We start from the raw sequence: 232,978 nt of genomic DNA, 5'->3' as shown, positions 1-232,978 counted from the left end.
AATTTAAGCGACATGGGTTTGAACATGGGTTTGAAGTACCAGGTCGTAGGTACACTTAGGGCAGAATTTGGCAAATAGCTGTTTTGTTTTGGTTTTAGCCATTGCTGATCCTCACTGCCTGCCTGCTCCTCCTCTCTTAGCTTTGTCAGCTGAAGTTCAGTGTCATAACCACGGGGTTTGTCCTCAAAATGGGTCTCCCATCATCACACAGACTGGGGTTACTGACTGAATGTGTCAGGCCACATCGTGGGTGCCCAAAGAGGAACCAACTCACAGGTATTTTGAGTCTTTGCTTCACCACATACAGTGAGGGAGACTGAACCACCACCACAATGTGCTATGGTGTGTTGAGGTGGGGAGTGTATTTTAGTTTGCAGCAGCAGCAAGCTCCTGAGCTTGAGTAACTCCACGCACAGCTTATTCCAGCCAGGCCTTCTCCAGATCAGGGCCAAGTGGGAGCTGCATTTGCAGGAGCAGTGCCAGCTGAAAATTCCCCTGCTTCCAGCTCTGTTGCACCCTTCCAGCAGCACCAGCAAACCAGAACAGAGATGAATATGTTTCCCAGTAAGCAGAAGTCAATTGCTCTTGCCTAAAAATGGAGTGCAAGCATGAAACCACTTCTTACATGCGCACAAGTTCACTTTGCTCATCCAGACGTTGACTTTTGGGGAAATCAGTTGAGGATAAAAAGTAGTTAGTACGACTCAGAAACAAACTTGGCTGTTCATAGAGACAAAACATGATTACTGAGGTCTTTTTGAATGTTTTAAAGACATAGGATAGCTAGCTTACCTTTGCAAAACTTGTGGGATTTTTAATAACATAGAGAAAGCAGATATTCAAGCTTTGAACTTCCTAGTCATGCAAAGATAACCCTTATGGATCTGCTTTAAAGCGCAGGACCTACCAGTTCTTGCTAGACCTACCAGTTCTCCTGATCTTTGAATGCCAACAGGATGATCTGTGTTTCGTTTTATCTTATTAAATTTGAAGGCTATTTTAAACGATTGTGAGTTTGTTATTACATACATGATTTGTAAAACAAGTTCTTGAGACAGCACAGCAGTGAGTGCGTTTATTGCAGCACGTCCAAGTAAATTACGTGTCATAAACGAAGTATGGGAAAAAGTGGGTTGGAAGTTTGTGAAGCTGTGTTTTTGTTTTCAAGTATTAAAAATATCAGCAAAATATGCTTGTTTTGCTTTATACATATTCGTGTCTGCCATTGATACTTCTGGTATGACAGGAAAAGTAATTACGACAAACAAAAGAAGAAACAAAAAATGAACAGTTAGGATGAGTCACCCAAGAAATATGGGGTCAACACTGATTCCAGTGCAGTGAAAATGTTTTAAGGTTTTCCACTTATAATAGGGAGAATAATGAGTTGTTAACGGGGAAGAATCTGTAACGATATAAAGCTTGATATCCATTTGGCCTTTGTATCTACCACTACCTGGTGCCTTCAGATAAAGATTTCCACATCTGGGCAAAAGACCGTACAGAAGCAAGAAAGAATGACAGACATAAGTTTGAAACATAGGCACTGATTTTGATTAATTTATCCCATGAGTCTGGTTTTATAACTATAGATATTGATATGTTTTATTATTTAGTGGAATATTTAGCAATCAATCATATTTCCATCTAGCTAACCATGATTATTAATATTTTAAACTAGTTTTAAGATGGATTGGCTGCTGAGTGCCATAGGTCTGCTCTCTATGCTAGTGAGAACAGAGTACGCACAGGTTAGATGAAATGAATTATTGCTACTGGACAATCTGATGAAATCTCCATCAGCCATTAGAATATAAATCCAGCAGTAGGACTACAGTGTTGTCAGGGGACCAAGATTTCCTGCTTTGAATATGAAAACACTGGCTTTGCCTCTGCATTTATTGAGCAGAAAAATTATTTTGTGATGGTAAAAGCATAAGAGTTAAACCATTGAAGTTCACATAATGGTAGATGGAAACCTCACAGAAACATGTCCATTTGTAACACCACGTATGTGGAAAGCAGTTACTTTCCTGCCAAGAGCTAAGTTGAGGATTTTGTGTCGCAGCAGCAGGAGTCAGCAACCTCACAACCAGCCAGCAGTGTGGGAAAGCTTTGTGTTCAGCTGACAAGGGATGTGTTCTTCTGCAGGGGAAAGACTGAAAGTCTTGGCAGGTAGTTAAAAGGGGAAATGATTTTCAAATACAAGATTTTATTTTGAAATGCGGTTGTTTTGTTCTATTGGATGCCAAAAATTTCTGAAGAATGCAATATCCTCTAACTAATTGTATCTGTGCTCTGAGAGAAGAACTAGAGCTATTGTTCTGCTCACAGCACGAGCTGTATATGTATTAGTCTGTGTAGCACTCCTTTCTGTAATGATCCTCTTCCACCTACACAAAGCTTCAGTCCATTTAAAGTAATCAAATTAAGATAGTTTTTTGTTTTCTTATACCAACCTGGTATTCATATAAAGTATTTTCCAGGTTACTTGGATTTACTACAAAGTAATACTTGCAGGCCTCGAGGCTAGAAAAAACAAATCTCTAGTATCACTGGAAGACCAAACCTCTTCTTTGGGTGAATGGAAGCAGGAAATAGCAACAAGAAGGTGGTCACCCTTGCAAGAAACAAAAAGCTATATACTAGTTCTGCTAACAAGAACTGTAGCCATTTCTACCATGATTTGAGTAACTGATAACTGATCGTTGACTTAGTTGCACTGTATATTTCAGACAGAAACAGGGAAAGATACTATTTGTTCTTGTAAACCTTGCTTGTTTGACAAGCAGGAAAGAGTTCCTGAAGTGCAAATAGTGGGGTTGTTATCTACACCTGAGATTTGCATTTGTGTAGCTATACTGGTGTTTGGAGACTGGTCGATTGCTGGAGAAATTACCATTACTGGAAGTTCTGTGTCATGCTGTGCTTCTCCCTTATCCCTTTATTTTGTAATTTTCTAGCATATAGATATTTATTATATATAACTTGACATGTACATAGCACACACCGCTGTTCACTCTCTTCTTCCTTTATGTTTCTTAATCTGTCATATGTAACTTCACAACATCGTATCAAATTGCTACTTAAATATTATTTCTCATTTCCTCACACATAACATTATTTATCATTCATGCAGACAATACTTAGAATGTCTGAACTGATGTTTTTATTTATATCCAACATTTCTGGGAGTTAGACATAGAAAGTGTCTACTGGCTGTGCATATTTTTGGGACATGGGTGGTGTTTTAGTGGAAGATCTAGTTTCATTGCTTGATTTTTCTTGACTTTTTTTCTTTAGTTGGAGATTTCTCCAACCAATATTAGTGAAGTATTTCTATTGACTTCAGCGAGAGTCCGGTTAATCCTTTTAGAAGGAAGTTAACAGCAGAGAGACTCTTTCTGTACACTTCTGCCCTGGTTTGCAAACAAATGGCTAGACACTCCTTTATTCCTCTGCTACTGCTTTGAAAGGCAGGACATCCTGCTTTTCAAAATCCAAGATATTAGGCCTACCCCAACCCTGTACAATTTTCATACTTAGATAGTAAATTGTGAGGTATTTTCTGTAGATTGTCTAAATATGAGGTTTCTGCGGTAGAAGATAGGTCACTATGAAAGTCTTAGCCTAGTGATTTATATATATATATATATTTTACATTTTGTGTTGGAGACCAAGACCAGTGAAAAGAATTTGAGTGAAACAATGAAGATGTGCAGGTAATGAAAGCTGTTCACTTCTGTATGCAGATCTCTTTTCAAGGAGATTCATCTCCCTTTATGAAACAGAAACCTGAAATGGCAGGGGAAGAGGCTTCTATTCTTCTCTGTTTCTTTCATGCAGGTTGAGTGTCTTAGACAGAATAGCAAGTATCTCTTTCTCTTCTTCATTGCAAGTAAATCGCTTTATAGAAATTTGCAGTCATTACTCACTGAATTGATTAGAAATGCCATCAGTGAGTCTCAGAACATTTGTACTGTTGCCAATTCGAAGTACTTAGTGCATTTGAAAATAAAGCACAAAATACACAGGTACTCCTGCAGTTACAAGATTAAAGGTGTCCAACTTCTGATTTTTTTCCTTATTGTAATGGTTGCTGTCTCCAGAGAGTTTTAGGACTTAAGTGAAATTGCTTTCAGTCATGACAGCTGGTTACTTACCTGTAATCCTGTTACATTAAAATGAAGCTTGTTCTACCAAAGATGGTGTTTGTTTCAGCAAAGCTGAAAACAGATCATTCTCAGATTTATGGTTTTAAGGATGGACAGAAAGGTGTGGAAAGACGTGGGAATGAAAGAAGTGGGACCGGAGCTAAAATCTGGCATAGAGAACATGAAGACTATGAGAAAGGGCACATGAAAATGGAAGTAGTATACATAGTGGATGTTGAAGATAAAACAAGTACAGGAAATCTGGGGACAGAATGTAGTGGGTTGAGGGAAACATGGCTTACTGTAGGGAGGACTGCATGCTGCCCACATTATTCTCTGTGCCCCAGGTCAAGGGTTTACAATGTATTGTTGATGTGCAGAAAATTCCTTACATATTCTAGAGATCCCTGTTCCTGCTCAGATCAACTGCATTTTGGAGTTTTGTGCACACTGGCAGCTGGCTGTCAGGACTGCTTTCAAAGTTATAATGGCGGCTTTTGAGGTGTCACTGGGGGAGTGTGACTCTATGCAAAGCAAGCACTAAGGTAAGAGAATGGGGACAGAGACAAGCTGGGATAGATGAAAGAGAATGCAAGAGAGAAGACATGCAAAAAGAATTCAGGGAATTAGGAGGTAAGCAGATGTAAGGGCTTTACCTGGCAATCTAGGCCAAAGGCTTTTACTGTCTTATAATCTTAGAAACACTAACCATGCAGGGTAGATAGGTAGAATTAAGAGGTTACTTTTTAATGCTGTACTGCCCCAGCTAGTTGCCCTACCCTTCCGCTGAAAGTTGTTACAGCCGGAGGGAGAGAAGATGGGAACTGTGCCTGTTTCCCTGTGTAGTGTGGCAATTAGTTTTAACCACTAGTGAGAACATCAAGACAGGTGACTCAGATGCCTGTAGTTCCTTCTACCACACCTCCAGCAAGGACAATACCCTCTGGCAGATGGGAGGGACAAAGAGGTGCAGTCTGTAATTTTTTTTTTAATCAGCACAGCCAGATCGGTCCTGCTTTAGACAGCCATGTGTATATTCGTATGTTGGTGCTAGATTTGGAGGACTGCAACCAAGTGTGAGAGAAAAAATAAAACCAGAAGGGTACAAATGGCAGGTCATGGAAAGAACAGCTTCGTCTTAGGTTCCAATGAGAAACCTTACATTTCTGCATGTGCATTTAAGATTCAATTATAATCCTGGGCTGGCTTTATTATGAAGAACCTAAAAAAAAAGAAAAAAAAAATACAGTTGATGGAATTAATGTGTAATATATGGAATATTTCTGACACTGAAAACATCAAAGTGCATGTTCAAATGAGTTGAATAATTTCCACAGCTGTAAAGATAAAAAAGGTCACTCATAAATTCCAGTTGGTTTAATTGTGGAATTCCTCACTGATTTATTTTTTGTCTAGTTTCTTGTTATTTATTTTGCCAAATCATTGATTGATCAACTAAACTGTTCTCTAAGTCAAGCACAGTGCTTTTCAAGATCTGTTTCAGCACTGTATAAGATAATTAGAGCTATAAACAAGAAAGAAGCAGGAATACCACAAACCCCCACATATCTATTACTTGTCATCTGTAGAGTCTAGCTGTTACCACAGAAGCATGTTAAAATTAAATGCTGAGCTTTATTTAATGTACTTGTTTGTTCTCTCCTTCTTTGCTTTTACCATTCTTATTTCAAAGCTTTTTTGTTCAGTTCACAACATGGCATATTCATGGTCATGTGGATACTTATAATCCACAATAAATTGCCGTACTATTATACTTAGCTTTTAAAAGCAAACAAATGTTCAGTTGGAGCTTTTGTAGCCACTACATAGGTGGTTGTTACAGTTAGTTAAGTATTTTGCAGGACTGATATTCATTTATATCAGTTTGTAGACCATATGGCATGTAGGATAAATGTCCACTAGAAATTAAAAAGAAAAACAATAAAAAAAGAGGAGGGAAATATGTACTTGAAATTCTGTATTAGCATGATTTCATACAATTAGCACTCCCGCAATGTTTTGTTTTAAAAATTAATTTACCTTTTTTATAATTCATCAAAACAGTTTATTTTGCCCACCAACAAGCTCTCCATAGAAACAGTCGTCTCTTAGTAACATAGCAAGAATACTGTTCAGGGAGTATACTACATCTCTGTATATTACCTTTAAAGAGATACAGGAGTTGTCTTTCTGTCATTGTAGTGGGCACAGCACTGCAACATGTTTCTGGTGCTTCCTAGGTTGATGTCCTTATGTGTGAGATACAGGTCACTTCCACCTGCATTGTTCCTTGGCCTTTGTAGGAGCATCTCAGCAAAGATATCAAACTGCTTTCCATTACAGCTGGGAGTTTATTTTTCAGTTTTATTTTAATTGGACACTAGCAAATGAACTACATCAACACTTTATGCTTTTGGCCATTGTCAACTGAATGCAAAACTGTGTTGGCTGCTGCCCCTGATTTTTTTTTTTTTTTTCCCAGTCTTTCTACATAGAAATATCTTGAAAATCTTATGACTGGTGTCACCTCTTGTGAATCTGTAGTTGCTCTGTTGGGGACCCCTTTTCCAGCATCCCAGAGTCCAGCTGGAGGACTCCAGGTGACCCCAGGTTTACCAGCTCACTGTTTCACCTCTTCCCTTTTTGGTCTTCCATGACTGCTGTACAGTACCTGTTTGTCCTCTGGCACTTGCCTTTATTCTCTCTGTTCCTCACCATGCTGAAGTGACCCAAAGGAACGATTATGATGACATTTGAGCTTCTCTGCAGCACTGTGTCGATATTTACACTGAGCTGATTATTAGCAAGTTGAGCATATGACTACACTGTAAAATCTACTTAAAGTAGTGCTTCAGGGGAAAAGCAGCAGGAAGCAGGGAGAGATGCAGGAGCCATGTGTACCTCACATGTTTGGGCCAGGCCTCAGGCCGAGATCAGGATGGGGGCCATGCCATTATTTAGTCCAGTTAGAAAGACACAAAGCATGCTTTTCAACTGACTCTTAGACCGCTTTTTAGTTATTAATTGCTGCGTCGCAGCTGAGAGTAATGCCTGCCTTGGCTGGTAATCTCTGATTCAGAATAATCCTGGCTATTTAACACTACTGTAGAGTAGAGGGTGTCCCAACTCTGGCTCTCCACAGAGGCTTTTAAGACGTCAAGCAGCAGAACAACCTATCACAGGTTTTGATTAAGGGAAAGAGTGGTTATCAGCTTTTCTTTCAGGCCCAGACTAACTAAGGGAACAAAGATAGAGTCAAGCTATCTCTTGTCTCAGCATGCAGTTATTAAAAGAACATGTCTGGAGGCAAAGAAGAGGCCTAGGAACCAGGAGGAATCAGGCAGATTTAAAAGGAAACTCTCTTTCCCTCTGTGTGGGGAGAATGAGGTAGAGAGAAAGCACCTGCTGAAACATGGTTTTAAAAATTCTGTACTTGTATAGTTAATAAAAACTTGCAGAATTAGCAGGTGAGCTATTGCAGAATAAGAAATGAGGACACTAGGAAGGGTCTTTTTTCTTGTTCCAGGGGAATGTTAGAGTGCTATTAAATGCCAGTGATGTTTTAGGAGGCTGAGTGAGGATGAAAGGAGGCTGAGGTGTGAAAAAAAGCAGAAGGGTTTTAGAAGGCCCTCTCACAACCTGTGTGAGACCCTAGAGACACTCTTTGGTTCTCTGTGGCTGTGGCATCTCCATGCTCAGGACTCATGCAGCTGTCAGTCCTGACTCTACAGCTTGCATCATCTTTCAGCAGCCACAGTTTGCTTCCTTTACCTTCCACGCAGATGGTGATGGGGCAGGTCAGGGACCTTTTCCTGGTGGTGAGAATGTATGTGAAAAAACGAAAGAAGACAGAGCACTGATAGGAGAGCAGGAAGGCCTGCAGTGATCTTGAAAGGTGGTCTATGTGGAAGGAGGAGATTCAGCCTAAATGAGCTGATCTCCTCTCCTTGGCCATAGAGGAACTGGCAGATTGCTGCCTTCAGCAGCTGTCAAAGGCTGTGTCTATGTTAGCAATTTGTTTCAAAGCAATAGTGCAGTTTGGAGGAAAATCCTGTCATTGTCTCCGTTTACCATGTGTTGTCTCAGTTCTCAAGAGTGGTTTTGGTGCATACAAACTAAATTCCTTAAGGAGGAAATGAAAACAGCAGCTCTGCTTCAGATCTGCTCCACATGCACCCTAGTGCTAATGAGGACAGTAGGTTCCAAAATAGCATGTGAGCTGCATCATCACAAGGTCCTTTAGCACATACCTAACACTTTTTCTCCTCAGAAATCTTCAAAACACATGTGTAGCGGAGGTGTTTGACTCCAAGGATGAGGCTAAATATAATCCAGAATAAACCCCCAAAACACGTACCATGGAAAAAGGAGGTGCCTCAGTATCAACTGTTTCGTTCTACTGATCCAGTCCTAATGTGCTGAATTAGTTTCTCATTAAAATACCGCCTACTTTGCCTGCACCTTGAGCTGGCCTTGGGATATGGCAAATCTAGCATAAACGTGTACCCAGACTGCTTCTTGTGTCTGATGAGGGGATGTACACCCAGTTTAAGTATATACGTTTGCTCTTTAACCACTAATGAAGTTGCTTATCTGAATTTGAAGGGGAGAGACACAGCAAAACCTGCTGTCAGTCACAGTAGTAGCTATGCTGGTATCACAGCTGAGGACACAGGAGAGCTGTGGAATTGTACTCCAGGATGGGTAAAGGTACATGGGCTGAAAACTGCACTTAGTAAGATGCCTACCCACTAAGGAAAAAAAAAAGACAAGACAGACATGGCTGGGTGAATAACTGTGACAATATTATTCTCTTCTAAATGGAAGCTATTACGTGCATGCTACAAGCATAAAAGAAACCAAACAATGTATAAGCCACAATGTTGAATAGATTTAACAGTCAATACTTACTAATCAAATTACAAAACTATATAAATTATTAACTGTTGTATTGTCCTTTTTTTCCCACTTTTCCTATGATTTCCATTTATTTATGAGCTCCTTTATTTGCATAGCTCAGTGACAGCACTGATCTGAGCTTCTGCAAGTACACAGTGCTCTGTGCTGTTATTGTTACCTACATTCAAGGTTCAGTTATAGCTGCTCCCAGGAGCCCTAACGTGCCCCCAACCCTCACATTTCCTACTGCGAATTGAAAACCTGTTCTAACAAAATGTTATGAGCGAGCATGCAAGATTACAAAGACATTTTTTGGTATGGAAAATTCTTGTGTTCTTTAGGAAGCTGTAATTTGTACAGTTTAATCTTTTTTTCTTACCATGTCAGATAAACCTAGACATTCTGCTCTCAGATGATAGCACGTTTGGAGATCTGAGAGAAATAGGGAGCTGCTGGAACATATTGCAGAAGCCTAAAGCACTTAGCAACAGAAAGAGTGTGGGATGCAGCGACAGAAGCCGGAATGTGGAAACAAGTGACATCAAGGCGGCTGTTTGGGAAAGAAGAGCTTTTACTTTGTTTATAATTTCAGTAATTCTAAAGAACTTCACAGTGTGGGAGGTCACTGCAGTCTCTGACTCTGCAAATATTCTTCTCTGTGTGACTGTTTTTCAAACTCCTATGATAATTGTTAGCCGAGAGTGCTGGATGTATTTCCTTTTGTATTTCCTGTTTCTCTCAAAAACCGGAGAAGTAAAATTGAGATATTTGTTTTGCTTCAATTCATCCTGTTAAAACATACTCATGTGGCATGTGCTGTGAAGAGATACATATCAGAGCAGAGCTTGATTGCAGAGCTTGATTCTCCACATCTAATAAAACCCTCTTTCTGCATACAGTGAAGCAGCTTTCTTATTTTGTAATAGGTCCAGTCTTCAGACTGGAGTGATACAAGCATTCACCATGATGATTTTTAGTGCTTTGCACTAGAACATCCTGACACTGTACACACTGATGGATGTCAAATAACTAGTAAAGACAAGATGGCTGATGGGCTGACCAGGATAGAGTTGAGATAAAGAAAAAATCTTTCTCACATTAGAGTGAGTTTTAGAAGGGAATTCAGGAATCAAGTGTGTTTCTAAGCTCTGCAGGTCCCACTGAGGTAGAAATGATCAGGAGAATGGACTTTTACTCAGCAGTTGCTGGAAGCTATTTTTCTGAATGCATATATACATCTGCAAATGCAAAAATATCCCTTCCTCTAAACAGTTATTGTGCACTTTAAATGAAGGGGCTGCACAGCTCTAGGGTTGAAACAAAGGCCATGGGCTATACAGGATGCTTGAGGACTTCGGAAACCTTATCATTCATGTTGCATTTTGTATTTAATGAGGGTTGAACTAGCCATTAGCTTGTATTTTCTTTTTCCTCTCTGTAAATCTCTCTTGTGGTTTGCATTATTCAGTAATATAATTGTATCCACTTTTCAGGTATTCTCTATTAAAAATAATTGTCAAAGGAAATTATAGAGGTGTGCTATATTATTATAATATTAGAGGTGCTACAGAAATGCATAGAACAGAAAAAAATATTAATAAATTAATATATAATAATGATGCCAAAGAAACAATTAATATTGAAATCTGACAAATTTATCCACTCACTGAATAGTACAGTATAGAATAGTTTCAGGCTCCTGTTGGTATTTTTTAGCCCCACATGTGACCTGTCATTGGGTAACTGGCCTTTTAAAGTGATCAGCTGTTTACTTCCAAAATGCTGCTATAATTTCAGTTATTAAAATCCAGTAATCACATTAAACTAAATGGCAAAATTGAAAAGAAAAAAAAAAAAGTGAAATAAAATTTTTAAAGGATACAAAATGAAGTCACTAGACCAAAGCTGGGTAACAAATGTATTACCAAGAAAATTATTGAAGTACAGAGACATCCCTAAACTGTAAGAGAAGTGTAGTGTAGACAAAGCATTCTCGAATAATTCAGACTACAACAGGTTGAACCTGAAAAGTCATCCCATGACACAAATAGCAATCTCTTCAACCCTTCCAAAATACACAGGGACCTCTTACAGCTCACTAATGAAGAGAAGATCATCTTGGCCTGAACCTTGCCAGCTCCCTTTGCTTAGGAATAACCCTGAAGAAATGTTCTACCATTATACTCTCAAGGCAAAACACTTTCCTTGAGGAAGTTTCCCACACATCCCTGTCTGCAAACTTCTTTGGGACTAAGCGCCAGACAGTCTTTCTACATTTTAATGACTCTCTTCCATATTAATAGCTACAGAGCCCCAGAGAGGAAGTATCACCTGTTGAAGAGGTGATTCCTGAAATTCCAGCACCATTCCTAAAACGTATGCCTTGACCTACTCCCACTTCATGTGTTTCCTTTCATCTTACCTTCTTCTATTGCTCTCACCCACTGCCTTTCTCTTCTCCTAAGGAAGAACATTATCTCATCATCTCAGTTCTCTGCTGTACCCAGCATATGTAATTGTCACCATCAACCCTAATTCTCTGACTCAGTAAATGTAAGTTGGAGGCTTGAGGGGGCTCCACCCGACACCTGGAGATCTGCCCGACCCCCTCACCTTCCCATTCAGAGCTCCCACTCTCTGCCTTCTACTCCAACTGCTTCTCTGAAAAACATCTTAGATCATGGAAAATGCAAGAGCAGTAACATTAGCCCCCACCTTTGCCTCTGCTGAAAATCTTTTTTTAAATGGTACAAAAGCATTTGCAAAGAAAACAAAACAAAACACTTCAGGATGTTACAGACACCATATTATTCACAATAACAAATTAAGGGCCTTTTCCCAGAAAATGAGCCTGGAACCCCCCTTTAAGGTGTGAAGGCAGCCAGCATCGCTATCACACAGGATGCTGGTGCTGGAATCTAGTCAGGGTTGCCATTGTCAAAAAGAAGTTCGCCTGATTTTAGACCCAAGAAACTGAGGCCTAGGGTCTGCCACAGCTACCTTGATCTTGTTCCTTGCCCAAAAACCCAAGCTGCAACAAATAGATACATGAAAGTGAAAGTATCTCTTTTAGGAAGAATTCTGAAGGTATTATTTTTCTTTTTCATGTATTTCCCTCTTCTGTCCACTGTCTTTCACTATTCTCTGGAGCAGCCTCTGGGGCTGTACTTGAAAGACCTACTTCTATCACTGTTCACGGCATAATTTCTTTTTTCTTAAGGGAAGAGTGTCCTCCTGAGACCCTACTTTTAAGCATCATTGGCACTTAGAATGCAGCAGCCCATTTTCCTTTCCTCTGCTGTTCCTTGTGACTTCTCCCCTTCACTCCTTTCTTCTCTCTTCATCTCCTTGCGTGGTGCTTTCTATGGATTCCTATATTACCTCTGGAATTCCTCCTATTCTCCCTTCAAAAAAGAATACCACTCCCATGGTCTTTTCCATCCTGTACAATTACAACAGAAGTGGTAATATCATCTACTACAGTTCCTTCTCCTCATGTGCCAGGTATCACATCTTACAGCCCTCGAGCTTTCCAAGGCAAATTGTGGTCTCTTAGTGCATCCCACTAACAACAGTATCTCCCATCTTGTCATCTCCGTATTTTTGTGTTCCCAGATCCCTCACTTTTTACACCTGTGGTGCTGTGAATACTGGCCATTAAATGTGCACCCACACTATGCAAAGTAGCACCCCATCGGAAATACACAATGTGATCCCAGATACACTAACATCAGAGACAGGCTGTTCTGGTACATCCTTCTGCTGCAATTACATTGTTTTGGTATTTCCACACAGCACAGCACTCTCTGCCAAGTGGCTAAGCCTGTTTAGAGCTGGCTCAGATGCTGCACCTGACGTCACATCAGGACTGGTAACAGAGTCATCTGACCTCTCGCTGAAATTGTGATTCGGCATTATGGCACTGGTCAATTAATTTCCTTTTCTTCTTATGCTCCTCTGGAAACTCAGCAATTTTAACTCTCCCTGAAGAGTCAGGCTCTTGCAAATGATAGATCACATAGGTGCTGAAAAGTCACAGAGGCCTTTGGACTGTGCATGTTGCTGAGTGAAGCCTCAGTGGGTGTTGGTGGGATAACCGAAAGAACAGCAGGAGCAGTGCTATAGTAAGATAGACATTCTTCTCAGACAAGATTCTGAGTATGTATTTTAAGGAAATTATTATAGGTTCTCTGGAGGAACCATGCACCTCTGCAGCAGGGATAAAGGCAGGCTCCCTGTTCTCTCAGTCTCTGCAAATTATTGTAGTCAAACAGTGTGAATGGAGCCATCATACTGAATCTGCTGGTCTGTGCCTGATCTGCCGCCTACCAACTGAGCTGCACAGACAAGTGGTCTCTGGATGGGAACAGCATTTACATGTAGATGTAGCCTGGAAAAAATGGAGGCTCCTAGGAAAGTACATGATGCATTAACTTTGTTATTAAAGGGAGATAAACCAAAGATCTAAAGAAAATGACGTTGCATTTCCAGAGCTGGAGAACACTTTTTGTAGTAAAGCTTAACAATGTGGTCCTTTTTTTCTCAACTAAATCATGAGACAAACTACAAACCACTGGCAAAGGCCCTATTTTAAACTTTAACCTTGAAACAGAAATGACACCATATGCAATGCGCTGGCATGTTTTGTTAGGTGTCTATAATCACTGCAGTTTTGTCATCTATGCCAATGGTATGGAAGAGACATGGAAAATCTTTTCTTTAGCTTTTTAAGACACAAAATGTAGTTCTGTGACAAGTAAGAAATGTTTAAATTGTGGCATAAATTTCGTAAGCAATTTCTCTCTCCTCTATCCGCAAAGAGAAGTAGAGGTAGCAGTGGTGTCTTAGAAGGCTTTATCTTCAAGTATAGATATTTTTAAAAGCAACTCTACAGAAATCGCATAAATGTTTTTTTGTATTGCTTCAAATAAATTTGTTTCCTATTGAGCAAAGCAGGGTATGGCTATATCAACAAGGAAAGCAGTGCACTCAGTACAAATCTGTACTGGGAAACAGTTAGTCCCAGGGACTAAATGTTCACATCATGCACATTTTGGGGGTTTTACTTTGAACTCAATTCTAGTCTGTTCCTTGAGACTGAATCTCTAGTACCAGCTGCAGGTGTGCTCATGGAGTGCACATTTCAGCTGAGTTCCATTCAGATGTTCAACCCATGCACCCAAGATCACTCTGCAACCTGAAGCAAGTGCAGGAGCTGGGTTTGCTTCAAAAGCGCATTCCTGATCACAACCAAATTGCTAATGTAAATGCATACATAATCTCAGATGCACAGATTAGCCTGGGGTGGGGGGCGGAGGGAATATTCATGTTAGATACCTAGTAGTTATGTTTCTGATGACTAAATTATATTTAAGTTACCTTTCTGCTAACTCAGGTGGATGTATAATGCTTTATTTCAGAGATGTTGTGTCTACCTTCTCTAAGGGATCATTCTGTTAGTCTTATAATGGAATTATACAAGTACAACATAACAAAATTTGCTCCTTTAAGGATAATTTATTAAGCAACTCCATTGCTAACAATACAGGAAGGAATAAAATCTAGCTCACTTACGTTGATTCTACAAAGACACATACTATGCTTTTGTCTCTAAATATGACACACCAGAGTATACAAAGTAGATCTACTGAGTAAAAAATAGCCATTTAAATATACCTAATAGAGGAAGAGCCATATGTCCACTTGAAAATATTTTAGCAAAATTTTCAAAACTTGCTACCAAAGTTTCATCTACGTTTGTGTGGCTGAGGTCTACATGCTTTTTATTATTGCATCAATTAAACATGATAAAGTACTGACAGCAATTTCTATTTTTCATAAAGTGCCATCATGTAGAGAAAAAGCAATAGTTCAATCTTTGCAATTTGAAATACTGAGGGAGAAAATGGTAAAGAATACAATTTTATTTAGACTGTGTCTTGGATTAAAATAAAAAATGTAAAGAAAAGACTGATAGCATGCTGACCAGTAATGTACATAGTTGTATATATAATGTATATAATTGCCTTTGTGTTCTAAAAATGGCAGTACAAATTGCTGTCCTAAAGGAACGGATGGTACTATTGATGTATTGGTAAGGGGAAGTACAAGTCTCTTGTTCGTTAGGAAATGGGTACTGTAAAAGTTGTCAGCTTGGCAGTTTAAGACTTGAACAGAATTATAAAACTGCAAGCGTTAGGACCTATTGGCTTTTTCCTCTAAAAGCCTATAATAAGGATACTAAGAACAGACCTGGAAAATGTCGTGTATAAGATCTCAAATTAGTAAGATGATTGAAGGATTCTTCACTCACATAACTTCACAAAAATCATGTCACTGTTTCTTAAATAGGGATTCCCAACAGACCATACATAGATTATTTGCTGATACTGTTTTATTTATTTTTTTCTTTGTTACACTTTGCTACTAGATGAAAGTGTGTGTTAAGGCATATAAGCTAAACTTTATTGAATCACAAATAACCAAGAACTTTATTCCGTTATTGTTTTGGAATTCTATATAGGTATGTATGTTTTACTGCCTCTCTTTCTCTCTATTCTTCTTTGTTTGTCTCAAAAGAGAGAGCTCACAGCCTAAAGTTTCACATGAGTCCAGCCCAGTCCTGGAATACTACTCCATCCGAGTTCTCTCTGCACCAGAGAGAAGTTCAAATGTACAGTTAATAAAGTTCACTTAGTCTGCCTATTAAGAGAGTTATGTCTACATTTTGTGGAGGGTCCTTCAGTCTGAGGAAAAAGGATTAAATGATCTCATTCTGATTGGTAAAACAGTGTTTCCAAGTTACACTATTGACATTTAGTATCATATTAATAAAGTATAAAATTCTAAAATATTTTTGAAGTAGACTAAATGTTGTTAAATATAAGCCCTAGTGAAAACTTCTAGTAAAAAGACAATCTGAATAAAATCAAACAGAAAAAAATGCTAGGCATTAAATAGAAATAATAACAAAAACGCATAGCAAACAAGGGTGGCTCAGAAAAAGAAGATATATATAAGTATCAGTTATTTCAAACATATTGCAGTCAAAACTAGAAATCATTTGCCACACTGATTGTAGATGCAGGACCAAACACCAGGAAGGGTAATTTTTTTAATATAATAAAGGCGCTCCGCTCCCATTAAGAATTCACATACTACTATTCCTTTTGAAACTAATACTGAAAATAATCATCTGCCCTTTAAAGTGTTAAGAAAAAAAAAAGCTAAAGGAAGGCTTACTGCAACCACATTAGCTCTAATGTATCTATTTCTGCTCTCCAGCTTAATTTCTGTGGGCTTATGTATCACTGGCAATCAGTGGTTTACCACCAGAAGAAACCAGAATCACTGCAGGAAACACCTGCACTTTACCCATTCTTGTTAGCAGCTGGTTGCAAGTCTGGGATTTTAATCTTCCTTCTAGAAACTGTTTACTCTTTTTTAGTGCTATTATACTTTTTTTATATTGTAGATTTTCTACAGCACTACTAGGGATCTAATGATCCAGTATCTGCATTTCCACAGATCTACTGTTAAACATATAATCCTGTTTCTGGACAGTTTTTATTTCATAAAATAGAATCAGGCAATAGCACCAATTTATCTAAAAATAAATTATTCTAATTTTTACTTAAACTGAAAAAAGGCCAACATGTTCGTGTCCCACTGTTCTAAAAACTAGACATGTAACCTTTCCACATGTATGTTTAATGCAAAACAATGATTTGTTTTTAAAGATTAATTTTCCAAAATTCTAAAGTGCTGAGATAAAAGTTCACAATGGTATACATTATTACATATATCAATATTAGAAATAATACATACCAAGATAATAATATATACTAACAGCTCAGACTGATATATATTATTAGAAAGAATAATCTAGAAAATATAATTACATAGAATAATAAAGTATTGTTGAAAAATACGAAATATCCAAATAACTATGTGAAGACAAAGCTATTTTTTTCTACTTCCGCAAATAAGCAAGGCTTAATAACCAACAAATAACTACTCTTCCACAATGCATGATTTTCTGCTGCTGACTTCCAAGCTGCTAAATCTCCTAGTCCAAGGTCAGGCTATTGCCCAAAACAATTTCTATCAGCTGCTTGAACAATCCTCAATCAGCTGATGCTTTGACCTTAGAGTAAAATATTCTGGCAAGTGAGTAACTAATAAGAATGAAAAATTGAAGCAAAGATGCCAAAAAGTTTCAAAATGCATACTGTAATCCAATAAGAAATGGCATGAACAGAAATGCATTGATCTAAAAATATTGGAGGTCATCATGAGGTTATTTTAGGTCTCCCTTTGTTTGTTGCCAGTGGTTAATTCCCAGAAGAGTCTATTTTGATCCTGTGAGTACAACCAGACCAAATGCACAAGAGAGAAAGTGTCATGATAAGGATGCATTTGGCTACTCAGGAGTTACAGATACGAACAGCAGTGTTATTTCCCCACAATGATTTCTATCTACAGCATTCGTAGCAGCTCAGAATTATAACAGCAAATGTGCATCAGGAGAATATGAATAAAAATGCACTGTCATATTTGGCTTCAAGAGAGATTTGGGAAGGGTTTCACAACTTATTTATTTCTTGGAGTAGGCTATACTTGCTCTCATTTCAAGTTTGTCTAGAGAATCTTTGTGGAATGAAGAAAATGCATGATGGTTTTAAACAAAACATGTCACTGCTTTTTTTCCAAAATCAAATCTTAACTACTAGATGCCTAGCAATCAGCTTAAGCTGAATGTAGCTAAACCAGAATTCATTTCTGTGCTCCATCTCTGCTACTTCTTTTCTCGCATTCCATAGGAAACAGAACTATCATGCCCGTCGCTCGACCCAGTAACTGGATGTTGCCTTTAGCTCAGGTCTCTCTCTTGGTTTTTGCACATACAGCTGAGTGTCTTGCATCTTTTAGTATGTTCTTAAGATGCAAGTTTCATGCACATCACTAAAAATTTTGTTCAGACTTTCACCTTTTCATGATTGGAAGGGATTTACAGGGCTTTTGCACTAGGCTGTTTTGGGCTACTATTGCTCTAAACTAGCCCTAGGCATAGCTGCTTTTTCAGAAGAACGCCTAAAACTTCCTGAGATCTGAGAGAAGATCTTTGAGTTCAGAGACAAGAAGTTTACCTCCATGGTCTGTCTAGTGAACCAAAATTAGTACATCCTCACAAGAAATATTTACAGGGATATTTGGAAGTCTTTCCAAATAAGCTATATTAACTGAGAGTTGTAAACTGGAATAAAGCATATCTTAATCAAATAAAGAAAACAACAGGAATTTAACGATCTCATTAAAGCAATAGTCCCATCTTCTGGAAAGTCACTAATGGACTTTGATGTGTCCAAATGCTACCTTAGGTACTTAAGCCTATAAAGCAGATCTCAGAATCTGTTGTGTTTCAACTTAAACCTCTTAAAAACTCAGGCAACTGTGTAAAAAACCTGCTGCATCTCCATCCCAAGTGACTGGTTAACCCACTCAGTGCATAACAATACAGCCTAAGTGGGTGAGTCAAATCTCACAGATTGTTCACAGAAATATTACACATTCCTACACTTTCTTTGCAGGAAAAAAAAAAAATCAACTGAACAAGATAACTTCTTTCATGTAACAGATTTTCTGCAACTCAACCTAAATTCATCTACATGCCTAAGAATATTTCTCTAATGATAAAAAGAAACTGAGAAAACCTTTTTGTAAACATTCATATTCACATTTAAGAAATATTACATTTATATTATAACCTTGAAAACTTACACTTCATCTTTAGAATATGGCACTGAAACCTTTCATATGATACAACCAAAACACAGTGACAACTGTCACCCCAAACTTGAACAGCTTTATAAGAGCCTGGCAGTTGCACAGTTCTCAGTTGCTGCAGCTCTTTCTCATGTTGATCACTTTTCCCTTCCTCATACTACACTTACGCACTAGATCAGAAAGGAAGCCAAGAACCCTTTTCAGCTAAAAATTCAGTGTTTTCCTTCTCTTAGGATTCACTTGCATTAATACTGTCAGAGATCTGCTTGTGGTGTATCTAAAAAGACAATCAGCTGTCAAAATATTCACAAGCTTCAGGTACTGTGTTAATGTATGTTCCAGACTTGAGGGACCATTCCATTGTTTGACAAATATTGTATACTGCTCAGTGACAGCAACAATGCTGGAATACTTCACAAACACGTGTTGCCATTTCAGTAAAGGGCTTGGTCTGCTGCTTTGTTTGTCCTTCCTCTTTAGGAAGCTCTGTAGGTGCTGGGTTTTTATAATGCTGCAATCTGTATTGTGTTCTAAATAAGCCATTTCCACCATCTTCTCGCATTTCTCTACCTTCGCAGTCAGGCATGTACTTTCCTGATTCAGGACAAGTTTCTTCATGGTGCAGGAGAAAATAAAATGCTTTCAAAACATGACAGTATATCTCTCATCTCCTTACCAGCTTTTCCATTGAAAGGCAGCAATGAGATAAGGTCAGGAATCCACAAGTTCTGTTTCAATGTAAAAGCAGATACAAGTAAGGCATCTCAGTCTAAAGACACTATTAGTAAGACACAAGCAGCTCTACCTAACAGCCCTAAAACATGAAGGGCAGAAGGATGGGAAGGAAATTATGACAGTATAATCCCTCATAGCTACCCTTAAAAGCCATGCATTCTCATATATGTTTCATCAGTTGTAGGTATAGACAAGTGCCACAGACTCAGGTAGCAATGAACTTGCACGCATGGATGCTGCACACACACCTCTGCTCCCCACACAGTTATTTGAAAGGTACATTGATTCCAGCAAGTGACTCCACTCCTGTAAGCTTGGTACAAGTCCTCCCTTTTTCTCCTCTCATTGGACAACTTTTATCACATTTATAAAGTATTCTCTTGTCATTCAGCAACTTAATTCACCTCTTCCAGCTATCTGTTGGCTTTAGGGCTGTTCTTTTGCATCATATCTGATTCCCCTATATCATATGAATAGCAAATTCTGTACTGCCATGTAAGACTTCTTTCTTTTTTCTGTTGGTCCTTGTCCATGTTTTTCTTGCCTGATTCATAAACTGAATTCCTCCATAGGAATCAGCACATACCTGCCACCACTTCTTTCTCTAGAGTTACCTCTGTTTGGTAAATCCAACAATGTACTGACACTCAAATGGCGAGAACTGGATTCTCACTGGCAGTTACAACCAGGCAGGCATACCACAAGGAGAGTAAATGCAGATCCCAGTTCTGAATATGCTAGTCCATAAATATGTTAAACATTATTTTGAAGTCCCACGTCTTCATCAGCCTGTCAGCCTGAAGATGCTAAGCGATGGCCCAGAGTCACCCCAACTCAGACTTTTTTCTTAAAAGTATCAAGGAAAAGATGACATAAACTTAGCTCTTTCTTGTCTGGGAATGGTCAAGTTAACCTGCAGAAGTCTGGTAGTACAGCATCCATGCCCGTCTCTGTCTCTGAATGTCATCAGCAAAATCTATACACTCCAAAATTCATTTGTGACGAGCACCTTAGGAAGGGATCTGAAAATGCATCTCATAATTACTCACAGGAAACAAACATTGATTGATGTACTAAATAGGGTTGGGCAGACATTATCTCAGCCTCTGTACCCTGATACCACTGGCCACTCTTCCTGCCTAACTTTGCTGTCATCATGCAGCGTTTCCCCCCTTTGTTTGCTCTTAGTAACTCCACTGCCCTTCACACAAGTGGAACTGCCATGGGAGAAGTAAGCAGGCAGCTTGATGAGTTAGCAGCAAAGGTTTTCACCTTTCCAACTCAAGCATACTCCTGCCCCTATAGCCAGACACTTCCTATATGGGTTTTTATTAAGTTAACCCTTTGTGTGTCCTTCTGTTTCTGAGGCAGCTTCCTCATATCTGACCTGGTGGTAGTAAATCACAGGTTGCTATGACCTCTCTGCTTGAGTCAATGGATTTACCTAAATTCCATTTCTTGGGATCCTGTCTGTGCCTACTCTCCATAATCTCACCTACTTTCTCCCTAATTTTACTGTAATTCAGATTACTGTCTGAATGTTAACCTACCAACGATGAATACACCATTAGCCTTCCACTTAACAAATCACATTTTTAGGGTGTAGGGACATATGTAATTCAAAGAATCACAGTATCACAGTATCACAGTATGTTTGGGATTGGAAGGGACCTCAAAAGATCATCTAGTCCAATCCCCCTGCTGGAGCAGGAACACCTAGGTGAGGTTGCACAGGAACATGTCCAGGTGGGTCTTGAATGTCTCCAGAGAAGGAGACTCCACAACCTCCCTGGGCAGCCTGTTCCAGTGCTCTGTCACTCTTACTGAGAAGAAGTTTTTTCTCAAATTTAAGTGGAACCTCTTGTGTTCCAGCTTGATCCCATTGCCTCTTGTCCTATCATTGTTTACCAACGAGAAGAGCCTGGCTCCATCCTCATGGCACTCACCCTTTATATATTTATAAACATTAATAAGGTCACCCCTCAGTCTCCTCTTCTCCAAACTAAAGAGAACCAGCTCCCTCAGCCTTTCCTCATAAGGGAGGTGCTCCACTCCCTTAATCATCTTGGTTGCCCTATGCTGGACCCTCTCCAGCAGTTCCCTGTCCTTCTTGAACTGAGGGGCCCAGAACTGGACACAATATTCCAGATGGGGTCTCACCAGGGCAGAGTAGAGGGGAAGGAGGACCTCTCTTGATCTACTAACCACCCCCCTTCTAATACATCCCAGGATGCCATTGGCCTTCCTGGCCACAAGGGCACAGTGCTGGCTCATGGTCATCCTGTTGTCCACCAGGATCCCCAGGTCCCTTTCCCCTACACTGCTCTCTAATATGTAATTTCCCAATCGATACTGGAACCTGGGGTTGTTCCTGCCCAGATGCAGGACTCTACACTTTTCCTTGTTAAATTTCATTAGGTTATTCCCCGCCCAACTCTCCAGCCTGTCTAGGTCTCGCTGGATGGCAGCACAGCCTTCTGGCGTGTCAGCCACTCCTCCCAGCTTAGTGTCATCAGCAAACTTGCTGATAGTACACTCTATTCCCTCATCTAAGTCGTTAATGAATATATTGAATAATACTGGCCCCAGTACTGACCCCTGAGGTACTCCACTAGATACTGGTCTCCAACTAGACTCCGCACCATTGACTACCACTCTCTGGCTTCTCTCCTTAAGCCAGTTTGTAACCCACCTCACTACTCTATTGTCTAGACCACACCTCCGCAACTTAGCAACTAGGATGCTGTGGGAGACTGTGTCAAAGGCTTTACTGAAGTCAAGGTAGACCAATCGCTATAAACTTTCCAAATAATACAGGTACTGACTGATATGTATCCTCAATTTTTTGAGGAAATTCTCTTATCATGGTTGCAACTTCAAAAGCCATCACTCTCTTACTGTTTTGTATACACCAAGCTTTTCTCTGTAAACATCAGATTATGCATGCTGTAGGCTTCTGAAGAATCTATGATCTTTCTGAAGTTAAAATGTTCTGTTCATTTGACTATAAGCCTTTTTGACTTTTGGATCCATTAAATATTCGACCCATTAAATGATAGATGGAGACTATCTGAAATGTAAGTTTGAGTCTTCTCCAGAACAGTAAAATAGGAATCAGTATTGTGAGATCTAAAACTGAGATAACAGACATAGCATCATGCTCGCTGCACCGTAGTTCCTTGCAGTGGTTCTCCATGGCTTTCCAGCGTGGGTGCTGTGAGGGTCAGAACTGCCCTCCTTACACTAAACCTCCACCTCCCAGGGAGCATGTGCTTGGTCCCTGTCAAACTCTGACCACGAATTTTAGAACACTTTCATGAGCTGTCTGATAAGCTACGCCCTGGTTAATCTCCCAGTGTTTAAAGCTTTATCTTTACATAGCTCTGTAATCTTCCCCTTTGGGAAATGGCTGTGGTCCCTTTCTCTTATTGTTTTCTTTGACTCAGTTTGTTTCTATGGCTGAAACACTAATTCAAACCGCTAATGTTACATTCAGTCCACCATCTCTTAGCCAAATATGCAAAGTGTCATTCAGCATCTCGTTGCCAGTCTTTCAAGTTCCTCTTGAAGCTTCCAGGCACTGCTGCTTTGTTAAGTGTAGGACTCTGCGACCCCGGGAATGCGAGGATCAGCCCTTTAGGATATAGCACCATCTAGTGAACTACCTCAGGTGTCCACAGGGACTTGAAGCAGATGTCACCAGCAATACTCACAGCAGCACAACCCGCCTTGCACAAGAGGCCAGTGTTTATTACCCATCTGGAATCCATCGCAGGAAGCTCTTTGGTTAGCATGGCAAAGCACAGGCAGAATCTGTAAATGTAGCAATAATTGCTCTCCAAGCCAAGTTCTCATATTTCAGTTGTCTAGTAAAATCTGTCTCTGTGCCCAGTGACTTCTAAATCCAGCATCAGCACCTTTGTGGCATGTCTTTTCATTGCAGGCTTGTTATCTACTGCCTCGACAGAAATCTGAGGAACTCGCTCCCTCTTACACTCAGCCATTTGCTCCTACCTAAATGCATAGCCATTGTCAACAGAATTAATTCCATGCATATGAATTGCTTGTAATGATTCCTGCTAACACCCTCCCAACTCACACAATACCTGCTGGGTGATGGATCCACACAACTCCCAGCAGGTAACAATACAAAATCGGTGTGTTAAATGAGTCAGGCATATTAGTCATAACTGAATTAATTTTTTTTGCATGTTCCCCATAGTACTTAAATGATTCCTGCATGTTATCTCTGGCCTGGCTAATGCAGTATTTTCTGGCTCTCATCATTCAGCATGCGGATGCTACATCTCTCTGGTCATTCAAAGGGCAGTTCCTTTACTGTCATCTATGGGCTAGTTGGATGCACTTTTCAGATACTTCTTTGCTTTACCCCTCCCTGTTGATCCTTTTCCATTCAATGTCAAGAAACAGCCTACAGCTGGCCCTGGCAGCCGGGGCTCATTGATCACTCCTCACATTTCCAAGCTTTCACTTTCATTGTTCAATTAAGCCGTCCCTTACGCTCATCATGACAATGAGTAAGGCCACGCAGATGGTTTCCTTCAGGTCCCTCCCAAACCTTTTTGCCATAATGCCTATAAAGAACTTGAAAACAAATTGTTTGCTATGGCCACCTCCTGTAACATTGATGAATACAGCTTGGGGGTTTCCCCGTTTGCCACCTTTTCTTTTAATAGATTTAGAGGGTTAGCACAGAATAATAGAATGTTAAGGATTGGAAGGGACCTCGAAAGATCAACTAGTCCAATCCCCCTGCCGCAGCAGGAACACCTAGATGAGGTTACACAGGAATGATTAAGGGAGTGGAGCATCTCCCTTATGAGGAAAGGCTGAGGGAGCTGGGGCTCTTTAGCTTGGAGAAGAGGAGACTGAGGGGTGACCTCATTAATGTTTGCTAATATATAAAGGGTGGGTGTCCCAAGGATGGAGCCAGGCTCTTTTTGGTGACAACTAATGATAAGACAAGGGGCAATGGGTATAAACTGGAACACAGGAGGTTCCATTTAAATTTGAGAAGAAACTTCTTCTCAGTGAGGGTGACAGAGCTCTGGAACAGGCTGCCCAGGGAGGTTGTGGAGTCTCCTTCTCCGGAGACATTCAAAACCCGCCTGGATGCTTTCCTGTGTAACCTCATCTAGGTGTTCCTGCTCCAGCAGGGGGGTTGGACTACATGATCTTTCGAGGTCCCTTCCAATCCCTAACATTTTGGGATTCTGCGATTCTGTGCCCATCAAACTTCTCCAGCGGCCCCACGGCAGCGCGCAGCCTCGGTGGGAGAAAAACGCCCTTCAGCCTGTCAGAGAGAGGTCTTGTACCCGTCGGGCTGTGTGAGCCCCCTCACTCGCTGCAGGGGCTACAACCCGACCCCTGAGCCCAAAGCCCGTCTCCGGGGGGTGAAGGCAGACTCGCGGAGCGGGGCCTCAGCGGGGCTGTGTCAGCGCTCAGCCCGGCCCGCGAGCCTCCAGGGACGCCGCCCCAGCGCGCCCGGCGGGGCCGTTGCCCGAGGCCGTTGCCTGGCGACGGCGGCGCGTTCCCAGCGCGGCCGGGCCGGATCATGGCGGAGCCCGCCGGGCCGCCATTCCCGTTCCCGCAGCCCCTGCCAGCCTCTTTCTTCGGGGCCGTGGCGCCGGGCAACCCGGTGTTGGACAGCTTCGAGGCCGAGCTGCGGGACGTCCTGGGCTCTCTGCGGCGGCTGGGAGGCGCGGCGGGGGCCAAGCCGCAGCAGCACGACCTGCACCGCCGCGGGTAGGGGCTGTGCCACCGCACCCGCGTCGCCACCTGTTCCGGGAGCCCCTTGTCGTTCCCACCTGCGCCGGCCTCAAATCCCTCTCCCTCCTGCTCCAGCCCCTTCCTCTCGGCCGCCCCACGGGGTCTTTCCGCGGGCCTCCTGTTCTCGGTCTGCCGGGCACCGCCGGGGCGCCCGCCGCGACCTTTCCCTCCTTCCCGGCTCCTTCCTCACGCCGCATCCCATAGGCCGGGAAACCCCTTCCCTCCCGCTCCCCTTGGCTGTTCACCTGGGCCAGCCGCTCCAGCAGTGTCCCAAAACACTCAACACAATTTTGTTTGTTTGTTTTTAGGTTTTGGTTTTGTTTGTTTTGGTTTTTGTGTTTTGAGGTTGTTTTGTTTTGTTTGTACTTAAAAATCCTCCGAAATCTGAACACCTTTTTCCCGCACTTCCTAGAAGTTAATGCTTTAGGGGAAAAAAAAAAGCACAAGGTGTTGTGGAAGTTGGCAGCCCCACTGTTGTCTGGATCAGAGCTGCCTTGAGCTTTCTGGTAGGAAAATCCCTCCACAGTCCTGGAGCAACTGGCAACCCAGCAACATGTGCTACCGGGCGCGAGGGTGAATACGTGTGGGCATGTACATTCCTCTAAAAGATGGTGCTCACAGTAGGGCTACATGAGGATAACACCACACAGCTCTTTTTGTGCATATGTCTTCGTCTACGTTGGTATATTTTTATACACATACATACAGGCTGAGCATATGGCAAATATAATTGTGCATATTTGTTTGCTCGCATACATGCATATCTGTGGGTATGCATAAATCTAGATTTTGTAATGGAGTTAAGACAGAACAACTGGGATCGGTGTGTGATTCATAGTGCATGCATATGTCTTTTATATAATAGACTGTACATTTATCATGTAGCTCTCCCTGCATTATGAGATAAAAGTTCAACTGCTTCTTTTAAGGTAAATGGTTGGTTTTCTATCATTATTATCTGAACAGTGTTCTATTCTGAATTTACAGGTCTTTAATATGAAAAAAATGAAAGTTTCCCAGGTTGTCAAAATTTCATTCAAAACCAGCACAGGAGTTAGGTGAGAGGGTGGTTAGCTTGTCACTTAGGTACAGCTTCTATCCTTATGTATTTCACTTGGTGCTTTCCTTGGTGTAGTCTACAAATGACTATTCTCTAAAGGAGCTGTATACATTTTTAGGAGGTACTCAGATTCTGCAGCCTGGCATTTGTCTGCACTGGAGATCTTTCCTTTTCTAAGCCATCTGGATTTCTATTTTGTTTATGTGGCGTATTCATCCTCAGGTCTAGGGCTAGGTCTGTTGTACAGGTAGCAGTCTCCAGTCTTTTGCCTCTAGTGTTTTGAATTCCATATATTGGTCTTTTGTATTGCTTCAGCAGCTGGTTTCAGTGCTTTGCTATTTTTAATCTTCTGATTTATAGCTTCAGACCTTTTTTTGCTTTATCTGATCTGTATTCTTACTGGGAAAGTTATCCCCTCTAGGCTCCTTAGAGGAAGGAATGCCACTCAGCCACCACCAAAATTGCTGGTAATGAAGACATTCATTGTATCTTCTTCACATTCATTGTATCTTATGGCTGGGAGTTGGGCATGCTGATTCTGATCTGTTTGCCAATGTCATGACAAGTAATTAGTGTTTCTAAACGGTGTCTCCAAACCTTTCTTTACCCTCTGGAATATTTTGACCTGAGTAGGCTCTGTCTTATTCAAACTGGTATTTTGTGGATGTGACCGATGTCTGTACATAACTCAGTTGGCATGAGAGCATTCCCTCATCCAAAGAATTCTGCAGCATTCCTCACAGAGATGAAAACGATTGCTGCCTGGGTCTTGCTCCCAGAAGTCACAAGTAGTGATGATCCATGCCAAAATTCCAGGTCATTGAGAATGTTGTATAACATGAAGTTCCCAGTAGCTCTTCATCCTCTGGCATTCTTTTGTGTAGAGGTAGTACAGAGGTAGAAGACTAGAATTCTGATTATTAGCATATGTTCAGGCAGCTAGCAAAGCCATGGGTATTTATTTGTGTTTGTAAAATTTCAGGGTTGTTCCTCCCTTGCCCCTCACTGTTTGATAACTCAAAATTACAGTGTGTGCTGCTTGCAGAACCAGCCCTAGTGTAGTTGTTCCTAAGAATTTCTGAAGGTAATGGCTATTACAGATACTTTCCTAAATGTTCTAAAGACTTCTTGTGTCATTTGTCAAGCTACTTTTCCTGGCATGGGTTGAGATCAAAGTGTTCTTGTTATTAGAGGAGCAAGAAAACCAGCTTCCACATGGCAAGTATGTTCACTGTAGAAAAAGAAAATGGTCAGCTTCATTCCTCCAGTGCTGTCAGCCTTTGGTGTTGATAAGTCAACACTAAGGCCATAATTTAGGCACTTAAAATGTTCAAATGTAAGAAATAAAAATTACTGAGAACTTGCCCTGTACTGGGAGCATGAATCTTTTCAATCAGAAGTGACAATCAAAAGTGTTTTTTTTCCCCAACTGAAAGAGAAGTTGTTTTACCCCATTTCTCTGGCAGTGGGGCCATAAAATCAATAGCTCAAGGCTATCATTTGATCTCATGTTCTGTGGTTTAGCCTCCCTTTTTAGTAAGACACCTTTTGATCAGTGTCAGAGAATCCTTTCCTACCTGTAACAAAGCCTTTTGGCCCAGAAATATTGCCATGTGGACGTTACTCTGTGCACACTAGTATGGGTTGACCTTAGAGAATTTTTTTTGTTATTCCTGGAGTGATTGAAAATAAAGAAACTTCACCTCTGAGCTCTAACAGCCCATTATTTTTTTTGATAATTCACTTGCTTAACTTGTTATTCTGGTGTCCTACAGCCTCTTTAAAGGAAAGGCTGATGAGCTGTTTGGGCAGTGTCTCACTCTCCTCCTTTGTCTGTGTCAAAGAAACATTCCTGTGTCATGAGCTCACTTGTAGTTAGTCATGGCATTGTAGCAGATAGTATTTACCTTAATCTTCCCTTTGGAGTTGAAAGTCTAGTCAGATATGTCACTGCTTTACTAAACTAGTTTATTATGGACTTGTTAGTCATTTATTACATCTAAGAATATAATTTGTTAATATAAGCATTCAAAACAGAACTTGATACTCACTGGGCACTTTCCAGTTGATCAGTTGTAAAGAAGTTTATTAGTCTGACCTTCCAGAACTTTATCCACAGTCATTCTTAACTTCAGTTACTTTACAGCCTTACAACCTGAAAATTGCTTCTTTTCCCCACCCCACCCCCCAGCAGCATCCATTAAACCTCTTGAAATCTGGAAGTCTCTTCCTAAGCTTCTTCCCTTGGTAGTCCAAGAGAACTGCTTGGATGCCTGACAGATTCCTTCACTTTGGAGTCTCTGCAGATTTTTCCCTACTAACCAGACTGGTAGCCTTCTCTCAGCATAAGAAATCAGTAGCCACTCAGGCTGTTAATTGCTTATGGATTGACCAGGAGGGACTCATTCCTCGTTTAGAAGGTGCTCTTCATTAGATCAGGCTATGGTTCCCTTTAAAAACATAATGCCTTATAAGACTTTATTCAGGTTGTTGCTTTTGGCCTAGTTTGTGCTGTTACTGCATTTTTCCTTTAGGATACACCTCTAGAATGTCCTACTTATTTCTTTGCTGCTTACTTTCAAGAACTGAGAATTATGCTGAGATGACACTTTTAGAAAAAAAGGATTATGATTGTTGTAATTCTTTGGTGTAAAGATGATTTTGACAGGTTTCTCATACGGCCATCTGTTTCACCTTGAATTGTGAAGGTGGCTTGCAGCCTTCTGTGTGGAAAAAATGACGTTACTTATTGTGCTTTTTTTTATTGTGAGTCTTCTTATAAGCTGAAATGAAGAGCTGTCTGGGAGACTGTAGGAATGTATTCCAGGTCTCTGAATGTCAGAAAATGGCTTAAGAAAGTGTCTTGCATTCTAGTCTACAGTCACTGTCTTAAGAGACTGAAAAGCTCCAGCTATATACCAGTGAGCACAAGGTTTACATGTCAGAATTCAGCTAGAAGGTTATTTGAAAACATTAATTCCACTATCTTCAGTTGTTTTCCTTCCTCATAAATTGCTACCTATGAATAATTCAGCTGTTGTGGTTTCACAAGGCACCCTTTTGCTGAGGTTTCTGTACAAGGGATTTGTTAAGAGAATAAATGTAAGAAATGCCTGACACTGTGAACACTGCCAATACTATTATATTAATAATTAGGTAAGAGGATTTTTCTCTGAAAAATCCCTGTGCTTGTTATCAGTCTGACTGATCAATTATTGTTTTCCAGTTTGAATATAGCTTTCTTAAAGAAGTCTGGGGTGGGAAAGTTGTACACATGAGGGCATCAAACAGCAATCAGTAGGGACTAGAATACTGGTGTGATGTAGTCAGTTCCTCTGTAGAGCAGCCAAACTGCTCAGAGCCAGTTACTGGGTGGCTCGCTGGTTCAGCCAAATAAGTAATTTGTTACACAGAGTCATCCTTGATGACAACTGTGGCTGGAATAACAGGCAGAGGCAACAGAAGAACATTGCAACTATTGCCATAAAATCCTTTATATTTTAACAAATTTGTCATTTGCTTCTTTCTGAATCCTACCCTTTATGATTTAAAATTCCTGAACATTTCACACCAAAAGCAATTCATGCTAGAGGCTAATGACTTTCTTCTTTTGCGATTCATGGTATAAGTCTATATACTGCAGGCTCTGTAGTTCTGTGTTCTATAGCTCTATATACTCTATAGCTCTGTGTTTTATTCTAGGGATAACCATTCCTAAGTTTGTTGCTACCTGACATACAGTGTTATTTTGGGATCTTTTTTCCTGTTCTTAGCATTTGTAGTTTCCAGTCAAAAAATTGCTGTAAGCTGTAATCCACTGAGTTTCTTGAAAATATCAAATTGTTTCTTCAAACAGAACCTCTCAAATATGAGCTCAAAGGTGGGACAGATTGTCCACTTATGACTGTGTTTGAACAATGCAAGGTGAGTCATACTAAGACATTTTAATAAGAATTTACACAGGAGAAAATTCATCCTACTTTAAATGTATGATGAAAACTGGTGGCAGAGATGAAACCCAGAAATGTCCTTTGCTGTCTGCTACATCCAGTTGTAATGATCCCTTGTTTTGAAATATGTAGAGGTTCAAACAGATTTGGAAGAAAGGAGTTTTCACAATTTGAAGTTTTCCTGATTTGTTTACTTGTTGTGACAGGTCTACTGCCAGTTTAATCTGAAATCTTTCCTCCTGTATCTTTTTTAGAGCAAATACTCTGTTTAAGATTTGGGTCAAATATAAGCCTCGACTGCCAGAGTGGTATTACAATGAAAAACTTCTGAAAGTTGGTGATTCTCTTGTTCAGATCAAAGTAAGTCATATGAAAACAGAAAAGTCTCAGTCACAGTATTTGTTTCATTATGTTTCTATGCTACTTTAACTTTTAATAATATTTTACTATTTAGAAAGTAGTGAAAACTTTTACAAAATAATTCCAATGAAAGTGGTGGTTTGTATCTCTTGCTTATTATTGTAAAATGGCCTTGATTTTTTGATATATTTTCTGTATCTCTATTTCCTGTGCACCCATTGCCTTTTTAAACACCCCAAAGTCTTTCTGTAATATTTGTTTAATGTTTCAGCATGGTAGAGTACAATATCTGTCTGTGCCTATAGATGCTTACAAATTGGCAATGATAGAGCGGTGGTGGTTTGTTGCACTGACATATCAACTCAGTGCTCAGTTAACCACGCATGAATGTAAAGAATTGTCAGGAGAGGAACAGAATATAAAAAGCAGGGTGCAATTACACATTATACAACTGTATGTATCGATGATCCTCTTGCGTCTTGAATTCTATGTGCACTTCTGGTCTCCTCAAAAATGGTAAATCTCAACTAAAAAAGATTCAGGAGCTAGATTGTTGAAGACTTTGAGAGTATTTGGGGGATGTTTTGCTGCATGATAACTCTGGTTTTATACTCTTACCTAGTCAGCCTTTACTGACTACTGTTGGAGATGGGATACTGGGCTAGTAACTATTGGGCTGACTCAATAAGGTTGGTCTTATGTTATATTCTTATATAATATTTGTCCTTTGTGTCTGCTGGGAAAAAAGCCCTCAAAAGTGTGCCACTTATTACCTCCATGATATTTATGTCAGACAATCATGTCATAAAATCTGAGGCTTTCAAGGGTATTTACTAAAGAACACTTAGAAGCAGTTCAAAGATGTACAGTTGAAAGCTAGCTGCAAGTCATTCCTTTTAGGACTGAAAAAGGGTGTCTGATCTTGAGTGATACAGTTGTGAAGCAGAATGTGAGGATTACAGAATTGTAGGTTAATTTATTATGAAGGTTCAGTAGTTGAAAAGTTGCTTCATAAAATACACCTAAAGTTTGTAGAGAGTTAGCATAATTTAGACTAAAAGACAGCTCCTAAATAGATGCTCTCTGCTTAGTGTGATTTTGTGTTTGTAATGATCCATCAGTGGATTTTTCTACTTTTTGCCGCTAACATTGAAGATATTTATTTGGTCAATAGTACTTTTCTAGCTTAAAACTCTGGTTATCTAGCGTGTCTATACTATGAGACAGTCAAGTATGTATTTTAACTATGTCCTTTAGTCTTTCTGGGCTATTTCAGACACAGATTTTTGTAACAGAAAGATTTTGTAACAGAAAAATTACATTTATAGTGCAAAAGTTAGCGAAAGTCTATAATTTGTTAATATAATGTTTATGTGCTTTTGGAAGAGTTTCTGTAACCTCTACTTATTTTTTGAACATAATGGGAATAAAAAAATAGATTAAATCAAGTTTGTATTTTTTTTTCAGAATGGAAGTATTAAATTTAAATTCCTTTCTATGCTGGAAATAAAAACAGATAACTCATATTGTGTTTAAACTGAAAATAATTTTAAAGAACAGTCTATTGACTTTTGCATTAGGAAAGCAGTTAAATGACAGTTGTCACCCAGATTCACTCTTTTTACTTCTCTGGAGTATATGACACTGTTTGATTCCCTGTTTTCACCTGTAAAAGAAGAGGGCATAATTGGAAATGTATCAGGATAGTTTGAGGGGCCATATTTTGGAGGAACACATTGTGTGGAACTGTTCTTCTACTATTATGTCCTTTGCTTATGGAATCCAGCAAGGATAAATGCTATTTATGGAAAGCATATATATATGGTTACTAGGTGAGCTTTTCTGCAGAACTGGGCAAAGATATGAGCATCACACAGATGTAACAAAATCTTATATATGTATCCTTTACTGCATCTGCCCTAAAGACTTTGGCAGAAGGGACCTGTCTCCTTAGTAAAGAACAGCAAAAGCTGAAGCTGAACTTCAGCAGCAGTCAGCTCTGACTGGTAGGTTGAAGAAGGCATATAGAAGAGTCCATAACTGTGGAGCTGCTATAATTGAAGATATTAGGCTCATGGTATAGTTTTAGAAGTAGTCTGAAGTTCTCAAGAAAGCTTGAATAACTGAATTTGTTAATAAAGCCTTCACTGCCTAGGCAATTCCTAGTTGATGTTAATGTTTTCTTGATGTTTTCCTCAAGTTTTCATCCCTTCTGGGCCCTAGGAATTGATCAGAATATCATATTGAGCTTTTAGTGCTTGGGAACTGCTGCTCTCATAGCATACTCGGTAAGGTTATTTCTGACGCATCAAACCCTGCTCTGTGTACTTTATATTGGCTTCCCATAGCACAACTCAAATGTAGTAATTTGGTCCTTATGTTCAAGGTCCTAAATGACCTGGACCCAGATTGCCTAGAAATAATGCAGAATTCTGAGTAAAGACTTCTGCTTGCATCTTCGGTACTGTAATGTGTTTTTCTACAGGAAAGGTAAAGTTATCAATGTTGAAAAAGTTGTTTGCTGGCCAACCTAAAAATCTGAAATGAGGTCTCTTGGGAACTCCCATTTTTAGGTGCATTTATTTGACCTTATAAACTTAGTTTTCATTCTATCCACTTTTTTTTTTTTTTTTTTTTTTTTTCCCCCTGAGGAAAATAAAAAACATGAGATGGAAGTTAATTATAAATTTCAATGCATTACTGGAAAGATGAATATAGCTTAACATCAAGCTCTGTGATAGATGGGCTAGAGCCTATTCCATAAGTAACTCTCTTGGCTCCTATTTGAAAACTGCTAGTTTGAATCTGCCTTTATGTTATATAATACTTAATGATGCATCGTCTTTAAAAATGAATTATTGAATATGGGTACTCAAGAGGTAAGCACCAACTTAACTTTCTCTCTTCCTGCTATTTTTTTAGTACTTTCTCACTTCAGATTCCTTCCTGTTATATATCTACTGTTTATCTTTTAGGACACACCTGAATTCATTACGTCATGTATCTGGAAATTAGTTACCCCATTAGTCATCATACTGATCAGTACTGACTCATTTTTGTCCCTTCCCTCTCTGCTTGTATCCGCCTGTTACCTCTGATCTTATATTGTAAACTGTCTGGGAGATAAATTGCCTTTTTGCTATATATTAGTTACTCACTCAATGGAGTTCTGATCCATGACTTCAGATTCTAATAGTTATCACAGCCTGAACCTATGCATTGGTTACAGAAGTGACTGACTGCCCATAGTGGTCCACGGCAAGTAAACGTTTGTGTGTGTGGCTGCTGCTTTCATGCAGCAAAGAGGACAACAGGGCCATGTGAATTAGACTCCTCAGATGATTAAAAATTCAGGTTGTTACTGTGGTAATAGGAATTTATACTGAAAAAAGTAGGTGCAAGGAAATACTTCTGAATGTGATTAAACATTAAAGGATCATTGTTACAAATACATATTAGTTACTTTTTTTCCCCAGAATTTATCACAACTGGTGTGTGTGTGTGTGTGCTAGAATTAGTGGAGCTGGTAGAGAGAGCTCTAACCAGTCTTTGCTGCAGGAAGTGGTGGAGGTGATTCAGTAAGTGACACTTCCACAGCTGAGTCAGAGCTGAACCACAGTCTCAGCATGATGTTAGAGCGGTTCAACATGCTGCTGGGGAGCTCGATTTTGAATGAGATGTAAAGCTCAACATCCTGTTTGTTAACAGTTCTTAAAGACCCAGTGGCAATTTCTCATCTATTAATGCTGACTCCTTGGCCATGTGTAAATTCTGGTTGTCAGTTGTTTAATTATTTTTTAGTGCATCTTATTCTGAAGTGTTTGATTTGTGATAGGAATTTACTCTTCCTCTTTGCTTTTATTGAAAAAAAAGGCTTTGGCATCAAGGCAACAGGGGGGAGAGAAGTGGTGATGCCTATATGTTGTTTATAAAGTTCTGCAATATGAAGCACATTTCTCAGAAGTGTAGTATCATTATCATTACTGTTGCAAAGCTGCAGGACATTCCGGGAACCTTTTGAGTTTATTACATTAGCCCAAAATAATATTTTACAATTGTTCTCTGATATGTCATATTTATTATTAAAATAAACAGAAACTCTCAAACCACAGCATCTTTTAAATACTTCAACCTTTCATACGCTGAGTGTCCACATTAGAAATTACATTGCTGAATATATGAAACATCAGTGTTTTATTTTTAGCTGCTCTTTCACATCAGTACTTTTTTACATAACATTAATAAAGAAATAGCATGTGTTTAACGGAAATAGAAATATAATGTACCAACTGTAAAAATAACATATTATTCGTTCTTCAGGAATATAAGTTGGCCCTTCTACAGTGCTATGGAAGATACCTTCAGCAGTTTGTTTCTGTAAACCTTGATGATATCGTAGATGATGTGCATCAATTTAAATCCACCTTTTTTCCAAATGGTATTAGAGACAAAAATGCAGCACATACGGTAGGTTGTGTGGTGTTTATTTTTGCTGTTGTTATTGTTGTTTTTGTTTTTTTCCAAGACGTGCACAGGTTCAAAATAAGTAGCCTGTTTTATCCTCCACAAATGTACTTCGTGTTAATTCAATATTAATATTAACTAATCTTTAATAGTTTGTCTGTATAGGTTGTATTGAGATTTAATAGTCATATGTGTGATATGAACGTCCAGAGTTGGTGTATATTTTTAAGAGGATTTAAGTGCTTATGCTTTTGTGGCATAAGCCAACCATTATCAGCCTAATGTCAAAAAGGCAATTTTCTCTGAACAGGTTATTCTGGAACTGTCGACAGCAGTTTTTGCTCTGAAATAGTTGCTATGAACCACTGTCAGAATCAGGCTCTGGGCAAAATTTGATAAATGTCCTACAATTGTACAAATTTTTGTATGATGTGATCTAAGATTTGGGCACAGTTGCAGGAGAATTAAAACATTGCCATTTGTACCATAAATGTGCAAAAATACTACACATAAAAAACCCTTATTACATAGTAAAAAAGCAGGATTGCATTACTATCAATAGTTTGCTTGCTCACTATGAAAAAAAGAGGCAGAATGCTGAATAGTTTTGTAAGTCTTCTGAGCGCTCTGGGAAGCTGTGACCTCTAAAGCATGTTGGCATCCTTTCGTGTTAATTGCTTATTGAGGTAGGGACTTGCCATTTGTCATTTGTTATCCATGGAAGAAAGTATTTAGTAGGTATAGGGGGAATGCTAAAAACATATTAGATTTTATCATCAGCAGATCTTTGCTGAGAAGCTCTATTTTCAGTACATGGTGGATATTTAAAAAGAAACTAGTGTAAGTTATTCTGTGATCAAGAACAACAGAAGAAAATCATAGACATTTCCCATGTATTGAGTTAATAAAATTCATATTCCTCTAGTCAGAGTTAGATTGTAAATAGGTGGTTAGTATGAGAAAAAGCAGACAGTTTGCTTAAAAGCTAGAAACAGATACCATGACAGAAGAGGTACATTGTTTGTATTATTTTATTGCCTTTCAAAAATAGTTCAACTTCCTAGAGAGAACATGATCAAAGACTATGTTAACCCATTTTATTTTGATTGAAAAAAATGCTTTGTAAATATATTTGAAGCTCCAGAGGTGGTTTATCCTGTTTTCTATATGTCTGCCTAGACCTAGAACCAGTCATAGTGCCAGATGTTATTATGAGTCTATACTAAATTCCCTGTTCTATAACTTACCCTTTAGACACTGAGATATCCCTAATTTTTAGATATGGAATCTAGTCTGACAATGATCTCTGCAACTGGAAATGGATAATGATAATGTGTCAGATGATTATATCTAAAGGCTGTATGTGCCATATTTCTGCAACTAGTATTTATTTTTTTATGTGACACCAGGGAAATTGCAGAAACAGAGTTTCAGGGCTTGAAACTTCCAATTTCAGTGAATTAACTGCAAAAAAAAAAAAAAATATAATTTCAAGTATTATCAGGTTAGGAGGTTTCTGAGAGGTTGATAGCTACTGACTGCCTGTGTTCCACTTAGCTCATTTTCTCACATATTGGTTTGTTCAGGTGACACTGAACTCCAGACAAGAATGAGCTCACTTTATGTTAGGTTTTACAAGGAAGAGAAGCAGCAATGCATCTGTAGAAAAGTAACAAGATGAGAGTGAGAAATATCATCTCTGTGATACAGATGGAAAAGTAAAGTACAGAAAAGTTAAGACTTGCCTTAATTTACAGAGGACATATACAGAGAAGCCAAGAATTAAAGCCAGATTCTTTGAATATAATTTTAATGCCTCATTTATCCTTTTTCCGTATGCTCCTTTCAGCAGCCCTAGTGCACTAGATGCCTTTTCATCCTGTGACTCAGTGGAACCTGACTCAGGCTAAGGGTACAGCAACTTTAAAACTTAGCACTTTCTCCCTATTCTAATTCTTATTTCAATGTCACACCACTTTTTTTCCTTGTATGCTTGATCTTTTAGTATGTGCCTTTTTGTTGGCTGATGTAAAAATTGGCGTATGTATTTTATCTCTATATATTAATTTTACATGTTTTCATACCTTTTAGTTCCATGCTTTGCAAGAGAGGAATGTTTGCATTTATCAGCTGGTTTGCAGCAGTGACAGAAATCTCCAGAATCAAGAGTCCCTGCAGACTTGTTTCAACGTCTTGTCCTCATTACGAGTTATTATGCAAGTGGCTCTACCTCAGGAGAGTTTGTGTTGGCTTATCTACAATGGTACCTCAGGCTTTCCATTTACATTTCTTTGCTAAGCAAACCTGTGGAGGGAAACTTATACACATTCTTTATGGTCAACATAAGGGTCATAAATAAATCTCTAGTTAGTCTTCAATTGCAGTAGGCTTTTTTTTCTCCTAAAATAAGGGATTTTTAAATTGAAGTTTCTACATAGTGTGTCTTTTTCAGATCTACAGTTGTAAAAGTAATAGCTTTTTCATCATGTGGTAAGCGTACTAATAAAATGAAATCTAACAGTATAATAAGGGTTTTTTTGAGTGAACCCTGATTTTAAAAAAAATCTCATAAGATTTTCTGTTAATAAATTGCGTTAATGGGATTGTTTGTTCATTTGTTTTTAAAGAGGATTTCAGATCTAAGAGAAAATGACTGTACGTGACATTACATCTTTGTACTTTTTCTAAATGATCTTTAAGGCTGGAGTTAATAATGAAACTATTCTAAAAAATACCATATGACATTCAAGAATTTGAACATCTCTCTGCATGTGATTTTAGTGTGCCACTTATAAATGATTGAATTAGGGAAAAAGATGAGGAAAAAATGAAACTTCCATGAATTAGATACACAGAGAATGGTATATAAAGATCTTTATTTCAAGAACAACAGTATCTTGTTGCTTTGAAAGGCAATGTTATTTAGTCAAAAGACTATTGTTAATTTGTTCTACTATGATCAGATGTTCCGATATAAATTGAAGACATTGTGTGGTTTTAATTTAATTTTGGAACATTTACTTTCTTTGAGCTACAACTGGTCAAAATTCTTATCATTTTGTTTTGTTGGGGCTGCCGTTTCCCTCAGTCCCTACTTTTGAGGTGTGTTTTTTGTCTGTCTGTTTCTGTGGGAGAAGAATTAAAATCAAAATATACTTACTTGCCATTCTTAAGTCCCACTCCCTGTATGTGGGACAGGCCTCTGTACCAAACCTATCCAATAGTCTAATCTCATTAGAAGTAAATGTTAGGCAATAAATCAAATTCTTCCCAGTTCCTGAGCACTTTTCTGCAATGTCTGCAATAGATTTTGTGCCTCATTATGCATCTGACTGATAAAAAACTATCTTCCTAATGTTTCTTCAATTCTTGCTTACTGAGATAATAACACCCTTCTAGCTGTGACAGTTGACATTGTGAGGCCTCCCACTGCCACAGGTGTCCCTTTCTGAACATTCTTACAGAAGAAGAAAAGACTTCCCCCTCTCAGAACTTCGGTGTCTTTTATACTTCTAGGGCTGATTTTTGAAAATCATCTTTTTGACATAGTCTAAATTAAATTTTTGACAGGATTTTATTTGTAAGTCACTTTGATGCTTTTGAATATTCTATTCACAATCGATTGTCTTCATTTCACTTATTGAACTTAACATCATGTAATAGTGGTATTGTCTGCTAGGACAGTGCCATGACAGACTAAAAGAATCACATAAAGTCTGTGAGGAGAGGTAATATGTTTTTTAAAGGGGCTGGGATTTGAGGATAAAAATTAGATTTTTCTCTCTATCAGTTATTTAATAAAAATTCAATATAGTGGATTTTTAAGATTTGATTCTTTTATGATACTACTTCATTGTGTAGGTATTTTTGAAGCTAATACTGTGTAAGAATTCAATGGCTTCATCTTCTCTGATTTAAAAGTAGTTATAGAAAAGTTACTAGTTCATTTGTCATCCTCTGGAAATAACCCAGATACTAAGAAAAAGTTTCGTTTGGTTAGCATAAAAAATTTCATGTAGGATTAGAGAATGTACCTGTTTTTTTACTGATTTTCTTTTGTAGGTACTATTCGTATATACACCATATGCAGACATTTGATGATGAGAGGTCAGTCTGCTAAGGTATGGCAAAGTAAATAGAAACATTTGAGAAATTTACAGAAGACTGGAAAATGCACCTGTATTTTGCGTAACACTGTGCTGTGAGATGTCAATTGTATTGTCATTGCCAATAGTAGCACTTTGTCACAAGAGAATAAAATGTCTGTGTTGCAAAATGGCCAATTTCTGAGCCCTCAGGCCTTTATGGCTCTGCTCCTTCCTCGGTTGTGGAATAGAGCCCAGCATGATGTCTTGCTGGTCTTTGAGATGGGATATGTTAGACTGTTTCAAAGGGCTCTAGGTGCTTTTTTATATTTTATTTTTTCAGGGAACTGTGTCAAAAACATTGGTCTTTGGTTTCATAAAAGTGGAAATGTACTGACACCTGGTGGCTAGGTTGTTAGTTGTAAATACTTGAGAAAAATGACCTCACCCCCGCCTCGCCCTTTTTAATCAGGAATGCAATTTTTATTTGTCTTAGCTTTAGCTTTTTCCCCTAAAACTTGAACAGAGTCTGACTCAGCCTCGATTCAGTTTATTTTCTTATCTGTTGTTTATATCAATCTTTCATTAAGCAGAAAAGATTTTTTCACTTTTTCTATCTTTTATTAAACTCCAAAGTGATTTAGCACCTCCTTTAATGTATTCAAGCTTTTACTGTACAGGTAGCAAAGGAACTGATCATAGGCATTTCAGGTTCTTTCAATTCAGACAGAAAGAAAATCTGTATATTGACTTAATTTAGGACTAAGGTTATGCATATTTTGTGTACCTCAGGAAACAGCTGACCCAAAGAAAATACAAGGGCAAGATATTGTTCAGTCAATTTAGCAGGACTAATTATTAAAATTAGACTGCTGCAGTGACTATGTTGACCGTAAAGTTAAGAGCCGATACTGTAGTTCCATGGTTGCAAATTGATCTAAGTGCAGGCTGTAACCAGAGAAGGCAGACTCCATTGCATCCCAGATGAGCTCACTGATCTAGTTGGAAACAAACTTAGAAAACAAAGATCGCTAGAGTTGACACAAAGGAGAGGGAGAAGTCTCAAGAGCAGATGAGACAGGGCAGGACCTCTGGTGGCAAGACTGTAGTGAACTGGAGTGGTTAAGGTAGCTTGGAGACTAAAATGTAATGTTTGACCACAGATTCAAATGAGAAAAAGCCCCAATAATATGGAGGAGGAATGCTTTGCAGTCAATAAAACATGTTAAAAATTAATACAATTTCTGTGATTTTTATTTTCCTGTTTTAATTTGTCCTAACAGGTGAGGATAAATGTTTGTATGTGTCCTTTTTGTATATTTATGTAGTTTAAAATGCATCCAGTTTAAAGCTGTATTTCTTCAATACAGGTTCTGGAATACTTACTGTGGGCCAGTATATGTATGGAATCCTCTATTCCGCTCTTATCTGTACATTATTTGACATGGAGAGCCACCCTATATACTGCAGTTTCTCAGTGTTATTTTGATTGTCAAGTTGGCATTCATGGAGAGGTATCCTGATTTACTCTACGTAGCATTCCAGATGCAATCAGATGGGAAATAAATATTTATATATAATTCCTAGATTACACATCCTGCTTATTATCAGATTTTATGTATTTAGAGTTCTGCCTGTATTCCAAAATTCAACTGCAAATTGGAGATGTGTTGCCACATGTACATGAGTAATCAATTTAAAGTTAAATGCAATAGTACTTTGTAATATAATCATAGTCATGGACTTCTAGCATTATGTAATTCCCAGACCCTATGTATATATACAAAAGATGTGTTGTGAAGGTTTTATTCTCCTTTTCAATTTTTCATGACCTGGCTTTCATGACAGCTCTTTGCAGTTGTTTGAATTGAAGAATGATATGATTCTAAAATTAAATACCAACATAAATATGAAAACAGAGTGTAATTTTTTTTTTTTTAATACTTTGGACAGATGTTTGCTCGCCGTGGCCTGATTAAAATTGATGAACTGAAGCAATTAGAAAATATCAGTTCATCACTGGAAAATTCAGAGACAAAGAAGATTTTTAGAGAGGCCACTCTAAAGGTATAATTCTGCAATTTATTATGAACAGGTCGAGTAGTTACAATCTCTATGAACAGAACACATAACACAGTTATTTACTTTCTTTTTTCCTTGTGTCAGATGTCAGTAATGATTTTCAAGAGAGCAGTATATGAATCCAGAAGAAAGCCAAAAAGTTCCTTTCGACCTAAGTTAAGAGTTAGCCTGAAAGAAATACAAAATGTAAGTCTAACATTTTGTATAATAATTCTCTTTGTTTACTATTTGCATGTGGTAAATATGTGATAGAATTCTGCTTTGTACACACGGTGCAAGGAGAAAGTTGTACTCTTTCAGTTTCATAGTTAACATGATTTATTATTAATACTCACAAGAAACTTGAAAGGAGAGAAGATGTAGTAATTACTACTTTAGAAAATACTGTTTTTTCCTAGCACTCTTTTCCTTTAGCAATTATGTTAGTGATAGGAGAAATCTTGTTCAAATTCATAGCAAGTGTATGGGAGTCCTGAGTTTTCCATGCTGTGTTAAATTACTGTGAAGATAAAGGGATAATTTGAAATAAAACTACCATGTTTTTAAATTTTTTTGTACTTATGTTGAAGAATTCTCTTGAGAGATTGTTTTTGAAAGCCACTTTTCTGCAAGCCATCGTGACTTATAGAAAGGCATCTAGGATACAAAATAAACTTTTAAGGAAGTAATTTCCTCAAATTTCACTCCTTCCTTGTGTTCTTTACAGCCAGTGTCAAAAATGAGTCATCTATTGGTATAAGAATTAAAAATAATCAAAGAAAATGCTTTTTTTGTGTGAGTGCATTGTCCCTTTTTGGTCAGCATGCAGAGTTTAACATATTCCCTTTCTGATGGACAGATTATTGTTCTGCTTTCCTACTGTTTGCAATTGTGATTTAAATGAATTTAATTCTTGCAGTATTCCATAGGAAGCTGGCAGAGAGGAATGATTGAAAGTACTAATCAGCAAGCTTCCAAAACCACACTCTTTTACTAATATTGCCTGCTCATTGGGATGCTTTGCATCCATGTAAGCAAAAGATTGTGATGCTTTTGCACTGTGACACCCCCTTGTGATAAAAACCATTATTCTGTTTGCTGATGGTGATATAAATATAGATAGTTTGGTTTGATTGAGTTGTTTGCTTGTTTGTTTGTTTTTTCATATTCTGCATTATAAAGAATAACTGATATTGCATTGTTGTAGGAGTAAAGATGTGGGTTGCATGGGACTTCTGGAAGTCCTTTACTCCAGCCTCTGACTTGAAGCATGACTTTTGCCAATGACAGATAAATCAGATGTGGCTTTGTCTTCAAAACTTTCAATGAAGGAGATTCCCTGGCCTATTTAGATAACTTCTTCCAGTACTGCATTACCCTCCTAATTAACATTGTACTGCACTACCCTCCTAATTAACATTCTTTCCCTAATGTCTAATCTGCAAGTCACCCCTGATACTTTCAGCATCATCTGAATTGAAGTCATCTAGTCCAGTCACCAAAGTTGAACCTTGTTATACTACCTGTTTCTTCTCAGAAGAGTTTGGTTTCTTTACTTTCATAAATCTTCTTCAAGAAGTTGTGGGCAGCTATTAGGTCACCTGTTAGCCTCCTCTTTGCCAGACTAAGTCTTCCTCAGCCTGTTCTTTTACATTTTATGCACCTAATCATCTTGGTAGACCTCCAAGGGACCCTATACTGTTTATCTTCCTTTTTACAGAGAGGAGCCCAAAAGTGGACATAGTATTCTAGGTGGACCCTCATGAGTTCCAAGTAAGGGAAGAAAATAACCTCTTAATGTGCTGTTTACACTTCTCCTAGTGTAACCCAGTCTGCAGTTTGCCTTCTTTGTGACAAGAGGACACTACTAGCTCAGGCTTAACAACCAGGTCTTTTTTTGGCAGTGCTGCTACTCCAAAAGTTGGTTTCCAGTCTGTAGAGAACCATTCTTTCCCATATGCAGAGCTTGGCACTTCTCGCAGTGGAACTACTTGCTTAAGTTTCTCAAGGCCTCCTTGCACTGAAATTCCATCATCCTTTAATTCTCTTTGTGTACATACAGATCCATTATGTATGTACCTCATAATATAATGCAAAATTGAGGAATCTCTTTGCATTATTTGAAAGATAAAGGGAAAGAGGTACTACAAAGTGACAGCTTCTTTAATACAGTTTATCTGATGCTAGCACAGATTCAAATATCCAGAGCTGAAGAAATAGGTTTAATCTGGATTTTTTTGTTAATAGTAATCTAATTTATTCATAAAATACTTTGAGATAAGTACTTTATGTAAAAACATATACTGCACTAGGTACAGTAAAAGCCAAGTAATTAGAAATAGGAATGATGTATTTTCTGTCTTAAATAATTGTTTAATATTGATCTATTTTTTATTTAATTATTTCTTGCCATTAGTCTATATTAGGTTGTGGGTTTTTTTTAAAGGAAGTTGTCTGCATTAGAAATACTTACCAGAACGAGCTGAGATTGGTCATTTGATACAGTTTATGGTTAATAGTAAAGTTATAATGAAGTTATACCAATACGTTACAGATGTGCTCTGACTGTGTAACATGCTTCTGTTACTTAAGTTATTCATCAAAGCTTTTAAAAAGATTATCTGATACTTCAGTTTCAAATAATTTACTTGAATAATAATTAATATTAAACAGCTGCATGGACAGCACAATCGATCTGTTCCAAATGTCACTTACGGGAAATTTCCCATTGTCCGAGGTACGGCCCAAACCTCCACATGTTCAACTATGTGTGGTTTGCACATATAAAGGTACAGCTCAACTTTCTCAAGGTCAGTTGATTCTGGAATAATTAAATACTTCTGAATGAATGATGATCATCTAAAAGTCTTGCAGAACAATTGGGATATTAGGAACTCAGAATACTTTCAAATAGGGTGTTTGCTCATCAGACACCCATCCTGTCACTAGGAACCTATGTCACATAGCAGGAATCACAAATATCTGGTCTCCAGAAGCATGAAAAATCTTCAGTAATTAATTTAGTTCTGCAGTGTCTGTTTGACTTTCTGAGAAAACTCAGTGCCTGAAGTTAGCAACAAATTGTTAGAAATTATGCTGTTAATTACTCCCCCACCAAAAGTGTTTTGCTTCTAAAATGTGCTACAGTAATTTTCATTACCTTATTTAAGAAGGAATAATATTGAATATTTATATTTGCTTCTGCATACCTTTTGTAGTTTGACAAGATTTGTTGAATGATGTAAAATCTGAAAACACTGTTTTAATAATTATTTCAGAATATTTTTTAAGTTTATTGTTAAGTAAAGTGAAAATATGGGACATTTATTTTTGCCTAATGTTTTGACTCTTCAACACAATTTCCTTTTTGAATTATAGGGCATGTATGATACAGTATAACAAGTAGAACAGTTATATTTAGAGCTCAGTCCAGTGTGTTACAGAGCATATTATGCTTGGACTAGCAAAGAATTAAAACTCTTCCTTCTCCCCTAGTATGTATGCAGTGGAATTTGGTTTTGTACTTGAATCACCTTGAAAAATGGATACACCCTAGTCTGTGCTATTTAGTTTAAGTTGGCTTTCACTTTGAGGTTCTTCTGCACCGGTGCAATGTTTGTCTTCTAAACATGACACAACAATGCTTATGCAAAAATATTTGTAGTAGTAAATTACATGCCCATTCTGCTCTGCATTTTTACAAAGGTATTTAAACAAAGCCTGCAATTTGTTCTTAGCCTGTCATAGAAGATACATGATGGATATTGCTTTCTACTTGCATAGATCTCATTCCTAGATTGGGCTCATAAAGCCAAATCTGCAGTGTGGGGAAAAAAGATACATTGAATCCAATGACACAAAATGTATCATGTGCTTTGAAATTTGTTTAGTGTGCAAACATAATTATGAGGATTTGTTAAAACAGATGTTGAAAATTTGTTTTGGAAGGAGAATGTGCATCACAGAATCACAAAATGGTTGTGATTGGAAGGGACCTCTGGTGATACCTGGTCCAAGCCCTCTACTCAAGCATGGCCACCTAGAGCTGGTTGCCCAGGACCATGGCTTTTCAATATCTCCATGGGTGGAGACTCCACAACCTCTCTGGCAACTTGAGCCACTACTTGGTCATCCTCATAGTAAAAAAGTGTCTCCTGATGTTCAGAAGGAACCTCTTGTGTTTCAGTTTGTTCCCATTGCCTCTCGTCCTGTCATGGCACCATTGAAAGGAGCCTGGCTCTGTCTTCTTTATTTCCTCCTTTCAGCTATTTATACACATTTATGAGATCCCTGCTGAACCTTCTTTTCTCCAGGGTGAACAGTCCCAGATTTCTCAGCCTTTCCTCATAGGGGAGGCGCTCCAGTTCCTTAAACATCTTCAAGGATTTTGGTTGGACTGTCTCCAGTATATCCATGTCTCTCTTGTACTGGGGAGCCCAGACTTAGACACAGTACTTCAAGCATGGCCTGACAAGTAGAGAGGAAGGATCCCCTCCCTTGACCTGCTAGCAATACTCTGCCTAATGCAGCCCAGGGTACCATCAGCCTTCTTTGCTGCAAGGGCTCATTGCTGGCTCATGTTCAACTTGGTGTACACTAGGACCCCCAGATTCTTTTCTGGCAAGCTTCTTTCCAGATGGGTGGCCCACAGCATGTACTGGTGCATGGGTTTGTTCCTTCCCAGGTGCAGGACTTTGCACTTCTTGTTGAATGTCATGAGGTTCCTATCAACCTGGTGAGGTCCCTCTGGATGATAACATGACTTTCTGGCTTATCAGCCTTTCCTCCCAGTTTTGTGTCATCTGCAGACTTGCTGAGGGTTATGGAAGACAGTGTCAAAGGCCTTATTGAAGTTTAGGTAGACACTATCCACTGCTCTCCCCTCGTCTATCAGACAAGTCATTTCAACATAGAAATTTATCAAGTTGGTCAAGCATGACTTCCCCTTTGTAAATCCATGCTGACCACTCTTGATGGTTTTGTTGTCCTTCAAGTGCCTGGAAATGGTTTCCAAGATTAGATACTCCATCAGTATCCAATATTAACTACCTTTTGTTTTTACTTTTACTCTACTCCCAGCAGAAGTGGTTCGTCTTTCTTTGGACCAGACAGATAGTTACACTATTGATGAGGCTCAGTCACTGTGTATTTGAAAACAAAAATAACCTGTTAGCTTTAATACTCTAAATGCTGTCAGATACTGAACAGTCAGGTTTGAATTTTTTTCATTCAGGTACACATCGAAGCTTGTCTGTAAGTATTAATTTGGAGGCTAAAATAAAGAACGTGGATCCAGCAAATCAAGAAGGAAATTCACAAAGTTTTGTCTGATTTAATATGCCCAGAAACCGATACAATACAAATACATTTTTGTGTGATCTGCCCGGTATTTTTATGTTATGCTGTTTGAAATGTGCAAGTGAGAGAATATAATAGTTTTGCTTTCACTGCAGTGCTGAGCATCATAATCTTTCTCTGATTTTCTGCAGTGTGTAGAACTTAGCTCCTTATGGTCAAGTCTGTATCATTATAAGGAGAGACCTGTGTGGCTTTAAACTGTGTGGCCTTAATACTCTCATTCCTAATTTCTATTGTATTGCTTTCTAAATAAAATACCATGCTGCAGTGCATGTTGTTGCTATGAAACTATGGCACTTAAGTGCTGTACCCACTTAGCATGAGGCTTTGCTATGCCTTTGAAGCGTGAAATGAATAACAACAATATATTTTACAGTATATTATTTTCTCTTTTAAACATGTACTTACTTTCTGAAGGTGAACTGTTTTGAAAGAAATCTGACTTTATTGTAGCTCGGTTTAGATATTACAAGGTGTACATGACATTTTCTTATTTAGTTGTCCTGGCCTCGCACTACTACTGAACAGCTGCTGACAGAAATGTTTGATGGTGCCGCAGCTCAATTCCTTGCCATCCTGGAAGCTCTGTCTGATAGTAGCAGGCATGTTCTGCGGCCTGCTCCTCCTGTTCCTGATGAAACTGAAATTCATGATGTCATTTCAGAGCTTTTTCTGGCAGGTCTGGAAATTCTCTCAGGTAACAGCATAAAGAAGTGAAAAGAGTGTTTGTTGGTGAGAACCCTGCACCTCCATTTTATTATTTTTTATTCTTTGCTATAATAGAAAGACCTTACCTGAAGGCATATATTTAATTTATAACAGTAGCACCTGTAAAAGCAGGCAATGTTTTTTTATCTTCATTAAATTGAAGTCAATTGGTCATTCTGTTATCTGTTACATCCGTAAAAATCTAGAGTAATCTGAATGTTTTATGAACAGGAAGGAGATAATTTTCTTCATAGCAGACCTTCTGGTGCTTTGCCTCGCATTTATGGCTGAACCAGCATTGGTATCGCACCAGTTTTGGCTGTGCTTGTACGGGGTCAATGCTGTCTCTTCAGCTCTCCTCTTCCCAAAGGCCAGTAGGCTGGGGGTGGGCAGGAGGTTGGGAGAGGACACAGCTGGGACAGCTGACCTGAACTCACCAAAGGGCTGTTTCATACTATAGGACATCATGCTCAGCAATAAAACCTAGAGCTAAGGGAGAGGGTGGGACCATGTTAGTGGTTATTGAATTTGTCTTCCCAAGCAACTGCTATGCATCCTGAGGCCCTGCTTTCCAAGAGGTGGTTGGATATCTGCCTATCTATGGGCAATAGTGAATGAATTTTTTTTTTGTTGCTTTACTTGCACACACAACCTTTGCTTTTCTTATCGAACTGTCTTTATCTCAACCTACGAGCTTTACTATCTCATTTTATCCTGCTGTCCTATTGAGGAGAGCAGGTGAGTGAGCAGCTGGATGGGAGTCTGGAAGCCACACAAGAACAACCCACTGCTGTGGTGTTTCATTTTTTTTTTCCATATAATTTTTTCTTAAAAAAAAAAAAAAAAAACACACCAAAAAAACCTACTCAAATATAGATTGAAAAACTTGTGAAAAATACTGGACTTGATGATTCCTTCCAAATCTTTTTTTGCTAGGCTCTGGACTGAATATAGCCATAGATATAGAGATTCTTTAGAGACTAAATACAATTCAGAATAATATTTTCTGGAGACAATTACTGGCTAATTAGAATATAAAATGCAAACTGTTTTAATAAATTGTCTATGTTAAAGGTGGAGTGAGCAGTACTGGTATTCAAGGAAATCATTGCTCTGATCATTTTGGTATAATTAATGCATCATCTACCCTTCTGCAGTTGATACTAACAGGTAATTAATAGGTAAACTATCTTTGAATTTTCAAAGGATTTTGTACCCAGTGATGCAAATGTTTTGTGAGCAGAATTCATGTTTATGTTAGTAGGAGTTTTATGCATAAAGGGACTGCAAAATGGTGTCCTCTTTGAGTGAGATATGTTTGTTTTTATATATGATGTTAAGGCATTCAAACGGGATTATGTACAGATATCATTAAGGTTTTGTTAACACGAGTATTGTTAAAGTAGTATATAGTAATATACGAACATTGCAGTCACATAATGTTCAGCATGATAGTTGCCTAAACAATCATTCAAAGTTCTAATCCTGCAATGATGGCCTGGTGCTTTCTTATGGAAGAGGAGTGGGATGTAGTAACAGGAGGACTGTTGTAAGCTTGTTGAAATCCCTGGACTGATCACTGTGCTGCTTCAGAAAATAACAGCTGTCTATTACTGATTTAAAATTACTAACATCTTTTAGCTGAGTGACCACATACCCAGGTGATATGACAATGACTATGACATATTCTTAGAACTGCAGAACACTGCTGAAAATATTAGCTAAGACACGTACTTAGAGTTCCAAGGCCCAGGAAATGCCTTTTCTGCCTTACTGTGGTTCAGATAAACTTGAAGTATGAGAAAATAGACTCCTTATGTGTACCTGCACATTTTCTCATATAGTAATGGGAAACACTCACCTGTCTTGCAAGAAATTGTTCGTGTTGCTGTACATTTTTTTATACTAAATTTCTGTGAAGAAGGGTTGTTAAGGAGTGATACCCAGATTTAAGCTGTTTCTGCAACAGAAAGGACTAAATTCTTGATATCCTCTACACAGGTACAGTAATATCAATAATAGTACAGCCTCATTGGAATGTAACAGGACATTGCAGACACATCATTAAAGTAGTATATAAACTTAGACATTACAGCAAAATAATAAAGCTATCATGTCTTGTAGAGCTCTTAAAAATCCTTCAAGATTATGCTGACTATTCAAAAATGTGTAGGTTTATCTTTGTATTTTTCATACTTCAATTATTGCTTAAATTAAACTTCCGTATATATGTAAAAACCAGATAAAATATTTTTTCATCACTGCAGGAGAAAGGGGCGTGTCTGGAGATGCTGCTGTGAAATTTATAAAACTAGCTTTCAGCTATGAAGAGTGGGATGTGTTTGATTCTGCTATTGAATTTGTTGTGAATTTTCTCCAGGTAATCCAGGTGCTCTTTGGATATTCTTTAAAATATATAGTTTTTTTCCCATGAGGTTAAGGAAGAGTAAAATAACGTAATTTAAAGACAAATTTCTATTGGCTGTTTCTGTCAATTAGGCTCAAGATGATCTGAAATGGAAGAAAGCTGAAGTGGAACTGAAACTTCTTACACTGGTGCAACCTTTACTATTTCCAAGCAAATTAAAACACGGTTTGTCTATTAGTGAAAGCAACACCAAAGAAACTAGCATGTCTCATGATTGTGAAAAGAGGCAAACATCCAGAAGTGAGTGTTGTTCAGTTATAGCTGTGTTTGCATTTCAAATACTTTTGCAGCAAGAAATTTTGTTTATTATTTAAAAACTAGTTAATAAGGAACATGCAGTATACTGTGACAAAAACTAGCAACTGAGAAATTGCAGTGTAGTGAATTTTGTCCAGTTCTCATTTATCTAAGCATGACTTTATACCATTTCCCTTGTGTGTGAAATAGCATGTATGTTTAACGTACATCATTTTATATATGAAGGTGTAAAAAGAATGGATGTTTTCAGACAGGTTTTCAGGAAAAAAAGTGAAACAGATGTATTAGCTTTTCTGTTGTCCTTCTGCTTCTTTTATGTAAAATTTCTTGGCATTGAAGCAAGAAAAACTTTTTAAGGCAACTGTAATTTAATTGTATGACATTCCAAAAAACTGCAAATATCCCAAACACTTTCAATTTCCAAAAATAGCAATGCTTACTTTTCACAGAAAGTAAATAAGCTTGGGAATATCTGTCTCCTTTGTATTTACTATTTCTTAGATTACATTCTATTATCTGCTGGCATAAACTGTTAAATTGATTCATTCAGATGTTTTCAAACATAGGTTTGTAACTAGAAGTAATGTATTGCCTTTCCTTTCCTTCCTTTTTTATAAACATTGAATGTAGAGGATTCTTTAAAGCATGGAGAGCCTTCTCATGATCTCATGATTTTGGCAACAACAGTGTTTTCCTGTGTCTGCACATCTAAGCAGGTACAATAAAATTAAAGGCATTCCTTATAAATGAATTACATAATCTGTAATGAATATGTATAATTTAAGATGAAAGGAATCAGTTGCATCATCAACAAACTACAAAAATGAAATAGCAAAAATGAAAAAAATATACCCATAAGACACGATTAATTGGTGATTTAACAAAAAATAAAGTGTTTTTTTGTTATTGTGGGGTTTTTTTTTTTGTTTGTTTGTTTTTTGTCTTTTATTGGTGCAATGTACTCAGGCTACTTTAAGAATGTTTAATAGATATTAAATCAATTTGCAATATCATAGAGCTAATTGCATGTTTCAGCTAATCAAGCACAGACAAATTCTTATATTAGATTTAGGTGGGCAAATATGCTCAACTGTAGAAAACATTTCTGCAATATTTATAGAAATGGAAGCAATGACCCTAAGGAATGATAATGCTTTTATAGCAGCAGTATGCCTGCAATTTAAGGTAAATTCTCACTTCAGACAAACAAGCAGCAGCAACAACAAAAACAGAGTGCAACTTTTTGTGCTGAAGTTTGTACTACAGAATAATTCTATTATATATCTGCTGGTTTATTCCCAGAGTAACCACTTTCAGCTTACTTGCCCAAACTGAGATTTCCCTTAATGTGCTGCCGTAAGGGAAAAAACATTACAGTGCAATGTCTCCACTAGCATTAACACTAAAATAGCTTGTGATCCAAAAGGCTAATGCAAAGTTTTCCTTAGAAAAACACATGTTCTGCTAACATGGCATGATGTCTTAACTGCAAAATTAATTTTAGATATAATTTGAATATCGGCCCAGTCTGAGTATAATTGGAGCATATGCATTTTTTAGCTTTAGTGTAATATTTTCTGTCAAAATGCACTACCTGTGAAGTAGTTATACCTTTAGATAGCATGATTTGTCATTTTTTACATGACCACTGTATTATGGAGGCAGGTTACCTGGATTTAAGCTCTTCTGGTTCTTCTACAGTTTCCCACAAATCTCCTTGATACCTAATCTGTCTGTTGAAGACAGATTCCCTCATTAACAGGGAATTCAGTGATGGTAAAGTTACATGATATAGCTGAGCCAATCTAACAGCTTGATGCCACCAAACAAGTGGCAAAAGTCATCTTGATTTACTTCTTTTTTCCATATTTGTTTTGTTGTGTCTTGTTTTTTCCCCCTCCCTCTACTTCTCAATATCAATACCCCTAAAGTATTGCTCTCATACACATACAGGTGTTCAGACAGTGTGGATATCGCAGGCTTGAGTTTCATTGCACCTGAGATATGAGCCCAGCTCTAATATAAATGGCGATAAAGACGTGTACTTCTCCTTGATCACTGTTCAAAATGTGTTTAACACAAAGTTGATGGACTTTATTGCCTTTTAAAATGTTTTAAATAGGAGGTCAACTGAATAGAGTTTTGAATTTGTTCATTATTCTCTTCACAAGATGCAGATGGGTTTTAACATTTTTTTCAGTTGTTGGATATTCCACTCCAATCTTTTTTTCTAGTTGTTTAAGCTGTTTTTCACTGCTCCCTCATCTGAGATGCACCAACAACCCATGGAAGTTCTCTGTCAATGCAAAATGAAACCTACTAATCTAGATCTTGTGCTGCAAATATTTAAATACTGTAATAAAAATAAACCTGTTAAATTATATTACTTAGTTTCCCCAGAATGCATTGACTATTATAACATTTCACTGATTTGCTTGACTGTCCTATCTAATTTTCATCTCACTGCTTTCCTTGTCTGTTTTACTTTTAAGAGCTTGACAATAATTAAAAAACAAACAAACAAAAAAACAAACAAAAAACAAGCCAAACCAAACCAAAACACCACCCCGCCCTGCAACAAGCCCCAGACATCTAAACCACTTGCATTATTGGAAGAAGAAAATCCTGGGTGGTCTACCAGAAATTACTTTAAAAAATATTTCTTAAGCTTTCAAAATATTGTCACCCATTATGAGAAGTATTATAATGGTTTATCTACTCACTTCGAAAAATTTAGACACTGGTTATGTACTGAGTGTTCTGAGAATGTTTGTATACCTACCTGTTTCTATAATTATATTGTTTTTTCTTTCCAGAATATCCATCCTGACAAAGAAATACTTGTTGATATAATAGTGTTTTTGTGGCAGAAGTGTAAAACAGGACTTCAGCGAATCCAAATGTGTGGAAGTGACTACTTAAAATCTATGCACAAACACAAAGCTTACCAAGTACTCATTTATTATAATGTATTTCTCTTAATATCAATGCAGTCTGTTATAGCAATGCAAAGATAAAATATTGCTAGCCGGTCTATTTTCTAATGGTAAAATGCAGACAAATCATCTTGAATTGTGTATGCAGTTTGAACACACTGTGCTCCTACATGCCTGTATCAAAATCTCTCTTAGCCTTTTCCCAGTAAAGTAACCCAATCTCTGTCGGTGGGCCGTGCTAGAGAGAAACTAAATAGTGAAAGCATTTGGGCATGATGTAAGAAGGAGCATTTGGTGTGTTGTGGCAGAAAATGTCAATAGTATTTATCCCAAGCCTTACCTTGAACTTTTCCTGAGACTGAGAGGCTCTTGGTGAAATGCAGTCTCATGAAGGACAATTTACACTAGTTTTTCTGGGCTGCCAGTTGATGCTGACCAAACAATTTCTGGAGGAGATCATATTGTGGCCCTGGTCCCTGTAATAAAAGTTTTCAGAGATTCTCCAGAAGGTAGTGTACAGTTACCTTCCTCTGTGTGTACAATAGGAGCATTCAGGTCTCTTTTATATTGTTTAAGAGGGAAGGCATGGGGATAAATGAGAGGCAAATTATTGAATCTACTGGAAGGCTTACCATAATATAACACAGTATAAAAGTTGTGCCTGTAGAACATTCGTAAACCTTTCTAAAATAATATAAAATAATAATATTCTAAAATAAGAAGTCTACTGTCCAAAGAAATAGGAGCTTTGGAGCAGCGTAACTTCAGCATCTTAGTCTGGTGGCATTCACAAAAAGAATTCAAATCCAAGAAAGGAGTTATATCAATTGTTGTGAATATTTTTAAACAATTTTTAGCGCAAAATCCTAGGCATCTCTGTGATACATAAATATCTCCCAAAAATATGTTTTAACTCTGTCTTGACACTTTTTCCACACCTGTCCTGCCTCGCTCCCCCCCTTCTCCCCCTTTTTAGTGGGTTCGTGTACTCTGGATAATAAATGAAGTAATTCACAAGAGCACCATAGCAGACACTGATGCTGTAATGCTTGCAGAGGTAACCCTACATCTAACTGCAATACTGGAAAACATAGCTGATTCTACAAGTAAGTCTAAGAAAAAAAACAGGTAAAGCTTTTAACAAAAATTTCATTTTCTTTAAAGAATTGCTTTCAAGATAGGAAAGTTTCTGAGTTGAAAACTTTGACAAACATACCTATTCAAAAATTATTGTCAAGAGATTGCTGAGAGTAGAATGATAATTTCTTGTACGTACAATTTCACCCATAATCAGAGCTAATGAAACCTGTTTTTCAAAGGATTTATGCCTTATTTCCTTACATTTCTCGTTCTACTGAAGTAACTCGATTTTGAATCACATCTCTTATGACTCACCCTCCCCACTGGCCTTCTACATGACTCTTAAACCCCTCAGAGTAGCCTCAAGTCACTCATATGTTCTCTGAATATTGGCTAGGAAGAAGGCAGTATGTGCTGTGGCTCATTGGGAGCATTCAAGTGCTGGCTGACTAGTGGCAGGCCAAAGAGAAGAGTGACATACTGAGATGATACTGAAGCTTTTGCTTTTATTGGGTCATTAATTTGGATCTCTTGGTACAGGAATTCAATTGTCTTTGAAATTGAACTTAACTTGGCCGACATTATTTGGATATAATGCAATCACAATCATGTTAAACAAATTTCCATCTAAAACCTGACTAAGGCTGTGAAATATGGATGTTTAGACATACTTTTAAAAGTTCTCTGTTGTTGTGGATATGGGATTTTAGAATATGAATCATAGTTCTCCTAAATGTTTTACAGTAACTAGGGAGTAGATTTTAAGGAACCTTTTAGAGCATATCTAGGAACAGAACAGAATGACAATGTCTTTGGCTCTTTTGAAAATAAGAAATTCTTATAACACTACTATTCATTATAAATGTAGAGTAGGTAATGTTTTCTGCGATTTTATGAAAAACATACAATTCTGATGGAGATTGAGTGAATCCTCATTGTAGCATCTCTGCTATTTTTTTTTAACCTGTTGAAATATGCCTTTTTGATGGAAAAGCTGAATAGATATGAGGTCAAAACAGGCTGATAAATAGCCAGTCAAGCACTTTTATGCTGAGAAGAGTCTTTTTACTGAATGAAAGCTGATCAAATCTACATTTTCTTATTTATGAGAAGGAGACTGTGAACAAGCAGGAATAAACAGGCAGAAATGGCACAAGGAGTACAGAAGTGACAAGAAGTTTGTCCCTCTGAAAGGGCAAAAAATGAATTTGTTTTGGTGAATAAATAAATTTTTGACAGGCTAGAGGGCTGTAACCAAGAGCCAAGAAAGTGTTTCCTCTTGTTTTGGCTGCTTCCTCTTGTTTTTTGAAAGGAAAACAAGTTTATAATTTAAAATAATTTAAACAATCCAAATGAACATTAAGAGTGTGATAATACCCCTTCCTGGAATATGAAATTGAAATAATGTATTATAAAAATACAACCTCACATATTTAAACATCCTCATACAAGTTAAATTAGCACTAAAACTACTGCAAATTAGATAACAATAGATCTGAATTGATTTAGAAGTGAAAAATTGATATGAATGCTACAACACTGTGAGGAACTATAAAATGAGTCCAAGTTTCACTGGCTTGTATTGCAGTAATGTTGCTATGAAACATACGGTATGTTTTAAAATAGTACGTTATTGGATAAACATATACAGAATTAGTGTAATTATACATATGTTGGTATTGTGTTAAAACCCTGAAAAGCTTTTCAAGAAATGTGAAGACTTGAATTATTGCCAGACTCTCAAGTTAATAGTAGAGCTAATCAAATGTTACTAAAACCTTCTGAATATATTTCATTTTCACTTTCTGATTTTCTTCCTATAAAAAAGGAAAAATAAATGCCCCTCTCTCGCAAGATGAAACCTGTGATATTCCTGAAATACTGATGGTACGTCTAATTTGTTTTCATTAATACAGCATTTTTGAATAGCATAAGAACACTTATTTCTGCTTGAAGCTTTTCATACTATTTTGTATTTAGCTTTATAAAGCTGAAATGTTTCACATAATCATAGTAATGCAGAGGAAAAAAACAAATATTTTTTTCAAACTAAATAAAAGCTGAACATTTTCCTGTAGTCTGTTTTATTAATTTGTGATATGGAAGAAGTTTTATTTGAAACTTTTTACAGCATGATCACAGTGATTTCCACTATACACTCTTTTTTATGCCAAAGTATGGTACCAGATTTAAGTGGTTTAATAGTGCATTTTTTAAAGGTCATACAAACTTTAGCCTTTGTTTCGTTTAGGAAATTTTTTTGCGTTGTGCTTTTGCCTGTTTCTTTTGTAACAGTGATGTGGAATAGATGAAACATCTCAAGTGTCCTTACTTTGTTCAGTGTGTTCAGTGCTCAGCACTTTGCAGAAGTGTCAAATATGATAGTTCAAAATTACTTACTTAAACACATGAAAAAGAAAAGACATACATTAGTCTGAGGATTCAAGAATTTTGTCAATGTTCTGTCTTAACACATACACATACGGAGAAGCTTTATTTCAGGGACAGTCTCGTTAGAGGTGTTGTTTTCTGAAAAATCAGCTTTTCTTAACAGTACCTGAAGGACCATTGAAAAACTACTTGTGAAAAATACTGTGCTTGTCAACTTAATTCTCAGAGTTCAGTTTCATTCTGGTATAAGCTAACTCTTTGAGTTAGTAAATTGTTTTTTTGAGAGCTGAAAGAAAATCAGTTCTAAATTAATTAAAATCACTTGAAATTTAAAACATTAATATTAGTATATAAAAGCACGGGGAGCAATGCCTATATACAGATTATTTTACAGAGTTTAAACTACAACAGCTAAAAATAATAGCACTCTACTTTGGATAGTCCATATTGCAGCTTTTAATGTGGTTATCTAATAAAGTGTATTTCTATGTGCTTTCATTTCAGAAAAGTCCTACAGAACAATTACAAGTTGCTTATGAAAGTCTTGAAAATGCAATTAATGGAATGAACACATATCGGTCAATGACCCTTCTACCAGATGGAAAGTCAGTATTTGACAGCTGTTGTACAAAGGTAAAGTCTACAGAAAACTACACTGCAACAAAATCTTTAAATAATATATTGGATTTTGATGACACAAAACTCATATTTTCTTCATACATAGAAATCTTAGCATTATTGAGCATACCTCATCTTCCTGCCCCTTGTAAGAAGAGAATAGAAAAAATCAACCTCTGTGTAGATAAATAGCATTTTCTCTTTCATTAATAGACTCTTCTAGGTTTCCTTTGCCATATTCTTTTAGAAATAATTATAATTTGTATCTTTCTCCTTTAAAATAAAAGCAGAAATCCTTTTCATATTTATTGCTTTCAACTGTTTATTATTAAAATTAATTTTTGCTGTTGAGGGGAATTCAGATTTTTAAAATATTATAATTCTACACGAATATGATCTTTGTTTTGTGGACTGGTAACACGATAAAACAAATTTTTCTGCAATTTTGTATTTATTATTAATCTAATTTCCATTATGAGATTTTGTCTTAGTGGTTTTTTTTTTTTCCAGTATCCATGCTTTCTCTGTCTTGTTATTCTCCTTCCTTCCATACTTTCTTGAATGACTGCGTGTTACACAAACATGACAAATTTCAGTGTTTGTCAATTTCTGAAGTAATACCAATGTCAAGATAAATGCAGTAAGCTAAGTAATAGGAGTTCATGTGTTTAATTGCCACTTCGTACTTATTAGGTGGACTCAAATGATCAGAATTTGAATTCTGTTTTGGGATGTGGTAATGATAAGACAGGAACAAGTGATGGTTTTGTAATGGATTTACACTTGGAGCTCATACAGGCCCAACATCGAGTAGCTGTGAAACTTCTTAAAATGACACAAGGTAGGTTTCAGTAAAGCTAAATGATCTTCATAGCTTCATTAGAGTCCTCTGTTAATACATTTCGTAACACTAAGAAATTAAGGAGTATCCATTTCTGAAGAGGAAGCTGATGTTGGGCAGTTTGTATGCCATGTGCAGACAGAAATAATGTGCTGAATTGCAGAATTCAGATTTATCACATGGTACTATTCTCTAACCTCTACTCAACCAATGGGAGTTAAATTTTGCTAACAGCTACTGGATTTGTTTCCCAGAGAGTTTGTTGTGGTACTTCAGTTACAATAGTAACTCTTACAGTGTCAGGAAGGGAGAATTTGCTGATGCTCTGCAGAAATTTTTTTCTGTAATGCTAATTTGCTCTCTGGAGAATAACTTGAATATTTTAATCAGTACTCTTTGTAATCTGAATTTCTACTCCTGTGAAGTTGTCCTTATCTCTTCCCAGTCAGGAGATACCTCAGTCTTGCCAAATGCCTTCTGAAAAAACTCTACTTGGTGTCCCAATCCTGGTGATTTTGGTTTTTTAATTGAAAGCTAGTATTAGTTTGTTGTTGCAGAGCTCTCCTGTGCACTGCTCCCTGTGATCAAACAAGATCCCTCTTTTCCTGTCGTGTTACTATAACTGTTAAAGATGCTAGAAGATGAGGGTGGAATATTTTTAGTGGCATAATCCAAGAAATTCTCCTTGAACCAAAGAAAATAACATGAAATGGAGCAGAGCTTTACTACAAAACTACAAATTAACCCCCTGACTAAAATTTTCCTAGTAGCACTATCAGAATGAATAACTCGGGATTTTCTTCTCACATAGGTGCTCAAAAGGGTGACAGAACTCTTAAGTCTAAGAAGTCTCATGTGAAGAATATGAAAGATTACCATTATTTAACAGGCAAGGCTTATTAATTAAGATTTTAGAAGTATAATAAATTACTGCTACTGTTTTATGAATGTCTTATAATATCTATCTTACAGAGGCACTTATAATGAGGAAAATAAAAAAGAATAAGCTATCCAGAGCAATCTTTTTGATGCAAAAAGCTACACAGAAGTTCCCTGAAGAGTTGACCACTTCTTCCCAAAAGAAGCTGCTGGAGGTAATAAAAAAATACTATGGCAGAAATTCTTTATCATTATCACAGTTTTTCATGTTCTATATAGTTAAGACATGGATTACTCCTTCTTACTAAAAAAAGCAAAATGGAAGGAACCTGAGGGATATTGGGAGGCTTTATCTTCTCTTATCAAGTGTTCCCTAAGGAGTTTTATGATGATGAAAAAATTAAGTGACTTAAAACAAGGAAAGAGCACATCCCCAGATGTTGTGCAGACATGCAGACTGCAAGAAACCTGAAAGAAGATTTCATCTTTCTTTCTGCACTTAGTCATGTAGGCTTTGCAATTGTGAACTTCTGCCTTGCCAAAGGAGGTTTCCTTCTCCCCATTGCATCCTTCAACATTCTTCTTTTTCCAAGATCTGTAAGTTGTGTTACTTTGTCTGGTAATGATCATATGAGCTTTATTCTGTTCTTATTTAATAAAGAGTTTAGAAGTCGGAGATCTTGGAGTTTATTTGGCCTAAAAGTAGGCTCTTCATGGACTTATTTCAAAGTCTTTGGAAATCAATGGGAGTCTTTCCATTGAGCTTTGCACTAGCATCCATGAAAATTGCCTTCTCATCAGTGGGGCATAAAATTTCATTATAACTTGTACAACAGATAGCAGAATCTGCAGTTCTGACTATAAAATATGTGAAAAAGTATTTTAAACAAGAAGTTACTAGAAAGTATTTAAAGTGCTACAGATTTGGGAGCATGATAATGAACAGACATATCTTCTATGTCAGAAGAATGCAAAAACTGGAAAAGACATACACTGAAAAATCTCTCTCCTGTATTTGTAAAATAGATGGCATTTATGAATATTAGGTGTAGTGACATGGCATGAAAGTTGTAACTGTAGTCACCAGTGAAGACTTACAAGCAATTCCCAAGAAACCTGTTGTTATCTCAAACAAATGTTTGAAAATGCCTTATAATGGGCTTCACTGTATTTTATTTCTGTGCACTTTTAATAGAGGAAGGTGTAGGTAAATAAATATAATAAATTTGCAGCCAGTTGCCAGAAAATGTCAGAATTAACTTTGTTTGGACAAACTTAGCATGATTGTCTTTGATATTTGTACTATGATGAATTATTTAATTATGTGCTCCATTAATTTTCTTAATTGAAGTGGGTGGTGCTTACTTCATGAACAGCAAATTCATACCTTTATTTTCATTATTTGTGTAGAAGATTTTGACTTTTTTATTGTAGAACATCTAAGAGATCTATATAGAATGACTCATATCTTTTGGTCTTTTCTACTGCACTCAGCACAATATAAGTTCTTATTACACTGCAAAATAGGAAAGCAGGGTTTTTTTTTTTTTAGAAACATTTGAATAACCTTTTCTCTTTCAGTGAACTTCTGGGCAGGTATGAAGGCTTCTGAGTCATATGTATACTGATCTACATGACACTGCTTAAACACTGGAGCTACTGTTGTGTACCCTTAATTTTTTTTTTTTTTTTTTTTTTTTTTATTTTTAATTTCTCTCATGGTTGTTTCATTCTTCCTTCTTGTCCTATATGTTTTGTTGGACACCAAGTCTTTACAGAATTGGGTACACTGGTAGTTCTTGTTAGCCAGATGTAAAATTGAATTAATGTGGTGAAGCTAATACCACAGTGCCAGTGTGTGGCAGAGGCAGGAATCTGGTTTATCACAGGATAAGCCTATGGCAGAAGCAAGGATTTTTTTTTTTTATAATGACATTTGGCTTCCTCAACCATAAGATTATTCTTTCTTCTCTTGCAACTCTGACACATTTATTATCTTCCAACTACTACAACTAATGCAGGACGGGTCAAGCAGGACCACTCTCAGTCACAACGCTATTTTTTTCCAACCTGGGAGCAGTTCCATCCTTGCACTAATAAGAAATATGTCTTCAGAGAAGAATGAGGCTGTGATGGTTTTAATTAAAAATTGTATCATAGTACAGCTTGCTATAAAGAAGTATCATTTTTAAGGAAGATAATAACTTTACAGTTGCTGACTGCAGAAGTTTAATTGATTGTATGAGGGAAAGAGTTACTACATATCTCATCAATAATCTTCTTTTCTTCCTTAAACATTTTTCACTAAGGTGGATGCCACCCTAATCTAAAGGGGGACAGAGTAGGGTGAAGTGAGTGGTTGTGCAAATTATTAGCTATGTTATGTGTTTAAGGCTCTATTAAATCTTAGCTCCTCATTTCACTATAAATCTGTGGCTAGTTTTTGGTCATTTTTGAACATGAGATACAAGGCTTATTCAATCTGTCATCTGACCTGGTATGGTTGTTCTTATACCCTTATAAACATATGAGGACAGAAACAGGGAGCTGGTAAGATACAAGATTATGGGACTCTCACTGAATAATTATCAATTTGGGATTTTCTTTTTCAGTTTAGCTTTCAGACTCAGTTCAGCCTAAACCTTTGGTCCAGTGTATGGTACTAAAAGGTTTCAAACAAAAACTCTAGTTGTAGGAAGACATAATCTCTCTCTTCTCCCAAAAGAATGTAATTTGTCCAAGGCATCCCTAATCATCTCTGGGAGGTGGCCTTTTTGGCTTTGATTTGCACTGGATGGCTTCCACAAGTAAAGACATAAAAATACTAAATTCTTAATATTAAATTTCTTAATATTAAGTTTCTCTTCTCCTAATAATGCAAACTAAGTGAAGAAACCTACCAATTTGCCATTCAGTTATATAAGAAAAAAGTGTACCTTGATTTCCAAACAAATGGCTACATAAACACTGTGTGCTGGGGGCCCACACATTTTTGGAAGATACTTATAGACTGACAGTCAGTGCTCAGTTCTCTCCAGCTAGCCAAGGGAAGTGGCTACTTCAAATGTTCTATTTTTGCCAGGCCTGCATTCTCCTCCTTTTATTTGTTTCTGGACTTTATTTCATTCCTCTTTCTGTAGTGCAGAAAATCAGTCTAACCACTTCCACAGCTCCTTCAGAAATTCCACAGATTAGGTGTCCAGCTCTCTCCTAAGTAAGAGTTGGTATCTTTTCTGTTTCTAGCTGGAGCTAATAACTGGTTGCTACTAATTGCTAATCAACATTATTTGTGATCACTTTCTTTTTTCCTATAGGTTCTTACAAAATTGGACATGTCTCAGTCCTGCTTCTTTCATGTGCAACCTTGCATTCTCTTTGTTATACATTGTGAAATTAGTCTGCATATGTAAGTCTTGCACAAAGTACCATCCATCCTAACTTAGGGTATAAGATCATATGAAAAGCTATAAAAGTTTTCGACATAGCAGCACATTTTTTATAAGATCATTTTGAAAGCCATTTATAGGTGTTAAATCTGTCTAATTGTTATGTTTTAATAGTTTTTCCCTTTTGTTTTAATTTAAAACATAGGAAGCACTAACTTTAATTAAGCAAGTTGAAGCCGAACAAAGTGCATTGTATCACAGTCTCAAAGAAGCTATGAACAGTAACAAAACACATGGGACTCCTCCTCCTCCTCTATTACTTTCCAGGTCACATTGCTCCATGACATTTAAACCAGCCACATTCTCCTCAGATATTCAGGTAATGTTTTTCATGATGACTGCATAAGAAATAATAAGAAAATTCACAAGAGAGCAAATTTGTTTCAACAGTACTATACCATCACAGTTTTCTCGGTTATTCTTGAGACGATTGTTATTCTGACTTAATTAAGTATGCTTTTTTTTTGTCCCCGTGAGTCAATTGTGAGTCACTGTTTTGATCTTCACATTTGCGTGAAACTTTCTTTGTCTCAAGCATCGTGTTCCTTGCTGCGTCTGTCATATAAGCCTTATTTATTCTACTTGAAAAAAGCTCATTCTCTCACTTAGGGGATGACATGCTCAGACGAGATGTGAGGCTATTGTATCACGTGATGCAAGTACCACACTGAGACCACTGTTAATGAAGTGCTGAAGTGCCATAGTTCAGGTGGAAAAATCCACCTTCTGTTGAACATGATTAATCACAGAACTACTCATAAGGGATTTTAAGAGAGGTATCTAGTTCAACCTTCTGCTGAAAGTAGGGTCAGCTGTGAGATTAGACCAGATTGCTCAGGGCTTTATCTAGTCAGTCCTGGAAACCAAGAATGGAGACTGAACAGCAGTAGGGCAACCTGTTCATGCGGAAAACTTTTTCCTTTATGTACAATTGGAATCTCTTGCTTCAGTTTAGGTCTAATCACTCCAGTTGTTCAACATTTCTTGTTAGTGTGAAAGGAGGCAGGAGGGAAACTGTCTGTAGTATCTAGATGTAGTTTAATGAGTGCTGAGCAGAGGGGTTAGTCACATTCCTCAATGTCCGAACTGTACTTTCCTTAATAAAGTTCAAGATGCTTTTAGGCTGCATTGCTGACATGCACACCACTGTGTCATGCTCAGCTTCCTGGCTAATAGGACCCCAGATCCTTTTAATGCAGCTCTCCAACCCATCGGTCCTCAGCCTCTATCTTTGCAAGGAATTCTTCCTTTCCAAGTGCAAGATTTTGGATTTGTCCTTGTTAAATTTCATGAAGTTCCTGTGGGCCCCTTCCTCTGGGCTCTCTAGGTCCTTCTGACTAGCAATCCTGCCCTCAAGGATATCAACTGTTTCCCTCAATTTGGCATCATCTGCAATCCTGGTGAGTGTGTGCTCACTTTTTTCTTCAGGTCATTTCTAAAGATGTTAAACAGGACAGGTACCAAGGTAGTCCCCTGCAATACTCCACTTGTTGCCACCCTTCAGGTAGAGTATGAACCAACAATTAGTCTCTGCGCCTGACCTTCCAGCCATTGTTATACCCATTTATCTGTTCACACCCCCATGCTGTATCATTCTAACTTGTATATAAGAATACCGGGAGACAGTGTTGAAAGAAGTGTCTTGCTCAGGTCGAGGTGAATGATACCTACTCCTCTCCCCTGCTCTGCAAATCAAGTAGTTTTGTCACAGAAGCCAGTCGTGGTAATCAGCCATGATTTGCCCTTGGTAAATCCATGCTGACCTTTCTAAATCACCTTATTCTTCTCCATATGCCCAGAAAAGGTTCAAACAGGCTAAAGTATGAAAAAGGCACTAGCTGCAGTTTTCTTGAGAGAGACGTTTTCATAGAAATTTTGCAAGCTTCTTCAAAATTATGATGTGTATAAAATTAGCAGAAACTCAAATATTTTTAGTAGTGGTAAGAATGTTTCTGTGAACAGTTGTTTTATAACTTGCAGTTTTATTGCAGTTTGATTAGTCAATTTCAAAGAAATTAATTATGAAAAATGTCTTCCTTTTTGTCCCTAATGAACTTAAAATTAACATACTTATTTAAAGTCTGGTAGTTCATTTGTTTTACCAAATATTAATACTTCATTCTGTTCAATACAGGAGCGTGAATGTAACATTGGACCACTAGATGGTGCAATGTGATTAATATTTTTATAATTTAAGCCCAGATATTTGAGATGATTTTTTTTCCTAAAGATACGCATCACTGTTGAGCAGACATGAAAGGTATTTTTTTATGAAGAACTTATTAAAGGAAATGGATACTTAGGATTTAATTAGGCAAATGTAGTTCTTGTATTATAAGTAAAAGTATCTCTAAAATTTCCTGAAATTAAAGTTGCTCATTTGCTGAAAAGAAAGGCCTCTATTTCAACATCTCCTTCTGAAAAACAGTCAAGATTCATTGCAAGACAAATCACGTATACTACAAGAAAAAAATGAACATTTTAGGTATTGATATTTTTTATATGCTGAAAAATGACCTCATCTGCCAAAACTCATGTCTGTTTAAATGTCTACTGAAAAGAGACCTAGCACAGTTTTTAGTAGAAGATGCTTCTTAATGCAAAAGATCTTTGTCAGCTGCATAACTTACTGAAATCCATCTGCTCAGTTCTGCAGAGGTGAAATCAAAATTAGTTTCCATGTTTGATCTCACTATACACAACTGAGCACTGATCCAGGAATGCATGCTCACATTCTTCCTTGAGTAAAAGTATTGAGAAGTGTAGATTATATGCTCAATGAGATGATCAGCAGCTCGAGGGCATTAAAAAACTCATTGATTTCAATAGGAACTAAGAACATGGCTTGTTTAGAAAAAACTACTGCATGACTCTAAATCGGCATTTCTGTTGCCTGCTTTTAAGGATCTGTCCTCAAGTAGTTTGCTGAATCAGAACTTTTTCAACTTTAGAAGAATACCATTGCAAGGATCAAATATGGGATCTAGATAACTTTAAATCTACAGGATGACCTGTGGAGTTTATGTTTTGAGATACGTTTGAGGTATAGGGTACTTCAAGGTAGGAGACAGGATAATGGAGAGTCATCTGTTTTTATTTTGGTATATCTAGTTGTCCAGCTAAATGAATTAAAGAATTTTTCTAGTGCAGTTAGACTATTCCTTTTTATAATTCAGGGTTTTTTTATTTTTTCAGAGACTTTTCACAAAATTAGTATGTTATACATTAGGCAAAAGTTGGAAATACTATAATGTATCAACTCCTTTTTTTTTTTTTTTCCCATTTTCTTCAAAGGTTTCATGGTACAGTATTTTGGGATGTGTAGCAGAAAAAAGTAATGTGAAAGTCAGGTTAAATAACAATAAACTTCGGAATGCAGGAGAAGAGGTAAGACAGAGTTGGAACTCCTTCAGATAATTCTCTCTTTCTTTAAAAAAGCCCAGCTTTCTAAGTGTATACACCTGACATCTTTTTCTAATCAGGTAACTTGCCAAGCCTTTGACAAACCATTTGATTGTTATTTTAAGCAACTGAAATTTTACTAGGCTGAGGATACGCTGAAAACCAAAACCAGTTCTAGGAATGTTTTTTTTGAATGATGAGTTAAATGATTCAAAAGCTTCATGTTAGAGAGGTCTCTGTCCCTTCTGTTACGATCCTGTTTTTTGAAAGACATTTAAGAAATACAAAAGGAAAATAAAGTATATGATATATTTATAAAGTGTTCCCCAGACACTCCACTTTCCAGAGATTCAAGAAAAGAGAAATTCTAAACAGATATAAAATTTAGTGTTTTTCTTAATTGTGCAACTTCTATCAGACTTTACCTTCTGTAATTCTGTCAACATGGTTATATAACTCCTTCAATAACCTTCATATTCAGACATTATTGACTTCTAGGTTCATACTCTATCTCTTTCATCTTGTGAACATGTTGTGTGACAAATCATCCCACTCATCTTTGGTTACTTATGACTGATCACATGTATGTGTCAGTATTTTTAAATAGTTTCTATATTGCAATTTGGCAGTTTATTTTTGGAATTTTTGGGGGGTTTTCCCTTTCTTGTTAATCTAGTTTTTTTTGTTGTTGTTGTTTGTTTTGTTTCGGTTTTGTTTTTCCTTTGGATCACAGTCTGATGTTCCTGCATAGACTGAGAGTTCTGGTTTTCACTCACTCACGCATGCCATTGCTTTATCCATCTAAACGATGACGTGATCCATCCAAATACTCAGCATTTTGAGGTTTAAGAAAGGAGCAAAAAAAAGCTTCAGCACCTCTTCAGCAAATTTTGCTGTAGTCTTAGATTGGAATGATCATTTTTGTATCTGGAAATCTTGGAAATCCTGTTCTTTGCAGGGCAGGTCTCTGTTTTGCATTGTCACAAAGGAATGATCTCAGCCTCTTTTGTCCAGTGTTTCAAGCTTTCCTGGTTTTGTGAACAAGCTTTATACGAACACTGGTAGACCTGTCTTTGGTGATGGAGAGGAAATCTTTCCCTTTGCACCTGTTCCCTGCATCTCCTCCCTAAAAAGGAAGGTGTATAAAAAGAGAAGGTGTGTGTTGCTACTGGTAATAAAGGGTTTGATGTTATTCTTGATATTCTTATTATCAAATACAGAGAACTAAGCTTCCTGAGATGTCCAGTGAGCTAGTTTCAATATGCAGTCCTGCTCCAGTTGAATTAAGCATTTAACTGGAGACTTTCACCCCACTGCTAGCTGTTCTTTTTGTGACCTTGCTGCAATTCATCCAGGCCACTGACTGTCTTAGCTCTGGCAGGCACTGGAAATGCCCAGACCTGAGGCTAACCATATGCTTCAGCAATTGAACTTCTGGTTGCTTGGGGATATGCTTTTGCAAACGCTGATCTGCAGACAAAGTCACGATCTGCCTGGTCCATGGAAAAGGTTTAGAATAGAATTCTTGGTGGTGGAATGATCTATCAACTTTTCAACAGGAGAAAAACTTGCTCTAAACGGATACTACAGGCTGTCTTACCCTAATTTCTGGTCTGCTGGTTCAAAATTCAGTCCCAGCATTTGAAAGGATTTCTGTTGTTCAGAGGTCTCCTTATGAAGGCCAGACAGTATTTGAATAAGAGCACTGTGTTGATGCTACCTTATGATAATCTTATTTGTCATGTTGTGCATCAGTCACTGTGTCAGTTGTTTGTTGTTTCAAGACCCTAAAACTTTCCTTTGTCTAAGTTGTCCTGGTTATGGAGAGGAAGGTGGAAAAGCCTGTTAGAAGCAAGCCATGATGTTTAAGTGTAGATGGACAATTACGTGAAGGAAAAATGAAGATCCTGAAAATATGTTGTTTGTTTTACGAACTCCGAAGTCCTGTTAATGGTGCTGAGAGGACCTGAGACATCCTCTGCCCATATCTAATCCATGCCTGTGGCATGTATGGAGGAGAGCCATGTGCTTTCTCTGGAATTCTGCTCAGGGTGAGAATGTTTCCAGCTCAACGACTGCAATCATGAACACTCACAGTGTGAATGTGCAAATGGACAAAAAAGGTTTAGAGAAACTCCAGGTCCTGGTACTTTACTGTTCTCTTATGTTATGTGCTCTGTATACTCAACTGCATTCCAGAGAAAACATACTTTTTTTCGCCCTGTTGTTTAATTGTTTTCTTATTGTCTTCAATAACCTGATATTATGTGGAAATGTGACATGCATGTTAATCTAGGTTGTGCTTTGATTGTATCCAAGACCATCAAATACTTTATTTAACAATAAAAGCTTTGAATTTGAGATCTGGTTTTGGTACGTTCAGTGGGTGTAACTAAAAAATATTTTTATTGCTAGATACCAGCTGATGGGAAAAGCCTCTTGGAAATACAAGGCTTAGATCCCAATGAGAAATACATATTTGCAGTTGCAGCATATTCTTCTGATGGAAAACTTATTGGTGATGCAATTGGGGAAACAACTCAGCCCATCCTTGCATATCCACCTCTTTCTGTTACTGCTGTTCGAGCCTATCTAACTCAGGTAGGGCTAGAGGCATGATGATGAACACATACTTTAATTTGACTGTAATTACTTGTTTTCGCTGGTAGCTCTAAAACTTCTTGTAAAAACTCAAGACTTTCTTGCCAAAAGCTTGATAAGCAGAAATCACAATTTTAACACAACAAATGGTATATTTGAGTAACTCAATTCAAAATTATTAGAAATTCCAGTTGAAGAGGAAAGATGACTGTCAGCTAGTTTTCTTACTCTGGTTCCTGTTTTTCAGTCTGCATTTAACTTCTTTATTCTCTGTTATAATTTATTGTTTCATTTTTGTGATTGAGACCAAGTGCTAGAAATCACCTTATTAGTCATTACGGCACAAGATGACAAATGTGATTGAACTTACCAGGTATCAAATCCAACCATTTTCATACTGAAATTATTTTTGTAGTGTCTTGTGAAAGACCACAAAGGCTCTGTCAGACCTTTACCATAATTTTCTTTATTCTTAATAAAGAAAATTTAAAACTGATTGTGGCATGGAGAAAAGTGAAATTGTCTAGCCCTACAGCTCAGATCATGGGGAACTGTTAGAAGATTTCCTAAAATCTCCCAGAGAGGTATCCATGTGAATTTGTGCCTACTTGTGTGGCTCCATTTGCATCCCATTATCCAGAGCAGCAGGGCATTCAGCAGTATTAGTGAAAGTAAAATGATGAAATAAATGAAATAATATGCCTTCAAAAACTGCAGCACAATACCTGTGAAGTATTCCAGAAAGGATATTAGATCTTTGGTCAACATTTACGAAAGTGTTTTGCCTTCTCTGATGCTAATTCTGAGGGTAAACTAATATTAGTAGAATCAGATTGCTGCTACATTACTACGTTTTTTATTAAAATATATCAGAATATTCTTACAGAAATCGTAAATTTACATGTTGGGAGGGAGTTTTAAAATCTTTATTCATGCTATAATCATATTTGGCTTGGTTATTTGATAAACAAGGAAACTTGTTGTTATTGGTGTTTGGTTTGGTTTTCTTTTATTTTTTTCTTTTTTTTTTTTTTTTCTTTTTTTTTAGGCAGCCTACCAGACTGGCAACTATACATTAGCCAGAGAAGCATTTTCACCAATGTGGGATTATTTTGTTTCTTCTCCACTGCCTACCAATGCAGCTGTTATTTCTGCAAGTATAAATTTGACTATATGTGAAAACAGGTAACTGGCAAATCCAAACGTAAAATAATAGTCAATTATAGATGTGCACTTTTTTTTTTTGAGAGTGCCAGGTTGTGAAATTTTGTTCAGACTTGCGATATGAAAAACATTCTGAAAAAAGGTGTGAAATGTGTTATAAAAATATAGTGGTTTATAATTAGCAGAGGATTTTTGTTATTTATGGAACTGCTAGCATTTACACACCTAGTTCTTTATAATGATTGCTTTGTCAAGGTAATTGGGAAACATTTATAAAGTGGCTATTAATTCTGTGTGATGCATTTTCATGTGCAAAACTTGTAATGTGCACTAGGTTCTTGACTTTTAGTTCCAACTGAGAGAGCAGAAGGGTTCAGGAATTCTGAAAATTTTGTCAAGAACAGCACTCAAAATGGATAAATGCTTGCTAATTTTGTTTTGGGGTGGTTAAATAAGTCTACCAATAATCTCTGAATATACTAGAGTGGTTTAAAAGAGATATTTAAAATTAATTCATTTATAAACAAATATCAAATATTCAACCATAATATTATAGGTTTTTCATGATGATAAAGCCCAGCTAGAAATTTTTTGGTTACATACACTAAAATTCAATAGATCCAAATGCAAAAATAAATAAAAACTTAATTAATTCCCAGATATGAATGACATAATAGACATGAAATACTATAATAACAAGAGTAATTTTAGATGTTAGTCAACTGTTTATAATTTGGCGATGAAATTATATTATTTATATTAATATTTATTTATTTAATATATTAATATAATTCAATATAATAGAACACAAATAATCATCTTCATTTGTGTGGAATTCTTTTTAGACCAATTTGTTCATAGGAAAGTTTTGGGAAGCTTGTGGAGGAGATATGAAAAAGTTTTGCAGCACATCCATTTCAGTTTGCCAGTCTTAGTTTTGAAACCACAACAACAAAAAGCAACCTTATTGCATGTGTGTTAATTGTTCTTGAATGTTTCTAGAATTAAAGAATAAATAAAGAAATACAGACATTTGTATCAAGAGATAGATATTAGGGGAATTTCCTATACGTTTTTTCAGAACACTTCCATTTCCACTTTACAGGTGGAGTAACCGGTAATCAAAATCAACCATTCTGAGACATAGGATGTAACTAGTGTTTTCTCCAGAGTGTTTTGACATACTTGCAGCAGAACCCACTGTTTTCTCACAGTGATGCTGTTTGGATGCAGGCAGAGAGCGAAGGCTTGTGTGTGCTTTGAATCCTGTCACGGGAGAAAACTAATGTGTCTACATGTGCTTCTTGTTATTTGGGCCTCAGCCAGACCATTAACGTGTGTCCTGTCTGGTCTTTAAGTGCCACCATTTGTCTGATACTGGGCATACAAATTGATTGAGAGTCTTGATGTTACATGCCATAAGAGCCTTTGGGATTTTCTGGTAGCCTGTGGACTGTGCTGATGTCACCAGGCATCCTGTTTCATGACTATATGGATGTTTTAAATCCATCCCTGGCCTGGACAACAAAGCAAGAATGCAAGGCTGGTCATTGCGCTTTTTTTCTTCCCACTTGTTCATTTTTCATTAATCTTTTTTCCTAATCAGCTTTTTGTTGTTGGTGGTGGTGGTTTTTTGTTTGTTTGTTTGTTAACACATGCAGCTCCAGAGGTAACATTTGAACAAAACAACTTTCAAATAAATCAGATGAAATGAAATAAACCAAATGAAGACAGGAAGTTTTCAATAACTGTGCAAAGTGGTTTCAGGGATTTTGCTTTTGTGACAGTTACATCCAAGCCTTATTTTTTTTTTTTACAATTAATATGGAAGTTTCTCAAAGCTGCAATATCAGCCCTGAAATGAAGTAGTTTTGGTTTTACTGATCCACAGCTAAGAAATTGGATAGGACTTAAAGAGACAGCAGAGGGAGCTGGAAGGAAAGGAAACCTCTTGTTTCCAACCTGAAGCCCTGTTGATTCCTTGCTAATGTCAAGTATGTGAATATGCCTATTGGATCTTTGTTCTTGAGTTTCAGTCTCTTTTACAATCAAGGAGATGGAGGAATTTACTTCTTATGCTTCCAAATCATAGGATTGTTTCTGTAACATAAATAATATAAAAAGGACAAATGCTGCTCTGCCACAGGGCAGGAAAAAAAACCCAATAAACAACAAAAGAGCAGGCGGAAGAAGAAAGATTCTTCTGAGCCTTGTAACACAAGATATCAGTGATGAAATGGAGTCTGTTACTAGCGCTTAGTAATGGACATCACAACTGCATGTGTCATTGTCAGAATACAAAACAAGAATGTGTAAAAAGAGACAGTTAAAATGAAGTAGCTGTAGCATTCCAAGTTTTCCATGAAAATTCAAAGTAAGTTTCACTGGATTAGATGAAACGGCTAAGGAAATGATGTCTTAAGATAGTAGAAGGTGGACAAGAATTTGAAAAGGGGCCTTATCTCCTTTATTTATTTTAAGTTAGAAAATGTAAACATTTTTTGAGTTTTATGTCTAAATTTCCAGCAGTAGCTACAGTAATACTTTTGTACAGAATTTTAAAATGAAATATTGCATTTTCATATAATGCAGTTTTAGGTATGAGAGGTCAGAATCATTAATACGCTTTTACTGTTATTTTGATTTTTTATTTTGCAGGCTATGTTTTGAGGCTGTATCTCAGACTTCTGCTATTACCTTGCACCTCTTTTTAAGGAGTTTATTTGCTGTCTGTGACATTAATGTAATGGAAAGAGGACTCTTCTGTGATTCCATTTTTTCCAGTGAGATACTTTATAAGGAACAAGTATGTGTGCCTTAAAATACTACATGGGAATTTATTTTACCTTTCAAACAGCTTTATTTTATCAAGATAAATGGTGCAATGTACTAATCCTGTCTGTGGAGTACTAAAATTTCTGCTAAGTTACCTGGTCTTCCTTTCTGAAGTATTCTAGTAGCTGTTGCTTATTTTGTATCCTGATAGAAAGATGGTTTCTGAATAAGTTATTACCTCATTAATACCCTACTCCAAATCCTACTGATTCCAGCTGATGAAGACGTTTCCTTTACTTCAGCAGTGGTAGACTATAATTTAAGAGAGGTATAATCATTGCTATTTTTGTCCTACTAAGATGGAGCATGTTTAATTGTAAACATTTCTGCTATTTATACATATATTTTATTAATATTAGAGTTTCATGCTTTTAATATACTAAACTTCTTTTAGCTTATTTCAGTCTTTATAGTGTAATAACATGTTAATAACACAAAGAACTTCCTCTGTTATTTGAATAGTTAAGCTTTGCCTTTGGTATTATTACATTCCGGTTCCACTCTTTCTTTGCTAAAGTATTTGTCTCTTAAAAATGCGAGCAGTCACTGGGTCTGCTCACACATGCAAGGGCTGCAGCAGATGACTGGAAGAGAAAGAAGGGGATTGTTATCCTGCCCTTACGTACTCTGAGGGGTTGGGATGTGAAATTTCCACTCCACACAGGGTGAGGTTGTTAACCAGGCTTTGTAAACTGCATGGATAAATTAAGGGGGCAAAATTAGGTCAAGAACAATGGTTTCCTTTAGAATCATGAATAACGTTGCATTTGTTTATATACTTCTAACAGGTGCCAATGTATATTCAATTTTAAACTTTTATCTTACTTGCTGCTTACTCTGCTTTTTAAACTGCAATAACATCTGTCTTCTTTCACTCCTAAATGATTTAAAACAACAGAATTTATATTTGAATCAAAATGTGTTTTTCTTTTACAGGTTGCTAGATTAGCAGAATGTGAAAGAATGGCTGTGGCAATTGAACTGAGTAATTGGTTGAATGATGCAAGTTATACCCTGCAGTCTGTTGTGCAATGTTATGGTCTCCTTGTTCCAATTATTTATCACAATATTTCTTCAGTCCCAGTAGTTCAGGTGAGAACATTTTAAGACAAAGAAACTGGCATCCAAGTCCTGGAGTTATAGCAATTTAAATTAAACTTCTAATGGAGTATACAGTGGGAGAGCCAAATATCTAGGCTCTGAGTTCTTAGTACCTGCTGAAAGAACAGCCTTTTATGGGTTTATGTGTTCCCAGTTCATATATGTTTAGTTTAAGCTGCACAGATTCTGCTCTCAAATATGCTAAAACAACTGCAGAATATTGATTATTACTTCAGGATGGTTTTTTTGTGTTTTTAAACTGTAGTATAGTATATGATGTAACTTCTACTTGAATGTAATTTCCAAATAGCAATTCTGAGGAAAGAAAAGCATCATTTGCCTATGGCTTTTTTTTTTTTTTTTGAGTGTTTGCTTCATATACAGTTTTCTTCTTAAAAAAAAAAAAAGAGGTCTATTCAATGTCTTGATAAGGCAGTCTTTAGTTTTCAGGCATGTGCTCCTTTCCAGAAGCAAGCAACTTCTCTTTGAAAATAGAGTCCCTGAATCCTTTCCTGCCATGTCTGAAGCAGCAGTTTTAGATTCAGCAATGATACAATAGCAACATACACCTTTTTACTAATTTTAGGTAGTTTTGTCAGGGAGCAGCAGTAAGAAAATGTTCACTCTGTGAGGAAGGATGAGATGACTTCAGTGCAGGCATTGCACAGACTAGCAGCATCTGAACATGGCAGGTAGAGCAAAGTACTGGCAAGAGGATCCAGTGAGAGTCCAGAGATGGTGGATTGGCTATTGTGCTTGTCCAGGGTTCATCCAGGAGAAAAAGTCAGAAGCTACAGGAGTTGGAGCCAGAGACTAGAGACAAGGCTACAACACAGGTCCCAGGTCCACCCAGGAGACAGAACTGAAGACCAGCACACCAATCCCATAGCTCAAGCAGGGACTGAAGGGCTGAGTCTGAGCTAAACTGGGACTTCTGGGCAGAAGGTGTGGGAGGACACCCCAGGCGAGCACTCAGGGACTTAACAAGTTTTTAGGTGTGTTTAAACAAAAATAAATACATGGGTAGCCTCTTGCTTAAGAAGATGTTGGCTGTGATGACCTACCAAAGACACAGCTAGCAACTGGAAATGGCTCCTCGTTTAGATTTCCTAATTAAATGGAAAAATAATTAAGTTGCATGTTTTTTATTATGTCTGTTACACAAAAATGGGGAAAAGGAGTCTTTCATTTTTAGATCATGCTGGAAACATTTTTCTTTAATTTAAAATTCTGATCAGCTCAATATAGTTCTAAGCAGTCCTCTACTAGGAGTATGTAATCTCACTGAATTAAGCATTCTTTGATATCATGTTAATTACAACATCATGTATCTGTAATTTAATATCTGTGATTTTATGTGAATATGTAATTTATTCCAAAGGGCTGTGGTTGAAATCTTGACACTGTTAAATTCAATGAATATTTTACCGTTGTCTTTTGTAGAGCTAACATTTCACCCTACCTGTTGGATTTTAAGGTATTTTTAAAGTTTGCCATCAAATACAACAGGCTTTGCAGAGGTACAAGCTTGTAAATTTGTTGCAGACTCCAGACTTTATTTTAACCCTTCTATTTACAGATTCTCATTAAGTGCTTGGCTGTCCTTCAAGAAATTCCAAGTGCTGCCTTGCAGAGGAAGCATGTAGGATGTTACGAGAGTATCCAGCATATGATAGCTTGTACTTCATTTTATACAGCAAAGGTATGGTGTGCATTATTGTGCTTACAGCTTAGTTTAAGATACAGCTGTTGTCATTTAGAGGAAAAAAAATATTTAGTAAGCTGGCCTTCAAACTGATATCTTGAAGAAGCAGCAATCTTAAATAGTAAAGGTATATAAATATTTATTAGTATCTTTGTATCAGGGGATTTTATATAAAAATGGCATTTTGAGTTTTTAACAGAATTGAGATTTTTCATTTGGTTATAAAATAGATTGTAATTATTACTTCGTGAACGTGAAATCTGTATTTTATATCATTGCATGTATTTTAAAATTTAAGGTAGTAGTATTTTCAATAAGGAATGTATGTAATATATAAATTGAAAGTTTATTTACTGCATATAGCTCATATTTGTAGTTTTATCAGAATGACATATATGGCTTATTTGCTAATTGGATACAAGAGACTTCATACTATTTGGTCCGGCATGCTAGCAGGAACAGAAACGCCTTGACTTTCAATGATCAGACATACATGCAGATCACATTTATTATTTAGATAATTAATCTATTTATTAAGATAAGGAGAAATGTGGTACAGGTAGGATTTTTTTACTCAGCTATAGAGGCATGCTAAAGTACCTGCCACAGTAGATGTATAATGCTGAAAAAGTCAGCTTTCCTGAAGCTTCAAGTGCACCTCAGGTAAAAAAGATCATTCCAAAACTGAGCCGCAGCTGATGCTTTCAGGGATTGCCCTTTGTTGATGATCCCTCTCCTCGGTCTTCATAGGAGATGGATCTCTGTGCTCACTTCACAAGACCAGATCAGTGTCAAAAATCCTTAAAAGTGCACTGCAAGAAGGCCCGGTTTTCATTCATTTAAAATGTATAAAGATTAATATTTTAAGGACTAGTGTTGTCATTTTCTTGGTATTAATCAGTTACTTTGTGGCTGTGAGGGCAGTGTCGGGACGTGGTGAGGGCTGGGGAGCTGTGAGCCGAGGGCAATGCCATGGCCGTCAGGGCAGGATCTGGCAGTCAGGTTCAACCAGGAGTCCAGATCACCAGATGAGTTTGTGGTGATGAGGCAGGTTTGAGGTGAAGCTGGGAAGTCAATCCACAGGTCAGGATCAGGTCTGTTGAGGGCTGCTAGGGTCAGACACAGCCCAGCAGGCTGGCCCATCAGGGTGGGAGCAGTCTGAGGCTAAGCTGAGGAGTCGGTCCACAGGCCAGGTGTCCAGATCAGTGGATCCACGGCCAGGCTCAGGCATGGCTTGGAGTGTGCTGGAGACCAGCATTCCTGCCAGACAGGAGCTGGCAGGGACTGTAGGTTCAGACCTAAGCTGAAAGGGATCTCCTGGCCACATGTGGGAGGGCTCAGGTGGAGGCTGTCAAGGCCAATAAGGCCTCTTAGGAACCTTGAAACCTTGATAAAGTGTCTGTTTGTTGTTGGATTTCCCAGCTATGTGACTCTGCTTGAAACACTGATTTTTTTTTTTCTTCCCCCTTGGAGATAACATTTCAACAGAATACCATACAGAATAGCAAACAGAATGGTTGAATTGCAAATGCTTCTGATTAATTCATGGTATATAGTTTTCTGTTGAGTTGCAGTCAGGCCATGTACTGTATGTAACCCGAAGTAATCTATAGACTTATTTTCTATCCCAAAGACAAATGTGCTAACATGAAGTTACTTTCACAGAATCACAGAATGGTTAGGGCTGGAAGGGACCTCTGGAGATCATTTAGTCCAACTCGCCTGCTAAAGCAGGTTCAGTGAGAGGAGATCACACAGGAATGTGTCCAGGCGGGTTTTGAATGTCTCCAGAGAAGGAGACTCCACAGGCTCTCTGGGCAGCCTGTTTCCGTGTGCTGGCATCCTCAAAGCAAAGACGTTTCTCCTCATATTAGATGGAACCTCCTGTGTTTCAGCCTGTGCCTGTTGTCCCTCATCCTATCATTGGGCACCAATGAAAAGAGTCTGGTCCCATCCCCTTGACACCCACCCTTGAGACATTTATAAGCATTGATAAGATCCCCTCTCAGCCTTCTCTTCTCCAGGCTGAATAGACCCAGCTCTTTCAGTTTCTCCTCATAAAAAAGATGCTCCAGATCCCACATAATCTTTGTAGCTCTCCACTGGACTCTCTCCAGTAATTCCTTGTCCTTCTTAAGCTGGTGAGCCCAGAACTCGACACAGTACTTCAGATGTGGCCTCAACAGGGCAGAGTACAGGAGGAGGATAATCTCCTTCAACCTGCTGGTCACACGGTCCCTAATGCTCCCCAGGATACCACTGGCCTTCTTGGCCACAAGGGCACATTACTGGCTCTCTATATATTGCTACTATAAGTGCCTTGCTTATAGTAGAAGTACTTTGGCCTTTAGAGCTTGATCTAAAGAAGATAAACCATCTAAAAACATTCCTTACACCGTTAATTTGTAAATTTCATAATTTTAAAAATAAATTTATCCTTTCACTAATACAGTTAAGATTTTCAAATGTGTGCTTGATACCAGGGTGGTAAATGAGGATCATTTAGTTACCCTTTATGTTCTTTGATAGTAGTACTACCTGAGAACTGGGAGAACGTTAATCACAGCAACTGATACTTCTGGTTAAATCTTTCCGTTCTCTGAAGGATCAGTTAAGTCGAAGTAGAATTCATAGATAACATATTTGCAGTTCCAATTATTTTACAGATCTATAGTCCTGTTTTTGTTGAGGGAAACTTAAGTATCGAGTATTTAATTTCCATTTATAATAGTAACACATTTTCACAATTACAAGTAGACAATAATGAAACATTACATGTTATGCAAAACAAAAATATGTAACATGATTCTTTAATAGGTACTACGTTCATGGAAAGAATACGAACTAGCTGTAATTATTGTTAACTATGGGAAAAAATTGCTGGATTCCTCACCGGCAGCTTCACCTGACCAGTCAGGAGCTATGAAAATTGAAGAAATACACACTAAGAAAGAAGTCAAAGTAATTGCTCCAATTTTCACTTTTTCTTTTCTCTAAATACTGTATTCTCTTGAGAGGGGTTAGCAATAGCACAATTCAGAGCCATGGAGATATATATATATATATATATCTATATACACACACAGATATTTATACAAGGATCTTTAACTGATCTTTCTTCTCCTATAGTTTGCAGGAATGCTTTATAAGACAGAAAAAAAAATTAAAAATTAAAAAAAAAATAAAGAATTATATTAGTATAGCAAAAATATCTTAAATAACATAGCCTCTCATTTGTTGTAGCAGCTGCTTGAAACTGAGTCATTATAAGAGAGTGACTTAGGAATTGTGCAGACTGAAAAATATTTCTCAGTGGAGGAAGCACTTTCAACCTCAAACAACTTAATATTCAAAGTACAAAGAGATGTATCAGGTTGTGAGGATTTCCTACAACTTAGAATCAAAATTTCACTTAAGTAGAAGCTAAGTTTTGATAACTAAGTATTGGATATTTCAGAGCACTTCTTCAAAGGCATCCCATTTATCTGCAAGGGAAAAAGCAACAGAAAATCTAAATGCTCTTGAATCAAATCTCCTCAGACTGACCAAACCAGGTGGGTGCACTATTAAAACACTTCTTACCTTTTTCTATGCAATTTTCTATGGCTTCTTTGTAAAAATTATTTGCCCAAGAAGAACTTTTATTTCATATATCTTCCCTGATAAATAAGGTCACTGAAATTATGATTTTAGTTGACTTATCCATGGTAGTGATGTGTATAATGACTTTCATTCATTGTTTTCATGGTTTCCACCAAACCACTCAGTCCTTCTTAGAAAGAAATGGTCATTTTTGTTCTATTTTGCAAGCATATATGTTCTCCCAGTCTGTGTAAATTGGGTTCCATGTTATTTAGGCTTGCTTTATTTTCCTGGATCAGAAAATACTGTGGCAAAGTCCATTCTCCATTTACAGCATGTGTTACTTTCCTACCATTGCTAGTAATAATGACCACTGCAAGAAATTTTAGTGAAGAAAAGACTTCCTGAAGAAAGCTAACAGGAATTGTGCTCTTTGTGAAGAAATTGCCTGCATACTAGCACTTAACTAACTTGTAACTGGGGAATGAAAATATCAAATCTTAAATATCTTAGAAACTGGATTAAGCACAAGAATTTTCAGGCTAATAGTTCTGCCCAAGTTAGATGAATTAATAAATAGGACTTATAAAGGAAATTAGAACTTAAAACACAGAGCCACTACTGATTTTTCTTCCATTATATTTACTTGGCACCTTGTGCTCCTTAGAGCCTGGATAGACTCAGAATAATTTAGGTTGGAAGGCATTTCTGGAAGGCATTTATTCCACTACCCTGCTCAAAACACATACGATTATATGATACTGCTCCGGCACTTGTCCTGCCATTTTTAGATCTCTGAATAAAAAGATTTTCAATCTTTATGGGCACCCTATTCCAATAGTTGACCACCCTTATGGTTAAAAAGGTTTTCTTTAGATCTATTTGGAATTTAATGATTTCCCACTTGTGTATATTGCCTCTTGTGATACCAATGAGGACAGTCTCTCTCCCCATTCTGTATTCTTGCCTATCAGGTAGGTGCAGACTCCTCTTAGCCTTCTCTTCTTAAGACTGAATAAACCCAGTTCTCTCATCCTCGTCTTGCTTTATCATGCACACCAGCTCCTTATCATCTTGGTGGCCCTTCACTGGACTTACTCAGCATGTTGGTGTCTTGTAGTACAGTGTCCAAAACCAAACACAATAATCCAGATGTGGTCTCACAAGTGCTGAATAGAGGGCAATAATAGCTTCCCTTGACCCACTCGCTATGCTGTTTCTAACACAGCCAAGTAAGTAACAAGTCTTTGCTGCAAGGGCATGCTGCTGACCCGTGTTACAGAATGGTTGAGGTTGGAAGAGACCTCTGGAGATCATCTAGTTCAACCCACCTGCTAAAGCAGGTTCACCCAGAGCAGATTGCACAGGAATGTGTCCAGGCAGGTTTTGAATGTCTCCAGAGAAGGAGACTCCACAGCCTCTCTGGGCAGCCTGTTCCAGTGCTCTGCCATACACAAGGTAAAGAAATTTCTCCTCATACTCAGATGGAACCTACTAAAACACTTGCAAAAAGGCCAGTGTTCCCCACTTGCTTGTTTACTAGTGAAACATGGGTTTTCTGAGCGAATTTCAGCTGTGAGGCAGCCTGTCTTTGGAGAATTATGTTGGCTTTCTTGTTTTAGCCTTCTGTATTCTTGTTTTGCCTTTTCTTCATTTCACAGAAGGTCACTGAGAATACTGGAGTACCTGAAGGAGATTTTGAGCTGGTTTTGGATGGGTTTTCTGTTTCTTTCGATCCAGAGACATGGTGTCCATATCATCAGTCCAAAACAGTGATTCAAAAAGACCTCAAAGCTTCTGCTTAGGGGCTGCCTTATGTACCTCTCCTTAATCTACTAATTTGCTGTGTGCTGTTCAGCTCTTCTCCTGCCTGCCTTCAAAGGCCTCTCCTGTCCCAGGGCTGAAGTCTGGGCATTAGGGTCAGCCACCTACTGTTGATGGCTGAGTCCCTGCCCTTACAAATCTCTGTCCTGTACAAGTGCTAACCCTCTGCTTGCAGTTCTCCCCGACTGGAGAAGCTCATTCTGGTCCCAGCAGCTTAGGTCTTCTGTTAAGGGGTGGCAGAAGACAGCAGGAAACCCAAGCTGCGAGAGCTGAGCATGGGTCACAATGGTCACAAATGTCATGGGGAAATGGCTGTTTCATGAAGATACAGGAGCTGAGCATGTCTAGTAGCCTATAAATAAACAACTTTGGGGCCCAGGCTTTCAGACACATGTATATGTCACAGAAATGCCTGTTTCTGTTCTAGTTATCTAGTGTTCTAGTTATCCTCCCTCATATTTGTATATGCATACATCTTAGAAGAGGAAAGTATTTCTGTAATAAATAGGATAAAAAGAGTGACACAAAAAATCCATTCATCTGTATACCGATCCTTCATTTTTTGCTGCTGACACTGATTCCTGCAGAACAAGTTACAGGATGAATGAATTCTGTAGGTTAATTGAAACTCACATTGATTACTTAATGAAATGATGTTCCATTCTTACTTAATAAAAAGCTAAATTAATGGTTTGATCAGTTAGAGAAGAATGCATTTTCAATAACTGGGAAATACTTAATGACTGAGGTCTGCTCTGTTGCTGAAATAGCATATTTGTCAATAAGTTTCAGGATACAAATTAAAGAGGAGTCTTCTGCTGAGGCCATGCAAAACAAATAACAAAGCTTACAGCTGTCTTTACAAATATGTGTAAGTGTTTTAGGACAATGTGCACACCTGTAGGCCATGCTGTTAAAAATATTTTGGAAAAAAATGTGTGATAGCTAATCCTTAAAAGTGCATAAGCACTTAGTATGGTGGTCTAAGAGAAAAATGAAAAAAAGATGAAACTACTTTCATAGGAAACTGAGAAAAACAAAATATTTCATACACAAGACAATTTAAATTCTGAAATTTCAAATGTTTTCCCATTTAAAAAAAATTGGGAGGTGTTATTTTTTGTGAAAATGATCATTTGAAGCAGTATATTTTTGAACTTGTCAGATAGGAGAGAGTATGAACAAAAGGTGTGACTTGTCCTAAAAAGAAAATTAAAAGAAATCTGCTTGTCTTGCTGGCTGTCTCACTTAATTCATCATTATTTGCACTCAACGGACTTCAACTGACAGCTGCTGCTGCAGGGTGTTGCTATTGATCCACTATCATAACTGTTTGTTTCAGGGTGCATTTTTAACCTTGGTTTTTTTTCAGGGACTAGGTGCGTTGATCTTTTTCAACCACAGAACTTGCCTAAGCACAAAATTCGTAGGTCATGTTTATTAAGGCAACATAGCAACTAGCACATGTAACAATGTCCTGGTGCTCATCAGCTGGTGACACAGTTGTGTTTAACTCTCAGAAGCTTGAATCCAAGTTATTGTTCTCCTATATATTAAATATACTGTTTATATCTCTATATCGTCTCTATTATTTACATTTCTATATAAATATATTATTTATAGAATATGAATATTTATATTTGTATAAATGTATTTATGTACATATTTATGTGAAGAAAAAAGATTATTTACTTTCTTATGCTATCCATATAGCAAGCATGTATGTAAGCAGTAGTCACTGGCAGCATCATGTGTTGAGTTCATGCTGTATATCTTTAAATACCATTTTTAGACGTGTCCTTACTGCACATGCTCCTCCAAAGATTCTTTGTATGGACCTTTGTTAGACCTCCAAACTCCAGACATCCTGCTCGTTAGTCTAGTGGCTGGAAGTTCATCAGTCACATCCGTAAGCTCTTCATTATTCAAGTGGCACAACTACTTAGGTTAGAAAAAAAGAGCCAGCCTTTGAATTTCTCTCTGGATGACAGTGAGAGATTTAAAAGCAAATTCTGCGCTGTAGAAGGATTTTTCTAGTTTTCAGTTACAATTCCAGGTAGATTTTATACTGTTCACTATTGCTGCCCATCATAATGGATTTGATTTGGTTATTGATGAAGGTCGTGGACCAGGGCTTACGGGACGTGAAGATCCTTTGTTCCTCTACCCTGTAATTACATGTTGGACATCAAACAATGCTTATCGAGAAGGTAGGATAGTTGGTGTTTATTTTAATTGTAAAGTCTTCTTTACTTTAGAAAGTTGCTGGTGAACTAATCTACTTCTTTCTTGGAATAAGATCTTGGAAACTTCATTTTGTTCTCATTTATACAAGGTCAAATACACCATGGCTTTAAAAAAGTCCTTAATATAGTCACATTTAGAAGTGGATGAAGTACTTGCAACAAATTATTTTAAATGTTGATATTAAGTGTATAAAATATTACTATTTTAAATAATTTGAATAATGTTTATGAGCTCATTTTTTAAAGTTTTGTCAAGTTTACAAAGATAATTTGTTTGGAATGTTCTTTTTGAATTGAGACCCCATTTCCACATTCAATTATGTTACTGAAAGAGAATTTCACAGAAGACTGACTATACCTGAATTTTTGAAATAGAATTTAGGATTCTGGTATGTGGCATTTGCCACTGCCTTATTTTTTAAATACTGGTGTTTAAAATAACAATGAAACTCAGTCTGTAAAGTTAATAGAGTCTTCAGATAAGATAAATACTCATTTATTTCTTGATGATAAATAGTTACTTTGTTTATACTTGCTTTATTGTTTTTTTTTTTTTCAGGATTCTCAGGCATGTGTACAATTAGGCATATGGAATATTTTAATAATATATTTTTGCATGTTATACTGCATGATACAAAAATAGTGTTTGCTATTCTAGGGTTGTAAATAGATTGTGGATGCCCAGTCAAAAGAAGTATTTAGCAACTCCTATTCTGCATCATGGTCTGTCTGCTTGTGGTATCAGTATGCCTTTTCTTCATCAGCACACAACACGACATAAATATGTGCAATGAGAGATACATAGCTGTAATTATAGCTGAATTCAGAAACTTGTTACAGCATAAATACAAAAAATGTGTTCATTATTTGTTACTTCATTGCAGTGATGAAATTCAAAAATAAACCACGTTTTCTTGAGTTCTTTGTACAAGTTTTGTACAAAATCCTGAATGAAGAGATGTTTCAGTGTGTTCTTGAATGGGCAGACAATGTGCAAGTCTACTTGAAAAGGTAGATCTCTATTATAGTAGCAGTGCAAAATTGCTATTCTGTTTACTAATGTCACTGTTACAGCAGAAACTGTAAATAGTACCTGGTAGGAGTCCCATCTGCAGCCAGTTCCATGGCTTCTAGTCTGCAGAAGTTCCATGAACACAGGATTAGATGTCTGTAGAAAATATTGTATTGTGACTTTGTTGTACGTGGAAAATTCTCCCTTGGTGTGTCTGTTTAAAACCCCAGTCTATCATCAGCAATTTCCAGGACTTACCTTTTCATTGACACAACTTGGTAATATGGCCATTTGAGGCAGTGGGACAACTTTTAGAAAAGTATGTTGGGTTAAATCAAGAGCAAACTGTTCAGGGCCTACTGTAGTGTCTAAAAAAAATTCTATACTGAAAAGACAAGTGGAATCAAATTGTAGACACCTACCTATTAATAAAAGGATCCCAAAGAAATTTAAGTATGACTTTGTTAAAAAATGCACACCAGTATTTCTAAAATTTGAAAGGCAAATAACCAATGAAAAGGAGATATAAGGAACTGGAATTGCTGTTGCAAAGGACCAAAAGAATTGTGCATGAAGAATTCTTTGCAAAATTTCAGAGTAAAATTTGGGTAATGAAGCACACTGCTTTGCTTTACTAGGAGTTAGGAAGGTGAGACAGTTGTTACCTATAAATTCAGATTTCTAGAATAAGCCTTGAAAGTGAGCAGTACCTCTTTTTGAAGGGGAAGAAGGAAAGAAAAGCTGCTGAATTTGCAAACAACAATGAAACAGGAATTGCATGTGCTCTACCCATTCCCAAAGATAATCCTTTAACTATGAAAGGTGTTAAACATGATGATGATGATTTTAACATTATTTGCTTGTCAGGAGGAATGACCACCTTCTCTCTATCAATGGAATTTCAACAGAAGAAACAAGTTCTCCTACTCTGTCAGAAGGCATGGCGAGATCTGCTAAAGGAGCTGTGGGGTTTCAGAAAGTAAGTTTTACTTTTAAGGAGTCATGTATGTCTTTACTGGGCAGCAATATTATAAGCACCAAAAAAAGTTTTAAAAAGCTGTCTCATAAAAACTTCAGCTAGAGACACGCATATACAAACTAGTCATCATCTCACCTCTGCTCTCGGAAAACTAGGAAGAAAAGTTGGCATAGGATTTCTCTGAGAGACCAACAATTGTGAGGAATTTGAGATGAGTCAGAGTAATTCATTCCAAAATCAATGAAAACTTGCCTTTCATCAGCTCCCTTTAAATATGTTAATAGGAAATGCCTTGGGTACCATCACATCAAGAAAAGGAGATTCCTTTAGGCCTTTTTGTACAATATGTTCTACTTACACTTTTTCATGAGTAGTTGTTCTTGGTTTACTACTTGTGCAGATATTCTAATTGCACAATAGAGGCTTTTTGTTCAGAATTCTTTTAAAATTATTTTTTGCTTTTATTGGCAGGTAAGAATAATCTTAATGGATTTGTTGTGTTTTGGAGGAAGAGTTTTCTCTCTGATAACCCTCTAGTAATCCTGTAATACTGCATCTGTGAGATAGATAGATAGATAGATAGATAGACAGACAGACAGACAGATAGGGGAAAGGGTTTTCTGTCTTACTTTTTCCATTGTGAACTCAAAGTATTTATAATAATAGGAAAAGAACTATCATTATTTTTGAGATGAAAAACACTAGTATATGAAAGAAAATATTTGAGGACCTGGCTGGCTTCTCAGTGTTGGGCATTTGACATATACCTTCCAGAAAAACTGAAGCTTTCTGGAATATTAAATATTTATCTTTCTGTCTTATTTTGACAAGCAGTTCCAGAATTTATTTTCTGTTCTGTTCTGCTCTTGAATAAGCCAACCTGCAATATGTCTCAACTAATTGATAACATAGATATGAGTAAGTATTTGAAGTATATTTAAGACTTTAATGGAATATTCTTTTAAAGCGTGTAGAGACCTCACCTTTAAGGAAATCAGAGGCATCAACTGTGAAGAAACCAAAAAAAGAAGTCTCGAGTAGAAAAAAAAATCCTCTTAGACAGTATTTCATGAAACATCCAGAAGTAATGGAATCTCCCGAAGCAAAAAGGTAAATGAACATAAGTCATCAGGTTCATATACAGAAGCAAAATACTTTTATGGAATTTTAGTTTACAATGAAGTGTACATTTTAAAACTTTTTTTCTACCAAACAAATGAATTTGTGCACCATTCACTCACTTTTCTGTTTTAGTTCAGTATAAAATTGTCTTCCAATCAAGAGAACAAAATCTATCTCATTTCTATTTCAGAGAATAACTGTTGAAGATTCTGAGGTCTTTGAATTAATCAAAGACTATATTTCAGTTGTCTTAGCTTAGACATGTTGATTCATTATGGTGGAAAAGCTATGTTAACTTGCTTATTATAATGCTTTTCAAACAGTACTGGGGAGCTTACCTGTTAAAAATCTAATAAAGAATATTTATTTTTTCCTAATGTTCAGGTAGTTTCAGAGTTATTTTTACCCTTTTGCTAGTCTTTTTGCATTATCTGTCCTGTAGCTTTCAAAAAACTGTTCCTTAATAGAAACTAATGAAAATTCATTCGCCTCTTCCTTTGACAGATAATTTTATATATTTGGTTAACTAGGTAATAACAGCACCTTCTGACCTAAAAGAATTTGTGCTATTCATTATCTGGTGCTTTGGTCAATAACGCTTCAAGCAATCAGCAAGTAGAAAACTAGAAATATCTGAATATGAGCAATCACATAACTGATTCTGTTCTTCCTGTTCTTTCTGTTCTTTCTGTTCTTCTGGATTCTATTCTCTAAATAAAGAACGTCAAAAAAGTCTTCCATACACAATCTTCTAAATATTTACCTAAACTGTTCATTTTTCCTTCCTGACAGAAAAAAACTTAATCTTACCCAACATGATTTTTATGGCTTTCACTGAAAGAGCGGATGTTTAACTTATCCTGGGCTTTTTGCTCTTTCAGAGACTCTTTTGTATCTTACATAATAATATTGCTGTATAACATAATCAATATCATATATGGTATACTGTTCTGACCACATTTTAAAGGTGGAAAATGGGCAGAAAAAGAATTCAAATTGATAAAGGAATCAGTTTACAGTTTATGAAAAACAAAAAATCAGATTTGATTTGACTACAGCACTGTGTGTATCTTCACACAGATAAAATGCCAGGCAATACAGAATTGTTTGATCTGGCAGACAAACATTAACATAAAAAATCTATGGCTGGAAATTAAATCCAGCCATCCACATTTGAAATAAAATGTTTTCTTTCCATTGAGGATGAGTAGCTACCAAAACACAGCAGTAAAAAGAATGATCCAAATTTACAGTCTCCACCTCCTGAACAGGCTGTGTGAAACATGCTGTATTTCCTATAATAACCCATTTGGATGATTCAGGTACAAATAACTTCAAACACAGAGCTAAACTTTTTGTAAGTACTGAGACAAATATCTTATGGAAACGGTAAAATCTAAGATAGGATTTAGTATGTGTTAAGTGCACTTAAAGAGGAAAAGCACCATTGCTTTTCTTGACTGCTACAAAATATCCTTTTGCTAGAAATACGTCATATGCTGCTGACTTAATATAGGTATGTGGATATGCAATGGGATACTTCTGTACCTCTTCATCATTATTTTCTTTTTTTGGAGCTCCAAGAAAACACGGTTTCATTTTTTGCTGCTTCATATATTTTGGTTTAGGAAAGGCCAGGAACAGTTGCAGAAAGTAGCTCATCAGACCTTAGTGTTACTGCTGAACCCTATTGTGCGTGATTACTTAAACCGAAAGAAGTTTCATCAAATATGTCTTGAAGAAATGCCCTGGAGGTCTCAGATGAATATCTATCTGGCAATTGCACACTACAACTTATTTAAAAAGAAACTGGAAGAGCAATATAAAGTTGGAATTTGTGGTTCAGAGCATCTGGAGAGGTATATGTTACGGCATTATCAATGATTCCTATTAATATATTAATAGATTATTGTGTTATTGCCATTGATGCAAACAGATTGAATTATTATCAGTTTGTCATATGAGCATTTCAGCTTCCAAATGCAAATTCATTTACTATGGAAAAAGTTGTTTTCCATCATATGGCAGGTGACATTTACATTTTTGGTTGCTCACTTGACTGGTTACATGAAGGTTTTGAAATATGTTATATTGTGCCGGTTTTTTGTTCCTTATAACTTTTGGCTATCATTCATTATTTTTGATTCCTAAAGTTGCTGGAAAGTAATCAAAACTCACTTTTGAGAAACTGAATTTTGTGTGTTTATATCAAAATTCTTTCTAATATTGTGTCTCGGGGGTTTTTATGTGCTTTCTTCTTTTTCTTCCATTCTGCAGTTACAATATTTTGGATCCTTACGTATACTCATTAAGTAATGCTGGCACTGTAGTTCTGAGAGAATCTGAAGAAAAGGACATAGGAACATCAAGTCTTTGTCTCCTTAAAAAGCCAGGAACGACCAAAAAAGAAACTTGTAAGAACTTTGAATGGGTGCATAACTGGAATTAGTTTCAAAGGACATTGTAGCATGGAGGGTGTTGGGCTCTTCTCCCAAGTAGCAAGTGATAAGACAAGAGGAAATGGCTTCAAGTTGAGCCAGGGGAGGCTTAAATTGGTTATTAGGAAAAAATTCTTCACAGAAAGGGTTGTCAGGCATTGGAACAGGCTGCCCAGGGAAGTGGTGAAGTCACCATCCCTGAAGGTGTTTAAAAGGCGTTTAGATGAGTTTCTTAGGGACATGGTTTAGTGTCAGAGTTAGGTTATGGTTGGACTTGATGATCCTGAGGGTCTCTTCCAACTCAAATGATTCTATGATTCTTCTTTCTCTTAATTTCTAACCTAATTTCTCCACATCACCTTTGGAAAAACACTCAAGCCAATTTAAAGAAAAGATGTTTTTTTATTTCAAAACTATCCTCTGTATTTTTTCTCTTTGGCATACCTAATGTAAAGGAAATTATTGTTAATAATGGGGAATTTTTAATAACTCTAAGCATTGTTTATTGTATTGATAAATATGTTACTTTTTATCAAGTGGTTACTCTTTATCATATAGTGACAAGTTTATAAATTCTAATAAATTAGTGATACTAGCTTTTGGTTTGCAAAAGCCACACTACCTGTTATCATCAGTTATTAAACTGATAATATTCCAAATTATTCTGAATGCAATGATAATTTTGATAACTTTCTGTGGTAGTTACTTGGTCTATAGTTTCCTTCAGGTGAATAATTTCTTGGGTAATTCTGTAAGTCTTTCTTAGAGACTGAAGTTTATTATTATCTTTCAAATTTTAAGTAGAATAACATAAGTTTCCTTCTCCACTCCATGCTCCCCAATGTTTTCCTCTGGCAGAGGCTACCTCAGGATCAATTTTTTAATCTTGTACCATTTTTACTTCAATTCACTGTCTTTCACATTTGACTGTTCTATTATGGCAGCTGTTTTCAATAACATCCTTTGAGGTTTCAACAGGAGCTGAAAGGCTCCTGTTTGTAGGTAATTGTGAAATATAGAACTTTGCCTCGGATGTTGGTGATGACACGCAAGTCAACACAAAGTAGCTTACCTAACCACCATTAGTTCAAGAAGAAATCACAAGCCTGGTCTTTTCAACAGCCCTTTGGGAAACACATTGCTGCCACAGCTATGGAGAGCAAAATTCTCCTATCATTCTGTGTAGGACTTAGGTGGGAATCAACCAGCTTCTCTGCCTTTTCCAGGGAGGTGTGACAAAAACTAGAAGTTGAATTCACTGCTTCTCTTTGCAACAGCTTATTTTCAGTTATTCTCTTTTGTATTGATGCTCACAAGTCACTGAGAACTGAGTCACTGAAAGTTGCCGAAAACTAATGAACATCCTGTTTACAATCTCCTAGCCTTTGCAGCAATTCTTAAGGAAAGAATTTCATGAAGTGTGTAGTTTGCCATAAAGTTCAAATACTGTTTAGCTTGAAATTAGCTTCTGCCTGAAAACTATAGCTCAGATATTACTATATCAAACTACCATAACCATTTGTGTTTTCCCTTGGAGGATATTTGTTATTGAACAAAACAATGAAGTCGTTCTACAAACACCACAGAATTTGTCAGAAATCTTAAAATCTTCCCTTCTCCCTAACTTCTTTTAAGAGGCCTTGGTTTCAGAAATGTTCTTGGGAGCTCGCCACATGATGGTTTCTTCCTAAACCTTCTGTGTTTTGGCTTTGAAGCTGAACTGAGAGAGCTGAAAAATATTTGCTACACATTATTATTTTGCCCAAACTTTTTTTTTAATCCTTGCTTCTCTCAACTCTTAAGTAAAAGCTTCTTATATTTTAAATATCATAACCTTATAAATATGATAACCTTAAGACTGGCATTTCCTAACATTTAAGTATTTATCTGTCACAGGAAAATCCTACCTGGCTGATGATTTTTTTTTTTTTTTTTTGAGAACTTTAACTCATTTTTAACCAGTGAACTTTTTGTCTTCAGGTAAGGATAAATCTTCTGACCGCAGCACTAAACTGAGAGGGACAGATACTCCTCCAACTCAAACAACAGAAACATTAGTATCTCGTTCCCCCAAAGAATACCACCAGTTTCCGCCAAACACTGTTTTATTGGAGCATTTTACAAAAATCTTGTTGCATTTAAGAAGAGCAGTGGTAAGATATGCTTTTTCTATTAAACATTTTATTTATTACTAAGCATTGCATTGCAATACTTACTTTCTACATTAAAAAGCCCCACCCTTCAGAAACTTAAAAAAAATTTTGTGGCAGAAAGCAATGTTTTCTGATGTTCTGCAAAATGTCCAAGTACAGGGTATGAAATGTCAGACATATCACCTATCATAATATGTATTTCTATCAAACGTGTAATAATTTATATAAATGTTTTATTTTTCATTTAGTCTTTGTAACTTTTCTTCTCGTGTTTGTTTTGTCTTTCTGAAAATGCTTGCAGACTTATCTTTCCCTTTACGGGTCTTAGTGAATGACTGAAAGGAAATTCAGACTCACTAGTCTTCCCATAAATCCTTCTTAAACCACACCGAAACACACGTATAGGTGGTGTAAATTAATTTTTATTTCTTATTCTCTCTCCAAAAGCAATAATTAAATTCAATTATATATGAGTGCTTCTATGAAAAATTTCAAAATAAGGTTCTATAGTGCTTTATAAAAATTGAAATATTGAATGATCTCTTATTAAGGATGATCCTCAGACTGTAATTTTGAAAGAGTACTTATACCTAAGCTTTGCAATGAAATAATGAAGTTTTTAATTTCTTTATTTCCAAAGTATAATTATATTTTGAATGATATGCATAGGTTCTTGCTCACCGTGGTGGCCACTGGACGTTGCTTCAAAATGCTTGTCGAGAACTTTGGAATTATGCTCGAGATTTCCAATATATTGCTAACCTTTTACGTTCCCATACGGCTGCATTTCCCATTACCAGGAATTTTCTTAGGAAGACCCTCTGGTTGCCATTTTATTTGGCATCAGACATGATCATTGATATGATAAATGAGCTACAAGCCAGCAGGTCTCTTAAGGTAAGAAATATTTTTATTAAGACAGTGTGCTCTTTATTATTGCATCCTCCGTAGAGATAGTTTTCTTTCTTTTACATTATATTCTGATGTCTCAAATTATTCTCTATAGTAAGTTTTTAGACTATTACAGTATTTTTTAGTCTTTATAATTTGATTTGTCCTAAAAAAACCCCTTTGAAATTAACAGGTAAAATAATGTTTATTCTCTGTAGATTGTGGATCCTGAAGGAGACTTCTGCATTCCCAGTTGTTTAGGAGGTATTACGGATGAGAATGGTGGTTCTAATCTCCATCCACAGTCTCCTGTGGATGATGTGAATGTGGTTGACTTGAAATGGACATGTAGACTGATTCTTAGAACAATAGCATTGTTATATCAAATGAAGAAGTGGGAAACACTGGTACACATCGCTGTACAATTTAACATATTTACACAGTAAGTTACATCAACTCAAATGAAACAAAAAAGTAACATTATATAGTTAAATATACCATCATTTTGCTTAATTACTATAGTTTGCTCTTTTTTTTCAGTGAGAGATACACAGAACAAGTGGGTCCGCTGCTGGTGTATGCTCAGAGGCAGCTGCTGGAAAGGATACAGCAATTCAGTGACCCATACAGCCATGAATCTCATTTCATGAAATATCTGTCTGATAATACAGAAAAGGTAAACCTCAGATGTCTTTTTTTGGCTATACCTCTTAATGTGAACTAAATACAGAGTAGTAGTTCCACTGATTAGATTAATATGTTTTTTTATAGTGTTCAAAAATATTCAAATATAATAAATTAATGAACTTAATTGATTGAATTGCATGAAAAGGCTTATATGACATGATTCCAACAGCAGCAGAGGTGTGGACTTGATGACCCGTAGAATGTTTCTTCCATGCAAAATGTAGCCATTCAATATTTTGAGCCTAAATCTAATTTTATGTTAGTTCTTGATGATGCTCTTTTCACCTGAAAACATTTATTTGGATATTATGCAATCTTTGTGTTTAATTGAAATTAAACAAAAAGAGATTGCTTTGTTTATGCATTGGAACACTGCTCCTAAAGACCAAAATTAATCAGATTGAATTAACATGAACATTGACAATACCATTAATAAACTTGATTGCCGCCAACAAAAATCCTATGCTGCTCAGCAAGTTCCTCTTATTATAAACCATGGCTCTCTATATTTAGGAAACTAACATTGCCACTTGGAAATTTTTAACGGAATGAGTAAAAATTAGGATTTTCCTTTTTTTTTAACCTAAGGTTTATTTGTAAGAAGTTTTGCTAAAGTCAGTTGTGTGGTTGATACTTTTAATATGTTTTTGTTACTAATATAAACACAGAACTTGAAGGAGTGTGGGGGGAAATCGGGCTTTGAAGTTCCAAAGAGGTTTGTTCTGAACATGAACGTGAGGTTCAGTGAGCCACTGCCTCGCCTAGAGAGATCCCAGTGCTGCCCAGGGTCTGCAGGAGCTCTGGATGGCTGTTTCATGATGACTTCAGTGAGGCCCTGCTGTTCAAAACAAAGTCCTCTGTCTAAAAAAAGGGGCAGCCTGGCAAACCATCACATACTGCTGTAATCTGAGCAATGTGGAAAAGTAACGATAGTTTTGAAAGACATCTTACAGAATAATGACTAATGTCAGATAGCAGTAATAAGGATTGTTCAAAAAAGACATCGTGAGGTTAAGACGTTTGGAGGGTATAGCTACATTTCACAATGGGGTGTGATTCAGAGAGACTAGAACTAGCTCTGAACTGATTCTTTTTCTTCTGAAAAGTAAAACAAAATTTCTGTGCTAGATTAGCCCTTTATAGAAGTCTGGAAGTTTGCTTTTCTGACAGGGTTAGTCTGCTTCTGTTATTAGCTTAGAATTATTTTGTATATCCCTATGCAGCATTACATTGTGCTCTACAGGCAGTGTGCTCTTTAGGTGTTTTTACACTGAGTGGTTATTTGCAAGCATGCATTTATCTAGACGAAGGAAGGTGGAATATTTGCTGAACATAGACAAGTTGCTCATGATTATGGCAAATACCAAGTTTAGTTCATTACTTTTATGGATATTTATAATGTAACATAACATAGGAGAACACAACACTTACGTGTTATATTGAATATTTAGGTGTTGTGAGTTTTTCACCTCTTACTGACACAGATACTAATTATGGATGATTGGTGTCTCTGTAAATTGGTCCTCTTTTATTTTGTTATATGACTGTGTATTTAGATACTTAACTTTGAGCAACAAACATGGATTTTTCTGAATTTATTCAATTATCATGAAACAAAACTTGCTTTTTAGATGACTTGCAGAAACTACATAGAGCAGAAATTACTGATGCCTGTTGCCCCTTCTGCTAGTGAACAATTTTTTCATGGATGCTTTTTCTATCCTGAGATGAAAAATGATGACACAGGTAAAAACACATTTCATTATGGTGACTGCTCTTTTCTCCCAAACCGTTCCCTTTTTTTTCATACTGGATATGTTTTTCCTCCTTATTGTACATCTTCCACTGCTCCTATAATCGGTTTCTTTTAATACAAACTCAGTTTTATCTTGAAATTATTATTTTTCTTATTTTGGATGAATAGTAATGATGTCAAGACTTTTCCAAATATATTCAAACTGCACCTGAAAATAAAGAAAAGCATTTGTCATCCAGATGCCAGATGACCTACAGTACATTAAGTGACCTTGGTGTTCTTGGTCCAGATTTCCATTGGTATAGTTGGATATTCAGCAAGATACCCAGAAGTTAATGTGAACCCACATTGTTATTGATAGAATCAATAGAAAAACTGAAGTGATCTAGAAGGTGACAAACCACCCCTTTTACCCACAGTTGTCGTACTTTGCAGTCAGCATTAAAGTGCTGTAGTCATTAACAAAAGTTTGTAAAGTGTAGTTCCTCATATCACAGTGATGTCAAGGCATTGCACACAAGGCTTTGTGTTGAATTCAGCTGAGAAAAGTCTTTAAACAATAAATAATGTTGTGTGTAAGAGCAGATGATATTATGCATATAATGAAGGGATTATGCATATAATGAAGGGATCATGCCAGCTCACAGGTTCGGTACATAGAAGCTGTGGGAATTATAATAAACAGGGTCAGCAGTTGTACTAAAAGATTTGTTTCCAGACTTAAGAGCAGAGAATTAAGAATTAAGAGCAGAGAGCTAAGCTAAAACATGCCCAGGGCAGATGTAATTCAGGGAAACATGTTATGTGACAACTAAAATTTAACACCAAAAAGCTATAAATGCTCAGAAGTGCTCCTGGTGGTTAATAATTTTGCTTTAATTCATAATCCAACAGGAAACAAAGGTGACAATTACATAAATATAATTCAGTTTTGAAGTTGTGGAATTGTTCAAATGTATGTTTCATGAGGTGATTTATTGCAAATATGTATTTGTATAATGCAAAATTATTCTCCATAATTATTAATTCCTTTTAGATTGCCGTCAAGCAAAAGCTCTAGCTTATGTACCTCTTGATGTGAAAGATACACTGAAATGTTTTAGAGAAACTCTACAAAAATCTAAATATCACAGCAGAGCACTGAGACACAGCAGAAAACTGCTTTCATTATTTCTTGCATACACACAAGGTAAGTTATTTATTTGCTGCTCACTTACTAAAGTGTATATGCAGTTAAAATACTAAACAGTGAAAAGAATAGATTTTTTTAAAAATCAAGTTTTAGTTGTTATTGACAATTAGAAAAAACATGGAATATATATAAAGTTATAAAGCTCTGTAAGCACAAGCTCTAAACCTGCTTTCCTATGATTTGTGTCTCATGGTTGGATGACAAAAATTTTTTTCATACAATAATGTCACTTGTCTGCCTGAAGCCAAACCTCTGTCAGAGGACTGACTGGAAGATCTTCCCTAGTTTCTTTCTCTCACAGGGGATGTATTTTTATTTAATTGCACTGACCTACGAGTTAAGTCCAGTGAGTTCAATAAGGAGATGCACAGACAGAATCATAGCATAGGAAACCAGATAGAAACAGGGCACACAGGCATTGTATATTTGTTTGAATAATGTGGTGCAGAAATATTTGTGGTGCTAGAAATAGTACAATACTTTTCCAAACTGATCATAGAAATCATTTTTCAGATCTAGAAAGGTATGGAAGAGCAAGCATCAGTCATACCTCTTCAAAGAGAAGACTGGACTTTAATCTGGGAGCTGAACTGATATATCTACCGACACCACCTGACCTTTCTCAAGAAAAATTTAATTTCTCCCCTATGGTTGAGAGTAAACCGATACCAAAGTCACACCTTTCAGTAGTTATCTCCTCCTATGAACAAACTATTGGTAATTTTAAAAATAAGTTTCTGTGTACAGCTAACATGTAATATCATTCTGCTTATCCATGTTCATATATGTTTATTCCAGTGTTATTTTCCTCTGTCATACAGTTAGACCTGTCTGAAAGGTGGTTTCCAGAAATACACAACCTTCTTTCTGTTGATGCAGCAAATCTGCATTAGATCCTAAACAAGCCTCTATGGTATCTCATCTTGTGAAAAAGTATTACTTCAGTGGTGTTATTCTGATTAATCCCAAATTAAAATCAGCTGTAGTGTTCAACACATTAATTTTTATTCCATGATCGTGTGTTGTTTGTTTGTTTTTGTTTGTTTTTCTCTAGGAAACAGACCTTTCAGGATCTGTGCATTTGAATATGAGACTTAGTTGTGTGGCTTCCGTCTTACATTCTAATATGGTTTTATTCATACAGTTGCAGCTTAACTGTTTTTGCTGTATGACATAGTAGGTGAAATGTAGCAGATCAATAGATGCCATAAGTGGTTTTATTTGAAGTAAAGGATCCAGAAATGAGCCAGGGCCAGTGCTACTGTGCTGTATGCAGCATTGTTTAACAGGGCCCTGGCCAATGGCGTGCTTCCCAGTTTATCTCTTGAAGATATTTGCTAAGTCTGATAAAACAAAAATACAAAAGCCTAGATAAACTGTTCCATAAATCCATCTTAGTCTTCTATTTAAAGTTAGTAGAAAAATGAAATTTTACATTTGAAGGTAAAATATACAAGCCTAGTAAATCTTTTAAAAAATATATATTTATGCATTGAATTACTTGTGAATGCCTGTCTACTTCCCATGCAAAATTTGTTCAAGATGCAGTAATGGATTGAATGATGTGACAATATTTTTTTTTCTAATTTATTAAAAAATAACAGAAATCCTTGAAATATACAAGCAGAGAGACCTCAAGGTTCAGGCTCTACATGAACTTGGAAATCTTCACTTTTATACTGGAAACAAAAGGTACATGGTTATTGGATTAAAAAAGAGCATGGTTTCATTTTTTTAAATTGGCATTCATATACCTTTCAACTGTCTTGTAAGATCTTGTGTTGTTGTCCAATCCATATAACTTTTTTCATCTCGCTCACTATTAGCTCTTTTTTGAGAGGCTTTTTTTCTAGAAACAGTTTCTTTTTCTTAGCTAGCTAATTGTAGTGAAATAAATTAATTAAGCATCTCTGTGTGTTTTTAGGAAGTAATATCTATTGCTTGACAATTTAATTTTAGTATAAGTCCACATAAGTCCCTGTTGACCAGGAGTGGTATCTTTTTGTGTTGCAGAAACTGTATTTCAGCTTTTGACCTAATCAGAATTAGTTATAACTTAGGCAATAAAGGTAAAATGAAACGACTCTTATCTTCCACTTTGGAAAATGTCACCAATATGATGAATACATTTTTTATGTGTTACAGAGCGGCTTTTAAATATTGGTGTCAAGCCCTTGATGAAACACTCAACGTTGCTGATGCTCTTAAAAACTGGCAAGAATTCAGTTTCCCAAAGAATCCTAGAGACTGTTTTGCAGTTGGAAGATTGGCTGATATTAGTCAGAAATTTCTTTCTCAGGCTGGAATTTGGGGATGTTTACTTGCCGCAGTCTTAGTAGCTAAGATAGCTCAGTAAGTATTTTATCTATATATGTATTTCTTTCCTAGTTTAAACAAATTGCTCATCCAGGACAGTAGGCAACTTGAAATGAATTTAAAAACACTAATGAGTTGCTGTAAAAAAGACTCATCAAAAGCAGAGGAATTTTTCCTTTCAGGAAGCAGGTTGCTCTTTTGGAGAATAGAGTTTTTTCCCTTTTCTTGAGTGCTCATCTTTGATCATAATTGCAGTTGTATATTATAGGGAGAGATCATTGAAATAAAACAAAATGATAAAAAGTCATAAGCGCAAGGATTTTACAGTCATATTGATTTTCAATTGAAATATCACATCTCCCAAGTCATTGCACATATTAAATATTAATGTATCTTGAGGGCAGATTTACTGCCTAAAGTACTCATTTTCTGGTGAATTACAACTAAATGAAATTTGAATTACTGTATTAAAGTCTACCATCAATAAATATTTCTGTCCAGTACTCCTTGACTGCTGGTAAAACACTATGGATGTAAGTCTGAGCTGTTCCTCAATGCACAGTATAGTATCAAAATGTACAAAATATAAGCCAGGTCTGAATGACCTTAGAAGTATTATACTCATGAAAGCGCAGAGCTTCATCTGAGTAAACTGTCTTACCTGAGAAGCAGGCCATATTCATAGCACTGTAAAGTATCTGTAAACCAACGTAGCTTTGAAAGTATTAGCATGGGTATTTCAAGACGAAACAGCATCATCACGCTCAGAGTTAGCACGCAAGAGGGAAAGGAATGAGTTTAACTTGATTCTAAACCACAGCTCTTCTAATTCTGAGCTGTGGTGCAGTCTCAAGTCCAATTAGGCAAGACCCAGTCCCTAGCTGCTTTTACAGGGGCTTGTGGCACATATTTGCTGCACTGGATACTATCCCTTGACTGCTAATATGTCCATTCCAAATCCTGGTAGGGATCTGGAGGGATCTATCCTCTCAGCTTCTCCCTCAGGCAGATCTTTTCTATTCAGACCTCACTTGGGCTGTTCCCTTGAGTTGCTCTTTCAAGAGCAATTTAATCTCAAGCTGTAAAATACAGGTTGAAGGATTCTAATATTGCATTAAAGATTTCTAACATTCTAGATCAGAGGATCCTGCTACCAGGATGGTTTAAGGCTCTGATGAGGTACTGTGTGGGATTCATTTAATCTAGCTAGATATAATATCTACCATGTGAAAGTCCACTTGTGCTGTTTATCTTAGGCTTCCTTTACAGGAAGATATACACTTCAAAGTGAGAATTGCTTGACCTGCTTTATCTTTCTAGTTTTGTATGAGATGAATTTTGCATTTAGACTGCTTGGTTCCCTCCTTTAAAGAGAATCTAGACAACTTGCTTTGTCTAGGTATGTCTTGGGTTAAACACTTCTTTCTTTGCACAGCAAGACTGAGCACCTGTCTATAGAACAGGCAGCCATTTTCCAATAGGGAAAAAAATATAGATTGTGTTAGTAACATTATTATACTAGATTAAAAAAAGAGTTTGAATAATTTATATTGATGGGCACGTTCATATTTCTTATTATTTGTTGTACTTTAGGTATATAACAACATCAAATATGAGATTAAGAGCTAAATACTGCTATTTTTCTGCTATACTTTTTAAGGTAAGAATACAATTTAACTTGGAATTCATGAAGTTGACAAATTGCTTCTAAAATTTAAATCTCAATAGCCTCCTATTAAAATATTTCTCTTTTCATTTTGATTGTAAAGGAAAACTGGAGATCAGAGGTAGTTGACAATTTAGGCACATTGGATTAGATGTTTTATTCTCTGTTTTTTAACATTATTCCTGTATTGCAGCCTAAAAATTATCACTTCAATAAGATGTTAGTATCTCAGGCAAATAATGAAATACTGAAAAGTGAAGATGGCTAAAATACTTGGCAGTCTAACATATTTTTCTCCTCTTGAAGTATTCTGCTCAGCAAGAGCTGAGTGGCATCAATAATAGGAGAGTGCTCTCTGTCAGATCCATACAGAGTCTTCAGAGATTGTCATAAATTCTCAACTAGGAGAACAGACTCTTTAGAAAAAGAAATTTTTGATTCTTTTTTAGCATTGAAAGATATTGGTTTGTAATACTAAAATCTCAGCTCTGTAAGAAGTTTACTCTGAAACTAGAGGATAGTCAAAGTAATTCCATTTCGTTTACAAAGAAAATAAGATCATTAAAATTAAGTTTCCAAACTTTCAGACACCAACTATAGAGGAAAAAAGGGTTTCAGTTTATTTCTAAAAGGAAATTTTAAGATACCAGTGATGAAAGTGATATAGGAAAAATAACTGTAAGTATTCTGCCAGTCATACTGCACTGGGATCAATGCTTACTCATCCCAGTGCGGCATCAGGAAGTTAGCTGGCATGTTCCAAAACAAACCAATGCCACTTTCTAACATCTTGTGCTACTTTTAAAACCTCATTTAGTTTTGCACAAGGAAAACAAGTTGAAGAAACAAAGGTAAAGGAGAATTTTGACTAGATTCTAGCACTGTAATTGCTGGTGGTACAAAGCTGAACGATTTTGATTCCTCCTTTTGACAGAAATAGTAGTAAGCGTTTGTTGGAGTTGTATAATGGTAGAAATAATTGTGACTTGACTGAAGTTGATCTGATATTAATTGGGCTAAGAGCAGCTTGCAGGGTGAGTGTCTTGAAAAATATAATGTTACTGTCACCGCGCCTTGCGAAGTTCAAGCCCACAATTTGTTCCTTGATTTAGAAAGGGCTTATAACCTAATTTAAATTCCACCTCTGGTACAGGCTTTAGGCTTGTTAATATCTCAGATCTGAGTTTGTAAATATATATTTCTCTAGCATATCATCACTAATTAGAACAAGATAAACACAACTGAGAAGGAACTTTTCAATCAGAGACAATGCTAGCAATCCCCCATTTTTAAAGGAGAAATGTTTAAGTTACTTCCTTAAAGTTCACATCACTTTTACATTTTATGATTTAGGCTGCAGTAGCTGACCTTGTTAAAGGTGGAACTAGGCTAGAATTGGCCCTAAAGTCAGCAGCTCTCCCAGAAATGACAGCTGAGGTGATGATGGGGCAAGGACTTAAGGCTAAGTAAGATCAAACTAGCTTTCTTTGCTTGTGGAGAGAATAAAAAGATTCTTCTTCTGATGGAAGACATTTTCCATGAAACATTTTTGGACTGGTAAAGAAATGTTTTAACACATCCTCAGAATCATCTCAACAAATTTTTCCTATGCATTTTCCTTGATTATGGAGATATTTTTATAAATTATTAAGTTCTTTCTGTGTGCTCATCAGAAGCTTATCCTAATACTTATCTAAGAAGTCTTTGTGAGAACCTCTTGTGATTTATTAGTTTTTCTGCAGCACAGAGATTTATTTGGAATGCTTTGACTTGGAATCTGAAAGAAATACCATTGGCTCTTCAGGAAGACTTTTCATTACCTGCTGAGGAATCTTTCATGATTATTTTCCTCCACCTAGATTAGTTTTTGTCTTTTGCTTGTTCTATGAAATACTGTCCTTAGACTAATCACAGCCTGCTTTTTTATGTCCATCAAGTTCACAGATTAAGCATTTTTGTCTAAAAAGATTTTTCAAGGTTTTGTTTGGAAGCAGCTGGATACTTAAGATACTAAGTTTCATTTCTGAAGTAATTTATGAGTCTCAAGGGTAGGAGTTTTATAGTGTTTCACTAATGCCTATACAGCTTTTCACAAGTAGTTCATTATTTTTACTTTCAGACCCTGTTTAGAGCTTCTCTTCCACATCCGACATCTGACTGTGACTTTGCACAATATGAAACAAATATGCTCGTTCCCGGTATTGACTTGTTCTCTGATCACTTCAGAGCTGATATCTCTACAGTGGTTGCAAGTCTGAATTTCCTTATGTTCGAACTACATTGTACAAAACAAAATTTAATAGTAAGTATTTTTTTATACTCTGGAAATTAATTTTAAGACGTCAGGTCTTATTTTTTTGTTTTGGTGTACTTATGTGATACCACAGAAGCTCTAGCAAAATACCTGTATAGTTAGGTTCTGTGGCACTGAGAGAGAGGCATGGTGTAGCTTACTGCCTACAAGTTTCAGAATATACAGGGTATGTGTTCATTCAGGAAGATGACAATATGCTGTCCAGTTAGCTTAGGCATTTTAGAGGAAATTTCCTAGTATATAAAGTTTGACATACACTGTACTGAGATTTACTTTAAATACAGTATGTCCAGAATGCTTTCAATAATTTTACTTTCACATTCAGTAAATAAAAGTCCCTTCCGCCTTTCTCCTCATGTTCTATTATTCCTCCATATGGAGTGTTTTTACAGCTTCCTTCTTATGTTGATCATGTGCTTATTTTCTCCATTTAATGACTGACTATTTTCCCTTTAATGCAGCTTCTCTCAAAGGTGCAGTGCTGTACATTGGAATAAATAGATTGAATTGATTACTAGTACTGAAAAAGTTGCAGCTCTGCCTCTGTTCCTGTTTGGTTCTATATGCTCTAACAAATTTTCCTGTCAGGCGATTCTCATATGCCTCTATAAATCAACTCTCAGCATGACAGAAAACTCCCCAGCAAAAAAGTAGATATTTTTTTCCAGCTTTAATGAGTTGAATCTGCTTATGGAAAGGTACTGCAAGTGGCAGAGACAGTGGAAGGGAGGGGAAAAGATCGTGTGGGAGGGGAATAAGAAAAGGTTAGGGGGTAGAGATGGAAGAGGAGTTAGAGAGGAGGAGGCAGCAAGAAGTTACCCCTTTTTTGTCAGCAAGCCATTTGTTGGATTGATTTCTTCTCGAACTTCAGGCTAAGTATCTGTCAAACCCCCTGTTGTTGCTTCTTCCCATCCTGCTTTACCGACGTTCACTTTGTAATTAAGCTTTGTCTAACTGCCCTCACTATGGGAGATCAAGTGAGATCAAGGAGCAGACAGTTACCTGGAGGCAGGGACACTTAATTTGACTGCTTGCTTCACATGGCCATGCACATTTTTGATTCTTTCTGCACTTGTACTAGCAGAATATAGATCCAGGTCATAGATCATGGTCAAAGCAATTGCAGTTTCAGCAGGATGAGAGCTTCATTTCCACTGGATGCTTGATATGTGGGAATATTTTGGATCGTGGGCACTAAGGTGATTTGACACTTAAATGAAAATACATCAAGATTCAAGTTTTATTAAAAATAAGGCTTTAAAGACTGATTTTGTTGAACTACTTCAACTATCAGTTGGAAACTGTATGGGAGTCAAGTTAAACATTTGCCTCAAGCAGTTGTAATCCAAATTCAGAAGTATTAAGCTACTTTATGAAAACTAAAAGTGCATTTGACTAAGAAGTAACAATGCTTTTGGCTTTTTCCAAGCTTGGGGCCATTTTAGAATCATAGAATCATTTTGGTTGGAAGAGACCCTTAAGATCATCGAGTCCAACCTTAAATGTAAGAGCTGAATAGTGATTAAATTTTGGAAGTTCTTTCATTTTCAAGAAACAAATACATCTGTTAGGAAATAGTCAGCTTTTTCTGAAATATTATATAATAATAAATACAGTGTTTGTATACTTTACTAGAACTCAGTTTTAAAATGTTTTTTCGTTAGTTGCTGCTACAAAAGATTTCAATTTGAAATTAACTCAGATAATTTTCTCAATAACCCTCATCACCATCCTGTTTGTTTTAAAATTCATATAGTTTCACTTAGACAGTTGCAGGACTTCATTGTGGTTATTTTAGAAAGCTTACAGAATTCTACTATTCTATTACTTATGCTGAAAAAATTATGGCATCAAAATGCAGACAGTTTTAGGAATCCATTATATCAACATCTTTCCAGTAGGTTTACTCACTAATGGTATGGTAAAAAGCCCCACCTTGAACACAGAAAATAATCTGGGGAAGCTTCACTTTTTACATTGTGAATCATAAGATAGCATAAGGTGTTAGCTTTAGTCACCTGAAGAACTTTTTAATACATTCATCCTTCTTCGAGCACAGGAGAACTACTGGTGATATATGTCAGTGAAAACAGTACTCTTATATTATCTATATATTTGTGATATATGATTGCAATGTACATTTCTATAATTGTACTCTTTATGACATTTGTAACTAAATGACCTATTATTTTCCTACAGATTTTACCATTGTTGACATTATATCAATACCTGGTTTCTGAGGTTTGTAAGGAACCAGCTAAATGTATTGAAGGAAGAATTTTCAAGGTAATGAAATAAACTTTCTTTTTATCACATCACATCACATTATATTTCAAATAAACTTTTCATTTCTTTGTTAAATACAGTCAATTTAGTATTTCTTCATATATCACTACTACAAAAAGTAACGCTTTAAAGTTCACCTGTTGTTTAGTGTTTCGTAGCACAACAGATTGTAGAATAGGAGTACTTTCTAAATGCAATTATTATTCATATTCTCAATTTTAGTAGGATGTATGGTTATTTATACAATTTTATTGTTAATGTCCTACAGACACTGTTAAGTACTTCCATCATTTCTTTCTACTCGTCATTTAACAACCATTCTCCTTAAAGATATGATCATAAGATTTTCCCTCTTAGATCAAAAATTTTACTTGGTATTTTTTATCTTGTTCCAGCATTCCTATAAATGTTTTCTTAAGTGCAAAATGTAAATTATTTTTTGTTCCTAATGTTCACTTCTGGATATGTTATCAGTATAATGGTAGAACAAGGTTGTCTAAATTCTGGGAACAGATTTTTGTCATTTCGCTAATGTTTGCTTGTTGGTTTAGTTTTGGATTTTTTTAAGGCCTTTTTTTAAAAAAAAATTAATCTAACTTCTAGTAAGAGTCAAAGTATTATTGATTTTAGGTGTTTTAGGAAATGCTACTAGAGGTTAGGGAGAGTAGCTGAATACTACAAGACTAAGATGAGTAAAGTCCATGAAACAGATTTTGAGAAGGGGCTGATATCGGACTGATACTCAAAGCTCTAACCAAATGAATTATTTTCCTTTGTCAGGACAAGTTTTTGAAGAGTAGGTTTTTGTGGTGTTTTTTTCCCATTTTTGTTTTTAAAAGACCCATTTTTGAGATTTCACTTGTTTATTAAAAAACGTAAAAGATTTATTTTCATTGAAGAACATTCTCCATCAGTGTCCTATTCCAGTAGCCAAATCTGCTTGAAAATCACCTTTGAATGCATTTTATTTTGAGCAAAAGGAATAGTTGAACAGCATTTAAATCAAAGGCTCTGTTATTTTTCACAGATTAAAGTACTTACAGATATAGGATTTTTTACTGAGGCCTTTAATGAACTGTCTTCGCTTAATTGTGGAGAGAGAATTCCATGGAAAATACCTGCAGGATACAGAAAAATTGAACAAACAAAGGTAAACACCAGTAAAGTATAACATTGAACTATAACACTCAATTTTCTTCATGAAATTTTACATACTCCATATCTGCAAGTGATTACACATTCCTAAAAAAATCCTTTCTTTCAATAGGTAGGTCAAAGAGTAGAAATTGAATGACATTACTTTGTCTCACAGAACAGGAGGAACAAACGTAAATTTTGAAACATACGAGCTGTTTGTTTTATACAGTAATGTAGATGGCACTGTTGAAAAAATAGTGTGTGATTTCATGTGTAGACATAAAAAATATGGATAGAGTTTTCACCCCATTGATGGCAAAATCTCCACCTTGCCAGCCAGGAGCAGGGCACCTGGGGGGCAGGCGGGGCAGGCCCCAGCCCAGGGCGTCGGTCACCTCTGTAGGGCTGGGGACAGGCTCAGAATAGGCCAGGACGTCAGCCTGCAGGTGGGGGTCAGGATCACACCTGGTGAGGAGAACCAGGCTCAGACACAGCCCCAGGATGGCCACACAGGGCCGTGGGGTCTGGCCAAGGCTGGGACGGGATGTGAGCCCATGGGTGGCCCTGACTTAGAAGACCCATAGCAGGGCTGTGGGGAGACTGACCCTGCTGTGGCATTGCTGGGGCAGAGGCTGATGGCCCTGGGGGTTGACGTGGGATCCTGGGCTGTGGGCAGGGTGGGGGAGCCCTGGGAGATGCTGGGTAGTAAGAGCTAGTGGTGCCCTCAGAGCCTTGACAATCATGTCACTCCAGGTCAGTCTCTTTGATTTTGTCTATATCTAAAGCCAGGTAGGGATCTTACCTTGATCACTGATGTGCTACAAGGTTATGAAGCTGTTAACAATTGAACTGGCCTTTTTTGTTGTACCTGAAGTTCATGAAACATGAACTTAATAAAAAGTAAAATTAAAACATTTATCAAAAAGCTGACCTTTTTAATTTGTCAATGATACTTTTGTACTAACTGCATGAGAAGATAAGAAACTGAAATCTAGTGATTTTCCTCAGTGCACAAGCTATCTTACATTCTCACTCAGCTGAGCCATAAGGAGTTATCAGCATCCCCACTGGATCTGGTTCTGCCAAGCTTCCCTGTTCATGGCTACAGTCAGGGATGTGTTTACTTCTTACTGATGCTAGTCAGGTTAAAATGCATCTTTAAGTCCTTTCCTTTATTGGTATATGGTCTGAAGAGCTCATAAGAGTTCAGATGAAATCTGATTGATTTGTCACTTGTCCTTTTCTGACTGGGTTCACAGGTGAATGTTCAGGTGAAGGGCAGAGAAGGTTCAGCATTAGGTCTCTGGTTACGGTGTGATGCATGTAGAAGCTAAATCCTTGCTGAACTTTTGCACAGCTCTCAGAATAAGAATGACCCATGTTCCAGGGAATGACAGACATGATAGAGAGCTACATCTGGAGTAGAGAGTTAATAAAAAAGTTAATAAAACCCACATAGAACCCAATTGACAGTTGTGTGTAGAGCTCTCAGTTTTGACAAATGCTGGAAATGACCTTTACCTCTGCCTTTTCCTTCCCCTCGGTAGACTGATTTATCTCCTGGTGAAAAGGTAAAGGGTTTTTGAACAAGGACTAGAATTAGGGTTAGGGTTCAGAAAACTGAAGTACCTATAAGTCAAGAAATAGTTGTTTTTAGAGCCGTCAAGCAGGTTGAGGTCTTAAGTTCATCTTGACCTGTAGTTCTTGTTTTTGTTCCATTCACAGATCTGTGCTCTGGTGAACTGCAGAGGAAGCAGGTGCTAAGTCTGAAGTTATATTTGGGATTTAGAAATGTAAAGAACATAAAGGCAATTGACCAATAAAGACAGTTGATGTCTGTAGAGCTCCTAGAGTTTGGGAAAGGATTTTTGTGGGTTTATACCATTTCTCCCCTTGCTTCAAGCTGCATAATCCTGGGGAATGGGGTAGGAGGTGTAGGGATAGTTCTGGGTCTCAGGGTATGGTCCAGAAATGTAAAGCCCATAGAAACCAAGTAATTGTTATTTTTAGACCCCTCAAAGTATAGTTACAAATCCACTACACTTGTCTATGACTCTGCTAACTCACTTACTTTATGCTCATATTATAACTCATTACTTATTTTTGCTTTTGTCCATTTTACAGGCCTTACAGAAATTTGACTCTTCAAAATCTCTTCTGACTGTTACAAATTTACAGGTAAAAAAAAAAGTCTGAAAGAGCTAAAAATGTTATGCTAGACATAAATATTTATTTTTCTACCATCAGTAAGAGATTATTTGGTTCAGAAAATACACTGTTATTAGTAAAAACCAGTAAATAGAAAACATACTCTTCTCAATGTTTTAGCATTTCCTAAGTTTGAAATATGATGGCTGACCTCTCAAAGGAGAGGCAAGTACCATTATCACAATTTTTCAGAAAAAATTAATAAGTGAAACTTAATATGTACAAATCTGGGATATGCTTGTGCAAATCATACCAGTAGAATTATTCAGGTTTTGTCATTATATGTAGGGTCTGGTGTTTATCCTGCTAAAATACTGAGAACATCAGTCATTTAACGTTATAATTTCTATCAGTCAGAGTTATCTTTATAGATTTGTCCTAATTCAGACTGAGGTTGAAGTCCGTTTCTGGGCAAAAACAAAAAGCTGAATCTGTAAACCAGTTAATGAACAGTCATTTCTCATTTTTATTAAAATTACATGTTCATCAATGACTTCTTTTTTGTTTTTCAGTTTTGATTATTTTCTTTCATTTGCTTTGTCACAGATCCTCTAAGCCAGTAGGGGTAAATGTTAGCAGAATGTGGAAAAGAAGCTGTACCAAAAAAACCAAACGGATAAAGTAGAAAAACCTCACTTTTTTCCTCCACTTTTCTCTGTTTTGTTTACAGTAAGCTTGTGCTTTTCCTACAACAGTTGATATTAGAAGACATAAATGAGATCTCTATCTTGACAGCTTTTGATCTCGCTAGTTTCAGATTTATTTTGAAGTTGTGCTTTATCTTGAGCTTTTGATTTGAACACTTCACAGTCTATATGGGGCCCTTATTGGTCTCCTTATGATTTTGCAAAGCTGTGAAGCCTTTTGTAGCCTTTCAACTTCTAAATTTATTAATCTAAAGTGAGAATATTAAACTCAAGATAAAACAAGGGTGATACAATGAATAACAAAAAGATTCAGTGAAATACACTAGAATGGTCTGATGCAGGATTTTTTTTTCCTTGCTTAATCTTTCTAGTTAGGGTGAACTGTGACAACAGACTTTCCTTTGAGCTGAGATTTCTGAACTACAGATTTACCTACTTATTTTTTTGTGACCACCTTAGCTCAAAGAGTGCTATGAACAATGCAGAATGAAACTCACATAGATAATAGCTGTAATTTCACAGATGCACCATCTACTGGAAAACTGATCACTGAGGCTGACACAAATGCTACTAAAGTGTGAAATAAGTTTGGAAAGGAAAACGGCAATTCATTCATGATAATTAAGAGTGTATTAATAATATTATTCATGTTAATTGTTGATAAACATTATTAATAGAAGCAGAATATGCCTTGAACAAGAAAAAAATTAAATACATCATTTCAAATAGCCCCAATTGTTAACTTTCTTGTAGGTACTGGAAGACATATTTAATGAGAGTCTGTCTTCAACAATGGTACCACTGTGCAACCAACAAATTATGAATAGATTAACTTTAGCCAAAATGAATTTAATCATTTGCCTTTCTGCCACGATAAATAATATACCTGAAAAAGTGGAAAAACACATCTATTCTGTTGATAACAACAGTTTGAAGGGGCCAAGCAGAATTACAGCTTCAAAAGTAAAAGGTAATTATAAGGGTGATGGAAAAGTGTGTTTATTCTGCAACTTGTTTCAAGCATAGTTTTAACTGCATATATAACACTGTCATATTATAAATCATATTCCCACTAAATGTTGCTGGAAAAATAAGTCATTATTGAAATAGTCAATATTAAGACTTTTCAAGTTTTTTTTAGCCAATGTGTCTAGTATTATTAGAACTATATTCAACTGTTCCTGACTTATTTTGATATTGAAAGTCCCAATAAATAGAGAAAAAGGGGCATATTCTTCAAGTTACTGAGAATGCTTTGGTTCTGCTTCTGTTATCTGAAATGTTATTTTAAATGTTTTTGACAGCTGATGCTGGTAAGGATTCAAGACAACAAGGACAGAGAGGCACAATGGTGCAGCTTGTTGGCTGTAAAGATGAATTAAATATGGCCATGCTGAAGGTAATTGCTGCAGATTGTTCCAAAAACATTGTTAATGCTTTAATTGTAATAGAAATTACAATGGAAGTATGGCATCTTACTAGCTATACATGAAGCTTTGGTGGTTCGGTGCAGTTTTTCAAACCATTTAGTTTATGCCTAATAAATGTCCATGGGAAATATTGTCACAATCAGATCTCAGTATGACTGTTGCAGCAACAAGGGTAAAGACAGAATTGGATTTCAAGGATAAAATTTTCTCCTTTCAGAGGCAGAACCTGTCGAACGTGTCAGAGACTCTTTGATGGGGTAGTATGCTCTACAAAGAATGGAAAACCATTCTCTACCATATGTGAAATGACTCTTTTTTTTCATGTTGCTCTTTCTGATACTTTCTTTTGGCAAAAACATACCACAGCTTATTGGCTTCTTTGTTTGCAGGGGTTTCTTTTTTTGTTGGGTTGGTTTTAGTTTTAGTGGTGGTTTGGTGTTTTGTTTTGTTTTGTTTTTCTCTATTGTTTAATTGTAAACTTCACGCTTGGCAGTTTCACATTACAAAAATACCAAAATTGAGGGCTGACATATTCGTCTTTCAGAAGGGTCTTCCGTTTTGGAAGGATCTACTTTTGGCCATTACAAACAAAGTAATGTTCAAAATACATCTGGAGAAATGGAGGATGATTTTATATGGCAATTGGTATATTCCACACAGTAGAAACTTGAAAGTTTTGGTATAGCTTGAAAATAACTTGAAAACAGCATCTTGAAAATGATTAAATTGAATTGTTAAATTAATTTGAATGGGGCTTGTTTAAGAGGCATAATATATTTATTATCCTTTTGATTTTTCTTTACCCATTCTATTTTTATTTTTATTTTTATTTTTTTTAAAGGAGACCTCAAAATTCATTGAGGAAACTGGTCAAAAAAGGATATTGGATGATACAAACATTTGAATTATTTTTGAATTCTGAAAGCTATGGGATTGAGATTTTATTTAAATTGACTTTCAGATTTGGTTTTCACAGCTTCTTACAGCTTTGTTTGACAGAAAGACTGTAAATTACACTTGAACTTTCAGGATACATGCTGCTCTCAAGGATCTGTCAAAGTATAGGCAGAAAAGAATGTAATACTTCTTGCAATATCCATAATATTGTATTTTATTGTTTAAAATTACTAAACAGTAAGAAGTACAGTATAAAATTATCAAGTATAGCTGTAAGATAAAGATAGGAATGAAAAATTATTGAATGATATTGCTAAGCCATAAAATATGTAGTTAAGTGTAAATTGCAATAGGACAGGCACAGTTCAGGTGTTGATACTTTCAACAAATTGAATCTGTAAACATGAAAAAAGCAAAGTACACCCCACCTGCTATTTATGGAAAAGACACTATTCAAATTTGTTTATTTTAGGATGCAGTGATAGTAGGCTGTAACAAAATAAAACACTTTTAAAGAAATTTATTATTTCTTTCATTATTTTTTAAATCATACAATGTTGTGTTCTTTTCTAGGGGATTTTATTGACAGAAGCTGAAGAAAGTCTTAGCCATCTTGTGCGGAACATACAGGATAAATATAATGGGGAGACATCTCTGTGTTCTGCTGAAGATTTAGAGACTCTTGTTGAGGCCAAACTTCAGCTTGCTGCTATTTCTCAGCAAAGGCATCATGCAGCTTTCAGGTAAATAATATTACAAACAACCTTATGTTGCACAGTCTTGACTACAGGAGATTAAAAAAACAATAAAGCAATTTTTTTCTTTGAATCCTTTATGTCTACATTAATATTCTAAACCTTAGTAACCAGCCATAACAACCCCACTAGTATACCTGGAATTTCAGTTTTCATTATTGCTTTATTTTACTTTTTAAAAGATCATCAGTTATTGGTCTATGATTTATCTGTGGGGTGTTTTTGTGACACATTGTTATACAAAATCAATGAAAAAGCTGCAATGTTCATTGTTTTTGTTAAAGTAAAAGTCTGGATATATTAGGACCCACATTTTTTATAATTTTAAAGTGTACAGCAGAGCACTAATGTTATCTGTGAACTACTGAATTCCACTTAGTTCTAGAATATCCTCTGTTACTGTCCCAAAAGAACATTTCCTCTTGATGTACTTATTGCTGTCAAATGAAAATGTAGAAAGTATATTTTAAAATTAATTTTATTATAAAGCATTGATGTAACCTTTAACATATCAGACTATATTTTAACAGGAATTCGTTATATTGATAGTGATAGTGTGTAAAATACTGTTGTATTTACATGATCTGCCAGGTATTTTCCCAATTTATAATTTTGAAATTCTGTGATTATTTTGAGGTTCCAATTTGTTTTGGAGAACTTAATGAAATTATGGTTGTGCTGTTCTTTGAATATATGGGGCATGGAGATGCTAAATTCTGAACATTGTTTTGATCTTTTAGCTAGGAGGATTCATATGTTTACTTGTAATTTAAAATTAATTTGTATAAGAAGGATAATAGTTTAAAAATAATCATTTTTATTAGTGTCAAGCTGTTTTTATCTAATTTTTTATTAGGTTGAAAAATTTTTGAGGCTACAAACTGTTAACTAGAGATGCAGCATATAAAGGTGTAGCACTGTCACTTGTCAGTACGGTTTGTTTCAAAAAGATGGACTCAATTTGAAATCACTGTATCTCTTCAATCACAAACTGCTCATGAATGAAACTCTTACCACTTGAAAGGTCAGGGCATAGAGTTCCAAATGATTACTGTAAGTTTTTGTGTTATTTTAACATGTTGCCATCATGAAATATACTGCTTTGAAATTGGGTCTATCTTTTTGAAATACCGTGTATATTGCGATTAGGTAGAATGTAATCAATATTTGTAACTTTTGTCAGGCCTAGCCTGACTAAACACACCAAAATTATATTATTAAAGTAAATCTTACATTATGGTACGCACCAAGCAAAATCAACATGTTTTTATTGTTGGAATACTGGTGAAGATTGCTCTGACACTTGTACTGATGAAATGGTAGGTGATTCAGGTGGCCAACAGAGAAACCAGTCTTACGTTTGTTGGCTTTTTTTTTCTTTTTACCCAACTAACAAAAAATAAATGTTTTCTTCCATGTCAAAGGCAAAATGTCTTCCTTCTCCCAGCTGTGTTAGGTGAATAAACAAACCTCCAAACCAGGTAGCCTTAAATAGCACAATTCCTTTTTAACTTCTATGGTACAGCAATAGAAAGAATACAAATAACAAGGACAGTAGCTTTACAATGTTGTATAGACAACTGAATGGAAAACAGTAGAAGTACTGAGTATGGTCTTTCACCTGGGTTTGTTTATGTTTTTTTTTTAAAAAAATAGAAGTTTCCCAAAAGTTCAGATACTAGGATTGTAATAATTTAGTAGTAGTGTCATTAGCGAAGATGGGAAGTAAAAACTTGCAGGCTATTCGTGGACAGTTCTCATAATGAAATACTGATCTATTTCAATGACTTTTGAATTTGATTAATTTACCAAAAATTTGTCAAAGAGAAAACAACACATCACTGGACAGTGACCTCCTTGTGCTTTTAAGTGCCATGTGGATTTTATAAAATTATCTTATTAGTAACTAAGGACCAGTGCACAGACTTATGAAATATCCTGTGCATAAGCTCAGTTTTACTTATTACTGGGCTTCATAAAACCTGTATTAGTAGAGTTCTGACCAAAACTTTCTACCTTGCAAAACTGTTTTCAGTATGCAAGCCATTTTCACTGCAGGACCCTTGTTTTTGACATGCAGGTGTATCCTAGAGAGTAGTTGCTCTCTTGGTTTATAACTTGTCTCAGATTGAAGAAACTTTTTTAGAATATCAAGGGCTCCAATGGATGTCAAGCATTTTATGGATCATTTTTTGGAACTCTCAGTTTTTCAATGGGTGTTCAATAGGCATCATATATTGATAGTGGTCAGATAGCAAGAAAAAGACCCCACCAACAAAGAAAACAAGGGTTTGGGTTTTTTTGACCTATATTACAATTTTATTGCACTGCCATCCATGCAAAGTGCTGATATATCTGCCTCAGATACAAATGAAACATTCCTTCAGACAGCTGAATGTTTCCTGCCTGCCAGCCTAGAAATCAAACTTTGCATGATATTACAGAAATTCATCATTTTTTTTTCCTTTAGCAAAATGACTTAGTGGTGAAATTGTTATAGTCAGCTGTACTTTCCTATTTTGATCATCTTGTCACTTTCCGATTCAGCTGATAAAAGGATGTGTATTTTGTCAAGGGAAATATATAGACACATCACTCTTGTTGACAGCGGAAGAGGGTCACAAAAATTTCATCAAGGGAAGCTTCTACATTACAGCCTCTGTCTTGGAAAAAATGTATGCGTCAGAATAAGATTATGTATAGAACTAATTCCACTGATCTCAAGGAGAGGACTTACATGGTGTCCCCTCTAAATATGTGAGGTTTCTAATTTACCTAAGTATGTGCTTCTCTGCTTATGTGAATGCATTACTGCTTCAAAACAATATGTATATGAATCTTTGGCCTTCTGGTCTACACTTTACTCATTAAATTTATATGTAAGCACGTAGGTAAAAATGGCCTCATTTTCAGAATTGCTAAATATTGATGATGGCAATAAACTGGTGTCAGTGATGCTTTGGAAATTAGGTTAATATTTCTTAAAAGCCTGTGTATACTTTTGGATGCTGCATCTTCTCCAGCTTATTTGAGAAACGTTAGCCATAGCCATAGCATTCAAAACAATGTTTTGAAAAATGTCAGGTTTTGCTGCAATTTTAACTTTGATGCCTGGTTTCAGGGGAAAACTCTTCTTAATAAAAAAAAAAAACAGGTGTGATATTTCATTGCCTTATCATTACTGTCTGTTTTGCTTTTATAAGCAAATTCTGTTTTGTCTTTTCCATTGTTAGAGAGAAGGTTATCATCAAATTCAACACTGATTTATTCTGGTTTCATTTTTTTTGAATAAAACTGAGGTAAAGGGATGATGAAGGAGATTCATAAGGATTGAATTCTGAGAGCTGAAAGGCAAGATATTAACTGCTTTGGTTCTCACTGTTACTTTGGGGTCTATTTGTGCTGAATTGGTGTAATCCATCTAGGTCTGCATCAGAAAACCAGCAAACAGGATAGAATCTGAAATGACAGGAAGACTTTACATCTCTGGAGGTTATCCATCCTGTGGTTAGATACATATTGGCAGAATAATGCTAGTAATTTTCGAGTAGTGCAGCTCTTATTTGGACTCCTTTGTGCATGAATCAAAAATTTTGCCTTTACAGCAATTAATCTAGAACATCTCAAAAGCAGTAAATTCACACAGGCCCTGAATCTCTCTTGCATTAAAAGCTCTTTCTAGTGTTCTGGCAGTGTAAAAAGGACTTAAGGTGTTCATCTATTTTTTTTTCCTTATGCTGCATAGCAGCCAGTCTCTGTTTAAAGAGACTCTATGTAGAATGACAGCATAGATGAGAATTTTGGTTATCCATTTTTAACAATTAACATGCTGAAATATCTTTAAGAGGCGAGCTAGTTGAGCTGAGGATACCCTCAGGTCCTTTTGCATCATTATGAAAATATGTTTCAGTGGGTAGCGAAAAAGTAGCAAACCGAGCAACCAAACAAACAAAACAACCAAAAATGAGAAGAGGTAGAAAAGCAGAGATTTACAGATCTAGGGGAAAATGTACCATTAGAGATGGAAAACTAATAACATGAGACATTGGTTTTGGCAGTTCTCAGAAAATGTTGAATAGTGCGTTCTTTGGACAACAAATTCTATTGTAGAAAAGATCTCACTATGTTGGTTTTGCAAGTGTCTTCATATAATGAAAATAATTATATTCACAAAGTCTGCTGTTATAGACACATTTTTATAAGCATCATGAAAATTGAACAGTGTATCTGAAAGCTTTAAAAATGCAGCATAATTTTAAGAAACCTGTCAATATTTTGAGATCCCCACTCACCATTTTTTGAAATGTGGGTTTGAATGCTGCACCTGTCCTCATGGTGTCTATATCTTTCTTGATGCTGTTTGGAGTGAACTTCAGAAGAGGACTTATGATTGGGGAATGAGGCAGCAGACTCAATGTGATGGCACCTGGTTCAGTTTTTGGTTGATGTTGTTTACTAAGATCCTGTGAGTATTTGGTCATGTGGATTTAGCAGAAGAAATAACATATAGTCTGGAAAGGCTTTAAGGAGGAAGGTGTTTTTTTACCTCTCTAGTTGTGAATGAGATACAGAACTTTTTAGTACTTTTACAGATAATTTCTGAAAGCCCATCCCCAAAGACAAATATGTGTAAATAAAAGTTATAGTGGAGTTGTGTTTTGATTGCTCCAAAAGAATACGATACATCATGACGTATCCATTACTATCAGGTTTTGTTACTGGCAAAACTTTTTCTCTTACTGTTGTTTTCCCACTTTCATGTAGTGCCTACAAATTCAGAATATACTCCAAGTACATTTTTTTTTCTACTGAAGCAAAAAATGGTAACCACTTATAGTCATCTCTGATGTCAAAAATGAAGTATCTATTATAATAAAAGCATAAAATGGCAAATATAGTTAGTATTTTTTAATGATATTGTTCTATATGACAGTGTCGCTTTGGCTTTCTCTGCAATTCGAATTCTACAAAATGCCAAAATTCTTAGGATGGAAATGACACCTTTTCAAGAAAAAAAGAATGCCAGGAAACGTTTGGTATGTGTGGTTATTGCTTCTTAGTATATGAAGTCCTGTATTAAGTGTTGAATGATTTTCAAAATACTAGACCACAATAACCTGAGGAGAAAATTATATATGACATATTTCAGTTATCTGCTTGCCTATAGTATATCCAGTAGGTCTATAATAATTTTGATTTGTATGTGGTTAGGAATTACAGTTCTTACTTGTATAGTCTCAAATGCCAGTATGGAAAATCTCCTTTGTTTAAAAAAAACAAGCAAACAGGAAGCGGAAAAATAAGTTATCAGGTGAAAATCTCATATTATTCAGTTAACGTATTTTAGGTTTTTTGATTGAAAACCTACTTTAGAGCATCTGCTTTAAAAGACCCAGACAGACCAGTTCACATCATTGCTGTGTTCCAAATCTAGCAAGATTCCAGCTGACTTCTGTTGTCTAACACAGAGGGGCACTGACGTGTACTATGAAAGCCAATATACAAACCCTATTGCTAATACACCAAACATTCACTCTCAAGAACACAGTCAGTCAAACTGACTCACATGGACAGAGCAATTGAGCAGCAAGGCCATGTTTTGTAACATGCATAATAAAGCTGGATGTGCTTGCATGCAGTGTAATTCTTCTCTGTCTGTGTTATCAGGGCCTTCTGTCTTTCAGGAATTGCTCCTATGTTTTCATAGGACTGCCCTATAGCCATTAACTGAGTTACATAATTGTTTTCCTCATTTACACCAATGCAAGTCATTCATGATGATTTTTTTATAAGTAAAACACAGGTGGTGCCATGTCCATTTATTACTTGCTGAAACAAATCTTTGCAATATCGACTGTAGAATTTTAGTAATAGAAAGACTGTACATAACAGGTGAAGATGGTACCTGGAGTTGAGCTGAGAATTCTCCCAAACACTCACCAGAAACACTAAAAACTAGAAATCAAGAATGAAAAAAATTCTTTCTAATCACAAGTGAGGTACAAGAACTTGATATTGATCCTGCTCTACAATTAGGCTTTTATGTGCCTTAGAGTTTTGTGGAATGTTTGTGTTTGAGAGGAACAAAGGCCAAACTGTTAGAATTATTCTGCATGACACATATAGTAAATGGATATATGTATGGACTCTCCCATAGCAGCTTGTTTAATTTACATTTGTTACAATTCTTTTTTTTCTATAGATTAAAAGGTAAATAATAAATGGGTCCGTTATTAAAAAATATATCTCTTCCTTTCAGATAAACTTATGGTTATATTTTTGTCATTATTTGTAATATATTTGTATTAATTTGATTTATTTTAGACAGATGCTGCCCTGTTGCTGTGTTTGTAGTAAACTAGTTGACTCAAAGTGACATTTCTCTTGCTCTTGGCAATTATTAGGACTCCCATGTTGAAGATGTTCAACCGCTTCGCAGTGTAACAGCACAAGATCATATGAATTTGCATTTGTGGCTAAGATGTCGCACAATGTTAGTGACTGCACTAGTAACACAGATACAGGGCGTTGGTGACATGGAAGGTATTGCCTTTTTTTGGCTTAGACTTTTAGAGTATAATGGGCAAATGAGCCTATTCAGACACAATTCTTATTACAAAGTATTAACATTAATTCTGGGGCTGTATTATCACTTAGTAATTATTTGTATGAAATTCATTTAATGCAATAAGGAGAAGATATTTCTGAGTACAATCTCTCCCTATAGCATGTAAACACAAAGCATTATATTAATGTTCATTTAATGAACATTCCAGTTGTGTGTGGAAAGTTTCACATGTTCTAGTCTAATTAAGTTAAATAAGTATGCTTCTTTTTAAAAAAAAAAACATTCTTGCTATATACCTCTAGTTTTAAAAGTCTCAAAAGTGGGGGTTTTTTCCATTTTTTATATCTACAATACATGAATTTTTTCTGTATATCTTCTAAATTTTTTTCCAGATTCTTTAAAAAAAAGAAATACATGAGATACTACAAAATACACTTATTACAGTTTGATTATGAATACTACGTTTTTCATTCCTGAATACTATGAAGCCAGTATAAACTCTGAAGCTCAGTTGAATACCAAAATCTCAGTCTACATCTGTAGCCAAACTCTTATTTAGTCTCTCCTGGATGTCCTGTGAAGGCTGTTACTATTTTGGAATGATAATTAAGATCAGATTTTTGAACACGTAGAATATGTTTTTATGCTGGTGGCTTACGTATAGGAATATATTTGGATGAACGTAAACCAAGCACAGTTTAAAAACTAAGTAGTTTTTCTTTCTTTTGAGAATAAATTCAGCACAAAATCAATGAAATGTTAAATGTGGAATCTACAATGTCAGATTTTCTGTAACATTTTAGCGTGGAAGTGACTTCTCAAGAATGCTAGAAGATTCTGTAAAGTCTTTTCTATTGTGTTTTTACTATTCATGTGTGCTCTTCTTTTAGAGAATGATGTGGCTGAGCACAGAAATGTGATAAAAGAAGTAATACTAGAGGCAGAAGCATTTGGTGATATTGAGACTCAGGCTGAAATGATGGTGCAAGCTGCTATTCTTGACCTGCAAGAAAAACGTCCCGTGGCAGGCATTAAACTTCTTTTGCAGGTTTGAGCACAAAGGAGAAACTGTTCGCTTTTTGTTGATGCATTTTTCATGTAGTCAGAACAGCTGATGCCAGCATTAAATAAGCTTGAAATAGTGCTTCTAAAATAGATTTTTTCTCCATTTGTGTGATTTGTCCTCATAAATAGACAGCAAAAGTAGTAACTACTTTGGTTTATGTTGTCTGTGTCCAAACAGAATATCATCAGTTTACTTCAAGAAGATACATTTATTTCCCCTCCGGCTTCTTTGACTCTAGTGAGAAGTATGCTCATGCTGGCAGACATCCTAACACTGCAAACAGTAGAGGATACTGAACATTGCTCTTCTACAGCAGAACCATTAAACTTACTAGTTTCGGCACATGAGCTTACAATTGAAGCAGTGAGTATATGTTGCTGATTTACACAGCATTTGCAAATCCTTCCTGCAATCTTAATTAATCTCTTCTGGAAGTTATTTTAACAATTTATTAAAAAAGACTATTCTTATTAATTGATCTCTTCTGTTTTCCCTAGATTATATAGTGTGAAGAAGTAATTCATTTTACCAAACTTATTTATACTTAGTCATCACGCATCCTCATGTATGTAGTCTGTTGTTTTCCTACAGTTTAAAAATATCGAATACTTGCAAAATATACATTCATATGTGAAAATTAAAAGATGTAGTCTGACTTTTAAAGAGATGTGGAGCACTCACTTTTCCCATTTGAACTGAGGGGTATGTTTGTACTCAGAAGCTCAGGGAGGTTGTTTTTCTCATCAAATTCCTAACTATTGAGCATCCATTTTTAAGAATTTAGCTTTTAATCTTAATGTAGAATAATTTGAATTAGAAAATTTATATAAAGTAGCATATTGTTTATGATGTTTTAGATTGACAGATTGTTAAAATCAGAATGAAGAAATCATTGCAGGTAATAATTTAAATAGGCAATAAAAAACATTAAAGACATTAAATCTGTGAGAGGAATGTATAGTAATAAACCATTTACATATTTGTTGATCCAAAATTAGCTATGCACTCCTGCAGTCTCTACCCTTTCTTGATATATTTTATAAAGAAAAGCTTTTGGATCAAATTTTCTCTTCATATTTCCTAATACAGAAGTTTTATTCATTGAAATATTTGTTCCCCCAAGTAATAAAGAATCATATGAATCACGTCAGACTCAGTCTTCTGCTTGTGAGACTTGCTACCCTTCAAGAGGCTTAACAGTTTACAGAATGTCCCCATCACCTTATTTTCATGAATGAGAAGTTTGACTGGTCCATACATGTTATTTTCTTTTTCTTTTCTGGCCTTTGTTGGATGTCAGATTTCTTTATAGAAATGACAGTTTCTTCCTATGGCTCGGGTCACTTGGGAGATCTATTTCTTAAAGACTGATTTGAGGGAATTTGCTTTCAGAAACCAAAGCCTAACATTAATAAATCTGATCAAGAGTTAATTGAAATTGTTCATTTGCTGCCAAATTCCTTTGCAAATAAAGCAAGTACAAACTGAAGCAAAGGAGTTTGGGAGTATCAAGCCCTTTTTTAGTGCTCTTTCACAAGACACGTTTGATTTCCAGTGTTCTGTGATATCTAACTTGCTTTATCAAACTACTATTTATATTGCTCTCTGCAACTTGATTTTACAAAGCATAGTCTTTTCATAGATTTTTGTCTGTGGAGAACCCATTGAACGGCAAATAGAAGACAGTACATTGACTTGCCTGGTCCTACCTACAAAAAACATCTACTTGCCACATATCAACTTGCTAGCCCAAGTCAAAATGAGAATCGGTAAGAAAAATGCAAGTCATTATTACTTTTCATTAGGTAACTTGCAGCATCATAAGGTAGTGAAATGACATAGTTCTGTATTTATATCCATTAATCACTTGGATTTTTGAGAACTGAATTGTAACTGTAAATACATAGCAGCATTTGTTCTAAGGAAGTTGCTTCTTTTTGCATTCATTGCTTTTCTATTATATAATTTATAAAGAATTGTCCTTTTTTCTTCCCCACAGGACACGCATTAGCTGAAAAAGTAGCTTGTACACCTGGAAGAGGAGATACACTGCAATGGCTACATGCTCTCAAACATTTAGAATCAGCATTGAAGCTTTGCAGAGCATCTGCAACAAAAAAAATAGATATGGAAGCTGAACTTCTTTTTCAGATAGGTAAATAAAACCCTGTCTGTACATGATAATTGCCTTCATAGGAAGTGTTATGCATGTGGCCTGTCTTAAAATGGCAGTTTTTTTACTGTAAAAATAGAACAGATATGGATATTTTTCACCCTAACTGCAGATCTCTCCTGTGTTTAGTATCACACCAGCATAGTTCAGGAGGCATTACACAACAAATATTTTCAAAACTGCAGCAGAACTTCTCCCACCTCTGTGTTATCAGGGATCAAAGGCTATAGCCAATGAGATTAAGGACACTGTAGAAAGCCGATTAGCTTCTTTGCATCAGTCTGAACTAAAAAGGATGAGAGGCTCAGAAAGTATTTCTAAATGATTCAACAAAGCCTAAATAATCTTATGTCCCCTCAGATGCTGAGAACCCTGGGTTGTGCTTCCAGTCAGTGTGTAGCACAACACGCAGGTGCTATCTGTGGAAAGGTTGCCTCATTTTGGTCTTTTGAGCTGTTAGAGGATTTTCTCAAAAGAAAACATTTCTATTCATCATTTCTACTGTCAAACAAAATGCATACTCACATAAGAATTCCTTGCTGCACTTTTACAGAAAGGGTAGGTGGTGTAATCACTGGTATTGAGAAGATGCTGCCAACAGGCTCTTCCATTACAGCCAGCTGTCTGTATTTATCCTGCAGCACAGGAGCAGGATACATGGCCCAAAGACCATGAAGTATGTGCAGCACAGGGCAAAACAGAACAAGCCTGTGTGTGTCCATTAACTCTTCTGTGTATGGTGGTGTTCTAGTTAGGATCGCTGCACGTTGGGAGTCATTACCATTCCAAAGATTGATTATTTTAGCTGCCCTGTGAAGTAATTTGCTATACAAGCATTATGCATTGTGTTTTAAACAAACTGGAAAAGATTTTGCATATCAGGAAGAGGATGATGCACTATGTTGTTGAGTTTTCCTGGAGGGAAACACAGGTTGGGTCTTACAGGAGAAAAACAATTTAAAAAAATCTTGCAAATCCACTTTCTATATTTCTTTCTTAGGTAAGGTAGAACGCCAGATAACTGAAGCAGGCAATAACAAGTCATCTCAAGCTGCTGAAACCCTGTTGGAAGCTATAAAACTCAGCCAGCAACATGATCAAAAATTTGAGTAAGAAACTATCTATATAACATTCAAAGTAACTTTAATTACACAAGAGTACAGTTTTTTTGACAGTTTTCTGAGACTTCTGTTATGAAGCATCTTTTGTTTTGGAGAATTTTCTTCTATTGCAGTATAGAAAAGCTACTGTATATTATTTTATTTTTAAAAATGCTGAGAACGTTTAGAAGTATATTTTAGAATATACAAAGTTACAGCTTTCTGTTCAATTTCCAAATTTCTAGCCTCTCTGTCAACACCAGGAACAGAGCAATCAATTAAACAGGGATTTTATTCCTATTTCAGAAGATGAGCTGTGATCTGCCCCCTTCCAGATAATAGAAATTCAGCTTGAAAAGGTTAGCGGCCAGAAACAGTCAGAAGAACAGAGGCAGAGGGAGCATAGGAAATGTGTTTGTAACAGATATCAGGACAGTGACTTTGGCGTTAGTTATCAGCATAGAAGATGCCTGAAGAGCTGAGCCAAGCCAGCCAATAAATTCTGTCAAGCAGCTCTGATACATTGGACTTTAGTTTTTTTTAGTTTCTTGACCAGTCTTAATGAATAATGTGCCATATCTGGTTACGGACAGCGTAAAGGCAGCAATTTACCTTGTTTGTTTGGGTATTCTCTTACTTAAGTTAATGAACCAGAACTCTGAACACAGAAGCAGTAGCATAGTAATAAACCTCTACAAGCAGTCAGCATGATGGAAGATAGTACAGAAATGAACTGTGGTGATGTTCTGCAGGTTTAATTTGCTACGCTGCTATTTAATTTGCTGCTGTCTTTTTACAAGAATGCACAGCAACATCAATGGACCTTGGGCTTCTTATTTTAGAGAACTAGATGTCCTGATCATGCTTATATAAACCCTCTGGTATCGATGGGATTGTTTAATTAAAGTTGTTTCTTGATGTTTCAAATCCTTTTTTGTTCACAAGTCTAGAAAGTTAACTAAATTGTCACAAACTAAGTATAGAACTTGCCATCTTCCTACTTAGTTTGCCCTGTCTTGAACTTTACAGGACTCTTTGTCTTCTGTATTTTGCTTTACACAAGTCATACCAAAGCTGGAATTTGTTGCACTATATAAACAGCCAACTCTGTGCAATAGGTCTCTGTCCAGAATAGTAACTACATTAGCAGGAGGTTGTTGCTATGCTTAGGAAAGCTAATTCATAGGGGAGATCTGGAGACATCTACAGAGCCAGGAGGAATTTGCATTAAAAGGCTGTTAGAAGCCTATAGGGATTAGAAATGCTGGAGAACTTCTCCAGATACAGTGATTTTCAACAGGTCAAGGGAAGTATTTCTGCCCCTCTGCTCCACTCTGGTGAGACCCCACCTTGAGTTCTGTGTCTAGCTCTGGATCCCTCACTACAGGAAAGACATGGACCTGTTGGAGAGGTTCCAGAGAAGGCCACAAAAGTGATCAGAGGGATGGAGCAGCTCTGCTGTGAGGACACACTGAGAGAGCCGGGTTTGTTTAGCCTGGAGAGAAGGCTCCAGAGAGACCTTATTGCAGCCTTTCAGTACTTAAAGGAGGCTTATAGGGAAGATAGGGCCAGACTTTTCAGCAGGGCCTGTAGCAGTAGGGCAAGGGGTAATGGTTTTAAACTAAAAGAGGGGAGATTCAGGCTAGGCCAGAGGAAAAAAAAATTGTTATGAGGGTGGTGAAGCACTTGAACAGGTTGCCCTGAGAGGTGGTAGATGCCCCATTCCTGGAGACATTCCAGGCCAGACTGGATGGGGCTCTGAACAACCTGATCTAGTTGAAGATGTCCCTGCTCATTGCAGGGGGTGGGACTAGATGAGCTTTGAAGGTCACTTCCAACTCAAAACATTCTATGATTCTATGATTTTTGCCTGTTTTATAATACTACTGTAAAAATAACTGAAAGGAGAAGATTGTATAGAGGAGATCAGGAATTTCTGAGCATAGTCTGTCTGAAGATGTAGAGTATTCTGGTAGAGAACTCAGAAAGTTCCTCAACTATGCACAATGAAGACATGAAAGACTGTTTTGGTCACTGCAGGTATTTCTGCTGATTATTGGAAGAGTTTGACTGAAGACCTATATTGAAATTCCGCCACCCATGTTCCAGGGAAACCAGGACAAGGGATATATGCCTTAATTTGAGGAAGGAAGTGAAACCCATAAGATTCTGTACAGAAAGATTATTTCCCTTGCAAAATCAGTTTTCTTACAAAATGTTTGCAATTTATTTATGGTATATTTGTTGCACATAATGCAGATTATATTTGACATACTCTTAAATCAATGTGTTCTTTATTAGGCATACCATAGGGATGTTTTAGACTCACTAAGGCTTTAAAACAGGATCACATGGCTGTCTGAAAGAAGATACACTTTAAGTAGATGGTGAAGTCTGGATGAATGACTTATTTGGTGAGACTGTCTGGCTAGTCTTACGTAAGAGTCATACTGTATCATTGTAATGCTTACTTTGATAGTAACATTGATTGATCTCTGTGTTGTTTCTTACAGGTTAATAAGAAGATCATACCTTGAAATAGCACTATTATATTTGCATTTAGCGAGAAATAATGAGGATGTGTCACAGACAGATAAGATGGTGCCTTCCAAATCAAACGTATGTTTACTGTCTTTTGGGTAGCGGCCTCTTCAAAGCAGAACATTGTGCACCTTGCCAGACTATTACTTACAGTGCCTTATAAATCATGCTGATACTGAAAATCCTACTAGAAAAATCACACAAAGAAATCACATAGTACAGCAGTAGAATTTTATTGTTTGATATTATTTCTCATGTTTATTGCATTGAATGATAACATTTAAAATATTTTTCTGTATAAAATGAGAAGGAACAGAACCAACAGTGTTATCATTTCTGATTATGTACTCATTAAGTTGTGCTTTGCAAAGAAAACATAAGATTTAAACCTGTTTTTTAAGTGCTAATATTTATACTTTACCAGGTTTCCTTTTTTTTCACTACAAATGTGAGCAACAGCATGAAAAATATAAAAGGCTTTAACCACATTAAAGTGGCTAAAAGTCATAGATTCAAAGCATAATGTGTAACATAAAAGAGATAATTAAGATTCCAAAACATGGAAAATTATGGCAAAACTGTATACAGTAGTGACCGTAGTATGATCTGCTCTGAGAAATTTTTTAAAGGAGCAGCCAGTTAGTATGCTCTGGAAATATTTTTCCAATTTTAGCAATTAATTAATGGTTTTACAATCAAAGCTGATTTTTACAACTTGTGAATAAAACAATAATTCTGTAAGAAGGAGGACTATTTTCTATATTTAAAATATATTTTAACATAAAACATTTAGAATCCTCATTATGAACTGATGTATAATTTTAGATCACTCCTGAGGAGGCTCTGAAATCAGAAGGCTACAAAGTACAAGCCTGGATTGCAGTTAGAGCAGCTACACAGGTTGGTGCAATATTCTGAAGAGGTGTCTGTTGTTTTTTTGTTCTGTTTTGTGGTGTTTTTTGTTTGTTGGTTGGTTGGTTGGTTGGTTGCTTTGGTTTGTGGGTTTTTGTGTGTGTCTTTTTTTTTTTTAATTTCATTTTATGCTACTTACACAAGCAAACAAGACAAGAATTAACTTTTCCTGGAATTTCTGGCAAGAGTCTTATTTGAGGAAATTAAAATGGACACTCTCTGAGTAGAGGATTTAATCTCTCATGGACAGATCTGACTCTGTTTACTTCAACTTTGATTCAGTGCAAATAAAACAGCACACTGCCTGATATGTGTGCACTTGTATTTGACATGTGAGTAGACATCAGTGGCATCCACGTGATGATATCTGATTTGAGATCACGTATGTAGTAATTAAGCTGTCAGCAGTAATGATGTATTTAAGTAGATAATGTACCATACATCAGAGAGAAAAAGAATATTTTCCTAACTTTTAAAAATATCATATGTTGAGTAATTAATTTTTTGTCATCACCTTGATACTGTCAGATTTTAAACCCTATATAAATATTGTAGTGAACTGGTTCAGAATAAAATAAATATTATTTTTAGGTCAGTGAGGCTGTCCTTGCTTCTAAGCTATTAATCGGAATGAAGAGTGTTAAAGAACACAGCATGAAGGATGCAGTGCAACAGAAAATCCCAGAATTTGCTTCCATGGATCTTCTTGCTTCATACAGAGATTTCTTATCTGGTATTCCTTTATATCTAGTAATGTTAGAATATTAAATAAGTAGTAATACTTAAGTAATACATTTAATATCTGATTTTCATTTATGAAAAATTTTTAGTCACTTTTGGAAAGTAAAAGCAAAATCCTCCTCTTGCATAGCAGTACAAAACATTGAGTAGACCTAATGGATCTTTAAATATCAGCCTGTGCATGTGTTCAATAGGTTAAGAAAAACTGCATTGTTTGCATATTGGGGCTCAGAAAGACAGAGTGCACATGCTGCCATACTTTTAGAAGAAGAGATGGGCCTTTGTTACAGGACTTCCCCAGACTTCTAGAGTAGGTCTTGACCCCCCTATCAGTCATGACTGCTTTTTTTTTTCCAAACACTGATTTAGACCAGATTTTTTCCCCTAGGTATATTAGCTTTTCCTTGAAGATTTCCAGTTTTTCTTTTGATTTTGTAAAGACATGTCAGCGTTGAATAGCTTGTCTCTCTCTGCCCTTCTCCCTCCCAAAAAAAACCCAAACAACCCAAACATGAAAACAAACAGACCTTGGAAACTCTTACATATCTGCCTGGGTGCTGTATTCTAAAAGTCAAAGTCAGTATAATAATAATAATAATTAAAAAAAATCACTGTCCAGTCCAATGGATTATCATTTAGAAGTGCTTCCATTAGCTTGGTAGAACTTTGCCTTTGCCTGGTTTATTTAAAACTTCTGCAGTAATTTTATAGTTAATGGAGTTGACGAAAGGGAAGTTTTTGATTAAAAAAAACCCCAGTAACACTAGGATTTCTGGGATGATGGTTGCCAGATGTTATATAAACACTACGGCAAAATACATGTATTTATTTTTAAACTGGGAACTATTAATTTAGTGATAAAATTTTGATTCAGTGGCTTAATTTCGATCATCCCAAGTGACTGACAAAGATTGAATTGTTCTGCCTGATAGTTGCTGGCAAAGCTGAGCAATGTCCGCTTACTCTACAGTGTTTAAACATATGTGTTTTGATTGGTTTATGAAAACAAATGTTGTATGCTAAGACTTTCCATCAATCTGATTGTTTTGTACTAGCTCCATTTGCCTATAATTACAGATCATTTTTTCTTTTAGCAAATGCAGCAGGTGTTTCTCCTGATAGTTCTGTTAGGCAATACAAAGAAGAACAGAAAATGTAGGAAAGCAATACTAGGCCAAAAAATATAAAGGTAAACTGAAATGGAAATGATCAGCACAGCATGCTAAATATTTTCTGTAAAACCATTAGTGAAACACATTGTTTAAGTTTAATCTATAAACAATGTGACCATTTTAACTAAATTCTCTTTTCACAATTGACAGTGAAATATCAGGAATAATGGAGACATTCAGATTTTGTAGAAGGACGCATAATTCTTTTCTGGAAGTTCACTATTAGGAATTACTGTAACATAATGCTTTTTCAATTCAGGATGAGAAACAGCAGAAGAATTTGAGAGAGCCATGTCCTAATACAGTGAAAAAAATTACTGAGTATAAGCAGTGATATAGTGATAACTGTACTGCTACTTTTTTCCCTCTTTTTGCATAAATATAACCTTTAGGCAGCACTAAAAAAACCCATTGTTTTAGTCTATAGTCAAGAATCAAGTTAATTGATAACATGCTTAATATCTAAAAGGGACTGCATTGAAACTAATGCTAAACATTTCAGAGTACCTAACTCTGAGGAGTCCAGGTCAACTTAACTGAGAAGTTCAACTGCTGTAGTTATGACTGATGACTCCTAGTATTGTTTCCGTTCTGTAAAAATCTGCTATTGAACAATTTATAGAAATAATGGCTTTATATTTAGATTCAGAGAGAGTGCACGAGCACCTTGCTCTCTCATCCTTTTAGCTTCTTGTAAAGATCAGTCAGATTCCTGGCCATGATCCGAGAAATATTTTCTTTACTAGTGCAACTAATACTAAAGCAGAATAGAAACAATTTTCCCCTTATGAAAAACATAACCAGGTTCACAAGTTACTCTTTTAGTTACATATTAGTCAATTCCAACATAATGCAGAAATAGCTTTTGAATTGCAGCCATTCACTTAATGTGTATTGTTGAACTGTTATTGGATTTGCAGATGGAGACAATGTTGTCTCTGATAGTCCCGAAGCATCTTCTACTGAAAACAAACAAATCATGCAAGATGAGCAGAGCCAAAGTGAAGGAACAGAAAGTCTTGCCACCAAGGCCAGCCAGAAGAAAGAGGCAATAACTTGGGTTCACTTAATTCACTACCACGGTTATTTAAAAAGACTTTATAACATGAGCTTTCTATTTGGTATGATTTTTTAGTTCCTTCTAGAAAACTGCCATGGGTGAGATACTGTTTTTGGGGGCCAACAGTGTCAAATTCGAAGGCCATCATCTGAGACAGTCTCATTTTGAATTCCTTTAAATCGTATAAATGTGAAATAATCTTCACTGAAATCAAGATTTATGTCAGTTTACAAGTGTTGTAAGGGCAGATGTTATTACCTTTATTTCATAATTATTCATAAGCCTTCATGATACCAGGAAAAGTATGCCTCAAAACTTAATTGCTATTACTATATCTGAAGCATTTTTAAAAATTCATAATCTAGATTTGTTTTTAGTTATAGATACATCAACCTTAAGTCACATCTGTTCAGTTTGACGGCCTGTTTGTGAGAACTGAGCGTAGTGTTAAGTGGGAAGGCTGAGCATTATTGAATGTGTTTTGACTAAAGCACAGGATGTTATCTACATGCTTGGTTTATTTCACTGTAAACAAAAGATGGTAATAGATAGGACCTTTCAAACAGTAAGAATCCATTAATTTCAGGGCCCTGATACTATGAATCAGTATCATATAGCCAGCTGCTGGACATACAAGTGACAACCTGATAGGTGACAGTAGAACTAGATTGTATATATAGGTGCTGCTTAGAGTGAAACTTAGCTACCCTGCACCAAATGAAAGCATTCTACCTCACAACACAACTGTAAGGACAGTAAAGTATCTACAAGTAGGTGTCAAAATGTACATGAATATCTCAGCTGTAGTTACTACTGATAGAGTCTAGGGAGTGACTCAGATGATCAGCCACCAGCTGTCTAAACTAGCGTCTTAAGAGCCTGTAGAGCTTCTTTTGACTGTGTGGAATAAATATCTGTTTATTCTAGTGTGTGCTTAGGTACCTTGTGAACATACTGATGCTTACACATCTAGACTGAAGTACGTAAACCTTGAAACTGCACCTCCATTTTATGCTATTTTATCGTGTCTAGACAGAGCTTGTTTCCTTATCAGATCTCCAGTGAAAAATTGCAATACAAATACCATAACCTAGTAATATTTAAGGACATATTTTACTGTATTTTAAAAATTTAGTAGCTGTAGAAACCTTACTTTTCAATAGCACGTGATGATGTAATTAAAATCTCTTTTCCAAGATGCCCCTAACTCAGGACCTGGATCATATTCTGCAAGAACTGGACACCTTAGTTCTGTTTTTGACACAGGGATTGTTCTACGCATAGCAGAAATGCATTCCTTTCTTAAAAAACATTTGTTTGAATATTCAACGTGTTGTCTTGAGAATTTCCCAGAAGAGCTACGTGATGTAGAATTGCTGCATAGTAGGCCAACTGATTCTCCAAAGGTACTTGTTTTTTTACTGATGTTTCAAAAATATGTATTCTACTTGCATTTTGCTCAGATTCTTGCTAGTTCCAATAGTGATATTTCTGAGAGAGCTATAGAAGAATTGAATTCATTATGCAGAAGATCAGTGCAAAACCAAAATCCTGTGCAAGCAGTGAAGGACGTAGTTAAAAAATGCTAATAACCTTGTGTTATTCATTCCTGCAAAAATGATCTCTATCCCATGCCCAGTGTATTTAGACCCTAGAAGATTAAGCAGAAGATTTCATTATTAGTTAAGTTGGCTGTGTTATTTGGTAGGACTGAGGCTTTTAGTCTTGCAGATCTCCAAGTTTCATATCAAAAATGTCCTGGTATTTGCTTTGTAATTTGTGTACAATCCTCTATATTGTTAATTTGGTCTATAATAAAAATACGATTTTCAAGAAATATGTAATTTGTATTTTCTCAAAATTTACTGAAGACCTTGCTTGCCAGTTTTTTTCACTGATTATCAGCTGGCAAGAAAATCAATCTTTTCAGATTTCTGGCTGGCAAACAGCCTATTTGAGCTTTCAAATGTCGGCAGCTCAGATTACATTACTCCGATAAATCTTGCATTGGCATTCTGGAGTCTGTGCTGACTGTGGGACTTGTATTGAATATTGAGTGGTAAAAGTCTTTGAAGATACAATGTAAAAATAATTGTCTTCAAAGTTTCTCCATCACACTTCTTTTATTAATTATTATTCTAATACTAAAAAATTTAAATGACACGTTTCTTTGTATTACCTCTGTTGTTTAGTTTTTACCTGTTGTGTTCAGTATTAGATAGAGGTGAGGGAGCCTTGAGGATTGAGAATTTGTTATCTTATGGAAATGAATTAAAATAATTTTGTGAAAGTAACTCTTCTGGAGTTGGTGAACTTTCTGCAGTGTTGGACAGCATATCATTACTCATTTCCCAACAAAGAGCTGACTGTGCCACTGAATAAATTGTAAATATATGGTACGTGACATTTATAACAGCCATCATATATCAAAAATTATTTTACTCTGTCTGCTCTTCTTTTGACATAATTAGTATTACACTGTCCTAGAATAATAAGCTTCAGAGCTCACTGTCATGTTCGTGACAGGTGCAAGCTGCATAATCATGTGTTAGCTTCAGTGTTGTAGACAGCTAACAAGCATAAAGCTCTTACTTTTTTAATTCTAAGCTTCATTGATTTTTATCACAATATTTTTAGAAGCTTTAACTATTCAGAAGGCTGTATAAGTTATTTTAAAAATGTTATTGTAATTTGATACTGGGATTCTTAACAATACAAATAGATATCATTTTTGAGAGAATGATTTTTGTGTACAAGGTTGTTTTGCTTACATGTGTCTTTGTAATTCTATTTTTGACTCTTGAAGTTTTTTTCAGCTCTGCTGAACAAAGAATCCAAATTACATTAAGAAGGCTATAATTAAAATTCTGTGCCCTGTTACATTTTGCACGCTTGTTTTTTATGCCACTCCATGATAGTATGTAGGACTGGAAACAACTAAAACAGTTTTTTGTTTCAGGCTTTTGAGAAAGTTTAATAGATAAATATTTATATCTGTAATTCAGTAGCCTTCTTCTTTGACAAGACCCGTTGTAATTCCTTCATCAAAAAGATTCAATATGATGTAAATAAAAGATGCAGTTCAGTAAAAAAGAAAATATACCACATGTTTTAGGAAGAAATATATATTGTAAAATGGACTTTCAGAGCTCTAGTTCAGGGGCATGGGTGTTCGTGCTCTGGCAGGGGGATTGGACTAGATGATCTTTCGAGGTCCCTTCCAATCCTTAACATTCTGTGATTCTGTGTGATTCTGTTCCCACTCCCATATATGTGTTTTCTTATAATTTTGTTCCCTTCTTGTGCCAGCAAGATAGTGGGTGATTCATTGCCAACACTAAAGTCTAAGATTGCGAATGCAGAAGATCCTTGTAGGTGGGTGATCCATGCACAAACATCTCATTGCATTGTGGGTTATGGCCACCGTTACCACTGCCTTAGTGTTTAGAGTCCAGGTGGTACAGATCATGTCCACTTAACTGTCCCATGCCATACTGAAGGCATATCCATGTGCTCAAATGCATGACTTCAGCATGCATGACTTCATCTTTATCTTCACTTCTACTATATTTTGATGTGAGATGGGAATGGGCTTTATGAAGTTAGATTATGTCACTGTGAAAAATCCATCTTCTGCTCACCTGGATTTACTGTGTTGTATCGGTCATGAGCTGTGTTGTCTGAAAATAAAGTGGGTAAAATTCTCCATATTTGTTTTTTCAGCAATGAGCATTCAAAACTAAAAATGAACTAACTGCCCAGCCAGATGTTTTCAATGTTCACATTTTGGAATCAATGATGGAGACACTAACAACCTTTTTAAATAGCTTCAGCGTTGCCCCCAAATGTTACTGTTTGGTCTCTTCTGTTCTTTCCAGGTCTGTATAACACTTTAAAAAGTAGAAATGGCATGGTGCTGTTCAGCCTTTAAATAAAATATTTTACAATTTTAAAAAAAGCTTTTATTCATTAATGTATGTTGGTTGGCAGTATTCCTCCATCGCCTCCCTGGTAGATGATGGCCAAACAGTAACTATTTGATAAATAGCCTGCTAATGTTCCACATACATTGTACTAAATACGACATAGGACAAATCGTCACAAATTAAGTGACTGAATTTTCAGTAGTTATCACCCTTAGTTAGTTGCACAGTTAATGAGAAAACAAATAGGTAAAAATAAATAAAGCATTAATCTACCATTCAGGTTACTATTTTAATTATCAATATGTATAGCCAACTAATTACTTTTTCAGCGCTAAATTTTGTATTGTTAGCATGTCAAATAGTATCTTTTAGCAAAAAACGTAATGCCATAAGGAAGATAAGTCAAAGGTAACAATCTTTTTTACTGTAGGTGTCTGTAAGTCAGCCCAGAGGTCCTTTGCACTACCTCTAGAAATGTCTCACCATGTGAACTTTAAAAAGCCTTAACTTGGTAAAATGGACACCTTTTAAAATTACCCATTTATCTAAATAAGTGTATATTTGTGCAGGAGTGAAAGTCACAGCAATTTTAGTACACAGTAGATTGTAACAGATTTTGCATGGTACAGTAGAAAAAATACAATTTAAAATTTTCTTTTGTGTTTCAGATGTCTCTTGAAATTACTGGTACTACACCAAAGATGTCATGTATGAGAAGAGCTTCTCCAGTTTCTGTCACTGTAGAAGCAGATAGGCAGATGGAGAACAGGGCAGCAAATGCTTCAAATAAGGAAATCAACATTCAGTGGTACCTTCCTTCTCTGGCAGGGCCATCAAACAATTCAGAGACTAAGGTATAACTACACCAAAGCAGTTCCTTAGGTATTGGAACAAATGAAGTCTCATTTCCAATGAATATTTGTGTTGAGACTGATCAGCTTTTCAATTGATTTATATTATACATATGCCAACTGGCACACTGGACAGCAGGGACCTATAGATTTACTCTGCTGCAAACCTGCTATGCAGGACAAACAGAATTCCTTTACAATTTTTTGGTGGCAGGCCAATGAAAGACTATGTTGACCACATAGAGCTTCCAGGCCATGTTGTATTAACACCTTTTGCAGGTCCTTGATGTCTTTAAGACCTCACTCTGTTAAGTTTGGTCAGAGCTGACCAATACATTCAAACAATACAGTTTAGTGGGAGGCTGTTGGAAAAGCAAAGATACACATATACAGGGAAAACTGGATTTTGTAAACCTCATTTCCCTAAGAAATCAGACTAAATGTGAAAGATGAAGGAGGCTGGAGGGTTGTGGGAAAGCAAGAGACTAGGACATGGAATTTGCTTTATTTTTAAACAAAGAGAACAGCATGTAAGTAAAATTTCTGCTACCGCAATAGAAATCCAGGATCTCCAAACTTTCTGGCATAGCAGATCAGTGTCAAATTTTCTACTAGACCCTTTTCATCTCTGTTGGTAAGCTGATAGAAGCCCTGTGAAGTTAGTGCAAATAATGTACTTTTCAATACAGCTTTGCAGGTTACTTTGGTATGACCTTACAGATCATGAGAAATCCAGAAAAAGAGAGATCTTGAAAATATATGAATGCCATATTCTTGACATTCTCCACAGCTACCACTAGGAAGCATATTTTAGATCATAATAGCAAATCAAATCAGTGAAAGATGCGAACATTCTATTTCATTTCCTTCTGCTCTTATATTGATACAGTTTTATTAGATGGTGAGTTAGGTGCACTTCATGGATTTAAACCTAGTATGATGCCAGCTGTATAGCAAATATAACTAATTACAAAGGGCCTTTGGAAATTCAGTAAAAGCTATCTGTTCAGCCTACCTGAAGTTGGAACTTTGGACATGAACATAAATGGGATCGATTGACCAGGATCATGACATGACTGGGATTTTGGTGGTGACTCCATAGGTCAATTTTCAAACCCACATAAATGATATCAATAATTAAATTGTTTTAACAACTGTAAAAACTGAGTAGAGTACAAATTCATTTGAAGTGACATTCCTCCCTTTTTTGAAAACCAGTTATTGAAGTCTTCATCAGTACACTGTATTTCATAGTTATTATAATCTAGTATCACTAAAATAGCTCAGGTCTACTATATCATACTACATTATAGCTCACCTATTCCATCTCTTTTACAGGTTTTGCTGCTTTATGCTTATAATACTAAGCCCATCAAGATCAGTAACATTAAGATTTTCAGTTCAATGTCTATGTTTTCAGGCCACTTGTGGATTCCATTGGCTAGGTAAATAATCACTGACTTCATCACGTTATTTCATGCTATATTAAAGATCAGTCAACCATTTAGGATGGGAAGAAATAAAGTACAAAATATCAAAGAGCTGCAAGTCTTTGAAAGCATATATTTTCTCTTTTGAGAGATTTTTCACTATAAAAACTGTAAGATGCTGTACACAGCGTTGAACCCATCCAATCATAAGCCTTTTTAGTATATTAGCATTTTAGTTTTGATTCTAAAAGAACCGAGTAACACATGCTAATTATATTACACTGGCATAGCAATGTAACAAAACACTAGCAAATCTAAGCAGCAGTCCCAGCAATTAATTCACATTCTCTCACTGGATCAGCTGCTTTCTCATCCCATATTACAACTCTGAGCATGCAAGAATTCTTCTCAGGTATAGCCCCAGACTCAGCCCTTCATTTTACATCCTATGGTGGTTTTCATTACTCCCTCCTTGTCATTCATCTGGCCCCAGAATTTTTGGAACTGCTGAGCAGGTGGAGGGGGAGAATAAGAGTCCAAGAAGAGCTGCAGCCCTTGCCACCCAGTTTGTCAGCCCACCCAGTGCTGGTTGGATGAGAAAACCTTTTCTTAGAGAGGCGTACTTTAAATACTTACAATTTTTAAGGCAAAATGCTAATGCATCCCATATTTCCACTTCCTTTAACGGAAAACTTATTTTGTAACATTATGAGATCAGTCTTGAAATGAAAGAAAATGTAGAACCTAATCAATATGTAATAAAAGCTACGTCAGTTTAATTATAACCTTGAAACAGCAAATATTGTTGCTTTATAACGGCAATAATGAAAAATCTTGTATTATTTCAGAATTATTTCTTTACGGGAGGAATTATCTAATCTAAAGCAGCAAGTTGAAATGTTGATGCAAAATTCTAAAAGCTTGTCTTCAGCTTCAGAACCTATGAGTTTTCTTGGACAAAGTGAAACTTCGAAAATAATTCCGTCAAAAAAACCCAAAATGAATGCTGCAAAAGTGCATCTTGATGAAAAAACAGAAGTAAGTGAGAACAGTTCTGCTCTTAAATATGTCTGACAGTCTTTTATTTAATATGTCTGTTTTGTGGAAATAAATGACAGGTAACTTAGAAGGCAGACATAAAAGATTAAACTTCCCTCATCCATTTCAAGAAATGTTGAAATATTTTCACTTTCCATTTAATATTTAACTTTTTCTTTTCCTTATTACTGCTTGTCACTTTACAAAAATATCTGGCATCTTCAACCTTCCACCTGAAAATAAAGGCTACATCTTTAGGTACATCATTTGAAAATTGATGCCTGGCACAGCATCAAATTAGCATGGCAATCAACCCAAAAGTGCTTTTTAAAAATCAGTCGCACATCTTCAATGCAAAATGGGCAGTGATGGTTTCTGAAATAAGAACCTTCTAATAACATTATTGAGAAAGGACTAAAGCTGGCAGTGAATTTATTTTCATTTTCTCTACGCCACCTTCCTCTTTTCTTTTTATTAGCAAGGCTGAATATGGTCCACAACCAAATGACTCCCCTCATATACACACACAAAAGAGGTGATTTCAGAATTTTCCATGTGGGCTGTTTGAGATAATGTCATTGGAACAGAACATTGCCACAGCATAACTGCTGCTTGATAAATGCCAAGGCAAAATAGACGTTTATGTTCAAAGTGGGAGACATTTATCATGTGACAGGATTCTCTTTATATCTATTATATGAAATGATTAATGATGTAGAGGCTGTCATTTTGTCTGATGGATGCTGTGAAACAGTGACAATTGTGCACTGTGCCATTATTACGAGGCTGTATTTTGACCAGCTTGGAGAACAAATGATGTTTTGGCCAATCAGTGTGTTTGGGAGGGTAGACAGAGCTGTCCTTTAGTGGGTGTTTCTGATTACCTGAAGGGTTTTGTTCAGACTTTCATTAATATATCTCAGTAATTGGAAAAACAATGTTTAGAATACTAATCAGATTAACATGCCATGCATTATACATGTATAAATATCATCTTGTCAGAGTGTTTGTTTAGAACATCTTCAGTAAACACATAGCAGAAGAATGCTCACTCGCTGGGTTTAACACCTGAGCCAGGGGGAATTTTGTCTCAGTAGAAACTCCAAGGTTTGGGCACTTGTGTTTGTACAGCAAACACAACTATTTGTGTTGCTGAAAATTTATATTAATCAGCTAAGGTTTGTTTTGCTGTGAATTCAACTAGAATAGCCTAAAACTTGATTGTTCTGAAAAATTCGGTAAAGTCAAGCCATCTGTTAGCTTATCAGAGGAGACTGATAGTATAGCATTTGTTTTTTCTTGTTTTATACCATTAGGAAATGGCTAAAAGGTGTTTATCTGAAGTCAAAGCACTGCTGTCGTCTGTTCCAGCCCTGTCCTTGCCATTAACTGAGGTATGCTATTCTCATTAATAAGAAAAATCTGTTTTCTAAAATAAAAATGTTGTTCAGTTAAACTGAAACATGGATTATACCATTAAGTATCTTCCCATTTTTTTGTCATACATTTTTTGCACTTTTGGTTGGGGATTTATTTTTTCCTCTTTACAAACAAAATACCAGCGTGCATGATTACAAACTGTGAACATCTTTACTGTTGATGAACGTAATCTTTTTATACATACAAAAATGTATTAAAAATGAATCTCACCCACAATAGGTTCATCTGGTTTCTCTACTATTCTCTGGTCATTGTTTACACAGACTCCAGTGAATTTCCATGATGCAGTTGCCAAACACAATTTCCTTCCATCTCTGTGTTTTCACAGTTATTCAGACTTTCCTCCTATTTTCTTTAGTTCTCTCTGCCTTGCCCATGACATGTCCTTAAGGTCAACATGCCACTTTTTTGTCTATGCTGTTGTATTCATCTTGCTACCCAGTCGCAGTTGGTATCCCAGAGACAATGGGAACTGGCTCACAGTGGACAGCAGAACTGTGCAGTGTTCTCAGCCAACCTAGGGAGATCAGGAGAGGACCACAGCTGCCAGAATCACAGAATGGTTGGGGCTGGAAGAGACCTCTGGAGTTATCTAGTCCAATGCCCCTTGCAGATACCAGGTTTCAAGGAACTCCAAGAAACTCCTACTAATGCTCAAATATCTTGCCTGTAATTGTTCACAATAGAATGATAATAGACAAGGCATCCACTGTACTCTTCTTTTCCAGTCAGGTAGCTCTTCCTACCAGAAAAGAATTCCAAGTTTTATCTGGGAACAGTTCAGCTAGTGGCCTATTACAGAAGAAAGAATCTGTAATGCTGTCCAGTGCATCTTGCGGTCTGGTACCTGGGAGTATCTACCTCCCTCTTATACATATTGCACCATTCTTGCCAGCTGCAAGTGTCCCCCACAGGACTCCCAGACCTTCGTATCACTCAGTCAGGCTTTATCAAGGCATCAAAATACATAGCCATTCATTTTGCAATGCAATACTTTCCACAGTCCCACTGAAATATCTTCCATGGAGAGAGGATTATGAGATACCCAGGGAAAGGTACAGCTGAGCTTCCTTAGAATTACATGGACCTCCTGGACCTCTTTTAAATTCTTATGCATCCCTCCTCACTTTGCCTGCTTCTTTTTTTGGGTCTATGATGAAAGTGAGGGAGCAGATTTAGTGATGTCCTTCCTGTAAGAATGTGATGTTAACTGCTCTGTTTTATTCTGCTTAAATGCCACAACAAGCTAAAATGTTTCAACAGGTGGAACAAAGGGCTTTTCATCACAAAGTTTCAGATAGAGGCTTCAAACTAAGGTCCTATTAGATAAGGAAGATTTGGTTAAGTGAGTGAAGCCTAATCCTTCAAGATGCTGAGTATCTTCATTCTTCTCTGAAGGAAACAGAACTTGTAGAGTGCTCCGCACTTTTTTATTTATGGGTAGTATTTCCAAACTTTCAAATAAGTGGTGTGTGTGCACTACCCAGTCTTCTTGGCTAGAGGCGGAAAGCTCAGAGTTGGATGATGTATACTGCAGGGTAGTACATTCCCTTTGTTTTCAAGAATGCAGGAGAAGACATCAGATACGTTGCTTACATGTAGTTTTAGATCATTTTTCTGCACAACACACTTTTTGTTGCTGTTCTTCTTGTGAATTAATTGGACAAAGTAATTTCTAATTTGTGGTATTTGTTTTCTCATTCTCTGAGCTGTCACACTTTAACTGCTGTCATCTTTCCTGCTTCTCTTCTTTGATTCTCTTTTTTTCTGTTTGTATGTCTCATGGTGCTTTTGATTCAGCACTGAATTATATTTCTAAGTAGAAAAGGTGCATTTTTATTGAATTATTCATTTACAATTATTTGACTGTTCACGTGTTAAGAATAAAAATTGATCAGCTGGCTTGTTTTTAAATCTGTTTAATGAATAGCTATGTTCTTGAGGGAGATAATGAGGCATCGTGTTTGGGAGTTCCAATCTTGAATGTTAAAAGTAAATTTATAAATAAAATGATGCATTAAAAACTAACCTCCCTACAGAGCCTGTTCCAAACTTTTCTTCCTCTCCTTTTTTTTTCTTAATATCTAAATCGGCTAAATAGTTCTTCTCCATGTCCAATGGACATACAAACCAGTTTATCACTGTCCTCTGTTTCACCTTTCATGGGGAGTTCAAGACTTTCAGCTTCTCATCTTAGGAAAAGTCTTCTGAGTTACTATTTGTTCTTGCTGCTCTTGTCTGAAATCTTCACTTTGCCTACAGATGATCAGAAGAAACTTTGTGAGCAAGACTGTTCACAGAAATTTCCTCCTCTTAATCCTGTTTTACTGGTTTCCTGCAAGAGATGTCATTAACCACAGGTTTATACTTAGGCAATGAATATTTCTAACTTATTCATTGGTTGTAGGTCAGAAATATGGCTTTAACATGGAACTATTTGTATAAATGTACTTTTTGATACACGTAAGCTTAGTAAAGTGTGATTTTTTTTCCCTTTTTAATTTTTTTTCAGATCCCATTTGATGTTACTTTGCAATCAATAGCAAGTTTGGAAGATATGTTTGATCCTGCTAATGGATGCATAATAACTGAAGAAAGTCTTTTCAATTGGATCGTTTCTCTGTTTCACTAAATTCTATTTTTACAACAACTTATTCAGTTGCTGGATGCTATAGATTTAGATGTAAGTGCTGGTGTTAATGTAACAGCCTCATTATTCACACCAGGATTTGGCTCCTAATGTGTTTTCTAATCTTCATGTTTAGCTTTTTCTAATTATTTAGAAATTAATAGTTTTTAAAATGAAAATACATTTTTAGGAATTAAAAGTATTAGAAGTAGTTTCTTAATAAGAGGATTAGAAATTTGATTTATTCAGTCACCTATAATTGAGTTTGTTGGAGGTTTTCTAGCTTTTCAATAAGTTTTTATTGTTTAGAAAAGCTGAATAGGCTTGTCGCCTTCTACCATCTGCTAATAAATACTGAAGTTTTATTCTCATCATCAATTTTTTAATTACTTTTGCAGTTCTCAAGAGTTGGTTTTATTTTTGAGAATTTTACAAACATCACTGAGTTTGTTCTTTTACACTTCTATTTGGAAACTCACCTATCAGACTTTTCTATGTTTTGTTAAAGAAAAACACATCAGAGGATGTAGAGGGTAAAAATGATTGTTCAGGTGTCTCCATAATTTCAAAGCGTTTGTCTGAAAAAAGAGCCAGTTTAAAAAATAAAATAGGACTGTATAGAACATTTTTGGACATCATTCTCAAATGCTAACAAACCCTCTGTTTCTGTTGTCAATGTTGTAAATCTTATTTTAAAGTGCTGAAGAAACCCTAGGGAGTCCTATCAACAGCCACCTGAGGAAATACTCTTGTCCAGTGTCAGAGATGGGGAGTTTGGCAGGAAAAAGTGAGTTAATTGAACAAGGCTGCACAGGAGAGTGCAGTATGATCCACAACAGAGTTCATGGCCCTTTGGTTTTGCTCACACCAGAAGGCCAAGTTCCTCTTTGCTAGTTACAATAATTTGTTTGCAACAAACAGCAAAAAAAGCAAAAAACCCAGGCTGTTTGGGCAGGAGTCCTGTGAGACTTGTCCTGTCACAAGCAATGCTTTTATGTAGCTGTGAAAATTTAGGACTGTTACCATTCCTGAGTTCAGCTTCTGTGAAAATGAAACAATTGGTTTGAAATGCCAGCCCTTTTTGCCTCAGTCAGGCTCTCACTGTGGTGTAGCCCAGTGATAAAACAATAAAATATCTTGAGCTGTTTGGACATTGCAGATTTACCTCGGCTTGTGCTTTTCAGAGAAATGTTATCTGGTTTACCAGTGAAGTTTTTTATACGGGGGCAGAGAGAGAGAGAGAGAGGGAAAAGACTGAGTATAGTGAGTATCTTAAATGTGATCAGTAACAGGAACAAAAGGGGTTTGGTTCTCTACCATATTTCATTCCTAGAAAAGAAAGAAGACTGGATGTATTTGTGTTATGTGTAGCTATTAAGTTGTGTTATTTTTATTTTGTGTAGCCTTTCCTGGAAAGCTGTAGGTAGTAGGAAAATCGGGAGGATTATGATACAATGATAAAACCAAAGTAAACACTTAGTAATTGATAGGGAAGGTATTTTTGCAAGACAATTTTAAAACTGAGTTAGAATCGGTATTTAACTGTGCCGCCTAACAGGCAGTTTAGAGGAGATATTCTTTAGCGTTATTCTTTCAATTAAAAGAATTTCTTGTTCTGCGGTTCTTCAAAAAGCAGGAAAGATAAAAAATGGCATTACTCATTTTTCTTTTCCAAGGAACAAGTAGAAAATTGTAGCTTTTTGGGAAAAACTATTCAGTCTTTCCTTGTGCTTTGTAAAAAGTATAAAATGTTTCTTATTCTTTTTGGGGTCACCTTGAGGATTATCATAGGACTTTCGTGTAGCTTAATTAGTATTTGTAAAACAACCTAGAGCATCAGGTGAAAATGGAAGTAAAGTTCCATTACAGAAAAGGTGTTTCTTCAGGGCTGTTAGTCTGGACTTTATTCTAATATTCCTATACTTGAAAGAGAAATATTAAATAAAATGCCTTACATATGAATTTAAAATACATCACACTTTCTAAGATATTTTTGTTGAAACAAAAATATTATCTTATCATCTCCATTAACACAGCACAGTAAAATAATAATGCTGAAACGCTGACCTCACTGTATCCATAGCAGCAGATTTTACTCTCATGAACACAGAATTAAGTATTCAATGCAGGTTTCAGAAGAAAACATCAGAGAAAACATTTTTCTTTTTGCATATAATTAAACTCTTTAGTTAAAATCTGTTTGTAAGGAAGAAAGCTCATATCTAAACGTCTGCAGTAATTGCACAGCAAAAAAAACGTATAAAGCTAATTGCAAAGTAAATTGCTTCTTGTTTAATGTATTATAGTAGTTTGGGGTGGTTTTTTCCTTACCACTGAATGCAGACTAAAGCTTTCAATATGTGAGACCAGAATAAATTTGTGTCAGCACCAAGCTCAATTAAGTTTCTATAGAATACTTGTCTGTGTCACTGTCTCCAAAATTAAAAAGGAAGAGGGGAAAGGCACGTTCTTCCTTTTCACAGTCTGGAGCTTAAGGGAGGGCCCTCCTGCCAGGTGAAGGTTTGCTCCATCATCTGCCCCATACAACATTGCTGAAGGGCCACTTACTGCCTTGATAGCTTGGAACCACTGGCACGTTTACCAATTCTTTTCAAATTTTAACTGAAATATCTCTCCATTCCACATCTGTGAAAGGAATGGATAGTGTTTCTCTATCTGATAAGTTGTGGGATGGGGCAGGGAACAGGGAGCAAGCACACACTGTGGGGACAAACTGAAAGGATTCTGAAATGAATGAGATTTTATCTTCAGTGCATCCCCTGGGTGAGGGACAAGAAGGATGCTACAGGGAACTAGCTAAAGAATAGTAAAAAGAGTTGGTTCTATTTTTTAAATATATATATATTTTTTCTTTTCTTTTTTTATTTTTTTTTTTTTAAATTCCTTTGGTGGTGTTGGTTCTGTGAACTGAATGAAGAAAGCATCCAGAGAACAAAGAGAGCTTCTGGTCCTGTAATTAATAACTGTATCATCAAGAATGTGCTATGGCCCAAATTGAAATTGAGCAGGGAGCTTAACACAGACAGCTTGGAATGGGTTTTAAGCTATATTTCTGCCTCAATAGAGATTTGTGTATTCAAGGCATTCACAGGATTTGTCTCATGCCTACAAATATATAGAAACCTGAAATTATTTCTGGTTAAGTTAATTTTATGATGTGCAAATTAGTAATTTCACACAGATTTATTCAGTTGTATGTGACTGTTTTTTGAATTCCACTACTTCAACTCACACTCATTTTTCGTTTGTTCTAAGTATTATATTCATGCAGTTTTTGGATGACATCAACCAAACAAAACAATCCTAGTAATTAGCCTCACTTTTTGCCTCAGTTTCTTTATCTGAACATAACAGTAATCCCATAATCAGTGAGGGACTTGAAGCTTTCTGCATCAACATTTGGAAAATATTTTCAGAACCTTAAATTAGAGACAGGGAATTTAAGTTATTATTCAGTTGGGACACAATGTAAGAGATAGTAATTTGTTTCCAAATAATTTTCAGTGAAATTCAAGAAGAAAGATTTTTTTAAAAGAATAATGATGGAACTAGAATTAATTGTTGGAATTACAGGCTAATATGCTGAACTAATTAAGCCAGCAAAGAGTTCCATTTATGTTTGCCAAAGATGCTCTGTAAGTTAAAGATACTGAGTACATCATCAAATGAGAGAAGTGAAAATATGAAGCATAGGTTAATCTTTAAAACAGAGTGGGTGAAAGGGTCCAGAGGCAAGTGCTGAAGTCAAATATTTACCACTGCAATTTAATTTTCCACTTTGAAACCCCAGAGATAATTAAAATTATTCTCATTTGTCTCCCATGTCAGCATGATTTAAGATTCTACTTAACGTGCAAAGAAAAAAAAAGTACATTTTGAAGCAAAAGACGCAAAAAATCTCAGTGTTGCACAGTAGAAAACCAGAATGTGTTACATAAGAAATCATCACAAGGTGATGGACCTGGCTTTCTAGTCCATCTGGGCAGATCTCAAGACAGCTGTGTGGAAGGTGAAGCTCTGTGAAGAGTCAGTGCACCTTCCAGGCTGGGTTAGCTACTGGCCAGACGTCCAAAATTGGAAAGAACATTTCAGCAACCAACAAAAAATACCAGTGTCCTGGGCAAAGCTCCTTCTGTTTTGGCAGCCATGTGTTCTCACCAACGCCTGGGGGGGCTGGCACCGGAGACTCTGCTGTGGGTTTTCCACGTTAGAGCTGCAAGTGCCTGAAGGGTCTTGTGGCTGCTCTGCGACGTGCGAGCAGAGTGAGGTCTGCGCTTCATGCTTTGTGCCTTGCTTCATTCCCCATCATTGCTTTAAAGAACAATTACAAGCATGAAAAAGTCCAGGTTGTTTTTTTCCCAGTGTCCTGACTGGTCTGATTCCCCAGGAATTCTTACAGCTTATCTTTCAGAACTCAGTGTCACTGCTGCTACGTTGAAAACATTGTTTATGGGCAAAGAGGAAGCCAAAGTATGTTTAAAGCCAAAAATGTATAATTGAAATCTTAGCCTAATCCAATAATAATTATTAATCCAGGTCCAATTCTTATGGGAAAAGAAAGAACACTGTTTGTCTGTCTCAGGTGTGAGGGAACGTTCTCCAGAGTGTGTTTTACAGCCCCTGCACAACTGCTTGGAATGCCATCTTGTGCTGGCGTTTTTCATCCTTTGCACGGACAGCACCACTCTGCTTTCAGAATTGGGCTTCTCGCAGCTGTCCTCTGCTCAAAGATGATACACCAAGATCTCCCAGTGTTTTCTAATAAATACCAAGAAGAAACAGATTCAGTGGCATTTAAAAAGTGCCAATAAAGGTCCTGGAAGCAGGAAAAAATGATTTAACTGGGGGTAAGTCACAGAATGAACCAAAAAGAATGCTGGTCATGTTTATGTGCTCAGCTTCAAGGCTTCAGGGCTTGGAAGGCAGGTATTCACCTGCCTGTCGGTAGACATAGTTACGCTCCACAGTGAGGAGATAAAAGGACAGCGGATATTGTTACGGGAAAGAAAAAGCTTTTGATTTCATGTATTGATGATACACAAATTGCAGTTACAAGCATTGGCCTTAGAAGTGAAAGATGGTTTAAAAGCAAATTAGGACAATAAAGTGGAGAGGGGTTAGAAGGCTTGAAAGAATGCTGTAGATCCCTTAACACTCAGATACCTAAGAATACAGACGACGATATAAAATGTGACTAATGCTTGGTTAATGAGGATGGAGAGGTGCAATAAAGACACCTTCCTCATTGCTGGAGCGGAATAATAATGGCATTTTTTATAACAGTGACATGAGTTTTTTTCTGATTCTGAGTTCACTTATATGGACTAGAAATGACACAAACTTGGAAAATCAAAACTTCATCAGTAAAGTGAACAGGGCATTCCAGATCTATCAGTTCCGAGGGTACACAAGGTAAAGATCCATTTGAAACCAGATTTCCACAGAAACACTTAGTTTTGCTAGTTTCCTTATATAATATCCCTTCAAAGATATTAAAGATATCCCAATCTTTTACTAAATCATTTTCTACTTAGGTTTATAAAGCAGAGACAGTTAAAACAGTATTTATTTTGAAGAAGTCCTAGCTTTTATTTTACCAGATTAAAAATTCAAAAAATCCCTCCTTCTATAAAATTCTTCATGACCAGAAGAACAACTATATTCTAAGTCAAGACACAGATGCAATGATTCTCTGTTACTTGATCCGTTATTGGCAGTAACATGAAGTGTGTAAGGGGGTACAAACAGGTATGTTGTGAACATAATTAAAAATGGACTTGAGCTGACAGGTTCAGATCAGGAACTTCTCTGTCTGGAATGTATTTATTAGTATTGTTATTATCTGACAACAAGATAACCCAGGGAAGAATAAATCATAGAATCACAGAATGTCATGAGTCGGACGGGACCCACAAGGATCATCGAGTCCAACTCCTGTCCCTGCACAGGACAACCCCACAGTTCACACCATGTGTCTGAGGGTGTTGTCCAGTCTCTTCTTGAACACTGTCAGGCTTGGGGCCGTGACACCTCCCTGGGGAGCCTGTTCCAGTGCTCCAGCACCCTCTGGGTGAAGAACCTTTTCCTAATGTTGAACCTAAACCTGCCCTGGCACATCTTCCTGCCATTCCCTCAGGTTTTGTTGTTGGTCGCTACAGAGAAGAGTTCGGCAGCTGCCCCTCCTCCTCCCCTTGTGAGGAAGCTGTAGACCATGATGAAGTCTCCCTTCAGTCTCCTCCAGGCTGAACAAACCAAGTGACTTTAGCCGCTCCTCATACGGCTTCCCCTCCAATAAGGACCGGGGTCGGCTTCGCCGGATGCTTTTTACTCACTGCTGAAAATACGGCCCTTCCTCCAAGTTTCTAACTTAAAGCGCAGCAGATACCAAACGTGGTGCCGCTCAACACGAGCCCGCAGTGGAGAGCAGGGCCCGCTGCCCACTGGCTGGGTCCAGCCTCCCCAGCAGTTTCCAGAGACGGCTCCGTGCTGCGGCCGGGTCAGTGCCTCTCTTCCCCGCTGAAATGACCCCGTCTCCCCAGAGGCTCCAGCCGGGCGGCCCCTCCGCCTGGGCACGGTGACCTATCAGCCCTCCCGGCGCTACAGACCCCCTCAGCCACCCAGGCTCGGGCCGGGCCTCAGGCGGGCCCGCTCGGGATCCCGCCAGGGCGCGGCCTCCGCAGGGGCGCTGCCTGTTTCCCCAGCGGGGGCCCTGGGCTGTGGCCCCTGCGCCAAGCGCTGCCTCTGCCCGCACGGAACGGCGACCTCCCCTTCGCCCCTTCCGGGCCACCGTAGGCGCCGGGGGCCGGGGAGACGCGCGGGGGCTATTGGGATGGGCGGTTAAGTTGGATGCGGCGCGGAAAGTCGGGCCCTGAGGGAGGGCGCGCGGGAGGGCGGCGCTCATTGGCTGGGAGTGCGGACGGACCCCGTAGAGAACCGCGCGCAGGAGCGCCGGAGCCAATCGGGGCGGCCGGCGCCTGTTGCTGGGCCCGATTCCCGAGGAGGCGCCGGGACGGGAGGGGGCTGGGGCTCGGCCCGGGGCCGCCCTGCCAGGTGGGCAGCGGCGGCGGGGGGAAGATGAGCGTTCCGACGGGCCGCGGGGCGAGCGCGGAGCGCGGGGGTGGCCCGCAGCGGGGCCCCGCCCTGGCGGGAGCGGGCCCGGGGCTGGGCGGTTGCGGTGCCGCGGGGGCGCCGAGCGGCTTGTCCCGCGGCCTGCGGGGCTGGAGGCGCGGAGCGGGGAGAGCGGCCCCATGCAGGGCGAGAGAGGGAGTCGGGGAGCAGCTCCGCGGGCTGGTACCTCGGGCAGCGGCCGAGGAGGGCGGTTGTGGAGCTTGAGGTTCCTGACTAGCGCTGTGCCAGCGTTCCGCAGCTCTTAACCAGCCCGGCCGTGGCAATCAGTGGCCCAAACCTGTGCAGGAGTGTCCCGGAACATTTTGGCTAAAGAGTGGCCATGCTTTCAGATAGAGCAAAGGCTTCCCTCTTGAGTCCGTGCTTGTTGCTAGTTTAAAATTACGCAGAGTAAAAAGCCGAGAATAAACTTTGCAAACCTGGAATCAGTTAGGTTGGATTTAACTCTTAACACGGTGTCAGTCACAACAAATTTGTGGTGGCTTTTTTTTTTAAATATATTTTTGTAAGCTGCGTTGAAAAGTGATTCTCTCATTCGTATTCTACTGTTAAAGATTTAGGTTAAAGGATTCTTGGATGTCTCCTTTAGGGTGGCGAGATGAATGCTGAAACGAGTCCTTTAGATCCAAACTTCCAGCCTTCCCCTGCAACAATCGGCTTGATTCTCGCTGGTGTATCTCCATCTACTGGTGGGAAACGGGTCCTTGAAATACTCCTGATATCGTTAGGCAGCTGTAAACTCTGTGGAAATATAAGCATCATTTTAGTCTTTTGATTTACATGGCTTTTCCTTTGTGGAAAGGCAAGCACACATTTCCTGCAGGAATTCTAGTAACGAGAGTGTGGAGTGTCTGCTGCTTTCAGTAGTATATTCAGCCAAATGGTACTGAGTGTGTAACTCTCCAAATGAATGTCCCATTTATCAATAAAACAGTATCAAATGGATGAAATTAGTTTTGACTTGCCAAGTTGCCTGTTGTAAACTTTTACTTTTTGTTATATATATATATATTTATATTTCATTTTTTGATTTATTTTTGCAAAACAGGTGCAGCCATGCAAGAAAGCATACGTTTTGCTTCATCAGGAGATGATGTTAAAATATGGGATTCCTCGTCTCTAACTGTGGTGGAGCAGTTCAGCCCACACGCACCCTCACATCCCGTCAGCTCACTATGTTGGGCCAGCAATAGTATCCTTTACAGTTTCAGCCATAGTTTTGTGGGTGTCCTGCAAAATTTTAGGTTTTGTTTTGTTTATTTTTTTAATTAAAGTGTCTGTAAATCAGGCCTGATGCGGTTTTGAATACAGGATTTTATATGCAGTTTTATATACAAGATTTGTATCTATTGTGAAGAAAATGTGGTTCTCTGTGTTGAAGTGATTTACAAAATAAGCTCATGCTGCTAAATGCTTCTGAAGAAGTTGCTCTTCCTTTAGGAGGCTAACACTTATTTAATGATTATGATATGCTTGAATTGCCTACCAACTGTAAAGATTACTAATTTGTTTCTTTAATAGTTGATTACAATATTCACTTTCTAGGCAATGCTTAATTTACTGCCAAGGTTTGACAAAGCAATTGCTAGTGCAGTAAAATTAAATACATAGTGTAGAGAGGAAAATGGTAATGCAAGATTTTGTTTGTTTTGCTTGAACACCTTCTCAGTGATTCTGATAGTCTTTGGTAGTGTGCGCTTACCTCTTACTCTGTAGGCACTGGCTTTCTTTGTGCTGTTTGCAGCATTTACAGACGAAGCATAAAAGTGTTGGATGTATAAGAAAATATCCATTCTTATGCATGAAACTGGATTTGGTCTATTAAGACTTTTCACCTCTGTCTTGGAAGCCTGTTATGTGAGGTGCCAAGTGTTAGGTGAATATATGAGAAATTCCATGGAAACAGCACACTGTCAGGTGAACAGCTCTTATGGCTGTCATGGGAAAAAGGTGACGATGTCTGATCTTGATGGAAAAGAAGGACAGGATGCTGGCACATAACAACTAAGTTTTGCAAGTTCTGAATGTCCTTTAAGTCTGCAAATAAGTGGCTGTATGAGCAAAATCAATGCAATAGTGAATGTTTTAGCTATGGAGCTTACAGAGAAATTGATGCATAGGTGTATTTTTGTATACACACACACATATTGTTTAGTAAACTTTAGATACAAATAGTCTGTCTTGTCATGTTTTCTTCTGCCTAGTCTCCTCTTCACCCCCAAAACTGAAACAATGAAGTGGTTTGAATGTTGGTTAATTTGTTAGGGGTAAAGCATTGGTTTTGGTTCTACATAATTCTGTAAGCTAAAATGGTGCCTTAAAATAATGAAAGAAGTAGCCTGAACTAATCTGCCTCACAGCTCTTTGGTGTTAAATCCAGCCAATTAACCTGTGTTCTTAAAAAGCAAATATAAAATCACAATGGGTCTGAAGGTGTACAGAACAGGAATCTAAAGGATTACCCAGTTTGTCTGGTGAGGGTGCAGAGGCAGTTGCCCTGATCTGTATCTCCTTATTGAAGGGTGGTTTTTTTTTTTTACTACTTTGGGGTACTTAGTGTTATAAAAGTTTCTTTTGGCGTTTTGTTTATCTTAGTGCAGAGAGAGAGAAATTGGCAAATGTTCGTTGACTCTAGAAACTGTATGGTAATGTTGTTTAACATTTGTCATGAACAAGACTGTTCTTTAAATCCATAGTCTGCTCACAGCAACAGGTATTCCTTTGAACTGTAGTGATAAATGGGGCTCTTACTTGGGGGTGGTGGGGAAACGAAACTGTAGACCAGATAAGCTGCCTTAGCACTAAAGAGCTCTTAAATAATAACTGCCAGATACTTCTGCTCTTCTCTCTGAAAGAAATTGCTCTGCCTTGTGTTGGGAAGCAGGGGCTGTAGTTAATGCAAGAGCTTCTTAATAGAAGCTTGGAAAATAGCCTTATGTTTCTATTTCTAGGTCCCTTCAAAGTATAAGACTTTAGACTGTTTAGCCAATCTGTCTTTTGTTCAGTAAGGGAAACTCGCTGTTGCTTTTATTAATCACCAGTATAATACAATTATGGTCCATAACTTGTGACTAAGATAGATACCTGGTCACTGCTTCTGCTGCCGGTGATAAAATAGTTGTTTCAAGCTGTAAAAGCAAACCTGTTCCACTCTTTGAAATTGCTGAAGGAGTAAGTATGAATAATGCCATTCCCTGTTTTGTTTTTTTTTTCCCACTTTGCCATGTATACTGTTTGTTTCACATCTGTTTTGCATATTTTATGAACATTTGGATCAATTTAATTTTAGTATTGGTAGAGATATGACACGTATGTGAAGACACTTCCTTGCCTATATAATTAAATTCATCTAACGAGTGGGGGGAATAGTGCTTCTGAAATAGCTCTACCAGTAAGAAAATACAACTGCAGTTACACTGGCATCTGATGCTGCTGGCTTCCTGCTGGGGGAATTTGCCTGCTGAGCCTCATTGTGACAGCCCAAGGCACAGTGGTGCAACCTTGATCTAATGGGTAGGTGACAGAACAGAGCTCAGGTTTGAACTTCATTTTCCAACTTGAATTGCCAGTATTCTGCATTCCTGTGACTGTACATTGGAAAACATAAGAGTCTATATAAAGGTTGTTCTCAGAGTTTACATGCACTAGAAATTTCTGGAAATAAATAAAATAGGAGAACTTCTGTTATGTTTTTAGTGGTTGTTTATTTATTTTTTTCCCTGTTAAATGCAAGCTATAAACCATAAACTCCTCAGAAAGCTGGACTTGGTTTTAGAAGAGTCTCTTGACATGGTTACTTGAATGACTTGTTACTATTGTAAACCATTCTAATTATTCTCCTTGGGTAGGTATTGTAATGCTAATTTGGACTGGAAATTTTCTGAAGAGGTGTTCAAACTGGACTTTTAGGTTGCTGAAGCAAATGCTTTCAAAGATGGAGTGTTTGTCCTGGAGATTTCACTAAATCTGATGTATAGCTAATGCAATGATTTCCAGTTTTACCATGTCAATAATTGGATGGACTTGTTTTTCCTTAATTCAAATCTCAGGAACTTAAAAGTGAATTTTCAACATGATAGAACTGAATAATAATTTGTCCTCGGTGTAGGACTGTCATTAAGATTGACATTTTTTTCGAAAGCTGGTACTTGAGTGATTATTTTAAAAAGAATCATTTTATCAAATTATGAGGTTTGCTGCTATAAAATTCTGTGTAATGTTTAGGGAATGTGAAGTACATGACTTAGACAACTTTTTGATTTTCCTTTAAGGAGTTTTTTCCTAAACTTAGCATATCCTTTTTAAAACTCAAAACCTGAATAGAAGCCTGTGATTACAATTTAGAGAGCTAGAATTTAAAGGGAAAATGTATATTGAAGGAAAAGGTGCTAAAAAATTTTGAAATGGGAATGGGAAAGCTTGAGCATTTGAGTTTATTAATAAAAGTATTAAATATTAAAGTATATTAAACATATCTGGATTTTAAGTACCTGTTGATGGGAAATGTCTATAGTGTACCAATAGCTCTGTTGGTCAGCGGGACTGTTGATGAAGATGAAAATACACATCAATATGCTTCTAAGTAGATAGGAATAAATCCCTTAATTGTCTTTAACATGTTTTTTTTCCCCTTCTCCATCAGGCAAAACAGACGTGTGTGAGCTTAAATTCTAGTTCTTCATATATTGTGAGTGGAGGCCTTGATAACACAGTTAATATCTGGGATCTGAAATCCAGAAAGGTTTACCGTAGCATTAAGGTAAGTTTGACTCAGGAAGAACTGTAACTTTGACGACTTCCAAGTTTTGCTGCCAACTGTAAAACAAACAACAAGACAAAACCCCCAAACCAAAAAAAACTTTCTCTAAGTCATGTATTTGTAGGATCAAGTTCACAAATAGGAGCTGGAACAGGGATGTGTCTTGTTCAAGTTTATGTTCTCTGTGTGCTGTAAATAGCAAACTGAATTTAACAAGCATACTTGATGTCTTCAGAGTAGAATTCTAAAATAACCGATGTTTAAATTTTCAGAATAGGCATCTTATTTTGTGAATTTGTATTGATATTCTCTGATGGGGACTTTTTCCAAGGGCAGCATTGCAGATGTTTGAAATAAGAAAATGCTTTTGTATTTATAGAATACTGCAGTAGAACTAATGTTATGCAAAACCAGAACATGGTTGTCTTCTTCTAACTGATCCAGTGTGAATTTCCTGTTCATAACTGTTGTTATGATGCACAGAACTTAGGATTATCTAGTTTATTTCCATGATGCCTTCAGCAGATGATTTGACCTCTCTTAGTACCGCTGTTAAAGAGACTGTAGAACTTTAGCTTTGCTCTGTTCTTTTTTCTTGGATTTTTAAAGGCACAGTTTGAAACAAAACTACTAAGTAGCTAATACAATACTTTAAATGTATTTTTATTCTTTCCGGGCTAGACGTACGTGATTGTCTTCCCCTGTATGTTCAGTAAACATGTCATCATTACAAATGATTATACTGAAAAGCTATTTGATAAATAAATGTATTAATGCTAAAAGTGACAGAAGGGGAATTTGGCAGTAGTATATCAGATGAACAGAAAGCATATTCAAATATCACTAGTTTCTGGAAGATTTAACTTTTAAAATAACATTAGTGACACCTGTGGTACATATCTCTATGGTTATCTTATTAAAATATTGTATATAATTAGAGCATAATATTTATTAATTTATTAAAACGCTTTTCTGAAAACAGACAGTGGTTAAAATATAATGGCTGATCTTCAGTATGTTCTGCTGCTGTTTTCTGAGATACTAAATAATAACATTTAAAAATATTATTTGAGTTACAGATGGTCAGAAAAAAAAACCAAGCCGAAGTTTTTCTCCAAAAGCACAGATTAGGAAGGAATATGGTTATGTCTTCAACCCTCTCCCTCTAACCTCTCTCCCCCACAGGATCATAAAGATGAAGTCACCTGTGTTACATATAATTGGAACGATTGCTACATTGCTTCTGGATCTTTGAGTGGTGAAATCATCCTGCACAGCGTTACCACCAATTTATCAAGTACTCCCTTTGGTCACGGCAGCCGTCAGGTAGGCTTATCAGTTTTAAGTTCCTTTCAGGTATGAAGCTTGAATTTGCAGCCTTTAGAAACTGCAAGTATGTATCAAGAGCTTTTAAGTTTTGCTAGTCTGTTTCCTTTTATTTATCAAGAGCACACTTACAGAAAGGGACAAACAGACTATTGTGTGTATTCTAGTCTTAAATAATAAGTAACATTGAAATACAAATTTCTCAAGTACTTTTACTTCTATACAGGTTACAGCACATTTTACTTTGTAGATGCTAATTCCTCAAGAACAAACTTCTACACATCTTAGAACTGAACAAAAACCAGTCAGCTTTGTAAACCAAAGCAGGATTTCAATGCACAACTCAGTGTATGTTGTTGCAAAGAACAAAGACCATGTAGTCTGGGCTCTGATTTACGCAAAGTAATCAGATTTACAACTGAATAGAGCCGTCTGTACAGTAGGGGTGAATATAAGCCTGCATTTAGAAAAAATAAATTTATTTAATCTGGAGATTAAAATTCCACAGCTGCTCAAAGAGAAAAGCAATGAGATTTTAATTACCTACTTAGGTGTTTAGGTGAGATTTTTGGATAACTAGTTTGAAGGAAAACTGGGCAAAAGACAAACACAAAGCATGTGTACTACTACTTAAGGGCTTTGGTAGGGGTTTCCACTGTCATTTATTTTTGCAGACTTGAAAGATACTGGAGCATTAGAGGGTATCATTAGGGGAATTCCCTTGATGTAAAGACATCTGCAGTAGCAAATGAGCTGTGTTGTCCCATCAGAAGTTCCAGTGTACGTTCTTAGTATGAATGTTGTCTTGGGCACAACCAAGTGTTTGTGTTTTGGGGATTCTTTTATTTGTTTACTGAGACATTTTGTACAGAGGTAAGAGCTGCCTAGGGGTTGCAGAGACATTACTTTGGTTGTAAACCTGACCTTTAATGTCACAAGGAATCCTGAAGTTGTGACTTACTCATTTTCTGTTACTGCAACAGCTTTATTCAGTCCTAGATTGTAGATAGAGTGTGAAGTTAAATTTTTCTCCTGTCTGGCATGAACAATATAACTTGATGAAGAATCTATTACAACTTTATAGCATCACGGGAATTGTGGTACACTTTTTGTTGAAAAATCTCTATTAAATTCAAACTGTCTCTCCTCTTAGGTGCTGCAGTGTCTTTGATCCATCACCATAGTCTCATACTTATAGTGAAGCAAAATTGTACTTCATACTTGGTTTGGTCTTAGAAATCCATCTGTATAGTCAGATCATTTTTCTGGTTTGATTGTTATGATCTTATGAAAAATGTGTATGCGAGGCAGGATCTGCAGGGATACCCATGGCTGGATTACACAGCTGAGGTGAATATCCAGAGTGGGCACTATGTTGCCAGTTAATTGGAAGATGAATCCTCGTCTGAGGATGATTTGCATCAACCTGTTTGATATATTCAACTCTTTCCACCAAAAAGTGATTAGGAATAAGTGATGCAGTGAATAGCTATTTTGGCAGATAAAATCAAGAGGCCTGCTGCAAAACCGAGTGACCTTTAAGATGGATAAAGATATTTGAAGTGTTAAATCAAAGTAATTGTTAGAACAGAGCTACTATTCACTTTCTGAAGGGCCTTTAACATTTTCTAAATGGGGGGCAGTTATTTGATTGCAGCCTTAATTTAAATGGAGTCAAGCTATAATTGTGTAATGGGATGGCTACATGGATGTCCCAGTTTATCAGCTTACTTTATATCCTAAAAATTATCTTTGCTCTTAGGTGCAAAAATAGCTTTATTTTTGGTTTGGGGTTTTAATTGGTACTTGTAGAGAATTGCAGGATTAATTGTGCAGTGAAGCAAATATCTGAAGATGTAATTCTGTTAAATTTAAAAAGCCTGTACTTGATTTATAGTTTAGGGGCCCAGTTTTCCAAGAGTAAGCTTGAATAGATGCACTGTATGTTGTCCTGCGTGATCCTGGCACTGGCTGTCTGGATTAGTAAGGGTCAACACTCCCTAGTAACTTTTTTACAACTGAAGAATGTGAGGTCAAACTAACCTTATAACATTTACTTTGTCTTTCTTTGATTCATCATGATGGAATGTAATTTCCTTGCCAGTTAATTTCTGATACTGTATAGATTTCACAAGTAGTAGAATAGCCCAAGGTCGCAGTGCTTTCTGTGACTTTAAACAATTTTCCTTTCATATGAGTATCAGCCTATATTCTATTAATTGATTTTGATTTAGAAACACCTTTGTGCTTTATTAGAGTTGAATTCTTGCACAGGGTTGTTTGCAGATCCCATAATTTGTCTTTGCTGTTGGTATTCATTTAGCCTACCCAATTCTTATCTGTTTGCTGTTGTGAGGATGAATTAAGGTTTGTTTCAAAACATAATGTTTGTTCAAGTCTTCACTGCCTGGTGCTATTTTCCTAGCAACAGGATTTAGTTTAGTTGTTTGAACAGCTGGCTGGTTTGTAAAGAAGTGTGATGAGTTCTAGTCACTCCATACAGTGAAACAGCTTTAGAAGCTGAAGACTATCGGCTATGTTTACATCCGCCTTCACACTTATAAGGCTTGCTAAGGTGTAAAGGAGATTAAGAAACTGCTATCTTTAAGCAAGGTAATCAATGATGCTAGACTGTTTTTGGTTTGATTTTGAGCTTCTCACTGTTTTTCTGGCAGCGAAAAACCCTGAGTGTAACAAGTCTTTCTTAGCAATGGACCAACCATTTTCTGAAGTGCTCTGTTTCTTGTTTGCCTGCCTTACTGTGAAGCTTAAAGATGAAATGTACTTTTATTTTCCATGGAAAATCTACTCCAATCTCAACTAAGACAAAAAGATAGTATAGCACAGTGAACACTCCAGTGAACACTCAATAGCATGTTGTTATATTCATGGTGTTACAAAATTCATGCAGAATTTAGTCAGTATTTTAAAGGTAAAGACAGAATGCTACTTCATGAAACCTATTCTCATTCTAAAATACAGTTTCTAATTTGCTTCGATTATGGATGGGAAATGAGGAAAAGGTAGCTAGGACTTGTTGTAAGTGATATGCTTTGACTACCTGCATCTTAATACTCGATGCTTTCACATGTGAAGCTTGGTTGTCTGCTGGTTTTAACTGTGCTAAGCTTAAAGCTGTATTTTTTCACCCAGATGTTTCTCAGATAAAGTTTTTTGTTAGGTTGGTTGTTTTTTTGTTGTTTGTGGGGTTTTTTTGTTTGTTGTTTTTTTTTGTTAGAAAACTTCAAATATAGTGAATCACTACTGGGAGGAGAAATGTCTTAGTTTTGTCTTGTCTAGCAGCCTTTCAGAAATGAGGTTCTTTCATGCCTCCAGCTGTCTGGGCAAGAATTTGAAACTCGATCTGTCAGGGCTGCCAATATGATGCATCAGACTGTCTCATAAAAGTGTGCATGGATTTAAGTGCCTCTGTTCCTTGAGTCTGATGGAGCAATTGCTTTATTGCCAGTGAAGTTTGTTGCTAACCTGATTCAGTGAAAGGGAGGAGTGAGTAGGAGCTTCCTCACACCTTGCACCTCCTTCATTGGCAACCTGAAATTAAACTGTGGAGTTGCTCTGAGGAAACACTATGACTTCAATGAGAAGTGGGGAACAGAGGTAATATGGGGAAGATATTAATATGTATATTAAAAAAATGGAGAACTTGCCTTAGGCCTGTGAGATTTGAAGGAAAAACTCAAGAAAAAAAGATGGGAGACTTGGTAGGATAGCAAGGGAGGTTTGAGGAGAGCTAGAAGAGAGTTTTCTTGGTGGGCAGGAGGACAGAGGAGGGAGAAAATAGAACAAGAGCAGATGCTAGGGCAGTAAGGAAGGTATTTGGAGCTGAAGAAGTGAGAGAACTGTGAGGGACACATATGTTTCTCATGTAGATCATGTACATAATTGAAACTGCTACTCCCGAGTCTCTCAATTTTTTTTTTTTTAATATAAATAAACAGAAAAATGCTGATAAAAATGCCTCTGTCATGCCCAGTAGAGGACCATATTGATTATTAACAGTCATCTTCTGTCATATTTGGATATGCAGTTGAGGATGTGACACTTCTTTGTGGAGCAATTAGGCGTCCAGCAAGACATGCAATATAGGGGCTAGAAATTATCTTGGAAGCATACAAACCAACAAATATCTCCATTACTATGAAGTTAAAGAGAGAAACAGGACAAAATCCAGTACAGTGCTTTGTGACATGGATTATACTAGAATAATATAAGAGCTTTTTGAGAGCATTTTCAGACAAATGTAATGGCTTTCATCTGTCTGGACTTGAGTAAAGCACTTGATTCAGTGCCTTGTGAGAAAATGTTAGAGAGGATGGAGCTTTAGGAAGGACTTGAGGATGGGTAAGAAACTGGCTGTAAGAAAGAAGACAGTAGGTGATAACAAAAGAACAATATTTGTTTGGTTTATTGATATATAATCTTAATATTTTCAGTAATGGTTATGATGTGAGGAAGTTGGAAGGTATTGTCCGAATGAGGGAGGATTTTGACAGTATCTAAAAATGATTGAAATAATAGACATGAGAACAACTGTGGCAGTATAGAAATGAAGCTATCAGACTCAGGTTACAACTGAGGCTTTTCGTATCAGGCTAGGATTTGAAAATTCTGAAGGGAAAGAAGAACTTGGGTGTCTTGATCATAAAATGGCAATGAGCAACCAAAACAGATTGGATCACAAAAAGGAAATTGCAGTGTAGGATGTGTCAGGACAAGTATTTACAGTACAAAACGGAGGAAGTGTTACAGCCTTTGTTAAAGGTAGTAGCAAAATGTTTTGAGGATCCTGTAGGATTTTAGTTGTCCATATTCAAGAAAGATTTGAACTGAGAGTGTTGCAAAGAGATTGTGATGGTAACAAAAACACAGTCTTTGGAGACGGAGTCTCACTAACTTTTTATATCAAAATAAAGGCTGAAAGAAGGTACGGTGGCTGCTTTATAATCGGAAAGATCCTTTGAAACAATATGGTGGAAACAAAATACTTAGCTGCTTCTGAAAGGTAATTTAAGTTCCTGTATTACATGGTTCTGTGGTAGCACGACTGTGTGTATTAAACCGGGCATGTTATGCTCTTCTGTGGTCCTGGCTCACAGGGTGAAGTCTGTTCTTCTGCAGGACCTACATAATTGCATAACTCTGTAGTCTGTGTCTTATCAAATTGGCTTATGTCCAAGTACTTGAAATCAGTGGAGGGGATTTAAGTTTAACATTCTTGGCAGGAGACCAATTGGTGAAATCATGTAGCTTTCTGCTCATTTAATTTCAGATGTAGTGGTTGGTGGTTTTTTTTTCTGTGGTGGTTTGTGATTTTTATTTTTTTTTTTTGGTAATATGTATGATGGCATGATATGCTGAAAAATCAATAAACTTTTCCAGAAGTTTTGTTTGCTTGTTTCCCCCATCTCCCCTTGTTCTTCATTTTGCTGATCAGCTCACATGCAAAAATGACATTGTAATGCCAAATGAACATTTTATTATTATTACTATTACTGTTGTTTTTCAGAGTGGCCAGCTTTTGTGAACTACTTTAACTTAATGTAAGAAGTGTATTCCTAATGTGTTTGCATGTTTATAAAATAATTTAATGTGGTGTTTAATAGTGGTATTATGGTTCATTTTTTATGTCTGTTTTACAGCCTATTCGACACTTGAAATATTCATCCTTTAAGAAATCCTTGCTGGGCAGTGTTTCTGACAGTGGCAATGTAACTCTGTGGGATGTAAATAGCCAGAACCCGTATCATAATTTTGAAAACACTCATAAAGCACCAGCTTCGGAAATCTGCTTTTCTCCAGTCAATAAGCTGCTGCTTGTAACTGTAGGTTTGGATAAAAGAATTATTCTCTATGACACTTCAAGTAAAAAGTGAGTATATTAAAGACCTCGATTTTTATAGGATCTTTATTTGGTTTTTATAAACTGAAAAAGCATGTTGAATGGTAAGATGAAATACTTAACTCAGACCACATTCAGAGCAGTTGAAGCGGTTGGTGTATCACTGCTGGATAACCTGCTCCATAGTCTTTTTTGCTTTTTTATTTAAAACAAAACAAAAGCCCCAAGCAAACAACCAGAAAAACCCAGGGCAGGCAGGAACTGACTGAGGTGCTACAGACAAATGACCCCTCCTAAGTGCTTGTATATGGGCTTTGCTTGTTGATACAGAGCAAGTAGCTCCATGAGGACCTGTAGCCACCTGAGCTTTGGCTTGGCTGCTTTTTTAGTTCAGGGTACAAGACGTAACTGTGGTAACATGCACAGAGCTGCTGAGATAGAGAGCCTTAAATGTGGGAGGATATTGGCTGAAAAGGCAGGAATTACGGGCCTGTTTAGTAAGAGGGTAGGATGGCAAGTGGTTTCATAGAATTTTGGTTCTAGCGTGGGTGGTACTTTCACTGCAGCTGAATGAAAGCAGGAGTCTGGCTTTGGTTTGGAGGGTGTGCAGTAGAATGCAAGCTAAGACCTGGAGTTCTTCCTAGAGGTGGGGGACGGCTGGAGTTGATGGGCTTGGGAAGCTAGAAGATGTAGGTAGTATGATTGTTACTGGAAATTACGATAACAGTAAATAATTTACGTGTCACAACTGCTGTTATGAAGGCATTTTGATCCTCACCTGGTGAAATATTTTGGAGCATATGCAGTATTTAATTTGTTAAGCATAAGCACTTAATCCACTATTTTCTAAGATATTTCACTAACCTAATCCACTGTTCTCTAATGTAATTAACTGAATTTACCTGGCACCAGAGAAGTGGAACTACAGACCTGTAGTTGAATTATGAAAGGTTTGATATATATATATATGTATTTTTTTTTTAGGTACTCTGTTCTGAATAGTCTAACTTTTGAACTCTAAAAGCTTCTTTATCCTGTCCTTTCTCCCATTTGAAGATTACTGACAACAATAGTAGCTGATTTTCCTCTGACAACAGTAGACTTCATGCCTGATGGTACTACTTTGGCTATAGGATGTTCCCGGGGAAAAATCTGCCAGTATGACTTAAGACAATTGACATCACCAGTGAAAAGAGTTATTGCTCACAAAGGCTGTGTGAAATGCATACGTCTTCAGTTCAGTAGCACTTTTTCCAAGGTAAAAAAACCTTTCATTTTAATTGCTCGATATGCAGGTTAGTGAAATCAAAGCAGAAGTTCTAAAAAAAGACTTAGCATTCGATTTCTAAACATTGTAGATGCCAACAGAAGTGGTTCATACCAACACAGAAATTATAAACTGCTCAGTCCTAAGTGCTATTTTGGGGGGTTTTAATGTGGAATTCCCGCCACCTCTAGCCTCAGTGTAGAAGTGAATAAAACTTTAGTCTTAAATTTCCTGTTGGTGAATATGCTGCCATTGCAGCTCAGTCTGTGACAACTTAGATTCATTTGCAGGCTGTAGCCGAAGGGTCTGTCATGGCCCGTCCACTTAAGAGGAAGAGACATAGCTGCCTCTCTTGAGGTATTTTTCATGGTCTTATATATGGTCTTTTGCAGACATATATAAACAGTGTAGAAGTTGATTAAATAATAGAGGAGTCTTACGAGGTTCTTCCAAGACTTAATTAAGCTCTACTCTGTCCAGCAAATTCACACATCAATTCAGTGGAGATGGAAGTAACCTTTGAAGTGGATTCTTTAATGCTCAGAGACTTTCCTCTTCTTCCAGCACACTTGCTGCTATAATTGACTATTCCTTTACTATTTGGAGGCCCTAACAATGTAATCTCTTCTTTTTCCTGTGCCTAGGATAAAAATTATTAATAGCTCACGCCAGGTCACTTCTTTGTTACTTTAAATTCTGTTGCTGTTCTTTTGCAGGTCCACACAGTATTCATGTAATAATACAGGTGTTTCACATGTTCTTTGAAGTTAAGTTTTTTTTTGTATTTGTAAAGGCATATCTCCTAGGCAACCTTTGCAACTTGAACTGAATTTTTTAGTATTTTGAAACAGAAAGAATATTGGCATATATTTTTACTTTTAGCTGAAGCAATAATAACTTCTCTTAATTTGTTCTACTTTTTTCTTCAGTCTAACCTTACAGGTTCTTCAAATAAACCTGTATCCAAAAAAGCAGAAGTCAAAGCTGGTAGTAATCCTGGAGGAATTCAAAATATTGGCATAAAAAATGTTGCCTCTCAAGCATCAGCAACAGTTTCACCTCATCTGACATTGCCAAGTGAGAATAAGGGAGGAGAGGTTCTTCAAGAGAAAACAGGTATTGTCATCTTCATGGAATCATAGAATCATTTTGGTTGGAAAAGACCTTTAAGATCATCGAGTCCAACCACTAACCCAGCACTGCCAAGTCTACCATGTTCCTAAGAACCTCATCTGTGTGTCTTTTGAGCACCTCCAGGAATGGTCTTTTGCGTTTTGTCATGTAGATTATCCTTATATACGTGGTGTGTTTTCTGACACAATGTCTGTATGGAATGTAGAGCTAATGGTTTGTAATTCCATTAATAGACAGGAGTAACAGACCTATTCTAAAAAAACAACCAAAGAACAACAAGAAAACATTACCAACCAAACCAACCACAGGGAAAAAAAAAAAACCCTAGGCCAAAAACCCAAGTGAGAACTGAACTTTTTTTTTTATTTGTATGAGGCACGATTCCAATATCACGTGATAGGAAAGATGTTAAATATAGTTGTAAGTATAATTAGTTGTATAACTGTACTTGCTATTTATGCTTCTGAAATTAACAAGTTCTTTATAAGAATTCTCAGCATTATTCTAAAAATTCTGACAGTGTGTGAAATGTATTCGTAAAATTTTATTTAATTGAAGAGTTCTCAAAATATGGTCAAATAGCTAACACTGGTTTGGTTCTTGAAAAAAATCCTCAGTTCATTTTAAAGTAACAGCACTTTTTCCATCCCTTTTTAAATAAGGAGAAATACATTTAGCAACAGTAATTAGGCAATAGCCACTGCAGTCCTTAGGGATGTGTATTAATGACCTCCCTTGGGTATGCAGTGAAGTATGAGGTGAAGTAGAATGCTTCGTATATATGCAAGAAGTATCGCTAATCAACATTACTGAATGGTGTGGAAAATTTTATTTTAGTTAAAATATGTGATTTATTATCTTTATTTGATGATGTAGTGGCTGTTACCCCTTAAATAGGACTGTTCATAATAAAAAAGTGTTTTAAGAATATAAAGGTTTACCAAGTAAAAGAAATATTTTTCATTAAACTGAATGTTCACTTTAGAGGTAAAGACCTCTGAATGCTTCAGAAGGTCTTTAACTTAAAAATGAGAATGGCTGAGAGACCACAAACTGCATTTGTTCTGGGGAAGGTCTTCTAGACCCTGAATATGGGCTTTAACTTTGGAGAAATAGGGACATTTAGTAGAGTGGTCTGATGGCATATTTAAAACAAACAAAAAATCCCCCACCTGTTCATATGGCTTATAAATGGCCTGTGGGTTTTTCTCACAGATATTTTAAAGTACAAAAGTGTAAACGAATCCAGAAAGTGATGAGAAGTTTGGATGCACTTTGATCTGGCTTCCCGTAAACTTCTATTTAATATTTGTCTTCTGGTTTAGGTAATTCCTACATTTAGATTACTGGGAATTTGTAAAAATATACAGGACACTTTGCCCTATTTTTTATTATGCTTTTTCCGTGCAGATCCTCTGTAGGTTCTGGCACAGGTTGGTACTGTGATTCTAGTTTGACTCAGTGCACCAAGTATTTACTTAACTAGCAAGTGCAATCCTATGTGTGTGTCACAACTGATATCTTAAGGAGTGGAAAACGTGATATATTAATACATTTAGAAATGAAATCTGAAACCTGACTCAAATTGCATTTTATGTAAATACTTAGACATCAGTAATTGTAGTCATCTACCCAGTCACATTTGCATCACTTGAACAAGTAATCCCACATTGAGAAGTAGTTACAGGTTTTATGAATGATGGTTTGTTTCTTTTTTTTTTAAATAAAGCCATTGTATGTATAGGAGATTTATGTATTGCATGACACTAATGTACTTTGCATAGATCTTAACTCACACAAGCAAAATTTAGGCACTTTTAGATTTAGGAGATCAGTGAGGACGCAGTAGTGGCTTCCTTACAGACCTGATCTGGTTTTCAAACATAGTAAATCGTGGAAGTTATTTAGATGGTTATCCTAGCAGTTCAGTTCATTTCTCCATGGATTCCTCATCTAAAACTGTGCTTTGGATAATTACTGGGGGTTTTTTTTGGACTCAGGATACGCTTCCATTATGCAGACAACTGTCCCTGCTACCATGCATACAAAAGAGAACTTTTATCTCCTGGATTGGGCCAGGGATGGGGCTTGAGGGTGGTGTGCAAAGGTCGAAGAACAAGTTTCTTTTGTCTGTAACTGTAACTGACTTCCTAATATTAGAAACAAGTAGAGACTATCCTAACATCAGGTAAGCTTTAGAATAGGTCTTTCATAGAAATACCCTTAAAATGCCTAATGGCTAGAGCAAAGCAGATTTCTCTTCTTGCAGAATAAATGTAAATTTTGATCATCTGAATGTGGTCACCTTCTTAGCAGAAGATGCATTCACTAGTCTTCATTTCACCTGATACATCATAAATTTGCTGCATCTCTCATGTAGATTTTTCTGAAAACGGGTGCATTCTCTGGTTTAACAACTTTCTCTTTTAAAAAGAGGAGAGGAATTCAATTATATCTTATTTTTCTTAATAGGTAACTTAGCTTTTAGTTATTCACCTGTGATTACAACCCAAATGGGGATGTTAACATTGACCCTCTAACTGGAATCTGTAGAAGATTCTAGAGTGCTTACTGGGCGTTATGCTTTCTGTGATATTGTTTAGGGATGATATGTTATTTTTGGAAAACATAAATTACTAACTGAATGTTGTTGCCCTTTTAAGGCTTTCCTCATAGTTGCAGCTTGGATGTGATTCCATCTAAAGAAACAGATCATGGGAAAAGTGCTGCTTTAAATAATGTTGATGATTTGGGTCGGAGTAGTTTTGGAGATGTGTTTTCTCCAGTCAGAGACGGTAAGTTCTAATACTGAAATTTGTGAAGCATCATTCATGTGTATATAGCATGGTGTTTTGATATCTGTGTATTACCTACTGCCGCACCTACTTATATTTTAACTTGGTTTTGATTATTAACTTGATGCAATGATACAAATATCAACGTAGGTTTCATTTAATAAGCACTTTTTGTTCTGGTATTTTGTAGATATTGGAAGTAAAGCGAATGAAGATCCTCAAGGAAAAGGAGATGGTAACATAATTTCGGTATATTTTTCTTTGTCAGTGGTAGGCCTTTGGAGGCCTGCCTAGTTCTTGCACACTGATTTTGTCATGCCACTGAAAATAAACGAACTATGAAAGTAGGCACTGAAACAAACTCTTCTAGAAATTGTCTAACATGTTGAGGAGCTAAGACACAACATGGTAAAAGGAAATAAAGTCCTAAAGTGATTTTGCTTTTTCCTTTGTGCAATTTATAGGGATCTGTAGAGGCTTTTTGTGCTTTATTACTTTCATAAAGACAATGACAGCATAAGTTTGATTTAAGGATTTGTTTTTTGTGGGGTGCATTTTTGGTTTTTGTTTATTTGGTTTTGCTTGCTTGGGTTATTTTGTTCATTTGTGGGGCTGCGCAGACATTTTAATTGTGGGTTTGGTTTGGGGTGTATGTGTTTGTTGTTTGATCTGTGTGTTTCACCCTTCACTTTTCACTTTAGCTCTAGATTTTCAGTCCTACCTTCTGGGTTTGGATTTTCTCCCGCAGTTCACCACTGCCTTACCAGTAAAAAGGAACCCTGTGGGCAGTAGTGCACAGGGAATACGGTCCAGCCCATTACATGCACTTGTGGGGTCTCCAGTTAAAGAAGAGGAAGGACATCTAGAGACTGACACTAAGAAAATAAATCTTGGAAAGCAAGAATCTAAAGAAGTCTTGAAGCAGGTATGCTATACTAATTCTTGTTATGAGACATTGTTTTAGAAGCTTGACAGTATACTGCTACTTGAAGGAAAAATCCTTAGTAGTGTCCCATCTAATCTTATTTTGCAACTCTGTGCACACTATTGACACAAGCCCGTATAGTGTTGTGCAGTTTTAAGTGCGTCGGCCTTCAGCAATGCAAGATAAATGTATGTTTCTCTTAAATAAGCTCAGGTTACAAAAGTTTGCATGAAACAAAACTGGGCTGGCCTAAGAAATATTTTGATTTTTCTAGAAAATCAAGAGTGATCATCAGTTGGTTGCACCAGCATGATTGATGGTGGTATACTAGGTCAATTCCACCCTCTTCTTTCCCTGTTCTCCATCACCCTCTTCTTCCTTCTTGAGTTATCTCTGCAGAGACCCTTGCTGCCTTTATTGCTTTTGAGAAGTTCAGGTTTGCTAGGAATGATGTTTATAACTTTGTCACATAATGTTTGATGTGAGGCCTCTGGGTGTTTCACTCTTTTCTGTGTGTGCACACTTGAGACAATTTTGAATATTTTAGCAATCCATTTTTAAGATGTCTTGCTAGAAAATGAAAAACATATATTTGTCAGCAGATTCCTAAAAGCAAATGTGACTGAAGGTGTGTTCCTGAAAACTTAGTCTTCAGGCACAATTAGATAATTATAACGAGTTCATAGTATTTTTTTAAATTATTATTTTTATTCTCAGCTTTCAAAATCAAGCTCATCAAGTGCAGAATCTGTTACTTTAAGTCCTCCACCATCATCCACTCCTGTAAAGGCTCCTGATACAAATGAGAGACTAGTGAAGAATATTCAGGCCCATCCTGCATATGATCTACCAGTAAATGGTACTACCTCAACAAGTAAGTTTATCATTTTGGCTCAGTCTTAGGCGTGGTTGATTGTGAGTGGATGTGAAACCTGATTAAATGGCCTTAGCACTAAAATAGAACATCTGATCTTGATTCTTCTGTAAATCCAGTTAGTTCTCCCAGAACCTCTCTAGTTGCCCCTGAAAAGAGTCATTCTAAGTCTAATTTATTTTTTTTACTGAGTAATATTTGAGATAAAATATTGACAAGCCTCAAGACAAAAAATCCTTCCTATTACACTGACTCTTTTTGAAAATCTTTATTTAATTACTAAGGTCCAAAGATAACATCACCTGTCACTGCTGGAGTTGCAAGTTCACTGTCAGAAAAAATAGCAGAAACCATTGGGAGCAGCAGACCAAATGCACCTCTGACATCAATCCAAATAAACTTCATTCAGAATATGATACAAGAAACAATGGATGACTTCAGGTACTGGTGTTCCTGCAGAACGTTTTTCTTTTCAATTACATGTTTTCTTAGTAAGATGTTTTGGCATCTACTTTAACAAATTTCTACTTGTACTAGAAAATGATGCCATTAATAGCCCTAATCTTGGAAATCTAGGTATGATACTTCGTTTTTAGTAGCTCTGATGACTAATTAGACTGTCTCTGATGGCTGTTAATGCATGGCTTTGCTAATGTTTTCAGAATGAGTGTTTGAATACTTCTCAGCTGGTCAATTTATCTGCATAACAAGGTCCTTACTGCTTTTGTGAAGCCTTGTGCTGATTTCTTCCCCCAATCTGCCCCGCTTATCCCGTGTCCCAGGATGTCTAGACAGTTGACTTGTATTGATTTTGATTGTTGTTAGCTTGGCATGTATGAGGTGGAATACTGTGTGTATTTCTACTGCTGAAGCTTTACATGAAAATAATGTCTGGTGTAAATGATGATTGGTGTGGGATTACTTTGTGTTTGTGGATATCTAACTAAAGTTCCACTTGTCAGGGAAGTAGTAAGTCAAATTAACATGGATTCAGAGTGGAGTTTGAAGGAGATGGAGCAGTGGAGAGAATTCTATGTAGGGGATTGCTTTCCAACCCATGTTTAAGATGAAATAGGTTGGCTGAGATGGTGGAGGAGGAAAGAATTGCTAGACAGGGGAAGTATTGCTGTCTTGATGACAAAAAGCAATGCAAAACTAGCTTAGTAGATCCCTGTGCTGCAGCTGTTCTGGATCTGTCAACAGAAAAAACACATTGAATGTTATTAAAAGTCCTTAAATAAAAACATAGTATAGTAAAACTCCCCTGGGATTTTTTGGGGAATAATCACACATCTGATTAAGAACCGTAACTTCCGCAAGGCTTAAAATGCAGTCTGCGGATCACAGATGCTTTTCTTTCGAGTCTGTGTTCAGGCATCCCAGTGTTGGAAGGTATGCCTGTCAGTCCTGTGCTTCCAGTATCTGAGATCTGGAGCCTCAGAGATGTCGTTTCTCTTCTGACCCACACTTCTGGAGTGGCTGGAAGGCCCTGCTGGCCCCTTTCCCAGTTGTAAATTGTGGATACATTCAAATTGAATGTAAGAGATTTATTGTATTGAGGTCAGTAAGAGGGAAAGGAGACATTGCAAGCTTCTCATTGATAGGAATATCTTTTACCCTCTGGAATCTGAGGAAGGGAATTTTATCACACTTGCCTGAAACTCATTCGTCTTCAGGTAATGGGGTAAAACCCAAGAAGATTAGAAAAGGACCAGGAGGAATAAATAACTCATTTGGTTCCAAAAAGCTGCTTGTTCCTTGAGTTTTCTGTGTTTGGGAGGTGACCAACACCTTTGGGTTTCTAAGATGCCGGCTGGCATCTGTACACGATACCCCAAAGAAGATTGTTTGCCTCCCATAGGAGTTCTGAAGCACAATAACCTGTAGAAATAGAAAGTGAAGAATATATTCTGTTTGGGTTTGCTATATGTTTTAGGAAAGGAGAATGAAACAAGGTCTTTGTGTGTGTCTACATAAGAAATATACCCATCGCACAGTATTTGGTCTCAGAAGACTGCACTGTGATGTGCTGGTCAGGAAGCGCATATGAGCTCACCTGCTTTTTTGTGAGCTGTTCTCCTTTTTCTTCCTCAGCATCTGGAACACTTGTATTAGTGTAGCGTTCAGAGGGTATTTCCAACCTTGGTTCTTATAGCATAGAAGAGTTGTCCATGAACTGACAAATTCATTAATTCCTGAACAACACTTCTTATGTAGACTGACCTGGAACATTCTGTGTGTTGGAGGATGATGTATCATTTGTCACAGTTTATGTTTTGGGCCGTCTTAAAAAAAAGAGTGCTGAAAGCAATGTACTGAAAAGCTGTATTTTCAGTTGCAGGTAAATATATTTCTCTGTGATACTTGTGATCAAGGGATTGAAAATCAGCTTTGAATGATAAAAATGACAGATGTTTACAGCTTGCAAGCAAAAAAAAAATCTCAGTCACCACATATTTATGTATTTCCAAACAAAAAAATCCTAAGTCTTTCTGTACACTGGAAAATGGTCATTATGGAAGTCAATGTCATAACAAAGTATTCCAGAAAAAAAGTGGTGGAGGAGTACATTTCATGGCTTAAAGATTTTTAGACTCATGTTTCACAGTGTTGTGAAGGTGAGAAGGTGTGGAGTTCTGTGTGCTGAGGACTGGAAAGAATTAGTGTTTCCTAACTAAAACTAAGTATTGTCCTTTTGAAATTCTTCCCCCAGAGAAGCGTGTCATCGAGATATTGTGAATTTGCAAGTGGAGATGATCAAGCAGTTCCATATGCAGATGGTATGTACAAAGAGCATGGGGAGAAAGAAATTAAGTTTTTATTTTTATTAATACCAAGGCATGTCCAACATCTTTTCTCAAAACTGAAATAAATTTTGCTTATTAAGAGCAATAAAGGGAGGACTGGATGGGAAGGAGGGGGAACTATGAATTGGAATCCGTTAAACTGGTTTATGCTTGCTAAATAAAGGGAAGATATGCATTGGGTAGGTCTCCTGAATTCCATATTTCAGGAGTTATAAAAAGACAAAAGGGAAACAAATGCAACTGTCCTTTGGAAAGGACCAAGAGCTGGGGTAAGGAGGAGATAGATGGAATTCAAATAGAAAGCTTCACTTACAGGTAGCGCATGCATACAGAACCGTATTCGGTGTTCTTTAACTTCACCTTTTATGAATCTTTGTTCTTTTGATCTACATTAAAAAGACCTTGTCTCGATACTGAACATTTTAACGGAACCTGCATTAGTAGATTCTAATCCCGAAGAAGTGCAAAATATCCTTTGATAAAATATTCACTAATGTATTAATGATCAAAATACTGTATGTCAGGATAAAAAAAAAGTCTCACTTTTCTTTTGAAAAGTTTTTAAAAACAGTATTATCTGGGTTATTTAACTTTCAAAAGGGATATGAAAATGGGTAGTCTAAAAGTGGAATAATTAACTTCATAGCCGCTGATTTGGCTTCTTTTCTTTTCTCTAGAATGAAATGCACGCTTTACTTGAAAGATATTCTGTAAATGAAAGCTTAGTAGCTGAAATAGAGAGACTACGAGAGGAAAACAAAAGACTGAGGACTCACTTCTGAGAGATTTACACTGCTAATTTTATTAGCATGAACTCACTACAGGCTTATGACAGATCATCCATCATTACTGAAGTATTGTACGAAGAACTGCTATCATTTTGAACATTAATATTTTATTCTGTATTAATGGTCTAAGATACTATAGATAATTATAAAATTTGTAGCAGATAAACACTGTGTAAAGAATGTTTGCCTAGTCCTGCTAACCACCTTGAAATACGTCCTTCTAACAGAAAAACGAAAAGGATAAGTACATTATCAGAGTTTTAGCAATATGCGAAGTGCCTTTTTGTAAACAAAATCAAACCAGGACAGATGCCTTTTCTGTAAGAATTTTTTGATATAAGTACTTTTCTATCTACTGCGGTCAGAAACAATCATTGTGTCTTGCCTTTCTGATATTTTTCTTGGAGAAAAAGGGGAGAAAAAGCTCATCTACATGATGTGGAGCCTTGTTTATAAGGAGCTGAAAAGTACAGTATTCACTTTATTCAGTTGGCAACACTTCTATTCTGAGTAAAACTAGAGCTTGAAAATACTCCCAAATTCAGTGCCGTGATATTTCTTATTATATTTGTAAGTCTGAAATTTGTGCTTGTCTGCTCTGAACTTTGATGTTGCAAATGCTACTTCAACCGCACAATGAGATTTTTGTTACAACTTTAGCTATGAAACTAGAGCTCTTTTTATTTACATTTATTTGAATATTGTCACAGCTTGTCCAATTTGAATGCAACTTTAGACTTCATATCCAGCCATGAATAATGTAGCACTGTGTAAATGCGGTCTTTCAGTCCTTATCTTGAGCATTTTTTGCCCCCTCTCCCCCTCCTTTTCATTTGTAGTGGACAACACTTAATATTGAGCAGTTGTATTGGTTTGAATCTTTTTGGATTAGTATCATTGCGGCCTTTTTGAGACAGCTGCATACCAAATCTAACTAGTGTCTTAGTTGTATGATCAACATAAACATGAAAGAGAAATCATTACTTCAGTAGCATAACGATGTCATACTAGTGTGTAAACATTTCTGAAACGAAGCTCAATATGGAGTCCTGACTGCTGAAGTTCATGGGAGGTTTGGCTTGGCCTTTATTTGTGCCAAGAGATTAAATTGTCAACTTGAATTTAAAAATGAAATTAAAATTTTAAATTAAATTAAAAATTTCACTGGAAGACTTCTACAAGTGCTTCTTGCTATTTAAATTGTTCTGGAGGCTGCTTAGTTTTCTCATTTGGTTGTTTCTTTTCACACAATCAAAACTCACAATCAAACAAGGCAAGTCTGACAACATGGTGAGTTAACTAGTTACAACATCTAGTGTTAAATCCATGATGGCACTCTTCTACTATACAAGAAAACCATACTGTGTAGTATAACTTATTTTTATATGTTGTAAAACTTTAAAAAACCCTATATCTATACCTTTTCTCTAACTTTTTTTAAAAAAAGAGACTATTCCTTTTTTCACATCAGTTAACGGCAAATACAATCTTGTAGCAAAATGTGGGTGTTCAGGTAGCCTTTAATATTAGGAACAGGACTTCAAATGTCTGCAGTTCTGCTGCTTTTATAAGTTTTTAAAAATACTTCTGTATCACATGTAACTTCATGGTGAGACGGAAGAAAGTATATTAATTTTTTTTTTTAGTAACTTAACACACAATGTAGAGATTTTTTTTAAACGTTCATAGGATGTGTATGCTCAACACATTGGACACACAGTTTATGGAGACAATAGTAGTTGAAGGTAGCAAAAATATCTTGCCATTCTTCTACATGCTTTGCAGTGTTAATGAAGTAACCTTGCGTATTTGCATCTTCTTTGTTTGTTCCCTAAGTGCTCTTGCTGTTATACCCAGATGACAGCAGGGAATCACACAGGTATCTTGGGTATTTGGCTTGTAGATAATTTGTTTTCTTGACTAAGAACTGTATAATATTTTTCTTAATTCCCAAATGGAGGTGATTTTAGCAAGAGTGATTAAAAGGACACATTTTGGCCTTTAAGATTTTTAGGGCTTTTTTCCATGTCTCAGGATTACTGTAGCGCAAGTGGCTACACATGCTGTGTGGAGACCCAATATGCCTATAGTGGCACGGTTTGCCTTGTACACAAATCTAATTTGTATGTATGTTAAAATAAAGCTTGGGTTAACCTTTTTGAGGAAAAAAAAATGCTGTGGTGACCTGCTTATTAAAGAAAATATATTGCAATTGTCCTACCTTAGCAGGCAAGAGCCTGAGCCAAAGAATAGGTAGAGGTCTACCTAAAATTCTGTAGTAATTTCTCTGCTGCTTCTGTGGCTTCATGTGGACCATCATATCATTTTCATGGAAATGTTCACATTACCCCCAAACTTTTGGAGTAAAGAACAGCTGTACAGTTCCTCCTTCCAACTTCGAGACTGTTACAGCTGTGACAGAGAGATTATGTTCACAGCTAAAAATGTCCAAGCAGATGATTGGGTGGGGGCAATAATCTTGTCACCCAAGCTTCTGGTGAGCTGGAGATCCTGCATCTTCCTCATACTTAACTTATGGATACTTTTTAAAATTCCTTTGTCTCTCATGTATATAATCAGACTTTCTGTGAGAGGATGAATTTGGAAGTTGCTCACTGCCCCTTCTGCACAAGGAACAGGACATATGAAAAGGAAGAAAATGCTTTGCAGACAGTGTTGCCAAACTCCAGAGCTCCTTGCTAGCACATACCTTAGGCACTAAAACTCAAGATGAAAAATGTTGCAAATTAATTGGATATAAAGATAGATCTGATACTGCTGGATGCTTAAGACTGACAGGTGACATGCTATGTGCTTGCCCACCAGTGTACATGTGTGTCATCATTGCTGGTGCATGTCAGAAGCTGCACCTCCTGGTCTGGCTCACTCTGGCTGTTTTCATGTTACTGCTTGCAGTACATCTGGGGGATGATGATTAACAAATTATCCAAAAACAAACTCTGGAAAGACTCTCATAGTCTTCCCTAAGCATTCTCCGCGAGCCACTGGCAAAGGTAAGTTATGAGGCTAGAGGGATGAGAAGAAAAAAACTCTGAAGTATTTTTAAGATAAGCTGGGAAATTAACTGTGAGTCTGGATGTGTCTCTGTAGACAAGGAAGTACAGGCAGCACTTTTGTTCTGACACTTCATGTTTTCCTGCTTGTCTCTGGCACAGCTATAGCACAAGGAAAGAACAGTGGAATCATCCTCAGCGTAAGATTTCAAAAGTCATTGTAAACGCATTCTTTTTAGTTTTTGGCAGTCCAAACAGTGATATGTTTGTGGCACTAAGAGCCACGAGGAACAATCATTCAGGTGTGGACAGTGGTCTGTCATATCTAGCATTGTGTCTGCATCAGTTCCCAATAACACTTTCTGCTAAATAGTCACTTTGAATGAAGCTATGGGAAGATGTTTTCTTCCTGTGGAAAGCTAGCCTAGGGTCAGAATGCATACCCAAAGAACCTGACAGAAGCTTTTTTGAGGCAGTGCAGATAATAAACTGGATTTTCAAGAGCATCTTTATGAGATTGGGGATTGATCACACAAGGAAAATTCTTCTTGGTCCAGAAGGCATCTCAGATTTGAGAGCAAACTTAGAAACCTCCACTAAATCTGCAGAAGCTTCCAGATTATTATTTCTTCACCTGCATTTAGACAACTGGTTTCTAAAGCAAAGGCAAGAGAGGTTGTACTTCAAACATTCAGACTGGAGTTGTTTGGTGGAGCAACAACTGCCACGCTTTTTCTTTTTGGACTGTTCCCAGCTTTAAGCGGTCCTGGTCTCCAAATGCCGGTGCAGCATAAACAGTAATGCCTGTGGTGTTTTGGGGCTCCACCATGTCAGAATTTTGTGTTCGTCTTTGCACTGTAAAATCAGCTGATGAGTGTCCTAAGCCATCCACTCTCCATCACGTAGCAGCACCAGCAATTCTCAGAAATAACTTCCCAGCTTTGTAGCACTTGCTGTCCCACATAGTCCCCAGCCTAGCTGTAGACTCAGTGCCTTTGGAGGGAGTTTAAAACTGTCATTTATACCTCTTGAGGATCACATGAAATCTCTTTTAGCTGTAGAAACTTCTGTTGTTCTTATTAGCAGAATATTGTCCTCCCTTAGTTCGAACAGGTGTGAGCTGCAGCACAAACAGTTGTGCTTTGGGCTCTGCGTCTCTCTTGGATTAATCATTTGTCCTCTCATTCTAGCTAAAAATACCAAGGCTCATGTAATTGAAAGTTACTATGGTTCCCATCCCATTTCTTACACTACAAAGTTCTGTCTCCATATGGATATTACTGAGAGACAATGCTTTTTCAGCCTACTATTTTGCAAGAATTGTAAATCTGATTTATTATTTTCATCCCTAGTTGTCCTCCCAATAATGAAGAAGGAAAGAAATTACACAGAAAAAGTACACATGAGGAAAGAACACAATTTCCTATACAGGTTATTTACATATGACCACCCTCACAGATTATAAGAACACATATTAGGTAATATAGGCCAGAAGTGCTTCAGAAATAATTTTTAAGAATTAGTGCTATAAATACTAGTGCTCAGTTGCATTACTATAGCGTTACTTACCAGAATCGCTAAATACCCAGAGGTCTCCAGCTGGAGATATTTTTTATAATTATCAAGTTGCAGAAAGTGAGCTGTGTTTCCTGAATAGCTTCTAAACTCAAGCAGTTCTGGGTTTAGTCTGTTCCAGATCTCATCACTGAACTTCCTTATCAGTCAAAGTGCTGATGCAAATTGTTATTTAAATCTACCTGAATAAACAAAATGGTGCAAGATCCATCTAATGCCTGAACAGTCAGACCGTTTTTGTTTGCTACTATCATCCACTCAAGTTTTACATTTCCATCATCACACAAGCATTTGCAGATTTGTCCTGTAGCTATTTTACTACTGAAGTCTATCCTCTTGGCAAGAAAAGTCAGCAAATCTTAAACATAAAAGCAAATTTAAATTAAATAGACCCCACAACCTCAAGCCACAATACACAGAATTCTTCCCATGCCATGTTGGCCTTAAAGGAATCACTGGAGCTCATGTTCCCACTCTTCCTCACAGTGTGAGCAATGTCTCTGTGCTGTGTCCAAAATACTTGTCCCTTGAGTCTGCTGTCTTATCAGCTCCTCTGGCTGTGGGAAAGCCACCTACTCCCTGCCTCTCAGCAGTGGCAGAAGCAATTCCAAGTCTTTTTCCCCTCAAAGGCTTTTGGCCCTGCTCCTAGACCCGCTCCCCAGCAAAGTGCACAGCAAAGTCTCCTTTTACCAGCACCCACAGCCATGCCCCACTGCAGGTCTTCCCTCCACAGGGATGGGCCCCACCAGGTGTAGGTCACAGCATTAATCCAGACTCACTTCACGTGGCATGTGTGGGTGGTGCTCACAAATACCTACGTAAATGCTCTTGCTTACTGCCACAGTAGCTTTGATGCTTCAGAATGGAAAGAGACAAAAAAGCCAAGAAAAACAGGAGATGATCAATGGTGTATTTGAGTTGCCAGGTGCTATTCTGGGATGATAGAGAACCAAACTGTGACAGGCAAGTGTTCTGCGGTGATGATTTTACAATTTCTGTAATTGTCCATCCCATAGTTGATTTTGCTATTTATTTTGTTGATTTTATTTTTCTTTTTTAATAGTTACTTTCTATACCAGCTGCTGGGCAAACAGCGATGGCATTGGTGTGACTGTTGGGTGTCTCCATCTGTAAGTGCAATATGGGGGTCAGTGGTACCAGTGCTTTGGAAGCTACAGCACACTTTTTAGAAATACAAGAATTAAAGTATACAACCCACATTAGAGTACCACTGGGTCCAAAACCGATAAGAATTGTTCTACTTTTTATTATTATTTTTATCCTTTATATTTGTAAAGTTGAAATGTACTTAAATTTCATGTAGTTAATTGAAAGTACTCAATTGATGCTGACCCCTGACATGCTTAATGCCAAGTCCACACAGGTAGTGTATGCATTTATTTCACTGTTTAAAGCAGATGACTTGTGTTTCTGCCTTAATCAAGAAAGTGGCAGTTGTGTGTCAGGCTTCATGGGAATGGTTACCACATGCTGAGCAAGGGAATTGGTAGCTTGTCTGTATTTTAATCCCGACAATGACATGACTGGAGCTTTTATAATTGCAGGAATGACACAAGTTTCCTCACCTTCTAATAATCATCTTTGTCAATAAGTCTCAGTGCAAGGTGAAAAAACGGAAATATTTCAAATGTAGTCCTTAGCCTGCACTGCTGTTTTGCTCTGCTTGTGACTTTTGCCTATTTCCACCAGTTTAGTCTCTGCATAGGCAGTACCAGAGTGATTAGGCAGAATATTGAACAGGACCATGGAGGTTTGTCTTTCTGAGACTTTCAGTATTGATTATGATGCTGTCAATCAGTTCAGCAGCTTTCTTTCTGGACAGAGAATATGATTACAGAGGAGAATCCACCTTTCTGATTACTGTGTTGTGTTTATCTTACCCTCCTTTCCCAGGTATCGATGCTGGGCTTGAAAAACCTGACTGTACTTGTTAATCACAGCATCCTTAGGAAGGATAGAGAAGGCAAGACAGACCTAATGATGACTGTGCAATTAACCTGGTTCACCTGCTAATCTCCTTTGAAGATGGGGACCTTGAAGCTGATCTGCAATTGAAGAGAAAACCCTAACTACCAGTGCAACAGCTCCTCTCAACTGAAATGCTTAAAAAAATATATATATATATCCCTCTAACGTGTCCCTTACACAGCAGATAGACTGTTTGATATTTTTCTATGCTGAAGCTGCTTTTCTAGTCTTTGCTTTTCCTGGGAAATTGCTAGGTAGTAACCTAACCTAGGGACCGCATGTCTCCGCTAATAGAAGCCAGCTCAGCTGCAGGGGAAAAGATGGAGCCATTTCTTGCCACTGTTGCTGTTCAGAGCACCTAGGAATGAAAACAGCTCTCAGAGGATTTACAGCCCTTGCCACACACTGAGTCACAGCACTGAGGATTCAATAACAGGAGCCCTCCAGGTCCTTGAAATGCTTCTTTCAATGAGCATCCACTCCATCACACCAAGGCTAAGCGTAAACAAAGTTTTCTATCCATACACTTATCTCAGCCACCTATTGGGTTCTCCTGATAATGCCACGGCAAGCTGGAGAGGAGAAAGTAGTATAGGCAGCTACTCCTGGCATAATTTCAGCATCAGGGATCAAATTCGAACCCCTGAGGGTGCGATACATCAAGTGATCAAACTTCAGAGGGCTTGTCTGAGGGTTTTTAAAAAATAAATAAAATAAATTAGTACTTGTGAGGTTGTGTGATGAGCACAGATATGGAAAAGGTGGCAGGAAGGATGGAGTTAAACGTGCCGGGGTGGTGGTGGTGGAGGGAACGAAAGAGACCTTTGCTCATCTTGGGGAACACGAGACAGTCAGGCTGCGGCCGTGGGGGAGGCGGCAGATCTGGGACCCGAGTGCTGCCACCACTCGGGTCCAGGCCCCGCTTCAGAGCATCCTTCACCCGCAGCCCACACGTTAAGGCAGGCGAGGCCTCCATTCCCCGCGGCAGAGCCTTTCCCCTCCCCGACAGGGCAGGTTGAAGTCGCTGCCGCCGGTGACCACCAGGGCGGGCTGGAGCAGAATGGGCTGCCGGGGATGGCGTGGGGAGACACGCGTGGGGCGGCGGGCTGGACTCGCCCGGCCGTGGAGCGGCACGGCGGGAGGGCTGACGGCGGTGGCCGAACCCCGCAGTGCGGGGCAGCCCTGGGGTGTCTTTACAGCCTCCCCTCGGCTCGCCCAGCCGCGGTGTACGGTGATGGGGCACGGTCAGGCGGGAGCCAAGCCATACTTGTTTTCGTTTCTGCATCTCTGAGGATGCATTGTCTGTCGGTTATCACTTCATAGAGATTATACGTGTAATAATTGAAAAGCAGCCCGTCGGTCTGTGGCAGCACGCTTTCAGCGCGCGGTTACAGAATGATAGAATGTCCTGAGATGGAAGAGACCCACAGGGATCATCGAATCCAACTCCTGCCCCTGCACAGGACAACCCAACAGTTCACACCATGTGTCTGGGGGTGTTGTCCAGTCTCTTCTTGAACACTGTCAGGCTTGGGGCCGTGACACTTCCCAGGGGAGCCTGTTCCAGTGCTCCACTGCCCTCTGGGTGAAGAACCTTTTCCTAATGTCCAACCTAAACCTCCCCTGGCTCGTCTTCCTGCCATTCCCTCAGGTCCTACCACTGGTCGCCAGACAAGAGATCAGTGCCTCCTCCCTTCGTGAGTAAGCTGTAACCGCGATGATTCTCCCGTTCTCCAGGTTACATTGCAACTATTACACCCGCTCTGAGAAAAACTCGGTAGGACAGGCCGGCCTCCGCACTCAGAGATGCTCGCACCGCCGGCTTTCCCTTTCCTGCCGCTTTTCGTCCCCTAGTCAGGCAGGAGCGCAGGCAGACGCAGGCAGTACCCGCCGCCCCCCGCAGAGGGCAGGGCCGCCCCACGCGTCCCAGCTCCCCTCAGGGCGGGGGCGCCCCACGGGTGGGTCCGGCGCTCGGCGTGTCCGTCCCGCGGGACCAGTGCGTAAACGGCGGCCCACACCTGTCTGCGAGCGAGCGGGTTTGCGGAGCGGTGGCAGGTGCGGGGGAGCGGTGGCCGCCGCTGCAGGTAAGTGATTAATTAGCGGGAGTCATAACCACCCGCAGCCAAAACGCTGGGCGGTTAATTCCACCCCTCTGAAATAAGCAAATCACGGCACTGGTTTTGTGTAGCAGGTTAAGTCCTATTTGAAGAAGCCTCTTAAATAAATCTTCATTCCAGCACTTTACACTGAAGAGATGCAAAGTAATTTAGATTTCATTTCAGAGTTACATGAGAGCAGTATCACAATATTAAATGGGTTTCAAAGACCTTTAATGATTTTTTTTTTTTTGTAATTGCTGTTAGTAATTCAAATATGATGTATTCATCAGGATATATGTTATTTTCTAGGGACAGAAAGAAGTGGTGAAAGAAGAAATAAGATGCTACCAGGTGATCTCTTTGCCTTTGCTCATGACCTTCCACTGTGAAAACAGTAAGCTTCCTAATGCTAAGAGTAAGGAAGCAAGGAAAAAATAGTTTAAGTTATTTTAGTGAGTATTTTTAACCTTTCTGATACAGAATCAGACTTTCTCTAACTCAGTGTTGTTGTATTTATACAGCTCTAATAGCAGAGTGAGTATGTCGCTGTAGTCAAAGGTCCAGGTGATCTTTGACATTTTGGGGTACTCTGCTTCAACTCATGGCTGCAGTGAATGGTTACGTAGCGGAGCTCAAGAAGGTCAAACCAAAAGATTAGTCAGTATTTCTGTTTCAATTCATGTAGAGCAGGAACTAAAAGTAAAATTCATGAGAAGCACTCTATGAACATGTCTTTCTCATAAGCTTTTGGTAATTGTCAAATTCACTCTCATTCACCAGAGAAGTTATCTTAAGTCTTGAAATAGTCATAGTATGGGAGAACTATTCCCAGCTTAACTCGAGGTCTGACAGCTGCCAGAGAAGAGCCATCCTTGTTAATGCTGAATCTGTGTGAGGTAACCAAGAAAAAGTGCTAGATGTGACTCTGAGGTGCCTGGGCTGTATCAGTGGGTATGGGATTGCCAGCTCTGGTGGCATTGGGGCTCAATATGGCTTGGTCCCTTCTTTTAAAGAAGTGGGTATGTACAGTCTCATCTTCCTTTTGATATGGGTTTTGAAGGGATTTGAAGACAGTATCTCTCAACTCCAAAAGGAGAGGTCTTGCTCACAGACTCTGTGCTCTCGCAGTGGTCACTGTTGCAATGGCAGATATATCACAGAATCATAGAATGTCCTGAGTTGGAAGGGACCCACAAGGATCATGAAGTCCATCTCTCTTCATGTGGATTCTGTGAAGGAGCTGGATCATGGGATGATCTTATTTAGTGCCTTCCAGAGCTTGGGTTACAGTATGAGGTTATTCAGTGTTGTTAGGATTTTAGCAGTTCTTTTGTGTACCTTGCAGCAGAGAGTGGGAGTCTGTCAGGTGCTTATGGGGCCTGGGTGGTGACTTCAGTGCTCACCTTTTGGATATAGACCCTTAAAGGGGCATTCAAGTACCTAACAGTCTTGGACCTTTCACATAGATTTATACATTTGTTTTCACTTGTTGGAAATTCAGGACAGGCTATCCTTTGTGAGTTAAAGGAGTTACCAATGTGATAGGAAAAAAATATCTACAGAGGTGATAAGACCTAGAATAAGGCCAGATGACCTTGAAGTTAATTATACAGGGTGAGAAATTGTGATTGGAATTGTTATATGTGGCCACAATTTAGGGTGTCAAGCAAATTCTGAGCTATTTTGACTATCTTGTTTATATCTTTTAACAATAACAAAATTTCCTATCAGCCTCTGGTAAGTAGGAGAGGAAACAGAAGTGAAGGCAACAGTGAGTTTTTAAAGCCTGTGCCTCACTGGTTTCCACTCTTTTAGGCTTCAGCGCCTATTAGAGCAGAGCAGAGCAGAGCATGTCCTCAGAGCTGAATCACTGTTTTCTTGTTTTGTAGTCATTTCAGCTTGACAGGAGGTTTCTTTTTTCTGAGACTGTGTTTATGTGTGAAGTGGCTGTAGTGCAGGAAGGGAGAGGAAATTCACAAAGACAGCGGATTCTGTGGTGGTCATTCACACCCTTTGCAGGAGTGAGTTGCATGGCTTTGTGTTTCCCTTAAGGGAACTGGCTTCTCTTGGGATAATCTCTTGGTTTTTGAGACCATGCAACTGTGATGGGAGCTGTGGTCATAGGGTGAAAAACCTCAGTAGGTGGTATGTGGAACACAAGGATCTTTGTTTCTCTTTCTTTTTTATCATGGGGTAGACTTTGAACTAAACTTTGTGTTCAGTGAAGAGCCAAGGGGTGGAGGAGGGAGCAAAGTACCTGGGTAACATGTTCAAGAGGATCTTCACAGATGAGCCTTTGGGTTGTTGTCCTATAACAACACTCTGGGTAAGAGAAGATGTTTGGGGTTGTTGTGTTCATGGTAGCATCATAGGTGTGACACAAGAGGTTTGATGGTTGGTGCTCTAGATGCTATGGAAGAGTCCATGATAAATGTTTGTGGGTGTTTGTCCTCTGTCTGCGTACAGAAGGGTTCACTGGTGAGAGATATGGCGATGCATATGTTGTAACATGCTCTGGCTGGAGGAGGATCTGGGACACTGACAATGGAGTGTAGCATTTGAGACTTTATTTGGCTACCTTCCTAGTGCAGCAGGCTTAAAAAAAAAGGGTCCTTGACATTTGGAGAAGGGGAGAGATGCTGCACTTGACTGACCAGCCTTGCTGGGCCTCCTCTCCAGCCAGTGAGGAGACATCGCTCCTGTGGGTGCGAATGGGTGCATAAGTCCTTGTAGGACTTTTTCCCTCCATTGGGGGTACAGCTGGAAGTTCAGGTAGATAATTCAAGAGCTCAAAGCTGGGTAGTACATATACATCCTCCCCTTCATTCATTTGCATTCATGTCCTGGCTCGTTTCAGGTTTGCCACCTGTCCTGAATGTTGCTGTTTAATAGTACGGTTAAAGGAATGAGGACAAGGAAAGAACAGGCTGCCTGTGGAGCCATGGAGGAGTCATTTTCACATGAGTTTTTCTTATTCTTTCCTACAGTCTATGGACTGTTTTTATTTTTCACTTGTTTATTAATGGTGATGGCCATTGGCATTTAAAGCAGAAACAAGAAAACACCCACATTTCATTTGACATTACGCAAAAGCAGTGATTCAGGGTTCATATATTTTAATAATGTTGGTTAAAGCTGTGTATGTGCATATTTCTTTATAAGCTATTGTGAATATTTATTTTAAAAACATTTTTCTTCATCCTAGCTACTTTACGATGGCTTTTATTTATTCTTCATCTATCACTGCACTGCCGTTAAGCTTCTCCTTTTGTTTCTAGAAAATCTAGTAGAGTGCTATTCTGTTGACTTGAAGAAAAACAGTAAACTCCTAACTTATAGGCTGAAATAAAACAATAAAGAGCCAGTGTCACAAAAAAAGCAAGGTTTGTCAGCTGGCGAAAGAGGTACTAGTGCTTTACTTCATGTTTCTGAATTGTTAGGGGTAAGCCCTGGTTTGAATTAATACTCTGTTTCTGAAATTAGCTAGAATCTGGTGCCTCAGGAAGGCATGAGACATGGTGTTGTGAGTGATTACTGAATAACCAGCCCAGAAGAAAGATTTTCTTTGGGTCTGTTGGACAAAGACTTGCTTTTATATATATATATGTGTGTATATATATATATATGTGTGTGTGTGTGTGTGTGTATGTATATATATATATATGTATGAAATTGGCTTCTACTCTAACACATTATAATGGGAAATGTTTCACATTCAATGTAAACGACTTTCTGTTTTCACTTTTAACAGTGGACTATAAGAATATCATGTTTTATGGCAATTAATTTGGAGTTCAGTGGGTTTTCTTCCTTAAAATGAGATCTTCACAGTTTATGGTAGTTTCATCGTGTGCATTTTCTGTTGAAAACAGAGTGGCGTCTTCTTTACCTTCTCTGTAGCTTTTCTTAATGCACATTTCTAGCATGTGCCCCCCTTATTAGTTTCCTTTCATTTTGGGCTTTTGTTGCCGTGTAATGTGGGAGCAATCTTAAAATGGTTTCAAAAGAGCATTTCTTAAAGTGAAGACTCTCCAGGGCTGTCAGAAATAACTAATAATTAACGCAAGTACTGTTCTAATGCTCGTTTGGAGTTGAGTCACGCTGATGCTTGTAGGGTGAATTTGTAGTACAGGAAAAACAGGCACTGTGTACTTGGCGCTATACAGCTTCGGGTTTGAAGAACCATAAGGGAGATCTTAAGTGGGTGAAACCCAGGAGGAGGTAGTAAATAAAACAAGACTGAATGCTAATGTGTGTTTAGTAGGAGAGAATTAAGCTGAGTAATCTGAGGAGGTGTTGAAGCTGAGGAAAACAAAAACAAAGTCAAATGTATGCTTGAGACCATATGTGAAGGTTGATGGTTATTTGGTTTGAAATGTATTCCGAAAGCAAGCAGAGATGAACCTGTGGTTACAATTCAAAATAAAGCACCTGAAGTGTGGCTGAGGCAGGGCAGAATAATAAGCCTCTAATTTCCTTAAGCTGCATGAGATAAACAACTTGTAAATAAATTTGAAACAATTTAGGCTCTTATCCTGTTTTAAGGAACAGCAGCTTTTAAAAGTGAAGATTATTATGTTATCTTTATTTCTCAATTGCTCGGCTGAAGTCAAATGGCTGGATTTTGCTCTCTGCGATCGTAAAGCTGCATTATATGAAGTTATCAGGTTATACTGAAATTAGAGGAGAGACATAACCAACTAGAACAAAGTGTAAGAGTTTCATAGTCTGGGAATGAGTGTGATAATGGAAATACTCAGGAAACTGCTTTAACTTCTAGGCAGTGTTTTCCAAGAGAAGCATAGACTCACTGTTAAAACAGTGGAAGTCAGGAAAACAACTAGGGCTGAGATAGAGAAATTGTGATCAATTCTGTTATCTTAACAGTCATGTGGTGATCCACACAAAGTGCCAGAGAATCTTAATTTCAAAGGGATTGTTACTTTGCTTGTGTACTTGCTAAGTGACAAAGCTGAAATAATTTTTAACAGAGCTCGACTAAGTAGATGGATCTATACCAACAGAGGTTCTTCAGGTTTCCTGTTCTGTATTCATTAGAACAATTGGGAAGCTGTTATTTCCACAATACAATGCACTGGTTGTTTTGAGAGCTTATTTCCAAACAATGTGCTAATTGGTGCTGAAATAGTGCAGTGCCTGTGGTGCCCCCTTGTGATTTGGAGTTATGGAAAATCATATTTATTAGTAGCTTCAGAAATTAAACCTCTCATGCACGTTTTAACTGTGCTTCTGTAAGGACTGAGTGAATAAATTCATTGTATTTTGAAACATGGAGTTCAGAGAGATTGTTCTATGTTACAAGATTTCTGGGCAACTTTGACTTTCAGTGGAGCTTTCCTTGCAGGCTCTTGTATTCAAGTTTTTGGAGCACTAAGATTGGGTAGTAAAGATGCAATAGAATGTACAATATATATCCTGGTCTAATTTTGCAGTAAACTAGAGAAAAAATAGCAATATGTAATGAAACAGCAAGACAGATACTTAGAGAATGCAGCTTGTAAACAGATGCCCAAAACTTATAAGCTGAGTTGCATTTCACACAGTTTTTCTGCATCTTCTGTTGCCAAGATGCTATGCTTTTATATTGACACTGCTTAACTACATTGTTAAATTTTGGAAGAGGAGCTGGAAAGAGTCTGGGCTTTTTATAGCTTTGTAAGGGACAGTGACCACTTCAGCAGTTTGGAATTTAAATTGAAAATTTTCATGGATGTTCCCAACAAGCTCGTCAGGGACACAGAACTGATTAAGACCCTACCTCCTTTCCCTCTGCCCCCCATTTAGGTTTCTGAATGAATGTGGTGAGGTGAACTACTCTGTTCTTAACTTTTCAGACTTGCTCAGGCTGTCTCCAGAGTAAGGAAGATGATATTGCACTGGATTGCATTCAGTTCATGTCAGTGATTTCACAACTGCGAGAACAGGGAATGTGTTTTGTTTTCAAATTAAAGGTTATGTTTTGATGAGGTCCCACACTCAAGGAGTGATTTCTCCAGCAATTTCTGCAGTGAACAAAAGCCTAGTGTGTGGTTGTGTGCCACGATTAATGGTTGCGTTCCTGCTGCTGAAACTCTCCTGCTTCAGGTCTCATGTTGTCTCTGGGCTGACTCTAATGTGACAGACATTGAAGGTATAAAACTGGTGGGTAATTAGATGTTTTACTGATGAATATTGATTCAATTACATAATTTAACTATAATATCTGCAAACGGGAGTGAAGTGCAGAGTGAAAGAGGCATTGTAGGCTTGTATCTGTGAAAGATGAATTAATTCAAACGATGTAGAGAACATTGGAGACGTCTTCAGTATTTTTGTGAGTGTTATATATGCCTTATTTTAATTGCTTGATGCTATTCCACTAAGCTGCATGAAATTAAATAAAAGGAAGCTTACAAACAGGAACCGAAATAACAAGTGGAGTAAGATGCCTCTGGAGAGAATGGCGAGGGATTTGCAGTAATATCTGAGAAGTTATTAGATGTGAGAGTCCCACCTGTGTGCTCCAGCAGCCTTGTTTTTCTCACATCCGCACGAAACTGCATCATGGAGAGGAGGGAAAGGTTGTATGCATGAGTAGCAGCGGCCAGAAGCAGAGGCTTTCCGACTGGGATACAGAATGACTGTTGTGTTATACCCCTTCTTTCTTTCTGTATCCCTCCCCATGGTGAGTTTGGACTGGGTGGGACATAACCACAACAAACAACGAAACAGTAATTTGTGACTATCTCAGTTGACAAAGTCTGGTTTCCTATAGTATTGCTGTCACTTGAGCTATCCACCCAAGTTGATATCTGGCATCCCCCACTCCCCAGTTGCCCTTATACTTCAGTGCCTCTCATTTTCCTGGAGGTCTCCACCATGACTTGCAGTCTCCCCCTACACCCCTGAAACCAGTGAGCAGTACTCCAGCTCTGTGCTGCAGATGGTTGAAGCTCTGTCAGGCTCAGAATCTATTAGAGGAGCACAAACTGTCAGACTGCATGGTATGTGTTCAGCCATCATTAGTCCAGGAGGATAGGTGGTTATGGCTAACTTGGTAGGTTGTGGGTAAACAACACTGTGTAAACATCATCAATGATGAAGACTTGTCTGGTTTTCCTTTTCTGTAAGGTGCAGATGTTGCCATCATCATCAGGGCTTCTTAAGCCATTTCCTCTGGTGCTCCTTCACCTCTAGCCTTGCTATCAAAAATGGAAGCACTTGCGTAAGCTAGTTAACGTCACTTCTGCTGTTACACTGCCTAACCCTGGTCAAACGGGAGATATTTGTCCTTTTATAAACGGAATTTTAGTATACTCTGAAATTGCTTGCTTGGGTCCTTCTAAAATGTATGGGCTTTGCAGTGCTGCAATTTGGTTAAAGCAGTGTGTTCAGTGTGCTACTGTAATTTGGGGTATGCAGAGAGAACCAGTCTGCCAGGTACTAGGCTGGCATATACTGTTATACAGTTTTCTGAAACACAATTGTACATTAAGCCTTATGTTTACATCTTAGTCAATGTGCCTTTTTTTCCCCCCCTAATACAATGGAGTTGGCATTCTGCTGACTGCAGCTCCCACTGGAGCTGATTGAGCTAGTATTTCTGTTCTGTAAGCCTCCCGTTTGTGGTTTTTATACAGTTGAAAGTAGTTCTTGGTGCTGATCAAATTATTTGTTTTTTTCTGGCCTAAAATTTTATCCCAGTTTCATCAGTACCAGATAACCCTTCTTGAGTTTATCTAGTCTTTTCTCAAATAGTAAAGAAAGCCTTATCTGTGAAGTTTTCTTAATTCTAAGTGTTCTCTGATATTTGTGCTAGAGTAAACATCTTTTATTCTACATGTAGTCTCCTTTTTGTAGTGAGTTCAATATGGGACTCAAAGCATCAAAAACCTTTGGCTTATTGAACTGTATGATGGAAATACTCTTCTATTAGGCCTGCAAGCTCCCTCCAGGTAAGCTTTAGTAAACTCTTAAGCACTGGGTTTGAAGATTTTCGTGCCATCTGCCTTTTTTTTGTTTGTTTTATCATCAAAATGTTTAGGGTTCTTTTTGAGAATGAATTTTTGGGGAGAAAATGTATTATTTTGCCACTTGCGAAAGCCTTTTCAACCACAGCAATGTGGGCTTTGCAGGGTAGGTTGGGCAGAAGTCTGCATTTTTAGAGAAATATGGTTCTTTTGCTGCTTCTATTTAATTCTTGCCAAGTTTAGAAGCCTCTGAAAAATATGTGCCAGTAATAAAATCCTGAAAGCTTACCTGTCATCTCTCTACAGTTAAATAGTGGATGTCCCATCCTTGCTGAGCAAGCAAGAATGTTGAATCCCAGGGTTACTGGGAGCTCAAAAGGACTTTCCTTAGGTTGAATTGCATCCTGAAACAGAAAAGGGAGCTTCTATTTCTGAAGCAGCAAGTGACCATCAGGGTGTCTAAATGCAGAACTACAAGCCAGGCTGTGTCAGGAGACGGGAAGAGGGGGGAGGAGTGAGACAAAAGGGATTTCGGCATGGGCCCTGGTGATTTAGGGTGGGACAGGGAGGGAAGTTGCCTTGGAAGATAGGAGCTTGGCTGGAAGATGCTGTGACTGTTCAGAGATGTGTCTCTGAATCTCTTTTTAGGTCCTCAACTTCTATTGCCCTCTGGTTTCTGTAAGGAGCTACACAAGCCTGAAAAAGGGATCCCTGTGAGAGCCTAAATTCTGTCTTTGAGGCAGGGGTTGAGTACCAGGTTTTGTACATTGATTTCTGCCTGTTTGCATAACATGAGCGCTGGCACTGCGTTTGTACTTTGAGTTCTCTCATGCAGAGATAACTGTCTGTTGGCACTGAGATGGAGAGAGTGTTTATACTTTTTGTCTGGTAAAACGTCCTTGTCTACCTTATTTGAGCTCTGTTTATACATATATTTTACCCCATTCTTGTATTGTTATGGGAAAACATGTTGTTATTAGTAGACATGCACCTGAGACATGATTTGAATAGAATGAAATTTATCCAAAATCAGAATTGTCTTGAGAGTTAGCTTTTTTATGTCTTTGAAGGTTTTTGATTAATGTTTTATGTGATTGAGATTGTAGTGTGGGCTTTACCAGTTCCATACAGGAGGCAGCAAATACAAATTATGTGATCTAAAAGCTCAACCAGTCTAAATTCCTGCTGAACTGCCACGTTAGACACCAGTTCCACTGACTGCGCTTGTGGATCCTGCCCAACCATTAAGCCTCACTGTTCCTTAATTTCTAAGTGTGTTTGGTAGAGCCTTGAGGCTTTGCTGGGGCTTCTATCAGGAACCATACCTATACCTAAAAAGTCACAGTCATGGTCCTGGAAGATTTGCCCTCTGAATTGGGAGGGCACAACAGGTCTGTCATGCATAAAAGCAGAGGAAAAAGAAGAAATGTGAATGGAATAGGGTGGTCAGATGTGGCTTGTTTTGGTGTTGAAGTTGGTGGGCAGGATCACCCTGTCATCAAGTTAAGTCTCTGTTAACTCTGTCAGGTGCACAATATATTCCTCTATGGGTGAAGCATCTCCTCAGAAACAGCTTAGCTCTATCCCAGCATCAGTCGAACAATTTCTTCTGTTTTGTTTTACTGAAAAGCTGCTCTCAAACCAAACTCTTTAGCAGTTAAACCCCTGTAATTTTGAGTTTAAATCTATATTTATCTTTATCCTCTGTTTTGAAGGACTGTTCTTTCTCATCTTAGCTTAGACAAATCATAGTGGCTTTTATAATATATGCAAAACCAAGGCTTCTATCTCCTGAGTGTGCTTTATAGCAGAGTTGTTCCAAGTGTGCGTCTGTAGACCCACCTGAAATACCTCTGAGCTCCCCAGCTGACAGACTGTTAGCAACACAGTCACTGTGGAGTAAAGCTCAGTGCCGAGTGACCAGGTTCATGCTCAAGAGTTTCTTGGGTGGAATTTGCTGTTTGTGCTGTGCTGCCAGATGCATCCAGGATTTTGAGTAGGCTGAAGAATCTATATTTCCGAGTTTGTTTTTCCACGGTAGGCTGACCAGAGTCAGTCACAATGTCCTTAATTAAAGCAGTCTGTGTGCCTGGATGATGTTGCCAATGGCATCCTGTTGCTGCCTGTGACGTAAAGTGTTTGGTTTTGGTCTGCTCACCTTTGACAAATGGCTTTAAGAGGTTCCCAACCTGCTCGAGATGGGGAGGCTGCTCCTTTGTGGGGAGCTATGGTGATGCACAGGCAGAGGAGCTTCTCTGTGAGCAGGGAGGGGAGTCTGTAGCTGAAGCAGAAAGAGACTGTCATGGGGGCCATGGGGAGTAGAGGCCTCCAAGAGGACTGTGTAGAGTCCCTTCTTCTGTTGTTTTCCCTATTCAGTTTGAGTATTCTAGTTTTTTTCTGCTAGAACCTGGCTTTCTTGAGCTTGAATACCTAAGTCTGCTGCAGAAAATTTGTGGTCGTCTTTAGAAGGCTCAGTATAATGTGATCCACCTTCATAGCTCTGGCCAGCCTCAGGGCCCTTCTCCAAAACAGTTCTGAAAGCATCATCAGTTGCATTTGTGTATTCTTGTGCCTGCACTTTCCTGGTCTCATGATGATAGTTTGGAACTATCATCCTGCACTGTAGCAATTCTTACAGGCACTATGTCTTGCACTGTTACACCTTCTCTTCTGTTCATTGTCGTGCTTTTCTTCCTTTCTGATGCTTAACTTCATGTCCTTGCAGACCAGCCTGAAGGAACTTGCTTAGTAAGGAGCTTTCTGCCTGGTACTTTCCACTTACTTGTTTCTCCTTAAGTAGTTTATCTGATTTATACACATTTTTCTGACTTTTTCCACTTTTTCCAGTTTAGCCTGTATAGTGTTTTGAAAAATGACTTATTAAAATTCGGATAGATTACATTCACAGGATTTTTTTGGGGAATAAGATAAACAAGAAAGATTTTGGACTAGTGTGACATGATCTGTCTTTTGTAATTTATTTGATTTCTGTTGTTTATCCATTCTTTTCTCAAAATTTGTATGCTATCTGTAAATGACTGACCTGTCTGTACTATCGAAATGACTTTTTGCCCTCTTATTTTTCCTTTCAAGTATAGGCACCATATTTGGTTTTCTTCAATCATGTGGTACTCCGTCATTTGATGGATTTATTTAATAACCATACTATCAGACTTGCAATTTCATGTACTGATTCTTTTGGTGTTCTGTGATTAAGATTGCTCTGCCACCCAGATTTGACAGCAATAAGGTGTTCGGATTTTACTTCCATCTTGGTAATTTCTGTCTCTGCAAACTCATTCTTATTAGGTATCAAGTGTCTGGTCCACTACTCAGCATCAGTTTGTTTCTTTGAACATGAGTGGAGATAGTAATTTGTTTTGGGAGCTGTGTGTAAATTTCATGTGAGGTCTACCCTACTGCAGTTAAGAACTCCATGCTTCTTTCATGTGCTGGGTGGTGCTTTTTGGGGGTGTGTGGTGGTTTCTTTTTTTTAAGTAAAATGTGGCGAAAGGATTGTCTTATACACTATATACACACTCTTTGTGGTCTCTCTGGTTCATTTTCAGCAATAGTACCGTTATTTCTGTAGCTCATGAACTCTGAGGACATAGGTGCTTGTGAGTTTTAGGACAGCAGAAGGGATTCATTAGTTACTCTCTTCCATGCGTGAGATCTCTTTTTATTGTTTCTCCTTCATTTGAAGTAAGTACTCAGTTAGGACTAGACCTTCTGTTGTGAGACTTTATTCCTTTAGGGTACAGGCTGACTTACCAGCTCTGGCACTGCTTCCTTCAAGAAATTCAGCTTCACTGCGTACATGTCATGAGGGGTCCCTGCTTTTTTAATCTATTTGTGGAAGCAAAGAGAATGATTGTGAGATAGCAGAAGGATGATGTGGGTTGTCTTGTAAATAACAAAGATGACAATGAGAGCAAGTGCATGCATCTCTCTAACAAGTACGGTGGACTGCAGATAGATCTTTACATGAATCTGAAGCTAGATACTTCTTTTAGCGTTGGGCCTTTTGTGACCTACTGTGGAAGAAGCCAAATATTTCTCGAATAATCAAGAGCATCTCCATTGCCAGTGGAGCAGATCACAAAATAAACCCCAGAATTTTAAAGTGTTTCTGTGGAAGAATTTGAATGCATTGATTTATCTTTCTGGTGGTCTTTTAAGTCTAGCAATTTGAGGTTTTGCAGATTTTCAATGTCAGCTTTTTCTTCCTGAAAAAAATTCACACACAAAGGATAATCTGATCTTGCAGTGGGTGCAGAAGCAGCATGCTTTAAAAAAAAAAAATTTAGCGAGCTCTAATTGCTCCATGTCAAGAACCTAGCTATATAGTGGGTCCTGAATTAATCTAAAGTGCACCAGTCTAATTCTGTGTGGAAAACTCATGGATGCTTTATTACTTTCTGCAAGCAAATTAAAACCACAAAGCAGCAGGGAGGTGTTTTTAGTTTTCATCTGATGTTTCTGTGGAAACACAGAGAGGAAGAAATGGTACCTCGCTTAAAAGGACACAGAAACAATTGCAAGTGGGATGCTGCTGTTAGCATTACTCAAAGGTCCATGTCTGCTGCTGTGGGTAAGGTGTGTTCACTGTGAACCCGACAAACTGCAGCACTCTGTTAGCTGAAATGGTTTGCGGCCTGAGGAAGAAGATGATGGCTTTGCTGTACTCGGCTGATCCATAGTCAGCTCTCCAGCCTAGTTTTGTGGCTTCAGCATCACACAGTGTCTGCCAACTGCCCTTTCTTCTCCTCTGGAGAGGGGCAGAGGAAGATGTAGAAGTGGAGGTGAGCACTTACTGCTCATTGCGAGAGAAGGTTGGGAAAGTAGGAATAGAGAGATAGTGCTGAGTGGTGGAAGATGATCACATCTTGTGTCCTGGCACAGGAAGAGAGTTGGTTTCCAGCTATTAGCGTGTGATCGGACTACAAAAGACAGTGTCAGAGCTGGCCTTGTGAAGAACCTGCTCAGTTCTGACAGGGTTTGGTAGTTCCACTGTTGTGCAATTCAGACTGAGCTATGCTGTTCCTGAGTTATCTCAGCAGTACTATGGTTTCTAGACATTGCCTGACCTTGTGAGCCCTGGTAGGGTCAGGTTGGGTCCCCGAATAGCTGCTCAGGTTTCTAGGGAGTTTGTCAGGTTGGAACACTAGACCTGAAATGAATCCAGATGATCATGCTAATGCTGAATTAGCCAGTCTTCCCAGAGCTGGAGTGATGAAGGATTGAGTGCAGATCCACATGTGTCTTTGCAGGTATCAGTACAGGTCTGTTAGGGCCAAGTCAGGGTGTCAAAAGTAGTCCTTGTGAACTTGAGCTGACTCCATGTGGATTGTGCTTTTGCTCTGAAAGCTGCACTTCTTTCCGTAATACCTCATGGTAAAGGTTCAGATAACCTAACCTCAATTTTATTGGAGAGAATGGAGGTTAGTTCCAAAAGTAGCTGGCTGGGGAAAGCAGTGTTCCCGGAGCAAACTGCACGTACTGTAAAACAAAGGCAACTTGGACTAGCTGGAACTGCATCTGCAGTAGGTGGCTGTTTCATCTCACCAAGACTACTCTGTGTGTGTGTACATAATGTTCTTTTTTTAGAGGACATTCAACATACATATGGAAGAAGTCCTCTGATGGGTAGAGGTGAGCCTATGGCAAGAGCTGAGGCTCATGCTTTTGGCAATTATAGTATTCAGGAAAGAACAGATGTTTGATTATGTGTGTATAATGCACCATGATCATGTTATACAAAATGCTAGGTAAATTTCAAGTATTCTGCAGCTTGCTTACTAGGAGCCAGCAGAATTTAATGGGATTTTTTCCTTTTTTCACTCTAGGTACAATCTACTTTCAGGATCATCTGAGGAAGCAAACTAGCACCCTATTATTTTAGGTCCCCTGTGCCCATTGACAGTCCCCTTGATCTCTGACTCTTCCTGTTTCACACCAGATTTTTGATTCTTGTTATTCTGCTCTAGAAGTGGAGATTGTTTTAGGATTTTTAGAAATTTGACATCAGTGGTAAATGTGAGCATGAATAATAGACGACCTGTGGATGCAGAAAGAATGCAGTTACTTGTTTTCTATTTCAGTATCAAAACATGGTCACAGCCTGTAATACGTACTGGAGGCATACACCCTCAAGCATGAGTTGAAGTGCTTGCTAAATTCTCGCTTTTGTTTTCTTCTGTTCATATTGCCTCAGCTTCTTCTGGACTGAATTTTAGCCACTCTGCTTAGCCAAATCTATAGAAGCAATTAGCTGTTCCCCTGGAAAGTCAGATATGTAAGAGAGAGCATGATGAGAAATTGTCACTGTGTTATAGCATACATCATCTTTGTGTATGCATTGACAGAAATTGATGTCCAGGAAGAACCCTCCCTTTAAGAGCTCTCAGCTAAAAATACTTCCTTTACAGGTGCTGGTAACTGTCTCTTGCTGTGAAGAGAGGGGTGTGAAGCAATTGCAACTCTGCCAATTTTAGAGACTTAAAGTACGGAAGACAGCTACCAGATTTTTACAACCTGTATAGTTGCATGGTGTTAGTGGTTTTATTTATTTTTATTTTATTTGATTTTTTTTTTCCCTGTTGATGGAAGGAAATTGTGGAGCAGTTCTGTAAACAATACTAATGCTCAGTTTCTGGAGTGACACTGGATTTGATAAAAACCATATCAGAAATCCTTCAGTTTAACTCTACAGGATTCAGAACAGCTCTGAGGTTGCTTACATAAATGGTACTTGAAAGGCTGGAGAGGATGACCAGCACTGTTTGCTCCCTTTCCTCAAAGAAGAATCAACATCAGGATGCAGAACTTAGTGTTTTGCAATTCAGAAGTTTTGAGCTATGTTAAAAAATTCAAAGATCAAATTACAGCAGTGTTTTGATTTAAAAAACAAAATTAAAAAACTCATCCAAAACATATGGAAATACGGTACTGTAGGATATTATCATTTCTTTTGTTTGAAAATATCACTTTGATATATAAACAGTATCATTTATGAATGAGAAGCTGCCGAGTTGTATTTATATTAGTGTGAGAATTTAATTTCTCTTCCAGTTTTGTTTACTGGAGGCCATCATGGCTTGTACAAGCAGCTATGTGTGTGTGATAATGAATAATAGGGTGGCCATTATCAGTATGTGTATGTTGAATGTCTTAAAGCTATTAGTTTAAACGCTTTAGGTTTATTATTAAAAATGCAGAATTAGATTCTCAGTTAAGTAGATAACAAACATAACCTCAAGGAAATAAAATATTTTATAACATATTAGAACCTTATGGATGCTTAAGCTAAAACTATGTTTGCAAACAAGTTTTTTTTAAAAATCTGATTAGCTCTTAGTTGAAGTCTCTGCTCTGCAATGTTTGAATTACCAGAGACCACAGGGAATACCTCTTTCTGATGTAACATAAACATGCCCCTGTTCAATTTTAATTACATCTCTGAAAAACCCTATCTGAAAATATGCAAGAGAGCCCCCTTCAGCAAGGGGAGTGCTGGGGGCAAATGTAGTGTATATTTATACAATAATACGTTTTTTAACAAAAAAAGCTTAGAGACCAAAGTTTGACAACAGCAGAGATTGTAACTGAAATTACAATTTCTTAAGCAAATGCACTAACCTAAAATCTATATACTGGACCACGACATGAGCCAAATAAAGTAATGGTTAAGAATCACAAAATCTCATCAACAAAAAGCCCTGAAGTGGTTGGAGGGAAAGGGATTTTCTGGAGCAAAGTGGAGAATTACTCAGATGCCTCTGATCTCTCCAGCACAAACCCTGATCTGTGCTGCCCCTGAGGTCAGCATTGCTTAGCCTTTTACAGTCTTTCTGCTCTAAATGCACTTGAGAAGTTGTGGTTATATTGTGAAGGTGACCAAGTTTTAAGTTCAGCAAACTATCCCAGCCCCCCTCTCCCCCGTCCCATCCCTAAAAACTAAACCAAAACATTTTTATTTCTGGTCCTATTTTGAGAGAGCAGATTCTGTTCTTCTGCTCCTTAACACCCCCAGAGCTCTACGTTGCTGTCATAAGCGTTGTTTTCCTGTCATCTCACATCTGTAATTCCTCACGGGTGATGCCACAATGTTCAACTTCTGCCTGAGTTTTGAGACTCTGGGTATACCTTGGGTCTCAGTTTCTTTCAAAAAACTTAGTGGTGTTGCACCTAGATGCTATTCCAGTGTCCCTGGAGGGTTTTGAGGGTGGGGTGCTGCAGTGTTGGTGTCTGTGAGAAGAGGCCAAGGGGCTGCCCCATGCTGGAATATGGCCAGCTCCAGTGGACCCACCACAGGACACAGCTGAGCCCATCAGCCATGGATGTTGCACCTCTGTAAAAATATATTTTTAAAAGGGGCAAAAGATGCCAGACAGAGAGAGCAGGAGTGTGACAAACAGCAGAGAGAAACAGAGGTCAGAGAAGAAGGAGGAGGAGGAGATGCTTCATGGTGCCTGAACAGATACTGCAGCCTGAAGAAGACCCCATGCTGGACACAACTTTTTCCTGAAGGAGAGCCTGCTTCAGAGCAGGGGAAAAGAGTGAGAGGGAAGGGGCTGTGGGGAGGAACCACTGTGTACTGGCTGTAATGCCTGGTCCTCTATTCCCCCTGTGCTGCTTGGGGCTGAGGAGGTGGAGGAGACTGGAGGAGTGAAGTAGAGTCTGGGAGGGAAGAGAGGAACGGTGTTGCTTAAATGTTTGTCTATGTTTCTCTTGGCAATAAATTGAATTAATTTTCCCCATGTTGAATCTCTCTGGCCTGTGAAGGTAATTGGTAAGCGTTGTCTCTGCCTTTATCTCCACCCACAAGCATTCTCATCCTATTTTCTCCCCTCATCCCACTGAGGAGGAGGAGGAGTGAGCAAGCAGCTGCGTGGGCATTTGGCTGCTCACCAGGGTTAACTCACCAGAAGGATAAAGTTCTGGAGGAATAAGCAGATACTGGTCTGCCTTCTTATGGCAAGAAACTTTAGCTGTGTATTATACCACTTGTTGCATGTTAGGAACAATTATTCCATGAAAAGCAACAGCAGCAGAGATCTGGTTGAATTCTTTAAAAATGACATTATGAAATTGTCTTTAATAGTTTTTAATTTCAATACATTTTTGTTCTATCTGGAATTTTGCTTAATCTGGATTATCTCTCATCTTCCCCACTGCCATGGGTAGTTGAGAATTCTGTCCATGGCTGGGCAGGGCTGTGGGGAGCTGGAGACCAGCGCTGCTGCCACATTGTTGGGGCAGGGCCTGGTGGCCCTGGGGAGTGACATGGGGTCCTGCGAGCTGGGCAGGGTGAGGGGAGCTCCAGGGGACTGGGCAGGGACAGTCAGGGCTGGGGGTGTCCTTGGGATCCCGACAAAGCCTGTCTGATACTTTGCTGATGTTTATGACAAAAGACTTATAGCAGCTAAAAAAAACCCACCACAATTCTATTGTAAAATTGCACTGACTTCAATGAGCTTACGGATGGCATTAACTCTACAAGTATCTGTTTGCGTGATTTGGACTTGGATTTTAAGAGGTATTTCTCATAAGTGCAGTAGTATGCAGGATGAGACATTAGGGATGTTTGCAATGTGAAACAGATGGCTGTATCTTTGGAGGAAGCTAGTCAGAGAATTGCAACTCTGTCTAATTAAGCAGTTAACAGGTTGTGTCTCTCATCTTTTCTGAGCAGTCTGCAGCAAAATTCAAAACCCTAATCCTGGAAATAGTTAATTATAAGCATCATTTTGGCCATGCAAGTTGCTTCATTGAATTGAATGGGATTTCTCCAGTGATCAGTCACGTGTGCTGAAGTGCTTCCAGGATTTGCATCTTTAGTCTGCAAAGATCTCGAGTAAGGTTTTTCAAGCCAAGACATGTCAAAACTCAAGGAATCTGATTTCTGCTGGCTTTCTGTGATACTGAAAGCCCTAAAGCCCCAGTACTGAGAGATATGTAGTAGACATTTACTTCACCCCCACAAACTTCAGCAGCCTGAGCCCACTTCTTAGTACTCAGCTGTTGAGGTTCTACCCTTAATTACTGAATATGTAGGTTTTTCAAAAGTATTTTTATTTCTAGCAGGACTTTCAGAGGCACTAGGACAAGTGAGTTATCTAACCACCAAGTATTTAAAAGGAGGATGGGCATTTCAATTACTAAAAATGCTTTTAATATCCACCAGATGCCTTTACGTTTTGTGAGTTCAGTGAGAAGTTTGAAATGAGATTAAGCCTCAGTAAATTCCAGAATTTTGGGGAGATTTGACTTTGATAAAGATTTTGAAAAATCCCTGAAAATGTTTGTTGAGGCAAAAGAAGAGTTGCTTCAGTGTTGGGCAAGTGAAGGTGGTTTGCTCATAGCAGGAAGCAGTTACAGTAGAGAAGAATGATGAAATCTGCATGAACTTGTCTTTCCTGTTTCTCTTTTCCTTTGAAAAGTGTAGGTGCACCCATTAAAATACAGCAGATTTTATCTTCCTCATTTTGCAATCTATGAATTTAAAGTAGCGGCTGTTAAACCTTTTGCTCAAGTTTCAATTCTAGAAATGCTTGTTTGAAGGACTGTGCACTTGTAACTCTTTCTCCTTCATGTGGCTGAGGACAGAATGACAGTTACACTTAACATTTTCCATCCACATGAAGATGATCATAATGAGTAATGTGGAGGCTGATGTTTGCTGAATTATAAAGCTTTTTGCTCTTATATGAATTTGTTGATCTGATTTGTAGTGGGTCAAAAAAGGGCCATTTCTCATTACTTTGTGCTTTCCTACAAAACGCATTTTGGTATAGTTGAAGTGTGCTATTACTATAAGAAGTATGGAGAAAGCAGTAGGTTTTCTTTCCTCTGGCTGTATGAACCATTAAAAATAGCACGCGGTGGTGTATATTCTAATCTATGTAAAGGTTTTATTTTGAATGGGTGCATTTCAAATTGTCTGTAAGAATAGAAAAGCTTTTAGTATGTGGCTTCTATTCACCTGTGTTGATATTTTTTTTTTTAATTAAGAGGTTGTTGCTTAACATTATAATTCATTGCTATAACACTGTCGAATGTTCTGCAGTGCTTTCCAGAGTTTAACAAGACAAAATCTAAGATATCGCTAAAGGACTGGTATCTGTTACTAGAGCAACTAGGTGAGAATTACTGCCGAGATGTATTTCTTCAAAGTACCCAGCCTTCTTGGTGAAGTGCAAGTATATTTTATAAAATTATACATTTCTTCACCTTACTTTTGTTTTTATAGATGTCTGTGCCTTGCTGCTTAGTTCTTCTAAATGTGAGGTGTAGGAAATGAAACAGATGTTTGGATAGCTACTTATCTAGCTCATGGAAGAAATGTGTAAAGTGGTATTTTCATTGTTATAATGAAACTATTATTACATTTGCTTATGAGCTTTGAATTGGGTTCTTAACAGGAGCATGTTCAACAGGCAAAAAAAAAAGTAAATGCCATAAAACATCATGTGATGTTCAGATAATGAAAAATGTATCACTTAACGGTGTTTGCATTATTCAGAGTTATACAAGTGTCTGCTCTAATCCCTTGCCAGTATGTTGTCTTGGTAACCAGCTACCTGCACACCTGCTCGGCTTCTGCAAGTGGGGGGAAAACGGATGGTTATTGGCCACAAATATATTGAAATGGAATATAAAAATCTAGCAGAATATTAATATTTAATAAGGCTGTGCCTTCTAACTTCAGTGTTTAGTCTCTAGTAGCAAGTTTTATACCTGAACAAAAAGAGATTGGACATCATTTGCATTACTTCTTTCTGCAAAGCAGGGGGAAGTAAAATTTAAATTTGTACCTAAAGACAGTATAAAGCAAAGAAAGAGTATCAGCAGTACATACATGAAAATGATGTTGTGTTATGCTCGTGACAGTCTATTAAGTGAATGTTTTGGAGTAATGAGTAACTGTTTAGGAATTAATCACTTTTCAAAACAGTTCCTGCTTCTTATTGAAAAAAATTGTCAGTTCCATTAAGGTGTTGACCTGAGAATCAGAAACTGGGAGGAATGACAAAAATGCTGGTTGGACTGGTCCTGAAAATACCTTCTGCCTTGGCTGAACTTCATTGGCAGATCTCTGCCTTAACTTGAAATAATTTCTCCTGGTATAAATACAGCCTCCTGCTGAATCCCAAGAACTTAACATGGGGACTTTAGGAGGTGGCAAAGAAGGGATAGAGCCTTTTGTGAGCTTTTTATTCTTTAAACTCAGACTTTACAAATAACTGCTAGAAAAATGGGATTTTGACTGACTAGTATTTCATAACTAAATCTAGAAAAATCTAAAGAAAGCAAAAGGTGAGTAAAATACCTAAACAAGTGAGACCATGTACCAAAACAGTCTTTTGGTGCAGGGACACCTGGTGCACAATAGCAGCCAAAAATAAGCCAGAGAAGCTGTGGCATTGTGGTATGTATGATGCTGTGTGCAAACTGATTGTACCTCACTAAGAAATGTCTTCCTAGTGTATGGCCAGAGTGAGTTTGCACTTATTGACTGCTGTAGTTGTAAACCTTTGCTGATAAATATATATACACATACATATATATATATATACTCACAGATGACAAATAAGTTCTAATGCTGAAAAGGCCAACTACTTGAAGTTGACCAGATGCTTCTTCAGATTATAGATTTTCTACTGGCTATGATAATGCATGATACTCCAGTGTTTCCTAAGTCGAGGATAATCTAAATATCTATTCATATGGTATTACATACAGTTCTGAAGGTATAGAGGACGCCTGGACAAGATTTTGAATTGTAGGACCACATTACTTTAGCAAGATTTCTCCTCATAGTACAAGAATGGTATATGTTCATGCCTTTGTTTATTCTTTCAGTTCTGTTTTAAAATATTAAGCATTAGAAAATGAAAAGTTATATGGACTTAGAAGACCTTTTTTTTTTTTTAAAAAAAAGTCAGCTTGAACCTGTATTCACGTTGAGGTGCAAGTGGCTTGTTCTAATAACTACCCTGGTGCTCCTTTAAAAATGCCCATTACATCATTTAGTTTTGTAATGCAGAGTCTTACATAAATTTCTGGTACAAAGAGTTGAATGTGTGATCCAGTAAGGTAGAATTCAGCTTCCAAAAACAGGGCAGGAAATGTATTTTCTAAATCATGTGTAAACATCTTGTGTTCAAAAGCTGTTTTTAGTCTTATTGTTTCTGTTCGTATTTCACAGTAGCCTTGACAGCACGCTAGGTACTGCCCACGCAGAGGAAGACAGTTTCATTGCCCTAATGTATAGATCTCTGTTTTTGCCCTGTGTCTTGAATGAATCATAGCCGGAAGAGTTTCAAGCTTTCACTATATTTACTGCTGTGCTTTCTCAGAAGTTTTTGTAAGATCTGTGATCCAAGATGAACTGGATCCTTTTTTTTTTTTTTTTTTTTTAGGATTATGTGTGTGGATATGTATGTGATTTATTTACATACACAAATACAAAAACGGAGTCCTGTAGATTTCACATGGCTAAGGCTTGCTGCTAATGCAAGTCTCAAATGGTGACTCTAATGTTATTGTACTGGCAATTCTGAAAGCTGAGGGTCATGATAATTTTATATGAATTGTGGTTTTCTTTATTCTCTGTTACTGTGGAAATATACTTGTTCAAATGTACTGTTATTGGCTTTAGCTTGATAGGTTTGGACAAGTGAAAGGACAATTTTCATTGTGTTGTACTTTATGGGTTATGTGGCAAAAGGCCCACAGACCTTGTTAGATTTTAGATTTACATCTCGGGATAACCAGATTGAAGTGGTTTTACTTTCACAGGAATGTCAACTTAAGAAAATGACATTTTGATGTACAAACTCAAACCCTGTAGTTCAGAACTATGGGAAAGCATAGCTCTTGCTTTTAGATTGGTTATTCCATTCTAATCATGTGGGAAGGGTGTATGCAACAGTGAATCTGGTTTAAATTAATCCTTAGTCATCCCAATCCCCTCTACTCAGCTCTGGTCAGACACACCTGGAGGGCTGGGTCTAGTGATGTCTTTCCCAGTGTAAGATATGGACTTACTGGAGTGAATCCAGCAAAGGGCCATGAAGATGATGAAAGAACTTGAAGCATCTGACATGTGAGGAGAGTATGAGAGAGTTGGGAGTGTTCAGCCTGGAGAAGAAGAGCAGCTCAGGGTGATCTTAACCATGTGTGTAACCACCTGATGGCAAGGGAAGGGAATAAAGAAGATGGAGCCAGGCTCTTCTCAGTGGTGCTCAGTGACAATGTGAAAGGCAATGGGCGCTAACTCAAATACAGGAAATTCTGTTTGAATGCAATAAAAATTTGTTCTTTAACAGTGCTGAACACTGGACCAGGCTTCCCAGAGAGTATGTGGCATTTCCATCCTTTGAGATACTCAACACCTGACCGGATGCAGCCGCGAGGAACCTGTTGACTCTGCTTTGAGCAGGGAGTTTAGATGAGGTGACCTCCAGAGGTCCCTTCTAACATGAATGGTTTTGTTAAATTAGTCAGAAGTACATTGGTAATTGTTTGTATCAGTTCTGTTTACTCTTTCATCCTGTTGAAGCATAAGCAATTTCTCTCTCGTGTTAATGAACTGATGGTGGTCACTGTTAATGTAACACTGGTGCCCAAAGGTTATGTTTAAAGATAAGCATGTGCATTAAAAAATGCCGATTTCCAAAATGCATTTGGATGTTGTGCTTAAAATCCCATGTCCTTTCATTCCTAAAGGATGAGTGCGTACTTGCTTTGTTGGTAGGTGAGGGCTTAGGAAATCAGACTCTGGCAGGCTGAGATGAATCCCCTCACGTGTGCACCTGCAGAGAGCAGGGAGGTGTTGCACATGATGACTTTGGGCACAGGTGTGTGCCTAACTCCCTCAGCTTTGGGAAATTCTAGTTATTATCCCCAGAGGACATTATAAATGCCCTTGCAACAGCTCTCTGTCTATTTGCAGGGTGAAGTCGGAAGGCAGGGTTTTGGAGACAGACAACCCCAAGATGGGTCTGAAGGTCTTTTTTTCCCATGTTCTGCTGAACTATCTCTGCCCGTATCTTTAATTAAAATGTGAAGGCTTTTAGAGATGTTTGTCAGTTTTAAACTGTGGATGTCAAGAGTCAGATCAAAAGGTAAACAGTGAAATGAAAGGGCAATATTTAAGGGCTGTATTTTCAGAGCCAGCCTCTCTGCATATGTTTCGTCTCGAGCCTGTAATCATCAGCAGCTGTGAGGGAGAGGGGATATGAACATTATTATTTTAGTGTACAAATCTAGTTCTGAATAAAGCCTTTCTTGCAGATGTGTTTCTGGGCACCAATAGAAAAATCTCATTTTGAAGTGTTAGCACCATTTTATTATACAGGATTGTCTTTGACAGTGCATTATGGAAAGGAGCAATTTGCTTGTGTAAGGGTAGAATAAAGTGCCTTCAAGTTTATAAATGAAACAAAACCAAAAAACACCAAACCAAGACAAATAACACCTCCCCCCCCCCAAAAAAAAAGGAAAATAAAAACTCAACAAAAAAAACCCCACAAGCAAAAACCCCCACCAAAACAAAAAATCCTTCAAACCATCAAAAAACCCAAACCAACAAACCAAAACCCAAGTCTTAACAAAGTCATATTGTCTAGAATGCTGCTTAGAACAGAAATTAAGTAATTTTGTGCTAAGATGGAAGTTAGGTATGCAGCTTCAAAAGAAATGTGTATTGTCACTACAGTACTCTTTGAAGTACCAGTGTAAAAGTAGAAGTAACTAGCAGCTCCAGGTGGGCAGTTTTGGCAAATCAAGATTAATTTACTTCCTGCATCTCATTGCATCACTGAGTGTGAATCCCTGTGCAGTTTTGCTGAGATTTTGGAGCACATTGTAAGTATTTGAGATTTTGCTGGATCTATTTCTGGACTTCTGAGCATATAACCTCCAGAAGTAACTTCAGATGTATTTTGGTCCAGAAGAGAACTTCTGAAGTGATCTATAATGGAAGTGAGTGTGTGGACATTACTTCTGCTTCTCATTAGATCTTTAGTCTGTGGTTGTTTCAGAAGCATGTGAAGGTACCAGTAAATTTTCATAGGTTTTGTATACTCTGTAGTGACAGCTTTACCTGTAAAGAAGTTGCTCATCATGCTCTAACATAAAGCCCTCCTGAAACATTTAAGTCTAAACTAGTTTTCTTAAATATGTTTTAATTGTGTATTAGTACTTCTATTAAGCAGCACTCTAAAGATGAAATTCGATGGATATGCATGGAAAACTGAGATGTGGGAAGGGGAGGAACAGTCTGTGTGCAATATTTTGGTCAGCAGCTGCAGACGGCAATGCAGCTGTGAAGGTCAGATTCAACAGAACTGCCTCCATACCTATTTTCCTTTGGAATAATTGATGTGAAGGAAGTGAGATTAGCCTTTAACTTTTGTATGACATCAGCAGCATATCTAAGCACATATTTGTGTCTCTTCCTGTTACCAAGACATTAGAGAAATAGGTGGTAACTGCCAAATTAAAGTGGTTTTTCAGTGGTGGCTGCACATCAGCTGATTCCTGCACCGGAGCTGTGTGTTGGAGCGACGTGTCCCATTAGCTGTGCAGTGTCCTCTGCTCCCTCCTGCCTGAATCCTCCTCTGGTTTTGGACCTGCCACCCCAAATCCACACAAGGAAGGGTGAGGCTGGTTTGGATTTTATTAATCTCATAGTCTAATGGATTTTCAGTGCATATGCATAAGGCCAGGACATCTGATTCTCTCTCATTTCCAGTGACTTAAATTTGACGTTGCTGATAGAAAAGAGTGTTTATTTTCTTTAAGGAGAAATGCTTATGACAAAACAGGCTGTTTTTCAAAGGTGAACTCATGACTGAAAATAACACTGCAGCTATTTTACCACTGATAAGCTTTTTATTTTTATCTTTTCTTTGGGCATCACTGATAAATTTGTTAGGATTAAAAATGAAATTATCAGTACAATCTGTAAAAGAAAAAAGACAGCTAAGGGCAGCCTATGAGCAAAGCCTGAGTGAAATGTTGAAGGTGAATAAGTTTTATACAGCTAATTCCAGAAGATCTTTGTTTTGATTTTAAGACAAAGTCAGACTTTGATTTTAGTGATGCATTTCAAAACCACACAGCACAGATGAAGCCTTCATGAGCTGGTCTACTTATTTTACTGTAGTTGTATTCCTCTTTTCACTGTTCTCTTCTCCATGTCCATTTGGAAAATGGTTGGTATGAATCATTGGTCATACGATGGAAGCAAAAATGGCATTTTCAAATGAAATGTAAATGTTTAAAGTGGTCATCATTTGTGGAAGTCATGCACTTTACATTACAAGGATATACTCAATTGTAAATGTTAGTTATATTGATCTGATTTAGTATTTTTATGGGCTATGTAGTCATTATTAGCAGACCTTGAGCAAGCATGAAACAAAACCCCCCCTTTCACATTAGCATATAGTTAAAATCTAATTAAGACAGTAGCCATTATACAGGGTTATAATTTACAATTTAAAACAATTGCCTTGTAAATCAACTAAATACGCATTAAAACAAACAAAAAAACCTTGGCAATTCTTGACCTTTTAAAATCGGAGTAATCAATCCAGGCTTGTTTTCTGCTTTAATGCATCCTGGCACCTCAGGTTTAAATGCCAAATGGTGTTTCTTTTCTCTCATGTGGGTCTGAGGATATTCGTTGTAAAAGTTAAGCAGAATGACAGCTTGCTTTGTCTGATGAGTAGAGCTCTTGACTGTGCTGTTTTTACTTTCCTCCATAATAAGTTGTTAATAGAAATTCACTGGCCTGCAGGGCAGAGTTAATTTGTCACAAGTATTGGGTTGATGTAACAGGAATGGAATGCAGTAGAACAATAGGGAGGGATTTTTTGGATGTGGGCTCTTTTTGACTTAGTGATGTCAAACATTTTCCAATAAAGAAGTTCTGTGAAATTTCTTTGCTTTTAAGTAGTCATGCTGTGTCTAAAAAAGTGTGTTCACTGCTGTGTATGTGAACAAAGAGAAGATTTTGAGATTTTTTTTTTCTTATGTTTCTGCATTGCATAGTGAAATATTTCAATGCTGTTGAAAACATTTTTTCTATAGAAATCAGTGTTTCATAAGAGTTGCTATTATATATTGCAAATATATATTCTGAGAGGAATTTTTTTATTTTATTTTATTTTATTTTATTTTATTTTTTTAAATATTTTATGGAGATGTTGTTTCCTAGTTCAAAGATGTAATTTTCCACTTCAGGATTTAAATTACCCAGGTTACGCTCTTAATGTGCTTTTTCCTCAACTTGAGTAGTCCAGTACCATCAGTTTCAAAACTAGAAAATGCTTATAACAGGAATAACTTCTGAAAAAAAAGGTAAAATATGTAAATACCATAATGTAAAAATGGAAAAGCAAGACTAGTACCTATGGTAGTTTCTAAAGAAAGCTTATGCAAGTCTTACATGCATCAAGTAAGTTGTTTCTGAACTTGCTCTCCTGATTTAGTAGCTAGTCTTTTAGCTCCTGCATTGTTTTTTAGCTGGCTAAGTGAAATAACCCTAATTATTTTCTTAGTTGTTTAATTAGTGTAAGCTGTCAGAGCTGCAGTGTTGATATATGGTTATTTAAATTTAAATTCCATATAAGAGTTCACAATTTTTTAAAGATTAAATACTTATTTCTGTCATGCTGATGTGAGAGACATTTTTAATTTGGCTGTGTTTAAGAAAAATAATAGATTTTTTTTGTTGCTGTTTGTAAGGCTGTCATCTTTCATCTCATCCTTCTGTGATTTAAATACTTAAGATATTTGAAAAACTTTTTCTATACATTAGAACAAAGGTTCTATTTGTGACATGAGGTCAGAAAGCAAGTCTCTGTGGTCTAAAATGGCAGGCAATGCATCTATGCTTAGATTGTCTCACATGAGAAGTTATACTTTAAGTGATTATCAGAGAGATGGCAGCATGTTTTCTGCCATCTTCATTCCAAGCTGTATTCATTGATAGGAAGTAGGAATGCTGTTGTTGTTTCCAAGACTGTGTGTGAATTAGAAATATAATTAATGTAGAATGAGGTGCAAGTTCCTTGGATAAAGGCATACACTGCCCATTGTAAAATTGAGCTTAAATTTATTGATTGTAGTTAGCATCTGACAGACTTACCAGCCTCCCTAAAATGAAGATGAAATGGAAGAGAGGACCTTGTGGGAAATCCTAGGAACTGTTGTTGATCCAATGGTGGTGAAAAGTTGCTCTACGATAGTTATTTGTGTTGCTTACAAAAGAAAGAAGCAAATTTGGTCTTTCAAATATAAATTTCAATTTCTGTAATGCAGAAGTACCTATTTTCAGGGGGAAGAATTGTGAAGAAAAAGTGGTGCCATATTCATAATACCGAAGATGTCCCTGCCAATTGCAGTGGTTGGACTAGATGACCTTTAGACCTTTAAAGGTCCTTACTAATCTGAACCGTTCTATGATAACATGTAAGTAAGGACATGGTACATACCAAACTTCAGTTTAAATGGGAGATCATCAAAGTGGCCTTGTGAATGTTTACAGTTGATACTGTCTTATGCCTCTGGATCTCAGCCTAAGGTGGTAACAAAGTGACAAACAGAAAATTTTACTTCAGAATCATAGTAAGACGAAGCAAATTATATAGCTTGATATAGGCTTGCACCTATATAAAATTCTGCTATGCTATACACTTCGGTTATAAGTGGAAAAGAGAAAATGTTTCCTTTTCAAGAAGGCCTGAAAGGTTGAGATGTTTAGAGAATACTTCTTGCACCAGAGTAACCATTAAAAGTTTTGATAGCACTTGAAGTATTCCCCTAACTATGCTTTTATTTGTTGCTTCTTATAATCTGTGTTCTTGATGGTAATTCTGTAAGACAGAACCAGAGGACGACGTGCCTTCCCACTGTTTGATATAAATCTCCTCTGATACAAAATTAGTTGAGCTGCAGTGAACTTAAATGTTAATGCTGAAGACATCAGGCAACCTGCTGTTCAGTATCAGAAAATTTTAACTTTGGCTTACTCCTGCATCTTCCTTGTTCCAGTATAAGTTAAACTGGCAACTCACAATGACTAACAACAAAAAGCCGTTCCCATTTGCAAACAAGGAAGTTGTATAATAAAAAAAAGTCACCATTAACAGGCATTGCACCAAGTCAATGCATGCAATGTAGCACAGGCTTCAGTCAGCTAATGAATAATCCCAGTCCTGCTTAAAGAAAGATATAAAAATTATCAAATATTTTTGGTTATACAGATGTGACATGCTCTCATCAGGAGAAACAGTGTTTTTCTCAGGTTCCTAACCTGTATAATGTCAGAATGTATTCTATATATTATATTGCATATTACATTACATAATTATTTTCTACAATATATAATAATCCTCTCATGAATTACTTGTACTCTGAAAATAATGACCTTTCATTGATTGGTAATGTATCTGAGCTTCCTTCTTTCCTCCATTCCATGAACTTTTATGTCATGAACTGAAGGAAATAATAATTAGTCTTTCATTTAAGTCTTTCAGAGGTTTAAATGGTCTAGCTTATTTTCCCATTTTCATGCAATCAATAGCAGAAAATTTTCATGTCTTTACCTTCCTGCTATAAGTCTGATCCTGCTGAATAATTCAGTTTCTTAAACTTTGCAGTATTTAGATGATTGGCTGGGTGTGGGAGGATACATGAGATATGCTTAGATGGGGCAGGTATAGCTCATCCATAGTGAGCTGCCTTGAGTCCCTTTCACCTGTGGAATGAGAGGTTCTAATCTGGATCTGGCTCCATAGTAACTAAAAGAAAAATGCTGAAATTGGGCACTGCACCTATTGGGGAAGTTCAGGCCTTCTAATGGAGGAAATGAAGAAGGGCTAAGGAAACATGAATTCCTGCTTTGTATCCAATAGGTATTTTGCAGTTATTGATTTGAAGTTATTTTCTTGTTCAACTACACAATAATCTGACCCTAGGAAAACATTGCCTGTTTGTATGTCCTCCATCCATATTTGTACTCTTTATCATTGAGATACCAACTTTGTAAAAAGACTGAAGTAATTATATCTTAAGTCCTTCCCCCCCTCTTTCTCACAGCCTGTTTTTCAGTCAGCTGTTCCTAAACCCCATTGTTCAGAGTCTATAGATTTATGTGGAATCATGGGTTGAGCAGAGCCCATCACATGATAATCCTTTGCTCAAAGATAATGCTCAGTTCCAACTCTGAGCAGTCTGAAGAATGCCTATTTCTTCCAAGAAGGAGATTCTTTAAATGTGTTGAGAATCTGCCATGTGCTTCTTGGTTCATATGAAAGAGCTAGTTACAGTCCTGGGCTAAACTGGTGGCAAAGCTGATTTATTTATATTTCTGCTATTCATCTGATAGGGCAATAATTTTATATTAAAATTGTATCCTTGGTTTACTTTGAGAGATAGATAAATGAAAAATTTGAAAGTATAATGAGAATCTCCTGGTCTTTCCCTCCTTCTTTCTCTCCTTCTTCCCTCCTTCTTTCTCTCCTTCTTCCCTCATTTCTTTCCTACTTTATTTATTTCCTGCTTTTCTTGGATTTTACGTTAGTCGGTTGTATCATCTGCTATACTTTCTTTGGCAAAGTTCAGTCTAGTTGTTCATGTGATAATTAAGCTATTCAAAAATAGTTTTTCTTATATTGGAGTGGATGGATATATGATGCATATGAATATTCAAACTGTGGTATTTTCCTTCTATTTATAACCTTTCTTTGGTCATTGGTTTCTTGATGTGGATATATTTATTTATTTTTGAGATGTTTGTAAAGAACACCTCCAGAGATTGTTAACATTTGTCAGCTCTTGGAATGACAGCTCCAGTCACTATAGAAGACAAGTAATTTTCCTCTTGAAGAAAAGGGATGCTAATCTCCACCTACAGTAACATGTTTTGAGAAACATAATGCACTAAGAAAATGTACCAATTACTTGGCTGAAAATTGCTTCCCTTCTACAAGATAGACAATCATAACATTTTTGGGCATTTTTTTTACTAGTTTCATAACATAACTCCGGCTTTTACAAAGTAAAACTTCATGCCTTCAAGAACAGATGAATGTTCTATCAGCTGTTGGAGTGGTGGTGTCTTGTGGTGTGGCATTTCAGAATTCAGTCCAGGTTATGGCTATCATCCAGGCTCTGTAACTAGAAAACAAATATGCTCTGCTTTATTAATATTAAGAGAATGAATAAGTAATGAGCCAGTATGGCACAAATGTGCTCCTGTGTGTTTTACTTGCACAGCTGTAAGGGTAGTTATTATACTGTTGCCCATGATGGTCATCTTTTATTGGTGGGAAGCTGTTTTTTAGGTGTAGTTTCTTAGCTAGCTTTCAGAAGCCCAGTACTGATTTCTACCTACAAGGAAGGTAGGTATGGCAGGTTGAAATTATGTGTATGTGTATGAAATTATGTGTATGCATATGTGTATATCTCACATAAATATTTGCATATACTAAATATACTAAGCTAAAAGAGTGAGGAAAATGGCAATTATATTAATGAAGCTGCTTAATTGTGTATAATGAAATTTTTAATTTACTGCAACCTACTGAAGCTATCATTGACCTAATAAAGATTATACCCTTTTTCTTGTACTATTTCCTATTTAAATCAGCAGGAGTATATTAAAACAAACTGCTTAATTGTTGAGAAATTAGATTATTTGAGATGTAGAAAGAAAACAAAAGCATAATAATATAAAAATTGACTCTATTTAATAAGCAGTTAGACAAAACTATCATTTTAAGATGTTTTGTGCCACAGGCTTATGACATTAGCAAATGAGTCATATCAAGTCACTTTACTTGGAAGGATTTCTAACACTTCAGCTGGAAGCCATTCGTATTCATGTCTTCTAAAAATACAGAACTCTGCTGGTTTCATCCCCAGCCCCATGGGCCTCTTAAGGGGCAGAAAAATATGCCGTAGATGATTCTTAAGGGCAAGGGGGTTCAAAGGAGAGAAAAGGCTTAATTACAGTTCATTCTAAAGACCTGTTCTGTGATTAACAGGCCATTAACCTGCGCAAATGAGCAGTTCCTTCCCAGGGCAAGTTTTGTTGTGGGACAAACTGTGAACAGGATAGTTGGAGCTGTCTGGTCCCTTTCTGCAATGTGCCTCCTCCCATCCCACGACTATGCTTCCCTGGTGCTCAGGCCCACCTGGGCAACATGTTCCTCCTTCCTCTGCTGCCATCCTCACCTCCTTGTGAGACCTGGCTTGATTAGTGGTGTACCTGTGAGCTGCTGTTGACCTCTACGAGAGAACTGACAAAATAACTGCAGAGGTAGAAGGAGGTGAGAAAACTTTCAGCTGAAGTTTGAGTCCAGTGCAGAGCTGCAGGAGCAAGAGTCTCCTAGTAGGACATAATCGAGGCAATTAGGAAAAAAATCATGCTAGCATAAAGGCTGGAACATCTGTTTAATGGTTTAGAAGAAGTTTAACACTCCACTTCAGTAATGGCACTGAAACTTTTTATCATTAATGTTCACTAAAGAATGACTCACTCTCTGATGTCTAATGACTTTTTGAGACGGACTCTTCCAGCTGGGGCTCTGCAACTGTTGCACTTGAAGCCATAACACTCCTGGAGAATTCCAGCAGGATAAAACCTATTTTGGGGTGGTTTGTTATGCATATTTTTGACATCTGACTAATCCAGTTCTACTTCTTGATTTTGATCCTGGTTATTGTCTGTATTGGTACAATATGCTAGTGCATGACTCCATCATAAGAACTGAAATATCTGAAATGCTAAAGAGAAGTTTTATTTAAATTCTCTTTTACTTAGTTTATACATGGGGAAACACAGAGCTGAAGTAAAAATTTGTGTAAGGAAGAATGCTGTATTAACTCTGAACCTGGCAATCCAGTTAACTGTTTAGCAGTTTGAATATTTTTTCCAGAAACACTCTTTTTTTTTCTTCCCCTCTTAGCAATTTTCATTGTCTCCCTCTTACTTTTAGGCTAGCTGCATCTTTGGAAAAGTAATAAAAGCTTATTTTCTTTGTAACTTGGTTTGTATACTCATGGCTGTCACATTAATCTGGTGTTAGTATTAGATTTTAATAAAAGGCTACGTAGCAAGAAGAAAGAGGCTTGCTGATAATATAGAATATTCCATATAATTTAGTTTTTATTTTTAATATTTATGGTTTTGGTATATTGTGAGTGATATTGGACTTTGCCAAACACCTTTTATAAAAAAACCCCAACCAAACAAAACCCCTAATGCAATAGTTACATTGAGGCAACACTAAGGCAGTGGCAAAAGAGAAAAGCTGAAAGGGTAGAAATCAGCAAAACGCTCATCTTTTACCCAACTTTGGGATTCAGGGAAAGGAAGAAAGTATTAACAGTGAAGTTATGTTGCTTACTGACAATTGCATTTTCCATTTATAAGTCCTGATGAAGTTTTGTGTATTTGGGGAAGTTAACATGAAACAGCATTTGAGAATGGATTTTGAGGGTGTGTGTTAAAATTCTCCTGGAAGGTTTCTGTAGGGCATGCTGATTAATTATCACCAGAGGCAGGCAGCTCTCTCCTGTTTCCACATCCAGTGGGGTAGTGGCAATCTAATGGCCTTCCACTTCTTTGTAAACAAATGAATCAGTTCAGGTTTTGCTGGTCTCAAGTTTAGGATGACAGGTGCATCTCCTTGGATGAGGCAATCGTAGGAAAGAATATAGCTGAGACTGTACTACTTTACAAAAGAAAGCAATTCACACATGCCCTGCTCTTGCATGGGAGAAGGATCTGGCATCAGTGATTCCTAGAAGTTATTGCCATTGTCTGTTTCGGCATCCGTCATTCAAACTGTCAAGCCTTTTTTTGCTAAATTACATTATTATAGTTTTGATGAAAACAAGGGGTAATCCTTTGTCCTCCCTTCCTGTTAACTCTTAAAATCAGTATCTTCATATATAAACTTAATTTAGTATCTGTTATTGGGGGAGAAGAGGAAGGAAGGGAAAGACAAGAAGAAATTCTGTTTTCTGTTGAATTTCCTGTGTCAATCAGCTAACAAATCTTCTAAACCTGCAAGTACTGGATGCTCAAAGTTAATAAGGCTCCTGAAGGTCCATGTTTTAACAGTGCTTGTTATACTAGCCACCCCTAATTCCACTGAAGTCAGTCGTTTTTGTGTATCATGGCACCTCTGGAAATTGAAGTAAAGGAATAGCACAGTTATGGTCTTGTGATACCCTGAGACTGGAGACTGAAATCAATGCAGAGGCTTCTTTTTCCTGCTCTCTAAGCTGGATAGTTTCTTGCTGTATTTTTTTTTCACATTTTCTACAGGGACAGTAATCTAGTATAAGTTTATAGAAGGATGAGCCTGGACACTCACTAAAGATAAACAACAGCCTATGGGTGAGAGCAATTACTATTGCCATGAATTCCCAACAATTTACTTCATTACTAAGAAAATGAGATGGAGATCTGTGTGTACACATCCATGTGCATACTGTCACTCTTTCTAGTTAGTGTGGTTTTTGTGGATAGTTGTAAAATGTAGATATTGGGTTTTTTTCCTGTTAGAAAAATGTTTCTTGGATAGCTCTTACTGCTTACAGGTTCTTGTCACTGTATATACAAAGGTTTCAGCTCTTAGGAGAAATCGCTGTAATTTATTCTGCAAGTGTAGTATGTGAAGTAGCGTAACAAAATAACACTAAGTCATAATAGAGTACAGCTATAATAAGCTCTATATGTTTCTAAAAGTCAATAGTAACAGTAAAGTCTAGGGCTATGACACATTTTTGTTTTTGACAGATTTAAAGTAACTTGAGCAAGGATCCTTGGAATCTGACTACTTGGAAGTGTCAAGGTTAAAAAGCCAACAGAATAACAAAGCTCTACTTGTATTTCCTTCTGTCTTTTTCTAACTAAGAATAGAAGACAGATGGTTTAGTATTTTCAACATACTTTCATAGGACGTAAAATCAAATACAATTGATCATATTCTTGAGAGAGATTTACTTCGGAATTTTATTCTGACTTTTGGCTGTCTCAATACTCTTTACAAAATGACTACTGCTAATCTGCTCCGCTTTCAATGGAAAATATTTCTGTCCACTTACATCTGAGAGAGGTCACCCAATGTAGGTTATTTGCCTGGGAGCCTCAAAAGTAAAGCAAAATTCTTATATGTTGGGGAGAAGAGGCAGGGTAAAAGCATCACAGATATGGTTTGGTTGTGTCCTTTCTTGGAGATGATAACCTCCTTTGGTTTATCAGACATAGGCCCTGCTGTGGGGGGAACTCTGGTTTTATAGCCAAGATTCACACTTCAATGTCCAGCTGGGCTTTTCCTTTCTGGGGTTGCTATTATTAAAATCTGGTTTGGTAGGTGAGCAAGAATGATACGGCTTATAGAATACTTTGAGTTAATTGTTGTTAGGATGGGAATGTGGCTTTTTATCTCTTCTGGAAAACTTGGTGTGAGAATCAATGAAGTGTAGTAAAAATGGCATAATGATGTTAAAGAAGTATATAGCATTGGTAACCTTAGGATATCTTGATATTTAGTTCATGATTGATGTGCTCATGGGGGAGAGGAGAGGAAAAAACAGCAGTCTGCTGCCTGTCTCAAATTTCTAAATGCCATACAAGATGTGCAAGAAATGAAGAGGAGGAACTGAAATCCTTATTAGGTAGTCAAATTATACGCTCTAACAAATTTGGTGAAGTCATTCAGAGGCTTGAATATTTATAATACCTTATTAATAGGAGTGACATTGGTTTATCAAGGTTATAAATTCTTGCTCTAAGCTCAAAACTGCAGCTGAGTTTGGGTGTGGAAATCTATGGGTAATGATTAAAGTTTAAAAAAGGGATTTAATGGTGATCTTCCCTTGCAGCTAGCATGATTATTGTAAATTACAGAGGGGTAGAAAGAGGAAGAGACACATTGCATTGTTGTATTGGCTTCTTCTGATGAATGTCACCCTTAAGCATTTAGAGAAATGGGTGAAATATTGATGTTCGAGAAAACATTGAAGGAGAGTAAATTTTCAGAAAGATAGAAAAAGGTAAAGAGAATGGAAGTGAAAGAGGAAAATCAGAGAACTGCGGCAATTTACCTAACTTAAATTCAAGAAAACTGCTGGAGCTCACAATCTTTGGCAAATACTTTGAAAAAAAATACAGGGTGTCTTGATTGAAAGCAACTCTTGTCAAACCAATATAATTTAATTTCATAAAAGTGGCAGGCCTTGTAGATATCAGGGAAACTGTAGATGAGATGCATCTTGCCTTAAACACCTGGACACTTTTTTTTTTTGCATGCTGTACTTATGAGCAAGCAAGAGAAATATATGGTAGCTGAAACAGCTGCAAGCTGAATCAAGCAGTAGTTAGGAAACTGTGTGACTAATTGTGTGAAGGATCTGCTTTTGAATGGGAAGCTGAATGTGTTTCTGGAGGGTTTAGTTTGGGTCTGCTCAGAACGCTTGCTTACTTTGCAGGAGGAAGCAGCAAGGCGAATTTTGGAAAGCAGGATTAGGACAAACATGTTGGAGGAATAGTCTATAAAGAGTTGGGTGAAATTTAGGAAGGACTATTGCAGTGTTCTACACTTTAGAGTAGTTAACTGCACAAATACAAGGTGGAGGAACACTTACTTAGACAAAGCTGAAGAAAAAGGTTATAATAACTGTACTGGATACTACACTAAACATGAATCAACACTGTTCTGTTGTTTTTAAAAAATATAGACAGCATTACATTATGTATAATAGGATCTTGACTGAGGTATCACATTTGGGGCACTGAACTTCAAGAAAGATGGGATAAACAGCAGATTGTGATGGTAAGAATAATAGAGGGGAAAAGGAGTGGTTACAAGGCCTGTTGAGAATAGGAGAAGCATTTGAGTTAAATTGCAATGAAGGAGGTTCAGGTCAGATGTCAGGAAATTACTTTTGTGAAAGTGCTTGAGGGAAGTTACTCTAATGCCTGGAGAGGGCTGTGGGGTCTCTGCTGCTGGAAGTTGTAGTTGGAGAAGTTATAGGGATGTGTGTAGCAGAGGTCAGCAGTCCTACCAGGGGCAGAGGCTGGAGTAAATGACCTTTTGAGACCTTCTTAATGTGCCTTCTTGATTTCTGGGAAGTTTTCTTTAAAGGAAAAAAAAAAAACAAAACATCTATGAGTCAACCAAAAATGATATAGAGCTGTATTCCTCAGTAATATCCAGTGTGACCTTTTAATATGAGATTGCTTCTGGGATTTTTCACTCATCTGTTTACCAATTACTATTATTATCTTGATTGTTTTTTCCTTGGGGAAAACAGAGCAAAAACCCACCCTAAGTCATGAAGTTTCTTAAGGGAAGAAAAATGTCAAAACTGTCATTCATTTGGCAAATTTAATTGCTGAGTCCTTTTCTTGGTCTTCCCTTCAGTGTGTCATACAGTGTCTTACTGTAGTCCTTCAGAAAACAAGGCAAAGTAACAAAGTGTATAAGGTGTCAGTTTTCCATTATCTCTGCTGTTAACTGCATAGTCTGTTTATAGGGACTTGCTGTAGTGTAGCGTGGTCCAAATATTTTATTATTCAGGAAGCAGCCCTTGAGCTCATTTACATGACAGGGAACATTTAAAAAAAATTTTTATGTTGAGTTACTGTCAAAGCAATGAAGCATATCCCTGGTAACTTTATTGCTGTTATCTAGCTAAATGTTACTGGTTTCGTTCATTTGTTTATTTTAACTAGCCCCATACTTCTGGGATGTGTATCGCTATGCTTAAGACATCTTTTGGGGTATTTTTATATTGACATTCTTCCTTCTTTTTTTTGGCTTTTTTCAAATGGATGTCAAAATATGTAAGTGTAAAAATGTTAGATGGCACACAACAGTGACATGATCATTTTTCTGTTATATGCATCCCTTTTTCTAATTTGTTGCCTACCTGATTAAGCAAGTGAGGAATATGCCATTACTCCATCTCTATCTGTGCTCTGATAGCTTATGAATCTTTTGGCAAATTTAAAGCAAGATCTTAAAATTGTTGAGATATTAGAAAAATTAAAATTGGTGTTCTTAAGCGGTAGAGACACTTGTTAATGCCCTCATTGTGAAGAAGGGAGTGGTCTACTCCAATCACCTTTATATTCAGTTTGTATTGTTAGAAGGAGCTAGATGCATCACTTAGAGAAAAGGGACTGAGATATCAGAGTACTGTGCTGAGGAGTCTGGGAATAAACTTAGATATATAGTGGCATGGCTCTGGGGATGTTGGGAGGATATGGGCCATTACAATTACATGTTAGGAATATGAAGGAAAACTGGGGATTGTGAGGGACATGGGAGGTGCCAGGCTAATTAGTTTATCTGCTCAAAGAACAGTAAGTTCAAGGTCCTGAAATTATTCCTTCTGTTGACTGACTACGGTAATGTTTATGAGCTTCCGCTTCTGCTTTGGTTGTACTGAAGAGACATTCATAATACAGTCTAGAAGATTTCGTGCCCTGCATTACGTTCCCTTCTGAAAGTGTTTCAGGCCACTATGGCACCTCTGTGGTTGCATTTCCTATTTCTTTTAGTCTTTCCTTTGAGAAATGTTAGTAATTACTCACTCTTCCATAACAAGCATTGAAAAACACTTTGGTAGAAAAAAAGTTAAGACATATGTTTGAAATCACATGATTTGTAGAAGAGACCACAGACAAAACTTAGAAATAAGGCATAACACATTATTATTTATATCCAGCACATGGTATTAGGCAGATTGCACATCTAATCTCTCTGGATAGCAACTCCTGTATTACAGCAATTTATATTCCAAAGAATATTCTGAGTGAAAATAACCATTCTTACAAAAATTACTTGGAGGATGGAAGAGGTCTTGGGTGAAAGAAGAGGTCTGATATGTCTTTTATTTGCACACTGTTTCTTTTCTAGGTATTAAGTATTAGCTGAGATCTTTTAAAAGTAGTAACAAGTGACACACATTTGAAGGCGTACCTAAGATAGTTTATACATCAGTATGTGAAGTGTTTAAACTTTATTTCATATATTACTTAAAGGAACTTCATCATAATAGTTTCCTCATCTTTCTCCAAGATTGGTGTGGTTCTACCCATCTACCAGATGGAGGAACAGATATGGAGATGTCAACTGCTATAGCCAGGATTATGGATTGTTACCTGTTCTGCAGGTCATCTGAATCTTAACTGGTTTTCATAGATATGTGCAGAAGTGTTTTGTGCAATAACTGAGTAAATGCTTATCAGCTGGCTTAGTCTCAAACCAAAGAAATCTAATGATGTCAAAGTTTATGTTTTTTTCCTGCAATTAGAAGATTGGACTTAAAATATATATATGCATATATATATATGTGTGTGTGTGTGTATATACATTTAGAATAAAAGACAAGGAAAAATACTTAGAATGCTACTGTAACAAATTTGTGGATAACATAACCTATCTGGAAAGTGTTGAAGCCTCTGAATAACAGCAGATAATCATCTAATATTTTGTTTGACAAAACTCTGAAGATCTACAAGACTGGAGATCTGAACTTCAATCCACATGGAGATTTCCACTCTGTCCACCAATTAGTGTGAATTACTGTGACTAACTTTCAGGTGTTCTCAAGGTGAATTGTGTTACTATTGCTCTTCATAGAGCAAACTGTCATAAAAGCATCTGTCCTGCAAAATGCATAATTCATGCTTATGATCTCTCAATTTACAATTCTGAGGAGTGACTGAGGGAACTAGGCTGTTCAGCCTGGAGAAAAGGAGGCTGAGGGGAGACCTTATTACTGTCTACAACTACCTGAAAGGAGGTTGTAGCATGGAGGATGTTGGTCTCTTTTCCCAAGTAACAAGCAATAGGATGAGAGGAAATAGCCTCAAGTTGTGCCAGGGGAGGATTATTTTAGATATGAGGACACATTCTTTCTCAGAAAGGGTTGTCAGGCTTTGGAACAGGCTGCCCAGGGAAGTGATTGAGTCACCAGCACTGAAGGTATTTAGAGATTGCATAGATGTGGTGCTTAGGGACATGGCTTAGTGATGGATTGGCAGTGCTAGGTTTACAGTTGGACTTGATGATTTTAAAGGTCTGTTCCAACCTAAATGATGCTATGATTCTAAGTCAAGGACCCAAGTCCTCTCTCTTAAAGATATCTGCTTTCTTAATGAATCCAGGACCATGAATAAGCTTATTAGCTGTTGAGATGATGAGCACACATAAATCCTTGAGTTTTTGATGACATAAACCCACATTATCACCTTTTCACAATGCAAGTCTATATGTTGGTAACATTAAAAGATACCACTCGCACTGGTGCAATAACAAATAATCTAGTCGATCAGTAGTTCACACATTGAAGGTAATTCAAGGTAATTTTTTGTATCATTCAGGAATCTCATAGAATATAATAGTACTTTCTGTGTTCAACTTTCCTAATCACTGCTTTGAAACTTAACAGTAATACTGAAATTAGTGAGAGAAATGAAGCTTCATCTTTTTTCTACTGCAGATCATGCTGATTTAACTGTAAGGTTAATTAAATTGTATAGCCATAGAAGCCAAATGCTAGATAAACATTATCATTGCTATACTGAGAGGATATGAGCTCTGTTTACCTTCTTATCAAAATATCCATGAAATCTATTTCCTATGGCCATCATTCAGAATTGCAGAGAGCAAGATCCTCAGAGAATATGAGAATGCAGTCATCCAGCCATCTCAAAAGTCTGATTCATTGAACTCTGCCAGCCTGAGGAGATAGTATGATATAATGAGGATTTTTTTCTATTTCTCTGTGTTCCAGTGAGAACCACCTAGCCCTCGTCAGCTAGTTTCTCTTGTTCTACTTTTATGTTTTCACCACTTCTAGAAGAAATTGTTTCTACAAAGTGCTTGTACTGAGTCTCTGCTCTGAATTTATTCCTGGAGAAGCCTTTCTGTCCCTGTTAAGTCTTGAGGAGCCACAGGAAGTGCCCACATCAGCACCTAAAAGGCAGTGGTAGGGTGGTAGGAATATCCACCCTCTCTTGAAACCAGACAAAACTTTAAGTTTTTCAAAATGGGATTGTTACACAAACTTTTTTTTTTTTTTTTTAAAAAAAAAAAAAAAGATGTGGGATTGTTCTTAATATCCCCATATTTTGAAGTGGTATCTGTGGAGTGTCTGTGTAGTAGTACTATAGTATCAACTTGATGCAAGGAGTAGGAATACTGTTATGATGCAAACTGTAGGCAGGAGATACTAGTCTGGCAGACCTGTGATAAATGCTGTGGTAGTTGTTGCAATCTCAATCAAAACCTGATAATTAAGATAATGAGCTGTCCTTAATGAATTATTGTTAATGTTTTGACTAGCTGATACACCAGTGTTAAACTAGAAGAACTCTTTGGAGACTTGCTTATCTATGATTTAAAAAAAAATGCCAAAAAGCTCTTACATGGAAGGGAAACTTAAAGTCAACAACTAAATAAATCATTGGAAAGAACATTCTTGGCTTCATCGATATGCTATACTCAGGGAATTTATTATGTTAGCAATAACAACTTCATATATTGTCCCTGAGGAACCATGATTGTTGAGGAGGTCTCAGCTTCATTTCCAGCTGTATGCAAAACTAGCAGGCAGAAGCATTTTGAACAGGTGACAAGAAACCCAAAGTAAAATGATATACATCCCACAGGGAACTGGACTCCTGGTAGTCATGTAAAACTGCAGAATAAATCTGCCCTGTCAGGAGGGAAATATAGGTGAATCCAAAAGAATAGATCATGCAGCACAAATTGATACCATAGTTGTGAGCACAACCCTGTCTTCAGGCATCCAGCCTGGAGCACAACTTGAATAGATCATGCTGTCTCACTTTGAGAAAACTTATAGCAAGCCTGAAGGCTATTTGTATTTTGTGAAGATCTAAGTGTTCTTTAGCATTGTCTGTTTTTACTACATTTCAGGCTATTGGTTTGACCTTTAATCCTCAGTTGGCCTGTCATTCAGCATTTGAAATACCTGAATACTTGGTTCAGCTTTATACAGGGTGATCACTTTGATCCTAGATCAAAGATAAAAGCACAAAACTGTTTTAATTAAAATGTTGTGGTGTGTTTCAGAGATAGGTTGGTAGAGTTTTCCAGCTTGCCTAATTCTGTCAGATTGTAGAAGCAAAGTCTTGAAAGTTAATGCTCTTTTCCTATCTTTCCCCAGACTGCTGTTTACAAGTGCTGAAAATTGCTCATGTTTTCAGTGTATGAAATGCAGCTCCCTTTGAACATATCCTAGGGGATGGAGCTGGGAAAGGCTATCTTACTTAATGTCTAATTAAAGTCTTGTAGTTTTTTAAAGCTCTGCCTTTTGCTGTAGTGGAAAACTTCCAAGTTTTATGAATTCTGAGGCTTGCAAGCAAAAATTGAGCAAGTTTCTGGGAGCCTGACTTGAGGGACCAGGCTGCCATGAAGTTTGGAGTTTGGTCCTCTTCAATTTATTTTTCTCTTTACTTCCCATATGAATTAAACAGTACAAATAGCCTGGTTGTTTTGTTTTTGTTTGATGTTTTGTTTTGTTTGTTTATTTGTTTTCTTTCCCCAGGGTCCTATTTCTTCTGAAAATGCATAGTTATGTTCCTTGGCATGCAGCTTTTGTTTGTGCAGGAAATTTTAATGCCAACTGTCTTCATTAAAGAAAAGAGTGATGACTTTCCATTAACCTTCTAGAAATAAGGTGTCCTGTCTGGAATACTAGGTACCACAGGTTGATGTCAACCTCTGTCTAATATGTGAATGCCACTAAGTTGTCAAATCAATGACTAGTATGAATGTGGTACTGAATGGGTGTTGTCAATCCAAGGGAGGTTCAGTACTGTTTCTCAGGAACTAGAAGGTTGTTAGTCCTATAAAAGTGAAGTGGTTGTAGCAAAGGATGTGATAGGAGAAGATTGTGGGTTTGGATTGGTATTTATGAGCTTCCAGTGCACTCCGTTGGGGTTAAATTTAACAGGATAAGTGCCTCCAATGAAAGAAAACAATGTTCTTCCCCAGAAGCCAGAAGGCAAGACTTGAGAATTTCTGTTCCATACTTGCCTTATTTCTTCTATTCTTTCTCTGAGAATGAGCTGTTTTCTGTTGGTTTAGATGGCCTATTGATCCGACCCAGAAAAGAATGTTTTCCGTGTTTTGGAGGTTCATCACCTGTGCTGGTTCTGCTGTCTTGACTAGGACCTGATCTGGAGTGCTGGATCTCAAGGGTATCACAGTATCACAGTGTTTGGGATTGGAAGGGACCTCAAAAGATAATCTAGTCCAATCCTCCTGCTGGAGCAGGAACGCCTAGGTGAGATCGCACAGGAACATGTCCAGGTGGGTTTTGAATGTCTCCAGAGAAGGAGACTCCACAACCCCCATGGGTAGCCTGTTCCAGTGCTCTGTCACCCTTACTGAGAAGAAGTTTTTTCTCAAATTTAAGTGGAACCTCTTGTGTTCCAGCTTGATCCCATTACCCCTTGTCCTATCATTGTTTGCCACCGAGAAGAGCCTGGCTCCATCCTCGTGGCACTCACCCTTTATATATTTATAAACATTAATAAGGTCACCCCTCAGTCTCCTCTTCTCCAAACTAAAGAGACCCAGCTCCCTCAGCCTTTCTTCATAAGGGAGGTGCTCCACTCCCTTAATCATCTTTGTTGCCCTACACTGGACCCTCTCCAGCAATTCCCTGTCCTTCTTGAACTGAGGGGCCCAGAACTGGACACAATATTCCAGATGTGGTCTCACCAGGGCGGAGTAGAGGGGAAGGAGGACCTCTCTTGATCTACTAACCACCCCCCTTGCAATACACCCCAGGATGCCATTGGCCTTCCTGGCCACAAGGGCACAGTGCTGGCTCATGGTCATCCTGTTGTCCACCAGGATCCCCAGGTCCCTTTCCCCTACACTGCTCTCTAATATGTAATTTCCCAACCTATACTGGAACCTAGGGTTGTTCCTGCCCAGATGCAGGACTCTACACTTTCCCTTGTTAAATTTCATGAGGCTATTCACCGCCCAACTCTCCAGCCTGTCCAGATCTCGCTGGATGTCAGCACAGCCTTCTGGCGTGTCAGCCACTCCTCCCAGCTTGGTGTCATCAGCAAACTTGCTGATAGTACACTCTATTCCCTCGTCTAAGTCGTTAATGAATATATTGAATAATATTGGCCCCAGTACTGACCCCTGAGGCACTCCACTAGATACTGGCCTCCAACTAGACTCTGCACCATTGACTACCACTCTCTGGCTTCTCTCCTTAAGCCAGTTTGCAACCCACCTCATTACTCTATTGTCTAGACCACACCTCCTCAACTTAACTGTGAGGATGCTATGGGAGACTGTGTCAAAGGCTTTACTGAAGTCAAGGTAGACCACATCCACAGCTCTGCCATCATCCATCCACCTTGTTACATTCTCATAAAAGGCTATGAGGTTGGTCAAGCATGACTTACCCTTGGTAAAGCCATGCTGACTGCCCCTAATAACCCTCTTATCCTTGATATGCCTTGAGATGGCAGCAAGGATAAGCTGTTCCATTACTTTCCCAGGGACAGAGGTGAGGCTGACGGGTCTACAATTACCGGGGTCCTCCTTCTTGCCCTTTTTGAAGACTGGAGTGACATTTGCTTTCCTCCAATCCTCGGGCACCTCTCCCGTTTCCCAAGACTTGGCAAAGATGATGGAGAGCGGTCCAGCAATGACTTCAGCCAGCTCCCTCAGCACCCGTGGATGCATCCCATCTGGACCCATGGATTTATGGATGTCCAGACTATTTAATTGCTCCCTAACCCAGTCCTCATCAACTAAAGCAAACTCCTCCATTGACCTGGCTTCATCCGGGGTCTCAGGGGTACAGGGCTCCCCAGGACAGCCTCTGGCAGAGTAGACAGAGACAAAGAAGGCATTCAGTAATTCTGCCTTCTCTGTATCTTTTGCCACCAGGGCACCCACCCTGTTCATCAGTGGGCCTACATTGTCTCTGATATTAGTTTTATCTGCTATGTATTTGAAAAAGTTATTTTTGCTGTCCTTGACCCCTCTCGCCAGCTGTAATTCTAAGGAGGCCTTGGCTATCCTAGCTGCCTTCCTACATCCTCTAACATTCTTCCTTACATTCTTCCCAAGTGGCCAGCCCCTGCTTCCATGACCTGTAAACTCTCCTCTTCTGCTTGAGCATACCCAACAGATCCCTATTCAACCACGCAGGCCTCCTGGCTCCCTTCCTTGACTTCCTACGTGTGGGGATGCTTTGATCCTGAGCGTGGAAGAAGCAACCTCTGAATGCAATCCAGCTATCTTGGGCCCCTTTTCCTTCAAGCAGTCTTTCCCATGGGATTTCCCCCAGCAATTGCTTGAAAAGGCCAAAGTTAGCCCTGCTAAAGTCCAGGGTTGCAATTCTACAGTGCCAGGCCACAGAGACATAATTGCTGCTGTGTTTCCTAGACAGTCTGTAACCTGTTATGAGGTTGGACTTCCAGCCTTTGTCATCTTGATCTCTGGGAGTATGGCCTCTTGAGGTGAATATTGATCTCTGTAAAACTCAGACCTTGTTGGTCTAACTTCAGTATATCACCACTTACAAGGTATGGTATAACTGCAATTCAGGAGTCTGTTGTTGGCACAGTAGTCACCTCACACATATTGGGTAGGTAAACTGATGAAGTGCTTTGGACTGGGAAGTACATACTTCCAGAGACAGGCCAGGTGGGTCCATCATGTGCCTTCAGGGATGCGTGCTTCTTTATTCAGTCCAGCAGCACTGTTGCTAAATATGGGGCTGGTCAGATCATCCTGACTTTCTTTCCCTTTCTGCCACAGGAGCAACCTTTTCAACTGAAATTAGTGTTTCCATTCTGCTTGCTAAGTTCTGAGTAGGAGAGAAATGTTTTCCCAGCCTCAAGTAGGGTTGCCTTTGTTGCAAAATGGTGGCTGCTCTCAGACTGTAGAAGGTGTGCTTTCAAAGTCTGTCTAGGCACATATTTGGTATCTCTGCCTGTTGGGATTCACAATTGCTCCACACCAGGTGTGCAGGAGTGACCAGAGAGTCTCCTCAGTAACTTCTCACTTTGGAGATTAGATAGCACAGAAAGCATTTGAACAAATTGAATTCAAAATAGAAGTGAGACAAATGTCTCCCTTGTGATACTATTTCACCAAAGGACTGGTAAAAGTCAGTGGGACTTCACATCAGGACATTGGTTCAAAGCTCCTATCTTCAAACAGAGTATGTAATATTGAGACTGTAGGGGAGACCCACCACCTGCATGAGCATCTTCAGATGGGTTTGCTTCTGAAGTAAGGGGTCTTTTACAACACTGCAGTTGTTATTGCTGGGTTTGGTTTGATTGCTTTTTTTTACTGGCCTTTAGCCTTTTTTTTTTTTTTCTTTTTCTTTTATTTTTTTTTTTTCTTTTTATAGTGGTAGAGAATCTATAGCTAAGTGGTTGTTTATTTGAATCTTGTGTGTGTCAGTTATTGTACAAAACAGAATGTATGACACTGAGCATGAGGGCAGAATTTTTCAGTAACTGTCTTAAGTCCAGTGAATGTCCCTGGATAATCCCTCTCCTTCCTGACTTTGTGGGGAAGAAAAACAAGATAACTGTGCTTTCAGTGATGTCAGTAGAAATATTTCAGAATTGAGATGAAGAACAATTGAAACTCATTCTGGCTTAGCTCTATGCTTATTTCTTCTAGATTTTATTTTCTGCTTTGTCTTGTGTAGGAAAATGAATCTTTAAGCTTTTCCCCTGCTCCTCCTTCTTCAACACCTTCATGAGCCTCTTCTTTCCCTCTGGGTATTTTCTTAGTAATACATGTTTTTGTTAGTTTTACTTTTGAAATGGGATCATAGGTTTGGTGATATTGACTGAGCACATAATTAAGAAAACAACAGTGGCACGGCTTTATGTTTCACATTGCGCAGGCAGTCTACAAAGATCACCAGTTAGCTAAAGCAACTGTGAAGTATTCCTCTAAGAGATTAAAAGGCTACTTAAAAATATGTTTGCATGATTAAGAATTTTAAATTGATGCAGCCTTCTAGTCACAAATGATAATGGAAACAGAAGCCGGGACTGATCAGTAGATTTTCATGCTCCTCTGCACCTCAACTATTTTTATTTCTAGCCTAACATGTCTGAAGATCACTTTGAAGTTACAGTATCAAGATGCATATTTTTCCACTGGGTAACCTTTGGAATAGGCCATGGCATGCAAAGGTAAGCTATAAGCAGGAGTTGCCAAACTTCTCTAGTTGGTACCTTTTCCCCCCCTATTTGAATATTTCGTGGCACTGTCTCAAAATATTAGCTGATTCTTCTTTCTCTGTAAACAAGTGGGTAGATACCATTTTATAATATTCTTCATTTTCTATGTAACAACATACGTAAAAATGTGCATTCAGACAAAATGTACTTGAATTTTAATTAAATTCAAAGGTTTCTGTCTTTCCTCTAATAGTACTTCTTGTTAATGAGATAGATGAGTCTATTTGGAGTCACAAATCTGTTTAGGAGCAGTGGGAAGTTTCAGACATAAAAGTAGCTCATTCTCAGTACTCAGCAGGTTATTGTACTTGTTTTTAGCAGCAGCTTTCCCAGAAAATCCTGCTTCATGCAGATATGAAGTAGGAAAAGCAGCATTGTTGGAATATGTGGTGAAAAGCTAATGTACATTCTTATCTCATTACATAACCAAACCACCTATAGTTGTTTTCTTCCTGTAATTTCAGTAATTCATCACAAGAGCAGCCATGCATCTTGTACATTTTGTAGCTCTGTGGTTTTTGTTGGTTTATTCTTCAACAATATGAACATAAATTAATGTCCTCCTAATGTGAGGATTATCCTCAAAGAAGAATGCTTCACATGTAATCTGAAGTTTGAACAGCTGTCTGAAAAGTTTTGATTAAGCTGCACGGGTACTAGTATCTTTTAGAACTGTCCTTTCTGGTCATTTGCTGATTCAAGTAAGCATTGTGTCAACGCATGCTAGATTCACATTGCCCAAGGTGCCTTCATGACTGTCAGAGTGAGGGGAAGTGAGCAGCCTGGCTTGAGGGTAATGGGGTTGTTGCTTTCTAGCATGTGCAACTTTTTGTTAATGTAGGGAGAAGAGCTTTAACCCTGGTTTGCCAGAAAATGGAGACCAAAGTCCAAAGAGAAGGAATGAGGGCCAGAGAAGTACTAAAATGGCAGAATTGTGAGTCTTTCACACTTTGCATGGTGGCCCACATCTCAAGTACCTGTACAGAAACACACAGTGCATAAGAAGCAAAAACAAGGAATAAGAAGCCTGTATATCATCACAAAACCTTTTCAAGGTCACAGAAATGTGGTGTGGGATAGCTCACACAAATGGTGTGCTGCAGTGGATGAACACAGACTCTTTTTGAGGTACCAGCTCATACAATGGAAAAAAGGCTTGTGCTACACACCTGAATTTGCAGAGGCAGACTTGCTTTGGAAGGAGTAATAAGCTGGTCAAGATCAAAGGAGAGTCGAACATGAATGCGTCTCAGTGAGCATCTACTGCAGACTGCCTGATTGAGAAAATGAATTGTATGAAGCTTTCTTTAGAGAACAGGAGGAAGCTTGACTGAAAACAGTGTTTCTTGCAAGCAGCTTCGACCTGTCAACATCTCTTTGAAGTGTCATGTGGTGTGACACAAGCAATGGAGAACCCTGAATGTGTTGAGGATGTTTGCTGATGCAAATGCTGGCCCCATCAATCAAAGGAGGTGGTCTGCTTGATCTGATACTCATGAGTAAAGAGGACCTGGTGAAGAGTGTGAAGGTCTGTGGTAGCCTTGGCTACACAACCATGAGATGAAGGAGCTTAAGATCATGAGACAAGTGAGGAAGATGAATAGTAAAATTAGAAGCCCAGGCTTCAGGAGAGATGACATGGCCTTCCATAATATCTTGGTGGCTAAACTGCTGAGATACTCTTTGGTTAGGCAGGCTATAAGGTAGGTGGAAAACTGGCTTGACTTTTGGGCTCAAAGATTTAGGTTCAGTGGTCTGAAGTAGAGCTGGTCGCTAGCTACTGGTGACCTACTAGTTCCACAGGGCTCAATGCTGCAGCTGGTACTGCTTAACATCTTCATAATAACTTGTATGATTCTATTGTGTGCAATCTCAGAAAATTTTCCCTATGTTACTCTTTTGAAGGGAAGTGGTTAATTTGCTTGAGCATAGGGCTGCTCTTCAGAGTGGTCTCAACAGGCTCAGAGGGCTCAGAGGAACCTTGCCTTCAGTAAAGGAAAACATATATTCCTACAGTTAGGATGGAACAAACCCATGCAACACTACACACGGAGGACTGCCTGGCTAAGAAGCAGCTTTGTAGGACATCAAGACAAAAAGGAAGCTGAAGCATAAGAAACTGGGGCCTGGATTGGCTCAGTCTAGAGAACAGAAGACTGAAGGGGAAGACTGAGCGGTGACTCTAGTTGCTGTCTTCAACTGTCTAAAGGGAGGTTATAGAGAAGATGGAATAAGACTCTTCTTGGGGATGCTTATTAAAAGGAGGACAAAACAGCTAAAAGCTGCAGCAAAGGAAGTTTGATCAGGAAAAAAAAAAGGTAGTCAACATTGGAAAACACTGTTAGATTATGGTACCTCCACTTTGGAGATGCTAGAAACTCAGTAAGGGCCTCAGTAAGCTGATCTAGTATCAGATTTGGCCCTTTTTGGAGTGAGGAGTTGTACCTTCCTTAAGTTCCTTTTCCCCCCATTTATTTTTTGTTTCTAATATTTTTCAGTTCATCAATTGAGTCTTCTTCATCTAAGAACTAGTTATTTGGGGGTTGGGTTTTTTTGTCCTTTCTGCTTCTTTTGGGAAATCGGTTCGTGCAGATATACTACATTAGGTCAGATCAGAGATGTGATAAACTCGGTCTGTTGGTGGCCTATAGTAGGTGCTTAGAGCAGAGTGAATATACACATCTGTATTTCCCCAGGACAGTCTCTTACCCCTCTGTGATTTGCAGCTTGGGGTTGTCATGTGCTAGAGGAGAATGAGTCTTGATAATAAAATTTCATAGAAGTGCTCTACACAGACACTTTCTTCTTGTAGTTCTCAATACTTTGTCAACATCTATAATTTTAGCATATCCAAAGAAAGGCAAAAACAAGTTGTGACAGCAAAGGCATGGATAAAATTTAGGACTGACATTTTTGCAGACACACAGTTCCTTTTAAAATCTGTTAAAGAAATAGAGAACATCATATTTGTTAATCAGCTTTGTGTTGTCACTCTCCATATTTATTATGAAACACATTTTTATAACCATGAAATAAATGAGTAAATGAATAAATAAAAAAAGAACTTGGCTGTGGATGAGTAATCAAAGCAATTCAGCCAGCTGATCCATACCAGATGTCAGCAAATTTTTATTTTAAACCATAAGTAAGGCATTTTGAACTTTATCTTTACTTTTCAGATACTCTGGGTGAATATTTCTACTTTTACTGCTTCTGCTTCTTTTGCCAAGAATCTGAATCAATATTATAAAAAATGTAAAAGGAACACAGAGGATTTCCATTTCTCTTGTGCTAGCATATAAACACGTACTGGAAGTGAGCACAGCCAGGGCTAGTGTTGAATCAGAGTCAAAGGACAGCATTGTCAGCCAACTTACTGCTCATTCCTGCACTGCTTAAAGACTTCTGATTTTCTGGCATTGGATAATAGGCATTCAAAAGTAATAATGACACCCTCTTGCAGAAGACATTCTGCTTCAGAAGATGGGTTTGCAGGCAGTCTGTGTTTTGAAGGTATTTTAGATGCTGTGTTGTATGTCTATATGTCCAATGACAATCATTAAATAAGCAGTATGCTGCAAGTGAGGATCTGCATAGAAAGCCACATATCTTCTAGTTCTACTCTTGTATTATACATAATATTTATATTACGAAAAATAATTTTATAGTCCTCAGAACTGTTTGTATGTGACTATCTTGTTCCTTCATTTGTTACTTGGGCAGGCTTGAAAACAGAATAAGGTAGAGACTTCACTTTCACTGTTCCCTGTGCTAAGATACACTGAACAAGTTATGCTGTTAGATTTTTTTTTGTAAGCCCTGTTAGTTGATACTTTTAGGACAATAACACAGTTTCAGTATTTTTCCTGGGGATGCTGTGATTCCTGCTCTATCTCAAAGCACTTCAGGCATATACAGTGTTCTGAAGACAAAAATGGCAGGTCTTGTGCAAAAGCATGCACCTCGGTAACGATGCTTTGTGTGTTTTAACTCTAGTGATCACAAATGCCCATCTGTAAAGGGGGGAGCCTGCTGCCTATGTGGTCCTTACTGCTCTGTTAATGTTACTGAGGGCTTCGAGGTCTTTCTGCCTGTCTGGGAACAGAGATAACTGGTTCAGTGATGCATGAGAACAAAAGATAACAATACAAGTCCAGTGGCATTTAGGTGATGTTTAGTTTATCTCCTTTTTATGTGCACTAAACAGGTGAATTTAGCATTTCCCCTCCCACCACCACTGTTCTGTGTGCTTGGGCATCACTCTCCTGTGTAAGCTGGCATCTTTGACTGTGCTGGGAAGACTGATTTTGTATCTTTTTGAAAGGGTGTACCAGAGGTTTCTCACTTCTATTCTTCCCTCACAGTGCCACAGGGGTTTTGGCTCCCAGGCTTGTGGCAGAAGGGTGCATTCAGGCAGGTGAAGCCACTCTTGAGGGATAATGGACCATAAGAGATGGGAACAGTTACAGAAGAGAGTTAAAGATGGTTATACAATTCTAACAATTCTTTCTGAGTGCTTGTGGAGGGTTGCACCACAGCTTATTTGAAACAGGAGACCTCAATGTTGAATAAAATCAGGAAACCGATTTTTTTAGTAAAGAATATAAAGTGTTTCAGTCATCACTAAACACTGCAAATTGCAGCAGATCTTTACAAATTGCAGCAGATCTTTACAAATTGCAGCAGAGCTTTGTGGAAAATGTTTGAAATACCATCACAGTGAGATTAAATAGGTTCTCTGACAAAATTCTATTAAAATAAAGTTGATACAACAGAATGTGGTGAAGACTGCTATATTTTAAGTGTAGTCTTGGAGAATTTGAGTTTTCTAATTTGTTTGCATCTCACTATTTAGATTAAAGAGAGATTAGTGCCAAACAGGTCTTCACTCAAGCACCTTACCTACTTTCCATCTTGCAGAAAATACTTCCCAAATCGGTTGTGGAAGACCAGATATAAGCTTGACGTACTCACAAAGATCCAGGCTCTTGTTCTGCTTATGCAGAACACCAAGGTATCACTTTTTAGGGAGCACAATCTCACTCTGCCTTAGCTGCCAAAACTGGTGACTTAGCATTAATGATGGATAATGTTTTGTAGGTGTTGTCATAGAATCATAAAATGGTTTGCACTGGAAGGGACCTTAAAGATCACCTAGTTCCAAGCCCCCTGCCATGGGCAGGGACACCTTCCATGAGATCAGGTTCCTCAAAGCCCCATCCAGCCTGGTCATGAACACTTCTAGGGATGGGACATCCACAGTTTCTCTGGGAAGCCTGTTTCAGTGCCTCACCACTCTCTCAGCCTGTCTTCATAGGAGAGGTGCTCCAGCCCTCTGACCATCTTCATGGCCCTCCTCTGGACTTGCTCCAACAGGTCCTCATCCTTCTTATGTTGGGGGACCCAAAGCTGGATGCAGTACTCCAGGTGGGGTCTCAAGAGAATGGAGTAGAGTGGAAGAATCACCTCCCTTGACATGCTGATCACGTTTCTGTGTCTCTTTCCTGCTTTAAAAATAAACATTCTCACTTCTTAAATATAAGTATTTTAGAGGGCAATAGTGATTTTTTTTTCTCCCTAGATTTGTATGTGCTGGCACCTGCAGCTGTAATGGGGAATTACTCAAGTGCCATGAGGCGGGAGTATTGCCTCTTGTAAGTGCTTATGCATGGGCTGCCCACCTTAACATCCTTTTGGCCCATAACTGGAATACTGAGCACTTGAAAATGAAAATTTTGGCTACAAATTTGAGGTACTGAAGTTATATGAACTTTAGTTTGAGGTTAGTGTTTCTTAGTTGCTTACAGTATTGCGTGTGCATTTTTAGCGATGTATGAATAATAATTGGCATGACTGTGTCCCAAAGGAAAAATCCCCATTGAGATAGTCTTCTCAGCTCTGTTCAAATTTTATTGTGTTGATTAAGTAAATTTTGCTTTAACTGAGTGTTAGTTCTAACTATGGTGCTAATTACATTTTGTTTTCAAGAGTAGATATGTGGTAAAAGTATGACAAGAGCTCCTCTGGTTAAAAAGAGTGCTTTTTTTTTGGCTGAATTTTATTTGCATTTCTGTTTAGCTGTTCTGGATCTTGACATATGTTTTTACGGAGGTAGAAATCAGCATTGCTGCTTCCCAAAAGTTTCAGTGAATATTTTTGTCGATCTGCATGCTTTCTGAACAGACACCTGCATTAGTGATTGAGGGCGGGCTGGCTCGTGGATGAATTCAAGTTAATTAGTCAAGTAGAGACTGCAGTTCTTGGTTTTTATTCAGAAAATGGTATTTTTTACAAAGGGCAAAAATTTTCTTTTTGAGCAGTAATCAAGGTGTGGATAAGCTTTCTATGTGTGTATGTTTATACACTGCTGTTTATAGGCTACATACAGCTCTCCCCACTTGAAATTGCAATGTCTTGTTGTGTTAGACATGAAGCCTTGCAATCCAAATATCCTCTTCTGAAATCCTTGGTACAGAATTATATTGAGTAGTAAAATTTACTCTTTGTGTTACCTTGCAAAGCTAATCTTGTAAACATAAATTAGCTAAACATTAAGTTTTCAATGGCTTTTTTAACAAGAGCTTTTTAGGTTGAATGGTTTGTTAAATTTTGTAGCAGTTCTGAAATAAGGATATCCACTACATTTTCTTAATTGATTGTGGAGATTGAGTACGATTTAATGTTATGTTAGAAAGAAAACAAATCTAGAAGCAACAGCTCACCCCAAGCAGTGGTCTGATGGAAACCAAACATTTTGACAACAGCTTAGTGTTATGAGAAGAGAAATTATGCTCAGCACAGTTCCTTTTGCCATGTTGACTGGCATCTGCTCTGTGGGGAGCAATTTGCCTGTCCTGCCAAGGAGAAAAAAGTATGGTAACGCACTGGCAGCTGTTAACGGCAGTGACTCAGCTACCAGTGAGATATGGAGAGAAAACACATCTATTCTACAAGCAGAATTATATCAAGGATCAACTCCCTTTACTTAGAGATCTTATCCTTTCCTGTCTTGAAGAGCTCAGAATCAGAAGGCACAGATAGGGATATTCTACTATTGTTTTGTTGGTATCTTCTGTTTCTGAATCTACATGGTTATTGTGAAGACAGCTGAAGAGCAAGCTAGCTGACATTTAAACAGAGCATATATTGAGCGCTGATTTTCCTTCTGTATCGCAGCTTCATGGATATATTCCTCTGCTGCACTGTCTGAGGGAAAAGATTTAAATATCAATTGACACCGTTCATGTCTTTGACTACAAGTTTTTGAAGTCAATTGAATTGATAGTTATTTCTTGCTAACTTTTATCTCTCTGCCTTGTGTTCGAACACTGCGTGGCCATAATGAGGAGAAGGTGATAAGGCCAGACACCATCTCTGTGCTTTTAGCAGAGCTGAGATTTGATTCTGCTGCTGCTGGCATTATTGTGTCATATTTTTTTTGCCTTCCTCTCTTCCTTGTCATTCCTCTGTGGCCTGCCATGACTCAGGTGCTGCCACTTGCTGTTAGCGCTCAGGATTTATGAGCCGGCTTTCATAGTGGGCAGCACATTCCTGGCAGGAATTAGATGTATGAAGGGTCCTGGATTATCAGTCAGTGCTGGTGTGCTCATGAAAAGTGTGTGGTTGCATTGTAGGGACTGATTATTTCCCAAGAAGTCCATTCACTAGCAAGTAAGTAGTGAGGAAACGTTATGAAAAGGAAAAATATTAACAATGGTGATTTTTCAGTTATATTTAAGAGAAGGTATTACAGTATGAACCCCCCATCAGGAAACTACCCACAAGAGAAGTCCAGGGTTACAGTAGAAGGATAAGTCTTGACTCTGCACATTTATCCAGTCTGAATTGTTGCTTATTTATGCCTGGCTAATCCTGGGGATCACTTGAGCAATGTTAAAGGGAGCTTGACAGAAAACTATTAGTGTGTAATTCTTAAAATGACCTTTTTTTTTTTTTTAAATCACGTGTTTTAGCTTGTGTTAGACTCTTTAATAATTCCATTTTGTAAAAAAATCCTAAAATTTTCTTCTGGCTACTTATTGGTGTGTTTGCATATGTTTTTTTATTTTTGTGACACAATAAAATGGGCCATTTTCTGAGTATTTTGTATAATGGCAATACAGAATGTTGTGACTCTATCTACTTGGCAAAATGTCTTGCTGAGATATAAATAGATTTCTAATGACTGTCAGGCTCTGTGCCTAAGAAATTTCCTTGTAGATATCTCATTACAGACCTAATATCGTTAATAAAATAGCTGAAATATTTTGCAAATGCAGGAATATTTTTACATCAGTAACTGCAAAGAAAATACCTACCATATGCATAATTTGAGGCTGATTTAAAAACTGTAATTTATCATAATTATCTACATATTATAATGGCAAACCACACTTAATTGCTTTTGACTGGACTGGTATTATGATGAGAAGGAAAGTTAACAGCAGATGGCCCTACTGTCAAAACTGTAGTCTCTTAACCCAAAATGAAGTAGCAGACTAAACAGAACGTGTTTCTGGCTCCTTTTCCTGATTTTCAGCAGCAAGTATGAACTAGCATTTGGTGGGGTTGTGAATGTTTACAGAGCAATAGAAATAGTCTTACATGGGGACAAAGGAAGCAAAGAAGACTTGACTGGATAGGAATCCTCATCACATTATGACTGGATGTAAGGATATTAGGTTGTTTAAAATATTGAACTGGAGTGGAAGACAAATTATTTCCAAAATATTAGAATCTATTATAACACTGTCTTCTGCCCTTTTACCACCATGCGTGCATCTTCTGCTTCCATAGAACATTGAGAAAGGTGCTTTATCTGCTATACCTGTCTGGCTGTGAACAAATAAATTAGCTGGCAGTCGAAAAAACAGATAATTTTGCTGTGCTTCAAATAAGTTCAGCTTTGCTGCATCAATTGCAATATGCCTGAAGGATTTGTCTTATATTAATCACATCGTGCATGCACAGATGTGGTGCTGTAAGAATCCCAGCATTTCCACTCACGGAATGCCTCAGAGAATTGAAGAATTTAAGATTAC

At 37.5% G+C, this 232,978-nt stretch overlaps 2 protein-coding genes across 2 annotated transcripts; both read left to right on the top strand.

Moving 5' to 3' along the window:
• Positions 1 to 25,149: 25,149 nt before the first annotated feature.
• CFAP54 (cilia and flagella associated protein 54) lies at positions 25,150 to 139,366 on the top strand (the record flags this gene model as incomplete). The annotated part of the gene is given in 69 exon segments (XM_080349867.1): positions 25,150 to 25,340; positions 30,629 to 30,734; positions 35,055 to 35,201; positions 37,290 to 37,461; positions 39,261 to 39,319; positions 40,654 to 40,797; positions 41,237 to 41,350; positions 41,450 to 41,551; positions 47,201 to 47,399; positions 48,485 to 48,580; positions 49,678 to 49,790; positions 49,910 to 50,078; positions 50,727 to 50,812; positions 52,913 to 53,047; positions 54,009 to 54,160; positions 55,941 to 55,947; positions 55,949 to 55,999; positions 57,008 to 57,136; positions 57,815 to 57,962; positions 58,774 to 58,851; positions 58,935 to 59,056; positions 62,433 to 62,606; positions 65,582 to 65,674; positions 68,105 to 68,290; positions 69,339 to 69,475; positions 72,113 to 72,260; positions 73,226 to 73,381; positions 74,970 to 75,092; positions 77,913 to 78,056; positions 78,553 to 78,649; positions 82,622 to 82,711; positions 83,632 to 83,758; positions 84,627 to 84,738; positions 85,706 to 85,848; positions 87,489 to 87,719; positions 88,138 to 88,274; positions 90,279 to 90,451; positions 91,121 to 91,348; positions 91,561 to 91,784; positions 91,883 to 92,018; positions 93,661 to 93,775; positions 94,822 to 94,974; positions 95,497 to 95,694; positions 96,582 to 96,669; positions 97,123 to 97,329; positions 98,887 to 98,953; positions 101,079 to 101,261; positions 103,473 to 103,559; positions 104,587 to 104,709; positions 106,821 to 106,874; positions 108,305 to 108,521; positions 108,856 to 108,950; positions 110,452 to 110,621; positions 115,567 to 115,669; positions 117,038 to 117,176; positions 118,092 to 118,249; positions 118,445 to 118,630; positions 119,910 to 120,036; positions 120,267 to 120,422; positions 121,441 to 121,549; positions 124,054 to 124,159; positions 124,907 to 124,981; positions 125,585 to 125,726; positions 129,164 to 129,372; positions 132,561 to 132,746; positions 134,082 to 134,188; positions 135,022 to 135,211; positions 136,528 to 136,605; positions 139,164 to 139,366. Coding segments are annotated over 69 exon segments (9,327 nt in total). The 3' UTR covers positions 139,284 to 139,366.
• An 8,116-nt stretch (positions 139,367 to 147,482) lies between these two features.
• On the top strand, positions 147,483 to 168,972 carry NEDD1 (NEDD1 gamma-tubulin ring complex targeting factor; the record flags this gene model as incomplete). The annotated part of the gene is made up of 14 exons (XM_080353329.1): positions 147,483 to 147,618; positions 149,503 to 149,597; positions 151,069 to 151,185; positions 152,371 to 152,511; positions 158,172 to 158,401; positions 159,428 to 159,629; positions 160,568 to 160,754; positions 163,436 to 163,567; positions 163,758 to 163,802; positions 164,269 to 164,492; positions 165,210 to 165,366; positions 165,651 to 165,807; positions 168,080 to 168,146; positions 168,851 to 168,972. The coding sequence occupies 14 exons, from the start codon at positions 147,483 to 147,485 to the stop codon at positions 168,953 to 168,955; spliced, it is 1,995 nt and encodes a 664-aa protein (XP_080209455.1). The 3' UTR covers positions 168,956 to 168,972.
• Between the last annotated feature and the right edge of the window lie 64,006 nt (positions 168,973 to 232,978).

The sequence above is a fragment of the Nesoenas mayeri genome (genome assembly GCF_963082525.1).
Source record: "Nesoenas mayeri genome assembly, chromosome: 1".
Taxonomy (NCBI): Eukaryota; Metazoa; Chordata; class Aves; order Columbiformes; family Columbidae; genus Nesoenas; species Nesoenas mayeri.
The sequence above is the reverse complement of the archived record's forward strand: the minus strand, read 5'-3'. Positions and strand labels throughout refer to the sequence as shown.